We start from the raw sequence: 288,358 nt of genomic DNA on the forward strand, positions 1-288,358 counted from the left end.
AGACAGAAGGAAGAAGTAAGGAGTTTGATTAAACACAACAGACATGTGTTTTCAGAATTGCCAGGGAGAACCACTGCTATATTTCATGACGTCACAGTGCCAGGGAAGAGAGTACATGTTCGTACAGATAGGGTTCCGAAGGCCAGAAGGAAAAATATAGACTGAGGTGGAGAAAATGCTAAAAAGAGGGGTAATAGAGGATTCCAATAGTGAATGGTCTAGCCCCGTCATCTTGGTTCTCAAGCCTGATGGTAGCATCAGATTTTACAATGGTTATCGTAAAGTCAATGAGATATCAAAATGTGAAGCTTATCCAATGCCACGAGTAGACAACTAATTGAAAGACTAGGGAAAGCAAGATTTGTGACCACACTTGACTTCACAAAAGGCTATTGTCAAATTCCCCTAACTGCCTCAGCTAGATAAAATACTGCATTTACAACACCACAGGCCTTATTTCAGTAAAGGGTGTTGCCCTTTGGCCAACAGAAAGACACATTGTTGTGTCCACATTCCCAGTATGCCACATAACACATAGTGCTGCAACAGCCAGAGTGAAACATGTCCTCCCAGCCACATGCATCATATACATGAAACTGGATTTGTTTATCACGGTTGGTCGAAAGCGACAAAGGGACACACTTGTACAGGCTGAGACAACCGATGCAGGTATTTACTGATAATGTCATTTACACATATCTTCTTGTAGAAATTTTCATTTTGAAATGATGGCCTACCGTGCCTGTTGTCGCAATTGTAATCATGCCCTTGTTTTGTAGGACTGCTGACACAGGCTGCCGAAATGAAAGCCGATGAAAGTATCCTCATTCACATACGAGGACTGTGTGGCAGTTGAGGTGAAATATCATAAGACCTGCTATAGAAACTATGCCAGATTCATGCATTGTAAAAAAAGATTATGAACCGTAAGCATTTTTATATTGCCTACATAACAAAGCGCATATACGCAACCAAAGATAAGCATTTATACACACTATAATCGAAATGACATGAATAAAAAAAACATTTGAACAGAATGAGCTTCATTTACAATTGTTTACAAAGTCTAAGTGCTGGCACAAATCACACAGATCCTGCAATTTTCAAAATATGCAGTGCACTTACCGCAGACTGTCTTTGGGCATTTGACACAGCTATCAACAGTAACCTAGGCTTCTGGCACCAAATGCTTCACGGGCATATACTTGTGAAATGAAAACTTCTAATTCCTCTAAGGGCATTGACCAGGGATCATCTTGGTATCACTGCTGCTGGAAGATTCATCTTTGCAAACCCAGTCTGCTTCAGAGCCAGAGTCGTCAGTGTCCATCTCTGCTGCATCAGAATCGTTGATTGATAAAAATTTGCAGTAATTCCAAACACGGCTTTGTTGTCCTGTGTTTTCAGTGATCCATTTTCAATGTGTATTGGGGTAACAACGAGGTAGAAAAACGAGTGACTAACCAGAGTGCAGACAGACAGCCTGCGCCGTGAGCTGTCAAGGCTGATTGAAACAATAGAAATGTAAACAGACTGTTCACTTGAGAAATGCAGACTGATATAATCAAACTTCAATACATGGCTGCAAGTCCCGAGTGATAAATACAAATAATACCACAACAGTTAATTGTTTTAATATGTTTTATATGTATCAGTCAATTTGACCGGTTCTGGTCAGAATAGGTATGACAGTATTTTATCTCGCTAATTTTTGCAGCTACGCGATTCTTTCTTTGTCAGGGTAATTAGTACATACAGTATATTTAGGAAAAGTCAAGAAAGCACAGCTCTGTATCTTAAACACACACACCACAATTTAAATTTATACCTGGCCACTGTGCATCCTATTGGCCCATACTTGCCTTTGAAACCACTTTGGCACAGCTACAACTGAATCGACCATATCTATGTTCCAGGTGGGTTCCAGCAGAGAAAGCACACCATTCTTGTGTGGGATAATATTGATTTCAATGAGGAGGCTCGGGGTCAATGCTTTCCCTTCTGCTCTATTCAAAGAATTGTGTCATGACAGTGACTTGGTAGAGATTATCACAGAATATGAACAGTATGTTCATCAGTTTTTGCGCCGTGAACAAAACATTTGCTTTCTGGAGCTCGTACGTAGACATGGTGGCAAACTGGAATTTAAACATTTCATCCATCTGGTCAATGTTGCCCTGGTATTTTGCATACGATAGAATGCATTATTAGCTGCTGTGTTGCTGCTACTATTTAATGTATTATGCTACTATCATGTATTATGCACTTTCCACTGTATTCAATGTATTATGCTTTTTTTGTTTGTTTTTACTGTACATGTACATCATTATGCATTTCTCTGTATTTAAAGTATTATGGATTTTCTTGTTGTTACTGCATCTTGTAAAGTGCTTTGTGATGGTGGTCCACTATGAAAGTAGCTATATAAAATAAAGATTGATTGACTGATTGCCAGCATACTGGGTGGAAATGGGGAATTTGCCAGATACACATGCTGCTGCTTACAGTCACATTTTGAGCTCAGAGGAATGGATCGTTCAGCAGCAAACCCGTTACGGATTCTTGGCGACAGCCTGCGATCAGGTCTTAGAGCAGAACTACAATCGTGATTGTAAAATCGTGATTGTAAAAAGTACCATTGAATGTATTGATGAGATGGTAAATCCATTCAGTCATGATAATTCTGAACTGTTGAGCATTAGCTCCGGAGTTGTTGGCATGGTATCTGTCAGTAGAGACCTGCTGGATGCCTGTGATCGAGGCGAAATTCAAGTCAAGAATGGAACATTCTTTGTATCAGAAGTGCCAGAACTTGGCTGTGATCATGAGGAAGCTGACACCAGATTAGCTCATCATAGCAAATGTGCAGCTGCTCAGTTTTCTAATGCTGTGATCAGTAGCCCTGACACATGTCACTGTAATACTATTAATGGTATTACTTCCATACCAGTGTCAAGCAAAACACGTAGATTCTTGATCTCCAGAAGGTTTCCAGCAGTATCTGGGATACACTTAATTGAGCACTGATTGGTTTGCACGTATTCACTGGTTGTGATTCAGCAAGGGCTTTTCATGGAAAAGGGAAGAAGAAACTGGAAGTGATCAGTATCAAGATATGTTTATCCAGCTGGGTCAGGACTTTAGTCTGTCCAACTCACTAGCTGCTTCACTGCCAACTGTATGGATAAAAAGGTAGTGATGTGAATGAGGCACATTACAAGGCATTCTGTCTATATTCATCCTGCAAACAAAGCTTCCCTCCGACATCAGATTTTCCATTGCTGCACAGTAAGTGGGCTAATTATTGAGCGGGTAGCCAATGCCGTTCCCTCCAGCCTATGATCAATGAACCCAGTCCAATAGGCCATGGTTGGATTTTGACTGAAAGTGGACTTGCTGTACAATGGATGACAGTTCCTTGAAGACCTGCTGAAATATGTGCATTGTGGTTGTAATAAAAAATCCTGTGACACTAAACAATGTTCTTATCATTCTGCAGACTTGTCATGCACTGAACTTTGTGGTTGCACAGATTGCCAAAAAGTATGTGCCACATTGCCTAAACAATCCCTTGAGAACGATACAAACAAAAGTGATTCAGATGAAGACCGAATCATTTCATCTGTGGTACTTTTTGATAAGTCTCTTTTTTATTACTGTTTGTTATTTTGTTATTACTGGGTCTGCCTCACAGGTTTCTGGCCTCCATATGACTTCAAGAGTTGGTTACCGTATACTTGTAGTCCTGGGTTGTCATAGATCACCACCATTTGGAGTTATAACATAAGTCGCATTCCCCAAATTCTGGTGTCTGTACCATTTTGACATACTGCTTGCTTTTTTGTCCCATCACTCATGTTCGAAGCACCGTGGGCAGAAAATGTGCATGATTCTCATGTGGCAACAAGTCATTTTGGAATCAGCGACTATTTAGCTATCAATTATCATATTTTCAGGTAGTCCCTCGATAGGGGTCAAGAAAAATCTTTTTCTAGACATTGTATCCCGAATGGGCCTATGGCCTATGAGTTCTGCAAAAGCTTTGACAAGGTTATGGTTGGTGATTTTAATGGATTTGGTTCCTCAATGTCACATTTTTGCAGTCTACAAATTATTTAGTCCACCCCTTAGGCACTATACCACAAATACATCCAATTTACAGTAAATGCATAATCCCAAAATGTTACCCTATCTTTTAATGGAATACAAAAATGTTGATGACAAATAGAGTAGAAAAATGTAATTCCTTATTTATTAGGGAATCCAACATTAATCAAAGCTGTCTCATTTAGTACCTACAGTACATAACTGATTACAATTACAGTCACACTTTAGATACAAGCTGTAAAGCTTCAAGACAAATTAACTACCTCTTTAATGATTACTGTTTCTTTCACAATTACTGTATAGGTGGTGTGTAATTCATTTTGTAACCTGTTTTTGTTTTAAGATTGGATAGGTCTGTCAATATATTGCAACAACAATAGATTTTTTTAAAATCTTCCCTTAATGTTACTACCACTTGCCTTCTTGCTGCAGTATTTTATTCATATATATATATATATATATATATATATATATATATATATATATATATATATATACATATGCAATATAAACTATAAAAATGACTCATAGTATTTTTTTTATTTTTTACATAATTTATTCTTACTGTTATATATAAGACATTTCATAGTGGAGGGGCATTATGGTGTATGGTGAAGACTCTATCCGAGGGTCCAGAGAGAAGAGGTAACTGGCTCTGGTTGAGGATGTAAGAGGTAAATTGGGGAGGAAGTTAACATCAATGAAATGGGATGGATAGCTACGGTATGTAAACTGGGCTGGGTGACGAATGGAGGGGAGTTGTGTTGGGATGCCAGCATCACTGCTGAGCTGATGTCATGGGGTCATCGATGAAACACTGAAGATAGGAGGTGCCCACCTAATGATCCCTGCTAAGGTGCAAGGGAGACCACAATTTGGTTGATCCCTGGAGACAGAATCGTCGCAGTTGTGTGTGCTGATGCACCAGGGATGCCACAAATGAGCTTATCCTTGGAGCCAGCATTACACTTTAGCAATCAACAGCGGGCCAATAGGAAATCCACGTTACCTGGCAGAGGAAAAGCACTGCAGTCTCATATATTACAGCAAAGCTACATCTTGGTTGGTCCCTACCACAACTATCTCATTTAATCTTGCCGAAAGCTGAGTCCAATATTTATTAGTAAACAACTACTCTCATGTCATGAAATTCAGTGACTACCTGATTGGATTTAGTATTGCCCTGAATTAGAGATGCAAAATATGTTGATTATGTGATGTGACATGCACTATAAAGCTGATGTAGGATAACCCCCCCCCCCCCCCCCCAAATAAGGATCCACCTTCCAGGACTTTGTGGAGACACTAGGATGTGATCAGGGCAAGCTGTAGTCCAACCTGATATTAAATACTGATATTAGAATTGCAGGCAGTGTATACTCAGACTCTGCTACTCAGTTACTTGTTCTAAAGACTATCCTTATAGATCTGCTTACTAATGCACTATCCACACTACCTACAGTAAATGACATTTAGAAATAATTATTGTACATCATAGTGTGAATAGGGTGTAAATGTGTGCTGTGTGAATAGGGTAAATGTGTTTATTTCAATTGGACACTTTATTTAGGAGGCTGTGTGGTCCAGTGGTAAAAGAAAAGGGCTTGTAACCAGGAGGTCCCCGGTTCAAACTGACTCATTGTGTGACCCTGCGCAAGTCACTTAACCTCCTTGTGCTCCGTCTTTCGGGTGAGACGTAGTTGTAAGTGACTCTGCAGCTGATGCATAGTTCACACACCCTAGTCTCTGTAAGTCGCCTTGGATAAAGGCGTCTGCTAAATAAACAAATAATAATTTACCATAAACTGTGTGAATTTATAACATTAGAGAATGTAATTATTCAGACAGTTGATCAACCAATACTTATAAGACAAAAAAAATAAACGTTGCAAATTTCTAAAAAGTGATAGAGGGGATTTAATAAAAACAAAGATTTAACACTAATCTTAATAATCCTGCAGTCATAAATCCCCCCATGCTGTGACTTGATCCTCAGCTTTGTACTCCTAAAAAAAAAAAAGTGCAAGGCTCGGTTAAATAAGACAATTATATTTGTGCACAATGGTTCTTCAAGATTAATAAATGTGACAATCCTTTGTAACGAAACCCTAATTAAAGGTTGGTGTTACTTTCATTACATTACAATCATACAAGACTTTTCAAGGACCTTTTATGAAACACAGACATTTTATTTTTTAAATCTAGAATTTACTTTGGATTTATAGCCTACATTTGATGAACATTAACATGGTTATTTCCAACAATGTTTGCTTGAATGTTTAATTATTTGTTTAAGAACTAATATCAAAAGAAGCAGACTGTTTATTTACTTATTTATTTTTGTTCAAATTTAAATGTAGTAAAATGTATTTTGTGACAAATACAATATTCAGGGTAATTGACAGTTTTTAGATTTGCACTGTTCTTAATTTATATAGTTTGTTTGTAAGAAAATCTTTTTCACTGCCTCTTTTATCCAGATTGTGCTATTTGTGTTTTGTGCAGAGGTCCCAAATGCTTCTCATTAACCATTAAGTGCAATAGTGAAATGCTGTTTGGTGCATCAATGCTAAGTAACTCAAATACTGTAAGTAGTACCTTTAGGAATAGAAAACTTAATTAGCAAGCTAAATGACCACAAATGTCAGGAGACTGTCAAATGTGTATTTGGTTACAGAATGGAAGGTTACACTGGAAAATAACCCATTGTGTTGTCAAACTGACACAATAATAAAGCATCTTACAGGTTTTCTTGGCTGATTGAGATATTTTTAATGTTACCAACAAAACAAAATTAAGGCTGCATTGAAATCAAGAGATGTGGGTTTTTTGATGCCATACTGCTTACACTATGAAGGATGAGAACTCAGAAGTGGTGAAGACATTTATTTAAAGATTATTATTATTATTATTATTATTATTATTAGTCATAGTTGAAGTAGTAATAATGGCTGTCTTACTCCTAAACCAACAGTGTTCACTATGTTATTTCATTAAAAATCCCATCTCTGCCAGAATATCACTGAGGCAGGCAAGATCCTGCTGCCTACACATAGTTATCATCTCAGCACGACTGTCATCTCAGCATGACTGTCAGAGCTAATCAAATGCACAATCACAAGGTGCTGAGCAATAACAATTCTACCTGCCTCTATGTTTTAGCTTTATGTAAAAACTATTGGTATTGAATCAACTTTTTTCTCAGATAAATAGACATTTGCATTAAATTCTAACAGGTATTGTTATTATTTGTTTATTTAGCAGACGCCTTTATCCAAGGCGACTTACAGAGACTAGGGTGTGTGAACTCTGCATCAGCTGCATAGTCACTTACAATTACGTCTCACCCGAAAGACAGAGCACAAGGAGGTGAAGTGACTTGCTCAGGGTCACACAATGAGTCAGTGGTTGAGGTGGGATTTGAACCGGGGACCTCCTGGTTACAAGCCCTTTTCTTTAACCACTGGACCACACAACCACTTACTGTTGTTCAGAGTCCAGCCAAATGCCAACAACAACAAATGATGGTATAATAATAAACCAGGATCACCACCAATAATAATATAAAGCTTGCAAGGTTTTCAGGCAGGGACTCTATAGTATCATTAATACAAGTGCCTGGTACATTCATTGGTCAATCTACAAGCCAACTACCGGCAAGTTCCCATCAACCTATAAGGTATATAAACCTACTTCATAACCTCAGTCCTGACGTGCTTTCGAATGACCATTCGTCGTTTGTTTGGTTATGTATCGATGTTATCCCTTACCTTCACATTATGGATTTGACTTCTTCAATCGCAGACCCAGTTCCAGGATTCGGAAGGAAAACAAACTGACAGGAATCGTCTAAAACCACCTCCATCTTGAAAACGCTGCAATGTTTAGTTTTGCAGAGGGGCATAATAATAATAGCAATGATAATAATAATAATAATAATAATAATAATAATAATAATAATAATAATAATAATAATAACATTACCTTTTCTATTGCATGACCCTGCAGCATAGTGCTTCTATGAGAAATGGCAGCACCTCCATTGTTGTGGGCAAATCCTTGTTGCCCTCGTTGCCAGAGCAAATGCTTGTAATTTCTCTCAAATCAAAATGCAAACATCTCAAGATTTGGCAAAAACGATTCTGTGACATTGTCTATTTAAAAAAAAAGAATCCCAGGTTTGTTTACATCCAGGAGCTGTCATGTAAAACACAGACACAGTTTCATTGAATTACAGCAGACCACACCACCCCCACATTCCATTGAAATACATACTTCTGTGTGAGCTAGGAAGGAAGTGGGGGTGGGGCTTGTATACTAAAATAATACTATTGTTTGCTTGTGGCAGGATGGCTTGGGTGATGACGTCCAACCCGGAAGACAGTGGACACAGACAACAGACTGGGGGTAATGAAAGTGCTGACGCGCAAGTTTAATTTACAAATAAAAGATTTAAACACAAAACAAAACACTCAAAATAAATGGCACGTGGGCCAAAATAAACAAACACAGAACACAAATAGCAACAAGTAGTATTCTGGCAAAGCTGCAGGTCTTTTATATTATAGCTGAAGGATGAACTGGCTCTTAATTATCTTGTTAACCCCTCGGCCATAGTTTGCACAAGTTTAATAATCTGCGTGACTGTCGGCTAATTAAATAATTACTAGCTGACGGTCACGCAGTCTCACAAGTAAATACAAAAATACAAATAACAACAGTGATGGCGGACAGCTTTTCGTCCACCCTGCATTTTAAATAAGAATAATACAAAATAATATAAAACATGCACAGGGACCCGTCACATGGCTATAAACAATATTAACATTTTGATATATTTGCCTATTGTTGGTGCAGAGGTTAAAGAAAAGGACTTGTAACCAGGAGGTCCCCGGTTCAAATCCCACCTCAGCCACTGACTCATTGTGTGACCCAGAGCAAGTCACTTAACCTCCTTGTGCTTCGTCTTTCGGATGAGACGTAGTTGTAAATGACTCTGCAGCTGATGCATAGTTCACACACCCTAGTCTCTGTAAGTCGCCTTGGATAAAGGTGTCTACTAAATAAACAAATAATAATAAAATGTTACAGTGAGTACAGTTATGCCTAAAAAACAGTTATGCCTAACAACAGGAAGGACCATTTGAATGTCATGTCTGTTCGTCGATCCGTCTCTGCCTGTCACCACACACTGGTGGACGCGATAACTGGTTTCATTTTGTACATATCTTAACCAAACTTTTATCATAGATTTGGCTATAATCTGATCAATGTATACAAAAACTGGTTATAAATAAGTGGCCACAAGTAGCTTTATTCATTAAAACAATGTGAAAGTCTTAAAAACTATACCACGCAATTACTCCGTTTCTGTAGTCAATATGATTTGTGTGTGCATATGGTTTTGTAAACCGCAAATAGTAAGTAATTTTAAAAGGAAATATTCACACACTTGAGGTTATAGGATGAAGCTGAAGGTGTACTCTACATACAATAATAGATCACAATTTAGTTTAAAATAAATTGAGCCACATTTGTAGCTTGTGTGCGAGGAACAAAAAATCTAAAATTGCACAATATATATGGAAAAAATTACTACGTCAAAGTTATATTTAAAATAAAACGTGAAACACATGTATTCTATGATAGTGATATATCTGGCAGAGCTTCGCACATCACTCTGATCTGGACAGCATGTGCTCTGTGAGAAAAACACAGTTTCTGCAGGGGATCCTTTATGGTTCACCAGGAAATTATGTCAGAGAGAAAAATTGCAAAGTTTGTTATGCATCGTAAAGAAAACGGGGGCGTTTGGATGCAAGGGCTATATATAATAATTGTATTATCCGAGAAAAGGTAAAGTAAACTTTAATGCCTATCAGCATTTACTTTAATCAAAAGATGGCATTGCCAATCTAACTACAGACCATTGAAATGCTGTGCAGGATAGATATGCAAAAAATCAGTTAATGCACGATCAGGAGAGGAACGGGTGCATAAGATATAAAAATAAGTCTATAATCTGCCTATGACCAAAAATAACCTTACAATTAATGAAGAAAGTTAAATGACCTTCTATTTTTGACTGTCAAGTGGCAGCATGAGGTGAGATTATTCCCCACAGAATTAAAGCTAAAGCTATGATTCAGTTCCAAATGAACTAAGGCCATTTCTGAGACTTTAATATGTCTAATTATATCAGGTGCTGATGCAGATGACCTTTTATTCCACACTGTAATGAGCTCAATCTAATAGCATAAATTAACTCATAGGTGAAGCCATTATCTGGGATTTACTGCTTGAGAATATTATATCGGATTAAAACCTATTACGTTCATACCTCTAAATCATTATTGCCTAATTCTAATATTCCCAATAAACTGTCTAATTTGCATATTCATAATTTTGAATTTCAGCATGTATTATGGCGTACAAGCCACAGGGGCCTCTTTTGGCAGTGAAGAATTGCCAGTGCATCATGGGGTATTTCAAATCAGTCCACATGGAACAGTTAATTATACCTGAACGCCATTTCAAAAACAACCTGCACTGCACTGCTTCTTCTCATGTATCCATTACTGAGAAAATGGAAACTCAGCAGGAAGAGCTAGTTCATTAAGGGAGCTTCTGAATGTGAAGGCTCTAGCTGAATATACTGTTCACACCCTTTCAGAGTTGCACACAGTGCAACACTGTAACCTGTTTTTGGTTTTTCAGTAATGCAAAATAAATAAAAAGCCATTTGTTTTGCACAACTGCAGCATGAGAATGAGCTTTAACATGCTGTGACAGGGTAGCGTCACGGCCAAGCTGTTACTGGCTGAAAGAGAGACTCAGAGACCAGAAAGCTGCAGTTTAAGCGAAAATGTGCAAGTTTAATAACAAGCAAATACAGTAAACAAAATAAAATGGCACATGGGCCAAAACAAAAGAGCTACACAAAACACTCACGGACATAAGAAGGACACGGACACCGACGTAAACACAGTACACCACAGCAACATGAACCTACACACCACACCTAATTCTCCACTAACACCCTGTGGCAATGTGCCCCGCCCCTGTGTGCATATGTGTAATGTTGCGTGTGTTAATGTTGGTGTATAGAGATTGGTACACGGGATATAAATGGGTCTGTGTTTCACGTGTGATTTAAATTGTAGAATTATATTTAGGCACGGGATTGCACTATCACTTCACGTGCATTTAAAGTATAGTATGTGAGCACGGGGTTGCACAGAATTAATTCACGTGCTGGGATTCAAGTGAATAATTAATTAGTAATTGAATCCCAGCACAACAGTATATATAGATGCACGTTTGACTCACTCGGGGTTGGGTGTTCGAGAGTGGAGAACGGGAGAGAGAGAGAGAGGAGTTAAAATAAATAAGAACGTAAATATAAGTGTTGTACTCACCGTGTTTGTTTGTCTCTCCGTGCACCGTTTGTTAAGTGTTAGTGCATTTTTGTTTGTCTGTTTTATTTTGGCGTAAAGTGCCGTGTCCTGTTTTCTGTTCTGTCTGTTTAACCCTTTTACTTTGTTAATAAACGCTGAGTGCTACCATTTGCACTCAGCTTCTCATCACCACCGTCTGTCTGTGTATTCCTTTCTGGTCTGACGCCACCCACTCCGGCCGTCTTTGTGACACACTCGTAATCACCTTTTTATCCACCTGATTCCCACGTGATTTTGCAAGGAGGAATTTAACCACCTCCCTGCCACTCAATATTCCCCCCACACACACCCCCAAGCACCGATAGGCCTTTCACCCTGCCACACGCCACACATGCATACTGCAATTTTTTGTGTATACATTCATTTAAATATGCTCAGTTTTTGTATATATTTTGTAAAGCCATAGAGAGCAGTTTTCTCTCACTATGAGGAGAGACAGATTAGGGAAATGGATTCTACCACTTACAGCTCGCTGTACTACAGTAAAAACACACTTATCCCTGTACAGCTTTTCTTGAAGACATCAGACACTGCCTTCCATCTTAGCTAGTGAAAACAGACTTCCTTCATTCAAACTTAATAGGTTTTGACCCCAATCAACAGAAATAAAGCTAAACACATCAAATGCTCACAGACATGAAGGTATACGTGCTATAATTAAAAGATGACTACATCACATGGACATGGGGAATATCCTTATTTATAGATACCTTTTTGAACTACATATAGTATTTCTGCCATAACATATTAAGTTAGAAGCATATTTTTAATCAAATATGTTTTTGTCTGTTTTCTGCTGTTAAGCCATTGGCACTTTAAGACTTTATGGACAGCAACCAAAAAAATATACAGTATATTTTAATTTTAATGTTAGATTTTTTTATATATATATATATTTGTTCTGTAAATTTGTGAATGCCCAATAATTATACTCCCCTAGTTTCTCCCCTATTTATAATGTCCAATTACTTTCACTCACCACAGCAATTCCCCACAACAGCTCAGGAGAACTAAAGCTCAGTGGGCATCCTCCCATTGCCTCTTTACACCCAGGTATGACAAGCACCATAGGGGAGTGTTCTATTCACTGGCTGCTTCCCTAATGACATCAATTGAAAATAATTTCAAAACCATTAGATAAGACACTCAAAATTTCTTCACTACACAGGGTGTACTTATGGTAATGTAGCTATCTTGGTTAACGCAGGCAGGCGCATCACACAGGGCGAGGCAATCCACATGCAGGTAGAGGGCAGGCGCGAACCTGAGACCTCTCGCACTAAAAAATAGCACTGATACCACTGTACAAAAGAGCCGGCTCCTTTGCAAGGAGCGTATATCAGGCTTATGGCTTATGTGTGTGATTACGTCACCTACCAGCCCTACTGCTGCCTTTCCCCCGTACACACTACACTCTCCCCTGCCAGCCTCAAGTCCACTCCGGACTTGCTAACCAGGCTACAGTCTGACGAGTGCGTGCCGGGATACTTGCGTCTACTTCGAACACCAATGTAGCAATCCACACATAGGCAGAGGGCAGGCACGAACCCACGACCTTTGCAAGGAGCGTATATCGGGCTTATGTCTTCATGTGTGACTACGTCACCTACCAGCCCTGATGCTGCCTTGCCCAGTGCACACTACATTAACGTCATATTTCTAATTTAAAATGCTTTTCCAAATCAGCTTATTTTCATAAAGATAGTGGCAACAGAATACACAAGTATATTAATAAAAGTACAAAATAACAACAACCATTTATACAGTCAAAATGTTATTGCAGCTTAAAAATTGTATCTTTATATTTCTGAAATCTGCATTCAGAAGAAATACAATAAATATTTATGTTCTTCGATACAAATAGATTTTTTGAACCCCTTTGCCTATGCAATAGTGCTCCCTGTGACATTACACAGTCATTATAGTCCAGGCTGTGCAGTCAGCATCAACTGTTTTCTATTTCCACACACTTTACTTTAGGTGCAATTTTTGTGAAATAACATATTGAAGTGTCAACCCATGCATTTTCAATGTGACACAAGCCAGCAATCATCAGTATTCTTTCTATAGGGAATAAACAGAAGAGCTATACCGTTCCTGTCTTCTGTTAGCAATATGTTGAAGATGGCTGCAAGTATTTATTTTCTACAAAATACTTAATTATTGTTAAAAAAATAGCTGTGTTTTAGCATTGTTTAGCCACATTTTATCTATTTGTGAAATTATAGAATAATGTGACAGTAAATCATCAGTATGAGAAAGGAGAATAAAGAGTATATTTAAAAAAAAAATAGATACAGAGCTTTTCAAAAGCAATCAAAGATAAAATCAGGCCATTGACATTTCTTGATTTATTCTAAAGTATTTTGCATTCCCATTATGTTTGTGAGTATTTATTTGATTAGACCTCAAATTTGAATGTTAAAACTGAAACAACATTTCTCAGATGCATATTGATTACACTATGTAACACAATTTTTGTTCCTGGGTAGTAAGTGTTATTTCCTAATTGCTTATGCCTCAAAAGTATAGAAAATGGCTATTATTCCCCACAGACTTTGCTTTTGTGACCAGGACAGTGATATTTTGAAATTTACCTATTTCCAATGAGAAAACAGGCGAATTTGTGTCTTTTCGTTCACATAAAGTCAGAAAAAAACAACATATGAATCCAATACTTTAGTAATACTAAAGTAATACAAAAATGACTACAAAAGATTTAGAAGTGAGTAGTTTTTCGAGATTTACGATTATACTGTAAATCACTTTCACGAATCAGCCCCCAAATGTAGTCTCCCATCATGTTCTCGTTATACTGTCCTTGGTAGCGACGTTCAAAGTCCAGTATATCCTGGTGGAAGCGCTCGCCTTGCTCCTCCGAGTACGCTCCCATGTTTTCCTTGAATTTATCAAGATGAGCATCAAGGATATGGACTTTGAGGGACATCCTACAGCCCATTGTGCCGTAGTTCTTCACCAGAGTCTCAACCAGCTCCACGTAGTTTTCGGCCTTGTGATTGCCCAGGAAGCCCCGAACCACTGCGACAAAGCTGTTACAAGCCGCTTTCTCCTTACTAGTGAGCTTCTTGGGGAATTCATTGCACTCCAGGATCTTCTTTATCTGTGGTCCGACGAAGACACCGGCTTTGACCTTTGCCTCAGACAGCTTAGGGAAGAAGTCTTGAAGGTACTTGAAGGCTGCCGACTCCTTATCTAGAGCTCTGACAAATTGTTTCATAAGGCCCAATTTGATGTGCAGTGGTGGCATCAGCACCTTCCGGGGGTCCACCAGTGGCTCCCACTTGACGTTGTTCCTCCCCACAGAGAACTCGGTCCGCTTGGAAGGGTCCACCATGCAGAAGTAGCAGTTGCTTGACTGGTCAGTGGGTTCCCGCCAAATTCTTGGGATAGCGAACTTCATGGCTCTCTTTTCCCCTCTGTACCATCCTACAAAAATACATTTATTTCACCCATGACTAATGTGTAAGAGATTCTCACAACATTTTTCATATATGATATATTTTTTCAATAACATTGAAAATTGTAAAACATTTTAAAATTAAAAACTTTTACAATTTAAAAAATTTTAACAAATTTTATAACATAAAATTTCGAGCAACAATTGTCCATCTTACCTTCCAGAGTTTTTTTTGCAGTGCTCGCAGGTGAAATGAGGTGCCCAGGGTTTGTCTTGATACCCGACAGGCATGCCGAAATATGCCTTGTAGGCCTCACACATCTTAGCAGATGCTTCCACGGAGTACTTTTTCGCTCTTGTCTTGATAAATTGGCCGCAGACATAGCCAAATGCATCTGCCGGATGCTTGCAGCCTCTTGATGCCATCTCAGAAAAATGCAGATATGTATCCACTTAGGCAGCTGGAACTAAACTGAACTGGTGGGCTTAAGGCCCCTGTATTTATACTACTATTTATATTACTGGAAAGTTCTAGAAAGTTCTAGAAGTTAGTCCAAGTTTACTCAGCACTGAATCTATCTGGAATGTTCTGGAAAATAGGTAAATTTCAAAATATCACTGTCCTGGTCACAAAAGCAAAGTTTGTGGGGAATAATAGCCATTTTCTATACTTTTGAAGCATAAGCAATTAGGAAATAACACTTACTACCCAGGAACCAAAAAAATATATATATTGTTATACGGTGTTATGAGATAGGAACAGTTATCTAGTGTCACCCAGTTTCTCAAATACCATAAAAAATAAGGTGCAAGTAAACAACTTTAGTCAGGGTTAAATGTTCACATGCTGCAGGTTCTTGTTCTGTATGGTTCTTAAACAACCTCAGTATGCATTAAGCAGTGTAGCACACGACTGACTGGAAAGACTAATCCTGATGTAGAATCTGACATTATTTTTTAGATTCAGAAATGATTAACCTTGGGGTTGCTGGCAATCCCTTTTATATTTACGAAGGCAGTCATTTGGCTGGTATTTTAAACCATGGAGATATTTAGAACAAAGGGAAATGATTCCCTGAAAGAGAATATGACCAACAACAATACTTTTGGGATATGCCTGCCACAGGTCAGGTATTTACTGAGCATTTTATGTCAGAGCTGCTGATAGGCCCCTCTGGGGAGTGATGTCCTCGGTCCCGTCTACTGAGGGAATAAGTAGTCACTCCGCAGAGATCACATTCTCCATTTTGCAACGAACCCGCGAATGCGAGTGATGCGAACTTGCAAGGTTTGTTGGTCGTCTTCTCTTTTAGGGAACCAGAGTTACATCCGTAACCTATCGCTTCTCTTTCAATACGAAGACGACCAACAACAATACTTTTGGGAAAGTATATCAAAGCTGTTGCGAGGGAGCGTGAGTGGAGACAGCAGACAAGGGACATCTCGCTACCGCCAACTAATGTTTGTGGTGTGAGCGTGCAACCTCAAGGACTCTTGTGCCTTGTGAAGGCACTGAGGAATCTACCACGTTGAGTCAGTAGAACCTGGTGAACGTATGCAGAGTAGCCCAGCTAGCCGCAGTACAAATATCAGTCAATGAGGCTCCTCTAAAGAGGGCCCATGACGTAGCCACCCCTCTGGTAGAGTGTGCGACCACCCTCCCAGGTGGAGGTAGACCGGCATTGGTATATGCAGTCGAGACTGTGCCCACAATCCAGTGGGACAGTCGCTGCTTTGAGACGACTTGACCCGGGTCCTTTAACCATGACAGACGAAGAGCTGGTCAGACTGACGCAGCGCTCTCGTCCTATCCACATAATCTCTCAATGCCCAAACCGGGCAGAGGGAGTTCAATCTCCGATCCTCCTCCAAAAAAAAAGGAGGGGATGGAAAGCCTCTAATTCCACCGATTTGGTTTAAGTGGAAAGCCGTAACCACCTTAGGGAGGAAAGCGGGGTTCATGCCTAACAATACCCTGTTTCCTTCATCCCAAATATGCATAAAGTAACTGTGCACTGACAGAGCATGTGCTCACTAACCAGCTTAGGCAAAGGTTTGAAAACCAGATTCTCCTGGGCCATCTGGGGACCACAAGGAGAACTAGCGCTTTCTTTTTCTGGGAGCAGCCGTATTGGCAGGAATGCCTACAAGAGTATCCTGGGCCACTCGTGGGCTAGGGCGTCGACACCTAGTGGACCACCACAGCTGTGGAGGGAGAACAACAGTGGGCAGTGAGTCGTCTCTGCCGTGGCAAAGAGATCGACACTGGCCTTCCCGAACCGTTGCCAAATGCACTCTACAACTTGAGGGTGGAGTCGCCATTCTAATGGGTGAGGACCCTCCCTCAAGAGTAGGTCCACCACCCAATTCACCACGCGATAGCAGGCTCCTTTTTGCCCAGGTCAATAGCCAAAAGACTATGCGGTGCAACCCCGGGGACCGAAGTTTGACATACACCACTAGAGACATGTAGCCCGTGTGGACAAGGACATGTCTCCTCTGGAGCACTGGAAGGAAATGCTGGAGAGCGATGTGGACCGCTCGCAGTTCCAGCGCATTTATGTGCAGGTATGTCTAGCGACCCAACCAGGACTCCTCTGCCTGCCCAGACCGCACCCCAACCCGACTTGGATGTGTCTATCGTCACCACCTGACGGTTGTGGATCACTCCCATCCTTATGCCTTTGAGCAGGTGAGAGGCTTGCCTCCACCAGCACAGGGCTTCCCAGCATACGCGAGACACGGTCGGAAGGCATTGAGCCACTCTGGCATTGAGCCACTCTGGAGTAACCCCAGCTGGATGGCTGATGAAGCTGCGTCCATCAGACCCAATCATTTCTGGCACAACACCAATTGTACTATCGATCCCTGTTGAAACAGGGTGTGGCAGTATGCCCTGCCCATGTGTGTATTATGTGTTATATGTTGTGTGTGGTGTGTTAATGTTGGTGTATCGATATTGGTGTACGGGATATAAATGGGTCTGTGTAGCACATGTGATTTAATATATAACTGTATTTAGGCACGGGGATTGCACAATCACTTCACGTGCAGATAAAGTATGTAATAGTATGTGAGCATGGCGATTACACAAATTAGTTCACGTGCTGGGATTCAAGTGAATAATTAATTAGTAATTGAATCCCGGCACAAATGTATATATAGAGGCACGAAGCACTCACTCGGGTTTGGGTGTTCGGTGAGTAGAGAATGGGAGAGAGAAGGAGAGTAAATTAAATTAAATAAAATAATAACAATTGCTATTTCGTGCTGGAAGCACCAGCACGGTACTTGTTTTAAGAACATAAGAACATAAGAAAGTTTACAAACGAGAGGAGGCCATTCAGCCCATCTTGCTCGTTTGGTTGTTAGTAGCTTATTGATCCCAGAATCTCATCAAGCAGCTTCTTGAAGGATCCCAGGGTGTCAGCTTCAACAACATTACTGGGGAGTTGGTTCCGGAGTTGGTTCCAGACCCTCACAATTCTCTGTGTAAAAAAGTGCCTCCTATTTTCTGTTCTGAATGCCCCTTTAGCTAATCTCCATTTGTGACCCCTGGTCCTTGTTTCTTTTTTCAGGTCAAAAAAGTCCCCTGGGTCGACATTGTCTACACCTTTTAGGATTTTGAATGCTTGAATCAGATCTCCGCGTAGTCTTCTTTGTTCAAGACTGAACAGATTCAGTTCTTTGAGCCTGTCTGCATACGACATGCCTTTTAAACCCGGGATAATTCTGGTTGCTCTATGATTTTACTGTCTAACCATGTTTGTTAGTGTCTGTCTGTTCATTTGGCAATTGTGCCCTTTATTTTCAGTGTTTTGTTTTCTGTTTAAACCTTTTATTTGCAATAAACCGGCGCAAGCAAGCGCATTCACCATTGTGTGTTTCTTCTGGGTCTGATGTCACCACTCAAGCCACCCTGTGACACAGGGTTAGACAGTTGTGAATGGCGGGCACTCTGTCGTCTGGTAGGTAGGCTTGCATTGTAAGGGAGTCCAGCCGGAGACCCAAGTAAACTGTACTTTGCACTGGTATTAATTGGCTTTTGGCCTCGTTGAGGGTGAGACCCAGTCTCGACAGATGCTCCGTCACAATCGTTGTGTGGGCCACTGCCCTTTTCTGCGACTGGGAACAAATCAACCAGTCGTCCAGATAGTTCAACACTCTGATTCCTTGCAGCCGCAAGGGGGCTAGGATGGGGTTCAGTCCGACTCAACAGCGGGCGTGGGAGAGCCGAGACCCGGTGGAGGAATATGTGTCTCTCTTTTCTCTCTTTTTATTTATTTATTGATATATTTATTTTTTAGCTGCAAAAAGCAGAGGAGAAATACACATGGACAGCAGAGCTGTAGGGTTAGAAAAGCAGACTACAGTTGCCAAGCGATGTAGACTGTTGAAAGAAAGATTTTTTTTTTAAACAGAGTGCAGTTGCACAGCGTTTATAGCTCAGTCTTCAGAAGCCGAGTTTTTGATTCCTGGGAAGTCGCAAGCTGACTTCCAGCAATAAATTGCAGGGGAGCTACCAGAAAACTTATAGTGAGAGCTCTTTCACAAAGACTCACACAACTGGAGAGGTTAGTTTATACCTACCTTACTTATCTGATTGTGAGGAGCAAAAGAGAATATGACCTCCGTGGAGTGACTACGTATTCCCTCGGTAGACGGGACCGAGGACGTAAATCCCTGGAGAGGCCTATCAGCAGCTCTGACATAAAATGCTCAGTAAATACCTGACCTGTGGCAGGCATATCCCAAAAGTACTGTTGTTGGTTGTCTTCGAATGCAAAGGGAACTGGGAGTTTTTTTATTTGTAGACCTCTTGTTAAAGTGTATCTCACAGGGTTTTTTTTTTATCACTGAAATTGATGCAGCAGTGTTTATTAAGAATATGAGCATTATTATTTAATAAAAAAAAAAAAACATTTTATAGGCCACTAAAATGTGATTAATGTGGATCACAGACCATGCCTACCAAAATACGATTTTTGTACCACGTCACGTGTGACGTATCAAAAGGGAAACAGTTCTCGGCCTGTGTGTCTGTCCTACAGGTTTGTGAGATAAAAAAATAATAATAATAACAGGTGAATATGTGCGTGTGCGGGGGTTGCATGAACTCCAACCTGTCAGGGCATTGGGTGCATGCCTTTCCAGGGAAAGAGCGCCGAAGAGTGTTGTATTTTGCTCCTGGGTGCAGTTTGTACAAGTCAAAAGAGAGGACTTCACCGTGAAATCTGTTCACCAAAAGAATTCTGTCATTTGTAGCACACACTTTCTAGACAGTGATTATCTGGAGGGCGACTTACTTGAATATAGCATGGGATTGAGAAGCAAGCAACGAGTCAGACTGAAGTCAGATGCGGTACTTTCAATGCACGTGTAGCAGGGTAGGAGCCCTGCACATGAAGAGTGGGTTGTGTATACGTTGTAAATAGTATTGTGTAATTGTTGTAACTGAATGTACCTGTCGCTCCTAGGAGATCCTGCCTGCTGTGTGTGATTGCCAGCTGTGGATAATCAGCAGGTAGGTGTGTTCCAGCACGGTGTCAGGTATAAAGAGGTCCTGTTGTTCACATCGGGGCTGCTGCAAAGCCAAGAACAAAGGGCTGAACACCGTCCACGCTACCCGAGCATAGAGACCGAAATATGTTGCTGAAATCCTCCGATCGCCGTGATGGTGAACCGGGATCTGAGCCAAAAGAAGCTGCCAAAACCACAGACGATCAGAGTCGGGGTTTGTGTTGATACATAAAGATTAGTTCGGGGATGGTAGATCCCCATAAAGTATAGTGAGGTGAGCAAGCGGGACCTCCATGCATTAGGGAGTGCATTATAGTTTTTGAATTGTGTTTATTTTGTGTTTTTGTATGCTGGCCGTATGTCCTCAGTGAACTACCATGGTTGGTAGTGTCACGTGAGCTGTTCTCACTGTGTGTGTGTGTGTAAATAAATCCTACGCACCTACAGGGCGTGTCAACTTCAACCTCTGTCTTGATCTCCTGCCAGCGAATGAACGCACTCACAAGCAAGATCCCTGTTACAGCACGTCAAATGTGTGTTTTTTTTTTTTTTAAATAAATATATCATTGAGGTTTTATAGGAAACAACCATGAACACACACACACACACACACACACACACACACACACACAAGCCCAAATATAAGGCAAGGTTTTTTGGGGGGTTTGTAATGAAAATAAGATTTGAAAAATACAACTCGCCTCAAGTCAATGCTGTTGCGAAAGTGCGTATTGACCTCTCAGAACTACATTTCACATCATCCACCTGCTCGCATATGTAATTGAGATGGATTTACCAGTGAGCAGGAGGATGATGGGAAGGAAATGTAGTTCTGAGAGGTCCATGCAGGTACATGGGAAGCCATCTTGAGACAGGGAATGCAATTTAAAAGTTGAAAAAAGTGGTCAAAATGTAAAAAAAAAAAAAAAAAAAAAAAGATTTGCAGTGAATCGCCTCTGGTCTATTATTTATCCAATACCAGAAAATATTTTAAAAAAATATTCTACAAAACGTAAAAGAAACAAACACAAAAAGTCCAGATAACATCACAAATCTCTTTGGAGCATAACATCAGTAGAGGCATTAGTTAGATGTATGTTGCTTATCTCTCAGTTGTATCTGTATAGATTTTTGTTTTTAAGAATGAAAGAATGATGAAATATTCTCAACCTTTAATTATTTGGAGAGGCCAGTAAGGACAAAACTATGCGGTCTGTTTATACATAAATTGCTTAGCCTATGCTTTTAATATGTACCTCTATTCTGAGAAATGGTATTTCTTCAGGTTTTGATCAAATACCCTGCAATAAAACAATATTGACTTTAATAAAACATGTGGATATACAGAATAATATTCTTGACTATTAAATGATATAATAAATACCATTAATTAAATACATTTGATAGACTGACCACTCCTCCACTACAACTGCTCATAGCTCTTGAAATGATCAAGGTTGGTTATTCGCATCAACCTGAGCACCACAAACGGCCCTGGTAGCAAATCTGTGCAATATATTATATAATGTATACACCACCCACTGAAAACCAGTTACATAACTGCTATTGTGACGTATGCCCTATTGCATGGTAAGTACATATTACCAAAAAAGTGGTCCTGTTAATGGCCATGAGTTATGACATGTTTATTCTAAATCAGATTCAGTTATGCAAATCTGTATAGAGATTAAGGGTTGCCATGAACAGATGCGTCTGCATTATTCATAATGGCACAGTGTCATTGCACAATACTCAATCACTTACTACTGTCTGTATCTTGACCTTCAGTGGGATCAATGGACCATCTTTTTTATGTAAAGCAGCACCAGACGCACTACAATAGTAAAAACAGATGCTCATCAAATGGTTCAATGGCCACTCTGATGGATACAGAGTCATCAGATGCTCAATGGGTCATTTATGTCATCTTGGACAGGAATGGGCATCTGATTACTGCAATGTGTTTTAGTTGTCTGATTTTCCATTAGCATTGCTTGGTATGTCTGTGTCTTGTTAAATATTAAGGACGTATAGTCATGTGGCATCTGCAAGACGTTCATCCACAATGATGCTCTTTGTAAATTCAGAAAGTTTAGAGCTATTACTTCCAACATGATATATCTCATAATTACTCCACAGATAGACAAATTGGATAAAATTTTATTTAATTTTTCATTGGAAAAGAGGAAATTTCAAGATGACCTAGAAATTTGATTTTGTACTGTAATATTCTTTTTAATGAATATTCCAGTACAAAATCAAATTTCTTTTAATGAATATTACAGTACAAAATCAATGGATGAACTAATTAATGGATGAACTAATTTGTGCCATCCCCATGCTCAACTATGACTACATATTTGAATCTGCACGTGAAGTGATTATGCAATCCCCGTGCCTAAATCGAGAGGAACGATAGTTCCTCGTGCCAAGTTACAGCAAAGCGAGAGAACTGCCAGTGACTATCTATACAGCTCGGATAGTTTACATGTTTTCAGGGTATTGACACAGCAAAAGTAAATCAGCCAAAAGCACCATTCCACATTTAATTTGTAGTTCCCAACACTCCTACGTGAAATGCAGAAAAAAACAAATACCTGTCATACAGTAAGAGAAATAAGTTGCCAAAGGTAAAAATGTCCATCTCCTTTTCTTCTTCTTTTTCTCCAGACGTATTTTGTTGCAGATTTTTGCAGACTCCAGGCACTTTTATCCACGCATATGTATATTACAGGGCATCCAAGTTTAATGACAATTAACGTATTCTGTCAACATGGAAATATACTAGGGAATGCACTTATTGTGATGTCTATATTATTTATATTAAATTATTTACTTCTGTTTTAAAATGGAATATTTGCCTGCAAAAAAAACAAAAAAAAATCTTTCTTTATATAAATAAAAAAAAGGTCTGGTATACGTGGGATTTGAAAGTACAACCTTCAGTTTGCAAGCATGTTGTGTTAACTGTCAGTGCTCATCAGTGCTATACGATTAGTTGAGACAAGCAGTATTTTGAAAGGTGAAGTCAGCCTTCTGAGAATAGACTTTGTGCTTTTTATGTTTCAATAATTGTTTAACAGGATGTTAGTAGTTAAAACACAACCACACAATATGATAGAGAGACAGATAAAGCAGAAGATCATACTACTATAATCTCTATGGAACTATACATATTTTTGCTAGTACTACCCATGTTCCATTGAGCTCAATGGTTCTTGCTAATTTCTGTAATTTGCTAATCTTAAAAAAAATTAATCTCCAGGCACAATGTATCTATTTTCTGAAACAAAATGTGTGTACAGTACTGTAGTGACTACATCTTCCTTACAGGGAGAGGAAAGCAAACAGTTTTGTTCAAGGAATGTACAGCTAGAATATATTTTGTATGTTTTAGCATCGTCTGATATTCATGATGTACAGTAATTGAGATGTTAACAATGGTAATGAAAATTAATACATAGCTGTAAATTAAATAAGGGTGTTTATAATATTAGCCCATCTTGCTCGTTTGGTTGTTAGTAGCTTATTGATCCCAGAATCTCATCAAGCAGCTTCTTGAAGGATCCCAGGGTTTCAGCTTCAACAACATTACTGGGGAGTTGGTTCCATACCCTCACAATTCTCCTGGTCCTTGTTTCTTTTTTCAGATAAAAAAAGTCCTCTGGGTCGACATTGTCTATACCTTTTAGGATTTTGAATGTTTGAATCAGATCGCCGTGTAGTCTTCTTTGTTCAAGACTGAATAGATTCAATTCTTTTAGCCTGTCTGCATACGACATGCCTTTTAAACCCGGGATAATTCTGGTTGCTCTTCTTTGCACTCTTATATAAATAAAAATAAAAATAAACCCCTTTTCCAAACTGGATTACAGTTTTCTCTGTGTGATTATTTCTGCACTGCATCACCTTTCTAATCAGCAGCCACTTTGCCACACTCCTTCCGAATACACTTACTTTACACTTTTGACTACATAACCAAGCATTCTGCTTGCCTTTTTCATTGCTTTCCATTTGCTTGGTGACAGTGATTAACATTACATTTATTTTTCCACATTTCAAATCTAAATCCTTTCTATGTGTTTTTTTTTCTTCTGTTTACTGCAAAGCATGATCCTTTCCTTATTAAAGCCCAAACTAGTATAGCACAACTTTTGGGTTATTCCTTTGAAGATTTATTAAGAAAAATGTTTATTTGCTCTGATGTTGTAAGTAATTTATTTCACAAGGATGCCCTTTCTTATCTGAGCTCATGTGTAACAAATCCACCTGGGAGCCCATTGAAGTGATGATGGAGTAGGTAAAAATCATGAGAGCAATCTCTCACATGCTGTTGTATCTGGAAGGCTAACATGGTTCTTTGTTTCGTTGTGGAAAAAGTAAGAAAAATACAGAAGGTGAGTTACCAAAAATTTAAAAAACTTAAAATAAATTAAGTCACCAGTATGAAATTGTGACACCACTTGAATTTTGTAAATGTGGGGTCAGGCACAATATTATTATTATTATTATTATTATTATTATTATTATTATTATTATTATTTAAAGCTAGCTCACATCTATTTTTTTTTTAATCACTGCAAAAAGGCTCTTGTCATTTTCCCACAAATCATCATCAGCAGCAATCTACTGTCTATTGCCTTTCAAGAAAAACAGCCCTGCCCCTGTTGTTGCCATAGCAACTAAAGGACTAAAGCAAAACTGTTTAGCATGCATAACTAAAACAATAGCATACTCTTGGGCACTTACCTTGGAGATTATTGGCACACATATAAATCTAATTTTAGTCTAAAGCTGTGAGCTGCAATCTGTATAATATGTAATATTTTAATCCACATTCAACAAAGGATATTTTCTGTTTAGTACCAGTGTAGAAGGATGATTTCTAGTTTCTACAGGTTAATGTTTAGGCCATTGATCTCTGTGGTAAGTGGCCTTGTCTTTGCCCCCCACCACACAATCTTCTGATTGTTGTGAGTAAGCTAGCAACAATTTCTAAGGGGTAAATCTGCTTGTGATAACTCTGTCCACTCTGCCGCTAAAATGATGTAGCAATTTAAATTATTTATATTTTACATTTTACTGATGAGAGTTGCTAAAATCATGTTAATGCTAAAATTACCTGCATCTCTATCTCTCTTTCATTTTGAACCTTAGTACAAGGCAACTAGATGACAAACAGAGCTGAACAATCTGATTTGGTGAAACCATTCCACCCCCCTGCGTGTTTAGATAGAACAGTCCGGTCTGCTTGACAAGCAATTCCAAATGTTCAAACATGCACTGCAGATCCTCAGTATTATAACATTAAAAAATAAATGACAAACTGTACTTGTATAATAGAAACTATTATATTTTGAACCATATTATTATAGTTTATTACATGATATATGTAATATTAGCATATTTGTAATTCATAGGGCAGCATTATGGCGTAGTGGTTAGGGCTCTGGGCTCTTGACCGGAGGGTCGTGGGTTCAATCCCAGGTGGGGGACACTGCTGCTGTACCCTTGAGCAAGGTACTTTACCTAGATTGCTCCAGTAAAAACCCAACTGTATAAATGGGTAATTGTATGTAAAAATAATGTGTAAAAAATAATGTAATTGTATGTAAAAATAATGTCTTATTTTGGGACGGAAGGGTTTTGTAATGCTAAAGAGGTTTTCTCTAAAGGTCACACCGCTCTTGGCACTTGTGTTCCTCGTTCTATAATATTACGTTTCATGAGATAGAACGTATATTTTTTGTAAAAGGATGTCTTCTTAGTAAGGTGTCTATTTGTTATGATAAGCAACAATTATTCATAAGATAGACAGTAACTTGTACTGTCACTCGATAGTAATACAGTTTTTTTTAATAGAGATGGAGTTTGTCTTCAAAAGAGCAGTTACTGTTTCTGTGGTTTGCATGTACTGTTCCTTTAGAGGCTGTCATATCCTCTCAGGCAAGTAGGTAATGTTTTACTGTATAAGTAATGGGAGACCAACTGGTCTAAGTGTTCACAATTATCCCAAGTCTATTATGTGTAAGGGTGCATAAGGCTTTGTCAACTGAACTCCTAAAATGTGTGTTTTGGCTTTTTGACCTCAATATAAATACTTCTGTTGGTTCTGTCTCCATGAGCATTAAGCTCCTAGGACAAGAAAGCTTAATTTTGACCTAAACATCAAATCAACATCTGTGTATTATACACATTACATAGGATAAGAAAAAAAGGTATTGCCTACAATTATGGGAACATATCTATCACATAGCTTTTGGGAACATATATATATAGCATACGCATTGTAACCAAATTAGTTTTATCTGTCAAGCATTTTCAAATGTTTGGACTATTTCACATCACAATTATTGTGTAAATCTTACTAGACCACGTCTTTATGTTTCCATGGTAATCATAAAGATTAACTAACTGCAGTGTCTTCCAAGAAAATATGAACAACACTTCTGGATTGGGTTTGAATATTATTCCACATAACAAGGAGAACACAACTGAGATCTTACCAGACTCTCGATGATAATAAAGTAGCATATATTATTACAAATAAAGTAACTATCTGGATAAACAGTGGTTGCTTAAGGGATGATAGAATTCGAAATAAATTGGAGGATGAAGAACATGAATGTTTAGCATAAAATGTAGCATTATGATTTATATGTGGTATTAGATGTGATTGTCATTTGGTGTTCATATAGTCTCTATGTACACATTACTACATTATACAGTGTGTCTGTTCTATTGAAGTCTTCCTGTGTGTACATATAGAAAGAATCTTGAAGGGATTCGAAATCCAAATCTTTACTTTCTATTAAAGAAAATCTGCAGGATGTATATATGATAAAATGTCAATTTGGAACAATTCTGGTTTATTGCTTCTTTGTGCTATACCTACTTTGTGAATTAAATGGGTGAGACCGAATCTGTGAGTTGTCATGGAAACTTGCAACTTGGTGACTGAGGCAGGAGTGTAGAAATTAAATGTAATACCATTTCAGAATCCACCAGTACACATAAATATTCATATTTGAGTTTGACCTATGCTGGGAATGCTACCAAAGTAAAAACAGCAGCCAGGTTTTGGTGGAAATCTGCAGCAAAATATGTTCATAAGAAAAGATTCAAGAAGCATGTCAACCAAGAACTCCTTATAAAAAGTCTGCAAATTCACATTTAATAAATAATATTGACATGACTGACTGTTTTGTAATAGGGAGATGTTTTTTTTTTTAAATGACTGTGGCAAAGTGGTTACATTGTACAGGTGCAGGAATGCAGCAGTGATCAATGAACAGACAGACAACGATAATCCAGGTGATATGATATTTTATTTATAAATCCAATGGTTTGATGACACAAAACACAGTAAATAATAATGATAACAAGCAATACAGCGGTGTGTATTGCTTCGTTGTAATCCACGGGTTGGTCCCGAAATAATAAGTCCCGATTTTTTTACACCCACACGTAACACAAACACAATCACCAGTCCACAGTGCGTGCTCTTGTGTAAATATAGTTTATTGTGAAACAAAGTGCAGTGTTGTCCGGTTTTAGTGCTGGCCTTTGGCAACAGTTCCGGATCCTGTTCAGCTGTCTAATAATATCAAACAGTAAATCTTTAGACATGACAGAACAAACAAAACACTCACGATTACAATACACGGTCTCAGCTCTAAGCATACAAAGGAACAGATCACTTGCTACACCCACTTTTGTACCTTCAAACATGACCCCTTGGTTAACTACAGTGACCTTATTGTTGAAGACAGCTTGATTTTATTAAGCCTTTGACACTGTTGAACATGAGTTCATATTTAAGACTACAGTTTTTTGGTTTAGGTCAATTTTGTCAGAATGTTATTAAGACTATTTATAATGGAGCGAGTTCAATTAAAATGCCAAATGGAACCTCCCCAAGATTTCATATTGGTAGAGGGATTCGTCAGGGTTGCCCTGTCTCTCTTTTCCTCTTTTTGTTGGTCACACAAACTTTGGCTCTTTATATTAATAAAAATACATCCCAAGGCATAGATATACTGGGAAAAGAATTGAAGATATTTAAATTAGCAGGTGATACCACCACCTTTTTGAGAGACAAAGGGGAAATTGTAAAGGCTATTAAGAGTACAGAGATGTTTTCTTATGTATCTGGATTGACTTTAAAAATTTAAAAAAATGTGAGTTATTTGCTTTAAAAAACTGCGAGTTGAGTGAAATATGTGATATTCCAATAAAAAATGTAATTACATATCTTGGGATTAAGATTTGTAAAGATCAGAAAGAAAGAAGTAGGTTAAACTTTAGTCCCATTATAGAAAAAAAGAAAAAGAAAATTGAATTCCTGGCTGTCGAGGGATATATCTCTATCTGGACGTGTTTTACTATCAAAGACAGAAGGATTCTCCAGATCAGTTTATGCATCACTTTCATTAGCTGTACCTCAATATGAAACAAAGGAGCTTGATAAAGTTTTATATAATTTCATTTGGAAAAACAAACCTCATTATTTAAAGAAGGATATACTTTGTAACACACAAGAACAAGGTGGTCTTAATGTCTTGGATTTTAAGACTTCAAATATTATTTTTAAAGTAAGTTGGATAAAGAACTATATTAAAAATACGGACAGTATATGGACTATTTTCCCTAACTATGTCTTTCAGGGGGTTGGTGGTTTTGAATTCTTACTGAGATGTAACTTTGATGTGAATAAAATCCCTATTAAATTGGTTCATTTTCATAAGCAGGTACTATTAGCTTGGACATTAATATATAAGCATAAGTTTTCCCCACATAGATACATCATTTGGAATAATAAGGATATAAGATATGAAAATAAAACTCTATTTTTTCAAAATTGGTATGATAATAATATTTTGTTGGTGAGTCAATTACTTAAGGAAGATGGACAACTGTTTAATTATAGTGTGTTTCTGACAATGTTTAAAATTCAATGTAATGATGGTATTTTATGTGTAAAGTGAAGTTAAAGCTATAATTTTTGTATTTAATTGATACTGTGGCAAAGTGCCCCGCCCCTGTGTGCATTTGTGTGTTATGTGTTGTATGTTGCGTGTGTAAATGTTGGTGTATAGTCATTGGTACACGGGATATAAACGGGTCTGTGTTTCACGTGTATTTAAAGTGTATATTTGTATTTAGGCACGAGGAGAGCACAAATCACTTCACGTGCTGGTTAAATGTAATATGTGAGCACGGGGTTGCACAGAATTAATTCACGTGCTGGGATTCAAGTGAATAATTAATTAGTAATTGAATCCCAGCACAACAGTATATATAGATGCACATTTTCACTCAGTCGGGGTTGGGTGTTCGAGAGTGGAGAACGGGTGAGAGAGAAGGAGAACGTAAAAGTAGTAAAAATAATATCTAGAAGTGTTTGTACTCACCGTGTTTGTTTGTCTCTCCGTGCACCGTTTGTTTAATGTTAGTCCGTTTTGTTTGTCTTTTTATTTTGGCGTGTAGTGCCGTGTCCAGTGTTTTTGTCTGTTCCAACCTTTTATTTTCTGTTCTGTTTATTAAATGCTGAACGCGATCACGCGTTCAGCCTCACCAAAACCCCATCTCTCTGTCGTTTGTGTTCCTGTTTCTGGTCTGACGCCACCCACTCTGGCCGTCTTTGTGACACGTGGTGTCAGAAGTGGGATTTGAACCCACGCCTCCATTTATTTACAAACATTAATTTGCAACAATTACATAACCAGAAACTTATATTTTCAAATGTGTTCTTGATTTGTTCAGTGCTTAGATACATAATAATTATGTATTGTCATAATTTGTTTTTCTTCAAAAGACCTTGGGCAAATGTGAAATCTACTTCAAAAGTTTGATCCATTTTTTTAACATGACGAAAACCAGCACAAACCAACAAAATTTCATACGCCTCCATTGACACTCCATAGAAAAAATTCTGCCGTGCACTCTGTATATAAAAGATTAATTCTCAAACTGAACGCAGTAGGGATTCAAGGAAATGCATGCACATGGATTAGGGAGTGGTTAACATGTAGAAAACAGAAAGTACTGATAGAGGAGAAACCTCAAAATGGAGCGAGGTAACCAGTGGTGTACCACAGGGATCAGTATTAGGTCCTCTGCTATTCCTAATCTACATTAATGATTTAGATTCTGGTATAGTAAGCAAACTTGTTAAATTTGCAGATTAGTGGCAAACACTGTTGAAGCAGCAAATGTCATTCAAAATGCTCTAGACAGCATTCAGAACTGGGCAGACACATGGCAAATGACATTTAATAGAGAAAAGTGTAAAGTATTGCACGCAGGCAATAAAAATGTGCATTATAAATATCATATGGGAGAAACTGAAATTGAAGAAGGAATCTATGAAAAAGACCTAGGAGTTTATGTTGACTCAGAAATGTTGTCATCTAGACAATGTGGGGAAGCTATAAAAAGGCCAACAAGATCCTAGGATATATTGTGAGAAGTGTTGCATTTAAATCAAGGGAAGTAATGTTACAACTTTACAATGCATTAGTAAGACCTCACCTAGAATATTGTATTCAGTTCTGGTCACCTCGTTACAAAAAGGATATTGCTGCTCTTGAAAGAGTGCAAAGAAGAGCAACCACAATTATCCCGGGTTTAAAAGGCATGTCGTATGCAGACAGGCTAAAAGAATTGAATCTATTCAGTCTTGAACAAAGAAGACTACGCGGTGATCTGATTCAAGCTTTCAAAATCCTAAAAGGTATAGACAATGTCGACCCAGGGGACTTTTTTGACCTGAAAAAAGAAACAAGGACCAGGGGTCACAAATGGAGATTAGATAAAGGGGCATTCAGAACAGAAAATAGGAGGCACTTTTTTTACACAGAGAATTGTGAGGGTCTAGAACCAACTCCCCAGTAATGTTGTTGCAGCTGACACCCTGGGATCCTTCAAGAAGCTGCTTGATGAGATTCTGGGATCAATAAGGTACTAACAACCAAACGAGAAAGATGGGCTGAATGGCCTCCTCTCATGTGTAAACTTTCTTATGTTCTTATGTTCTTATATACCACAATGCTTTGCGCACAGTGAGACGGAACTAAAGGCGGAGTCGAGTATCTTGTTAAATAAGAATATCTTTGATTTAGTGTATCGTAGCTCCACCCCCTTTCTAGATGACCAACTTCCTTCTAACCCTGGGAATGAATTGTCTGGCCATCCAGTCCAGCGTACTCTTTACACAGCGCCCTACCAGGTCAGGAGGGAGATTTATCACCAAGAATCATTCTGTCTCTGTCACAATTACATATATATTAAGGATTTCATATGCATTACATTAATCATGTGATGGGCAATCTATTCACTCAAATGTATGTGCGATCTACCAGATGTTTAAAATTTGGTGTGTAAACATGAAATTCAAAACATTTGGGAAAGAGGTTGAATTTTGAGGACTACCCGATTTAATGCCAGTGCTCAAAAAAACCCTCCCTTGACCCCGCTGTTTTATCTAACTTCCCATATCCAATCTTCCTTTTCACTCCAAAACTCTTGAAAGGGCTGTAGCCAGCCAGCTGATGAAACATCTCACAGATAACAATCTGCTTCTGGCCGCATCACAGTACTGAAACTGCTCTGTTTGGATTGTAAATGATCTTCTGCTTAATACTGATGCTGCTGCTCCCACTGTCCTTGTCCTCCTTAACCTAACTGCTGCTTTTGATACCATAGATCACAGCATTCTTCTTGACCACCTTCAGAAGTATGCTGGGATCTCTGGAACCTGTCTCTCCTGGCTGTCCTCTTACCTATCTGGACGCATGCAGTCTGTTTTAAATGATGGAAGCAGTGCTGACGCAAACTCCGTCACTTACGGTGTCACTCAAGCGTCAGTTCTTGGGCCTCTTCTCTTTAACATATACATGCTACATGCTACATGTCACCTCATCTGCCAACATAGCCTCATGTTTCACTCCTATGCAGATGACACTAAAACTAGACCGTGGATGTCCCTCTGCTATGATCCGGCTCTCAGCTTGCATCCAAGACATCGAGGCATGCATGTCTGCAAATTTTCTTCAGCTCAACACTAACAAATCTGAACTTTTCTAGTAGGATCGAAAACTCAACTCAAGAATCTCAATATTGCTTCCTTGAACCTTGGAAACTGTCTGCTGCTGTCTTCCCCCACTGTACGAAGCCTTGGTGTACTTCTGGATAGCATTCTCTCCTTTGATGCCCAAAACATCTCAAAGGTCCGTCCCTACCGTTCTCTCCCGGACGCAGAGATACTCTGTCATGCATGCATCTCTCGACTCGACTACTGCAACTCTTTCTATGGTGGCCTTCTGTCACGTGCCATAAGCCGATTGCAGCTGGTGCAAAATGCTGCTGCTAGGATCCTTACCAGATGTAAAAAACATGATCGCATTACCCCCTGTCTTGCCCAGCTGCACTGGCTTCCTGTAAAGTTCAGGATTACTTTCAAAATTCTCCTGCTTGCCTACAAGGCCCTTCATCACACAGGTTCAGAGTATCTCAACCTGCTGACCCGCTGTGTCCCTGCACGCAAGCTGAGGTCCTCTGATTCTGGCTTGCTTGTTATACACAAGCAAAAGTGCACCACACTCGGAGAGCGCTTTTTCAGCTTCATGGCCCTGACTCTCTGGAACTCTCTCCCAGCTTTAGTGAGTGCAGCTCCCACAGTCACTCGCTTCAAATCAACTCTCAAGACCCACTTGCTTTCAATGCTCTTTAAGCCTGATATCTGTTATTAGCTGTTGTCTAAATTGCTATTTCAGGTTTTTCTTATATTTTTAAGCTTATATAAATCGTACAAATGTCCATTCAATCATTGTTCAGCGGATATCCATTAAAATTATCCTGTTACAAATCCTTCAGCTCCTGCTCATCACAGATATAATAACGCACACCGATCAACTCAATCTGTGATAGCGAGGCACATTAAAAATGAGTTTTAGGTGCCTTGATCGTTCATGTAGTCTGCTACAGTATAGACCACAAAAAGTATGTAGCATCGTCACAGCTTGATGCATATTGCACAACATAGCTCTCAGACATGGCATTGAAATGCAAGACTGTGACACTGGAGATGGAGAGGTAGAAAATGAAACTTTGGATCAGGTGCCTCAAATAAATGCCAGGGTTACAATAATTGGGGATAATTTGTGTGCCAATTTGTTTTTAATAAATAGTATATCAATGCATCAATTGACTTAGGCCTTCATTTCATTCAAAATGTGTGGTGATGATAGTGTTTACATTGGGGAACAATAGATTAAAGTTATGGATTGAAATCAGTAATATTTTTGTTGATAAATAAACTCAATACTTTTAATACCAGAATTGTCTCCTCCCTCGCGTCTTCCCTCCAAATTAACAATACAATGACACTATACTGATAAAACAGTTGAGCTATTTAAAACTAGTGTCTTTTATTTTTTGTTATTAATAAAATATATTAATGTCTAAATAAAATATATTAATGGTGTATAGCAAACGTACACACATTGTTTACATTTTCCTGTTAGAAAAATGACCTTCTCTCAGTAACTAATAGCCTACTCAAGCCCACTAAATCAAGGAGCATCTCTATAATTAAAGGCAAAGTAGTAGATAAAACATTCTTCATTAATGGTGAGGCAATACCAACAGTGTCTGAGAAGCCAGTGAAGAGTCTTGGGAGATGGTACGACGGGGATCTAAAGGACACAGTTCGTGTGGGAGAAGTTAGACAACAAGCAGTGGAAGGGTTGAAGAGCATAGACAGCTGCGCTCTACCAGGTAAACTAAAACTCTGGTGCTTTCAGTTTGGTCTACTGCCGAGGTTGCTGTGGCCACTGACTGTGTACGAGGTTTCTTTGACAACAGTAGAGAAGCTGGAAGCTTTAATCAGTTCATACATCAGGAAATGGTTGGGAGTTCCACGCTGCCTCAGCAGAGTGGGACTTTATGGTAAAGGAATACTGCAGCTACCAGTCTCTGCTCTAACCGAGGAGTTTAAGTGCGCCAAGGTCAGACTGGAAAGTCACACGATAAATGCGTAAGGGAGGCAGCACCTGTGTTGAAAACTGGAAGAAAGTGGGCGGCAAAGAAAGCTGTGGAAGATGCAAAGGCTGCCCTTCGAATTGGTGATATCATGGGGCAAGTTCAGCATGGAAGAGGGGGTCTTGGTTTCAGTTCAACTCCTCCTACATGGCACAAGGCGGCCCCAGCTCAAAGGAGGAAGCTGGTAGTCAACGAGGTGCAAAAGCAGGAGGAGAGGATGAGGTGTATAAAGGCCATTTCCCAGGCCAAACAGGGAGAATGGATGAGATGGGAGAGTGTGGAACAACGCAAGATTGGCTGGCAAGACCTATGGTCAATGGAACAGAGCAGGATCAGTTTCCTCATCAGGTCAACATATGATGTTCTCCCATCACCACAGAACCTAAACCTCTGGGTAGGAGAGGATCCCTCATGTCCTTTGTGTTCATCACCTGCAACATTAAGGCACATTTTGACAGGATGTAAGGTGGCTCTTAGCCAAGGACGGTTTACTTGGCGCCATGACCAGGTGCTGCGATGTTTGGCCTTAGCATTGGAAGACCAGCGTATCATGACCAATAAGTTGCCACCAGTTCCATCAAAACATTACACACAAAAGACAACATTCCTCCGCCCAGGAGAGCAACCACCAAGAAAAGGTGTTAAAACCAATCCTCGCCCAGGACAACTGGAAGCTGCTAGAGACTGGAATATGCTGGCAGATGTTGGTCGACGGCTTATTTTTCCACCTGAGATTGCCACCACTAACCTTCGACCAGATATTGTCTTGTGGTCTGGATCAGCACGCCTTGTTCACCTGGTAGAGTTAACAGTGCCATGGGAGGATGCTGTAGATGAGGCGTATGAGAGGAAGAAACTGCGGTATGCTCAACCAGCCACTGAAGCGGAACAGCGAGGATGGAGAGTTCGGGTTTACCCAGTGGAAGTGGGTTGTCGAGGATTTGTGGCACACTCTACAACCCGGTTTCTCAGAGACGTCGGATTCAGTGGCCAAGAGCTGCGTCGCACAGTGAAGAACTTATCTGAAGCAGCAGAGAGGAGCAGCAACTGGCTGTGGTTGAGACGGAAAGATTCTGGCTGGGGACAGGTAAGTAAGCTGGGCTGAGTTGAGTGGGGGACGGAGGGGGGTGATGCTGGGACGCCAGAATCACCGTCGAGCCCTCTTGAGGTGTCGTGGGCTAGTCGACGAAACACTGAGGATGGAAGGTGCCCACTTGAAAACCCCAGAGATGTACCCTACTTAGCTCAATCCAGATGGTTGTCATGCTGATGCGCTGGGGAGGCCGCACTTTGGTTGATCCCCGGAGCCAGCATCGCAGCCGTTGTGTGTGCTGATGCGCCAGGGAGGCAAAATAAGCTGATCCCTGGAGCCAGCATTACACTTCAGCCATTAACACCAGACAGAAGGATATCTACATCATCATATGGAAGGAAACGTAAATGGATGGAGACACATATGGATCACATTAGTTTACTGTAAAGCTACGTCTTAGTTGGTGCTTATCTTGGCGAGAGCCGAGTTCAAATCAGCATGAAGTTTTAACATCTACTCTCGTGTAATGGAAATCACACATTCATCCTTCGGATGAGATGTAAAACCAAGGTTCTGTTGTAAGTGACTCTGCAGCAGCAGTTGTGATGCATAGTTCACCCCCAAGTCTCTGTAAGTCTCTTTGGATAAAAGCATCTGCTAAATGACAAAATAATAATAATAATAATAATAATAATAATAATAATAATAATAATAATAATAATAATAATAATAAAGTCGCACAAATCATTCAGGTTACAATTCCAGTGGTCATGTAATAATTAGTATGAGACTCCAAATACACAGTTCCTGTAACACATATAACAAAATCTAGCTATATAGTGTTGCAATCCTATCAGGTGATAACAATTAAACTTAGAAACCCTGGGAAGCGTAGCAGAGCCTTAGCTACGGGTCTGGTTTATGTATTTGTCCAACCACTTTAACTAAGCAATTCTAACCCTGTTCTTCATATGCTCTTTGCAATGTAAACAAACTGGACCATCAACATCTCTGCTATACTGAGGTTTCCACCTAATGACTTTATGTTGTTTTGTATAAACTGTAGATTTTGGTTTGCCCTTTTGTTATGAGGTGAGGGCTTCTATCTTTAGTACTAAGAGAAGCGTGTCCATGAAACAGAGCTGTCACAATTGGATCCCTGCAGAGACAGCTCAAGTTTGTAACAGCAGTTAGCTATGTGTGAGCTAATATTTATTTGCAACTTGCAATTTAAACACTGGCACATTCAGTTTGTGTGTAAACCATGTAAGTAAGCAGTTTTTTTAAAATAAAATTATACTTTCCCATGTTTAAATATGAGGTAAAAAAAAAACACATCTAATTGTACAGGAAGTTCATTTTTAGCCTTCTTCCAGTTTCTAATTTTGCCTTCCATTTATGAAAATAATTATACAGAATAGCCCACTGCACTACGTAACAAATTTGCCTTGTTAGAAAATGTGCTCCATTTATTGAATTAATGCATGTCTGAGTCATTGCATCAACGTAATAAATGGCCTGTTAATGAACTTTATCCTGCATCAAGTTCATTAAAATCTTCTTGCTTCTAGGGTTGAAACATTCTAGATAGTTTTAACATATATATATATATATATTTTTTACCGTAGTTTTGTTTGATATCACCAGGATTTAAACAAGCAATCCATTTTTTATTTGGCCAGAGAGCTTTTTATAATTTACTTGGCTATATACCATTGTTCATTAACAAGATGATTTTCTTAGATGATATTCTACATTTTATAAATATGTTTATTTGGAAGTGTAATAGCTACTATATATATATATATATATATATATATATATATATATATATATATATATATATTGTATACATGTATTATTCTATATCTTTAATTTTATAATCTGTGAAAATAACAGTAACTGTGTTTGTTTTATACCATGTTAGAACATAAGAACATAAGAAAGTTTACAAACGAGAGGAAGCCATTCAGCCCATCTTGCTCGTTTGGTTGTTAGTAGCTTATTGATCCCAGAATCTCATCAAGTAGCTTCTTGAAGGATCCCAGGGTGTCAGCTTCAACAACATTACTGGGGAGTTGGTTCTAGACCCTCACAATTCTCTGTGTAAAAAAAGTGTCTCCTATTTTCTGTTCTGAATGCCCCTTTATCTAATCTCCATTTGTGACCACTGGTCCTTGTTTCTTTTTTTAGGTCAAAAAAGTCCCCTGGGTCGACATTGTCTATACCTTTTAGGGTTTTGAATTCTTGAATCAGATCACTGCATAGTCTTCTTTGTTCAAGACTGAATAGATTCAATTCTTTTAGCCTGTCTGCATACGACATGCCTTTTAAACCCGGGATAATTGTGGTTGCTCTTCTTTGCACTCTTTCTAGAGCAGCAATATGCTTTTTGTAACGAGGTGACCAGAACTGAACACAATATTCTAGATGAGGTCTTACTAATGCATTGTAAAGTTTTAACATTACTTCCCTTGATTTAAATTCAACACTTTGAATACGAGGTTGATACGTGTCTGCAACACAACATGAAACATAACACGGCAATTTTTTGCTCAGCGCCCATTTGTTTGGCTATGGCTGTAGTGCAGACGATTTTTGAGCTCCATGCAGCCTCCCCGGGAAAGCCCCCTAGCCAATCAGGACCTCCCGATCAGCTCAGTGTCAGGCGAGCCTACTTGCTCAATTATTTCCTTAGCAATGTGTCTCCTGTTGCGCATCCCAGCGGCTTCCATAAAGGCACACATGCACCCAAGAACCAGCGACAGGGTCTCCCTGACACATATCCCCCCCAACCCTCAGAATGGCACCACCGGTCCGTACGATACCTCCGGCTGGTTCCTCTTCTACTCGGGTCGGTTCCGTGGTTCTCTCCGGTGCCATCTCAAAAGCCCGAGAAACGTTGACAGAGGACCCAGCCGGCATGGACAGGGCAACCGGAGCGCAGGCTGGTTCTTCTGACGGCGCATCCTGGCAGCAAACCGCTCTGTGCCTATCCTGCCTTGACTCAGCAGGACCAGTGATGACACCATATGTAACGGGGGAGCACTGTCACGTGTGTGGGATGTCACTGCATAATAATGAGGCAGACACAGTGCTGATACAAGGGTACCAGCAACAGGTGTCATAAAATTCACAGTTCTTTAAAAATGATGGGAAAAGAGGGTCGCTATGCATTAACAAGATGTTCTTTGTTATTTAGGACAATTATAATTCTCTAAGTTATATATATAATGTCCATGGCAAGTACTCAAAAAAGTTCAATTTCATTTTTAATACATACAGATTTTTTCTTAGTGAAGCTACTTTAAATTAATGTGATATCTCCATAAGGGAACTGGTCTGTATATTTAATTAAATTCAGCTAGGCTTAGGTTTGATTTTTATTCTCTGAAGCCCAAATAGATTACATAAAAAATTGTATTAATTAATTTTAGCTGAATACACAAAGAGCAACAATAGCATGACTTTAAAGCTTGATAAGTTAAAGAATGTTTCATATCATATCAATATCAATGTATCTAGTATAGTGTTGCACAATAAAAAAAAAATGTAACACACCAAAATATTATCAAATGAGATATAAGACTTACAGTTGTGTGAAAGTCATTTAAAGCACTGTGTTTCTCGCTGTTTTATCCAATAGGGAGAACATTTCAGTTGCAGTGGTTGGTGGCTGCCACTAGGGTACCAGCAATGGTAGTTCTAGTGCGGGAGGACATAAAAGGCAAAATAAAACATAGTAGAAAACAGCTAATGAAACAAAAGCTGGCCAAAAACGGTCCGAGCTCTGCTCCCACTATAAGGGAGGTCCCGCTCCAGGAACCTTCTCCCTAACACAATTCAGTATACTTTTGTGGGATTAAAATCCCCTAAATGAATCCCTTTACTACCCACTAAGGATCCTGGTTAGACACGCGGTGGTCCTCAATCACGCTTATGACCCCGATTAAACACACGGTGGTTGCACATTTGGTTCACTCTCCCTGGATCTCCACACAGTCATGAATCTTCACGCTGGAACACAAAGAACGGCTGGAGATCTGGAGCAGCGTGCCTGAAAGGAGGCGTAACTCGGAAGCCAACGGCTCCCGGAGCATGGCTTCCCTTAGTATGCCATCCATATAGGCCGTCAGTATACCTACCGTGTTTGCCAGGTGAGTTACCTGTGCCTCCGCTACATATGCCCTCTTTAAGTGTGTCTCCGTAACCCTGCACTGCGGGTTCGGGCACACAGGGTCCTTGGGCAACCCCCCTACTGGCGGAGCCGTGACTAAGGCTGCAATAGTGGAGTCACCCGGGGGAAAACCTGCCAGGCCCAGCTTCTCTGCACCTTCTAAAGAAGAAAGCTGTGAGGCTTGCTTCAGCACGTTTGGTGCAGAGGCCGGACGATCCCAAGAGAAGCACACCTCCTCCATGAAATCAGGGAAAGCTGGTTAGGGCTGCGGACGGGGAGCCACAGCCTGCGTCCGGAACACGGACCGGTGTGGCTCAGTTGCTGCTGTCCAGGGGACCTGCAGGAAGGTTGCAGCACATTCCATCAGCACCAACATCGAGCTTGAAAGCTGGAGCAGACTAGCTTCTGAGGCAACCTCGGAACTAGGCACCGCCTCGGCAAAGAGTGCAGGCTCCTCTCCTTCCTCCATCTCAGTGGGGGAAAGAGTCCTCGCCCCAGGAGGCCACTTTCAACGCGCTATGATAGCGCGTCTTCCTCTGCCATCTGTGATGACTCTTCCCATTCACCCTGATCTCCTCTGGGGGGAGAGAGAGGCTGGTACTGGGGCAGGCGATGGCAGAGCCGGGGCTGCGGCCAGAGCCACAGGTGCCTGCTGCCTTGTCAGGAGCTCCAGGACCTGGGCAATCTGTATCTTGAGGTCCATTATGTCCCTCGTCTGCTTTGATCGCTTAACACGTCTCGCTTGTGGAGATGGGGAGTGGCTATGAGGGGTCGACGCCCGAGCCTGCACGCAGGGAATGCCCAGTGAGGGACTCTGGGACAACCAGAGGAGCGGAGGGCCTGGGTCTTCAAGGGCCGCCGACAGCTCAGCCACAGAGGACGGAGCCTCCATCCCCGTGGCCCTAGCCAGTCTATTACGAAGCACCCGGGGCTGAAAAGCCACGCAGAGTGGCATGCTGGACGACCAAGACCACACAGGGTATGCCCGTCCTCCTGGGGTATCGTCGCCCTACAGGGACGTGCAAGCATGGAACCAGGACATGCTTGCCATCACTGTACTAATGCCACCTGGTATGTAACACTCAGGCACCATACAACTCGCCTGCACGGAGTGCTAGACACAGGATCACTTGGGTACTGAGAGCACCGAGGGCACCGTGTGCACCAACCAACACCATGCACCAAGAGCACAGGGAGCTGTGTGCACCGTGTGTACCAAGCACTCTGGGTGATATGCACACTAAGCACTGCGGGCGCTACATGCACCAAGTTTACCGAGTGCACCAAGTATCGTGTGCACTGAGTGCACCAAGCACCGAGTGTATCGAATACTGTGTGCACCGAGTACCATTTGCTCATAGAAATTTGCAGAAAATTAATTAATGGAAGGTGTATGGCACCACCAAGACCCTGCCTAGATCAGGCCGTCCCTCCAAACTGGATGACCGAGCAAGAAGGAGACTGATCAGAGAGGCTACCAAGAGGCCAATGGCAACTTTGCAAGAGCTACAGGCTTTTATGGCCAAGACTGGTCAAAGTGTGCATGTGACAACAATGTCCCAAGCACTCCACAAATCTGGCCTGTATGGTAGGGTGGCAAGAAGGAAGCCATTACTCAAGAAAGCCCACCTTGAATTCCGTTTGAAGTATGCAAAAAGTTTTGTGGTCTGACGAAACTAAAATGGAACTTTTTGGCCTGAATGCAAAGCATTATGTTTGGCGCAAACCCAACACAGCGCATCACCCAAAGAACACCATCCCTACTGTGAAGCATGGTGGTGGCAGCATCATGTTATGGGGATGTTTCTCATCGGCAGGGACTGGGGTACTTGTCAGGATAGAAGGGAAAATGAATGGAGCAAAGTACAGAGAAGTCCATAAGGAAAACCTGCTGCCCTCTGCAAGAAAGCTGAAACTGGGATGAAGTTCACCTTTCAGCATGACAACGACCTAGAGCACACAGCCAAAGCTACACTGGAGTGACTAAGGAACAAAAAGGTAAATGTCCTTGAGTGGCCCAGTCACAGCCCCGAACTAAATCCAATCGAAAATTTGTGGCATGACTTGAAGATTGCTGTCCATCAACACTCCCCAAGGAACTTGACAGAGCTTGAACAGTTTTGTAAAGAAGAATGGTCAAATATTGCCAAATCTAGGTGTGCAAAGTTGGTAGAGACCTATCCCAACAGACTCACAACTGTAATTGCTGCCAAAGGTGCTTCCACCAAGTATTAACTCGGGGGTGGAGACTTATCCAATTATCTTTCAGTTTTGTATTTTTAATTTTTTTCTCAATAAAAAACTTTTTTCCCCTTAACAGTGTGGAGTATGGTGTGTAGATAAGTGGGGGAAAAAATCCTCATTTAAATGCATGAAACTCTGAGGCACTGACACAACAAAATGTGAAAAAAGTTCAAGGGGGGGTAGACTTTCTATAGGCACTGTTTACCATTGTTTAATTTTCAGAATTCAAATGCAAGCTGAAGAGTGTTTCAAATAAATGTTCCTGCAAGAAGAAAGTGTAGTGTAACTGTGACTTCATTGTCTCATGTTAGCCTTTATTTTTTCTTTGATGTCAAGTTCATAAAATTACACTACAGTCATTCATACAGTGAAAAACAATGCATAATAATACATTAAATACAAGACTAGGATGTGCAATTCTAAAACATTGTGGATGCGTATGTCATATAGAATCATGAGAATAAGATACACTGAAAAATCAGAAGTAGCAAAGACACAACAGCTAAAACAGATATCAGGCTTAAAGAGCATGGAAAGCAATAGAGAACAAGTGGGTCTTGAGAGTTGATTTAAAGCGAGCGACAGTGGGAGCATCACACACCAAAGCTGGGAGAGAGTTCCAGAGAGTCGGAGCCATGAAGCTAAACGAGCGTTCTCAGAGTGTGGTGCACGTTTGCTTGGGAATAACAAGCAGGCCAGTTGGAGGACCTCAGCTTGCAGGCAGTGACATAGCAGGTCAGCAGGTTTGATGAAGGGCATTGTAAGTGAGCAGGAAAATTTTGAAAGTAATCCTGAACTTCAAAGGTAGCCAGTGCAGCTGGGTAAGACGGGGTGGGGGGGTGATGTGTTCATGTTTTTTTACATCTGGTAAGGATCCTGGCAGCGGCATTCTGAACTAGCTGCAGTCGGTTTATGGCACGTGCCGGGAGACCACCATAGAGAGAGTTGCAGTAGTCGAGTCGAGTGGAGACAAATGCATGACAGAGTATTTGAGTATTGGAGTTTGTGGATGGTTTGAAAGTGGTAGAAGGAAGATTTGACCACAGAGGAGATGTCCAGAAGTACACCAAGGCTTCGTACAGTGGGGGAAGGCAGCAACAGACAGTTTCCGAGGTTCAGGGCAGCTATATTGAGATTCTTAAGTATAAAGGTCTGCAAAACCGTCACTATGAGTGTTAATACCACTGACTGCTACGATGCTGAATGAATTTATAGCTGCTCATATTTGATTATTAACAATGTAATATTCACAATTGATTTCAACAGTGCCGCCAAAATGACTTTTTTACCATTATGTGTTCCCCATGACGTTCTGAAAAGCCAGCATTTTGTGTAGGTTGGAAAAGCCACAGCATGTGTGGATATACCAAAAGCAACTTTATGCCTGCCCTGTACCTGTCATGGGCTAGATTTATTTGACTAAAACAGCTTATCTGAACAGACAGTGAAGTACAGTAGAACACCTAAAAGACTACAATTAAGTATAAAATAAACACAAAACAATTTGGCAAAATTGCGCTTTGCAGTAGACAAATCAACAATATACTTGACAGGCAAACAAACCAAGTTACACCCTAGCTTAACAGGTTGAGTCTACAGGTAACCAGGGACAGAGGCAGATTAGATAAATTCCTGCTTCTAGTAATTTTAACTAACTACATTTGGTGACATTGTAAGGTGGTGTTTGAATTGGCTGAGTTAGTGTGTGAGTAGTACCAGGTGAGTGGCTAAATTGATTAGCAGTTGATTTTGCTATTTGATTGGTTTCCACACAGTTTAGTTGGTTCTTTTGCCAAGCAGGTGTAACATTTAATCAAGCAGCTTATTTTGGCGCCAGCACGAAGCGCCAGCAAACAGAAGAGCCTCAACAAAAGAGCCGGGAGTCTAGCTGTGGGAGTCCAGCAAGGGGAGGCCTGCTCTGAGACGCTGTTCGACTACATCCTAACGGGCCTCTAGAAGAAGCTATCTACTAGTCAGGTCTGTACCCTCCACCCTACTGCTCCTACTGTGCCTTTTGTCTTGCTTGTCCTGCTATGACTGTCTCTCACATCCCTGTTCTGTCCTCCCGTCCTAGTCCTCTGCCCTCCCTCCGCTGCTGCTCCTCCAACCCCTCTAACCTCATTTCTCTGCTTCTCCCCCCCTCCCGCACACTCTCTGGTGCACTCTGGAACTGTCACTCTTCTGCTAACAAAGCTGATTTCATCTCTGCCTTTGCCTCCCACCTCTCGCTCGATTTCCTTGCTCTCACTGAAACCTGGCTGTCCCCTGATAACACTGTTACTCCTGCTGCCCTGTCCTCTCTCTACGTCTTGTCCCATACCCCGCGTCTCACTGGACGGGGAGGTGGGACGGGTCTTCTCCTCTCTCCCTCCTTACTCTTTTCTGTCCCCTCCGATCTCACCTCACTCTCTGTCAATACATTTGAATTTCATGCAGTCCAACTAACCTCTCCCTGTCAACTCCTGCTCATTGTCCTGTACCGCCCCCCTGGGCCTCTCACTCACTTTCTGGATGAACTCGACTATCTACTCTCCTCCCTCCCCTCTCTGTCTACCCCGACTGTCCTGTTGGGTGACTTCAACATCCATCTCTCCAACCCCAGCCACTCTGCTGGATTCCTTCCTCTCCTTCACTCCTTCGACTTCTGTCTCTCTCCGTCCCCTCCTACCCACAAAGCTGGCCGTCAACTGGACCTCACCTTCTCCAGGGCCTGCTGCCCCTCCACCCTCTCTGTCACCCCCCTGGACCTCTCTGATCACTATTTCATCACTTTTTCTCTGTCTCTCCCCCCTCTCCCTGCTCCTCCTACCCCCACTGTCACCTCTCGCCGTAACCTCCGATCTCTCTCCCCCTCTGTCCTTGCCTCCACTGCTCTCTCTCTCACCTCCCTCCTATCGACTCCTTTTCACAACTCTCCGTAGACTCTGCTACCTCCACCCTCTTCTCCTCACTCACCTCCTCCCTCGACTCCCTCTGTCCCCTCACCTCCCGACCTGCTCGCCCCTCCCCTCCCCATCCCTGGCTCTCCTCTGCTCTCCGCTCGGCAAGAATCACACTGCGATCTGCTGAAAAGAAATGGAAGAGAACCAAACTCCCTGCTGCCCTAGACCTTTACCGCACTCTCCTCTCCTCCTTCTCCTCTACTCTCTCCTCTGCTAAATGTGCTTATTTCCAATATAATCCAAGCCTCCACTAACAACCCACGTAAACTATTCTCTACCTTCTCCTCCCTCCTAAACCCCCCCCTCCTCCTCCCTCCTCTATCTCCCCTGATGACTTTGCCTCCTTCTTCTCTTCTAAAATCTCAGATATCCGCAAACTCTTTAACACCTCTCCCTCCCCCGCACCCCCTCCTGCTCCAACCCCTACACCCACTACATCCCCTACTAACTTGCCCTCCTTCTCCACCTTCTTGCCCCTCTCAGACTCTGACCTCTCCTCCCTGCTCCAGGGTCACAAACCCACCACGTGTGCCTTGGACCCCCTCCCCACTCACCTCTTTCAAGCTGCTGCTCCTGCTCTACTCCCCTTCATCTCCTCCCTCCTCAACACCTCTCTACTTTCTGGTATCTTTCCCACTGCCTTCAAAAAAGCCTCTATCACTCCCCTCCTCAAAAAACCTACACATTTGCATAAACACCCTTTTTAATGCAATGGGCGTTTAATTGACGGTACATCCTTATGATACGCGATATTAGCATAGCCCCTCCTTAATTGCCATATAAAGACACCCCACTGGCATGGCACTTGAGTAAACCCATGTGTGGCAAAGTGGCTTCCAGTGCGCAGGTGTAGTGAGGATGCAGTGCTCAAACAACGACAACAAACAGTGTTCAAGGTCCATACAGTTATTTATTTTCTTTTTATACTCATCTCCTCACTCCTCAACACCTCTCTACTTTCTGGTATCTTTCCCTCTGCCTTCAAAAAAGCCTCTATCACTCCCCTCCTCAAAAAACCTACCCTCGACCCGACCTCCCTCCAGAGCTACCGTCCTGTCTCCCTCCTACCCTTCCTCTCCAAAACCCTCGAGCGGACTGTACACCGCCAGCTCTCTGCTTTCCTGTCCAACCACTCTCTGCTTGACCCTCTCCAATCTGGCTTCCGCTCTGCCCACTCCACTGAAACCACCCTCCTGTCTGTCACCAACTCACTTAAGTGTGCCCGAGCTGCCTCTCTCTCCTCTGTCCTAATTCTCCTCGACCAGACTGCACCCAGCTACCTCCAGACCCTCATCTCTCCCTACACCCCCACTCGACCTCTCCGCTCCGCCTGCACTAGAAGACTGGCTCTACCTCCGCTACGCTCCCCTGCCTCCAGAGCCCACTCCTTCTCCACCCTTGCTCCGCAGTGGTGGAATGACCTTCCTACAGATGTCAGGACTGCCCAGTCCCTGACCACATTCCGGCGCCTCCTTAAGACTCACCTCTTCAAAGAGCACCTGTAGAACTCCTCTGTTTGTATCCTGGGACACTATCACCCTTCATGTAAATGTGCTTTATTTTGCTCTTATCTGCCCCTATTTTCCTGCATTTAATCCTGTACTTCAGAATACTGTAATCTGCCAAGTGTTTAACCTGCAGTACTTTGTATTTAATCATATCCTGATGTAACTATCACTATTTAATCATACCCTGATGTAACTATCACTATTATCTGCTGTATTATTGAATTGTGGTTTGTCACACTTATACTGTGCTTGAACAAAAGTTATTGTATTTCTTGCTCTTATTGTATTACCTGTATTGTAACACTTGAAATGTATTTGCTTACGATTGTAAATCGCCCTGGATAAGGGCGTCTGCTAAGAAATAAATAATAATAATAATAATAGCTTAAACCAATAAGATGATTGTAGCAGGGCGGTAGAGAGCCCTGTACATTCATTGGTTTATTTATTTTCAGAACGGGGTTTCCCCCTCCGCCCATGTTATTTTGTGTTTGTTTATGTATTTATTATTTAGATTTGTTGGCGAAGCGCCATATGTTTTTTGTTTATAACTATGATGGCGTAGTCGATTTGTTTTGTTTAGCATGGATGGGTAGCCCCATCCACAGTAGTTAATAAACTCATGTTTGTGGCCGAGGGGTAATAGAATAATTACTAACCAGTTAAACCCCTCGGCCATGATATAAAAGCCTGCAGCTCGCTGCACTCTGGGTGGGTGTTAGAGAGGAGAGAGCGAGCAGAGAGAGTGAAAGCGAAACTAAAAAGACATAGGAACAGTGAAGGCAATCTGCCCAGCCTGAGCTGTGTTGTTTTATTTATTTTGTGTTCGTGATTATTTTTGTTTACTGCTTTATTTTTGCTCTGTGATCACAGTGTTTTTGTTTGAATATTTTATTTATTTTTGTTAATAAAAACGGCGCTGCCGCGTCTCTCTTTATCATTTACTTTGATCTGCAGTACTGGCGTGTTTACTTCCTGCATCTGTCCTGATGTCACCGTCTCAGCCATTCCTGTCACAATGATTTTAAATAAATGTTGTACCAGTCATAGATGTTGCATTTGCAGAAACTAAGATAAAAACATAAAAACACCATAAACTTTTTAAACCAAGACCTATTTTAATGCCAGCTCTCATTACATTTAAGTATTTTGGTAATTACAAATATTGTAACTAACAGAATAGAGCTCAAAAAGCAGTATTTGCAAACGCATGGCAGAATGAATCATAATTCTGTCACTAAATCTGTTAATTACAATTACTGTGGTATTTAAAATGCAGCACATGTTGACTTACAGTACTACCTTGTGATCACAGCTTTAAGACACACTGATAAATCATAATAATACTTCGGCTGCCTTCACCTGCACTGACATGCAGCACTATTTCCTTTGCTGTCAGAGAACTTAATGACTGGGATTTGGAAGGGAACAAATTGACTGTAGCTACAGTACTGTGCAAAAGTTTTATGCAGGTGTGAAAAAATGCTGTAAAGTAAGAATGCTTTCAAAAATAGACATGTTAATAGATTATATTTATCAATTAACTAAATGCAAAGTGAGTGAACAGAAGAAAAATCTACATCAAATCAATATTTGGTGTGACCACCCTTTGCCTTCAAAACAGCATCAATTCTTCTAGGTACACTTGCACAAAGTCAGGGATTTTGTAGGCATATAGTCAGGTGTATAATTAAACAATGATACCAAACAGGTGCTAATGATCATCAATTCAATATGTAGGTTGAAACACAATCATTAACTGAAACAGAAACAGCTGTGTAGGAGGACTAAAACTGGGTGAGGAACAGCCAAACTCAGCTAACAAGGTGAGGTTGCTGAAGACAGTTTACTGTCAAAAGTCATACACCATGGCAAGACTGAGCACAGCAACAAGACACAAGGTAGTTATACTGCATCAGCAAGGTCTCTCCCAGGCAGAAATTTCAAGGCAGACAGGGGTTTCCAGATGTGCTGTCCAAGCTCTTTTGAAGAAGCACAAAGAAACGGGCAACATTGAGGACCGTAGACGCAGTGGTCGGTCAAGGAAACTTACTGCAGCAGATAAAAGACACATCATGCTTTCTTCCCTTCGCAATCGGAAGATGTCCAGCAGTGCCATCAGCTCAGAATTGGCAGAACCCTGGTACACCCATCTACTGTCCTTGAGAAGTCTGGTCAGAAGTGGCCTTCATGGAAGACTTGCGGCCAAAAAGCCATACCTCCGACGTGGAAACAAGGCCAAGCGACTCAACTATGCACGAAAACACAGGAACGGGTGCAGAAAAATGGCAGCAGGTGCTCTGGACTGATGAGTCAAAATTTGAAATATTTGGCTGTAGCAGAAGGCAGTTTGTTTGTCGAAGGGCTGGAGAGCGGTACACAAATGAGTGTCTGCAGGCAACAGTGAAGCATGGTGGAGGTTCCTTGCAAGTTTGGGGCTGCATTTCTGCAAATGGAGTTGGGGATTTGGTCAGAATTAATGGTCTCAATGCTGAGAAGTACAGGCAGATACTTATCCATCATGCAATACCATCAGGGAGGCATCTGATTGGCCCCAAATTTATTCTGCAGCATGACAATGACCCCAAACATACAGCGAAAGTCATTAAGAACTATCTTCAGCGTAAAGAAGAACAAGGAGTCCTGGAAGTGATGGTATGGCCCCCACAGAGCCCTGATCTCAACATCATCGAGTCTGTCTGGGATTAAATGAAGAGAGAGAAGCAACTGAGGCTGCCTAAATCCACAGAAGAACTGTGGTTAGTTCTCCAAGATGTTTGGGCCAACCTACCTGCCGAGTTCCTTCAAAAACTGTGTGCAAGTGTACCTAGAAGAATTGATGCTGTTTTGAAGGCAAAGGGTGGTCACACCAAATATTGATTTGATGTAGATTTTTCTTCTGTTCGCTCACTTTGCATTTTGTTAATTGATAAATATAAACTATTAACATGTCTATTTTTGAAAGCATTCTTACTTTACAGCATTTTTTCACACCTGCCTAAAACTTTTGCACAGTACTGTATATGCTCAGCATTGTTTGAGAGAAAAAAAAATAGAAAATGAGAAAATCAGCTAGGAACATTCTTGCAGTTACTTTCCATGTACTTAGCCACTGTCAAGGGTCATAAATTGGATTTTGGTCCAAATAGGAGACTTAATAAACAATGAGGAACTTTAAACCTTAATCACAGCATTTTTTAACCTACATAGATTTTTTGACACAGAAGAATAGACAGTTGAGATACATACTAAAAATGGTATAAGTCTGCAAAGCCTCCTAAACCTTCATACATTGTTCTGTGCAGAATAGTTATGATGGAATTCTTTAGGCACAATATTTTTTTAAGGGACCAAATGATTAGTGATGCAAAAGAAGTTATGTAAATAGACAATTTCATGTATGAAAGGGTTAAAAACAAGACCCATTAAACATTTCTCATTGGCATTCTGCAACAGAAACCTTCTCCTCCAATATAAAGAATAGCTTTTTACAGATGCCTAATAACACTACGCTACATTTACAGCAACATAGATGTAATTATGTTAACTGATATAACTGTGGTTTGTCAAATGTCAAATGTTTGTTGTGCATGATGAGGTCAAAGTAATTGGGAAGAGGGCAAGGGACTAAACTGACAGCAAAATACTGCATGACAGTCATAGGTTCATCATTTTCTTCTGATAATTTTATCATTTTGCAACACAAACGGAAAGTTCTCTGTTTTGCAAAATCGATCCACTACATTTTGTACTTGACAAAATCAAAGTAAACCAAATGCAATTAGAAATACCGGATTCTGCCGAGTAAACACCCAGGGGGTGTAAAGTTGTCGTTAGGTAGATAGATTACGTTTACAATTAGGCATGCTTAAAATTCAAAAGTAGAGCACAACACACAGCCAAGCTGAAGAATCAAGAAGTGCAGTTAACATATTTATCGACCGGTGAAATACAATTCAAAGTTGGTGCAGTATGTCCACTGTTTTGTTCTTTCAAATATTTTCACAAAACAAACATTAACCTTTAAAGCTGCAGTGTCTTGTGAAAAACCACATCATGAACAATCACATATGTAGGTGAAAAACGCTAGAATAAAAGTCGCTACATTTAAAAAATATATAAACACAAGTAAGAAATTGGAGTGTCCAGTGTGACAACAGAACACAAAATAATAATTTAACGTAGCATCCAAAGTAGCACTGTGTCATTAAAATGTTCAATACAAAAAAATGCCTGCAGTGTCTAAAAAAAATAATAATCCAAAATATGGATTGTACAGACTGCAGAGTCTGTATCATCTGATCCGAAACTGCCGAATTCCTCGTCATCTGAACCTTCATCGCAAGCAATTGTCTGAATCATTAGTGCACAGAGCAACTACTTCTAGGTAGTTTTTTTCTATTCACGGGAGTCACAAGGGAGGCTATAGGTAGTTTTTTTCTATTCACGGGAGTCACAAGGGAGGCTATATTGTTGAGGGGCACTTAGGAAATGTCCTGTGGGCCACTGAATTAGTGGGGAAAAGAGGGAGAGATGAGTAGAAATTTGGGAATGTTAGCTTAGACAATTTAATGGAATGTTATTATTATTATTATTATTATTATTATTATTATTATTATTATTATTATTATTATTATTATTATTTATTTCTTAGCAGACGCCCTTATCCAGGGCGACTTATAATCGTAAGCAAATACATTTCAAATGTAAAAGTTTTTGTGGTTTATGTATACATGTCTACATGAATAAACATATATAATATATACTTTAGTAGTGTGACGTGAAAACACCGGTATGGAGTAGTAATATTTTCTTTAGTGCGAAGTAACTATCTGAATATTCTAACAAACATTGCTGCATGTGAGTTCAAAGGCAAACATCCATGTCTTTGTCCACCATGAATTACATAGTTGATAGATATTAGAAATAAGTATCGCAAGATGTTTTGCCTTGCACAGATTTTCCACCTTGCCAGAATTTGAATCACAGTTTCTAAAATGTCAAGTGATGTGTGAGATTAACATAAAAAAAAAACAGGATAAATGAAGCGCTGCTTCAGATTTGGCAAGCGAGTCAGAATCGGGGCATAAGGATGCTGTTACATCACTCGAAAATGCTTCACGCTTTCCAAACACTGACCCAACTTGAAAGGTAAATGTTATTTACAGTGATCAACGTTTTGTTTTGTTGTGATCTGTTATGAGGAGAGTAATAAATGAAAACCAAAATGCTGAGTTTATTTAAGTTTACTTTAGTTTTTCACTTGCATGTACAGCTAAAAGAAAAAAGGCATTAATACACCTCAGTAATACTATACATTTACAAAAATGTGTCTTTTGCCAGTTTGTTTATTGTGCAGAAACTACAACGGCTGGGATTTAAAAAAAAAAACAAAAAACTTTTGTACTGTTTCTGCCTGAAATACACACAAGAAGAAATATATAACTTTAACTACCATTTGACATCCTCTGCTTTATAGTTAATTTAGTGGGGCAAAGTAAATCCTTCACAAGCTATTATTCTGGAATATTAGTTTTTGATTTAATTTTATGATATAACAGCATTGTGAATCCTTTTATTTTTAGATTTAGCTGTGAATTGTGCAGCATGTGATTATAACAGAATGTTAGTAATGTACTTTAGCTCAGGTATTGTATTCATTTATATCAATTTATGATTGGTCAATCGATTAAGTTTGATCTGTTGTCAAGCAATAAAGTCAAATAAAAATGTAAAAAATATATATATCTAGCAAAACACCTGGGGCCGTATTCACAAAGCTGACTTAAGTCTAAGACTGGTCATAAGGTTTTTGGGAGTCGATAAGAAAAAGCGAATTCTCTGAATTGTGTCTGTATCCTTGGGACTAACAAACTACCAGAATCATGAGATCGCAAACTGTAGCAAGTATTGATCGTTTTGACAAAAGTACTAAGATAATCAGGAACCATACCTTTAATAATTTTTAAAATGAAGCAATACCAGTGATAAATCCTTCGATTTGTCAATTAAACCATCCTAGTTTTTTATACATATGGCAATGATGTGTCTAAAAAGGACACTCTAAAACACCTGCAGGCAAAACGGCAGCATGAGTTATATGTTACATCCAATTTTTGGAAAGACTGCTAGGAAGCAATCTGATAGATAAAATCACCATAGTCCAAAACAGGTAGAATAGTAACAGCCACTAACTTTAATCTGCTAGCCTGAGAAAAAAAAACAAAAAAAAACAACAAGAAAAAACTTCTTATTCCTAAAAAGGAAACCTAGTTTAGGTCCTAATTTTGAAAGTAGTTTATGAATGTGATAATTAAATGTAAGATGCTCATCGATCAATATACCTAAATATTTATAGGAGGAAACTTTCTTAAGTGATTCACCATACAAAGTACTAATCCCATGTCTGATTACTAATTTTCTTCCTGTTAGAACAAAATAACATGGTTTGAGTCTTAGTCTCATTTAGCAATAATCTATCTCGGAGTAGTTGTTTTTGCACAATATAATGTATGTAAGCATATTTAAATCCAGCCTACAACTTGTAAATTTAGGGCATTTAATTTAATTTTACTCTGTAGAATTAAATTATGTTTCTGTTTCTGCATAGCAGAAAACATTTTATATGTGTGACAGTTCAAACAATAAAGTGGGAAAACACTGTTTTAGATTGTGTTCTTCTTGTTCTCTTCATTGTAGAGAATAAAAGAGGACTGATCTGATCTTTTTTAAGTGGTGGCTTGTGGCAAAGTGGTTAACAGTGTGCAGGTGCAGGAGTGCTGCGGTGATCGATAAACAGACAGACAACGATAATCCAGGTGCAGTGGTGTTTTATTTTTATAATCCAAAATCTCATGACAAAACAGTAAACAATAATGATAACAGGCAATACAGCGTTGTGTATTGCTCCGTTTAATCCACGGATTGGTCCCAAAATAATAGTCCTGATATTTAAACACCCACACGTAACACAAACACAATCACATATATATATATATATATATATATATATATATATATATATATATATATATATATATATATATATATATTGTAACACATCAGGGAGGGGGTTGGTATCCTCTCTGAAGAAAACATGTGCGTATGCACATTTTGTTTAATTGTTTTATTATTTTGGCTAATTGTTTTATTGTTTAATTATCACCCGCAACTGAGATTTATTGTAAATTAATGCCAGGCGCGGGGTATTTAAGACGTGCAGCCTGTCTGTACGGGGCTGCTGAGTAGAAGGAGGCAGAAGGAAGGTGCTCTGCTTCCGAGCAGTCCTGAAAAGTAAGTGCTGGAGACCTGCGAAGTTTGTTTGTGTTTGTGTTAGCAGGTAAACGGCTTAGCCGTCCTGCATGTTAGTAAGGGAAAAACCTGTGTAGTAAGTGCTCCAAATCGGAGTTAGGTGTTTGTTTGTGTTTTGTTTATTTTTGTGTTTATTAAAAATTAGCGCGTCAGCGCTTGAAAACTCCATTCCTGTGTTCCTGGGTCGTAATTTTAAAGGGGCACGAACCCGAGTGAGTGCAATCCTGTTACATATGGTGGCAGCGTGTGTGGGCGCCCCTACGACCCTAGAAATGGAGAGCATCGAGGAGTTGATCGCAAGGATCAACCGGAGCACCGCTGCTCAGTTGGAGCAGACTGAGAGATGGGAGAGAGAGTTCGGATTGACTCCGCTGGAAAGCAAGGAGCGGGAGCCAACAGAATTGGAGCTGCTGCTCCAAAAATGGGAGCAGGCAGAGGCGTTGTCGGCAGTGCCGGCGAGAGAAGCCCCGGAATCGCCTGCACCAGAGGAGCTGCTGCAGGAGGAAGAGACCGTCCCGGAGCCAGAGGAGGTGAGCACCGCACCTCCACCACAGCTCCAGCCCACAACCCCGGAAGAGAATCCGGCGCTGGTCAGTGCGGTCCCTTGCCCCTTGCTCCTGGACACCCTGCCGGTCTTCCTAGACCTCCCTGCGCTTGCCCTGGAGCCCAGGAGTCTGCACCATCGGCCACAGCTCTGCCCCTGGTTCCCTACTCCGCTCTCCCCAAGCACCCAGACGTCGCTGGGCTGCTGCCAGACGTCGCTGGTGCTCCCCCTGTTCGCTGCTAAGCTCCCCCTGGGTGATCGGACATCGCTGCGCCGGTCCCCAGGTGAAGACCTCTGGCCGCTGCTGCAGCCGCCTGTTCCCCGGCCGTCGCTTCGGTCACCCCTGTCATCCCGGTGGGGTCCCAGGTCGTCAGTTCAAGGTCCCTTCCTGGAAGCGCCGGAGGAACCGACCCACCCTCAAGCCCGCCCGTGTAAGAGGGCGAATATTGACATTTGTGGACTCGAGGGTGGGTGGTTGTGTTTTAGGGGAGGGGGTGGCCTTGGAATGGCCGATCAGTGTTGCACACTTGAGTGGGAGGATGTGTAACACATCAGGGAGGGGGTTGGTATCCTCCCTGAAGAAAACATGTGCGTATGCACATTTTGTTTAATTGTTTTATTATTTTGGCTAAATGTTTTATTGTTTAATTATCACCCGCAACTGAGATTTATTGTAAATTAATGCCAGGCGCGGGGTATTTAAGACGTGCAGCCTGTCTGTACGGGGCTGCTGAGTAGAAGGAGGCAGAAGGAAGGTGCTCTGCTTCCGAGCAGTCCTGAAAAGTAAGTGCTGGAGACCTGCGAAGTTTGTTTGTGTTTGTGTTAGCAGGTAAACGGCTTAGCCGTCCTGCAAGTTAGTAAGGGAAAAACCTGTGTAGTAAGTGCTCCAAATCGGAGTTAGGTGTTTGTTTGTGTTTTGTTTATTTTTGTGTTTATTAAAAATTAGCACGTCAGCGCTTGAAAACTCCATTCCTGTGTTCCTGGGTCGTAATTTTAAAGGGGCACAAACCCGAGTGAGTGCAATCCTGTTACAATATATATATATATATATATATATATATTCCCCAATACATAAGCAACTTGTTTTGATTAATTTTAAATCACTTAAAATCATGTCTAATCTAAAATTACATTGGCTATGTTTCCAATGACTTCTGACACCCTGAATCAACCATCATGATACTATACTTTTCCAGATTTTTGAAATGCACTTTCCAAGCATGGAACATCTGGAGGGAGTAGGACTGTGCTAGTTTGGTACTATTAAAATCTTTCCAGGGTCAAATTCAAGGGACAAATTGAAGAAAAATCTTCATTTAGACAGAAATACACTTCCTTATCTTCTGTAATCCAGTTGCAAATCTCATGTTAAGAAACAGCACGGGGCGGGAACCAGGTTACCTGTAGAGATGTTACCTGACTTCTCGGAGAGCTGCCCATCGTTAGGACCAAGCCTTCGACAGGACGAGGTCCAAGTCGTGGTGAGGTCACCGCTGCGGATTATGAGAGGGCTGCATCGTGATGCAGCTTATTCCAAAGCTGGGTGCTCGGCACCCTCAGGGACATAGAGTTAGTAAAGATTTAAAATATATAAGAGTTTCCTAAGGCCCAACATATAGAAAGGGGTCCCTGCCGTTTGGGGGACTGGACACACGGGAGATTCCCTGCACATAAAATAGAGGCTTGAGAACCTGAAAGAAGAAATAAAGTGGAACTTTGGCTCGTTGGTAGCCGCCCTCAATGAGGTGAATTATAGACTTCCAAAGCTGGGGCGGAGAAGCACCCCCAGAGAGCCTGAAATGAGAAGATTGCCCTGTGTTACAAAGGAAGAGCTCCTTCTGCGAGGTTAGCTAGAATAATCTTAGATCCTCAGATTGCAAGGGGAGCGATAGCGTACGAGATGCTAAAAGGTTGGTTTTGGCCGGTGGTCTCCTCTGACCCACTGAGAGAACCTCTTTTGTGTAGATAAAGAAAGTGTAGCTTGCACAAAGGTCAGGGAAATGCGACTCACTAATCACCCAAAAGGATGGACTCCCGGCTCCCCGCTAAAGATTCCTACAAGTGCAGACAAACAAAAGAACCGCCAATGCATATACAAAGAAAGAAAGAAAGAAAACATTTAACGAGCAAAGAAGGTTAGTAACTGGCTCCCTACTGACTGTGAAGATCCTCCGCTCAGTGGAAAGGAAAAACCCTCTTTCTTTTTAGGCGGAAGGGTCGTCCCCACTCCAGACATACTAGCAATAGATATTTTTAATTAGATGCTGTTTAATCTTTGCTCTTGTTGCTGATGTGGCTGCCCCGATTGTGAATGAATAAGGAGTATAGAATTGAGGGGGAAGTCCTGCTCTGGAAACCAATGTAGACAGATGAGATGTGAACCAATGTCTGGATATAATGGTCCAGCTTGAATCAATGAACAGGGGGTCAGAATTTGAAATAGGTTTGCACTGTGCGATATATTTCTGCATGGAAGCATATGGGAAGCATAAAGTGGGAATCTAAGATGAGCGTGAGATCACTGCAGTGAATACCCAGCATAGGAAAGCTGGCAATAGAAGGAACTGCATATTCTGAGCATCTTAAAAAAACTAAAAATGGAGTTAGGCATATAGGTTCCTTTGTTAGGTCACCAAATATAGAGAAGCAGCCTTGACGGAGAACTGAAATCAAATTGCCCAGAATATCTATAGAGATAGGCAGACGAGAAGGAGAAGCGGTCGGAGAGCTCTTAGAGATTCCGCGCAGGAGGAGACGTACAGCTGGTATTGATAGGAGAGTTGGGGAGGTTATGGACATTAAGTGAAATTGGTATTGTATTCCTGACAGATAGGATTTGATTGTAGCTGGTGCAAGATGTAAAGAGTCATTTGCGTGCACTATAAAAGCCATAATCCAGTCCTGCTTGAATGGGGTCGGATTAATCCTGCTTTGGGAGCAGAAAGTCAAATTGGTGGTCCAGCCGGTGGAATAAGAGGATCTGGTGGAAGGAGCGAGTGCTGCAGCCATGTATGCTTGCGCTGTATTGAGTAGTCCGCTGATAGTTGGATTTAGTTGAAAATTAGCATATATTACACCAGCAGGGCTGCTGCCCTGCCACACAGACATATTTTGTTTTTGAGATTAATTTTACAATGAAGCTATTGATATGGATGATGGCATTGTTAAGGAAAGGTAATAGCATGAAACATATGAATAGAACATAGTTAAAAAAATAAACGTCAATGAAATTAGTAGTGATAGCCTAATCACAGAACATTAGCACAGCACATTAAGACATTTATTTAGTGATATTAGGAAATCTTAATGGTACATTTTTACAAATAATTACATTTAACCAACCTCAAAGATAAAAAAAGAAGAAATGGCGCTCGAGTTACATTTGTTATAAACCTGAATAACCACGATTAGTTAGGTAAATTGGAATGATTCTGTAATATCACTAAAATCTTACACATTTGCATAAACACCCTTTTTAATGCAATGGGCGTTTAATTGACGGTACATCCTTATGATACGCGATATTAGCATAGCCCCTCCTTAATTGCCATAAAAAGACACCCCACTGGCATGGCACTTGAGTAAACCCATGTGTGGCAAAGTGGCTTCCAGTGCGCAGGTGTAGTGAGGATGCAGTGCTCAAATAACGACAACAAACAGTGTTCAAGGTCCATACAGTTATTTATTTTCTTTTTATACTCATCTCCTCCCTCCTCAACACCTCTCTACTTTTCTGGTATCTTTCCCTCTGCCTTCAAAAAAGCCTCTATCACTCCCCTCCTCAAAAAACCCGACCTCCCTCCAGAGCTACCGTCCTGTCTCCCTCCTACCCTTCCTCTCCAAAACCCTCGAGCGGACTGTACACCGCCAGCTCTCTGCTTTCCTGTCCAACCACTCTCTGCTTGACCCTCTCCAATCTGGCTTCCGCTCTGCTCACTCCACTGAAGCCGCCCTCCTGTCTGTCACCAACTCACTTAAGTGTGCCCGAGCTGCCTCTCTCTCCTCTGTCCTAATTCTCCTCGACCTCTCTGCTGCCTTTGACACTGTTGATCACTCTATTCTACTATCATCTCTCGCTGACCTGGGGATCTCTGGCACTGCTCAGGCCTGGTTCTCCTCCTACCTCTCCAACCGCACTTACCAGGTAACCTGGCGTGGAGCAACCTCCACACCTCACCCTCTCTTAACTGGAGTCCCCCAAGGGTCAGTCTTGGGTCCTCTCCTGTTCTCTCTCTACACCCGCTCCCTGGGCCCCCTCATCGCATCCTATGGTTTCTCATACCATTTCTATGCTGATGATGCTCAGATTTTCCTCTCCTTCCCCACCTCTGACTCCACCATCTCCTCCCGTAGCTCTACCTGTCTGTCTGCTATTTCCTCCTGGATGCACTCGCATCACCTCAAACTCAACCTCTCTAAATCTGACCTCCTTTTCTTTCCCTCCTCCTCCCCCTCCTCTGATCTCTCTATCTCTGTTCCTCTGAAATCTACCACACTCTCTCTCTCTTCCTCCACTAAGAACCTTGGAGTCACCCTGGACCCCTGCCTCTCTTATTCCCAGCACATCTCCACTCTGGCACGCACTTGCCGATTCTTCCTGAGCAACATCCGAAGAATCCGACCCTTCCTCACCAACTACGCTACCCAGCTCCTGGTCCAGGCCCTGGTACTCTCCCGCCTAGACTACTGCAACTCCATCCTGGCTGGCCTCCCTGCGTCCACCACCCGTCCGCTCCAGCTCATCCAGAACTCTGCTGCCCGCCTGGTGTTCTCTCTGCCTCGCTTCGCCCACGCTACTCCACTACTCCGCTCGCTCCACTGGCTCCCGATCACCGCTCGCATCCAGTTCAAGACTCTTGTACTAGCCTACAGATGCCTTGACCAGACTGAACCCAGCTACCTCCAGACCCTCATCTCTCCCTACACCCCCACTCGACCTCTCCGCTCCGCCTGCACTAGAAGACTGGCTCTACCTCCGCTATGCTCCCCTGCCTCCAGAGCCCGCTTCTTCTCCACCCTTGCTCCGCAGTGGTGGAACGACCTTCCTACAGATGTCAGGACTGCCCAGTCCCTGACCACATTCCGGCGCCTCCTTAAGACTCACCTCTTCAAACAGCACCTGTAGAACTCCTCGGTTGTATCCTGGGACACTATCACCCTTCATTTAAATGTGCTTTATTTTGCTCTTATCTGCCCCCTATTTTACTGCATTTAATCCTGTACTTCATAATATTGCAATCTGCCAAGTGTTTAACCTGTAGTATTTTGTACTTAATCATATCCTGATGTAACTATCACTATTTAATCATATCCTGATGTAACTATCACTATCTGCTGTATTATTGAATTGTGGTTTGTCACACTTGAACAAAAATTATTGTATTACTTGTATTGTAACACTTGAAATGTATTTGCTTGCGATTGTAAGTCGCCCTGGATAAGGGCGTCTGCTAAGAAATAAATAATAATAATAATAATACAGCCTGGTACCGTTCAATAATAAACTGGCAACTACACAGCAATGTGTAATTGCACAGCGAAATAATACAGGGCTCAGTCCCGAAACAATAATAATGTACACTTTATATGTACAGGCATGGTTCTGTGTCCTTTTTCCCCTGATGCTCGAGTGCCAGTGGTGAATACACAGTTATTGTGACAAGTGCAGTGTTGTAATCCTGGTTTGGTGCTGGCTTTACAGTGACAGCTCCTGGGTGTTGGCCGTCTGACAAGTACAAAGTACAAACAGTTAGTGAAAACAGACAAACACAAAAACACTCACGGTTTCTTTGCAGTTACTCCGTGCTCCGTTCATAACCATAGCAAAGGAACATTTCGCGTTATCACATCCCCTTTTGTACCCTTAGCCGTGCCCCCTAGGTTAATGAGTGGAATTGCTTTTCCTTCAATTCGAGATTGCCACATCACCTTCCGTCTGGGGCGATGACTTGGTGTACTGTGACTCTGCCCGCCTTTCTAGATGGCCGACTTCCACATTTCCCAGGAATTAATTGTCAAACCATCCAGTCTGGGGCACACTGTTCCTTTTACACAGTGTCCTCACAGGTCGGGAGGGAGATTTATAACCATGATTCATTCTTTCTCTGTCACACCATGTCACAATAAAAAAGGACAGTGTCAAAAGCATTTTTTTCAGGAATAATAGCACTGCAGTCATAGTGCTACAATCATACCTCTATTTTTGTTGTGAATGCAGCCAATATGCATTAGGTACATACAGAAATTGTGTCATTTTGTCAGAAAACAAAATGACACAAATTGTGAATGAAATTGTGGAAAGTCTCATTTCCAATGTGCTAGTACTGTGTACTTGATTTACATTTTACTACAGCTTGTCAGCTTAATTGCTTTATTAAAGCAAACTGCACTCAATTCCACTGGGAAGGTTACATACAGTTATACTGGACATTCAAATAGATCAGGGAAAAATGTACAAAACACAAATGTTTATCCAACTGTTGTGCATAACAGTAATTAAACCTAATAATATAAGAGCTTTGTTTTTATGTTGCAGAAAAAGGTCATCTGTATTAATCAAGAAGTCATTTCCTAGAACCCCAATGATAAAAAGTCAGGTAACCTGTCTGCAGGAATTGGGGGGGGGGGGGGGGTTAAAAGAGACATAGATAGGAAGAAAAGAGGAAGGTGATTACTCTATGCTATACAGCAGTGAGTCGGAGCTACCGAGCAGTGTTGTTGGTTTCCACCTTTACAGTTAACTTCATTGTAAAATAGCAATTATTATAACTTTGTGTGTAATGGCGGAGCAGAGTCAAGAACAGCCGTGTTTCCTGTGTATTGGAACACGGAGATAAAGATATTAAAAAGGCAACCATGTTCGCAACCACAGAAGGACTTCAGCTTTCAGAAACCAAAGGTACTTGTGTGGAGGGACTGTAAATACAAAACGAGGAGTGTTTTGTTTTTGTCTTGCCGGAAGAAACTGCAACGTGTCTGCAGCCTGGACTGAAGCCGAAGTGGTGCATTCGCAAAACAAAGATATCTGCTGTGAGTAATTCAAACCGTAAGCTGGCGGTATTCACTAATGCTTGGGGTCTTTTAAAACAGCATTCTGTGTACATCTGTTTAAAGAAAAACACAGTATTAAGGGGACTGTTTTTACTCAACTGTTCTTCTACGTGTGGTGTACAGCGGTCACTCTGCTTGCCTCAGCGGTATAAGAAATTTCCAAACTGAACACTGTTTAAAAGACGTTTAGTTTTCCCAGTACAAACTGTGTGCACGCACTGGGAACATTACGGCCTATTGTGAATGGACTTAGTTTAAACAAAGCTCTATTGTAAATTATTATTTATTTCTTAGCAGACACCCTTATCCAGGATTGGAATGGATTGTGTTGTTTAAACAGCGTCCGATTGTGAATGGAATGTCTTTTATTTAGTCAAAGGCCTATAGTGAATGGACCCAAGTCTGTGTTGCAATAAAAAGAATCACAGAACCAGCAACCACGACACAGACTGTGTTTAAGTTTTATTGCTTTTGTCGTGGGATTTAAATTGGCCAGGAGGCTGCAACGTGGCTGGCTGCCAGGCTTGGTGCTCACCAGCAGAGGGTGCCAGCACACCTGCAAGAAAAGGGTTTTTATATTAAACCAAAGGACTGTATACCAGACCAACTTTCCGTTTCCCTTCTGGGTCGATGATTTAGTGTATTGTAGCTCCACCCCCTTTCTAGATGACCGACTTCCTTCTAACCCTGGGAATGAATTGTCTGGCCATCCAGTCCAGGGCAGTCTGTTCCCTTTACACAGTGCCCTCACAGGTCAGGAGAGAGATTTATCACCAAGAGTCTCTGTCACAGCGCCACAGTTAGAGTTAAGCACCTGTTTAGTGTTTGTGTTTTTTTTTTTTATTAATTTATTTGATTTTATTTTCTTTTACCTTGGGCATAAAAATATTAATATCTGCGTAGCACATGTCTTAAACCACAACTCACAGTTAAGAGCAGTTGTAAAGTGGACACACACATCATTGCCAAGATTAAAAGAGGATAGCTCTTGAGCACTCTACTGCAGTGAAGGTGCTCATCAGTTTCGCAAGACAGCCAGCTGCAAATCTCCCTTCAAGAAGCACTTGATTGGCTTTCGAGCTCATTGCAGCCTTGTGACACTGGTCTTTTTAAAATTAAAATACAGCTTTATAGTTTCCACAAGATTTGATTGGTGTTTGTGGGCCATTGATTTTGACACATAGTGCATTTGTATTCATTATGCCTGGACCTTTAAACGAGAGTCATTTTACAGGTCAAAGATGACATTCACGTGTCCACTGTTCATCTGTGAATGTTCAGTACTTCATTAAGATGTGCATTGGTGTATGAACCACCAGACCAAACCATCTTCACTACAGCCATGCCATCAATTATCCATGCTATTGATGTTTCTAGGGGCAGATTGCCTTGCAACTCCATTTTCTTTTGCAACTCAACTAGGAGAGTGCATATTATAGCCTTCTTTAAAACATTTCTGTGACATCACCCTTTGATCTTTTGATGGATTCATTCTGTGAATCTTCTAACTAAAAGTGTCAATGTGGCTGTTAGAAGATTTAAACAGCAAGAACTACATTTCTTTTTTTCCATCCACATTTTTTAATGCCAACCTTACATTCCAGGGTAAAAGTGCATACTATTCTGGGTCCCATGTATCTTCTCCCTTCTACAATTTTACCACCCTATTCTACCACAAAATACATTTCCACATAAACAGATTTTTTATTTCACATCTCTTCTGGACAGGTTCAGGAACAACAGCAATTTCATCATCACTTAGTAAATCTCCATCAATTACACCGATGTTAGATTTAAATTTTGTATTTTTTCATTTGTTTCCTGGCTTTAACTATTGTTCAGGTTTACAGCCCACTCACATTTTGAAAACTGATCGCTGGCAATTATATTTACAGTAGGTCTTGATCTGTTTTAGGTTCATCAAAATTATCAATAACTTTACTCTCCATTCCTGGTTTACATTCATTTGTTTTTTGCATTTTTTATTTTTCTAATAACACTTTTATGTTCTAAAACATATCTTCACTACTATCTTTACTTACAACAGAAATTTTTGCCTGTGTAAGTGGGATTTCAAACTCAAAGTCGAAGGAACTCATGACAACATTCCTACAATGAGAGACAAACATTTTAACTGTTTGAACTAAGCGTAACAAAAGAGCAAAATCTAAATCCAATTACCAAATTTACAATCAATTGAATCTCGTAATCGAACAAGTATCAATTAGGAAGAAATGTTTTAAGTGGCATAAACTACCCAAAGGGTTGAATCAGTAAGAAAATAATCCACAATGAAATATTTGTACTGATTCAAAACATTATTTAACCCTTACTTATTGAACTGGTGATACCCTATAGCTTATACTGAAAGAACCCTTACCACATTTTCAAAGGCACGTGCAAAATAATTCCTGGTTGGTTCTGGTGATATCATTTTGTCATCCACTTATCCAATGACCTAAATTCACTTTATTTACAATGTTTTTGGAACCACTTTTATTGCCTAGAGAGTTTGTTGTTGTTTTTTTGTTTTCACTTGTTAATGCAGGATTTTCAAATATTTCAGATGCAACACTACAGATAAACTATTGCATCCGGATACCCTTGCTGTAAGTCTGGTTCCATCTACAAGGGCAAGATTCTCAGAAATCTGTTATTTTTTTATAATTACATTTTTTGTAAAGAATGAGTATTTGTAGAGCAAGTATCAAAACGTTTTAGGTAAACAATGGATTAAGTTTTGTGAGATTCGCTCAGTTGAATTATATTTTGTCCATACTTATTTAAAACAGACAAGGCTATAAGTGATCCCAAAGTGTGCTGTCCAGGGTCCTGAAATGATGGCTGCTTACTGAAAGTGATTCAAAATGTGTCCTCACTCAGATTTGATGAATTTTAGTTAATGAAAAATGGATCACCTCCAATTCAACTGTCTTAAAAGAAAGCTAGCAGTCTTGAAATACATACATTTTTATGCACTGCACCAATGAGTTGTGTGATAGAGTAAAGCTGTGTTGGTCTGTACATCTGGTGTAAAAGAAACCACAATGTCTATGTAATTTGAGCACAACAACCAGTGACAGGAGGACTGAAAGCAACAGCAAAACGATAGGGACCCTTATACGAAGGGTAATGTTCATATCAGGAAGGTAGAAGGTAACATAGTGATTGTGAAAAGCTGGTACAGAACAATATTCTCCAGGTTTTTTTTTTTTTTTAATCCTATGAAATTATATATACTGAATATTATATATATACATTTAGCGAGTATATCGCCCTTTGATTTTGTTTCACCTTCACAATGTGTTTTGCAGTGTCATGTATTGGGTTTAGAAAGTCAAAGGCAGAGACAGAGGGGCGATTGCATTGAATACACAAAACCCTGGAACTAAACGCAGCAAAGCCATGAGCAAAGGTAACTTATTTTCCTTAGAAGGGTGACATCCCACCATAATCTTCAAAACAGAATAGAATATAGCTAGCCCAACAATATCATATGTTACAGTTCCTCGGGGTTGGCTTTATAGTTTCTGGCTGACAGTGCAGTAGAATGTATTATGCTTCCAATGAAACAATGCCATTGTGAAGCTATTAGCGCAACACCGCTTCTAAATACTACCACCCAGATCCATCATTGGTAAAGCAATGTATCTGCCTACTCCCACCTACACCACATTTTCAATGGGTCTAATACACATTCTGCATATTGAATTAGGCTGTGGAGCTGCAATGGTTGGCTGCTGCCTGTGAACATCTGTTTCGGAGGCGTGCGCCGTGTTCAGGACTGCCAGCTTTATGTGTAGTGTATTTTCTGTGAGAAATAATAAAAAATTCTATTTAATTTTTTTAACCAGACGGTCTTCGTCAGTAAATATCACTAACTACAGGGTTATTGATACGTTTTATAATCGGCATTGCAAAGCAGTTTTTTTATTATTATTATTATTTTATTTTTTCCACAAATCATCCCGCAAGAGAGCAATTCTGGCTGCAGAGCATCTTTCAGGACATTCATTCATTGTCTCAAGCGACAAGGTTAAGAAAGTGGATTATGTGAAAGATACTTGCGTTTGCAATCAGGAAAGTTTGAACGAACATAAAGCAGCTTGAAGAGATTTTAAAGAACCAAACCTCCCACGTATTCTTGTATCTGAAAAATACCCAACAGTCATGTGCTGGTATTTTTTTTTTTTTTTACTAGGACCTGGTTATATGTGAATGTATTGAATTCGAAGCTGGGAGGTGTTTAACAAACGTCATTCTGTGAAAGATTACTGCTGCAGTGGTAAGCTTGTACTCCTCTCTTGATATTTCAACACTATAAAGCAATGTCTGTATTTTACTTATTTTAAATACGGTTTTGTGAAACCTGTTTTGGATTCATTTGTTTTCATGTGTAATAATGATTACGAAGCAATGACTTTCTTAATGCTGATCTGGATTTTTACAGCTGGAGCTCAGTATTACAGTGCTTGAATGTTTGCCGGGACTGGCATATGACAAGTCAAGTTAAACGAAGTGTGTGTGTGTTTGTGTGCGTGTGTGTGTGTGTGTGTGTGTGTGTGGTGTGTGCGTGTGTGTGTGATATATATATAAGACTCAGTATTAATTAATATTATTTCAGTAACAACATTCGTATAAGAAGTACATAATATAAATTGGTTATACAAGTACACGTAACGTACGGAGTGATACATAAAACAGTGTGGTATAGTGTACAGGTTATCAATTCATTCTGCATAGTGGTTGACGCTCGCTGAACCAATGAGTCTAGCTAGTCATGTATGCGAGAATTAATTGCGGGTGGCTTGATCTCATATTGGAATGGTTTACTATATATAGAGTACAGCTATATTAAGAAAATAAATAAATATTCTTTAAAATGTTATGCGGTGGTTTTATTATTATTATTATTATTATTATTATTATTATTATTATTATTATTATTATTATTATTATTATTATTATTATTTTGGTTGGGTAAAACGTGCTGTGTGCGTCTCATAGTAAGTGGCTGCATTCCTTCACTGATTTTCAGAAAGGTTAACGCGATTAGTAGTATTATAAGTAGCCTGATGTTTTCTATTTGCACTGAATACAGTACACCATACACCGAAATTAATTTGAAAATTCACAACAGTTAACACGTTGTTCTAATTGAATACAAGATTAAACAGTGATCTGTAATCTTTTAAAACATGCTATACATGCTGTTCAGATGAATGCAGATGCTATAACTATTCAGATATCATTAAAAACAACAGAATAGTCACACCCAACCCCACATGATATTCAAACAATATTAATTTTAGTATTTCGACTGTTACTTTTTGTTGTAGCCCTGTGTGCTCTCTCTCTGATTTTTATTTAAAAGCAATACTTTGAAAGAACATATACATGATGTCTGAACGTTATGTTAAATAAACCATTCACATTATTTTTTTTAAAACGTAATTATCATATATAAAAAGTTACTTTTTTAAAACGTTGCTGTTGATTAACGCACTATCATTAAAAACAACAAACGGCTGTGGCTGCAGTGCACAAAGTTAACAGACGCTATTCACAAAAAAACCCCACCTTTATTTAACATTATCACATTATAAAGTGTGTTCTGTCCCAAGCTAATACAATATTATATACATTAAAACAATACATTTTGTGAAGAAATTCACAAAAGACTATGGTAATTTGAAATTATTTTTCGGAAATCAGTGTTTTGAATGTGATATAATTGCATTCTTATCTAGGGTGATGTACACAAGAAGGTTTCAGCCTTTTTACATTAAATAGCTTTCCTCTGGGAAATCGGATTGCACCAATTGGGTAGTTACTCCATGATTCATTTAAAAAAAAACAAGACAATTCCATGACTTATACTTCCATTAAAGAGGAATGTAGGAGCGCATTTTGTTATTTTACCTAAAACAAAGAAAATAAAGTGAAGCATAGGACTTTTGGGAACAGTAAGGTTGCAAATGAATCAATTTCAACTTCATATGACCAAGAGATGTATTGTTTAAAATGTGGGTGACTATTTATCATTGTCTGCCCTCTTAAACTAAGATACAGTGAACCAAGTCTTTAATCCATTCGTTATTATGTTTGTACCTTGGGGGATGTGTACTTGCACTTCAGGCTTTGATGGTTGTCCTAGGCAACTGGACAACATATTTGCATTCCCCCATCTAGTAGTTAGGAAAAAATACATAATTTGGGAAATAATGATGCTACATGATACCCAGTCCCTTTATTACCTAAAAAAATATAGAATAATAAACAACATAAACAATTGCACATACTTTCTATGAACAATTATAAACAGTGAATCACATGAATGGCAAATCACAGTTAGAAAATGACCATGTCCGTCTCTACCATTACCAGTGTTAATAAACATTATTTTATTTTAATGATCTTAATGATCTAGACAGTGGCTGATCTAAATACTGCTTATTTTTAAATCTTTACAGTAAGGCTGTCTCCAGGTTTGCATCATTTAACAGTACAATTGCATTAATTGCTGTCTGTAAAACGCACCATGGAGGGCCCTAAAAATGAAAGTAGCCTAATCATTTAGATTTTCTAAAATTTAGATAATTAATTATAATGATCTATATAGCTGCTGATCTTATCGCTAGCATACAATATGTGCACTCCATTGCTTTTAGTGATATGAGGGTCAATAAATAAACTGGTGGGAAAAAAACCCCACCACTGAGAATAATATTGTTCTTTCATAGCATTGTGAGAATACTAGAAATATATACGCAATAGTAAATTGCAATATGTGTATACATAATATACTGTAAAAACATGTAGAATGAACATGGCAATATAACAAAACCACTGTGATATTTCTGTTATTTCTGTTTGTTATTGCATTGATCTTTTAAAACTTTTTTTATTTTTTATTGTAATTGTTGGTCTAACAACAAATTGAAAATACATTATTTACAGAGGTTGATTCACTGTGCAGGAGCAAAAGCAGTAGTGTGCTTTAGCGGTTTTGTACTTAAGTGGTTTGTATTGGTGGTGGTAGAGTCCCGCTCCATCTTGCTGAGAGATGCGCTTCAAGGTGGGGTGGGCTAGCTTCACCTGCCCTCCAGATGGAGATACAGTCGCAAAGGTAATGATGGGGAGAAATGATGGGGCAGAAGTGCAAACGAAAAAGAAAGGGGTCTTTAAATAGCAAGTCGATTAAAGAGTGGAAGTCCCTTGAACCGCACCATGGTTACAAGAAATCTCAACAGGAATATAAAGTGCTAATACAACGCAGTTCAACTTTGATATTAAACTTTTGCAATAATGTTTTGGAACTTTATTGTATTCATTACAGCCTTTTAATGACAGCAGTAAAAACGCCCTGTGTAGTTTGCAGTATTAAGCCACCAATATTTCTCATGACTTTGAGGAATAGACTCTCTGTCTGGTTGAGGTGGCTGGCTAATTCAGTTAATAACATTGTCATATGGTTATTTAATCAAATATTAATTCTAAGAAAGGCTGAACTATATATTATACATATTGCAAAGTGTGTTGTCATGTCTTAATAACAAAAAATAACTCTTGTTTGCAGGGTGTTTAAAGAGTCCTCTTAATAATAATAAATGAAAATATATAGGACTCATAATATGTTTCAACTAATTTCTGGAATATTTACCAGCCCATACTAGAGAGAGTACAACACATATAAGGTTTCTTAGTTGATGGATCTCCTTGGTCACGATACATTCATTTTGAAACATATGCTTTTTGATAGCCCTGCAAGGAGTTTAAATTCTTAATGTATCATCTGAGCAGCTCTGCTTTAGTTCTCATTTCTCACACTATGAAAGTACCTGACAGCTTTTACAAATTCACACTGAATCAACATTAGTCCTGTGAAAGGTATTGATGTATCTGGAGGAAATCTAATATTTGCTTTTCCCAATTTTTTTTATTATTTTAAGTATTCATTTAAAAAAAACATACCAAAGTTACATGAAAGAGAGAATTTGTGGCGTTATGAATTGGTTTGTTACAATTTTACAATGTTTAGTTGATTAAATCAAATTTTATTGAAATGTTTTTGTCTCCAAATCTTGAACTTCAGTGAAAGTAATTAGAAAAATCATATTAAAACATATTACAAACAATAAAAACATTATCTACTTCTACATTTGTATTTTAATTATTAAAAAAATGACAGACATGTATGGGCTGATTTATTGAGAATCATAAAGTAGGACAGAAGGGTACCACACATACAACTTAGTTTCAAAATGCTGTTGTGAAAATAATGCATGGCAAGTGGTCCATGGGAAAAATCCAAACACCAAGGTGGTCCCTACATTGAAAAAGTTTGGGAACCACCGCCCTAGGTGGATTGACACCGGGTCCAAAATCCTCTTCCGAGTCGTTAGTAGCTATACACAGAGCCTCACTTTCTTTCCAGGATTATAACAAATTGATATGATAAATCTGGTCTTAATTCCAGTAATCAGGTTGTCTAATCGCATAATTTACTTTACCAATTGCCCAAGTCACTGTCCCTGTCACTTAGCAAATAATTTAGATTCCAATGTGGGAAGAAGCAACAGTACTTTTTCTTGTGGTCAAAAGGTCAGAATTCTTACTTTTTGTTGTACTGTTGCTCCTGGCGATGCTGAGCCAATTTTAAATTCTCTTGTGTCAAATGAACAACAATTCCAGGCAGTCTCTCAAAAGTAGTACATGTTTCACTATATTTTTGGAATCATTAGTTTCCCAACCCCCTCTTACTAGATCAAGGATACCTCAGGGTTGTCTCCCATACAGCAACTCAAAGGGAGAAAACCCTGTTAAGTTCTGTGGTACCTCTCTCACTGAAAAAAGGAGGTAGGTAAGACATTTGGCCCCATTTTTATGCTCTTGATTGACAAACCGCCTCAGCGTCTGTTTTAAAGTCTGATTAAACCGTTCCACTAGTCCATCTGTTTGTGGATGTTAAACTGAGGTTCTCATAGAACAGATTTTTAACAATGTATACACTTGATGTAGACAATTTGACATAGAGTTAATTCCTTGATCGGTCAGAATCTCTTTGGGAGTCCATACTCTAGATACTACCTGTACTAATTCTTTGGCTATTGCTGATGCACAAGTAGATCTCAATGGCACTGCCTCTGGATATCTCAGCGTGTAGTCCATCAGTACTAAAATGTGTGTATATCCAGAGTCAGAGAGGCTCACTGGATCCAATATGTTCATCTCAATCCTTTCAAAAGGGGTTCAAATAAGGGGCAATGGGTGCCAAAATGGCCTTATGGGAGACTGGCACTATTTTCTCAATCATTACTTGTTTAAAGTATGGCCAGTCTCAACCCAGAATTACCGGATACAGTAACTTTTCTACGAGGCTTGTCTGACTTCCGACAGTCAAATACATTTTTATGATGGGATATGTCTTAGTTTCCCCATGGATACAGGAGATAGCCACAGTTCCCTGTGCTTCCCAAGACACTCCCACTAAAAGAGTTCTGGTCACATCCTGAGTCCACTAATGCATGTGTACTCACTTCACTGATCCTTATATTAACAATGCAAGGTCTCTCCTAACCATTTCCCCTTGACTTACCTGCCCCTGGTGGCAGGAATCGGGTGGCCACATCACACTCCATGGCTGCGGGGCAGTTCCTGGTGACTTAGCCACCCTCATAGCACTGGGGAAGACAGGGATTTAGGGATTCGAGGGTAGATAGGAAGCGGAATCAACAAGTGAGAGGGAGTACAGATGTTAACTGTGGCTTGAGATATTTGTTATGCAGTATGTTCCCTCTGGCTCTCGTCTTTATTATACTACATTTTTGTAACCGCGCTCCCTTCTCAGTTTGTTTTACTGTGTTTTGACATTACTATGCTACTGTCCTATAAGATATATTTATATGATCTTTCTTTATGTCGCATATGCTTGCTTTCTGAGTGCTACGTCTTTTATATTTCAATCTCCCTAAACTTATTTCTATCTTTGATCATGGCTAGTGTTATCATTAATTCCTGGAATTTACAAGGGGGCAATCATCCTGTAAAGAGAGCACACTGCTTAGATTATCTCTTAAGAAATAAGGTTGATATCGCATTCTTGCAGGAAACTCATTTGCTTTCAAGTGATGTTGCTCGTTTTCAGAATAAACATTATAAGGTAATTGCGCATTCCTCTGCTCGGTAATGATTTGGAGGGGAGATTCTGCTTTGTGACTACACTGCTGAATAACATAGAAGTCTGTATTGCTGTTCTCTATGCACCAAATATTTTCGATGCAGTTTTTTCGACCAGATGAAGCATACATTGGCTTCATTGGGGAATATCCCTGTTATATTGACAGGAGATTTCAATCAGCTAATCAATCCAGTGTTAGACACATCTCACTCTTCAGTTACACATCCTCCTAAAACTACTCAATTATTAAACAAATTAAAGATTACGTATTAAAGATTTGTGAATTTGTGACCCCTGGCGGATTCAGAACCCCACTACACGTGATTATATGTTTTTCACGGGCAGGCATAAAACTTATAGCAGAATCGATGCTATTCTTGTATCCTGTAATATTTTGCTGTTTGTGAAGTCCACAGAGATCCAAAATATATTAATCTCGGACCATGCCCCTTTATCATATGCTTTCAACTTTATTCCTGAGATAAAACGGGCCAAGCGTTGGAGGTTTAATACTTTCCTGCTGCAGGATAAAGCTTTTGTTAAACATTTAACGGGGAGTTTTTAAGACTTTCTGGCACTTAACTTATCCTCAGAGGTGAGCCTCCATACTGTATGGGAAGTAACGAAGTGTCATATTCAAAGTTGTACGATCTCATTTTCTTCGCATTTGAACAAATCCAGACAACAGAGAGATGACTAACTTAGAGCAGGATGGTGAATCGCAATTGCAGCGTTTTGGCTTTGGGACCCCCTTCATTGATATGATTTGTACGTTGCATAGTGCTCCAACTGCTTGTGTATTAACTGGATCCGTAATGTCTGCTCAGTATCCTCTGATAAGAGGAACCAGACAGGGCTGTAGTCCTCTCCTGTCTGCCATCTTGTTGCAGCACGGTGATTACTCCTATTGACATCAAGTGCCACATATCACTTTCCTATATATATAACCTTATACAAATAAACAAACCTGCCTCACTCTTGATGAGCCAAGATGATTTGTTTTACAGGAAAATGTAAGAATTCTATAAAGGTAATGCATTAAGCAGACTGTTACATTTCCTCTTGGTAACCCCAGTGCTTCCCTTTCATTAACATATTTTGACATCTGAAGGCACAATGACAGTGTTAGCAAACCTACAAAACAACTATTGAAACTAACAAAGTAAATCATCTTTAAATGTAATATGTGCTCTGTGCTTAATACGTATTGCTGTGTTTTTGTGCAAACCCCACGTCTGATGCAGATAATGACTTCCTCTTAATTTCCCTTTGTAGTAACTTTTACAGTTTTCTAATGGTGTATGTTATTAGAACTGTAAATGAAATAAAAACAGCCACACTCCGTTAATAGCAGTGTTTCAATTCATGTAACTGTAACAGTAAGTAACCTATGAAGTCTTTATTTCTGTGATTTCTGGTTGATGTTATTTATTTTTTCATTTTTCATTTTTTGTATGCTAGGTAGTTGAAGTATGAGTACTGTAAGTATATAAATATCCACATATTTCTATTTGTGATGGTCAGGCATAAAACAACCACTTTTGCTAAATGAAAAGACCAGTGATACGGTAAAACATGCAAATTTATATTTAATCTAAACTGAAGTGTCTAGCAAGATTACATTTGTTTTTAATATTCAAACAGCAGCCTTACATCTTGTGAACTTCAATAAATTTTACTTTTGATATGTAAATGCCAAGTAGCCCATGGCTACGAAAGTACATGTAAGGCTATCACATGCTCTATTCTCCCAAAAATGCCCAAACATAGAAATCAAACTTCCACTGAAGAAGCAGCACTGTTATTAAATTCATGGATATAAGAAACATGATTATATGGAATCTTTAATGAACAATATGAAATATAAATGGTGTATCTAGTACCAGTACATTAACTGCACATTCTTACACTGTAATTAAGGAGTAAGTAGTGGGTTCTGAAAAATATAGCGTTACACGTCCCCACATGTTGCTACAACTGTTTAAATACCGTCATTTTTCTTTTCATTGTTAACATCCTGACAACATTTTACACGTATAACTTTAAAGTCTGTTTCAAAGCTTCTTCAAAATGTCCACTCTAGCGCATGGATATTGCACATATTTTCAAACAGGTGACACATCAATAACGATTCATAATGTGGTACAGAACAGAAAAGCCAAAGTTATGTTTTGTTTTGGGGTTTTTTAATCGCTCTTCTGATTTAGAGGACAGATCTCAAACCCCAGTGCACTAGAGCAAACATTTTGCAAAGAGCTTTGAAACAGACTTTAAAGTTATAAGTGTAAAAAGTTGTCTGGATGTTAACAATGAAAATTAAAATGACAGGTATGTTTTTTAAAGAGTTGCAGCAGCACGTTGGGACGTGTAACCCTATATTTTTCGTAACCCTGCTACTTACTCTATAACTTGAACTATTGTTTACTCAACACAAACTGTTCTGTGATTGTGAGGACAGAACTCAAGACATTAATTCAAGTATTTAACAAATGTATTTCCAGATCCTGTGATTTTGTTGTAAGTAAATATATGAAATAATAATGTAACACAAATGTAGCTACACTGTAGTTTAAATACCTGTATTTTTAAGTGCATCTGAAATGTTGAACTCTGGTAAGGATTGTATCCTATTAAATCCCCTTAAAACTGAGATTTGTCATTTGTTATTACTGTAGAGATCATAAGCTAAGCAACATCAAGAATGATCACAATACTGAAGGTGACAAGAAATATAAATGGGCTGTACAGATTCGGTTGATACAGCTAAATAGTTAACATGATGTTGACATATGTATTAATCTAGGATTTATTTAGCCGTCAGCTGGGAATTATAATACTGACACAATGTTCTCCCATTCCTAAATTATTGTGTGTTTTGGAGAGGCACACATGACAGAACAGGAACATAATATAAGATGGTTTTGATCAAGTAGCCTGTTACATTGATTTGGTGACTATAATCATGTGTTTTTGCACACTGGTATTTCTATTTTTCCTAAAGGTGGAGCATATCTCCCAGCAGCCAAAATGTTGTGTTTCCCATTAAAAATAATTAGATTCAGTACCTGAGGAGAGATTGCACAAGTAGAGCCTTTATGATTCATTCCACCTATTCATGAACTGGAACCTGCTAGGATGACTCATGCTCAGGGAGAATTTGGTATATGAAATCCTTTTTTTCCTATTATGAATCTCAGAGCAAGAAACTGCAGTTATACAAGGTTGGTTGTGGAAAAGCTATTGGATTTGTTTAATTAGGCAGCATATATTTTGTGGAGTAATTGCTGCAGAAGAGAGATTGATTTCTTTTTTGTATCCTCTGCCAATTTTATTCCAGCACACTAACACATCTGTTTCCACTTCTTATATCAATAAATGCTAAAATTGTATTGTTTTTTTATATTACTATATGTTGCCATGCTTTTGTAATATATATTTTTGAATTATTGAAAATCATGTGTTTGTTGACAAATTCCACTGTATTATGTATGTTTTTTGCATTACTTCTATATATATATATATATATATATATATATATATATATATATATATATATATATATATATATATGTCTGTGTGTTGTCCATCTTTTGCAGATCTGGAGATGATATTTGAAACCAGTCCAGCTTCTTTATACTGTCAATCCCCCAACCTGCAGGACTCTAACTAAACCCTCTTGGCTGAAACTTGATTGTTACAACGTGTCCATCAACATGACGGGGTTCCAGCTTTTTTTTCTACTTGTTCTTCCCCTGGTAAGAAAAACAGCACAAACTCTAAATCTGCCTCCAAAATCAATCCAAAGTAATTGATGGCATTTCAGGGAAAAGAAAGTACAGCCATTTTTGGAAGCTCTCCTGACATTATTGCTTCTGTGCACATACAGTGAAAAGGGCTGTTAAGGACCCTTTGCAATTACATTTTTAAGTTTTCTGCTTAAAAGCTGTGAAAGTATTGTGTTTTTAGTCACCACTGACACAAAAAAGAAATGAAACCTTTGATTTTATTGAAAGCCTTGCAAATATATTTCTCAAATACATTATTTATTATAAGTAGTCTAAATATTATCAGAAGTCAATTCACCTGTCCAGTGAAAAGTAATAATAGATAGAGATTATACTGAAAAAATCCATATCTTTATTCTATTCTATGTTTAAATTTCTGTCACGTGTGGAAGTAATTCACAATCATGATAAATTGGGTGATGTGCGTTATAATTTGGGTTATAAAGTATCCCTTTGAAAGCTAATTTCAAAAGAGAAAAAAAGCACCAACAGCTATAAATTGAACATATTGAGACTAGGTAGTACATTTTAAATAAAAATAAATAAAAGTATTCGTATTTTGTGAATCTGTTTAGAAATATGTTTGTAGTTCCATTTTCTCTTTAGAAGTTGATGAAATAATGAGGAGGGTATGTAACAAAAAACAAACCAAAGAAAGGGTGTGGTTAACCCTGAGTATTTTCAGATTACAAATCAGCTGTCACATAGCCTCTGACAATGACAAATGATGCCACGTGATTGACAAGTTTTGATATTTCCAATACGGTGTAGCTGATTGATTTTAAAAACTAAGCAAATTGTCTCTTATTTAATCAGATGGTTTACACAAGCTCATCTTTCAAATGACAGTATTGTAATTATGATGGTGTTAAAGAAAAGGTACCAGAAAAACAATAAACTTTGCATCAGCATTTTATTACAGTCCCTCAATGACTGTATTAAGTGAAATATGTTACATAATTACAAGGACATCTTAATGCACCCCTGAGAGTTGTGAGTGGTGTATGGTATCCATTTTATGTTTAACAGCTGGCTTGGGTTTACCTCTTATTTGTATTAGCAGCGTTGTCTGCATATTCTGTTCTTTGCTTGTTTTTTTACAATATATTTTGGGTTATACAGATTTTGATTGCAGGAAAGCTTGAAAGAGCAGTTCTCAAGCATGTACCTACTCAAGTCAACTATTTTTAGATCATATGATTCAGATTTTATTTTTTCAGAACCATCACCACAATACACCATTGGAACAGTAAAAGGGAGGGTTGAACAAAAAGAAAAGAAAATGTATGAACAAAGTAACCATTTATCAATACTTTATTTTATAAGATTATAAGATAATAAGGGGGTCGAAACATTAACATTTCCCCTGTGTACAATACAAATTATAATATACTGTAATTTTTCAGCAGACCTGGAGAACAAAACTGTAATAGCTACAGCTATAATACACGACGCAGCGGTAGCGGTCTCTACTGACTTAATTTTCTACGGTGGTTAGAATTTGATTGATTTTTGAGTTTTGTACATTGGAGAGAATATTTTATGTTATTTTGTTCTGATTGGTTGTTTTGAAAATAGGTTTTTCAGAACACTAGGCTTAGATTCTCTGAACACTGGCCCTGTCGGCAGGTGATATATCGGCTCTCTACAGCTGACCTCCCAGTGTAGACTTCTGTCCCCATTCATTTCTCTTTTCTGCTGTTTCTGGGTGTTCTCTCTTTACAGATCTTTCTGTGTCCACAGGCATCCGCTCCCATTTTAGACCCATCCCCAGACATTTCTACTTTAAGTACTCTGGCTGACTGTGGCAGGTTGATATTTTGCAGGGCTCACATAGGGTTTTAGTTGGTTTATACTGCACGTTTGCTTTAGAATGTCACAATATTTGTTAATTAAATTAACTTTTTTGCCAATGATGGACTTAATTATGTAAGTTATACTCAGGCTCTAAACACGACCCTGCCTGGTTCTATTCCTGGCATTCAGGAGCAATACCTGTTCTCCTACTGCAAAGGAATGTTTTTTTTTTTTTTTTTTTTTTTTAAATACAGTTTGCTGTTTGCTGTACTTTTTGAGATTTACTGACTATCTTGTTGGTTTAATTTTGAGCTTCCATATCATCAACTACAGCTGTTATAATGCAAAGTCAATGAAGGTGTTTCATTATTAACTATATTTGACTATAAAAGTATTCATTTAGTATTCATGCAACCAGGGGGATTATGGCAACATACAACCACAAAGCCCTAGCGGATATCGGAGGATACTGTGTAACCAGACTTGAACACGGTTCACGTCCAGATTACAGTGAAACCAGTTTATCTAACCCATAAATGCTGACAACCGCGTTCGAGACTACCTTGAGTAGGTTTCAAACTCAGTTGTTGAACTCAGTTATGAACGGTGTTTATTGTGGATGCAAATCGATTTAAGCACTTTTAAACAGGTTTTGAACCCTTAACTCAGTAAACGCTAATGTGGCCAGGGCCTAAAAGACTCCTTAAAATAGCGTACAGGCAATGATTACTGTACTGTACCTGAACTGACAGTTTGTATGGTAATTTTTATTGACTTGTATGTTCTTTTTATTATTATTACTATCAGTTTTATTATTTCTATGATTTATTATTACTGTACTGTATTGTTTTTGTATTATTTCGTTTATTTTACTAATTACAGTACAGTATTATTCAGAAAAGAGACATCCACTTAGTAGTAGAAAATAACAATTTATTGACTGCGAAAGATATGCCTGATGGGCACATGAACAATTGGCAAACAGTTATGCCCGACATGAACATGATAGCCAACAAATACATAATACATTCACATTTATAATTTGGCCCATGCCCTTATCCATTGGAGCTCGATAGCCGCCCCTATGCTGGCTGAGCTAAGATGAATGCAATATAGTGATTAAGAATGACTTGGCCAGCGGGCAGGACAAGTGGCACTTGGGACCACCTTCCCCCTAGACAAGGCACACTTCAGGGTGGAGGCAGAGAGGAGGAGGACCATTTAACTGGTTAAACTGGTAACGTATGAGATTGATGGGTGGAGTCTCCTTTAGGAAAGACAACAAGTTTCCAATTCAGTACATTAATTACATGTTTTTTGTTTTTTTTTATAATTCATTTAGCTGACGATCTTTATCCAAGGCAACATAGAATTACTGTATTAAATAAATATAATACAGAATGTTACATACTGTATAGTAATGTACAGTACTAGTTACATTACATTGTTTTATATGGTTTCTTCTGTAATAAACCTTTATACTACATACATTGTATATGTACATTAATCAATTAGTACTGTACTAGGTTTTGATTTTTGTGCTGATTTGGCGGGTATGTGCATGTACCTGGTTATTACATACCTCTGTTATAACATACTGTTTGTACGTTGTATCAGAGTTTCACTGTATATATATATATATATATATATATATATATATATATATATATATATATATATATATATATATATATATGATTGTGCCTACTGGTGTGTGTAACCTTTATTATATAATTCACATCATTGAAAATATTTTTTTTTAGGAAGCAGAAATATAGTCTTTGTTGGAATCAGACGATAGAACAGACCCTAGTCTATTCTTCAAACACTGCTGCTACAACAAGTGATTGAATTACCAGTGCCTGCACACAAGCTGCATTGCAGTCACATTTAAATTCAGTTCAAATACTGCACGGTCATTTTATGGGCCCAGGAATGTATGGTTTCTGCAGTCCTTGGACAAGCATGATTGCTTTTTAAACAATTGCTACACAAATAAAGCTGCAGTAGCTATATTTATATTTTACATGTTTTAATGTTTTGATGTAACATAGAACTAGGATATTGTTATTAGTTGTAGTAGTAAGATTCTTATCTACAGATACTATTATACACTACTCAAAAAATGAAAGGAGCAACATTTCAAATGTGATTCTTTCTAAAACATAATTAACAAAAATCAAATTTGAGTATTTCAAGTGAGCACTCCTTACACATTGAAATTAACAGATACATTAATTGTATTATGTGCAAAACATCACTGACATACATCTAAACACAAGACCCATGGAAATCAAATTGCCAATAGGTTTGGTCTGTGGATATAAATATTTCATGTAGTTTGAAAAATAAATGTTTCAGTTTCGAGTATGGGCTCCTCTGGTGTTGATGCAATCTTTACATTGACGTGGAGGGTTACATCTCTAATGAACATGACATCCTAGAAGGTCCCAAAGATGTTCTATGGGATTAAGGTCTGGACTATTTACTGGCAAGTCTATAACCTCTATAGTCTCCTATTGTAAATCTGTGCAACCTACAATGCAGATGTTTCTCAACAGCATAAGTGAGTCCCCTCCAAAATGGTCATATTCAACAGTGTTGAATGTTGAACCTTGCCCAGGATGTCTAATTTAAAATCCTGTGGTTTGATGACCTGTCTATAATCTGGAAACAACAGAAGGGGTCACAATGAATTGACCAGCTACATATCTTTGTTTATCACGAAAGCATTTGAACGGCTCTGGAAGTCTGGACTTCAGTCAGAAATCTTTGTCTGACACCACCTGGCATCTTCAGAAGTTATGTTTACCAAAACAACAATAAACAATATTATCATCTAAGCATCCACTTGCAAAATGCATTTCATCTGCAGTGGCAATTTATTGAAGTATACATAAAAGGTCTACTTAGCAAATGCTTTAACTTTTTTGACTGTATGTTACATTTGTTGAGTAGTGTATAAATTCATTACAAAAAACAATATCCCTTCCTCTGGGGGGAAATGGAAATGTTACTGAAGCTAATGAGGTTGCAAAATGAATTTTAAATCAGCCTTAATAAAACATATTAACAACATTCAACAGCAAATGATCAGGGGAGAAGTGGAAATGTAATTGAAAATGGATTTTCAATGCTCTCCTTATCATTGTTTAGTGGAACGTTTCTTTTTTAAAGGTGTTGTTGCTAAGGTTTTTTCAAATTCATTTTCTTACCTCTGCCATTTTCACTGCTCCCCTTATCATTGAATGCTACCCTGCACAACACATCTCAGTATCTCTTCTAAAAGTCTAACCTGGATGCAGGTGAGTTATGGGTGGTATGGCATTGCTTGACTTGTGTGGCTTCAAGCTGCACCATTGAAGTTAATTTAATTGTAATTTGTTTGTTAAAAACCTGACTTTTGTAGCAGTAAGACATATCTTACCTCACACCTGGGTGCATTGTGAGGTATGAGGCCCTAGGCGAGACATTTATTTAAAAAATAGCAATTAAAGATGTTACTGAACTCATCCATTTAATAGTTTAGTCCTCCAAATTCCTTATATATAGGGCTTCTGTGTTTCTGTTTTTATTAATTTCATTTGTCAGTGCTTATTTTTTTAGTTATTTCAAGTTATATGTAAATCTTTTTTTTTCCCTGGGGCTTTCATTTTTTATATACTGTATGAAATTATTGTTTTCGGTTACTTTTGTTTCTTCTGTCACAATATGTGACAGTACTTGCACACTTCAGTTGTACCTTCTTTCCTTTGCTGTCTTCCACAACGAAATCCTTATGGTCACGGGCACATTCTTCTGGGGTTTTTGTATATTTAGGCATTTTTTTACATTTCGACACAATTTGCAATTCTGTTTTAAATTCCACGAGCGTGTAAATACCCCCTATCGAACTGTAATATAGCTTTAAATCTCACAAGCAACCGCCTGTTTCTTGGAATCTTGTTTTAAACCTCGCAAGCGTGTTACAATCCTCAAATAGAAATGTAGGAAATTGCTGCCACTCAGTAGTTGGGGTAGGTTTCAAGTATTCAGAACAAATCCATGCGAGATACAAGACAGGAAGGAGGGACATTGCCCAACTGTTACTGGGAATTATTATTATTTATTTTTTTGTAGATTATTTTTTCCTGTGTTTATGGGATATACTACACTTGTTTCATTTATTTTGTATCAAGGTTGTTTTACAGTTTTTATCAGTTAAATCAGAAGCCCTACGTATATATTATAATACCAGCCAGGGTAGAATGATCTATTTAATAATTAAAAGCTTCCCAGCAGGAAAAATAATGTATTTTCTTTGACCACAAATATTTTATATGATTGAAAAAGCTAAATCATATGTGATATTTGGGAAAAATGTTTCATCAATAAAAATCTGCATAGATACAGTACTGTAAAGTTCTGTGTTGGGTGACTTGTGCTCTTGGCAAACAGTGTCCCCACTGCAATTCACTTGGTTTGTTGCAATGAGTAAGATATGCTTTCTCTTTATTCCCAGAATCCTACTGGATTATTGTGCCATTGAGAATTCACTTCAAAATATGTGTATAATACTATCCGACAGCCAATTTTGACAGAGGGGTGTTAAATTAGACAGTTTGACTTTGTGAGATGTGGAAATGGCAGGAAAAACACACAAACTGAGGTTGGGCACTTGTATACCGGTGCTTGCCCAGATTTAAAGAAAAAGACATGCATCTTTGCTCAAAGCAAGGCTGTTTAATAATGGACCAGAATGCCATTGAATCAGTATGTGATTGTACCGCAGTGCAAAAACAAACTGGAGATAAGTGATACAGACTTGTCAGCTGCTCAAGATCAGTTTACATATTTTTTCTAAATGATAATTAGTAGCAAACTCAGCAGAGCAGTTTGCACAATTAAAGGTGGCAGTCCTAGCGAAGGTGGCAGTCCTAGTCCCTGTAAAATGTTGGACTCTGCTGTTTTCAAATATTATATCAAATATCATCTTGTTTATATGATATTTTATTAAATTATAATATTATGAAACCTAGGACTTCAGTCTTATGCCAGAAAAAGAAAGAAAGCTGAAGTTGTACCTCTGCTAATCACCTACCTATCTACCTCTCTCTCTACCTCACCTATCTACCTCTCTCTCAGCCTCACCTATCTACCTCTCTCTCAGCCTGTTTGCAGTGTAATGGACTATCTTCAGCTGTATAATAATACCTTATTAAATCCTTCACCTTTTTAAGGAACTTAGGCAGGGTGAGGTGTCCCCTATCACATCATTGGTGTTAAGCATTTGCTGCCCAGTGCCCAATATATTTGACATTGAGAAAATATAAATTAAATAGGTATGGGGACATACCCAGGGCAATAAAGGGTTCACTTTGTGTTTGGGTGGTGGTTTGGGAGTCATTGTGTTAAAATTCCCTTTCCCTGCAGGAAAAATGTTTTTTCTTGTCCCCTTCAATCCAACCTTGTGAGAATGTGCCTGGAATGGAGGAAACAAGCACTCTGATTGGTTGGACAATAAACACTTGTTCAGTTAATCAAATGATCTAATTTGAGCCTGCAGTCAGGCTAGTGTGTGGGAGAAGTGGTGATACACATGAGGTGTTTTACTGGGTTACAAGGTTCTGCTCTCTGTAGTTAATTGGCCTTTGCTTTTAAATTGTATTATGTTGTAAACAAAATGGGACAAATGTGCTAAAATCTACCTCTTAGTTCCTGTGTTTCCAGCGTTTACCTGTTTGATCATCTGCTGACCTGTCACAGGAACATATATGCTTTAAGCTCTGTATATCATTAAACTATAATGAAACAATACTGAGAGTAAGCAAGTTATATGTCAATCATATGTTATGACTCAAATCTTAGATGTGTGTGACATATTACAAGAAACTTGGAATTCTGACCCTTTTTTGAACTTTACATTAGTAGAGACCAAAAATGTCATTTGACATAGGTGACCCTTCCGAATGCAATTGTCTGATGTCATACCTTGTGCAATTCTTATCCAAGATGATTCTATATAGAGATTGGGAACTGTAATAATGCTTGGTTCTGAATGTAGGGCTAAATTATATGTAGTGTTCCGCGTTTTCGGTTTTTATCTTGAAAAAAAAAACTTACTTTTATTTTACATATATTAAAATAGGGATAAAATCTGTAAAAAATAGTTTTTAATTTAAAAATCGGGTGGAAAAACTCTCTGTCTACACACTTTACATGTGGAATATGATGTGTAGCAGCTCTGGTTTCTGATTAGGTTTAATGTCCCTGGCATGTCTGATAAAGCACAATCTGTGCGAGTCGAAGCCACATTTTCCCAAGTTAACTGGTACTTTGCAAACGTTTGGGCAATCGCTGTGCTGACGGAAACATTATCTACAGAAGGTATGAACATGACATCAGCACAAAACAAGCCAGGTTTATTCACCTTGAAATCATAAAAACAAAATAAAATTGACAGAACTGGATCAAGCCATCGGGAGACGCATCAAAAATCAGACTGGACATTTCCATCAATGCATTACCAACTAAAGCATTACCATTTTCTGTCAAATATTTACGATTAAGATTGTCGGCGTTATGCAGTGTTTTAGCTGATGGGCAGACAGTACTGTCACACGAAGTCACCGATGCATACCTCTGCAATAAACAGTGGCTGTCCAGCAAAGCACAGAGCTCTGACAAACTCATCAACACAGTCATTCTGCGCTCTCTTTTTATTAAAGCATGTGTAAAAGCCGCATAAATGGATTGCTTGTCTCTCAGTTCACTTTATTGTTTTAGTTTAATGTGTCGCCTATTTTTCAGTATGTTCTTTTATTGTCAGCGTGAACATGTGCCTCAATGCAGCAGCATTTGCAGCGCTATGCATCCTCTACCTCATCTGATCCACTTCTACTATTTTTGCTTTTTGTATACTTCTAAACATTTGTTTTCTTTTGAATATTCATAAACTGATTTACTTTTTCTCCCCATTTCTCACCCACTAAAAATATTAAATTTTCGTGTAAGTATTTTAATTTAGTTTATGATCAAGCTAGTAGTTACTACGCCCAGCAATTGCCACAATAATCAGACTTTGATTGGCCAAAATAATCAGGTGACTGTGTTTGTGAAGTGACAGAGAACCACAGTTGAACGTTATTTGATCCTCTGACGTCTAAACGTCTGCTGTATCCTAGGATACAGTGTAGGCTGCTTATTACAATGTCGGAGTCAAAATAAAACAGCATTTTTATCAAATTAATTTCTATTTTTTTAAAAATAGTACCGGGATAATACTGAATAATTGATAACAAACAGGTATAAATCAGTAAAAACCGACGTCCAGTTAAAAAAAAAAAAAAATCCTGTAATTTTTCAGTAAAATTCGGATTAAACTGGAAACGCGGAACACTAATTATATGGTACAAGTCATCAGTCCCAATCTTTCCTGATTGTGTTGTTTCCTGCAGAAAATTAATTTAAATGCATTTGGAATAAGTCACATGATAGAGGCAACCAATTGTGTATACTAATAACAAAGAACCCTAGCATTGCTCCTAAAGGAACCATCACCATCTGTGCTCACTTCCTCGGTTCTTTCTTTGCCTGCCTTTTCTTCATTTGATCATCTCGCCATCAAGCTCCCCTCTCCCATGTCCCTCACCCTTGCTGGTATCTACTGTCCACCAAAGAATAACTCTGCTTTTATTGCTGAGTTTTCAGAATTCCTCTCCCTCGTCTGCACTTCTACTGACAAAATCCTACTCCTTGGTGACTTCAACATTCATGTTGACTTGCCTTCCTCCCCCCTAGTGACCGACTTCAATATGCTTCTGGACTGTCTTGGACTTTCTCAATCTGTCAATGTCCCCACTCACACCCGAGGACACACCCTGGATCTGCTCATCACCAGGGGTCTTGACCTCTCCAATCTCTCTGTCTCAGATATCTCTCTCTCTGACAGTTTCTTAATCACTGCTAATATTAATCTTCCTGCTCCTTCCCCCGCTACTGATACTGTTATTTCCTTCTGTCCCAAGAATCTGCTGAATCCTCTGAAACTCTCGGAATTTGTCTCTTCATCCCCTCTAACTGGTACTCTCCCGTCTTCGGTTGACGATGCGGTGACCCTGTACAACGCCACCATTACTCAGATCATCGACACTGTTGCCTCGCACGGTCAAGAAAGATCAAAACTGCCCATGGTACACCCTCAAACATTGATTACTTAAGTCTGCTTGAGCGCATGTGGAGGTCATCTGGACTAATGGTTCACAGAGAGATCTGGACCGACTATCTCGGTAGCTACAGGCGTGCGCTCACAGCTGCCAGGGTGAGGTACTTATCTGAAATCAGAAGTATGGGACACGGTAAACCCAATGTTCTCTTTAAGACCCTTGACCAAATCCTACTTCCAGCTACCGATAGATCCATCTCCCGTTCATCCTCCTCTCTTACCTGTCATGATTTCTCCTCTTTCTTTCGGAACAAAATTGACAACAGCTATCCTATGCTCTCCCGCCACAAATCAAGTTTACTACTTGACCACCTTGACTTGCCTCCGATTGCTCTCCTCTTTCTCTCCTCTCTCCATTGCTGATGTATCCGGCCCACTGTTGAAATCAACTACTGCGACGTGCCCCCTGGACCCCTGGCCGACTAATCTTGTCCATGTCTGTGCTTCTGATCTTGCTCCTTTCAACCTGTCCGTGGACTCCGGCTCGGTTCCTGCTGCCCTAGTTTGTCAAGATTGCCCTAGTTACACTGGTACTCAAAAAACCCTCCCTCAACCCGGCTGTCTTATCTAATTTCCGTCCCATCTCCAATCTCCCTTTTCTCTCCAAAACTCTAAAAGGGGCTGTAGCCAGTCAGCTGATGAAACATGTCATGGATAAGAATCTGCTTGAATCTCTGCAGTCTGGCTTCTGGTTCTGAAACTGCTCTGCTCCGGATTGTGAATGATCTCCTGCTTAATGCTGATGCTGCTGCTCTCTCTCTGTTTGTCGTTCTTGACCTAACAACCGCTTTTGACACTGAAGCGGACAGTTTAGTCAAATCAGGTTATTGCTGGATGTAATATACACTGTTTAAACTTGTTTGAGAGTTTCAAGTTCATATTTTTTCTCTTTCCCCCCATCTTGCTCAAAGTAGATTAGATGCAGCTTTGAAGCTGAGTCATAAAAATTCCTTTGTATTATCACAAACTGAAATCTCTGCACAGGCCATTCTGGCAGACTTTGACGAAACACAACGATCCAATCACGATGGGTCGGTGCTTAATTCAAAAAGACTGGGACAGCCAAAGAAAGTGGTGCTGGGGAAGTAGTGAGTAATTAAATTAAATGGAAGCTGAACTGCCCTGAAGAAAGTTTCTGAAGCTTGGAGAAAGCAATGGAAATGTATGCTGGAATCATGGGAGAATCGATGGTGGCTAAAATCATGTTCTGAGAAGGCTGAAATCAGCTTTGAAGAGATCCCTAGCTCTTTGCTCTGCGAGAGACTGAAACAGTAAACAGGACATTGCCTTTATCTGAAAGCGGGTCTTGGTTTCCACGTTGCTCCACGAAACGAACGGAAGCATAGCCAGCAACTGGGCCTAAGGCCATGCACTAGCCATACGGAAGAATTGCAACGAGGACACTTCTATGAACTACATAACTTTACAGTTGCAACGCATTCTCTGAACTGAGTTACGTCTGGTCAACGCTACTGTTTCCATTTGGAAAACTCTCGACAAGTCAAAGATACTGCTGCAAGACTATTGGAAATCAACAAGCTCATAGTACCGTCTTCTTTCATTGGAACTTCACATCCAGAGAGAGAAGCTGCAGTGTTCATCACCAAAGAAGATTGACTTCTTTGTTGAAAATCAATAAGTATGCAACATATCAAATATTAAATATTTTATAGACTCGAGAAATTAATTGTAGATAATGCTATCAAGTTAGTGGATAAATTGTTCTAGGAATAGAATATAACTTCCTGTTTTAGAGAGTGTAAGAAATGTATTTTGTTTGTTGAAATGCGCAAATCAAAGGAGTTGCCTCATAAATGCAGAAAATTTGATAATTGCCCCATTTCTGAGTTAATTTGAATATATAATCAATTGAGGTTGATAACATATTATTAGTTTGGTAGATCACGTCTAAACTAAATTAACACGGTAAAACTAATTTGCTAAATTAGGTACTGGAATGTTGGATTCTGAATGGGAAGTTGAATTAATTCTCATGCATTTTGATATGAAACATGATTGATTACAATGAGAAAGGAGACTTTACTCTATGAAAAGTGTGATGTGACTGTGCTGTTGCATAAGGGGGGGGGGGTTATGTTTGCATTCAGTAGCTGCGTGACGTGTTTAGTGCGTGCACCACCAATAATAGGGAGTTGAGAGCTGCGACAGAGTTCATCAAATGTGTTCTTGTTCTTGATTAACTGTTGTTAAATACAACAGTTACGTTCAATACCGGATTTGTGTCTTTTATTTAAAGAAGAACTGCACACATTGGATGGATGTATTAAAATGGATGTGTGTTTGGGCAGATGTAGGTTTCGGATTCGGTTCACCAAATCCTAAGAATTAGGCCGAATCGGAACTCTGCTCAAAAAGTAGGTGTTCAGGCTGAATCGGAAACTGAATACTGGATTCGGTGCATCCCTAATAGCAACCTTTGCATTACATGCTTATGAGGCCATTTACTCTTTCAGAGCTACTTGGCTGGAGCGAAGTCTCTGTAAATATTTCAAACTTGTACTGTCACAGTCCCAGTTCAAATCACATTTATACTGATTTGCTGCTGATAGAATGGAAGAAGATAGATATCAGATCAATTTTAACAATACATTGAGTCGGATGAAGCAGGCCCATAAAAAGTTTTAAAACCTGTACATCATAAAACTTTTTCTTATAAGTCTCGTAGTGTTTTCATATGGTGTTTTTTTTTCAAAAATGTATTTCCTCTTCCTGTATAGCAGGTACTTTATTGCTGTTGCATAGTGAGTGAATCTGTGGCAAGACCACAAAATCGAAGTCAAATTAATATCAGGAAAACTCAATGATCTAAAGAAATTTGAGAAGAAGTTCTTATCGAGAAGAAGTTATTATTTTAACAAGTGGTCTGACTGGGCTATTCCTCAATTAAGTATACACCTCCATTTTTGTATTTAACGGCATGTTGTTGAGGAACAACAGTAACTTCAATTTCTACTGTTCTCACTCTTACTCTCTGTCATTTTTAAATATTGTTCTTGCAAGGCTAAATTATAGTAATTTGGCCCCCGGGAACTCAGGCAAAAAGGCAGTGCTGTAATTGCAGCTCAGATTTCTATGCAACAGATACAGAGTGGTGTATTCAACTGATCTAAACAGCTGCAAATATAAATACCATCCTTATTTAAATCATTAAAATAACAACCTTCCTATTTTCTTTCCATGTTCACCCAATTATTTTACCCTACTTTCTCCCCGGTTTAGAATGTCCAATTACATGTACATTCCCTTGGTGCTGCAACTCCCTACAACAGCTCTGGAGAACTGAGGGTTAGTGGATGTCCTCTAAGCCCATGACCAAACCAACTGCCTCTTTACACCCAGGAACTCAAAGGAGATGTTGGCAAGCTATCAGTCTCTTAATAGACAAAGACCAGTCACTATTTGCTGTACGAAGGACGCATAGTGTCTCAGTCCTTTTGACTGCACAGCTGTCGTTCATACATTAAATACAGACTGCATTTGCATAATTGAAAAAATAGGTTTTAAAAATAAAATTGACAAAAGTTCCTCAAAGTCTTGCTCCATGATGGACAACCATGCAGGAAATGTTGACATTTTTCAACATAATCCAACCACATGTGATTTCAGGTTGCAGACGCAACCCTCCCTCAAGGATGGGAGAAGGACAGTAGGGGACTTGAGGGAGGGTACTTGTGTTTTAGGGGAGGAGGGAGGTGGCTGTTTTGATAAAAAAAAATAAAACACAACAACCTATTGTATTACATTTAAGTCTCGCTATGATACTGGAACCCTCATACTCAGGAATGCACAAAATCATAAGAAAAAGTAATTCAAAAGTAGCACACTTTTTTTTTTAAATGCTTCATTGCGTTAGAGAGAGAGAGAGAGAGAGAGAGAGAGAGAGAGAGAGAGAGAGAGAGAGAGAGAGAGAGAGAGAGACAGACAGACAGACGCTCCTATATTTAAAATAAAACTCATCGTGATAGCGGAAGACTTGGGTGAGGGATTTTCTTTTGTGGATGTCTTTGTGTTAGCAACTTGTTTTTGTTTACCCTTTTGATTTTGTTTTGACTTAATTGTGTGTAATAAATGGGCACCCCAGCACTTAAAACCACAGTTACTGTCTCTGAGTCTCAATAACCCTTTGACATCCTGTCACACATGCTTTCCAAAGTTCTTAACAAATTGATGCAATTGTAAGTGTCGCAAATGTCGGCACCTTTCGTACATCTCATTATAATATTTGAGAACCCTCATTTGCACTATCTCTGCCCCCTTTTTGCAAATGTATGCAGGAACGCCAATAATTACATATTCAACTAAGCTTGAACCGCAAAGAAAAACTGCTGATGCAAAGCATTCCCTAAAAAGTCGCAAATACCAATGTTTAGTACATTTCACCCAACACTTCCAACTTGTTTGCAACTGGTTAGCGATTATTGCGACAGGCACAACATTTTAGTACATCTACCCCTAAGTCTCCAAAATGGGTTAATATGACTACATCCAATATACTAACCTTATTTCACATATTTATTTGTAGGTGAGCACCATGCATTCTGATTGCATGATTAAAAGGGACCAGGAACTTTGCCTGGAGAACATCCAACGGGAAAATAGCTTTGATGATCCGACCATAGGTAAGTTTATATTTAGCTGTCTGTATTTTGTGGTCATGATGAGACCGGGAGAGACAATTAATACTATGTATGGGTGTAGCCAGCATGTAAATATGAGGCCGGGCAGAGCCCTGCTAAAAATGTTTAGTTATGATTTAACCCTTTGAATAGTGCGTTCTAAAATGCACTGCCTGTCCTATGGGAGTGAGGTTTTTTTTCTGTCTTCTGCATTATTATGAGTACAGCGTACAAACAAGCTGAAAGCTACATGTTTGTATGTATGAAATGAATACTGATGAAATACAGACCAATCATTTTTACCGTAAATAAATAAAACAAATAAATATATTTTTTATTTAGTCATAGGGAAAGGTTTTGACTAAAAAATAACATGTAGGCAATAAACAATAGACAACAGGGTGGAACAACTACAACAACACGTCCTAACAAAAAAAGGGCGAGAGAGAGAGACATGAATAAATCATATCCGAGTAAACAGGTTGTGGGGTCGGAGGGAGTGAGAGTGTCTAATGCTTCAGCGTATGATACTCCTTGAAGCATGGAGCAACGCACAGAGCTTGGCGCCGCCTCTTCGCTGGACGCCTGTCACTTGATGTTGATGGTAAATATTCTTCACTTATGTCTTCACTGACACACTTGCCGACATCCGATTCAGTGGAAGAATTGTATGAATTTTAATTTAAATCGGAATCTGAATTCAGTATTATTATTAATACTTCTTCTTTCTCACAGCAATTTTCGCCGGTTTACAAACACTGTTGACATTTTTGTAACTGGGATAATTATATGTAATTCAGTCAATATCTGGCAGAGGGCGCAAGAGACCAATAAAAGGTGTTACAGAAACCTAGTGTTAAAATATCATGTGATAAGGAGTTTTGTAGGCTCAGTAATTCAAGTTTAAAGTTGCAGAACGTACCAGTACGTTCGTACTCCCTGGGGACCAGAGAGCAGTGAAAGTATCGGTACGTTCGTACTACTAAAAGGGTTAAAATAATGGAATGTTTGGTGTATTTAAAGCAAATTTGTTATGGTGTTAGAGTTTGATGTGGTTTGGCAGGTGCAATGTTTGTGGCTCGTCTCTGCCAGACTACATCTCCTGAGAATGCGTGGTGGGCAGCTAATGAATTATTGACAAATTGTCTATCGACCACGCATTGTAAAAGTCTGCAGATTGATTCATTTATAGCAGCAGCATTAGAAACTTCAAATTATGTCAACTTGAAGCACTGGAAATTTTATCGGGACAAATTGTGTTAACCGGTATTGGAGTTTATCCAAGACACCTGCTGTTCTTGGAAAGATTTTAATGGCAACTTTACTGTCCTGTGGTGGGCAGCCTCCAAGCCAAGATGGTATTTCCAGGGAGAGAGACTCATACACAGAAAGTGTAATGCACACAAAATAAAAACAGACAAAACACTAACAAAAACACACTAAATAAAACAAAATGGCACAAGGTCCAAAACAAAAGATTATATAAAAACTCGAACGTGAACAAGACGGGACAGCACAGAACACAGAACACAGACTTCTACCTCTATCATCAACATTAATTGCACTAACTAAATTACCACCCGTGAACACCTATTTTATACACCTGTGGCTGGAGCCTTTATTAATCATTTAATCATTTATTCACTTGTCGACTCCAGCAACATTCCCACATGTTTTGACAGGGAGAAATTTAACCCCTTCCCTGCCAACCCAATATTCCCCACACCAACACATACACATGCACCGGCAGGGTTTTCACACTGTCACACTGCCACAAAAACACCAAACTGGCACAAGCACACATATAGTCATAAGATTGGCTGCTTATCATCAGTGTTCATTGGCAGGCACCAATTGCCGCTGAACCAGTGACTACTCAAGTCATTTTTATGTAGAAGAAGTCACTCTGAAGTTATGCGAGTCTTGCCAGAGAAAGAGGAGGACAGAAACCTCCTTCACACCATATGTCAGTTGATAAATAGCTAAATTAACAAGTTTCCAGTGTTTGTTTGTTTGTTTCTGTACCAATTTCATGTAATTAAAATCAGAATGTTTGCCTCAACAATGCCTTTAAAATAAAATTTGCTCTTGCCAAGATAAGCACCAACTAAGACGTAGCTTTACAGTAAACTAATGTGATCCATCTGCGTCTCCATCCATTTGCGTTTTCTTCCATCTGATGATGTAGATATCCTTCTGTCTGGTGTTGATGGCTGAAGTGTAATGCTGTCTCCAGGAATCAGTTTATTTTGCCTCCCCAGCTCATCAGAACACACAACGGCTGCGATGCCGGCTCCGGGGATCAACCACAGCGCAGTCTCCCCAGCTCATCAGCATGACAACCATCTGGATTGAAGTAGGGTACATCTCTGGGGTCTAAAAGTGGGCACCGTCTATCCTCGGTGTTTCATCGACTAGCCCATGACACCTCAAGAGGGATCGACAGTGATTCTGGCTTCCCAGCATCACCCCCCTCCGTCCCCCACTCAACTCAGCCCAGCTTACTTACCCGTACATCAGCGTTGCTTTCTTTCTGTTGTGCTTGAGATCCCCAGCCAAAATCTTTCCGTCTCAACCACAGCCAGTTGCTGCTCCTTTCTGCTGCTTCAGATAACTTCTTCACTGTTCTTCACATCTTCGCTGTTCCGCTTCAGCAGCTAGTTGAGCATACCAAAGTTTCTTCCTCTCATACGCCTCATCCACAGCATTCTCCCATGGCACTGTTAACTCTACCAGATGAACAAGGCGTGCTGATCCAGACCATAAGACGATGTCTGGTCAAAGGTTAGTGGTGGCAATCTCAGGTGGAAAAATAAGCCGTTGACCAACATCTGCCAGCATTTTCCAGTCTCTAGCAGCTTTCAGTTGTCCTGGGCGAGGCTTGGTTTTAACACCTTTTCTTGGTGGTTGCTCTCCTGGACAGAGGAATATTGTCTTTTGTGTGTAATGCTTTGATGGAACTGGTGGCAACTTATTGGTCATGTTACGCTTGTCTTCCAGTGCTAAGGCCAAATATCGCAGCACCTGGTCATAGCGCCAAGTAAACCGTCCTTGGCTAAGAGCCAACTTACATCCTGTCAAAATGTGCCTTAATGTTACAGGTGATGAACACAAAGGACATGAGGGATCCTCACCCACCCAGAGGTTTAGGTTATGGGAGAACATCATATGTTGATCTGAAACTGATCCTGCTCTGTTCCATTATCCAGCCGGTCTTGCATTGTTCCACACTCTCCCATCTCATCCATTCTCCCTGCTTGGCCTGGGAAACGGCCTTTACACACCTCATCCTCTCCTCCTGCTTTTGCACCTATTTGACTACCAGCTTCTTCCGTTGAGCTGGGGCTGCCTTGTGCCATGTAGGAAGAGCTGAACTGAGACCAAGATCCCCTCTTCCATGCTGAACTTGCCCCATGATATCACCAAATCGAAGGGCAGTCTTTGCATCTTCCACAGCTTTCTTTACGGCCCACTTTCTTTCAGTTTTCAGCACAGGTGCTGCCTCCCTTATGCATTTGTCGCGTGTCTCTACTAATGTCATTTCCAGTTGGACTTTGGCACACATAAACTCCTCAGAGTGGAGACTGGTAGCTGCAGTATTCCTTTACCATAAAGTCCCACTCTGCTGAGGCAGCACGGAACTCCCAACCATTTCCTGATGTATGAACTGATTAAAGCTTCCAGCTTCTCTACTGTTGTCAAAGAAACCTCGTACACAGTCAGTGGCCACAGCAGCCTTGGCAGTAGACCAAAATAAAAGCACCAGAGTTTTAGTTTGCACGGTAAAGCACTGCTGTCTATGCTCTTCAACCGTTGTTGTCTAACACAAACTGTGTCCTTTAGATCCCCGTTGTACCATCTCCCTAGACATTTCAGTGGCTTCTCAGACACTGTTGGTATTGTCTCACCATTAATGTAGAACATTTTATCTACTTCTTTACATTTAACCCTTTGAGGTCCTATGTCAGACCTGGTCCGACATTGCAATTGTCCCTTTCCGGTCCAATGTCGGACCCTGTCCGACATCATCAAAAAGACGCAAAAAACAGGTCTCTAGTCGTTTTTTCTCCGGAAAAAAAAAATGAGAAAACCATTCAATGGCCGAGTGACATCGATAGGAGCCAAGAGAAGCCAAAAAAAAAAAGGGGGGAGGGGCATATCTCATGAATACAGATAGCCCTGGCATCACATAGATAACACGGACATAAACAAACAAGATAGCTGCTTCTGCATCCAGCGCTCAAAGAATATCACAGACATTTGCAGAGCATTTTTTACATGTTATAGTAATAAAATAATGAATTGGATCGCATTATTGAGGAGTTTGGTGATAAAACGAGTGATCAGGAGATGATTTATTGGTATGCACTACTATCAAAAGGTATGTGTAAAAAACAGTGAACGAGGGGTGGGGCGGGGCTGGAGATGCAGTACTGAGTGTCCTGTTGATAAGCAGTGCCTTTTAAACCTGTTTTACTGTGAAAAAAATACTTTTAAACAGTGCGTCTAAAATAAACTGCGCGTGTGAAAATAAATTGGACCTGACACGCCTGAGACGCGCTGAATAAATGGACCGCAAATAATTACTTCCATTGCCATGGTAAAAGCCAGTGGAGAAATGGTGCATCCTGCCATTATTCCAACTTCTAGGCATTGCCATGCTGTGCTGAATTCTGATGTTGAAAAACTAAATTGCAAATCTCCAAAGTAGGCTTTCACTAAATTTGTTATTGTCATCGGTACACTGAAAAAATCAAATGCTGCCCAAAGAAGTTCATGTGGCACTGAACCATATGCATTAAATCCAGGAATGTAACATGGAGCTCCTTCCTCTCCTTTTTAGCTAATTTAATTTGTTGTCAGATCACACTGATGTGTTCTAAGCATCCTGGGAAACCTGGAATGCCCGCTTTTTGTACTGAAGTGTCAATGAAGCAGTACGTTTAATAGGGAAAGAGGGTGAAACTACTAGGGTGCTTGTAGAATCTTTTTCTTATGGTATAAAGACTCCACCTGCTCGGCGCCATGCTCTTGGTACAACCTGTTTTTCCCATGCCACTTTCATCAATTTCCACAGGATTCATAGAACTCCTGAAGCACTCTTGTACACTCTGTACGGAACTCTATTAGGCCCTGGAGATGATGAAGCCCTTGCTTTTTTCACAGCTTGCTCTACTTCTTTCCACCTAGGTGCACAGTCCTCCATTTGGTATTCTGGTGGATTGATAGGTGGGATGTCTGAAGGAATTGACATAGGCTCCTGCCTTTTTGAATCTGTATTGTTTGCCTCCAAATATCTCTCCAGCTCAAACCTAGATGCTTTTAGTGTGCCATTCTCACTGGTGAATAACTTCTTTACAAATTGAAATGGGTCTTTATAAAAGTTAGTTCTCACACGCTACTTCTTTTTGTAGCGTTTCCGTAGGTGCTCAGCTTCTGACTTTGTTCTGCTCTTCTCCATTTTTTCCTCAGCTGTCTCCTTTCTCTAACTAAGCGTTCAATCTCCTGCTGCCGTCTAGACTTTCCAGGAATAGTTTGTACTTTTTCCTTCCTTTTTTCATCTCCAAACCTCTCGCTTCCATATGCGTAGATGATGTCCCCAAATTTATCCAGCTTCTTTTCAACTGTTCTATTCAACCTTTCCAACGCAAAACAGAGATCCGTGTTTACTGTGTCCCACAGTTTTCTCACAAGCTGTTGGCCATTTAACTCCAGGCTTGTGCCTGTTGAGGTTCTTTTCTCTCTTATGCTGGTTTGTCTGACCAGGTTTGCAAGGATCATTAGGTTCATCACTAGCTGTATCCATGCAAGTCCTCCTCACGTCTATGACAGGGGTGCTGATATCCTGCGAACTGTGGTTTGCTTCCTTTAGCTGGATTTCATTAGACTGACTTGACTGACTTTGTAAGAAGTACTGATCAATGCGAGGCCCTTGTCCCTTCTTCCTCAAGTATGGAGTTCTATGTCTTTGTTAACTGCAGATCTTGAACTAGTCTTTTGTGAAGTACTCTCCATTCTCATATCCATTTCCGTTCCTGTCGTTAACCGTGTTGTCCAATGTTGAGTCATCTTCCACCCTCGCTCTCAGAGACTCTAGGGGTATTTTTCTCTTTAATTTCTTAGAAGCCTTGGGCAGGTGTCTCCAGCATCCTGTAAACACACAGCTGGATACTGCTGACAAGGGTACATAGTTTACGCTTTTAATTCATCATTTTAAATGACCATATTATATAAAATAATTTGTAACCTTTTTATAACAAAAAAAAAAAAAAAACCTTTGAACTGCACAAGATGGTAAAGCCCTCTTATGAGAGTTATATTGCTTAAATAAGCTCAATGACAAACATTTCGACTAGATATTGTTTTCATTGTCTTCAAATGTTGCAATGGCTAGGGGTATATTATTTTTGAGTGTGGAGTCCACTCCTGATTGATACATTGTAAATCTTAATAGTCACTATAAGATGAGTAGGTGTGTGCTAATTATGTACTAATGCAATATTAAGCTTGCAGAGAGGTAACTGTGGCTAGTTATTTACATAGGCAATACAACAGAATACAAATATGGGAATTAGAAAAGTTGGTACGAGAGGGAAATACATGCTGGAAAGAAGCAAAAAACATTTGTTGAGATACAGTACCTGTATAAACTTGATGACGGTAATAAGACAAAGAGATGAATGGGGCTTTTAAGATGTTTAAGAACTGCATGAATAAAAAATATCTTTTTTTTATTTAGCTTTAAATCCCTAACTTGGTCCCAAACATGTTACCTTAATATAGCACACTGGTTACTTTAACACAGGTGTGGCCAAAGTTGTTCCAACTCTCTTTTAAATTGTTTAATTAAACCTCCATCCAGACCGCCGGACAGAGGCGGGAAATGAGAAGAGGGTATATAAGGGGATGCATGAGCCTGTGGGGGGAAAAAGACATCAGGTAAAGCGAGATAGTTAGATAAAAGGGTTTATTATTTTTTGTTGGCATGAATTCTGGCCCCGAACAGGAATTCTCTGTTTAGTATTGCAATAAACCTTGAATTCGAGAATTCACCACTGTCTCCCTGAGTCCTGCTTCATAAAACCTGACAAAACATTACAAATTATATATATATATATATATATATATATATATATATATATATATATATATATATATATATATATTGTAACGTTTTGTCAGGTTTTATATATTAGAATGCAGATTGATGTACCCGGAAATTAATGCATGTGAGATACATGTGAGCGTGCTTGGTTGAAAGCTACAGTATCTTAGCATTAAGTGTAATGGCTCAGAGACAAATTGAACATGAACAGGGGCACTGGGATGCTTGAAAATAGGGCAACTTAACATCATGTCGTTCAATGAATGACTATGTTCCAAAGTTTGATCTCCCATATGTGGAATTGATACCAAACTAATGGTGAGGGGCTCAGAAGAACATAAAAACATAAGAAGAACATAAGAAAGTTTACAAATGAGAGGAGGCCATTCGGCCCATCTTCCTCGTTTGGTTGTTAGTAGCTTATTGATCCCAGAATCTCATCAAGCAGCTTCTTGAAGGATCCCAGGGTGTCAGCTTCAACATCATTACTGGGGAGTTGGTTCCAGACCCTCACAATTCTCTGTGTAAAAAAGTGCCTCCTATTTTCTGTTCTGAATGCACCTTTATCTAATCTCCATTTGTGACCCCTGGTCCTTGTTTCTTTTTTAGGTCAAAAAAGTCCCCTGGGTCGACATTGTCAATACCTTTTAGGATTTTGAATGCTTGAATCAGATCACCGCGTAGTCTTCTTTGTTCAAGACCGAATAGATTCAATTCTTTTAGCCTGTCTGCATACGACATGCCTTTTAAACCAGGGATAATTCTGGTTGCTCTTCTTTGCACTCTTTCTAGAGCAGCAATATCCTTTTTGTAACGAGGTGACCAGAACTGAACACAATATTCTAGGTGAGGTCTTACTAATGCATTGTAAAGTTTTAACATTACTTCCCTTGATTTAAATTCAACACTTCTCACAATATATCTGAGCATCTTGTTGGCCTTTTTTTATAGCTTCCCCACATTGTCTAGATCAGGGGTGTCAAACTCAGTTCCTGGAGGGCCGCAGTGTCTTCTGGCTTTCGTTCCACCAGAGCTATCAATTACTTATTTGATTAACTGGACACATTTAACACTTCTCTTCAGGCCTCAAAATGTTTCATAGGTATTGTACCTTGAATCAAGTGCATTTTTAAAACCATCAACTGTAAGAGACCTTGAAAAATATTAATATATGTCAAATTGAACAAATAATTAGATCAATTATGTTAATTGATAGCTTAAGTTGGAATGAAAACCAGAAGACCCTGCAGCCCTCGAGGTCTGGAGTTTGACACCCCTGGTCTAGATGGAGACATTTCCGAGTCAACATAAACTCCTAGGTGTTTTTCATAGATTCCTTCTTCAATTTCAGTATCTCCCATATGATATTTATAATGCACATTTTTATTGCCTGTGTGCAGTACCTTACACTTTTCTCTATTAAATGTCATTTGCCATGTGTCTGCCCAGTTCTGAATGCTGTCTAGATCATTTTGAATGACCTTTGCTGCTGCAACAGTGTTTGCCACTCCTCCTATTTTTGTGTCGTCTGCAAATTTAACAAGTTTGCTTACTATTCCAGAATCTAAATCATTAATGTAAATTAGGAATAGCAGAGGACTGATCTCTGTGGTACACCACTGGTTACCTCACTCCATTTTGAGGTTTCTCCTCTAATCAGTACTTTCTGTTTTCTACATGTTAACCACTCCCTAATCCATGTGCATGCATTTCCTTGAATCCCTATTGTGTTCAGTTTGAGAATTAATCTTTTATGCGGGACTTTGTCAAAAGCTTTCTGGAAATCTAAATAAACCATGCCGTATGCTTTGAAATTATCCATTGTCGATGTTGCATCCTCAAAAAAATCAATCAGGTTAGTTAGACACGATCTCCCTTTCCTAAAACCATGCTGACTGTCTCCCAGGCTATTGATACCATATAGGTAATTTTCCATTTTGGATCTTATTATAGTTTCCATAAGTTTACATATAATAGAAGTCAGGCTTATTGGTCTGTGGTTACCTTGTTTGGTTTTGTCTCCCTTTTTGTGGATCGTTGGTGCAACTCAGTCTTGAGCATCAAACAAGTCCAAACTACCCAACCATTAAAATGGGTAAAAATATGATGAAAATAAATAAATATGCATAATATAAAAAACAACGTCCATGGAGTACCATGTTTTTTAATACTTTTGAGGATGGCCGTAAATATGGCTTTGAGGTCTTGTGTGTTATTCAAGATTCATGGAGTATTCTTGTTTTGTTGTCTGTTAACAGACTGGATAATGAAAAGTTTGAGTCTAGCGGATAGTAATCATGGTTCCATTACTGTTGTTTATATAAAGTGTGAAATAATATAATGCATTGAGATATGACTCCAAAATGTTATTAGATCATACTAGGCAGCATTAGGAATTCTAGGGATGTTTGCCAATTTACAGATTAGATTTGCTTACTTTTATTTATGCATTATTAGAGACCCACTCGCTGCTGCCAAAATCCCCAAGCCTCAACCTTCCTATTCTTAATTCAGTCAGGAAGGCAAGCACAGTGTGTTTTCAGCATTGGCTGGATAATGTTTTATTCCAATAAGTAACCTCCATGCCCTACATAATTAAGAGTATGTGACAGTCTCCCAGGCTCTCAAACTAATTGGGATTGCTTAGTGGAAATTAAATAAAATCTGATGGTCAGCCATTATGGCAGCTGAGATCTAACCTTGCCTGTCACTGTATTACTTCAGCCATTGTTTTTTTTCCCTGAAGACAGTAAAGTATCGGGGCTACAGCAAAACATTATTTTAAAAAAATGGTGGCCAATTCTAGTCCTTCTTAGTATATGCAGACCTGTATTTATGGAGATGAAACATGGCTGAATTCCTAACCTAGCTCATCCATGGTATCCTTTGCTCTGTGAGGGAACCTAGTATTGCTCTCTAGATAGGATGAGAAACAGGATGTTTAAATATAGATTATTATTTGCCAGGTGCCTCAAAATGTGTTTTTGTTACACTCCTGAAAGCAATAAATGATCCAATTTCAACATGCCTAGGGTTGTTCTTTGTGTTGTAGTGCTTATAAAATGGCAGCTCTCACACACCCCACCCCTACCGAAGTGAATAGGTGAGGAAAGTATCACATCAAGCACATTTTTCACATGGTTTGCTTTCAAGGTTGATTATCATAAAACATATTTTAAAATATCTGCAATAAATGATACAGTGTATATAATATAATATAATATAATATAATATAATATAATATAATATAATTGTAATCACAATACTAGAAACATAACCTTATTTTACATTCCCCAAAGATAGAGACAAGGAGGGCATGTTTAGAACTGTCACCTTGGCAACAACGATTTGTATCACTCAGGCAAACCACGGGGTTCAGTCCCAAAATAATAATACACTAAACAAGACACACACAAACACAACACGGTCACAAGTCCAGAGTGAGTGCTCTTAGTGAAAGTGGTGATTTACAGGTTTATTTGTGTACAATGGTGACGTGGAATCCGGGTTTAATTGCTGGTGGTTTAGCTACAGCTCCTGGAGGTTAGCCTTCTATAATGACAAGCAGACAGTTAGCAACAAACAAAGCACTTAACACTCACAGTAATTAATTACTTCCATTTCCCAAATGGGTCCTTTCAGTAACCATAATGAAGGAACAGATTACATCGTCACATCCCCTGTTATACCCTTAGCCATGCCCCCTGCAATAGCTAGTTCAATCATGTTTCCTCCAATCCATGACTGACACAACCCGTACCGCATTAGGGTGATGACTTCAGGCATTGTGACTCCGCCCCCTTCCCAGATGACTGGCTTTCGACTGACCCTGGAATGAACTGCCAAACCATCCAGTCCGGGGCACACTGTTCCTGTTATACCGTGCCCTCACAGGTCGGGAGGGAGATTGTTGACTAGGATGCATTCGCTCTCTGTTACAAAGTGCTATTCAGACATAAGATACATTGTATTGTTTCAACTGAATCTGTAAAACAGCCTAAGCCAATAGTATTATACATTTAAATAGCATTTAATTGAGGGTGTCTTGGGTCAATTTTTCAACCTAAAACAACAACATTTTGAAACTGTGTAATATCTATATACACAGCCAGCTGCCTCAATATTATGGTATTATCTGAACCACTGATGATGTTGGTTTCTCACTACAGAGACATGCATTACAATATTCTGCATATTTTGATATTCAGTAATCAGCACAGCCATTTCTGCCTTAATACATAAAATATACATTTGCTTAAATCACTAGCAAAATAACATACAGTGTGGTCTTAAATGATACTTTGCAGGGAATGAAGTTTGGAAAATATTTTAACTATTTACTAATTACAGCCTACTGTTTAGGTTGAGCAATGGTATATATTTATTAAATGTGGCTGTAAATGACAAAAAAAAGCTTGATACCATGACACTGGAACTTGTATATGTATTCCTATATGTTGAACCGCATAACTAAAATTGTAGCAGTAGTAATTTCATACCTATAAGTTTATAAAACAAATTGTACATCATTTGTTTTGGAAAACTAAAGCAGCTTAGGCTTTGTAAGGCTCTGCATCCGTTGTTATATCCAGGTCTGATCTGGAGGAACAAAATATCTGATAAATGACATAAGTACTAAAAACAGTACTAGGAATTTCTCATTTTAAACCGATTTCTGAAATGCATATTTTCAACCATATGTAAGTAACGGATGCAGAGAGGAAATGTACCTTTCACAGATCACATAAGTGTGCTGAAAATACAAGCAAAATTAACATGCAAAATGTTATAGGTAAACCACAGGAGAAATTTTAAGGAAATAATAATCCTTTGAAAACAGTCCTTATGTCTACAATGGATTCATGTCTATTTTGTCATAGAATTTGATAAGTTTATGTAATTTACAACATATACCACCTTTTTTTGACAGTCTTGGTTTGTGGCATATCCCTGTTCGTTCATGACTGAATAGCAATGGGGCTCACATGCTAGTTGTTACCAAATGTAACATACCACAGGATAAAATGAAAATTATCTAAACCTTTGATGATTTTACATTGTTAGCTATTCTCTGTTATTAAGGGAACTTGACATCATTTTTTCATAATTAATTTATCTGGTTTTATTTTTATTTCAACTCAAACAAAGGCAGAAAACATAACACGTTGGAAGAATGTACAATACTGATGAATGCTTTGTCGCTGTGTTTTAGGTAGAATTCAGTCAGCGATGAAATGATTTACCTTCTGTTTGCTATTCTTTTCATGGCAAGAGAAAATCTGACATCCTATCTGCAATGACTGAACTAGTCCTTGAGAAGAACACACACTACTTGATCTGAATAGCAATGACAAAGAATCCTTTACCAGTGTTATAGACTCCACGCTGCACAAGAGGACAAGTTAAGCAATGACTTACTGTAACTGCTGTAAGAAAAACACACACCACTAACATGTAAAAGTAGTAAAATAAGGTATAGTTTATTGCAGTAATAGAATACAAACAGCAGCTAGTTCTGGTCTCAGTACACCTGAGCACTGGACGCTGGGTTGCGTCATCCTTTATACTTAAGAGAGTTTCCCCCCTCAAGCACAAGACATGCGCAGCATTTCAAATACAAACAATTTCCATATGTATGTTATTATTAAGCAGATAACACGCAGATAAGAAGCAGATAATATACCATGATAATGGAAGACAGGACGGCATGACTCTAGTTGTTTTCGTCCTTGCATGATATGTTTTCACAGGTGTGATGGGTTACTGTGAGATTCTGTGGAATTCTGTCTCTGCTTATCACATGCCCCTGACAGTAAGCTCAGAATAAACATTGTCAAAACTGCACTCACCCCTGACGCACAAGAATAAGAAAAGACAGAAAATGATACAAAAATCCTCCACTTATGAGTTTTTATATAAACCCTTTATTACAGTCTCCCCTGAAAACTTTGAAAACCTACAAAGACTTTTTCCACATAAAGTCACCCACGGATAGCGTTATATTCCTATCTTAGGTTGTCTGGTCTGTAAATACCAGTTCTTATCTGTCTTCAGAATATAACCTACTCTCTAACTGTTGTGATCAGTCATACATCTGTCTCCTTTTCAGTATTGCCATAGCTTTGTAATATCCTTGAATTAAGCATTTTAGATAGCAAAACATTATGCATACACACTGTAAAGTAAGCAAACACAGCGCTACAGATCATTTAAACAAATAGTCCCAATATGTGTTAGCATAATTAGCCTCCATGGTCTCCCCATTGTTTACATAAATTTGAATTTGTTCTTCTAACATCTACTCCTTTCTCACCACCTCAATCAAAGTCTTACGGATATTAACCAGTTCATTTAATAATAGTTTTATCCTTTCAGTTGCAGGTAAAGGGCAACCTAGAACAGAGAACTAAAAGTCATCAGTTGCATGGATCTTAATTTCAGTTAGTACGTATGGTAACGGCATATTCCCAATCATGATACTGCAAGTGAGATTGATACCAAACGCCTGCTTTGTTATGCTACATTTTAACCCATTTTCCCAATAATATCTGTGATTAGTAGTCACACAGTAACTGGTTCTTCCCGGATAAGCCACCTGTATCTCCTTTCCCAGTACTCTGGGATTCAATTAAACATTTACCTGTTTTATTTTCATGAGCATTCCACTGATAAGTACTTAAAGTACCTATTATTCTGTCACCTGGGCACATGATTATTCCCACTGACTGATGATATTGTAAGCAATGCCTTACTGTAACTGCTCATTTTAGTGGCACAGGTACCTGCATGGGGAGAAGAAATATGAATCCCTTTATGTAAGAAATGTCACTTAAAAAGCCTTTTTTGATGATTATATTTCTAGTACTCTAGTCAGTCAGCTACCAAACTAGTCTTTGAAATGCCACGATAGTTTCATAATGGGGCAGTGACTTAATTCCAAAGCTTTGGAATGCTTTAGAGGATTTCAGCTTATATCCGTTACAGACAGCTTAGTGGCCTTTCTTGTTTTCTTTATGCTGATTATTGGGTTTGTTGCATTCAATTTGCTTATCTGGCCCTTGCTCAAGCTAAAGGACATCGCTTCAGCTGATTTGAATGCCAAAAGCTCAGCTTGTTTGAATGCCACTGGTCCAGCTCCTATTTGTTAACTGCTGTACTTTGCTTACTTGCACATCTGCAGTAGCACAACATAGAACTCTAGACTTCAGAAAGCTATGATCTAAAATATGTAAAATTGTAATAAAAAAAAAATAATGTCTTGACACAACTTGGCATAGATGCCACAAGATACTAGAATTTGTCTCAAGGGCTATTACCCCTTCAGTCTACTATACATTTCAGACTTGACAAGCCTCTCTAACAGTTTTCCCTCTGTTTGCAGCCACAGCTCTCTCTCTCTCTGGGTGACAATTTTGCATTTGTTTTGCCTCTTTTAAATGCTGTTATATCTTTGAATGTCCCCCTTCTTGGATGATTCCGATTCTGCAGCTCATTGAGCTTTATAGTTCTGTAAGTAAGGATCACACATCACATCACACAATCAACCTAATGTGTGTCTCTAATTCAGGGCAAAGCCAAACCCACTTGGGTAGACGGGTCTTAACAAAGAGACCAAGCAGTGTATATCACCACAATCAATTTCAAGAAAGGATTTCTAAACTGACCGCTGGTTGAATCTAAGCTTAGCAGACAGGACTAACAACAATCTAATAGGATGACAACAGGTCATTTTATTATCTATGCCTGGAGCACAACAGGCATCACACAGTTTGAAAAAATATAACCCTGTATTATCTATTCTCATCAGGGATATTAATAGCTAAACAATGAGATCTGTTGCACCTGTACAGTATGAACTTGGAAGATACTTACATTGCTTAAAAATATGCATAATCAGCTTATATTAGAGACTCAATTCCTACTGTAGAATGTAAATTATGTCAAAATTTATGATTTGTATTTTATTCAAACCATAAGGTTGTATTTGCCGTGGATAAATCACCACTTCTGTTTTATCTATTTATTACCAAATGTTTTTTTTTTTTAATACCACTCACAGCCCTGCAAATTGCTTCAATCATCTGTGAAATTGCTTAAACAAAAATAGATTAAATGACTTTTTCTCCAACATAGTCATTCACATTTAGAGTGAGAAATTAAAAACACGAATGGCACAAAAAGAAAATCATATTCACTTTTGAATTTGTATTTGTGAGCATGCTTAAAAAGCAAATGACCTTCAGCATAGTCTTTCTTGGTGATAATATACTTCTTCATAAATTTGATTCATGTCCCTTTAGCAATTCCTGCAGCCCATCTTCCTGAAGAAAATCGAATCCACCCTGATGCATTTTAGTATTTGTTTTGATTTTCCCAAGACTGCACCTCTGATCACTACATCTCCAGACAGCAAATCAGAGTCTTTTATTGAGAATTGACAGCATATGCTTGGTTGGCAGTTGCTCCCACCTAAATAAGCACAGATCCCTCCGTCTTCATAAGTCGTACCCCTGAGCCCTAGCATTGGTCTTGTTGGTCATCTCTGAACTTCTTTTTGTAGTGTGTGGAGACCAAAACTTTATAAAATACTATATTCTATGTGTCATCTCATCAGTGCATTTATACAACCTCATCATAACCTTTGATTTATACTTGTGGCAGGGAGAAAGCCCTGCCGGATTGAAAGGTGTGTGTGGGGGGGGGGCGCGATACTGGGTTGGCAGGGAGGGGGTTAAATTCCTCCCTGTCAATAACACGACTTACAGAGACTAGGGTGTGTGAGCTATGCATCAGCTGCAGAGTCACTTACAACTACGTCTCACTCGAAAAACGGAGCACAAGGAGGTTAAGTGACATGCTCTGTGACAGTGGCTGAGGTGGGATTTGAACCGGGGACCTTTAACCTTTAAAGACCTTTAAAGCCAGTTTCTTTAACCACTGGACCACACAGCCTCCTAGGTATATAAAAAGGGTGCTCATGGGTGTTAATTTAGAGTTAATGTTGGTGTTGTAAAAGGTAGGTGTTGCTGTGCTGTTTGTCCTATATTGTCGTGAGTTTTTGTAGACCTTTTTGTTTTGGCCCTTGTGGTATTTATTTTGTAATGGGTTTTGTTTTGTTTAGTGTTTGTTTTGTATTGCAAGTAAAAGTGTGCATTTGTGCTTAAACGGCGGCTTTCTGTGTGCTGAGTCTCTCTCCCTGCCGATAACATCCTGGGCCGTGACGTTACCCTGTCACAATGCTCTATACTTGTTACTACAGTATATAACCAAGCATTCTGTTAGCCTTCTCACATTGCCTGAGTCTCTTCACAATGATGAATCCAGTACAAGACCAATGTGTTTCTTTTTTCCTCTCCATACCGTGCTGGTTCTAACTCAGTCCCTTCGATTTGGTATTTGTATCCTATGCTTTTATGGCCGGTGTGCAACACTTTAGAGTTGATGATACACACCTGTTAAAGTAGAGTGAACATGCTGAGGATTCAGAAACTGTAAATAACAGCAGATGCTGCAACAGCAGTCTGTTTCTTATGCAGCTCATGCACATTGCTAAATAAAATCATCTGGGATAGAGCCTTGAATCTCTTCTGAATTGGTCTTGACCATGCAGTTGCTGTCACTGCTAAATGTAAGTAAATTGTAAATCACCAGCAGAACAGTTCAGTGGCAGCACTGGGGAAATTAAGTATACTATTAATTTATATATATATATATATATATATATATATATATATATATATATATATATATATATATATATATATATATATAATATGACATTGAATATAGAGGGCTAAAGGGATCGAAAACTAAGATAATGCAGACTTGGAATAGTTACAATTAGAAAAAAAAGGACCTTGTAGACATGCCAAATTTAATATGCCCACGGGATATCAGAATACCTAACCAATGGCTTTGTTTAATATTATTCATTTTTATTTATTTTGTTTCTCAGAAATTTGCAACATGGCCTATTTACCATCAAGTTAGCCTTGAATCAAAACTGCCCTCTGCTGTGCAGAAGTGGGAGTGACTGATAGTATTCCTGAAAGATAAGCCTTGTTAAACGTTATTGTAAAGATTATGATTTTAGTGTTTTTACCAGACAAAGTTTTAACCGTTTAACCACCTTTCCCCAAAAATGTTGTCAGGTAATTTCTTAACATTCCCCTTGCGTAACGTTATTTAGCTATAATAAATTGGACATTTGCTCTCAACAAATGTCACAGTTTAATAGTTTAAGGGAACCTGAATTAAAATAAGTATGTTGTATAGCTAAAACTAATTTTCTTCAGGACATGTGTACCAGTGGACCAGTAGGATTTTTACTAAGGATGCCAATTGCACTGTTGCCAGTAGGCTGCACAAAATAAATATCTGATATAAGTACTTGTTTATCTTTCTCTAAACTTAATGCCAATAAAATATAAATATATTCAGTATCTTTCTTCAGCCCTGATGTGATGTCTTTTGAGGGAGTTGTTATTGGCAGTAGAATGTGGACTGGTAATACGAAACTCCAAAAATGCTGCTTTCAGTATCTTTTCTACTAGTACTAGTCACTCCAATTTGTTTAACCCAAATTAGGTTAAAAAAATAAATAAAACACAGTAATGTTAACCCCTACTGACGCTGAACAAATGTTTCTCTTTTTATGTTGGCTACCTGCATAGGATGTCCTGGCATGTGGGATAACATCACCTGTTGGAAGCCTGCTAAGATTGGGGAAGTTGTTGAAGTCCCCTGTCCAGAGTTTTTTGGAATTGTAGGTTCTGAAGATGGTAAGTAATTCATTTTAAATGGATTGCTTACTATAATACATTTAAGATAAACTTTACTTCTACATCTTATGCATTCATACATATGAAAGTTTGTTTTGGAAGATACAGTAACCAAGATTTGCCATCTACAATATATTCACTATTTATTGAAGAACAGCATGGTAGTTAAAAGGAATATTTAAATAGAAAGTGATGGTATTTACAGAAGAAGGATCATAGCAATTTAAAATCTATACGTCTAGTGAAACAGGCATAGCTGTCCATGTACGTTTAGTAGTATTCCGTTGACATATGTACAAACCTATATTATATCTTTGAATTGCAATCTATGCAGGTAGTTATAAAATAGACATGGTGGTGTTTGAATTAAAAAAAAAAAAAATTGCAGCAAAATGTCTTTATGTATTAGTATTTGTTAACCATGGTCGAAAACCAACATGAGCAACTTTATATTTGATTTTTTGTCAGTAAAAAGTACAATATTTAGATTTCTGTAGTTCAGATAATTAAAATATTGTAAGGCACATTGTCTTCCCCATTACTATATCAAATGTACACAAATCATTATTCTCCAGCTGCTGTATTTTTTTTCTTTTTTTTTTTTTTTTAGTTTACTTTGTCACATTATGCAGGAGCATTTTGAGTCATATTTAGCACAATTTAAACAACACAGATATTTTAGGATCTGCACCCAGTAATATATGTTCTTTGCCATTCAGATACTAATAAAACCCATTTTTAGTGTATGTTTACTTTGAGCTAATGACACAATAAAGGGGTTTACATTATTTAAAACACAGCCACAATGTATTTTGTATTTTAAATGCATAGAGCCTATGCCATTAACAACCCCCCCCCCCCCCCCCCCGAGTTCTATTCACAAGTGGATGACTAATACCAGCAAGACATGTTTATTGCAATTATCTCTCTTGTCTTTCAATTTGCTTAATGCTTAAACTGTAGCTAAGAATAGCAATAATCAATAGTATTCCTTTGTGAGTTATGCCTTCACCCAGGCCATACTTAAACTACAGTTATATACCAAAGGTGAAAGACAGAGACAATATAATCAATTTCTTTATTATATAAACAAAATATATGGGATTAGTTAATTTCAAAAGAAACTGCATTGTGTGTTTGTTTTTTGTTTTTTTTGTTGTTTTTTTTTGTTTTTTTCCAGAGCCCAGTATTAAATATAAAGGTTAAATCTGATTCAGGTTACATTTACCTCATTAAACAGACCCCCATGTGTGTTTCTGTTGCAGACTTTGTACACATCAGCAGAAACTGCTCTGAATATGGCTGGTCAGAACCTTTCCCACATTATTATGATGCTTGTGGTTTTAATGAGAATGAAACCCTTCATGAGGTAAATACAAATTAATCGCACACAATTATAGCAAACTCTTTTGTCATCCATTTTTAGACATGCCTATTTTCATCTCCAGTGGTTCCCATACAATTACTGCACTTGATTAAAACAGTTCCTCTCTCTTTGTGCATACAGCCTATTTGTTTTCTGAGTGTGGCTAGTTTTCAAAATGCAGAGGGAGAAAAACAGAACACTCATGCATATGAAACATCTTTGAATAACTCTAAATGTGTGATCAGTGGGCTGGTGTTTTTCTTTTACTTTTTACACAAGTTGTGTTAAAAATGTCCCTTCATTTAAGTACTATACTGTATCACAGTTTAAGGAACATGCAACATGAAAATAAATTTAACAGTAAAAGGAAACATGAAATAAAGTGAATATGGAAGTGTGGCTATGGCATATTTTGACCTTAATGAAATAAGTCATGCCTTCCCATTACCTTACAAATTAGAGATGGTATACTTGTTTTTGAGAAATGTAGAAATCATTTGAACTACACATTCCTTTTGTTTATTTAAAGGATCTGTATTTTGTGTCAGTGAAGGCTCTATATACAGTTGGATACAGCACATCCCTAATCTCTCTCACGACTGCAATGGTGATTCTCTGTCGTTTCAGGTGAGTAATGCAATGTTACACAAATACAGGGGGTATTTAATGGCCGGTAGGAGGATTGCTACCTTTTTTTTATAAGGCTTGACCAATACTTCATAAGATATCTGTTCACAGTATTTTTAAGGGGTTAACAATTAGCGTATGCACATCTGAAGTAATGTTTATTTAATTGATTTTTTATATGTTTTCTAATATGTAAACTAGGCTCTATATCAGCCAAAGTGTCTTTATAGAATTATTTTTTCTTGCAGTACACTCCTGTGCACTGGATGATGCTGGCACTTTCTAATGTAAAGACACTTTGGATGATCTAGCCAACATTACATATGGCTATGACAGGCAACTAGAACTGAAGCGCTGCTCCTGAACTCAGAATCAAACCCCCTTACATTAATTTATAATAACCTATAATATTTTAAAACTCATAAGGTAATGGTACAAATTACTACAGTAACACCTTTAAAGTTATCTCCAAACTAATTGTATCCTATTTCAGTGATATGATTGGTTGGGATCTGATTAGTAGTGGTGTCTGACTTTAATAAGTGGGAGGCTAAATCAACAAAAACCTGCTTGTACTGCGCTTATATATATATATATATATATATATATATATATATATATATATTCTGATTCACAATGAAAACGCAACAGTCTAAATTTTACGTCAATAGCACATTGGGCACATACATAATGTTATTTACATTTTAAATAGTGAGCAGATAGGTTTGTTGATTGTTTGAGTAGTATTGTTCCTTGAGATAACAAAATACTGAGCTCAAGTCATGTGATTTCATAAAAACGGCAGGTGTTCAGTTTTTGGTATTTAAGTCAAGTTAAAATTGCCAAAACGAGTTGATTAAGAATCTGTATAAATAGCTATTCGAAAAGATGTAAAAATGATTTTAATTAATGCAAGAATAGCGAAAGATATGACCATGCCCCGCTTAAGTAATGAAGATCGCCTGGTTGCTATCAGCATGATTGAAGGCAGCCTGTCTTTGAGAGAAGTTGCCCAGTGAATGAAATGTTCTACTTCAGCAAATCAGCAGACTAGTCCAGAGAAACCAGAAAACTGGCTCTGTGAGGGACAGGTCATGTCCTGGAAGGCAGAGGGTCACCACACCGGCCCAAGAACGTTATGCTGACTGTTGCGTTGTTCAAGCCAACCAGTGTGTCGGTGAAAGTGTGATGATGATGTGGGGAGGAATCTCCTTAAACACAAGAACGTCTTTGGTGCAGATTGAGGGTAACCTTACTGCTCAGCGATACATTGACAAAGTCCTTGAGGCAACAGTTTTTCCGTTCCTGCAAGCCAATCCGGAAGTGTCGATTTTCCAGCAGGACAATGCAAGAGCGCACAGTGCTAGGATTACAATTGCACGAAATGTTGAGGTCTTGCCGTGGCCAGCTTTTTCTCCTGACCCGAGTCCAATAGAACATCTGTGCCATCCACAGGAGACAACAGTGACCAGCCAACCTTCGCCAGCTGGCTGCAGCTGCACAGGAACATCCCACAGCAGCCTATCCAGAGGCTGATCAGGTCTATGGGTCAACGCTGCCAGGATTGTGTTAATGCTCAGGGAGGTCATATCCGATACTAACTTTGTGTCACGTTTCATACTGAAAACTCATCATGATTCCTTGATCTGTATTTTTGTTCACATTTTCTGTGATCTATGTTTAAAATATTTGATTAAATCCATTAGACCTGAGTGTTGCGTTTCTTTTGTGCATCAGTGTGTGTGTGTATATATATATATATATATATATATATATATGATATTCAGGTGCATTTCAGTATTGTTTTTGTTAAATACTTTTTATTATATGCGGTAAAACTATCGTTGCATGTTTCAAAATAATGGAATACTATACTATACCCAGCACATAAGGCAAGCAGCTGAATATAAGAAAAAAGAAATAGTGGACTCACTTGATATTGATGAATCCTCAGTTTTGTCATTTGTAGAAAAACTCTGCCTCTCTGTCCTTTCTCTCCAGCAAAATGGTCGATAACATCATCATACCAGCATGGATTTTTTTTCTAGAGCCTTAACAATTCTCTTTTCAATTGCAATAAGTGCAAGCGAGGAAAATGGCATATGTGGCTGGGCTTAATTGATTGTTAATTAATCAATTAAGTCCCAGCCACAGTCTGAACATGTATTTGGCAGGGATAGTATTAACCCTATCCCTGCCAAACTGGAAGAACATCAATATAACAGGGCTTGCACCCTGTCACAAGTTGATTGAAGGTTATAGAAGTGTGTGGAATAAATACAGAATCCCGTCCCATTTTGAGGCTACAGAAAACTAGCCTTGAAATGGGTGGGATGTTAGCCAATTGGATTACGTATGTTTCAAAAATGTATGAAACAGGCACTAGAAGCCACCAGAGACAAACGGTTAACACAGATCAGTATTGTTGTTGCGCTGTGAATATGTTTTACTTTTACAAAAATGACCTGTTGGCTTAGCCTCCGCAGCCTCTTAGACATAACTGGATCTGATGTTTGCTGAACTGAAAAATATACCAAACTATTTGCATTCTTAGAAATCCATATGGTGTTTTGTTCTTCTTTTAGAAAACTTCACTGCACCAGGAATTTCATTCACATGAACCTTTTTGTGTCGTTTATTTTACGAGCCATATCAGTTTTCATTAAAGATGGAGTCCTCTATGCTGAAGAGGAGAATAATCACTGTGTTTCAACAGTAAGTAAACATGATCCATATATGCAGCAACATTTGACTGTGTAACTATGTTGTTACCCATAACTGTTTTTTTTTGGTTTGTTTGTTTGTTTGTTTTTAATAAAATGGCCTTAAGGATTGGTTGCAAATAATCCCGACCCTGAGAACAGCCTTACCCTTCTTGTAAGTCGGTGCTTCTGTGGGAGAGTAAAGAACAGCAATACTTCCCCCAGAGCCGACTGAAAATAACAAAATCAAATATGTAGGAGAGACAGGTATATCATTATATAAAAGAATACAGAATCACCTATCAAATATAAGAAATAAAAAAGTAAATGAACCAATAGTTCAACACTTTAAAAAAAATGTACATAATATGAATGACCTACAATTTGTAGTTTTAGAAGAAATGTAATTAGATAATGTACAATACAGAAGAATAAAGGAAAATAAATGGATACATAGGCTCAATACCGTGATGCCTGAAGGTTTAACTAGTAAGGAATAGTAGATAGTTACATAATTAACAAATTCAATGACATCACAAACACATTAATAGATAAAAATAGAAATAAGTGAGTGTAGTTGCATTGGCATCAAAAGCCTATAAGTTCCTCCACTGTTTGTTTTCAAACACACTTTCCCTTGACAAAGGTATGTTAAACATACCGAAACGTTAGGAAATTGTTCACGTTACTGTTAAAATGTAAGGCTGTAGTTAATGCGTACCCCATAACTTAGCATGAAATCAAGTACATGACCTAGTTTGAAAGTATTCGTGACTTAAAAGTAATGTTGCATTTTACTCACCCAAAATACATTTTACTCTCATAGTGTCCAGGGGTGCTGGGGGTGAATTACTCAAAGACCCCAAACCCTTGTGTAATATATATTACACACATTATAAATTAATAATTTTTTGTCCTCTGGTGTTTTCCTCAGATTGAATGTAAAGCAGTGATGGTGTTTTTCCACTACTGCGTCATGTCAAACTACTTCTGGCTCTTTATTGAAGGGCTCTACCTATTTACCTTGTTGGTGGAGACCTTCTTCCCTGAACGGAGATATTTTTATTGGTACACAATCATTGGATGGGGTAAGACAAGAAAGCTGTTAACATTCCACTTGTGTAATATTTTAAGTAGGAAACACCAACATTATATATTGTGCATGTTCATGTTTGATTGAAACAATTTGGGTGGAGCTTTGTAGCAGGAAAAAAACAACAACTTTGAAGCATGTTTTAGTTTCACACATTTGTGTACTGCTTATACATTCATTGTGTCTGTTACAGTACAGTAATTTATGTTAGATTATTTTGTTTAACTGTCCCCTTGCCTTTGATGTTTGCATGTATATATATATATATATATATATATATATATATATATATATATATATACATGCTTGGATGGAAGCATCAGTAACAAGCTGATTCCGGGGGCATTGATACATGCATTGTGCACTTGCGTCTGTCACGTCAACCCTGCTTTATCAAAAGCAGTGTGAAATCACGTACCCGACCCGCATGACACCGGGTCCTGACCCGTGTAAGTTCTGACCCGGGTAGAGCGTGCCATTGTGAAAGGGGCTTTGCTTATCCGATCTTGTAAAAGACAAAAGGAATTCCATCAGAAAGCTGTGTTGCATAATTTTATTTTAACCATGAGAGGGAGCGTGATGGTTTGTTTTTCACAGCATTCACCACTAAACGGCAGTCTCTGTTGTCTTATTAATGAAAAAAATTAAAAAATAAAACAAATAATCTTTATTCACAAATCTTATTTGATAGATCTAAATGTGTTTAGTCTGTTTTGGTAAATGTAATGATGTTATGAATACATATAACCTCTCTAGACTGCTGACTGTTGTCAAATAAAACAGCAGCTGTCTAAAACATGACTGTCCCATACATTAGAATACATATAATATATACATTGTAAAGCATAAGGATCGATATTAAATCTGTGTTCACAGGGACTCCTACTGTTTGTGTCACCACCTGGGCTGTGCTTAGATTACACTTTGATGACAATGGGTAGGTACTTCTTTAGGTATTTTGCCCCTGATAATAATATATTACATTGTTTGTTATGTTCAACTTCAGTTTAACAGCCCCTGTATAAAACTTATAATAATATTAGAATAAATCTTTGCAGTGTGTCACTACATATGTGTCACTTCAAAATAAAATATTACAGAAATGTGACTGGCCATGTTAACCATGGCATCATGTTATACCATATGACTTAGATGTTCAATAGTTTTTTCTCAGAGCACCCTCCAGGTGGTACTGTGTATTCACAAAATATAACTAATATGCATTTACAATTTAAAAGTTACAGATATAGTACTGACACATATCTCTTAAAATAGTACATTTTAAAAAGGGATAATTAACCAGAAGGAAGCTGTAATACTAAGATAAATAAGATGTATCGTGTATATGTGTATATACATCCATTCATACTGTAATGTGTTGGAGGTGCAATAACCATTCTAGAAAGAGTCAGTTCCAGTGTGTGTGTCAAGACACTGTTATTGCGATGAGCCAGCTAACAGCTTGCAATTAAGACAACCCCGCCCCCCCCCACCCCACCCCACCCCACACCCCCTCACCCCACACCACACCCCCTCCCGCCCCCATGCAATAACACTAAGCGTAGCCCAAAGCACAACAAGAACGGGCACCCATAATCTACTCTCCTCCTCATTTCTAAGTTGTGCCCAGGGCTTCCAATTAGTGTTTCTTCATTTTTATTGACTGCAGTAGGGTGCCCTGCACCGCCACCTGTCATTTTTGCACTACTTTCTTTCCCTATATGTGACAGTACATAAATACATACATAACAGACCTGAGGCATCTTTCACTGCAACCTTTTGCACTGTTTTGTTGACACAAGAATTTTGTTAGTGCCAGTCAATAGTTGAATCTGTGAATGAAGTGATAAATAAAAATGCTGTGTTTTTAAAAAAGCGGGACCAGAGACCAGTGAAGTAAAACTGACAGGGCATTTGAAAACAATATAACCAATAATACCATTTTAACAGTTTGATTTCTTACTGAAGAGAAAGACATCATACCTTTATTGTACTGTACTGAGCTGCTATAGTGTAGCACCGACTTGCAATACTACAAGTAGGGCAGTCAATTCCACTGTAGTATAATTGATGATATGCTACTGAACACCTTGCAGTGTTTACAAGCACTACATTACTTTTGCTGTGATCCAAGTTGTTCATATCACAGCATTTTAGTTTTAAACATATTGATTCTTTTGAAATTTTTAATAACAAATCACAGGTCATAAATCAACTGAGGATAACATTTCTCAACATTTACTCAGGAGCATTCGCCAGGAGAAGAAGAATTTCTGTTGGTTTTCTGTTCCCACAATGCACCACTCATTTCAGTCAAAGCACCAGCATTGTTGCAGAAGAGAGAGTGAACTGGATACACTGCAATTAACTTTGTCTCCTGACGAAAGTATCCAAGTGAAAGTTGAGAAAAAGCAACTCCCTTGTTCATCCTACAGTATGATGTATGAATGAAAATACCAAAACAAATCAGGATTATGTTGAATATATTGCTGCGGTATGGACAATATAGGATATAGCAAAGGTTAAGTATTTGTTTCTTGTAAACAGTGTAGGGGGCGCTGTAACAGTTGAACCATGTTTAGCGAAAGACATTTGAAATATATTCCATTACATGGCCTCAAACTGTTTTCCTTTTTTAAAGGTGCTGGGATACGAATGAGAACACTGCTCTGTGGTGGGTGATCAAAGGACCTGTTGTTGCTTCGATTATGGTAAGGAATTTAAGAAAGAAAGAAAGAAAAAATATATCATTAAATCAAATTAATGTTCACTTCTCTGCAGCATAAATTCTATTTTTCAATAAAGGTTAATTTGTTCAGGTATTTATTTATTTATTTTTATTTTTAGTAACTTTCTAAAGCTAACGACAGGAAAAAAACATAATTTAATTTCAGTAAGTGTTATAGCTATGTTTATAAAGACATTTTGGAGTCTAGAAAATCATGAATATAGATTTTTGTTATTTTGTCTTTGATAACCCTTATAAAAGTTTTACTATGGTAAATTTGCATTGTAATTTTGCAGTTTTCTAAGGCTTTCCCAGTGGTTACACTATGAATTTACTACAGTTTACTATGGTTTGAATATGCTTTACCATACCTCCTCTGGGATTTACAATACTTACCAATGTTTTAACATGCTTATTACACTTTGCTATGCTTTTACTATGGTCATCTTTTTTTAATGAACAGCTTTATCTTAATTGTTTTATTTTAACTAGATAGAGATCACACAACAGCTGGTGACTATAAATGCATTTCTTTCTAGATAAACTTTGTTCTCTTTATTGGAATTATAATTATCCTTGTGCAAAAACTACAATCACCTGACATTGGAGGCAATGAATCCAGCATGTACTTGTAAGTATGAGCTTTCCAATATTTTATTGTTTCAGGACAATACTATGAAACATACACATGAGAAAACTGAAAATACTGTTTATGAAATTTCAGAATTGATACAGAAGGGCCTCATTCACTAAACGTTTTCTACAGTTTCGCAGTGTTTTAGTTTTTTCTGGTCGAATTAAACATACATTTCACATTAACCTTAGTCACCAATAGCTGTCAACATTTGTTTCAATGAGGTTTAACATATATACAAATGTTGTGTGATTATCCCTGTTAGGCTCATGAATAATTAAACCTTTATTTATTTATTTATTTATTTATTTATTTTCTCATTCACAAATGAGTTCACCAGATGAAACTGAGTCACTTTCTCCAGGTCATTTTGACCTACTTGAAACATGGGAATTTTGGCGAAAGTTTACTTAAAGGGTCGTGTTTTTCCTTTGTTGCAGTACTTACCATGGCTCTTATGTACTGTAGCAGAAGAAGACTTTAGCTACTAAAACAGTGCCAGCACCGTGCACTTTGACCAAGGATATTTTTATCTAGAATTAGCACTTTTGATTTCCCAGACAATACAATAATAGCTAACTGCAGACTAAACAGATAATCGGTTTTAGATTTATGTCAAGAATTAGTGGATGACTTACAATGCCAAACTAAAAGAAGCCATGCTTTGTCAGTGGAAAGCAAAGTGATTGAGAATGCGTCTGAAACTCTTGTGATAAGAGCAGATAAATATATGTTTTCCACACATCGAACAACAACTACAAGAAGTAAAACAAGACTTATTTTAGCATAAGTGGATTCCCTGGGGTGACTGGTGCAATAGATTACAGAAACCGCAAGCATTTTATTCCATTTGTGTCCAGATTGTGTGCGATGTCAACTATTTCATTACAAATGTTATAATGAATTTCCCTGGGTCTTCATTATATTTTGGAGCAATCTTCACTCCCCACTGTAATGAAAAGCCTGCCACCAGGAAGTGCTTTGCTTCTTAGTAACTATTCTCTTAATTATTAAATACATTTGAGTATAATGCCCCTTCAGGTGGCATTTCTGTACTTTCCCGTGACTTAATTGAAGTGCAGTACCTATGTGCCTAAGCCATGAACAATACAAATTGATAGTAAATCACCATTGGATTTGTAGGCAGTGCTCCACCAGTTGCCTGTGCTTGTTTATACAACAATACTGCTGCTGAAGATCAAGTGACCCTATCACTGGGATGGCTGCTTGCTGTTACAGCTCCTGCTACCTACCACTTCGTGATTTTCATTTATAATCGAACAATTTACGCTGCTTATGTTACTTTTTGATTATTTTCTATATAAACATTATCTACTTACCATTTTTAAATGGCTACTTCACGCAGAGGACCCGTTGCTTCCCCTCAGTCCACAACGCCGGGAAAGCGTGTCAAGAGGTCACTGGGCCTAATGATTGGGACAACCGCTTGGCAGAGGTTGCATGCACTTTCAGTGGATCACTTCAGGAAGCAATTGATGAGGCTTTGCGGCCTGATTCAAAACGTAACCAAAACACCTACTATCCTCATCGCTCTTAAACAGGAGGTTGCTAATATTGCTTTCTCTAAGAGATAGCAAACTGCCAGGCAGGATATCACCAGAGCTGATATTCACCAACAAAAAGACGAAACAAATCAATGCAGCGCTCGTATTGATGCTATGCAAGATAAGATGGCGGACCTTTAGGACAGAAATCATCGTTGTAACTTCAGACAGTTGGGGCTTCCTGGGGCTGAAAGCAATGACCACATCCACTTTCTTCAGCAGAAAATTCCACATTGGTATCTGACCCTGAAAGCCTCCAAAGACCGCCCTTTTCGAGTATGCGCAGGTGGCACTCAGGATTCCAGTAAACCTGCACCATAATATTTCAGTGCCTTTGTTATACTGATCGGCAACCACTCCTTCAGGCTGCTCGACAATCCTCTCCGGTCATCATGCAGGGACAAAAGCTCTCCTTATGTGGATTACTCTGCTATCACCGCCGCGAAGAGGAGGGCCTTTGGTGAAATGAGAGCAAAGCTTCACTCCCAGGGAGTGGACAACTTCTTGGTGTATCTTCTTGGGAGCGTCTGTCTTCCACTACTCCTGTAGAGGTCGATTGACCCCTCTGAGCACAGGGCCCTGCGCTTCTCATCGCTTAATCCAGATGACGCGTCGGTATCGATGAACTAGCTTTGCTCCTGGTTACTACTTTTCTTATCTCAATGTATGGAAGTGGAAACATTTTGCTGCTTCTATGACTGACAGTTACCTGTCAGGTTTACACATTTCCACTTGTTGTTTCCTGACATTGATCTAGTCATTATGGAAGGTTCTCAAATGGATATCTACACTGCAGAGGGTATGATAACCCTATTAAGAATACTACTGTGCTTTATTATTAATAATATGGATACGTGGCTGTGTTAATTTCCACGATCTTTATTAATATCTGTGGCGTTAATGTTATAGTTGTTGGCAATCAGTAATCTAATTAGTTCACTAAATATTGAACACATGGGCTACTAGAGTATACGCATGTTGTTTACATTTGTTGAATTTGCAGTTCATTTTTCCTATTCGCAAGATGGTTTAGATCACAGCAAGCCCCCTCAGGGTAGTCTGGGTCACGATGAAAATTGTTGGATTGCCCGGGGGGGGGGGGGGGATAGTGGAAGTAGGGAAGGGGAGGCTGGGATTTCGGGGTAGATAAGGAGCGGAATTAGCGAGTGAGAGGGAGTACAGATGTTAACTGTGGCTTGAGATTTATAGCTCTCTTCTTTATCATCCTAAATTTTTGTAACCACGCTCCCCTCAGTTTCTTTTACTGTGTTTTTGTCATTACTCTGCTACTGTCCTATAGGATATTGCAATATGATGAGTGCCGAGTCAGTGATCTTTCTCCATGTCATTTATCTTTGATTTCTGAGTGCTACATCTTTTACTTATTCACTCTCCCTGATCTTTTATTCCTATCTTTTACCATGGCTAGTGCTGTCATTAACTCCTGGAATTTACGAGGGGCCAATCATCCTATAAAGAAAGCACAGTGCTTATATTATCTGAAAAAAAAAGATTGATATTGCATGTTTAGCAGGAAACTCATTTGATTTTAAGTGATGTTGCTTGTTTTCAAAATAAACATTACAAGGTAATTGCATATTGCTCTGCTCAGAATAAACATAGGGGTGTCCATATTCTTGCCAAGAGACAGCTGTACCTCAAATTTCGTCTTCAAGTTAATGACTCGGAGGGGAGATTTTGCTATGTGACTACGCTGTTGAATAAGGTAGAGGTCTGTATTGCCGTTCTATGTGCACCAAATATCTGGTCTTTCAACCAGATCAAACATACATTGGCCTCATTGGGGAATATCCCTGTTATATTCGGTGGGAGATTTCAATGAGCTAGTCAATCTATTGTTAGACATATCTCACCCTTCAGCCACACATTTTCCTAAATTACTTTTAAACTAATTTATCTCCTTTTCGTATATCTGGTTAGACTATTTACATGACGTTATTTCTTTTGAAAGATCTACGGCTTGGCTACACTTCATCTTGTTTTTGTCTGAATATTATGTTGTATTTCTGTATTAATGTGACATTTATTTACTTGTCCTGCCTCCCCCTTTCCCTAGTCCCAAAGGGTGGGGAAAAGAAAGAAAAATAATAAAAATTGTTCACACACACAAAAGAAAAATGCTGCTGCCTTTTTTGTTGAACATTTAGGGCAGGATTTTCAAAAAATAATGTTATTGTATCAAACTCGTGGTATAGTAACAAGAGCTTTAGCAGCAAGTGATTTACAAACGAAATGTGTTAATTAAATCAATCCGTTAATGTTTTAAAATGTTTGAGACGATGAGGTTGTTAATGAATGCGTTTATCGTTAAAAAGCTTAATTGTTGCATGTCACGTACATCACTTCCTGTCTCAACGACTACATAAGGAGAACTCGTTAATCAAAATGCATGTTAATGAGATCAAGAAAATTGAATGGAAACTTCTAGTGTACAGGGAGGCGGCTCTTATGAAAATATTTATTTTGTGTATAATTTGTAAACTTAATTTAAAATTGCGCATTTTGTCATGCAGAATATACATTTATTTAGAACACTTCACATATAAAATGCTGATTTATAATTATCTGGTGTGTGGGTAAAAATCAGACGGCACGGATTAAAAATATAAATAAACAACTAATAATAATTAAACCCCACTAGTTATTTTCGGTGGGATATTTTGACACAGTTTACTATATACAACTCTTTTCACATGCATTTTGCAATCTTTTTTTGGTTAAAAAGAAAAAAAAATACTGTAAGCCACCTGTGTATATTGGTTAGAATTGATTTGCTTATGTTCACATCTAATTTTTGTATGTGGGGGGAGTCTGATAACATTACAAATACGTTTAGGCAAAATCCATGTCAATGGTCTCGATCACATTCCTAGTGCATCGCTGTGTGTCCTTGATGCCTGTTTTTCGTTCTTGTGTGGATTAGACACAGGAGTTAAAGTCAAAGACGCATTGCAAATTCGCAATCACCTAAGGAAACTTTATTGTAATATCTAATATGCTGTTTTTTATACCAAGATTTCAGTTGTATAATTCAAATAAAATCTACAGTAGAAGTCAGCTGTCATACGTTTGCTAAATTCAAATAGGCTACAGTTGCACTGATCATTTCTTGGTAGTAACATTACACTGGGTGCAAACAACGGTATATCATTTTAGCAATACAACAAACGTTCCGTAAAGTTACAAATGGTTAAAACAAGTGAATAAATCTCATTCATAACCACAAGTATAGAAAAGGCTCAAATGTTTTCATAACTACAAATATTGAATTATCTAGGTAGTCTGTTAATTCTGGTCCTGTACACTCTCTCTGTATCGTCGGTGCCACAGACGCGGTCTCTTAAATTTTTGTTTCAAGGTGAGTTATATTCTTTTTGATTAATTAAAACTCTCCTTTTCCAAGTACAATTTAACTTCTGATAAATTATGACAATTTACACAGATTTGCTTTTATATTCGCACACAAACAATAGAAATAGTTGCAAGAAGCACTGCTCGTTAAGATATTAACATTATTTCGGAAATCACATTAGGACGATTAATTAATAACGAAAAAGGCATAACGACTGCTTAAATGCCAAAATCAACGCTCTTGATTAACATTGGAGTTTTCATTTACAACCTTTTGAAAATTCTGCCCTTATGTTCTTGCCATCTTTTTTTAACTTCTTATGTTTCTTTTCACACAAGACATCATTACTGTTGCTTGTGACCGATTTCTAACTTTTTTTCCTTTCTTCCATCCTCTCAGCCTTATACTTTCTGAACCAAATATATATTTTTTTGTATAATAAGGGGGAAATTGCCCAACAACACCAGATTTTTCCATTGTAAACCTGGCATCACAGGTTTGGCCTTTTCGAAATATTATTCTTCCTCCACCCTTTTAACCTACAACTGATACAAATGGCCGTATAACGTGTATTTTGCCACATTAAATAGAGGGATTTCATTTCCAGTTTCCCAAAACTTTTGCCAGCAGAAAATCACATGTATTTGGCTTGTGAATTAGAGAAATTAGGTACGTGAACATTTGTTGAATAAGTCGTTTGATTTCTACTAAGTGAATTTCATTTTAGTGAATGAGGCTAATAGTGCTTCTCATTTAAATGTTTGTGATTTGTACTAAACATATACTCACAGTACATGTAAATGGGTATTGGTATTCAGAAAAAGAATATACTTATTACTACTTTAAGTTTATTATCTTTGCGAAATTTGCCATATATATAAATATCAAACAGTATCAACAAAATGTTTTTTCCATGTGTATAGTTTTAATAGAATAGGCAATGTTTTTTTGTTTGTTTGTTTGTTTTTTTGGCCGTTTTACATGTGTGTACAGTATAATAGCTTATGTATGTGATTTATGAAAGTGGAGTGTTGTTCATCAAAACTGCCCCTGTAGTAAAATTGCTTTTGAATTTTGTAGGATAACTTTTTTATCCTTAACTTCAAGCACCCATGCATACATTCTGTAGAAACCTTTAACATTCTTCACTACTTGAGATATATATGAGTCACATTTATATGTATTGTTTCAACACAGTCTAGAATATAATAATACTCTTACTTGAATCAACTCATGTAACAGACATGTAATCATTATTCAACTTGTATGCTGCCAAAGCTTACAGTATGAGAGATGTTGCCTTACATGTATAACCAAAATTATAACCTGTGAAAATTATAGTGTTATTACTTTTATTATTGATACATTATAAATTGATGAGCAAAAAAGTATAATTATTTGGAAGCAGAATCTGCATTCTCCATCATTTCAAAACACCACATAAAATGATTTGCTAATATTTCATCACCAAGCTCTGCACAGCAATTTTGTACTAATTTTAGAACACAACTAATCTGTGCTCTTATTATAATGTTATTACATGTTTCTATATATTTCAAATTGATAAAAAAACGTATATACAGTCTGTTTCTATAAATGAAAATAGTAGCTTAAATATTTAAAACCTGTGTTTCATTGTTTTCCGTGTTTGTTTATATATTGGCCTGAAATATACAGTATGTATAATTAATTCTAAACACATGATCTGGGTTTAATGAGCACTTGGATACTATGTCGTAACACTACTCTGTGCCACATAGAATTAACCTGCATGTGGAGGTCATTACATTCCTAAATAGCCCTTCAAGTTGTTTCTTGTGTTGCATTAAAATTGGCCAGCTTTCTGCATTTGCTACCTCCCATTAACACAGTCAAAATGTATGTGTCTATTGTAGAATGCACAGTACATGTGTATCACATGTATTTCCATTGCTGCATAGTACCCAAAGACGGATCCCTGCACTGAAATAATACTTTTCCCCATGGTGAGAAATTAGCTAGATAACTGCAGAAAGTATTGGACTTTTATAGCTAGGTGTAGGGTAATCTATTTTCTTACTGTAGTCCTGTAGGCTGAAAGGTGTTTTTTTTTGTTTGTTTGTTTTTTTTTTTTTTTTTTTCTGAAACATTGGCATTGATGGCAATGCTGTTTTTTTTTTTTTGTTGTAAGCCTAGTTTGCATTTCTTCCACAAATTTAGCAAGCACAGGTAGAAAAAAAACAGAAACAATTTTATATGAAACAAAACCACAGACAAAATGACTAGGTTGTCTACTGTTCTTGACTATCCTTGTAGTTTTACCTGACAGTTAAAAAATCTGTATATTAATGTACTTCACATTATAATACATAATCAGCTAGTTGAGTTTGCATATATTTCATTGTGTGGAGCCAAGCAAATTGATTTTTGACTTTGAATAGCATGTAACTGATAATTGTTTATAGGGAGTAACCCAGCAGCTGCTCAGTAAGTTTTTGAACAATTTCCAATACTTTCCAAAGCAGAATGCATGATATCACCACATTTCTGCTAAGCAATTGTGTTTTTTGTAAATTAATTAACCTCTAACCCTCTGCTTTGGCCGAAGTATTGTTTTGTAGGTGCTTTAACCTTTCCTTTGCTATCATTATGAATCTTCATCACATCATTCCACCTCCTGTTTTACTCTTGACAAATGACAGTAAAATAAACTCATAAACATGCATTCGGCTAATTTGCGTCATTCCTCCAATCAGTATCTTGCTGGAAAGAAGGGAGAAACATGGGATAGATCATAGGTAGGTATCATTTTCCATATGTTACTCATTAAGGGAGGAAGGTAACGTTGCTATATTACACTGTCGCTGCTGCGTGTTCTGATAAACAGCACTCCACTAAAATGTTCATCAACTGTGCCTCTGTGAAAGAAGAACACACTTCCAGGAATAGCCATTGTCTTGCTGCAAGCATTGTGCCCTGTAGTGCTACAAGAAGTGAAAAAATAATTAGCCCCATTTACAAGATAACATGAAATACAATGATATCTAATTACTTTTAGCAGTGGATTGCATTAGTCCATATTTCAATTGCTCTTGATAGATAGGTTTGCTCACTTACACAAGCCACTTCAATTAGAAAGACTGACAGATCTTTTTTATAGTAAAAGCTAGGGGTGTGCCAAATAATGAGTACTAACGAGTATACATAACAAGTACGGCCATTTTTCCAAGTAGTCATAACAAGTAATTTTGCTATTACTCGTTCTGAGATTTTTTATTTATTTATTTTTTTAAATGAATTGAATTGGCTCCTGGATTCAATAGGGCAGTGACGACTGTCAATCTCAGGTCTAGAGATAGAGAGCCAATCCAGGGGGAGGAAGGAAGAGGTACCATTGTGACACAGTCTCTGACACAGTGGAACTAACCATCATTCTGAGGTCAGACAGGCTAAATGTTAAGCTCAGGATGAAATTATTTTCAGAGCTATATTACTTTCACTTTGGAAAAGGGATTTCCTAACAACATTTTGAAAATAATATAATTTATTACAATATACTTTAAAAAAATAAATAATAATTTGAGTTGATATTAGGTAAAGTAACTTGGTGATTTTACCCTTTTTAAAGGCTAGTATATGACTAGTATATAATTTATTTTACCCTCTAAACTCCAGGGGCCATGAGCGTCCATCCTGCAAATCATTAGAATGCCCAACAGTGACCGTGTCTTTTTTCAGGTGATGTGGTAATCATTATCACATCAACATATTCAAATCACTCTTCCGCATACACAGAAGGGATTCTCTTATGACCTGGAAGTGGAAATTATGTATGTTTATATCATTAAATCATTGAAGCTTTCTATCTTTGAAGTAGACCAAACCAAAGATGGCTGTGCCCAAGAGAAAAAAAGTTTTATCGGTTGAGACTGTTGTTTCAGAAATTGATCCTGAATCAATCTTGTCTGCCTCGGACATTGATTCGGATGAGATACAACAGTTTCATGTAAGGGAAATATTGCAAAAACAAATATACTGCTGATATGCCAAACGTATATCCTGAAAGAAAACTGTATGTCAATTTTTTTTTACAGCCCCTTATATTTGTGGAAGTAAAACAAGAAGTTTTACTTTGCAAAAACTGTCAAATTATAGTTTTTGCTTGTTTTTTTAGTTATGTTTATTTTAATAAAACATAGAAAAAATCTAAATTTTGGGCAAAAATTCTCAGCAATCTATAGAAGGGTTCTAGAATTATTCTGGGGTCTAAAGGGTTACAGGTGTCTGTGATGGACTTAACATATTTTTTTATTTTTGGGAATCTTCTCTTTGTCTAGCAAGAACAGCCATTTTGTGTGTGACTAAAAGTTTCAGTATGCTATAATTTTTACACCAAATACAGACTATACATTTGTTTTAATGTACATCTTGAAAAGAAAAGCATTTTTCATATATTTTCATATATAGTCTTATAAGAAAACTGCGTTTTTCTTTATCTTACGTAATTAAGATTTCTAGTTTTGGTTTTTTTTTTACTTGCAAATTCCTCAGACTTCCTTTCCTTGTTTTAAACTAAAATAATATAGTTGCAAGACAGATGTTTTTTGGTATTTTATTTAGATCATGCACCTGATTTACTACAATATTAGTAGTACTGTATTATACACAGATGCCACTTACTAAGTTAAGTGTGTGTTAAATTAATAATAATTCAGATTTTAATTTACTTTTTTGCTGAAAAGCAGTCGCCTTTAGGAGGATAGTTTTTTTTATCTGGTCATCTGACTGTTGTATATAAGAAAACGTAAAATCTGACATCCCCAAATAACAGCAAAATAATAATGCTAAATATAGTCTTGCAGATTTGTAGTCTTCTTTTATTGATCCTATCATATTTATTTACATATTGTGAGAACTACTCACCACATAAACCTCCCTATCACAATAAACAACTGAAATCCCCCTCAAACTAGTAAATAAATAATAAATACATCTTGCAGAATGCTCTGATTTATCTCATCAAAAGTCAAGAGTGTATATACCACCGCCTTCGCCATCACAGCAAATACAAATAAATCTTCCAGATTGTGAGTGTTGAAAAACTTTAATCATAAAAGAGAATACAATACCTAAATTGATCTTTTTTTTTTTTTTTTTTTATAAAAACACAGTTTCATCTTTCCCTTTTGGTATTTACTAAACAAAAGTACTACAGTATGGCAGACAACCCACCACAACCCCATTTTAAACTCTTAAAATGAACTGGTCTAATACCAGCAGCAATATTTCAAGTTCAGCCTATACAGAGGGCATTGCAAATGGTGTATGTCTTGGGTACCATTGTCAGGTCACTGCAGCGGAGGGAAACACTGCGACAACAGTTGAGGCTGGTTGAGGCTACTTCTGTTGGTGATGATGAAAGTAGCATTCCTGATGCTGGTGAGGGGCTATGCAGAGCAGCCAACAATGTAGAACTTTGTCTGGAAGCACAGCTGAAAAGGTTATTTGCATATGTATTTCAGGACACACATTTTGTTCTGGCTACTCTTTTGGAACTGCTCTTGAAAATTGGCTGTGTCCTATGCAATGAGGATTTAGTGTTGTGGAAGAGTAAGCTGATTCAGGAGGTGGAACGGGCTGCAGGGGGCTGTGGCAATGTGAGTGAGGATGGTGATGCTGCAAGTACTTAGTCTGAGACTGATGGTGGCAGTAGTGCTAGCACCTTCAGCTCTGTATTGAATTTTCTACATAGCAAAAAGAAATCCACCATCTCTGAAGCAGTCCAATGCAACATGGCCCTTCTGCTAAGAGCATGGCGAAGGCGTACTTGTCAGAAAACGAGATTGCCCAGCAGGGCGATCCTAAGCTATATTGGTCACAAAAGGTATCATGCTGGCCTGCGCCGGCAGATTTGACCTTCCGATTTATGGTATGTCCACAACCAGTGTTCAGTCTGTGAGAGTGTTCAGAACAGCAGGTTATGTTTTTAGTCCACACTGTACCTCACTGGATCCATACCATGTGGAGCAAATTGTTTTTGTAAAGGTAAATGATGACTTCATCAAGAGCAATCACTTTTAAAACATTGCATCATTAGTACAAGCGTCTTACTGCAGCATCGTCACACAAGTGATTGTTCATGTAAATAGTACTTACTTGTTCTGTTTGAAAACAGTTAAACAAGACATCCTAAAAAAAGTGTTCCTGTCTTCTTTAGAACTGCCAGCCTGTCACTGAAGTTATTGTTCGTGTGAGTAGTTCATTTAATTCAAAACAATTGAACAACTTTCCAAAAACAAACAAAAACATTATTTCACTTGTCTTGTGCACAAAAAAAAGCATTTTTTCTCTACTTAAAACTCACAAATAAATGACACATTAGGACTTCAAAATCCTTGTTAAATAAACATTAAACCACTTTCTGGATGAAAACACTGTGTAACAATTTTTTTTTTTGTTTTGTTCCTGGGTAGTAAGTGTTATTTCCTAATTGCTTATGCCTCAAAAGTATAGAAAATGGCTATTATTACCCACAAACCTTGCTTTTGTAACCAGGACAGTGATATTTTGAAATTTACCTATTTTCCAGAACATTCCAGATAGATTCAGTGCTGAGTAAACTTGGAGTAACTTCTAGAACTTTCTAGAACTTTCCAGTAATATAAATAGTAGTATAAATACAGGGGCCTTAAGCCCACCAGTTCAGTTTAGTTCCAGATGCCTAAGTGGATACATATCTGCATTTTTCTGAGATGGCATCAAGAGGCTGCAAGCATCCGGCAGACGCATTTTGCTATGTCTGCGGCCAATTTATCAAGACAAGAGCGAAAAAGTACTCTGTGGAAGCATCTGCTAAGATGTGTGAGGCCTACAAGGCATATTTCGGCATGCCTGTCGGGGATCAAGACAAACCCTGGGCATCCTCATTTCACCTGCGAGCACTGCAAAAAAACTCTGGAAGGTAAGATGGACAATTGTTGCTCGGAATTTTATGTTATAAAATTTGTTAAAATTTTTAAAATTGTAGAAGTTTTTAATTTTAAAATGTTTTACAATTTTCAATGTTATTGAAAAAATATATCATATATGAAAAATGTTGCGAGAATCTCTTACACATTAGTCATGGGTGAAATAAATGTATTTTTGTAGGATGGTACAGAGGGGAAAAGAGAGCCATGAAGTTCGCTATCCCAAGAATTTGGCGGGAACCCACTGACCAGTCAAGCAACTGCTACTTCAAGAATGCACCTGCTATCACGTATCCGGACCTTCCTTCATCCATCGCCCCGGTGCCACACTGCCATGAGCGCCCCGTACCCACTCCTCCGGAGAGAGAGCAGCCGTCTTTAGAAGAGAGCAGCAAGTCAGAGAGCGAGGAAGACGTTGTAGATCCAGATGAAAATTTCAGAGGTGGAGCTGAGGAGAGAAACCCATACTACCCCAACCAAAAAGACCTCAACGACTTGATTAGAGATCTTGGTCTCACCAAGTCCAATGCCGAGCTTTTGACGTCTAGGCTCAAGCAGTGGAACTTGTTGGATGAAAGTGTGCAAGTCGCAGATCAGAGGAAGTGTCACCAACCTTTTTCCAGCTTCTTCACCCGTCAAGATGGGCTCTGCTTCTGCCACAATGTGACCAGTCTGTTCGAGGCAATCGGAATCGCCTGTAACCAGAATGAGTGGCGCCTCTTCATTGACAGCTCATCCAGGAGCCTCAAAGCCATGCTGCTCCATAATGGCAACAAGTACCCGTCTCTTCCCCTGGCTCACTCGGTGCACCTCAAAGAGGATTACAACAGCATCAAGACCTTGCTGGACGCCTTGAAGTATGATGAGTACGGCTGGGAGGTCATGGGAGACTTCAAAATGCTGGCATTTCTGATGGGTCTCCAAGGCGGTTTTACCAAGTTTCCCTGCTATCTTTGCCTTTGGGACAGCAGGGACACCAAGGCGCACTACCATAGGCGGGACTGGTCACAGCGGACCGAGTTCTCTGTGGGGAGGAACAACGTCAAGTGGGAGCCACTGGTGGACCCCCGGAAGGCGCTGATGCCACCACTGCACATCAAATTGGGCCTTATGAAACAATTTGTCAGAGCTCTAGATAAGGAGTCGGCAGCCTTCAAGTACCTTCAAGACTTCTTCCCTAAGCTGTCTGAGGCAAAGGTCAAAGCCAGTGTCTTCGTCGGACCACAGATAAAGAAGATCCTGGAGTGCAATGAATTCCCCAAGAAGCTCACTAGTAAGGAGAAAGCGGCTTGGAACAGCTTTGTCGCAGTGGTTCACGGCTTCCTGGGCAATCACAAGGCCGAAAACTATGTGGAGCTGGTTGAGACTCTGGTGAAGAACTACGGCACAATGGGCTGTAGGATGTCCCTCAAAGTCCATATCCTTGATGCTCATCTTGATAAATTCAAGGAGAATATGGGAGCGTACTCGGAGGAGCAAGGCTATTCCACCAGGACAGTATAACGAGAACATGATGGGAGACTACATTTGGGGGCTGATTCGTGAAAGTGATTTACAGTATAATCGTAAATCGCGAAAAACTACTCACTTCTAAATCTTTTGTAGTCATTTTTGTATTACTTTAGTATAAATACATGTTAATTTGGATTCATATGTTGTTTTTTTCTGACTTTATGTGAATGAAAAGACACAAATTCACCCGTTTTCTCATTGGAAATAGGTAAATTTCAAAATATCACTGTCCTGGTCACAAAAGCAAAGTTTGGGGAATAATAGCCATTTTCTATACTTTTGAGGCATAAGCAATTAGGAAATAACACTTACTACCCAGGAACAAAAATTGTGTTACATAGTGAAATCAGTGCCAGAGATGCAATTTAATGGCACTGGTTTTACCATTGTCTATCCGGTGATGTCATCCAAGTTAAATCCGAGTATGAGTATTCATACGAGTATTGGTTTTTGTGTACGAGTAATGGGTTCTTTGCACACCCCTATTAAAAGCATTCTTGGAATTCAGAACAACTCATAGGGGCTGAGTTGTTGGAAACTAAGCAGATTACTCAAATTACTCATTTAGTTTTTTAAAAGGAGAAAAATCCCTGCTAAAGTTACAAAACTATATAAAAGAAAGCCACAGAAGGTATTTAATTTAAGGAATTTTATATTGGTTAGTTTTTTTTTTTTCTTACATTTGAAGTTTCTTTTACCGAAATTGAAGCTTTGCAAATCAGCTCCATTGTAATACTCTGAAATACTATAAATACTATACAATTTGTAAATAGCTAATCAAGCTAAAATGCAGTGGTTTGACTGAAACCTTACTGTTACTTCCACTGTAGTGGACCATAATGTTTCAAATGTGCTTCTGAGTTTCAAGATACATTTCAACAATTACTTTATGTACCAAAATAAAGCCAGTAGCTGACCCTAAAACACAATCTTGGTAAATTTCTTCTCCACTTTGACGTATGATAGTTTAGAAAATATTGTAACCGTTATTAATTGTGAAATACATTATTTGCCTCCTTGAAATAGATTTAAATAAATACATTTTAGCTTATGTAAATGGGGCTGAAAAGTGTTTTTGGGCTTATGCACTATTTATATTGAATCATGGGGAATAATTCTGACATCTTGAGAATTCCTCCCAAACATATTTACCCTTATTTTCAGCTTGCAGCATAACAAATACACAGCATTGTATTCCTCAGTCCACGCCTTTTTAAGAGGGCAGTATATTTTTAAGAGGGCAGTATATTTTTCAAACAACCAGTGCCTTCAAAAATGTTTGTGTTTCAAATGATAACAAATAGTTTTGCTATGTTTTTATGAATTGATTTGAGTTAACACAATGATCAAAAATGCAATTAAATGATTTTCCACACCTACCATATAAATTAATATACTGCCCTTATATATATATATATATATATATATATATATATATATATATATATATATATATATATATATATATGTTTTATTGTGTTATATTAGCACCTACAGTACCTTGGTGTAAAACCTACCGTTTGTAGTTAATCTTTTGTCTTTCATATGTTTATTTACTGGGCTGAAATTGTAATAGATTTGACCAGAATACAAATTCAATTTTGATTGAAACAATCAAGCATAGCAATCACTGTTTTTGGAATACTGTGAATCAATGTTTATGTGTTCATTTAACACATATCAGTCTGTTTTTGTTCAGTTTGACCTGTTGATTCTTCTTTCTTTTTTGTTTAAAGTAAGTACCCTCTGTTGTCTGTTGCAAGGATTGTGTCAATCAATTTGGTCTCATTTCAGTACTATGTATAATCTTGAAAATGCTAACCTTGTCATATTTAGCAGCTGTGTTCAGAAATGCTACTGTAAGCCTAAGAGGGCTAACCAGCATTCTTGCAAGATGTCAGAACTATCTACCATTACCCTGTAAGTGGAAGTACTTGCATAACATTTGGTGTTTTTGTGAAGCATGATTATCAGGTTACATTTTCCTGACATTTCCCTTTTTCAATTGCTCATTCTTCACAATGACATCCTTTTTTGTTAAGCATATTTTACCTCAGTTACTGCATATGAATTTGCATTTGTCAAAGCACCTATTTTTGAAGATGAATAAATATCTTCCATGTATCATTTCAAAGATAGAAATGGCACTAACAGGCATGACAGCGTTGCTGTATAACCAAGAGAAAGAATGTATGAAAACAGAGACCTGTATTACAAATGTTGTAGCCATTCTGTGGTGTATTTGTAGTTCACAAATGTGAATTTAGTCTCAATAATGTGAAATTTGGTTGACTACAAAAAATGTTAGAAAAGCATATGGTTATCCACAACATACAATTAGTGGAGACATTTAGACGTACATATTTTAACAGTTATGCCCATATTCTGAATGGTCAAGTTTAGTCAGACCCCCCCCAAAAAAAAAAAAAAAAAACAAGAGCACATCTTTAAGGCAACCATGCCTTCCAAATATGGCAGGTTGTTTTAGAAACAATCTCATTTCTTATGTTACATTTCTATCTTCTGCATGGACTACCAGTAATTTTAAAGCAAATTGGAATCTGACCTGTTTACATTAGTAACAGATCAAAAACAAACTTGTGCTAGGACTCTGTCAGCTCTGGTTAGGGGTTGTCCGGTAGGTATTGAGCTCTCCAAATCCCTTTGATTGAGAAAGTGACCCTTTGATGGTGCATGTGCAAATGATTTGTAGAGGCAAGTGAAACAGAACCTTCAACAGCCTGCTATGTTCCTGTTAAGCCCACTTTTTACAGTATTCACAACCAAGTCAATGAATACCGGAAATAACCCAGTTACATAAGATACACTTTTACAGCCCTGCTCCAGATATTTTTCAAATGACATCCTCCTCTCTAAGGGTACACCACCCTGTGTACTATCTTTCCAAATCAGACCATGATATACACAAGCTAGAAGTATCTAGGTTGCCCTATAATTATGTGAATCTTAAAATATATGTGTCATCTTCTATTGCCTGAAACAATCCTACCCAGTGTCTTGACATGTCCACTGCCATTATCATCCTTTAGTTTCGTGTAAACCTTTTACATATTTTCTTCGATATTGTGTGTGAGACCTTTGTTACGTACCACCCCACTCTATAATGCATTTTTTCAAAGCAAAATCATAATGCATATTGTTGCTATGACTATTATATAAATGTTTATTGTATTCTACTGTCCTCCTGAAGTCTGTCATTCTAGTCATCTCTGTCAAATTGGATGTATGTGTATGTACAACAAAAGGATGCCTACAGATAATACAGCACTCTAACCGCATGGTTAGATTATTATAATTTTAGGTAGCATTTGAGATGATAATTGAATTCTTAGATTATCTCATTAAGTGTGAATATACTGTGTAGTATTATTTCTTTAGTGGTTAAATGTTATTTAAAAAAACAAGAACATTGTTAATATTATTTTAATATAATGTAAGTACATTTTTTAATATAATGTTACGTTTTCATTAATAAAGGCACCATCACAAATGTCTGCCTGCTTCACAAACCACAAAATATATATTTTTAATTGCGAAGGCTTGTGCCCTGTTGTCACATATATGAAACTTAAAACTAAGAATTAGTAACATGCAAAATCAGTGGTATCAAATCACTGGTAAAATGATTTTTGTGATCACAGTATAGCCCTCAGAGGACATTAGTCCACATTACAAAATGACCTCAAAATTCAACAGACATGTAATGGGCAGTCTTGGCTTGAGACTGAATGGAGCCATGACTAAATGGCAGGGGGGTGGGGGTTCAGGTCAGTATTGAGGTTTGTTCACAAGGCTGGAAGGGCTCTTGTATGCTTACTAGACAGCGCCATCAGCCCCCACATCACAAAAAAGTTGCCATCAAGTTAGTATTGATTGACAAAGGATGATTGTCAATAGGTATACATGTCCTCTTGTTGCCTGTGCTTGAATGGATCACCCATTTCCATTTTTATGATTCCCTCAAAGAGTAAAAAAAAAAAATCCAGTTGCAAGCCATTCATTTAATGTGATTCTCTTATTTTACCAGGAGACTGGCCCGTTCAACTCTTCTGCTGATCCCACTTTTTGGAATTCACTACACAGTATTTGCCTTTTCCCCTGAGAACGTGAGTAAAAAGGAACGGCTCGTCTTTGAACTTGGTCTCGGATCATTTCAGGTGAATATGAACTGTTTTCAATAAATTATGTACCATTTACATACAACCATTTTTGCTGGTGCAGAGTTGACTTTTCAGTAAGAGTAAAGAGGAACATTCAGACCCATGCCATAGTAACATTCTCTGTTGACAGATCCTGTCAAACGAATTGTAAGGGTATGTTAAAAATGTACATTTGAATGTATACACATGGAAGACATTTAAAAAATAAAACTTCTAGTCGCAGCATTCATCATTGAATTTATCAAATTTGTATTATCTTCCAGTACCCAAAGTTTTACACCTTTGTAGCCCACGAACAAGCAAAATTATATATGAAAACTGTTTACTAGAACCAAGTGGGCTGGCAACAGACCACACACAAGCTAGAACTAGGTAATTCTTATACATGTGTCATTTACCACAAGTTATGCAAAGTCTCGCTGAGACTGGGACTAGGGGTCTTGGTCAGCACATTCTGGTTTTAAAATGAATGTACCTTATGCACTAGGCCTTCTGTCAATATCTCTACATTTATTGCTGAGTTTATTTTTTTAATGTTCCCTTGATGAATTGATGGTTCTTAAATGTTGGTTGGGCTGCTTAAGGATCCTTCACTAATGAGCAGGGTAATTTTAACATTAAGACCCTGGTTGGGGTCCCCAAGTGTGGTCCAGAGCGTTTTAACCTTAACTTGTAAAATAAATCAATACTGTTTCCAGTGTGTGATTTCTGTTTTGTTTGGTTTTGTTTAGGGGTTTGTTGTTGCAGTTCTGTACTGCTTTCTGAATGGGGAGGTAAGTCCAACCATTTTTATTTTTTTTTTGTACCTACAGCAGGTTCACAGTTGAAGGTTAAGTGCATTATCGGGGGGAACACACCAGACAACCATGAATATGTTCTTTGGGATAAGGCTTGCAATAATAAACAACATTATATACCTCAGAGCTTTTGTATTTCATTCTGTACATTAATAATGAGCCTGTAATGACTAGTCAGAGTTCCATTACCACACAAACACTTAATATTCTGTCTGAGGTCCATTTATGGAAACAAAGAGGCTTACAGCACTGCAAAGCCTTCATAGCAGGTCGATTTATAGTGTGTACCTGTCATTTTCTTAATTCAAAATCCATATTAGTATAATCCCTATTGTATTGGTATATCTATAATAACAAATGAGTGTTTACTATTTACACATGTGATTCCAAAGGGTTTGAATATTGATTTAGATAAAAATGGAAATAAACATATTCTAAATTATTCTTAAACAAAACGTATTAAAAGAAAAGCGACAGGGATCTGTATTACAAATATTGTAGCCGTTCTGAAGTATATTTGTAGTTCACAAAAGTGGATTTAGTCTCAATAATGTGACGTTTTGTTGTCTAAAAAAACGTTAAAATGTGAGAGAGAATTACTATTAACATTTTGTTAATGATATGTAGTTAAAAAAAAATAAATTAAAATGCAAACATTAGCATAACATTAGCATAAGTAATCTTTAATTTGGCAGTGTTGATAATTGTGAATCAGCGTGCACCTCTACAGCTAAGTACATTAAAAAATGACCTTTTCAAGTTTCTCCCTAAAGGTGCAGTCAGAAATAAAGAGGAAATGGAGGAGCTGGAAAGTCAACCGGTACTTTGCTGTGGATTTAAAACATCGTCATCCGTCACTGGCGAGCAGCGGAGTGAACGGGGGGACGCAACTGTCAATTCTGAGCAAGAGCAGCTCTCAGATTCGGATGTCGAGCATAAATGCGGAGAACCTGCCGACATGAAGTGTTAAAGGCTTCCACTATAATTCAGTCCTGCAGGAAGTAAAAGCTGGCAACACCACGTTCCTGGTGCCTAAGAGTGAGACAAACAAGAAAGAGTAAAGAAAGGATCATTCATGTATATATCATACTATTAAAAGATGCATCTCATTTTATGAAATTCTGCACTCAAATTCATCTCATTTCAGGTGATGTACTGTGTATAAGAAATTGATATTGTGTGTTATGTGGAGTGCAGTCATCAATCACTAGCTTACATTCTCTTAAGATGCACAAACAAAACATCTCTGAATGTTTCTACAAATGCATATTATGAATTACAAAATTTATCAGAACCACTAAGTCTGTTAGACATAGCCAGTCTTATTTTCAAATGTGAAATGAAAAACCTGTTACCTAAAAATCAGTGGGTTAGTTTGTTTGCACACCTAGTAACGTTTCTTGCTGACATTACCTGGAACCTGGCATCTGTAAATACACATTTCTGAAGGGTAATTGCTTAATTACATATTGCTTTCAATATAAACAAAAGTTATTTTTTGTTCTATTTAAATAGTGTTAAAGAAGAAATGTGTGGTTTCTCCTGGTTTCTAGAAAGAAAAAAAACACATATTAACCTGTGTGATTAAGTTGTTGGCAAGCTTGCAGTATTTCCTTAATTTACAATAAATGTTCTAACTTTAAGACAGTTGTAATAAATTCTCTGACTTTAAGTCATGTCTAGAAAGACTACCATGTTCAGCTTGACTATAGCTTGGAGACTATAAAAATGCAAAACCAAGAACAAAATTGTATGACAGATCAGCAAGAGATTTTTACTGTGATTTGTATGTATTTCTACAAGCTACAGATACCACAAACCCACTCAGAAACATGTTTGTTTGATATTGAAGCCAATATACTACAGATATCAATTAAAAGTATTTGAACAGTTAAAAATATCAGCTGGGTTTAACAGCATATATATTTTTACTATAAAAGCATGTACATACTAGTGTCATTGTAATAATGTAGCAGAAACCATTTCTGCTAATTGTGTTTTATCCAACAGAAGCAACAAACATTCAACAATTTTAAACGTATAGTGTTGGTCTTTGCAGGGCACATCAGTGCAGTATATGGCACTGTGTCTAAATGACTAACAATGTTGTGCCTGTTGAATGTGTTATACTGTATTAATCAGGAGAGAAGAGTAGCAGGAGGCTGTGGTTCATAGTACTGTCCAAAGTACTGACTGAAAGTGGTATTGGACTTGTAGTGGTCTATTTTAATGATCTAAACGTGGTGGATTTAAAAACCACCCCCAATTTAAACCTGCTATATAATGAGGGCAGCGATATCAAGACACGTCGAAAAAATAAGTTTTACAAATAATGTTACTGTAAGATCCATTTGTTGTTCTTTATTGCTTTACAGATTTTGTAAAAAAAAAAAGGGCAAATACTCAATGCTGCAGGGCAAACTAAATAATGCAGTGACTTACTTTTGTTGTTAAATACAGTAACATACCCTGCAGACAATCAGTTCACCTTTGGAAAGCAATCAGTTACTTTTTCCTGCTCCTTCTTATTCATGTCTATGTTCTGAAAGATCATACTGTGACTTATCAGCGTTCAAAGCACATGCAACATCCACTTGTTAGCTCCACTTTTCAGTCGCTCAACAGCTTTCAGCTTTTCTTCAACAGACACATCCTTTTGTTTTAACATATTTAGGCAGACAGTACATTTTCAGTTTATTCACATTAAGCTCCAGGCAGCAAAGTGTTCAACTGCCAAAAGTTCCAAATAGTCTGATGGAGGTATTTTTTATTCAGAGGCATGCGCAGTTCATTTCTAGTGGTAATATTTTAAAGACTGTTGAAAAAGCCAATTCTAGGACCACAGTATATCTCAGTTTAGTGAGGCACTATATATAGAGAGGTGGGTGTACTAGCACTTTAATTATATGTTTATCCAGCATGGATTTTATAGACTTTGCTGTATAAAATACAAATACAGTGACGTGAGGTTTGAAAAATCTGGTTTATTCATTTTAGGATGTAAATAAAGATCTGCAACTGTTAAAATGATTCAAATAGATTTCAGTGTCTGAAGCAAGCTGTAATGTAAGGGGGGACTTTGCCAAAAACAATTCTCATGATTATGGATCATGAGATCTTCTGTGAATAGTATGTAGACTTGTGTGTTTATGTGTTTATGTGACATCCATATGACACTCTGACCTTACTTTAAAAAAATGCTACTGGAGTCCAATCTGTAGAGTTGCTTTCAAGCAAAATGTGTTCTGCATTTTCTTTTAAGATAATAGTGAGGTAGCTGCATATAATTATTTACCTTTAGTATTTGCTGTTAAAATAGTTTATTTGTATGGCTTTATGAATGGATTCTATTATGTAAAGAATGATAACCAGAGCTGTGGTTTTAGTAATTGGTGATTGTTTGTTTGTTTGCTGTGCTCATTTTTTGGAAATATTAACAAGTGTTTATTGAATGTGGATATTAATGTTTTATTTTACCAAGGGGATGTGCTTTTTCTCTGTGACATTAGTAAACAGTTTCAGGTAAAACTAGCACAGCCTTGCAGTGTTTCACAGGTATTATTAGATTGAATGTTTACTGCTCTTCATTCTAAACTCCTGGAATAGAAGAATGTATAGAAGTACATTTCACTGAGTAGGCCATTATAATTAGGCTTTTGCTTAAACTAGTCTGAAGATTTAAGTTACTTCTCATTGTGTTTATGCCACACTGTTTTTTCCCATTCAAACATTTTGCCCAGCAAATCAGCTATTTCCTTTGTTTTTAATTTAGGTTTTCTTATTTTAGTTCCCAAAGTGCCTTTTGGTGAAAGTATGGAATTCAGTGGTATTCGATAAGTGTAATTTTGGTGAGTGTTTTGATTTTCTGAGTAATATATTAAACCTAAACCATACAATATAGCCAAGTGATTTAATATACTTCAAAAATGTAATAAACCAAGAGGCCTTTCCAAATGTTTCAGACCACAGCTGAAGAACTTGACTTTCAACAGCCCCATACCTCCCTTTTAATTGATAAAACTGATGGAAATATGTCACCATGTGCATTATACATAATAATGTTAAACTCAATCTTAAATGCAACTTTGCATTTAAAGACACATATTTGTAGAGTATGTTGTGACAACCCTTTGCAATGTTGATGTTAGTACCTTTTGATTACAAAACTTTTTTGTTCACTTTGTAAAATCCAGAATTATTTAAAAAAGACAAGACCCTGGGCCAAATTGTTACAATAATTTTACTAATTTAATAAAACCTTGTGTCTCTAATGCATTAATAAATCTGTTGTCTTATACAAGCACAGGGATTATACATCATGGTAGTTGGAGATGGTTTTACAGGCAGATTAACAGTTACAGTATGTGCAGAATGCATACAATCATATTCTTTCAATGGTATAGAAACACCTGGTCATAGTAACAGAAACTACATACATGAAATAAATATTTTGCCTGGTTGAAGTAAATCATGACTTGATTTGGCCTACGATGAGGTCAGTAGCTTGTATTGGGAGCAATGATTTATTTGGAGATAGTTTGATCAGAATTGGAGGGTTTTCATACCAGTCAGGCGTTTTTTGTGGCATTACTCAGCAAAGGTTATATGTTGACATTGTTTTATAAATATTCTATATGACTAAATGTGACTTCTATTATTTAACACACACACACACACACACACACACACACACACACACACACACACACACATATATATATATATATATATATATCGGTTTCGTGCACACAACTAATACTATTCATAAAAATTATCCAACTAATGTAGATTGATAACACTTTGTGGAATGTAATATTCTGAAAAGCTAGTTATTACAAAAGTGTTATTTTATTTTACTGTTTGTTGAAATAAATTGGTCTAGTTTAACAGTACTAGTGGTTGTGGTGTTGTATGTGAATATCACAAAAATGTAAATATGTCATATTGGTCAATACAAGTTAAGGCCAACATTAGGCTACTATATCAATATTTTCAATAATGGAGTGACAATAGATGCAAATAACTCAGATATGTAATATTTGTTTCACTGGTGATACTGCTGGAAGTGTACAGCCTAAATGTCACCATATATATATATATATATATATATATATATATATATATATATATATATATATATATATAGACAGCAGCATGCATCTGTGGTGTTCTACTTACATTTCAAATAACTGTGCGGTCCTAACTACTCAAGTGTGTAGTATACAAACATTTTTAATAGCACTTGTATACATTATTCTTTTGCTTGGATATGCAAAGGGGCTTCATTCAATCAACATTTATCTAGTTATAGAAAAACAAATTCATGCAAAAAAACACAGTAAATCTGGATCCATTTTACTTATTCGATTGATGCTGAAAGTGTTAAATGGTTTGGGGAGCAAAAAAAACACATTTCTTACATTTTAAAGTTACGATGCAGGAGTCCAGATAGGAAATGTAAACCACCAGTGATGTACAGTAATAACTTATTACTGTGCATGCATGAAATGATTCTGCTGTACAGTATTTCATGTTTATTCACTATAGTACACACAAGCCAGCAACCATAGTAAGTTTTAAACCATAGAAAATGACCCGTGTTAAAACTGTTCAATTAAAACTACAATAGTTAGGCATCATCAACTGGGTGTTCTGCTTTGATTAAAAATGACAGATAAGTCCACTTGCATATTGCATGCTTTAATACAAGAAAACAGATTATTCCCACACATTACTAGCTATTCTACAGTTCTAGAAATGCTCTTGACTACCACCACTGATTGCTAAAGGTTGTTGGTTCTTGAGAATAGAGTGGGGAATCAAAAGCCAAAATATTTAGGTTATTTTTTAATTGGATTTTTTAAACTTTGTTTCTCCCTTTTTATAGACAATACAGTAATATGTAATACTAAACAGAAAACAACATTTATTTTTGTACTGTGAATATAACATTTACTTTTAACACCACAAAAGTAAAATTACTGTGGTTCCCACTCCAATCGGCTCACCTTGAGATTTGAAAACAAAAGAGCATTAATCCATACTGTATTTAGCTTGCTTGTTTTTAATTTAAATACAAATTAATTGAAAATGTTGCTAGTGTAATATAAACTTGGTAATACTAAAAGAAACGTAATAAATTCAATCACAGATGTTTCCGCTAGAAGTCTTTCTCCATGTCTTCAATGCTACAGTAAAGAAAGTGGCTGCGTTTACAACAATTTTAGGAAGCTAAAGCAATATGTTATTTTCCCATAATTCATTATGTTGTCACATGCATATTAAATGTATTTATTTTTTGTTAAGTGCTTGATAAAAGTGGTACGACCTGTAGGTTTTTATTTTCGTTTTTGCTTTCAAAATAGTGTACTGTACCATTCACGATTTAAAATGATGCTCTTACAGTTTTAGGTTTATTTAAATAATGGCTGTTTCTGGAAGTCAAGGAACAGTCTTTCATTAACACTCAGTTTGCTGACTTTTATTTTCCTGTAAAATCTATAACAGTAATTATGTGCCGATCTAGTGTTTGCTTACCTTACTTGAGCATTGGATCCTAAATAGCAAGTATTTAAATGCATACAAATATATCAGTAAGGTGTTGCCAGATGGTCTTAGATTTCTTTTGTATAACTCGTTCACACATGAAAAGGAATCAACCAGTGTCTTGAAATGTATTCGTCCAGACATAAAGCCCTAATTTTTACATTTAAAATTGTTGTAATCCTTGAAGAAAGCATTAACAGTCCCTGAAAATGTAAGTTAAAAGTTAAAAGTAGATTGTCTGCTCAACATGTTTATGGGGTTGTAGCAATGAGTGGTATACATTTTCTTAGAAGCTGCCAACGCCTACAGTACCCCTTCCAGATTGATGATATTCAATCTGCAATTTTCCTGTATGATGTTGACTTCTGTAATAAGTAAGATTTTGTACATTTTATAAGGACAACATGTGGTACAGTGGTAAAATAGGTGCTATAAACCCAATGTTGAGCATTCCATTCCAATATCGTTCTTTTCATTATACTTCTTTCCCCAATAATAATAATTAACACATAGAAGTTTGTTTTAAACCATCCAAAAATGCAGGAAATCGAACACTTTATCGTATTACAAAGGTACACCAATGGCATACCACTCCCTTTTTTCTGTTGTAAAAGACTGAGACAGATTCTCAAAGATATTTACTCCAAATTGTCATGGGCACATTTTTCCAGGATGGACAAAACACTGATTACAATTATAAAACAAATAAGAAAAATAGTTTAGAGACTTTACTGGGTGCATTCTTTCTTTTTGAAAACAATATGCTGATGACCTTTGACAATCTAGCTCTTTTAGTCTAAACTTTTGTCATTAAATGTACTATAAACCACTTTAAAGAAACCCATAATTAGACTACATACATTTTAGCAACAAATGACTGTAAAGCTGTATTTTGCATAGTATGTAATAGCTATTTAGCAACAGTATGCCTTTGTATTGTTTCAGATTTAAGGACTGAAAACCATATTGTTATGTGTATAAAGTAACAAAGTCTGTATAGGCTAACGTTACAAATTATTTTAAATACAAAAGGGTGCTTCTTCATATACAATTAAGTTATTTTTGATTGAAGTACCGGTACATTTAAACATGACATATTTCTAAGCAGTTGGGCATACATGCATGAAGCTGTTAATTGAAAAGTCTATTTACATTACGTACTCCAACCTCCCATTGTCAAGAGTCAGAATTGTAGCATGTTTGTTCAGATGTTAGTTAAGGTTAGGGACTGTCTGTACACTGTGTATGTCAGTTTATATTGGTTGTATCAACTGGAGCTTGAATATGTATATGTAAGCAATCAACCAATTCAATTAAACATTTCTACTAGTAACAGCCAAACAGAAACACAAATGGTAAATGGTAATGTGGACAGTTCTTGATGTCATATTTTAAAAGTTGAATGTATTTCATGAATAGACGATGTATCAAGCAATGCTTTTCTCTGTTAAGTTGGGATCGTTTGCCTGCTGTTTTTTCACCGTGATGTAAATGTGTATGTGTTTGAGGTATCTATTACAAGTTTTGTACATTATTTAAATACTGCCTTCAATTGCATTAAATGTTTTGACAGTGGAAATTTGACTCATAGTTCTCTGTTTAAAGGAATGGCCTATTCACACTTGGTTAATTTGGGTTGTTCTGTGATTGAGTGAGGTTTGGTTCTTTGGAATCATACAGTATGCGAACACTCTTCAGAGTTCAGTTAGACTGAAACCTCTTCAATCTGATGCTTAAATGACTCGTCTTGGGAATCTATAATTACAGAACATTTCTATTTCTTGAAACAGCAATTCTGATCTTATCAAATCCTACAGTAAGTAAGGTTGTGCTTAGCCAGTACATGGAAGGGATATTTCCAAAAGCACATTATGCAAGTTACACTAAGGAGCATGGTCCTACAGTAAAAGGCAACAATCAACTTGTATACCTGAATATGTAACATGCGATATGCTTAGTTATACCACGGTACAGTCCAAATTAGTATGATGATGTGGGTTAAATATAGTTATTGGTATAGTTATATACAATGATGTACTATGCTTTGCACTGTTTTAGTTAAATGACTTGCTTTATAATCTGAATGAGGATATTTCCACTTTAAATACAAAATGCTTCCAAATCCCATGTAAAACCGTGGTTAATTGTCTTGAGTGGGTGTTTTCTTTGTCTGTTCTGCCAACATTTAATATTGAAAGAATATCCCCCCATTTCCAGTCAAAATGTGATTATAAGGTAAAATGAATAATACAAATAAATAAAATACAAGTTAGCGATTAATTTGACATTAATAATGCAAATAAATACAAGTATCATGGTTAAATTGACAAATACCTACATAAATAAATCACAATGTAATTTATGTAAATACTTCTTACATTACAGGAATAGGAAAGTCTTGTATTCATAACATGTTTTTGGAAACAAATGAATCAATTGCAGAATCACCATAGCAAGTTATTAAAATAATACTCACTTCTACAGGAGGAAAATATAATTTAATCATAAATATACTGAATATATATTCACAAAAAAAAATCTTCTCACGTTTCTACTTTATTATTATTGTTTTTTCACTTATGTAACAATTTTAACAAAACAGTTAGTTGGCTAATTTCCCTAAAATACTTACACAAATTACAATAGAATAAAGAAGGATTTCTTAACAGCTGTTCATGGAATTGTACGCTTTTCCTTTTTAAGGAATGTTGTAAACTAAACATGAATAAATATAATATATTGGAAGATACATTTTATCACCGAATACAATTTGTAACACAAATACTAGCAACACTAACAGACATGTAAATATTAAGCCAAAAAGAAAAAAAAAAGAGTCAGGAAAATACATTTGTCATACAAAAAACATCCATTGTCTTAAGGTAGGCTAAGGAAAGGTCACATGTGCCTGATGAATCAGTACCGTTTTGCGTCATGTTTTGTATCATTTACGGCATTTCTAACAGCGCGTGCGAAGAAGCTGTCAGCGCCCTGAGTGAAGGAAAGTTTGCTCGCAAATGTTTTGTTTTTTTTTTAATCTCATTAGAAAAACGTCCTCGATACTAGCAGAGGAAGTTCAAGTGATCACAACGAGCGATCATAAACCGTATATGCAAAAAGAGACACACTAGGGGGAAAAAAACACTACAACAGGGAGTTCTCAGAAATCTGCTGCATTGTAAGTGTACAAAGTGTTAAAAAATGATAGACCGAATGGGCTAACAATGCTTCCAAAACAGAGTAACCATGAGCGACACAGACATACAGAACATTTTTGAATTCCTATACATTTCTTGTAGGAAATCGGTGTGCTGACTGACCCTTACTCACGAGTGCTTTTTACTGCATATAATTTGGTATATCTTCATATTTTCCAGAAAACATGCATTTTTTGGTTTTGTTTCAAAGAGCAGATGTATAGGATGTTTTAAAGCTAAAAAGTGAGAGGTGACCATATTCTTTTTTTGTCTGTATGTCATACAAGAGTAAAAAAGCGTACGTGTATTATTATGTTTTTCTTGGATGTATATGCAACAACAAATGAGGTACATCTTTCCAAATGTCCACAAAACAAAATTCAATGTACAGTCATATTTGCCCTGAATTTTGACCTTTTTTTTTGTTCCAGAATGCATATAAAATGACCCAATCTTAATAAATTGCTGGTAATTTACTTTAGACATTTAAAATAATAATGATTCGTGAGAAAGTGGAAAAAATCGATCTGTTAATTATTTTTAAAGCTTTTCCTTAGCCTTACCTTAAGACTATGCAAAATAATTTGTTATGTGCACATGTGTCCACTAGGAACTGAACTTGGAGCACCAGAAAGCATTTAAACACAAATTTTGTCAAGAACTGCTGACTTCATATGACACATACCAATGCACAGAACCATCTGGTCCTCCAAACAAGCAATACCTTAAAAATGGCATAGCACATGGCTTTAGGTGGCCAACCAAATGTACATCACACAGAGGAAATACAGTTGTGGTATCTAGATGGTCTTCTTTTAGGGCTAAGTCTTTCAAGTTCAGTGAGCTGAGACACGAAATTCACAGTGCTGCTGTCTGAGGACAAGGTTCGGTGTTTCTTTTTAAAACTCAAATATCCCTCGCCATGCCACCTTTCTAAACGTTTCTTCAGTTCTGCCTGAACCTGAAATGACATAATAAAGTATTCTACTGATGGACCTCTAAATAAGAGCATTGTTCAGTTAAGTGAGTTCCATCCTGATTTTATTCATACAAAAAAGTATTTGTAGCTAACAAAATACTTTCATAAATCTTACTTCTAGTGCATTTGTATTCGCTCTATAGGTCTCCAATGTGCTGTTTTGAAAGATTCTCATAATAAAACAGGACATCTGATATTACAAGAGGTAAAAGAAAGTTCTCAGTGTTCTTGTCTGTTACACTTGCACTTCCTGGGTCATTTCACTTCAGCAGTGTCTTCTGGGTGAAAGCACATTACGGGCCAAAAGCACGATTGTTAGGGGAAGAAACTGCTTGGTTACTAACAGCAAAGGAGGGGATGGGGGATTCCACTCTCCATCTGAAATGATCATGAAAGTGCAAGACAGAAAACAAGGTCTGAAAACAAAAATTTGAAAAATAAAAATGAAATGACATGTTTGCTAAAATATTTCAAAAGTAAAGATCTGAGACCTACATAGTGAATGGATGTTCTACCTGGGAATTTTATGAAATTATTTTGTTATCTATTTTAAGTCACGTTGAATTGCACATATTTAAAGTTGCAGTGCTTTTCTATGTGGCAAAGTCAAAGGATGGAAGTTGCACAACTATCACTGGGTTCAGCGTGCAGGATGGTTATTTTTTGTAAATTATTTAAATGCCTTGTAGTGAAAAGGTTTGGCCACTAGGTGTCACTGCTTACAACCTAATTAGCAGGAGCACAATAGTATGTACTATCCATCAATTCCCCAACTTTATAAAGACACTGAACAAGTTATGCCTTACAGCTAATTAACTTGACAATGTATGAAATTACCTTTAATAATGCATTATTACTGTTGTTTAGATTCACTTTGTACCATTGTCTGTTTCAATCAACACATCCAAGTACAAATTTTGTCGACATAAGAAACGGCACATTTGTTCAATGGGTATTTCTTACTCCTGTATTAATGACATCCTCTCAAGGAAGAGGGACACCCTGGTGTACCTGCCACACCTTCTCTACATTTATACAGAGAGTAGGTGGAGCTGGCAGAGTTGAAAGAAATCTTAACATTGTTAGATGTTTTTATTGGTTGTTACTTAAATATTAATGGGAATTGATAAATGTAACAGATAAAAATAATTAAAAAAAAACCTGAAGGAAAAAAAATCATTTTAAAACTAATTTGAAACAACTTAGGACTACTTACAAGCCCCTACGTTTAATGCATGCATTGTTTATTTCTTTATTGGGCGTGTTTATCCTTTACCCATACTGTTTAACTGTATACATGAATACAATCATTTTGAGTTTTATGTAAATAGCCCCATTGCTAGATTAATTTAAAATATACATTGATTGTTTCAACATATACTATATAGACAGAAAACAAAATAATAACAAAAAATTGTGTTTACTTTTTGAACAAGTAAAAATCTCTACTTTTACAATTCAATACACTGATGGGCTAGGTCAATGTATCTGAACACTGGTACAGCTATCTGGTTACTTACCTCTCCATTTAAGAAACAATAAAGTAAAGCCACAAAAAAACCCTGAAATAGAAAAATAAAATAAAATAAGCAAACCAAGAATATCTCCAATAAATACACTTACTAGAAATGCCTTTCTACAAAACAATCCAATGCACTTAGGGGTAGATGTAAGGTAGTGATTTGCGGGTGCAAAACCCCCATAATTTGGTGTATGTAAAGAATGGTGTTCACCTGGCGTTCTGCACCCGCTATCAGATTTGCACTTTGCCATCATTAATCCATTAAAATTATATTGAAATGCATTCAAATGAAGAAAAGAACATGGAATTGGGTGAGATCTGGATCTGGCGCAAATATTACAATGTGATGTAAGGATTTTGCCTTGCACTTCGCAATTGCTGACACTCCAAAAACTGTACAACTCTTATACAAGGTGCAAACCATTGTAGAAGCGAGTAATTAAGAGCTGTATAAAAGCACACAGCTGCAGAGACATGTCATTGGCTTCAGGATGGCTGCTGTGTCACACTTCCTGATACGGCAACACTTGGCTCTTATTGAGGAGAGGCAGGAACACGTTTGATGGACAAGGGCAAAACGAAGAATGTGAACATGACCCCTCATATTCAATGTTTGGGATGCTGGAGGATGCGGTGCTAAAACATTATTGTCTCACTCCGCAGGTCATCCTAGACCTAATAGCTGAATTGAGGGATGAGCTAAACCCCAATGTCAATCTAGGGACCGCTATCCCTGCACATGCGAGTGCTGTGTTCTCTGCACTACTTAGCCTCTGGTTCCTTTCAGACCACAGTTGGAATGTCTGGAGGGATAGTCCAATCCACCTTTTCCAGAGTGTTAGGCACATTTCTGATTGTCATGCTGAAAAGGGCAGGCCAATATATATATATATATATATATATATATATATATATATATATATATATATATATATATATATATATATATATATATATATATATATATAAATGTCCTACGGATACTAGCATAACTCATGTTGACTGAGGCTTTCCCAAACAACTCTGTTTCATGCTGAGTGACCTCAGCCGTAAGGACTCTCAGCTCCTTCTCAGAAAACTTTTCATTTCTTTTCCGTGCACCAAGAGGACTTTGCTGCCCTTCCTCTGACATTGTTTTTGGTTTGTATTTCCGCACTCCATAAATGTAATATTGCGATTACTGCTCTCTGTACTCCTAACTCTGCAAGTGCGGCCGCTAAATAGATCGATGCGCTCATTGAGACCCTCATTATCATAATTGCAGATCATTATTTGTGTGTGTTGAGTAATTTGCATTGCTCTTAAGCTTACATAGGGCACAGTGCAAAATAATTGCTTGGCTGCAATGCAATTAGAATTTTGCATCCGCAATTATTTGCACTGTGCCTATACTTACATCTACCCCTTAATGTAGTGCTAAACCAGGTTTTAGAATCCACTCTAGAAATCCATTTTGGTCATAGCAATATTGTCAGTGGCCCACTTTTATTCAGGTTTATGCTCCAATTTGCAATATGCAGGTATTTCAAAGACAACATTATATATGAAAAGTTGCTGTTGCTTCTTGGCAGTTTCTCATTGTAGTTGTAGTTCACACTAACTCTAGATCTGACTTAGTTTACAACCTGCTATTGTAATTTAAGTTATTTTCATTTTATCTATAAAGATTTTCTTACCAACAGACAAATCATAAAACAGGATTCTGAAAACAACTAGATAGCCAATTATTTAAAATGTTTTGTGAAAACAACAGTTATTCCAGTTAGCATATCTTTAAGACAACCATAGCACTAAAGCTGCAGGATATTTATTTATTTATTTTTAATTTTGACAACAGACATTATCTAACACTTGTGAGGCACAGACCCATAACAGGCTGCAATCATTGTGTGGGTGGATATGTACCGAGACTTATTATAAACACATATTTTCTTAATTAAGAAAATCACGAGGTATCTAGTGCAACAGTAATGAGTGGATGCTAATATACGTAGACATGCTCTTCTGGTTCAGCTTTCGTTCGTTCTCTAAATGCAAATATTCATGAAAAGCCTTTAGCACTCATTCACATACTTTAAATCTGTGAGCAGCTTTCATGTTGTTCATTGAAAGGACATGTGACTGCTAACAGGCTGATTCATGACTCTTAACACGTGTATTATAATACAATATAATACAAGAGGAAGTTCATGTTACTGTGTCCTGATATCAAAGTTCCATAATCTTTGTGTTTTGTAAGTATTTTTTGTTTTTGTTTTTTTACACTTTCTTCCTGCTTCGATTCAACACTGAAGCATTGTGCTGGTTCTGGTTGGAAGAGCAGTGGTTGGAAAACAGCCAGAACTGAGGAGCAACAGAAGTTAACCCAGTATATATCGTATGTAAAATGGCCTTGGTTACCTGAAAAGAGCCTAATCCAAGCTCAATATATAATCTTGCATCTATTCCAGTGTTTTCTGGGAAGAATGCGAAGATAATATAGTGAACTCCAAGCAGTGGAATGAGAAGCAGAGTTGATTTTGCAAGCCTCCTAAAACAACAATAAAAAAGGATTTTATATATTAAAATTACAATAGCACACAACAGTATTGTACCAAAATAGATTTCAGAGTCATGCAAGAAACAAAAAAGTAATTAGTAACTTGAGACTGGGTTCACTTGAATTACCTAAATACAGTATAGTTCACAAAACAATATAGGGATCAAGATGCTCAGTCTAACAGGATACTAAAGTCAAATGTGCTTGGTACTGTATGTTCTTTGTTATATCATCTTGATGTTAGCACTATACAAAACAGCACTGTCACCATAAGTCACTTATCTTTTGGCCTCATAGCTAGCAAGAATCAAGCCTCTACTGGCCGAACATCTTCTTGTTCTAAGTTTTCTTATGTTCTCATGAAACGTTGAATAAGACTTATACAGCTTCAGTAAAAAATGTAACATATCTGAGTAAGTCTGGTAAAAAAAAAAAGTCAGAAAAAATAATTTAGCTCTAATTACAGTTTGTCTTGCGTGTATTGTCTATTTAAAAAAAACACACAACACCATCATGGAAACCTGTATAATAAACCATGCTACTGGTGAAATAAACACCCTTGTTTTTGTTAAATTAAGAAGGCTGGATGCAGTTGTTATTACTGCTTTTAAAATTGTTTCATTAAAAGAGAATTCAAATTGCATTCAGAAACAAAAACAAGATTTTAGACCAACTTTGTACAAATATCCTTAGGAAATAAAAGTACTTACATGAAGTGGCTTGAATCATTCCCTCCCACAGCTGGTGTCTTCAGCTTCTGTATCAGTATTCTGATAACGTTCACAAATATAACAAAGTTGACCTGGAGAAACAAAGAGAGTTACACGTAAGACTAAGTAAAAGCAGACCTAACAAACTGGTATTGAAGGCTGATTGCATGCTGCAGGTGCTTTCATATCAAAGACTGCACAAATGACTTTCATTTCTAATTTTTAAAACATTGTAATGGCATGAATTTCAGCAGTATTTTACTTTACAGTCACAAGCACACTTACAGATGATTAGCTGCCTGTTGATAACTTTTTTTTTCTGAGTTAGACAGGGAAAGAAGATTATTTAAAAGTAGTACTTTTAAAATTACTCACAAAAACTGCAAAAAGTATTGGGCACCTGATGATCCACCAAACTGTGGTATCTTCATTGTCATCCCAGCATCTACAAAAGAGGAATCAACACAATCCAGTCACATCAACACCTACTGCTCTAAAAACAAGGCTAAAATGAACACTTTTAGTAGCCACCAGGCTTTATTGCAGGAGCCGACGTAGCCACCAAAACACACAAACAGAATCGTACTATATAGCACTATTTTGATATCCCCGCAGAGTCTCATCATCAGAAACCTTATTTCTTCATAAAATTGTAGGCCATTTTTAGATGCTACACAAATCTAAAGTTGTTGTAGTTGTTGTTGTTAATGTTAGACACAAAACTCAAATGACCGTTTTTTTTTGTTTTGTTTTTTTAAAAAAAATAATGTCTGAACAAATCCTAGATGTAATTACATCAAGTCTGAAAAGACTAGAATAGGTGTGTTTTTACAGAAGGCTCAGTTAATATTACAGTTACTGTAGCTGTATTTTTTGTTCACCTTTTCAAAATTTGTGTACTTTTGTGGTGAGTTCATGAAACAAGTTGGCAAAGGTGCCACTAAGTTTATATTTATGTTTTGGGTAATTAAATAAAAAGTAAACTAAATTTGTTGGGTTTTTACAAGGCTGTAGCCAGCTATGAGTCACCCAAGGCATGAACCTCGGTTAAAATCTTACTAATAATTATTTATTTAGGCTGTTACACTGCTTTAAGCCATATGGCGACAGACACCACATGGCTCAGTTCATACCCCCCATAGCTGCATTAGTTAAACATGTTCAAATGGCTTTGAAACGACCAAGGCTTATTAGCAACTTTTTTTACAAGGTGAGGCAAAGTAATAATGACTAATTGATTAGAAACAAGTACATATCAGCCTAATAAGGAATAATACATTATTTTGGTAGTCTGCAGCTTAGCGAACCCAGCTTGTTAATATTCCAATTCTAAACCACCAGTGGTAGGGGCTTGTAAACTGCAGTTTAGAGGACCCATGTTGTGAATATTGTAATGTCATTTTAGGTAGATTAGGCTAATACACAATTGGAATTGGGTGTATAAATGGTTGTTTCATGAGTGTCAGGTAGTGTATATAGACAGTTGCTTTGATTGATGTGTTTAGTGTGTATTTCAATATAATATGGGTATTTAATTTATATCTGGTTTCTGTTTTTTCTTTTTTTCTGACAAATGTACCTGCCATTAAATATGTTTTTGCCGACTCCATTTTAATTAAAAAGTGAAACGAGCCGATTCACTAATAACGCGCAGAATGAAGGCAGCGGAATAAAATGAATTGCTCTGCATTTTAAGTAGTGCTCTTATAATGCAAACACATAATTAATTATCACAATGGCAAGAGGAGTGCTCAGAAATAAAACCCAACAACCAGAAACCCTAAATATCTGTTCTGGTGTATTTGTGTTTTACATTTGAAGGAAGTAGGACACTTCAAGGCTTATTTCAGACAGTGCGTGATTGACACTGGTAGTTGAATTGAGGGTTGTGTCGAAATCATAGGGCTGCGGTTTGCAAGATGCTTTGCAGCTGGCCAATCACATTAAAATAAGTCAAATGCATATTCATGAGTATAAAGTCAGAACACAGACAAACAGCCTATCAAATTGAGTGGTCAGCCAAAAAGCTGAAGCTGCAGAACTACACATTGGCCATGATGTGCTTAGAACTCAGAAGGGCTGTCTGAATAAACACGATATCAACACACTGAAAGTGATTTTACAATTAATATCACACAAAACTTTATGTATGCAAGCACTCTTGTCTTCTCAATATTTGGATAATGACATCACTGTTAAAATTCAAATTCTAACAATGTTGTTGAGTGCCTCCGTGATTTGTCATGGCTGGCTATGCCCCTGGTTTTAATTATACCTTCTATTTCAATGTCCGGGACTGAATTAAGGCACTGTTTATGTAAAACTTGTCATATATTTATGTAGAACTTCCAGTTTATTTAAAGTGAAAAGGGTAAAAGAGAAATGTATTCATTTTGGCAAACGTCATTTTTTCAGTGCAGTATTTAATATGACAGGAAAGTCTGTTTATACACAGACATTGTCCAAATATGACTTTGTTGCAACAATAATTGCGCACCACCCAGTTACTGGATGTCTAAAATATCTGACCTGAGTCGCAGTGTGACTCCTGTATCCAGTTTGCTTTACCGCTAAAATTCTTTAATTTGCATAACAGTCCTAGAAGTCACTCCAGAACATTCGGTTACTGAAGAAGTTCACAATGCTAAAGCTTGGGAAAACACTCTGTTTTCTTCTGCTTCGACACACACAGCACAATAAAATAAATGTTTAATATTCTGTAAGGTACGTTTGTGTTTCGTTAATGTTCAATTAGAAGAAGGACCTAGCAGGCTTTAAATTTGATCAAGAAAACCATGCATATAAAGTTACTTCATTAATCAAGGAAACAGGAACCATTGGTCAGCATGTACATCCTGCAGATACAGTAGTACCAATAAATCTTCATTAGGCTAAAAATAAATAGCCTCCCTCTGACAAACACAAAAACTATGCCTAATTGTTACACTTACCCATGGTTATCATGATAGATCCTAGTGAGTACCCATGTAGTCATTACTGTAACTGGAGCACCTAAAAAAATGCATATTTCACATTAATTATTATATTTATAGAAATATCACAACCTGAATCCAGAACTTCGAGATTTAGGGCCTAATTCGATAACTTTTAGCTGGGATAAAGCCTGCAGATTCATGCAATAAACAGTGCATGTTTATAATTTGATAGTCGAGGTGGTTTTAGAAAACATCACTAGAGGTGCAGCTGTCATTTATGTCCCCTCTGTAAATTATTTTGAATTTACTTTCCATTTACTAACTTACATTTGCTGCAGTCACAGAGGGACAGAAATTAGTTTCACTGGCCTAGCTATCATTTCTAAAAATATGTGTCAACAAGACTGGTAACAATGATCTAAGCAGTAACATCGATAGAGAAATAAACAAAACATGCAATAGGATTTGAAAAATAAATATTCTGAAAATGTAGCTGGCATACAGTATCCATTAAATGAGTGCTAAGCTATGCTGTCAAATCTGTTGTATTTGCCCATTGTTACTCGTCCCCTTGTTATCATAAGGAAATCTGCATATTGCAAATGTAAGTACGAAATACAGGCAACAGAAGAAAGTACAATACAGTATTTTGATTCACATAATTTAAGATTTACGAACATGTTTTTTTTCAGCCGAGTTAATATAATTAAGCCCTTAGTAAAATACCAAATAGATCAAAATATGATTATCATTCAGCACAGTATCAAGAATTGTATACTGACCCCATCCCACCAAAAAGTACCGCCAGAAATATTTTTTCTCTGAAACAAACGTTAGTGCCAGAAGTGTCTGCAGGTACATGCCTTCCACCAGTAACCAGGAGAAATTGGCCAGAATGCTGAATTGAAAGAACACAACAGCAGCTTTACACGAAACCTGTAAGCAGAAGAGATGACCATGTGATTATAACGTTCCATATCTCATCTCAAATCATCTGATAATTACTAAGTCTTCATTTTGAAATTGTAGTTCAAATTAACACCTCATGTGGTAATGTATGCTCTATGTTTTGCCTTATATGGACTCACTGGAAGTGACAATATTATATATACAGTGCCTTGCGAAAGTATTCGGCCCCCTTGAACTTTGCGACCTTTTGCCACATTTCAGGCTTCAAACATAAAGATATGAAACTGTAATTTTTTGTGAAGAATCAACAACAAGTGGGACACAATCATGAAGTGGAACGAAATTTATTGGATATTTCAAACTTTTTTAACAAATAAAAAACTGAAAAATTGGCCGTGCAAAATTATTCAGCCCCCTTAAGTTAATACTTTGTAGCGCCACCTTTTGCTGCGATTACAGCTGTAAGTCGCTTGGTGTATGTCTCTATCAGTTTTGCACATCGAGAGACTGAAATTTTTGCCCATTCCTCCTTGCAAAACAGCTCGAGCTCAGTGAGGTTGGATGGAGAGCATTTGTGAACAGCAGTTTTCAGTTTTTTCCACAGATTCTCGATTGGATTCAGGTCTGGACTTTGACTTGGCCATTCTAACACCTGGATATGTTTATTTGTGAACCATTCCATTGTAGATTTTGCTTTATGTTTTGGATCATTGTCTTGTTGGAAGACAAATCTCCGTCCCAGTCTCAGGTCTATTGCAGACTCCATCAGGTTTTCTTCCAGAATGGTCCTGTATTTGGCTCCATCCATCTTCCCATCAATTTTAACCATCTTCCCTGTCCCTGCTGAAGAAAAGCAGGCCCAAACCATGATGCTGCCACCACCATGTTTGACAGTGGGGATGGTGTGTTCAGGGTGATGAGCTGTGTTGCTTTTACGCCAAACATAACGTTTTGCATTGTTGCCAAAAAGTTCGATTTTGGTTTCATCTGACCAGAGCACCTTCTTCCACATGTTTGGTGTGTCTCCCAGGTGGCTTGTGGCAAACTGTAAACGACACTTTTTATGGATATCTTTAAGAAATGGCTTTCTTCTTGCCACTCTTCCATAAAGGCCAGATTTGTGCAGTATACGACTGATTGTTGTCCTATGGACAGAGTCTCCCACCTCAGCTGTAGATCTCTGCAGTTCATCCAGAGTGATCATGGGCCTCTTGGCTGCATCTCTGATCAGTCTTCTCCTTGTATGAGCTGAAAGTTTAGAGGGACGGCCAGGTCTTGGTAGATTTGCAGTGGTCTGATACTCCTTCCATTTCAATATTATCGCTTGCACAGTGCTCCTTGGGATGTTTAAAGCTTGGGAAATCTTTTTGTATCCAAATCCGGCTTTAAACTTCTCCACAACAGTATCTCGGACCTGCCTGGTGTGTTCCTTGTTCTTCATGATGCTCTCTGCGCTTTAAACGGACCTCTGAGACTATCACAGTGCAGGTGCATTTATACGGAGACTTGATTACACACAGGTGGATTCTATTTATCATCATTAGTCATTTAGGTCAACATTGGATCATTCAGCGATCCTCACTGAACTTCTGGAGAGAGTTTGCTGCACTGAAAGTAAAGGGGCTGAATAATTTTGCACGCCCAATTTTTCAGTTTTTTATTTGTTAAAAAAGTTTGAAATATCCAATAAATTTCATTCCACTTCATGATTGTGTCCCACTTGTTGTTGATTCTTCACAAAAAATTACAGTTTCATATCTTTATGTTTGAAGCCTGAAATGTGGCAAAAGGTCGCAAAGTTCAAGGGGGCCGAATACTTTCGCAAGGCACTGTATATATATATATATATATATATATATATATATATATATATATATATATATATATATATATATATCAGTTTTACAGTACAGTATTTGAAACGTATATTGCAACATATTGTAACACAGAAAACAGGTATTGATAATCCTTGCTCCCTCATAAGTATTCCAGTACCAAAACCTGTAGTTTAGACAACTGCATATAAGTGGTTTGCAGAAGTATTCACTCCTACCAATATTGCCACAATTACAAATAATGTATGCACAGTTTTTCAAACTAACTTTTTTTATTGCTGTAGTGGTTAAACTGAACACTGTTATATGAGGAGGAGGTTAAATGTCAGCAAAAAACTTGCAAAGAAAATGTACAAAATGAAATTTACTGGTAGCTTTGCACAGTAGGATGGTGAAAGTTTTGCCCATTTTTCACGGGAAAATTGCTCCAGTTATTATTATTTATTTCTTAGCAGACGCCCTTATCCAGGGCGACTTACAATCGTAAGCAAATACATTTCAAGTGTTACAATACAAGTAATACAACTGATAAGTTTGTTGGGGATCGTCGTTGGACTGCAATCTTCAAGTCTTGCCATAATTTTTCGCTTGGATTCAAGTCAGGACTTTGACTGAGCCACTCAAGAACATTAATTCTCTTCTTTTTCAACCACTCCAGTGTGGCTTTGGCTTTGTGCTTTTGGTCATTGTCCTGCTGAAATGTGAATTTCCTCCCCAGTGTCAGAGTCTTGGCTGACTCAAACAGGTTTTCCTCAAGGATTCGCTTGTACTTTGCACCATCCATTCTCCCCTCTATTTGGACAAGCTTCCCAGTCCCTGCTGAAGAGAAGCATCCCCATAACATGATGCTGCCACCAACACAGTTGGGATGGTGTTGTCTGGGTGATGCGCAGTGTTGGGCTTGCACTAGACGTAACGCTTGGAATGTTGACCGAAAAGTTAAATTTTGTCTCGTGTGACCACAAAACCTTTTTCCACATGTCTGCAGTATCATCTATATGCTTTTTCGCAAACTCTATATGTGCTTTAAGATGAGACTTTTTGAGTAATGGCTTCTTTCTTGCCACTCGTCCATACAGGCCAGCTTTGTGTAGGGACTGGCTTATTGTTGATGTGTGAACACTGACTCCCACCTCAGATACACAACTTTGCAGATCTCTCAAGGTCATTGTTGGCTTCAGAGTGACATCCCGAACCAGTTTCCTGCTTGCTCGGCTGCTCAGTTTGGGAGAGCAACCTGATCTGGGTAGTATCTTCCACTTCTTCATGATGGACTTAACTGTGCTGAGAGGGATAATCAGCGCCTTTGAAATGTTCTTGTACCCTTCTCCTGCTCTGTGCCTCTCTACCACTTTATCCCTGACTTATTTCGAAAGCTCCTTGGTCTTCATGGTTGCTTTGTTGGATCACTATGTGAGTCGCAGCTTGAAAGTCTTTATATACCTGAGGGAAATGATCTACAAGTTAAACCACTTTGAGTACACACAGGCTGAAACCATTTCACTAATTTTGTGACCTTTCAAACAAATCATTTGCACCTGAACTGATTTAGGGCTGCAGTAGCAAAGGGGTTGAATACTTATGCAACTGATATTAATCTGTTTTTCTCTGTAAATCTTACTTATTTATATTCTATATGCATTTTTTAACTGTATCAATGTGGAGTAGTTTGTGTAGATTCTACATGTAAAGTCTAATTTGAAAGTGTCGTGGAGTACGCTCAGGTGCCAACAAAATGTGAAAACTTTGCAGGGGGGTGAATACTTCTGCAAACCACTGCATATATATATATATATATATATATATATATATATATATATATATATATATATATATATATATATATCAAGGCAGTGTTTCCATGGAGAGATTCTGACATCTTAAAAAACTACTAGGTTCATACTCAGAAACTGTTGTCTAAATCAGCCAGCAACATCTATCCAAGCACATTTAGTGGGATGTGGCACAGTTTGTAGATCAAGAATCTGCTTGTTTTCATTCGATTTAGCAACATGACTATATAATTAACATTTTCAACACTGATCTTGATCCCTGTGCTGTACTTAAAATCTAAAGGCCAAATCCTGTTGTTATATTGCAAAAATTAATAAAATATTAACATTTCTTATTGTTGTTCTTGGATGCCTTCCTGGTTCTAAAAAGTACTGTGTTACTATCAAAGCAAGTGCCAAAATGTATGCATGGATTATGAATCAGAGGAAATGAAAGCCTAATCAAAAACAATTATGTATTCAAATTCAAGACCTTTGATCTGTTAGTAATGCATCCTCCTGAGTCTATTATATTAATATAAAATAGTAATGAAAAGTGTTGTTTCAGTACAGTAAAGGTCCACGGCAATTATGGAAAGCATGCACCAGCTGTTAATGTTTACTGTTTTATTGGTAACCTCATTTCAAATGCAATTGTTCCTAAAGAATTACAATGTCGGTTTATAGTCTCCCACCCACAGAGATTAAAGTGTATAGATTGTAGCTGGAATAAATATCCTGAATGCTGCAGTGATAGTTTGCCATCATAAAATCACATTCTGCAGGACAAGTGTGACGTCCATAAACCACATGCTAGACGAATGATGTCTTGGGAGATCCCGATCCCTTTCTTTAGTCAATGCAACACCACACTCTCTAGTGTCTCATGCAGGGTTACAACGCTGTTGAAAAGGGCATCCTAGAAGGTTCCAAAGGTGTTCTGTGGGATTCAGGTCTGCAATTCTTGCTGGTCAGTTAATAACCTCTGTTGTCTCCCGCTCAAGATAAACCATGACAATCCTGGCAGTATGACAACAGGCATTATCATGCATTGGAACACACTCAGGGCCAACTGCACCAGAAAACGCTCTTATTACAGGGTTCAAGACTGTTTCTATGTGCTGTATCGCTGTAAATCTACTACTTGGAAGCACAATAAGATCCGTACAACCTCCAATTAGTGTTTAAAGTGGTTTGAAAAAGGTGCCAGTAAGGACAACAACAACAAAAAAATCAACAGGAGGGAGGTTGGATGGATGATTTTACCACATTTCAGCCATCTACGGATTATGTATCGTTTTTAAATGCCATCTACAATATGTTATAAATTAGGGAATTTTTTTTTTTTTTTTTTTTTTTTTGGCTTGTTAGTGTTTTACTGTTATACAACGAAAACATAAAACTTGTTTTTACTGTCAATTGTTTTCAGATTACGCATCATAAAAGGTCTGTATAAATTAAATATTTAATCTTTTTTTATTTTTAGTGAGTGCTGTTGAAGTTTTGGGGTGCTTCCAAATTGAGGAAATCATCTAACACCTTGAATAGACAGTATCTCATTTATTTGCATCACGACAGAACCTTTCAAAAACAGCTATTTATATTTCATTGTATTCCAGATATTGTTGGTTTACTCCAACAATCAGGGTAATCAACAGAATTAATACTTGCAGGGGAGTTTCTTTGCTTTTGTCCAGATATTGAAGATCCTGGCTGATGAGACGTTTGCTGATTTAGTTCGGGCTTGTTGCTCACTTCTTCTTGTAGGTCTGATGTTTGTGTTGTCCAAACTGTCGGAATCATCATTCGGTGATTGCTCAGTCGTAAGGTCCTTTCCCACCAAGCGCGTCGCATCAAAGCATCAGCATCACATTGTTTTTTAGAACACTGTACATCTTATGGAGGCTTTCACACCAGCCTTGTAGCGTAAAACAGACACTGTCTGAAATTGACCATATATATATATATATATATATATATATATATATATATATATATATATATATATAGTGACAAAGTGGCATAAGTTTGCCACTTGCAGGACCTTTTCACACTTCTAGTGTAAAAGACGTGTTCCAGACCACAGATAGTTTTCAAAACACGGCGGTGCCTATGTATTTATTTATACAAAACAAAATAAATAAACAAAATGCTAACTCCACCAAGGAGTACTAACTAAACAGACACATTTTAAACTAATAAACTGGACGTTTACCAGTCACCCCAAACACTTCTATCCAAGTATTTCAACACAGTACCTTTCAGGTCTGCCCAACCAGGCTTCCTTCAGGCCTTAGCCTTAACACAGACAGCCTCTCCATGTCCTGCCCTGCTTATATACACCTGCCTAAATTACTAGCAGGTGTCACTAATTAAATTAATAAAACAATTAAACAATTAGCCAATTAAACCTGTGGCTGTGTAAACTAGCCAAAAAACACATCACATTCCCCCATGTGCATAATATATATATATATATATATACATGTCGTATGCAGACAGGCTAAAAGAATTGAATCTATTCAGTCTTGAACAAAGAAGACTACGTGGCGATCTGATTCAAACATTCAAAATCCTAAAAGGTATAGACAATGTCAACCCGGGGGACTTCTTTGACTTGAAAAAAGAAAAAAGGACCAGGGTCATAAATGGAGATTAGATAAAGGGGCATTCAGAACAGAAAATAGGAGGCACTTTTTTACACAGAGAATTGTGAGGGTCTGGAACCAACTCCCCAGTAATGTTGTTGAAGCTGACACCCTGGGATCCTTCAAGAAGCTGCTTGATGAGATTCTGGGATCAATAAGCTACTAACAACCAAACGAGCAAGATGGGCTGAATAGCCTCCTCTCATTTGTAAACTTTCTTATGTTCTTATATATATATACACCTCCAAAATGATTGGCGCCCTTGATAAAGATGAGCAAAAAAGGCTGTATAAAATAAACAACACAGGAAAACAATATTCTTTTATTCTACTACAATTGTTCAGAGAAAAACTTTTTTATTAACAAGTAATAACATTTTTTTCATAAAAAGATAGGTGTCATAATTATTGGCACCCCTAAAGTTTCTTATAAATAAAATCAAACAAAATTAAATCTGCATTAACATTCTACAGGAAATACAAAAATAAGTATTTTGTTTATCAATGTTTCGTTTAGGAGAAAGTGAGTATTTATTTTCAACAGACTACTTCTGTACGCTGCATTGTGTGAAAAAAAGTTTCAAGAAATAAAATTTAACTGTGCAAACGCCCACTTCTGTTTAAAAAATAAATTAGCAAGCACTGTGTGTCTATGAAGATCACAACTGGGAGATCTGTGTTCAGGATTTCAACAGTCGATTAGCAGGTAGAAAGTAAGTGTTCAAGCAGTTTTATAATTAAGCAATATGGCACGAGAGGGCACTGGTTGTGCTGCATATTGTCAATTCTTGATGCGTTGTTTGACACGAGGCGCAGCCGAGTGCCTGCAACCAACCAAAATGTGACCATATCCAGCACAACTCGTACACTCAAGTGACTTATTGCTTTTATAAAATGGATTTATAAACGTTTTATAAAAAAGAATGAAGAAATCTATATAGTTTCTAAAGATTTATTAACATTTTGAGGTATAACCTTCCACAACAGAAAATAGTCTCTATTAACTAAAAATATTCAGGTAAAACATTTATTTATTTTCAGTAACTGCATTTATTATTTTTTTTAATAAAGACTTTAAATAACTATAAAAAAACCTTGCTTAGATGTGTGCATCTGTGAGGTGCTTGCCTTCCTGCATATTCTAGGTAAGATAGTTGCTAGGTAATTCACTCCCATTGGCTCTAGCACAGTGGTTTTCAACCAAAAATGTGTGCTGTTAGTACATGTTTCAAATAAATGACTACGTGTAGCACTGCGATACACTACGCATTCTATTTTGTTAACTACACATACTATTTTTACTACACATACAAATTTGGGCCAATCATTTCTTTAGAAATGAAATAAGAGCCAATGAATTTAAAGAAAATAGTACTTGTCCTAAATAATACAATGAAAAGTCACCTCACATTTTCAATGCTCTTCCAAAAGTGATCAGGGAATCTGAGCCTTTGAATATTTTTAAAAGCCGTTTCAAAACATACTTTTTTAAACGTGCATTTCCAATTGTTTAACTTCTGTTTCTACAATGTTTTTATATGCCTTTATATGCCTTTACTTTTCCTGTAGTATGTGTTTTGTTTTTTTGTTTTTTAATTTCTGTCACCATAAAACTTCCAATAATCACCAGGTCTTTTGTAAACAGCGAGTTATCAATAATAATACAATGCGCGCTACACTGGATGTGGTCTTTTTAGTGGATTTTATTGTTTTTATTATTATCAACAGCAGTAGATGCAATTCAGTTTTTCAATGCCGATTCGTTCTTTTGCTTGTTCATTTTTGAACGTTTTGCATTTCCTTTGCACTGTTAATAAAGCATTAAATGGAGACAGACCAGCCTCTTAAAGATGTTCTTCCTGTTAGAATCAATACCAGGAATTTATGTTTGAATGGTTCCCTCCATATTTCTCTTGAGTTAATTTGTGAGACCGCACCTTTCAGGCCAGAGCAGCTTATCTATGGAATTTGTTTCCAGTGGAAATTAGAACCCCTTCTAGCCTTCTTCAGTATAGAAAGCTATTAAAAACTTGGCTTTAGCAAAGAAACTAAATACAAACCGCTCGGCACTCAGGTAAGGAAAAAAACCCTACTCACTGCGAGGAAACCTTAGGGAATCCATGGCTGAGGATAGCCCATCCTCGAGGCTCTAAAGACGACCGTCTCCCTGTTTGGCCTCGCCGTGTGTGACTGACTGACTGACTGACTGACTGACTGACTGACTGAGAGGCCAAACAAAACAAGCAACATGAACGAAAGCCACACAGAGTTTTTATAGCGCTTCTATATGACGTATTGATTAGTAGGCGGATCCTCCTTCCAGAAATACAATAAAGTTTCACATGACAGCAGGTATTTTCTTTGATTTTGCGTGGTGCAGTGATACGTGGTTAAGAACAGGTGGTGATTTGCCTTTGTTCCTAAGTAGTTCCTAATCGTGACATTGTGCTGGATATTGTAATGGTAAACACTGAAGGACCAATCAGCATGCAGCATTTTAACACTCCGTTTTATAATTAAGTATAAAATCAAGTAATTGTTGTTCATGTATGCCTGTCTGTCAAATGGGAAGGGACTTAACTGTCAACAGTGAAGACGTACAGTAAAGAAAGAATGCTTTACACACTCGAAACGGCAGGCTAACCAAATGTATGTACACGAAATATTCATAACATATCCCCATATATTTTTTCATTTTGACGTCACAAAACTAGTACACAGATAAAACAGACGAAATTCAACACGAAACGTATTGGTAGGATTTGACTGGTACGATTTCCAACATACATAAGTAATGCATAAAATGTGCGGGTACAGTGACCTACAGGGGAAGTGCTTCTGTAGAATAAGGGCATGACCTGAGGTGAAACATACTCGCGCTATGCAGAGACACTAAATTCAAAGTTTTTTTGTTTGAAACTAAAGAGGCCCGGGCAGGGTGTTTTGCAGAAGTATAACATTTATATAATTTTGTTCCCCCTAGATTTTTTTTTCTTTTGCCAGTATGCCATACCGTCAGTTTTTTTATTACCGGTATGCATACCGGCATATACCACCCCACTTTAACCACTGCCTCCAATGCAGATGACTCCCCACACCATGAGTGAGTCCTTACCAAAACGGTTGTATTCAACGATTTTGAATTGAGCAAATTGTTCTCCTTAAGGTTTCTAAAGGCTTGGTACCTCTCTATTTGTGATAGAAATGACTAGCATTGGCTATAGTTTGCGCTCAGGATTCTGTTAATTTAGTTCGTCCAAGGGTTCGTACCCATAATGGGGGAATTATCTTTTAAATATCAACTCCCAAAGACATGGGACTGTTTCCATCATAATACGAAGATGGAATTTCATAACTTTTCTTTCTCTGGTTTTAAAGATGGTGTTTGGGAATTGCTTAGAAACCCCTGACAATGCTTCTCCTTTTTAGTCTACATTTCTTGATCTTTGGCATCATTTGGTCCTGCATTTCCAACATTACACTGCTTAACATTGTCCATACTCCCACCATAGATTTTTCTTCCTGTTTACATTTTGCAAGCCCTGTCATTTCTTAAAAATAGGTTTCAAATTTTATCATGTTTTGATTACTAAGTTTCCAACAGTTCCATTTAGTATGTGCCCTATGTATTTTACGTATTAAGTTGGTTTTGTTAATGTATCAAATTTAAAAATGTTAGTCAATTTAAAATGATTGTAGATAACAAATTCTTTCATAAATCATCCCTGTCAAGCAATTCCAGTGACTACATCTGTCTGAAATGTGCAATTCCAGAAGAAACATGACATCAGTTTTGTTTGCTTTCCCAGGAAAATCCTCAATCACACTTCTTATATAGTTAAGAAAACATAATTCCACGATTGGTGTCAAAATATTAATACTGCCACCATGCTTCAAGGGAGATTGGCAGATACACAAAGCTGTCTATAATTCAGAAAAAAGTAGTGAAAGCTATTTCAGGTGACCCAGGATCTCAAGAAAACAACAGTAAAGTTTAGTACATCACAGATATTGTTTGAACTTATATGGTCGTGATACTGACTTCTTAACGGACAAAGGTATCCAAAACCTTCAATCCCGACAAAAGCAAGTCAGCAGGACGATATGTGGCAAACCCCTTTCCCTCCTCCATACACACATAAGGGGTGACTGCCTGCTAGGTGGATAATGGGGACGAAGGAGGGCAAAGAGAGTGATAACTGTAGTGAAGATCACAAACCAGACAAGGTTTGTCCTGGCATTCGCTAAATGTGTGACTTTGTATTTGGTTAATGTGAAGTAGTTTAGAATAGATTTACAGATTAATAAAATGCAAAGATTTGTTTTATAAAAGTATATTTTTTTTGGTTTTTTTTTGTTTAAAATGTCTGTTGTTTCCAAGATACAGCTTTCAATAGCCGTACCATTACAGTGTATGTAATCATTATTTGTTACAGATATCCATGCAAACATACATTAAATTCATATGGGCAGTTAATGTAGACTAGATTTCAATAACCTCAATAATTGCAGCCAAGTAATGATAACGTTTTATGGCAAACAGATGTGTAACAGGACAAACAGACAGACAGGTGCCTCTACGGATAATTAGTATGATGTGTAATTATCTGCAATTTGAAGGAAACCGATTGCCCTTTTTGTAGCAATTCAATTTGTTGTAATTTGTATTAATATATATGGGGAACAAATGTGTATTTGGATACCAGTCCAATATTTTTTTTTACCCCAAAATCTAATCACTACACCTTTATATGTTGGGCAATAACATATATCAGTTTGAAGCCACTCCGTCCACAGTCTGGAGTATCATCTGTGGCTCACTCTCAGATCATTTTAAACCAGGACCTTGTTCAAACCATACCCTAATTTTTGTAGTCGAATTAAAGACCTGCAGGGAAAAGGGATCTTGAGTGCTCAATTGATTAAGGAATAAGTCAGGTCCTGCAGTGTTGCCACAAGAGAGTACCACTGGTCTGGAGCATCATGGCAGGGAACAGGATTGGCTGGAGTGTATGGTACTCAATAGAGGCAATCAATGCTGCAAATTACAACCGTTAGATTTGACATCTATTTTATTTGCGATTGTAAATGGATATGTTGTACATTTACAATTGATCTTACAAAGCCACACTGAGATGTTCCCTTTGAATACAAATCCACTCATTCTCATTCATACAATATAATACACTATCCCTTTTTGAGACAAATCTATCAAAAACTAAAGTAGACGATGTTTAGGCTTATGTCTTCGTCGATAATTTTGGAGTGAATGAATCGATTTTTTTATTGCAATATACAATATTATAAATAAATAAGAAATTTGAGAATACAAAGCAAAACAAAAATCGGGGAGTAACTGAGTCAACTTGAGAATTATACCAAATCAATGAACCAGGAACCGGAACTGGCAAATAGTACAACTCCGAAAACAGACACGTAACAATCACAGTGAGGCAGAGCTACTAGACCAATACATACATGCCTTTACACATAATCTAGGGCATTATAACGTGAAGAAGCCAAGGCTAACTCATTAAATAAATCTAATATTTTCAGTTGGGTCATGGCATATCCTCAACATATTAGATTGTTACTCCAGCTAATGAAGCAAAACAACATTAAAAAAAATTCATAGAAATAGTGCAATTTTAGGTCAAAATCAAGCTGTCTGGGAATATGCTGCTGTTATTACAAAACTGACAATTATTAAACCACAAACCGCCAAAAGTGAAGGAAATGTAAATATGATCTGCATAACAAATACAACTTTGGTGCATTGAATTTGTAATCATATATTTCAAATGATCTCATCACAAAACAGACACGATTTAACACAAATTAATTATGGTAAGCTGGATTTGGCATGCAAACCATTTGATTACATTCAATATAAGTTATTTCAAGCAGAGTGAAATGGCTACATTAGCATGTAAAACCCAGCTTCACAATTTCCCAACTAAATTACATTACTAAGTTTTATCCTAAATAAAGTAGTAACTCATTTTTAATTGTCTTCCTTTAATTAGCTTCAGAACTTTTCATTTAAAATGTCTTAAAATATGTTGCACAACATTGCATTAACCAACATGTTAAGGAGAGACAACAGAAAATTAACTTTCTATCCAGTGATGCTGTCAGGTGCCACTCAACATGGATTTAAAAAAAAAAGCAGAATCATTGTACCTTCAGAGCAGTAAAAATTATACTGAAGCTTATAAAAGGTAGAAAAACCTTACTGGCAACATACAAGAGTTCTAGGTTAAGTGGGGAGAGAACGGCAAATAGGATTTATTTCATAACAAAAATAATGTTTATCAAGTGGAACTGTTCCCCTAAATGGTAACTTAAATTTGCTAATTAAATGCTATTAACTGAAATTATTAGTCCCCATTGAGTGTGTTGGGCAGGATTTTCCAGCATTAATCAACAAATCGATATGTAGCATTGATTTGGGAATTTTCAAGCGGTCATTATGCCTATTTTGTTATTAAATAATCATCCTAATGTGATTTCCGAAATTATGTTGATTTATTAAATAATGTTAATATCTTAACAAGCAGTGCTTCTTGGGAATTTAAAAGCAAATATGTGTTAATTGTTTAAAAGGGTTTTTAATTAACAAAAGAGTATAGAACTCACTCAAAAATTGAACAGACCGCAGCTGTGACGCCGACGATACAGAGAGAGTGCAGGAATTCATTTCTTACAGATTGCCTAAATAATTCATTATCTATAATTATGAAAACATTTCTGTTTTAGACTTTTCTATACTTGTGGTTAGTAATGAGATGTGTTCACTTGTTTTAACCATGTGTAACCTTACAGGTTGTTTGTATATTGCTAAAATGATATACCGTTATTTGCACCCAGTGTAATGTTACTACCAAGAAATGGTCAATGCAACTGTACAGCCTATCTGAACTCTGGATACGTACATTATATGACAACTGACCTCTACTGTTGATTGTATTTGAATTATACAAATAAAAACCTAAGAGTAAATAATGAAATCTTGGTATAGAAAATGGCATATTAGATATTACAATAAAGTTTCCTTTAGGTGATTGCGGATTTGCAATGCATCGTTGGCTTTAACACTTGTGTCTAAACCACACAAGAACGAAGAACAGGCGTACATGGACACACAGATCAATGGCACTAAGAATGTGATTGAGATAGTTGACATGGATTTTTCCTAAACGTGTTTTGTAATTGTCAGGCTCCCCCAGACTTCATGTACACTGTACACATTCACCTTCACTCGTTTATATGCATATACAATGTTCTTATAATACCGTAAGTGTTCGGTGGCTACTTCTAATCATGTTGAGTTTATTTATCATGGAGGCAAGCAAAGAGTACCAGAGAAAATGCAGGATTAGAAGAATTCACCAAACAATGAATTATAAACAAATTGTATATTGGGTTAGGGACTTGTATCGTAATTTTAAAAGCTTAATAAATATATAATGAAGTGTTACATACATGTATACATGTATAATAACTAACAACTACAAACACTAATGGCACTTCAAACGTAGATGTCAACATAAGAAAATAAATTTCCCCGCCCCATCCAAAAAAATAAAGGTATTTTTTTTCTTTTTAACCAAAAGATTGCAAAATGTACATTAAAAGGGTTTTATATAATAAGTTGTACGTTCTGCATGACAAAATGCACAATTTTAAATGAAATAGATATTCCCATAATTTTTTATTTCCATTTGGCTGCTGCTTGTCTCCCTGTACGCTAGTAGTTTCCATAACACAGAATTATGCTTCCATTCATTTTTATCTCGTTAACATGCATTTCTTGTGGCCTCTTTTTTGTACTAAAGAGGCCCACGAGTTCCCTTTATCTAGTTGATGAGACAGGAAGTGATGTACGTGACCTGCGACAATTAAGGTTTTTTTAGTTTTTTTGGGTTTTTTTTTTATATAAATTTAGCCGTTGTCAATTATTTTTATTATTTTCTCCCAATTTGGAATGGCCAATTATTATTTGAAGCTCAGCTCACAGCTACCACCCCTGCTCTTTCACACTGCGGGCTCACCATGCAGCCACCCAAGAGCTACAGCGTCGGAGGACAACACAGCTCTCGGGCAGCTTACAGGCAAGCCCGCAGGCACCCAGCCAGACTACAGGGGTCGCTGGTGCGCGGTGAGCCGAGGACACCCTGGCCGACCTAGCCCTCCCCCTGGGCAACGCTCGGCCAATTGTGTGCCGCCCCCTAGGAGCTCCTGTCCACGGTCGGCTGTGGAATAGCCTGGACTCGAACTCACGATGTCCAGACTATAGAGCGCATCCTGCACTCCACGTGGAGCGCCTTTACTGGATGCACCACTCGGGAGCCCCACAATTAAGCTTTTTAACGAGAAATGCGTTCATTAACAACCTCATCAACTCAATTTCAAAGCATTATTGCATTTTTTTTTTTAACAAATTCTGTTTGAAAATCACTTGCTACTAAAGCTCTCATTACTGTACCGCGAGTTTGATACAATAACACTGTTTTTTGAAAATCCTGCATGTTGTATCTTGCTATCTCCCTCGTGGTGTCTATTCGGAGATGTCTAATTAAGCATGCTATACATCTGTGAAGGTGAACTTGAATATATATTAATGAAATGTTACATAAATCGTCTAATTTCTGTGGCTAACTATCTAACTTAACCCTCACTTTGTCTAGTAAGGTGACATTATCCCCGCTATATCACTCGCTCTCACTTAACTCACAGTCCATCTTCCTCTAGTCACTCAGACGCTCTCCAGGACTATGTCAGTACAGAGTGCTTAATAAAGGAAACACCCTAATGGATAATTTTGAAAAATGTCCAACTGGTTTGAATGTCACATACACATACACATTTGTTTCCCTCCTAGACCCAGTTCTCAATGTGTATTATAATTCCCTCCATTTTCTATAATATACACTGCATGAATGAAATATATGCATTAGAGCTACCACTAATCATATTAGAATGGCTTCTTGTGGCCTCTTTTTTGTACTAAAGAGGCCCACGAGACATTGACTTCAAACTGACCCCAAACTAAAATAAATAGTCCAGGTATAGCACTTAATTACTTATTACAAGGTAGGTTTTCTGTATAGACTCAAATCTTGTTTTTCTGTAGTTACAAAAAAAAGGCTAATTGCTTGTATATTTCTACCACAAATTGATTATGATGACACAGTCTATAGGTTTGCATCACCCTTAACATTAAGCAAATTGGATCCCACATATTATGCAGCCTTGAGATATATTACAAACTCAAGTTACAGTACTCATCATTGTGTGTTATATGGTTTGGTTGGCTGGACCTCTTTGGCATTGATAAGGTTGAAGCACTGGTATATATTTTTTTTATACAAGGTTATTCTATGTAAGCTTCCTCCATACATAAATTAATACTTTACAGTCGCTTGTAGTAACTACGGTCTCAGATCGCACTCATTTTTGTATTTTACGGTTCCTAAAGTGCGTACTGAGGCTGCTAAAAGATAATTTGTTCATTTTGCTCCCTAGCAACCTAGACTACAAACTCTGAAGTCACAAGAAGCCGCCACACATTCCATATTTTATTCCTTTGTCCTGGTGATGTATTTCGAGCTTGTAACACATCTTCATGTGTTACAGGTACTGCTTGTACCAAAATCTCCACTTCCATATTGGTAAATTTCAGTTTTCACTTCTGAGCATCATCATCACCATGGCTAGTACCAGGCTGAGGTCTTTGTGTGCCATTCACTTTCTTTTGGAATGTGTAGCCTACACACGCAGGGTTGACCCAAACCCGCTATTTATTGTTAGAGGTGTGTAATTCTCCACTGCTAATTGCAGTGAGGGGTATTTAAATTGGTTGATTGCGGAATCGCCTGCTTCACCTAATTAGTCTTATAAAATAGGTCGTTATTTTGACGGCGAGAGCGGCCGTACTGAACACGCACATTACGTGGCTTTTTGCGGTCGGTTTTTCCCCTTTATAAATTTGAGCCTGAATGTGTTAAATGTAATAAAACCACTTAGTTTCTACATAGGACTTGATTAAAAATATATATATATATACTGTATATTAGTGATCTACCATCTATATTAATCCTGCAGGTGTTTCCTACATGGGTCATTTGTTGACGCTCTTATTCACATAGTGAAATACAAAAAGTAATAAAAAAAGAGACCTGTGATAGAGGTTTAAATATTTTTAGGGCAGTTATATTAAGAACTGTCACTGGTTAGAACATTAAGAACATAAGAACATAAGCAAGTTTACAAATGAGAGGAGGCCATTCGGCCCATCTTGCTCGTTTGCTTGTTAGTAGCTTATTGATCCCAGAATCTCATCAAGCAGCTTCTTGAAGGATCCCAGAGTATCAGCTTCAACAACATTACTGGGGAGTTGGTTCCAGACCCTCACAATTCTGTGTGTAAAAATGTGCCTCCTATTTTCTGTTCTGAATGCCACTTTATCTAATCTCCATCTGTGACCCCTGGTCCTTGTTTCTTTTTTCAGGTCGAAAAAGTCCCCTGGGTTGACACTGTCAATACCTTTTAGAATTTTGAATGCTTGAATCAGATCACTGCGTAGTCTTCTTTGTTCAAGACTGAATAGATTCAATTATTTTAGCCTGTCTGCATAGAACAGACCACTTTGTCTTTAACCTTTTCTTGTAATAGCTAAACTCCAAACTAGGTTATTTTGCCAGCTGCTACTTTTATTGTTTTGTTTTCAATTTTAGAGCAGCTATATTATTCATGGGAAATCGTTATTTACTTCAGCAGTGGTGTTTACAATTCCCAATAATCATGATTTTCATAATTGCATTAATTCACTATAAAATAATGCTATTTGTGGATGTTTACCAGTGTTTGGTTCAAATAGCTGCTGATTACACATGCATCTATACATTCTTGTCGACATGCAGATAGGGTATAGCAGTTAAGAACAATTATTAAATAGATACATTGACAACCTTTGTGCCATAATACTACCCACGCTACATTCATCAACCTCCACAAGATTCTTAAAACCTGATTTTAACTTAGCTAGTTTCCATAGAAACGTGTCAATCTCTGGAGTGAATTTTGAGATAGTAGTCCTGAGCAAGATTTAACCTCTAATTGAACTTGACAAACAAATGCATTTCATACAACACCTCTCAGGGTAGGTGATATTACATATCTTGTATTACTTTGATCTGAAACCCAAATGCTCTTCCACATGTAAGCAACAGAAATGTTACAGTACTGAAATCATGCTGCTATTTAGATGCATACATACCGTTGACATGGTGCAGTGATCCATGTTTTCATCTGCAAAGAGCACAGCGTCTTTTATGAAAACAGCACTGGCTCGGAGGATGAATGAAAGAAACAGGTTCATGTGGATATAATTCCTGGTGCAATGGAACTTCCTGAAAAAAATAATACAATGTGTGGGTCATTTGGCGTCATGGGATAGATTCTCAAACTCTTAGTACAATACAGGACATTGCATATCCGACCCCCTGTGGACTGGGGTATAGGCGTCGGATATGTGAAAAAGTCTGATTTGCAAACATCTATAGAAAAAGCATTTACACATCCATAAATAGGTCAGTGAACAAAAACAACACACAAACTGCTTTAAACATGGGTACATTTTTTGCTTTAAAAGTAAGCAAATGTAAACGAGATTAATTAGGCTACAAATACACAGTGTTGCTATGCGGTTTGCTATAAGCCATCTCCATGCAAAGCTTTAAAAAAATTTAAAAAATACAAAACAAACGGTAAATATACAGTAACCTGCAACTGATGGCTTCATTCTTAACTCTAGTCCCTGCCTCCCTGGTTCTGCTTTCTTAATATCTCTGTCACAGTACTTTGCGCACTTTCTTGATATTGCCAACAGCTGATAAGCAGCTCGGTTTGAATTTGCTTCGGCTATTTTAAGCTTGCTTTGTTTAATTCAAATGCACTTAAAAGCTGCAACAACACACTGCCAATATCTGCAAGCGTGCGCTCCATCATATAAACACATTACCCAAAAAAAGCTTTCTCGACTGGTGTATTGAAACGTCACTGCTATACGCAGCTGACTGACACACGCACACAGCCCGCCTCTCTTAAAGGGAAATGCACCAAAAGGCTGATTGCTATAACGCTTTCTTTCTGTTTCCATCGCGGAAGCTGCATTTGCTGCCAGTGCCATTACTCTCCTAGGCTACTTTTAATATTTATTTATTTATTTAGCGAGGTGGTTAATTGATCAGGGCGGTTATGTAACGGTCGGATATGCGACATTCCAGTGTACATGCTAAATTATATTCTCAACATTATTATTTTATTATTATTTATTTCTTAGCAGACGCCCTTATCCAGGGCGACTTACAATCGTAAGCAAAAACATTTCAAGCGTTACAATACAAGTAATACAATAAGAGCAAGAAATACAATAACTTTTGTTCAAGTAAAGTACAATTTTGACAAACCACAATTCAATAATACAGCAGGTAATAGTGATAGTTACATCAGGATATGATTAAATAGTGATAGTTACATCAGGATGTGATTAAATACAAAGTACTACAGGTTAAACACTTGGCAGATTACAGTATTCTGAAGTACAGGATTAAATGCAGTAAAATAGGGGCTGATAAGAGCAAAATAAAGCACATTTACATGAAGGGTGATAGTGTCCCAGGATACAAACAGAGGAGTTCTACAGGTGCTCTTTGACGAGGTGAGTCTTAAGGAGGCGCCGGAATGTGGTCAGGGACTGGGCAGTCCTGACATCTGTAGGAAGGTCATTCCACCACTGCGGAGCAAAGGTGGAGAAGGAGCGGGCTTTGGAGGCAGGGGAGCGTAGCGGTGGTAGAGCTAGTCTTCTAGTGCAGGCGGAGCGGAGAGGTCGAGTGGGGGTGTAGGGAGAGATGAGGGTCTGGAGGTAGCTGGGTGCAGTCTGGTCAAGGCATCTGTAGGCTAGTACAAGAGTCTTGAACTGGATGCGAGCGGTGATCGGGAGCCAGTGGAGCGAGCGGAGTAGTGGAGTAGCGTGGGCGAAGCGAGGCAGAGAGAACACTAGGCGGGCAGCAGAGTTCTGGATGAGCTGGAGCGGACGGGTGGCGGACGCAGGGAGGCCAGCCAGGAGGGAGTTGCAGTAGTCTAGGCGGGAGAGTACCAGGGCCTGGACCAGGAGCTGGGTAGCATAGTTGGTGAGGAAGGGTCGGATTCTTCGGATGTTGCTCAGGAAGAATCGGCAAGTGCGTGCCAGAGTGGAGATGTGCTGGGAATAAGAGAGGCAGGGGTCCAGGGTGACTCCAAGGTTCTTAGCTGAGGAAGAGGGAGAGAGTGTGGTAGATTCCAGAGGAACAGAGATGGAGAGATCAGAGGAGGGGGAGGAGGAGGGAAAGAAAAGGAGGTCAGATTTAGAGAGGTTGAGTTTGAGGTGATGCGAGTGCATCCAGGAGGAAATAGCAGACAGACAGGTAGAGATACGGGAGGAGATGGTGGAGTCAGAGGTGGGGAAGGAGAGGAAAATCTGAGCATCATCAGCATAGAAATGGTATGAGAAACCATAGGATGCGATGAGGGGGCCCAGGGAGCGGGTGTAGAGAGAGAACAGGAGAGGACCCAAGACTGACCCTTGGGGGACTCCAGTTAAGAGAGGGTGAGGTGTGGAGGTTGCTCCACGCCAGGTTACCTGGTAAGTGCGGTTGGAGAGGTAGGAGGAGAACCAGGCCAGAGCAGTGCCAGAGATCCCCAGGTCAGCAAGAGATGATAGTAGAATAGAGTGATCAACAGTGTCAAAGGCAGCAGAGAGGTCGAGGAGAATTAGGACAGAGGAGAGAGAGGCAGCTCGGGCACATTTAAGTGAGTTGGTGACTCACTTAAATGAGTCACCAACCAACTTAGAAGTGGTTTCTAAGTTTGTTCAATTGCTTGCAAAAGGTGATTTTTAGGTGAATACATTATTTTTTATTTAAGCACACAAAAAAGGTATTTTTTGCTCCATGTTTTGAGCTCTAAGTAAAATTGGTATGTGAGCTGCATCACTAATTTGGTTGTATCAGTGTGTAAGTTGCCCTTTTTCATGGCCATAAAAATACACCGTAAAAACCAGGGGTGAAATTATGCCTGTACTCATACTGGGTACCCAGACTTATTTTATCTGCTTTTCACTCAACGCGCATGCATTCCATCCACAATCCACTAGCATTTGGTTGGAAAGCAGTCTTGTTACAGCAACTAAACTCATTAAAATATTCTCAAAATGAACCAATGGATGACATACTGACCTTCGTTCTTGGTAGCAAGATCATGAGGTTATTTGGCTATTTTGGTGCCAATCAATATTAAACCAATCGGACAGTTTCATTTTGGCATGCGTCACAAATCACCACCCATTGTGTCAGTGCTCATTGGTTGATCAACGAGAGAAGTGGCAGGGTTAGGAACTGATTATGTGAACAAACATTGCTGCACATGAATTTGAAGGCAAAAATCCATGTCTCTGTCCCCTCCATAAATAGTTGATTGATTTTAGAAATACGTATCACAACTTGTTTTGCCTTGCACCGATTTACATAAACGCAGGATCAACAAAGTGCTGCCTCAGATTCAGGGATACAGATGCAGGTGTGCTTCATGCTATCCAAACACTGACCCAACTTGCAAGGTAAATGTTATGTACAGTGATCAACGTGTTTTATTTTGTTGTGATCCTATTTTCTGTTATGAGGAGAGTAATTGGTCATTTTATAAGTAACTTGAACTCTGCTACTGTTTAAGAGCTGAAAACAATTAAAAAGGTCTAATAAGCAAATTATTAGTTCAATTAAGGGGTTAGTTAAGTAATTGAGAGCTCAGTTGGAATGAAAACCAGAATACACAGGGAGTTTGAGAACCCCTGCTGTAGAGAGTTGAGAGGGGCTGCTACTATGGTTGTTAGTAGCTTATTGATCCCAGAATCTCGTCAAGCAGCTTCTTGAAGGATCCCTGGGTGTCAGCTTCAACAACATTACAGTGGAGTTCGTTCCACTCCCACAATTCTCTGTGTAAAAAAAAAAAGTGCCTCCTATTTTCTGTTCTGAATGCCCCTTTATCTAATCTCCATTTGTGACCCCTGGTCCTTGTTTCTTTTTTCAGATTGAAAAAGTCCCTTGGGTCAACATTGTCAATACCTTTTAGAATTTTGAATGCTTGAATGAGATTGCTGAGTAGTCTTCTTTGTTCAAGACTGAATAGATTACATTTTTTTAGCCTGTCTGCATATGCCGTGCCTTTTAAACCAGGAATAATTCTGGTTGCTCTTCTTTGCACTCTTTTCTAGAACAGCGATATCCTTTTTGTAGCGAGGTGACCAGAACTGAACACAATATTCTAGATTAGGTCTTACTAATGCATTGTAAAGCTTTAACATTACTTCCCTTGATTTAAATTCAACACTTTTTCTCTATATATCCAAGCATTTTGTTGGCCTTTTGTCTTTTGAGGAACACTGGTTTTATTCTAGAAATAAATGACAAAAAATAGACGTGCATATGTATATATCTAAACAGAAACACAACAGAGAAGCAGATCGTATATATTATTGTAGGATAAATAATACGTTTAAAAAATGAAATAACAAGGATATATGTTCTAATCCAAGGCTATCAATGTGGCATGTCCAGGTCCTGGTGTAGGTGAGTACCCAGAGTCTGGAAAGTATGGGGATGATTTCAGAGAATACTATGGAGATTAAAAAGACCATGTCAAGTAAAAAAAAAAAAAAAAAATTGTTAAGAATAGCTCCTGGTACATTAATAGATAGAGGGGTATTTCAGCCCCTGTTGTGCATAGTTTAACTTGGACCTTTTTGTATATTTTGATCATAGTACAGTTGTTTTTTTCTTCCTTTTTAAAAAAAAAATCACACCTTTTTTAGGATCTCTTGAAACAAAACTCCCTCTCTATAGCTGTTACTGCATAGTGTAATATTTCTTAATACTTCTCATTTAAGGTTTAACTTAAGTGTTATATTACAGTACATGACTGAGTGATATCTGCAAAGGGTACAAAGCTTTCAGCATTTTCAAAAAAAAAAAGTACCGAGTACCAATATCTATACATTTTAGAAGTATTTATTCATTGTCAAATTTTCTACATTTTTTATAAATGTTTACGTGTAGGAAATAATTGAATAAACCACAGGTCTAGTATGTGAGTACCTGCACTTTTCATCCCTGGTAATACAAAGATAATGTGTGCTGGTTGAGCAATACAAATGAGATATAGTACACTAATTGACACCATTGCTACAAATGATGCTGAATTATAAAACAAAGTATTCAACCTACAACAATTAAAGAGCAAGATACCTGCACCTACAGCTTCCTGTTTCTACAGTATGTGGCCATTGCTGTGAGAGCAGTCAAACATCACATGGCTCGCAATATTATTATTATTATTATTTATTTCTTAGCAGACGCCCTTATCCAGGGCGACTTACAATATGTGCTTCAACATAACCCCAAGACCGTGTATCCCCCTTGGTAACTGGTCAACATGAATGAAAGGTAAATAAGATGTTTAAAACTTTTTACCCCAAATTGTATTTGCATGTTTTGAAAGAAGAAAAAAAGAAGTATTTAATATTTTAGTTGTTTACAATTTATATACAAAGTACACCAACAATTTGGTTAGAATTGCATTTTAATTATGGCACTGCTGTTGCAGCTTTAAAGAAGAACCATACACGATCTTGAGCAGATTTTGTTATTTGTAAGTTTTTAAAAGCGCCATTTAAAGTAGATGCTTAGAATTAAAAAAAATAAATAAATAAATAAATAGATCTCAACATTACCTGAAAACAGCAAAAACAACAATGGCTGTTATTAGTGAAACCAGTGACGTGGAATAACCTGCAGTGTAGATGTGTTGAAATGTTGAGTAGTACAATTTCTACAAGAAGAAAATACATTCAAAGATTAAAATATTGTGTAGACAAGAATAGAAATGTGTCTTATGGAGTAAAACAAAAAAAATGACACAATTATTTACTATTAACACCAAAAGTCCAAATAAAGGAAATATCTAAAATATCTAATAGGAAATATCTAAACAGCTGAGGATCTTAATACTCTCACTGTAAGATGTAATACAGACCCTCTTAACATGTTAAGCAAGATAAATGGCTTCATTCTTACTGTTACACCCACTGTTTATTTTTTAAAATTATGATTGTTATTTTATACTGTCGGTGAATTGAAGACAAAAAAAGGCTACCAATTTTTCACTGGAAATCTGGTAACCCTATCCATTCTTATTCACATGTTTATCTTCTTTCTAGATGTTTGATGTGCAATGCATTATGGGCGATCTCAAAAAGAGAAGAACAAGTACATCCTAGTAGTAAAGAAAAGTTTCTACAGTTTTTTATTTTTTCATTGCGAAATTAATCAATCGTGATACCATTTCCGATGTCTATGATCTCAATACTATTAAATATATTCTCTATTTAATAGTATTGGGATCTTATTGTCGTACAGTAAAATACCCCACCTCCCCCTCTTAAGAGGGAGTTCACAACCGCAAAGGTGCCGATATGAATAAAATGAATGTTTTTTTAGAATTGTATTACTATTACTATACTGTATGTAACTTAGATATAATAATCTTCATGCATGCCCTCCACCTGTCTCCACACACTTTTGAAACCAAAGTTACTGCCATTGCTTGTAATTGTCTCTATACAATTTCATATCACTAGCAAACAGGTGTGATTAACTGATTAACAGATTGGATGATTAACTGACCAATAGAAAATATCAAGATTAAAACCCCTAATGTTCATTGACCCTGGATATTCATATGAAGTCATCGTTGGGCTTTCTGTTTAAACAGATCTCTCCAGATGTTACGACCTCACGCAGACACAGTCAACATCAAAAGAAATGGCTAAAATATTAAACAACTGTTAAAATACATACAGTATGAGGACATTAACAAGTTTTAAGTGATATGAGATCAAAATAATCTAAATATAACCAGAGTAAAACATTTCGCATTTTGATTTAAAGGGATATAAAAATGACCAGAATTGAGACTAACTTGAACCCCCATCTTAATGTGTGCTCACAAACTTCAAAATGGCAAGCCAATTAGTCATATTTGTCAGTCCTGTGAGTATATGTTAGTTCAAACTAAACATTAGGCCTTATGTTTAGATAACATTTGCAGTAGTACACAATAGTTTACAAACCATATTCTCTGGTTCCATGTCTGTGTCAGTATCAAAGTCACAGGCGTCAGGGTATGGTGGGAATGAGTAGGTCCAGCCCCGTTGTGTGCAGTTTCTATAGACATGTCCTGAAAAACAAAGTGTTTAAACAATACATTCCATTTATTTGATATCAACTTTTCCCAGTACAATATGGGTGGTAACTGAATACATTCCAATTCCCTGAATCTGCAGACAGTCTCTGTGATTATGTTCATGTCTCCCTGATCCTTCCCTGAAAAATCCTGTAATCTACTGTAGCTGTACTTTCATTCTTTCCACAGACTCACCTACCACCACTCCACTTTAGCTAAAAAAAGTACATTTTTTCTTTGAACTGCTTCCTCCAGTTGCAGGAGACCCCTAGGACCAGAGGTTGTCAAAACTAGAAGAACATTTAGAGTCAGATCTTAAAATGTAGCTTTACGTGTAAGAGTGCTTTTCTAAAGTGTCCCTTTTGCCCCTCCACCTCCCCACCTATCTTAGCCATAGGTGTTCCCCTTCTGAGGGTGGGGACCCTACCTTACCTCATGCTCTCCATACTTCCACATTCATTGAGCCAATACTGCTATATAACAGATGCATAAATACTTTTCTTTAAACAAAAATTACCTCACATTTCATTTGCCATGCATATAAAATGTTCCCCAGTTATTTAACCTAACCACCCCTTCCTCGAGGCAGACACATTAAGCCAGTAACACCCACAGAATATATTTACAATGTTACATCTTAGAACTCAACCCAAAGTCCATCTTCTTCTTTGCTACAATGTGAGTGCTTTTTTTTTTATTACCACAAGCTTTCCTCCTACCACCCACCCACTTCAATAGTGCCTACACATAAAAATAAGCTTATAATCACCAATTTAAAGTTCAGCATCTTCTGCATAATTTCTTTTGACTTTAGTAATAGAAGTTGGAAAAGTAGTCATTTTGTGTGCATTAATGTATTAAAAAGGCATAACAACACAAACTCACTGTTACAAATATATATATATATATATTTATATATATATATATATATATATATATATATATATATATATATATATATATATATAAAGTAAACTTACTTGCATGTCACCATGGTAAAATCATGAAGGTAAGGTTGTCAAGCTAAAATTATTGCTATATGTAAACTGTTTTATTATGCATGACTATAGCATGTGGATATCATCATTCTACATGTAATCCTCACCATTAACTAAGGCATTTATAAACTCATCAAAAACCCCAAATGTGCTCTCATCCATAACTTGAAATTAGTAAATATTGTAGGTGTCATGCACTCTGTCTAAGACAAGGCACTGGTGTTTCAGGATCTACTAATACACTAAATTAAAGACCAATTATAATTGAGGGCCATGAAAACATACAATTCAATTACTGTTTCTTACCTTTAGTGCTCTTTAGTAAATAAGCTTAATACTAAAGTGTATACCATACATAAAAAAAAAACATACTGTGCACTGTTCCCAATAAACCCTCCACATACTGAAAATTGCTCTTTTTAACATTAAGGTAACTTTCAGGTGTATTGTTATGTCTTACTTTAGAGTCAATTCATTTCTTTAACAGTAGATCAGCAAATATCAGCAGATACCTCAACAGTAAAAAGCCCACACTTTTCATGTATACATATATTTGCTTAAGTCAACAATTAAAAAATTAAAAATGAATGCACAATATCTAGACTCTTGACTGGAGGGTCGTGGGTTCAATCCCAGGTGGGGGACATTGCTGCTGTACCTTTGAGCAAGGTACTTTACCTAGATTGCTCCAGTAAAAACCCAACTGTATAAATGGGTAACTGTATGTAAAAATAATGTGATATCTTGTAACAATTGTCGCCCTGGATAAGGGTGTCTGCTAAGAAATAAATAATAATAATAATAATAATAATAATAATAATAATAATAATAATAATAATAATAATAATAATAATGGCTCCCTATCATTCACTAACCAGTCTCCCATATATTTACAATGTATGCCTCCTGTTTTTTTTTTTCTACATGGTTTGCTCTGCAACCTTCCCTGTGCCACCTTTGCAATGGTGTGCAACATAGTTATGGCAGAACCATAAACTTTGATTTAATTAATAGACATGTGTAAGTTATCACATGGGAGCCTGTCTCTCACTAAATCAATAACAAATAATGCATATTTGCTTGCATACATTAAATACAATAAACTTATTGTCATTGTAGGAATATTGTTTTTCTTCTTTTAATTAAAGCACCACTTGCATTTATATGTACTTCAGTGTGATAAAAACAGGCTTTATTTTCTCACTTGTTTTTTAAATGAGCACTGTATCAAAGTTGATGTGGTTGTGGCCTATCCCTGACTATCTCTGACTTCAGTGCTGGTGTTACACTCCCAGCCACACAATGTGTTTACTAGATGCCTGCTGTGCTCCCAAGGCAAATCTTTCAGAGACTCTCCAGAGACAGTTCAAATCAAGTTTAAAAAAATATATAGTTCTTGACTGCATGCCCCTCATGGCCTCGTAGAGAAATTGGCCTGTTATGTATCCAGTTAGGGGCAAAAATGCAGCCTGCAGCTGTGTGGATCCACTGTGTCTACAGTACCTCGATCCATGCAGCCGCATACATATGATTAAAAGACTGCCTTGTGGTAAAACTAACTAAACAATAGCCTCAAAAGTCACTGTAAAGCTTTGTAATATGCTATATCAAACCTGTTGAATTGAGGTTTCCATGCAAAAAAATAATAAAAATCAACAAGAACAGGGATATTTCTTACCTTGTTTAGCTGTAAAATATCGAAAGAAATCTGGACATGTCACACTGACGACCTCACCAACTGCAACTCTGGGCCAGCATTGTAGACCATCCCATTCAGTTTTGCACACTGTTGCGACAACAACAACAAAACATCACAATTGAATGTAAATGGCATGGATTGGCCAGCGCTAATCAAATTGCACCAGCAGTTTCCTCTGCTCAAAATCACAACACTGACACAGAATTACATTCAAAATATTAAATTATCTGGAATAAATTACTTCACACTGCTATGAAATATTGGCTTTATATTATTTAAGAAGAAAACCTTTTTTCTAACAGCCTACAGAATGAGTACCATAAGTCATTTACACCAATTTGGAAGAATAGTTATACAATTAAAAAATAATGTATTTATTAGGGCTGTCAAGTGATTAAAAAAATGAATCACAATTAATCTCGCGATTACATTTTCTTGTATTAGTTAAAAAAAGTTTGAATTGCATATTTTAATCGATACAATTACTGTATCCATCTCATTCAAGTTTGTTTTATTACTGATGCAATTATTATTATTATTATTATTATTATTATTATTATTATTATTATTATTATTATTATTATTATTATCCAAAAAACAACCCAGCAAAAAAAACCAAAAAAACTGTTGTCCTGTTTCTGGATTGATAGTGTTGCCCTTTCTTTATAGGTTTATATTTATTTACACAGAATTACACAGAAAAACTCATTTGCTGTTAAATTGGTTGAACCAACTGCTAAATCACAATGGAGTCAGTTTATTACACACCTTAATGTATTTCAAGTGATACTGTATATTTTCTTATGTTTCCTTTAAAAGGGTATCCTTTACTGATATTTTTCATTGCCATTATAAAACAAAAGTATTCTCTTTTATTAATAACTTAAGATTGTCTAAATAAAACAAAACATTCATTAAGTAACGGTTATATTCTCCTTAACTGTAAATACGACGCGTGCAGCCGTACGCATGTTACGCACTGTGCGTACCTTTGATTTGCAAAATTTTGTCTTCATAAGTGTCAACTCGCATGCAGCTGTTCAGATAAGCTGCGTACCTATGGAAGGCCATCTGGGTCAAAAAACTCGTTATTTAGTACGCATTTTAAATATTTAGTACGTGTTGTAATTCTAATTATTACACTTACTAATTTGGCCTATCAGATCGCTGAAAATGAAATGACAATGAATTTAAATAAAATAGTACGTGTAATAAATTGTCCAATTAAAAATCACCTTACATCTGCTATTTGGACTTGGAAAGATGGACAGACCCGGAACCTCCGAGACAAGCATCAATCAGTGGTTTCAGAGCCTTAGAAATCGCTTTAATTCAGTGCTAACCCCACTGTAACTAATATGTAATTTTAAACAAGTGTTGAATCTAATATTAACTATGGTAACTCAATATTTTAGTGTAAACTGAGATAAATCTAATTAGAAAATTTTAAACAAAAATTAAAAAAAAACTGGGTACATTGTTAATACCAACTGAACCGTGTCATGGTCAACATTGTCTGTCTCAAGAAGTCTGCAGCACTCAGCAAATCTATGTTTGCACCGTAGAAGAAAATCTCTCCCTGCCATGCTTTGCAATTTATCCTTTTTCTTGATTTTTTAAAAGTGTATTAAACTGACAGGCTTTGTTTGTTGTTGTGTTGTTGCTAGAAAGTGTGTGCTTGAGTATATTCAAATGGTGACACATGAGTTACGGTGTGCTAAGAGGGTCAAGACAGAGGAGTGAGATCAACGCGCGTTAAAAAAATCAATCTCCAAAGAAATTAACATGTTAATCATAGAAGTTAAATACAATTGTTGTGGGGCATATTCCCTGAATATCATAATAATACATGAACGTGTATTGGAAATCTAACTGCATTAGTTAATGAAACTATGTATCTTGAGAAACAGGGTAAAATGCTGTGTCTTGAGAAGAGGGCCTCTTCCTTGCAGACAGACTGAACTATGTGACCTACTGATTAGAGAACCTGCGCCTGAACTGGATTAGGCTGAGCGGACAGTTGAATTATGTACAGATAATTCACACGTGCAACGACAATTGTTTTGACAAAAGGAAGACATAAGCTAGTGATGTCCCAGTGGAAAAGGACATTAAAACATCAAAGGACTGTGAGTTTTAAAAAAAGGCAAGATACACACACAAGACTAAATAGCAAAACTAAACATTTTGCACTCCACATCGAATGCTAAACAAGGTGATGTCACTCTGCTAAGCAAAGCTGCAACTCCGGGACTCAAATGGACCCAAGACGAGGAAGCAAGCTGCAAGCGAGTCAACGACCACAAGCAACAAGACTGAGGCCTGGCTGAAGGACGGCCGTAAAACTTACAGCAGCTGTTATCAGACAAACCAGTCTGAGTCTGTTGTACATCTAAAACCACAGTATCCAAAAGAAACTGTGCCCTGCTACAGGCGTAGCTAAAAGATTCAGCGAAGAGGACAGAGCGGATGGGCGCTGTTGTGGATCCTATACTGAGGACTGAACACTTCGTTGCAGCTGTTTGTTGATTCTATCGAGAATTGAAAGCTTTGTTGCCAAGTTTGATCCAAAGTGGAATTGTAGACTTCGTTGTGAGAGGAAAGCTTTTTGTACTGGACACTTCAACAGATTGAGTTTCCAAACCAGCGGACCAAAGGTCTAAGCTTCAAACCCGTTGAGTATAATTCCAGTTGCATTTTCCTTTCATGGAACTAAATTAATTAATTGTGACACATTCACATAGAATTGAACTGTTAATTATTTAGTTTGCACACTTTGCATGTAAAATTACTTTTAGTGAAACTTGATGAAGTAACTATAAGTAATCTACCTCATATTGTTGTATGAAGAATTTCTTAAAAGTAAACTTGCCATATCCTTAATCTATATACCATTAATAAGCTTAATGTGATATATTTTAAGATTGTCTGCATCATTTCAGTTTGTATGTGGGCGTGTATGTGTGTGTGCATGTCACTAGCTGCATCACAGCTTGCTTGAGCTGGTGAGTTGCTGCTTTGTGTGTGAGGAGACAGGCGGTGTCATATTTCAATTGCCTGCTAGCCAGCATGAGTGCAGTGAGAGCTTTTTGACTTGGACTTGTGCTTAGAGACTAAGATTTACTTTCTGACTTTTCTGATTTCTGTTTAATATTTGTGTACTTAATAAAATACTACTGCTGATTAAACATTCCTTGTGTCTGCGCATGTATGTGTGTTCATAGTAAATCCTCGATCTGTGTAACACGTCAATTAAATATTATTAAGAGAACTAATCAACCCAGGTAAACATTAAATTATCAATTATTGAATTGTTCCTACATTGTTATGCAACCTGTTGATATTGTCATTAAAGTTGTTTATTATTTTATCATTTGGTTAAGTTGGTTATGTTGAGTATACTAACTATAGGTTCTATAATTAATGTTAAATTATGATAACAAATTCCCTTTAGTTACCCCAGGGTACCTAAGGTGACAATTTATTTGAAGAAAATGCTCTTGTTGAAAAAAATACCTCCTAAAGGTAGACTATAAATTAAAAAAAAAAAAAAAAAAAAAAGTTTTTAAATTGTTTCACTCATTTTGTATATTTTATGATATTAGAAAAAAAAAATTGTTAGGGTGAAAATTTAGTCGTGTGTTCTGGCAAGGGTGTGGAAATTAAATATATATATATATTTTCACACTACTGTCTCAAATATGTTTAAAAGGCGTAGCTGTGGGTGACATCTATGATAAAAATATTGTAAAGGGGTTAAGACAATAATCAAAGAGTACTGTCTATGCAGCTGTAACAACATGCACATGACCTCAATATGGCAGCAATGTAGAGCAGAGGTCAATTTCATGGTCAGAAATACTTTTAGCGTGAAGGATTAATAAAAACCCTGCAAATATGAAATCATTAACTTAAGTAGTTTCTGATATACACGGCTTTGGTAACAGCGGGAAATCAAAAAGTGACATGACCTCAAGTCACATGTCACCTTCAAGCTGAAAAAAAAACAACAGTAGCAACAAAACTGACATTAGTTGTGGTGCCATGGTGATAATATAACCAATAATGCTATTTTCAGGAAAATGTAGTCCTCAGTTTATGAGGTTGTTTCATTGTAAAAGCATAATTTCTAAAAGCCATTAGTTAAGGTGGCATTGTGAAATGTGAATGCAACCGGTACAGATGTTAAGTCACCTAAACAGAGAAATGACAGGGTTCAGTGGGGATGGATTATACATTTTCCAGGAAACTACAGAGAAGTAATAGAAAACATGCCCTAAAAGAAGAAGGATATCCTCTGCTTTTATTGTATTTCAAAATACCTGCTATGAGCTAATGGGTATCACTTCCATAATTAACTCTGGTAACAGAAACTGTCAGACTGTGAGATATTCTGCACCTGAACAATTTGTTGAACTGGCCACGTGAGTGCCAGATCCTACAGAAATAGTTGAAAAGACCATGAACTGTATTCTATCAGAAAAAAAAGTAAATATATTTGTGAATCTAAGTAATTGTTTTTCACACTTGTAAGATAATCAAATTGCTCTAAACCTGTTCTGGGTTTTCTTATTAACTATCAACTCGAAATCTGTTAAGAAATCAGTAAATATTCGTTCTAATTGCCAGTGTTTGCAGTAACCAGCTCACCATCAGTTGCAGTTGGTTGTACAATGAAGGCATGCCGTGTTTTAGTTTCTAATTCACTGAAAGCGTCAGTGATTAGTTTTTCGGGATTTGTAAAATCCCATTGAAAGTTTACATTGACTGTGTCTGTGCCAGCAGGATCTCCTGTTATAGAAGGAGCAGCACATTGAAAGTGCTCGTGGCAAAATGTTACCTTCAGCTGTGTTTTACTCATTGTTTTCTTTTTATGTATTTCATTTCTGTACGCTTGTTGTATAGTCGCCCACTGGTATCGTTACGCAGTTGTGTTTTATGTATTCATCGCAATTAAGTCCTGCGCGCCTGGCCAGTGTGACAAAGAAAACTACCTGTGTCTTTCCGTTTGTCAGCAGACAACCTACACTCCCTATTACATTCTCATTGATGCGTATTAAATAGTGAATGGTCTTCCAATCGTAATGAGGAAGTCATTTCTGTGGGTTACCCTGGTAATCACTACATGGCTATGTGTTAAAGTTTCTATAAACACCTTACCTCACTGTATATAACATTGATTTACAAAAACAAGATTTCTAAACCTGCTTCAAACTTGATGCTACACATTTCTGCTCAGATTTGATAATATTGTAACGACCCTGGGTCTGCTGTAACTGTGTTTGGAAAGGTTCTGTGACCCAGGGTCAACAGTTCAATGCAGCAGGTGTTCGGGGCGTCAGAGACGGGAGAATCGCCACCAATCAGGAGCTCGGCTTGCTGTGTGAGTGGTACCAAGTTGCAACATTGTTGGCAAAACCAATGGACGAGATGATGCAACCATCAAGGGATCGAGAGCAGGAAGTCGTGTTTGCTTGGGATTGGTGGCTAGTGCACCGGGGGGTCGCCCTGTATGTAGGAATAAGTAACTTGCTGCTGCTGCTGCTGCTGCTGCTGCTGGGCTGCGGAGAGACAAGCTGGAGTGAGAGTAAGAAGAACAGAGAGACAGAGAAGAGCAAAAGACAGCCAAGGCGAGCTAAAGAGAAGTGGGACTAAAAAGGAACCGGAGACTGCACGTAGTTGTAGATATGAAAAATCTCTGCTAATTGGCGTTTTTCCAGGGGGCTACTAATGTGATCAATGCAGATCCAGGAAAAAAATAATCCTGATGTTTTTTTTTTTAACTTTCTTTTCTTAAAAGTATTAACACATTTATGACAGTTGGTGTAAAGGGTTTTCGCAACGTAACACCGCTAAATTATTATATAAATCGATCTCGGCAAAGTAACAGAAAAAACAAGGCAGTTGTTTTTACATTACGTATCCCTTGCCTTGGTGCTTGCAGACGGCTGTCTTGGCAAGTTGCTATTTCATTGGTCCCCAGACAAGTACAGTACTGTGAATTAAACAGTTATGGTGCAGTTCTACAGTTCACAGAAAATGGCAAAAATAATGGAATGGAAGGAAGGTGCTGGCGAAAAATGAAGATACATATTTCTAGGGCTCCTGAGAGGCACATCCAGTAAAGGCGCTCCGCGTGGAGTGCAGGATGTGCCCTATAGTCTGGACGTAGCCGGTTCGAGTCCAGGCTATTCCTTTGCCGACCGAGGACGTGAGCTCCCAGGGGAAGGCGCTCAACTGGCCGAGCGCCGCCCGGGGGGAGGGATAGATAGGTCACGCACCGCGCACCAGTGACCCCTGTGGTCTGGCTGGATGCCTGTGGGCTTGCCCGTAAGCTGCCCGGGGTTGCGTTGTCTGCATGGTGTGTAAAGAAGCGGGCAGCTGACGGCACACACTTCGGAGGACAGCGTGTGTTCGTCTTCACCCCTCCCGAGTCAGACCAGTGGTGGTAGCGGTGGGCTGAACCTAAAAATAATTGGACGTTACTAAATTGGGGAGAAAACAATAAAAATAATTGGTGACCATGACATGCTGTAGAACATTTATTTAAGAAAACTAAATATATATTTTACCTCAACTTTATTTGACTGAATACTTGCATCAAGTTTCACAGACCCTATTTTACCGTTCAACCATTTCCCTAACTTTGCTTGGTAGGTGCTGTTTTGTTCACTCTCAAGTATTGGCATCTCTGGGTTTGTGAAACCAGCATAAAGTTCACTTATTATTTGGTATACATTATAATTTCAGGTGCAATCTGAATCTTAACTTCATTCAATTTGGGTTCCTGAGCAAAAAATCCAACATGGCAGTGGATCCCAGATTCCTGCCACTTCTCAGATTTTTTTACTTCTCCTCACTTTCACCTCTGTAGTTGGCTGTAGCACACAGACAAAACAGTCTGCTTTGGACTTTCTTTGATTTGATTTTATTATTTGTCACAGTCTGAGTAGCACTACGCTGGTCATCTGTAGTTGTACCACTGGCTGGTAAAGCAGCATGCTTTTAACTGGCCAGTATATAGTCCCGGCTCAACAAACCATGAATTTGAGAACTTGCAAATCCTGTGTGAGCCTCATTCATTTTCCATTGCAGTGCTACAACTTGTTTGAATTATTTCTGTGTGCACCTGAATGTAATAGGGGCTAGCTAATTGACAGCAGCCCCTGTCAAAAAGTACTTCACTCTGATGTATAATGTTGTTGCTGCAATATTGTAACTGTAATTATTGCTTTCATAATACAATGTTTGCATGGCACCAGAGAGGTACAATACAAGTGTATTTATTTATGTATACAATTTCTCGTTTTACTTTAGCAGCCCATTAACCTATTGTGGGTCCCATTCTTTCTTCAATTACTTAAGACGGTGATATTTGCAGTACCTCTATTTGCAGTGAACATCAGCTCCCCCTGGATGAAGCAACATGTCCTGAAGATTGATTTGAATTAAACCAAAAAACATGCTGATAGACACACAGTACCTGCTGAGATCATCATCACCATTGTCTTTGATCATGGATGGTAGTCAGACAAAATGTAAGTCCACTGCTAGAATGTTGCACACTGGGCTTTATATGCAAGAATCTGAAGACAATCGCCAAATCATGTTCTTGCATATTCTGGAAATGGAAAGTCTACTGGATCACCCCCTTCCATGAAACTTTCTCATACTTTATCGACTGTATGAGAAAACAATAGATTGTAACAATAGAGAAACTATAATATTGTTGTAAAATGTATACAAAAAGCTGGTAACATGCAGTATCTGCCATTTATAATTTTGCGGTCCATAATACCCTGTATGTAGCGGGGTTCCAATGCTAATAAATGGTAGCACTGGGAAGAGACCAAAAAAGCTACAGTGAAATAAAGACCTGTAATATATATATATATATATATATATATATATGAGGGCGGCAAGGGTACCCAAAAACCCGGGTGCCCATCAGGTTTTAAATTACCAGACGCTACCCGGGTCTCTTTTTACTACCCAGATATCAATTTATTAATTTGAGAATTTAAAGAAAATGTAGAAAAATATGACAGTATAGTTGTAAAGAGGAGGTTCGCTGCCCGATTCACTACCCCGGGAAGGTGAACAGCCTGGAGGGATAGCAGGTTCTGTTTCTCCCATGTCAATAGCAGAAAACAAAATCTTATGATCACATCACACCAGTTTTAGCTTCCCTGCATTGGCTTCCAGTGGAGTTCAGAGTGAAATTTAAAATCCTACTATTAATGTTCAAGGTTCTGCATAGGTTAGCACCAAACTACATCTGTGACCTTCTTTCGCCATATATTGCTATGCGTAGCCTCGATCTTCTGACTCTGGCCTACTATCAGTACCTAGAACTAAGCAACGTTCTTTTGGTGACCGAGCAAATACCTGTATAGCACCTAGGCTGTGGAATAACCTTCTGAAGGTCTTAAGGGACAGTGATACTGTTAGTATTTTTAAATCTAAACTGAAAACCCACTTATATACTTTGGCTTTTATTGTCTGACCTGTTATGTGTTGTTGTATGTATTTATTGTTTTTCTTGCTTTATTGGATATTACGTAAATTGTTTAAATTACTTTTTTATTCTTGTGAAGCACCTTGAGCTGCGATGTAACCTCAGGGACTGGAGTCCTCCCTGGCGGTTGACATACGCCACTACCGACATGTTGTCTGTCCGGACCAGGATATATCTCCCTTGGAGTGCCAGGATAAAATACTGGAGAGCGAGATGAACCGTTCGCAGTTCCAGCACATTTATATGCATGGATGTCCAGTGGCCCGACCAGGAGCTGCAGACTCCTCTGCCCGCCCAGACTGCTCTCCAACTTAAGTTGGACGCATCTGTCGTCACCACCTGATGGCTGTGGATCGCCCCCATCCTTACACCTCTCACACACAACAGCCGAGCTGTGGGGGTAGGGCAGTCACCATGCCAGGTGGGTAGATTGAAGAGTTTTTTTTTTATTTTATTTTTATTTTTTTTAAGCCAGCGCACCCAGCAGGCAGGCCGAGACAACCGGCGGAGTCGTCTCAACAGCGGGACGTGGCAGAGCCACAAAGACCTTAAAACATGCCCTAAAACACGGACCAATCAGAGGGACATGTGAGAGATACTGCTGCTGTTCATTGGAAGTTAAGTTTTGCTTGCATGGATTGTCCCAGGACATTCAACCTTATGTTATGGATTTAAAACCACGATTCTTCAGGAGAGTGTGGTCTGTCTTCAACGCTCTTTGCCTGCCTGTGTGCATTCTGAAAACTGTGGGTGCCTTCTTGAAAAAAAACAAGAAACAACAACCATCACAAGATTGTTAACTCTTGCTTTAAATCGAGACTTAAATCTCCACCATAGAAAGGAGGTTAGTTGTGCAATTTATCGAATTCTCTGCATATAGTTAGAATTCTGTGTGAAGGTTTTACGTGTGAATTATTTGGTATACGTTGTGATCTTTTGCTCATATCTTGTGTGAAAGATTCACTTCACTCCTGTTCATTTGTTCCTTTAATAACATAATACAAAATAAACAAAACACAAACAAAAAACTTAGCTCCACTTTGGAGCGCTAACTAAACACTTTTTGTCAGGAACCTTTACTATATACAGGACAGCTAAGCTGTTTACCTGTCAAAACAATCACACAAATAAACCTTGCGGTACAGCGTTGCACGGTACACAATTGTACTCACACAAACTTTCTTGGGCTCTACTCGCCCTGCATTACGGCTGTATCCAACTGGGGGTTCTTCTTTCAGCAGCTGCCCTGAATAAATGATCTGTGGGGTTTTTATTTACCCACTGAACAGGCACCGGCAGCTGGCACCAATTTACAATAATTTGCCAACTGCCAAAACAATTAAACACTTAACAAAAAAAATTAACACACATTTGCACGTGTGTTAGGCAGGGAGGATTTTAACCCCTTCAACAATTAACCCCATTTGACCTCACCTTAAGGTCAAATGCAAAACTAGCTTATAACTCCTTACAGAGTGCTGATAGTGTAATGGTTACTATGGAACACATATAGGAGCCCATGTATGCTTTATTCCAAAAATGCCTTGACTGGGACCTCTGACCTCTCCTTAAGGTCAAATGCAAAACTAGCTTACAACTCCTTACAGAGTGCAGATAGGGTCATGGTTACTATGGAACACATATACAAACCCACATGTGCTCTATTCAAAAATGGCCTTGACCATGACCTTTGACCTCTCCCTACGGTCAAATGCAAACTAGCTTATAACTCCGTACAGAGTGCAGATAGGGTCATGGTTACTATGGAACAGATATAGGAACCCATAAATGCTCTATTCAAAAATTGTCTTAACCCTGACCTTTGACCTCTCCTTAAGGTCAAATGCAAAACTAGCTTGTAACTCCTTAGAAAGTGCAGATAGGGTCATGGTTATTATGGAACGCATATAAGAACCCATATATGCTCTATCAAAAATCGTATTTGACTGTGACCTTTGACCTCTCCTTAAGGTCAAATGCAAAAGTGGCTTATAACTGCTTAGAGAGTGCAGGTAGGGTCATGGTTACTATGGAACACAGATAGGAACAAGAATGCCTAGGAAGCCGTCAAGTTGCTTGCAACTTCTATTTATTATTATTATTATTATTATTATTATTATTATTATTATTATTATTATTATTAATCCCCCTTATATATTATGCTGAGCATCTTTTTATTCTTTGCTTTTCTATATTAATACATGAAACATTTCAAATTTCAAATACAACAATACACCTGCATCTTAGTACCTTTGCACAATACATGTGGCCTGCCTGTAACCATACCATTGAAGTGATCATGTTCCAAAATAAAGTATACAATACAAGTAAGGAACCAAAAGAAAAAAGAGGGGTTACTGATAGTATTAATTACATTTCAAGACAGCACCTTAAAAATGACCCTGTAACTGCCCCTTCAAATGTTTGGTAAAGCACTATCTCTGAACTGGGCTTTGTGGGTGCAGCAGATTTTATTTATTTTTTAACATTTGTGCTTTTGAGTTATTTCATGTAGACATGTTGTTAGATGTGCAAGTTTGGAAGTAGGAAAGTAAGAAGTCTACATCTTTAAGTGACATACTTACTTTGCTTTAAGCCGCCTAAGTGAAATATTGTACATGCCAGTTAATTCTGACAATGTTTAAACCTGAAGCTTTTGGGTGATCTATTACTGAATGTACAAGCCATACTGAACAGAAACCAAACAGAAACCTTTTTCTGTGACTGATTAATGCATGTTCTATTTAGAGTGTATGAAAAATGAGAGTGCCTAATAGAAAGCATGTATATTCCATTCTGGCAATCTGGATTCCGAACGTAACGTCAAGAGGCCATCATAATAATAATAAACATATCTGAAACTCTGCAGACCCATTTGCTTCTCCAAGGTAATGCAATGGTTGCTGTTTTGCTTTTAAAGCAAGCTACAATACAAATATACCCCATTTAAAACAACTTCAATTGCTGTAGTAAGTACAATTCTCAGTTCTCGTAATATATGTATTTATTTTTCAAGTCCAATTATTAATGTCTTAATTTAGCTGACTAATTTGTAAAGTATCCAAAGGGTCATCTGAGCAACATTATTCTAGTAAACATTTTCCAGTTTTAAAATCAATAAACAAGCGTGCATCTGTGTGGTCAGTGCAGTATCTTTAACCCGGATGCTGCTAAAAAAAAAAAAATTGAAAAAATAAAGAAAAATCCCTTACCGTGCCTTTCTTTGAAGGATGATTCATTGTACTGTTTTTCTAAGCAAAGAGTCTCTGCTTTCAAAAGCTCTGAAATTATTTCACATTCTGGATGAACTGAATCAACCTGAAAAAAATAAAATAAATAAAAACATCATCAACCTTATAAACAATTGTTTTTTTAACTAATGCATGGAGATGTATACTGTTGCTTGGGATATATATATATATATATATATATATATATATATATATATATATATATATATATATATGGGTAGTTGACAAAAAGTTATGTCCGGAAATTGAAAAAAAAAAATTCTCATATTGATGATGAAAATCATATAGTTGCATTACATTGAGTCTGAAGTTCTCAAACAAATATTTCATAACCTTGGATTTTACATTTCAGTCCAATTTTATGAACCTTTTAATGCATCAGTGCCTTGAATTTGTCCAGCGGTGTGACACCATAAAATATGTATCTGTAACATTTCAAATAATCTCGTTTTGATAACAAAATTGTTTTTTATCTTCATCCTTGACTACTCCTGTTTCTAGATCATTGACTATCTTTTGATTATCAAGTGAAATGAGACAGAATTTGCTGTTATAATGGTGAAACCCGGGTGTCTCCCACTAAATTTTGAGTAAGATTTGCTGCGATTCTTCTGCACATTGTTAAAAATCCATGAATTTACTTGTGTGGTATAATGACATTACCTGCCACATACTCTACAGTTATTTTCATATTTTTCTTTGGACTCAACCTTTTTTGCCCTCTCATTTATAAGCGTCACCCCAAAGGAAATCATGCCACACCAAAGGAAGAAAAAAGAAGCAGTGAGATTTTTCCCTTTTAAAAATATATTTTATGAAACTTTCAAAAGTGTGTGAACACCATACAATCTTTTAAATGTAACAATTCAACTAAAGAACTTGAAATGTGTTTAACACAAGCTTGAGAAATGTGACCACTCCATGAAACTTGAGGTTTAACAGGCATAACAAGGAATGATTTGCTAATGTTTGTTTGAAAAATAATTAGTTTGCATAAAATGTACCCCACATCACTTAAACATGATATTTAATTGGTGCAAAAAACACCATTTACACTGGTTTATTATGAAAACATGTCCACTGGTGTGACAGCTGTGTCCTCTGGAGTGACATGAAAATGGAGTCACACCAGTGGACATATCTGTCACACCAATGGACTTCTCATGACGTTTGGCCATTTTGGGGTGATCCTCAAGCATTCCATTTTAACTCACTAGACTCTTTTCTCATTGGTTTTCATAGTTTAATGATTAAAAAGCTATACTTTTTTTGCATTCTCATTTAAAAGGTGTCAGACCAAAGGATGTAACAGATGGACACAAAGGGCAGTGCTAGAAAAGTGCAATATTTTGATACATTTATGATAAACAAAAAAAAAAACTCAACCTCTGGCCACACCATGTGCTCCAGCAATGTCGTCTATACTTCCTGATTGAGGAAAAACCCTCTTCTCCGCAATGGTGTCCAAGTAAATGCATGTTTTAAAATCACATTATGGTGTAACACCGCGGGATGTCCTCTTTGCGGACAACACATAACCTTTCATAACTATTTAAAAAATGTCATGTATAGACTTAGGGAATATCATTCTTATAAATAAACTTCTGTTTTGACATGCCAGGACTTTACTAATTATTTTTACTTTTACTAATTATTTTTAAAATTATCAATGTTTTTCAATTTTGCGGCCCTTCACAACAGTCACACCAGTGGACATTGATCATGTTTTGCTGAAAAATGGATAAGCATATTTAAGACCAAGCTATCATTAGGTAAGCAAATGAGGTGTTAGTATCATGGTAAGCATATTAGAATGATGTAAGAGTGACATAAAAATGGGAGATTATTATTATTAGTTTATTTAGCAGACGCCTTTATCTAAGGCGACTTACAGAGACTAGGGTGTGTGAACTATGCATCAGCTGCAGAGTCATTTACAAGTACATCTCACCCGAAAGACAGAGCACAAGGAGGTTAAGTGACTTGCTCAGGGTCACACAATGAGTCAGTGGCTGAGGTGGGATTTGAACCGGGGACCTCCTGGTTACAAGCTCTTTTCTTTACTGGACCACACAGCCTCCTTAGTAGAGATGCTAGTAGCGTCGAAACCTTAGCACTTCTGTATGGACTATAATAACTGTCACATGGATTCATTAAAGTTACACTGCGAAACTACCAAGTGTGCTCTCACCTTCTATGCTTTTCCTGGAGAGTCCATTTAGTGAAGCCATCGGTGGTAAGCAGCCTATTCTTTGTATGCATGGATATTCTACTATATTCTGAGCCACATTATTTTATCCTCTGCAGGGGATAATAAGAGATCCCCAAATTTTCATTTTTATTGAATATGATACCATTTGATTGTATTACTCTATTGCTTCTGGACTTAGTCATTATATCCATCACATATATATATATATATATTGTGAGATAGCAGGTTGAGTGAGACAGCAGGGAGGGGGTTAAAACCTCCCTGCGAGAGAAAAAAAACATGTGAAAATGCACCTTTTGTTAATTGTTTTATTAATGATCATCCGCACCTGGGCGTTATTGGGGAGTTTAAAAGGAGAGCAGGCAGTCTGCTTGAGGCTGCTGAGGAGAGGGAGGCAGAGAAGGTGCTCTGCTTCCGAGCAGTCGGGTAAACAAGGTATAGTGCAAACCTGTGTGGTGTAATTAAGTTTTGGGGCAGGGAAACGGCTTAGCCGTCCTGTGTTAGTTAGGTTCCTGCGTGTGTAGTTAGTGCTCGATAAGAGCTAGGTGTTTATTTTGTGTTTGTTTTATTTGTTTTGATTTGTGTTTATTAAAGTTAGCGCAACCGTGCTGTGAAAACTTCAATTCTGGTGTCCTGGGTCTATTTTTAAAGGGGCAACGAACCCGTGAGAGGTGAATTATTTTACTATATATATATATATATATATATAGCTTTTAACTCTATGTTGGCTCATTTTTTGTAAACTGTTTGAGATAGAAACATGGAAAGTTATAGGGTGATGAAGTGTAAACAAAGTGTAAACAAAGAGGCGATGTACAATAACATCAATGTTACTACCATCATTAACATACAGCTATGGCCAAACGTTTTGCATCACCCTATACAATTAACCAAACCTGCTGAATAATGTTACGTTAACATATTGAATAACATATAGCTTTGTAGTTTTCCATAGTACTTAACGAAAAACTGCCACATATTGAAAAATGTGACACTGTGACACTATTATGGCTTCTGGTAGACTTTAGCTTTATAATTGTCTAGTTTCTTTGATTACGTGATAATAAGGGGGGATAGCTTGTCACTTTACCTTGCCTTTACACCAGGGTTTATCCTGCTGTTAATCTGAGCTTTGGTGTGACTTGCATAAAGTGCACAGCCAGATGGTCTTGGTGGGAGATTCACTTTGGTACAGTGCACCACATAGATCATTTAATATTAAAATCTGAAAACCAAGGAATGTCAAGTGTGTATCAAATTGGCTTCCTTCTGAGAGTAAATAATGTGACTGATATTATGCAGTCAACCTGGCAAGGTTTTGAAGGTTAGTGCTGAGCAGAAAAACAGCACATGAAGTTAAAATAGCAAAGCACAACTGTTTTTATTAAACAGCCCAAAGGCAATTGTAAAAAGCTGTGAAGCTAGGAAAACTATACTAATTGTGATTACTGTTGATTGTCAGACATTATTCACCATAGTTTCAACCCAACCCTTACCTTAATCAATGTTAACAGTCAATTAATAGATAATTACCATATTATTTACTCAGTAATTGTCAGAAACGTTTCTTATTTAACGCAAAGCCCAGTCTATAGTAAAATTCAGCACCCTTGTTTGAGAATCTAATTGTTTGACAAGATGCGCAACCATGAAGCCAGCAATAGCACAGCCCCCAATATATACCTTTGTATTTGAGTCTCTGCAACTGTGACTGCTCTGTCAGAACAATTTTACAGTCATCATGAAACACTACTACTACTCAATTTCTTGTAAATGCAATTTAATAGGTGTGGGGTACCATTTCACTTCTTCCCAATACACATGTTACTGCACAGAGGCTGGCCGCAAACCGGTGTGCCACACACTTCTATCAAGTGTCTTAACCACTATGCAAAACAGCTGGGTTCATCAGCATTTGTGGTTCTAGAACTTTTAACTCCATCTCAATTTACCGATGGGACAGAATTTATAGCAGCAGTGGGGCACTGTCCACTTGTACACACTATAATAATACAGTTTGCTATTTGATAACCAGCGTCAATGCAACAGTAGCACTGATAAAAAAAAAAAAGAAAAACATGAAATCTGATCGAGTTGCTTGTTGTTGCCCAATGGATAGGGTACTGGCCTCTGATCCCTGATGTACTAGGCTTGATACCCACTCTTATTCTTATTTGTATTTATTTTTAAATAAACACTAATTAAAAATGATTACTCATAATATAGTAGTGAGAACCTTTATTTGCTAATTGCATCAATCTGGAGTTGAAAATCATACATATTTTTATAGACTTTTGCTTGAAAAAGTCTGTTTTTATATTATTTACTGTACACACACCTGTGAATGCTTGTGAGCACCAGGGACAGTAAAGCACTATTGCTTATGTGCATATTGGCTGAATCGTGTTGCCTGGCCCTGTTGGAGAGGCTTTTGTTCTGCAATAAATGACTTTTTCACATGAGCATTGCTGACTTTTTAGCCAACAGTACCCTGTTTGCTGCTGCCTTACATGTGTGGCAGGTTCATGCAGTGAGCAAAAAGTGTAAAAATCAGATACTCTCCCCACTCTTTCCACAAAGCCAAAAAAGTCCCTAAATGTGTGAAGCATCTACAGCCATATAACACAAGTAATTACAAAACTGTGGAAAACATGTAAAATGCTTGTTAGTTGTTAAAGTGTATTGCTACATAGTGTTGATCTGCCGTGCAATATATGTGTATAAAGTAGCCAGTTCAATATAGAATACATGTTTTCTAGTTGGCTGGAGATGGTGTTAATGTAGATGTCTCTATTTATGCCAGCACCTTCTTACATGGTTATTTGTGCTGTGCTGCAAGAAGAGACAAATTGCAATTCCTTTGTCGCTCAATCCCATTTATATAACCATTATACAGTATATTTGCATTGCTTTAGGCTTTTAAACTTTCCATTTAACAATATTGCAATAACTGTTTAAATAACAGTTCTCTAACTTGGCAAATGGCCAGTCTGTGGGTGTTAAATTCATTGACTTTTCCCACGTTTTTGACCTTGTGAATCCCTCTGCACTTTCACAGCAAAATAGATGGCTTTTTTCCCCTAATTTATATATCATTGAACTCTCAGCAAGGGCTAATCCGGCATAATGTAAACCACCTGAAAATGGTCATGGTTTTGGAAAAAAAAACTGGTAATGACAATGTTAGCAAATTAATAGATTTTAGACATCAGAATGCAGCCAGCGCTATACCATGACCCCCAAACAATAGTTAAATCATGGATTTCCAATCAGACATCCTCATATATGGATAAACAAGTATGTCAGGAACATACATCTCTGCCACAACTGTAAATTCAAAATGATAGCTATTAGTATGATGAAAAAGGTGATGACCATGACCAGTAGTATAGAAATAAAATGTTTATTCACAATTGTTTCAGTGACTCTCCACATACATGCCAAAATATAAGAAAGATTGATGAGCGGACAGACAGACACCTCTGTATGCCAGGAACCTGATTCCCTCAATAACGTAAGCTAAATAATGTTAATACCAGGTTTCACAATTGACAATTAAATATGTGATTCAAAATGCAAAAAAAAAAAATGTTTAAAAACAAAAGAAATTCCATTGTTGAAATTCACATACAAGGATCTACATCAATATTCTAAACATTTGTGGTTTAAATACCTCAGCCCTTTATTAAACAAACACACCTGCTCAATGATGGGCCTCTTTCGACTGTATATTTACTGTATTTTTTCATGCCAGGAAAAAGTTACGCAGGATTAAAAGCGTTAAAAGCAGCAATGTTTAGATCTGCCACTCGTTAGACCCCGCAAGGTCTGTATGCAACCACTCACTACTGATACTGGCAGTCAGCTCAGACCTATCAGACACTTCTGCATACTGGCAAAATAAGTGCAAACATTTTTAATGGTGTACTGCTTCTCAGACAAAAGTAGACAGCTGTCAGACAAAGGAAAGGGCGTGAAGTATACTTTTTATTAAAAACAGTCAGTTGCTTCCTGCTTATTCTGATGCCTAATGTAAACCGTTGTTGCTGCCCAAACACCTTTACTGCAGCTGCAATGACTATGACACCACAGCCTGTTGTCTTGCCCTATGCGACCATTGGTGGCATCATAATCTTCAGCTTTTTGGCATCTGTGTGGAGCATGCTGGCAATTGTTTCCTTTGCAGCTTTAGTCACTCATACTGCATGTCATGTACACATGCCCCTCTCCGGTGCACTACTGATGGTCCACAGTCATCCAGTGATTTCCACAGCTGTTCAAAATGTGTTCATAGTTATAAATACAACCCTGCACATATACCTGGTGTATATTACTGTAAGACACTTGCATCTAAAACTGCTCAGTTTTTCTCAAAAACCAAAAGTGGGCTAGATTATATTTACTCAAAATCGTAATTACCTCATTTAGGGCAAGATTCTAAAAACTAGTTCATTCAAAATTGTCATTCATGAAAGGAAAAACAACAAGACCTTAAATTAGCCTAAATGTCTGAGGTTTCTTTTTTTTTGTTTTCTGAATTATTTATGTGTGCGTTTTTTTCTTTCTGAAAGAAACATTGTGCAAATGACAGTTTGGAGTAAATTGCTTTGAGAATCTAGCTCTTTTTGCCAGAAAAGAAAAATCTCAAATTACAATTCTAAAATTAATAAACACAACTTAGACATCTCATGTTGCTTTGTCCCCTTTCTGTATTAAACTTCAATATATCTGTAACCTTTTTAACTGAATCACAGTTAAAAATGGCAATCTTTGTCTTGTAATGTCTATTTCAGATGACAGCAGCTATACTGAACAGATCTGAACAGCTTTTCTTGTTGAGTCGCGTAGGATTAGAGTGCAGATTTTTATTCCTGTGGCAAAATATGTGTGCCAATATTTTTCACTGTGTATATGGGCGATTTGCCCACTGTGGAAAATCAGGCACTTGATCTTAAAACGACTTGACTGTATATACACTGTCATTATATAACGTACGGTTGAAACTGATTTATGGATTTAGAAGGATTGAAGATGAATGGATGCTGTCAAGACAATTGTATCTTTTCAACTGTCGAATATAAACAACTTAAGTTACTATTCACCTGTGAGCTGTGAAAAAAGCAAGGGCTTCATCATTTCCAGGGAACTAATGGAGTTCCGTACAGAGTGTACAAGAGTGCTTCAGGAGTTCTACGAATCCTGTGGATATTGATGAAAGTGGCATGGGAAAAACAGGTTGTACCAAGAGCATGGCTCCGAGCAGGTGGAGTCTTTATACCTAAAGAAAAAGATTCTACAAGCATCAGTCAGTTTTGCCCTATTTCCCTATGTAGGAGAGGAAGGAGCTCCATGTGACATTCCTGGATTTGGCTAATGCATATGGTTCAGTGCCACATGAACTTCTTTGGGCAGCATTTGATTTTTTCAGTGTACCGATGACAATAACAAATTTAGTGAAAGCCTACTTTGTAGATTTGCAATTTTCAGAATTCAGCACTACAAGGTAATGCCTAGAAGTTGGAATAATGGCAGGATGCACCATTTCTCCACTGGCTTTTACCATGGCAATGGAAGTAATCATTAGGGCATCAAAATGGGTAGTGGGAGGAGAGCTCTTGGCTTCTGGAATGCGACTACCACCAATTCGAGCATACATGGATGACATGACAACCATGACTACAACAGTAGCCTGCACTAATCGGTTATTGGGCAAATTAACCAATAACATTGAATGGGCACGAATGCAATTCAAGCCCACTAAATCAAGGTGCATCTCTATAATTAAAGGTAAAGTAGTAGATAAAACGTTCTTCATTAATGGTGAGGCAATACCAACAGTGTCTGAGAAGCAAGTGAAGAGTCTTGGGAGATGGTACGACAGGGATCTAAAGGACACAGTTTGTGTGGGAGAAGTTAGACAACAAGCAGTGGAAGGGTTGAAGAGCATAGACAGCAGCACTTTACCAGGCAAACTAAAACTCTGGTGCTTTCAGTTTGGTCTACTGCCGAGGTTGCTGTGGCCACTGACTGTGTACGAGGTGTCTTTGACAACAGTAGAGAAGCTGGAAGCTTTAATCAGTTCATACATCAGGAAATGGCTGGGAGTTCCACGCTGCCTCAGCAGAGTGGGACTTTATGGTAAAGGAATACTGCAGCTACCAGTCTCCGCTCTAACTATGGAGTTTAAGTGCGCCAAAGTCCGATTGGGAATTACATTGGTAGAGTCACGCGACAAATGCGTGAGGGAGGCAGCACCTGTGTTGAAAACTGGAAGAAAGTGGGCGGCAAAGAAAGCTGTGGAGGATGCAAAGGCTGCCCTTAGAATTGGTGATATCATAGGGCAAGTTCAGCATGGAAGAGGGGGTCTTGGTCTCAGTTCAGCTCCTCCTACATGGCACAAGGTAGCCCCAGATCAACGGAGGAAGCTGGTAGTCAATGAGGTGCAAAAGCAGGAGGAGAGGATGAGGTGCGTAAAGGCCATTTCCCAGGGCAAACAGGGAGAATGGATGGGAGAGTGTGGAACAACGCAAGATTGGCTGGCAAGACCTATGGTCAATGGAACAGAGCAGAATCAGTTTCCTCATCAGGTCAACATATGATGTTCTCCCATCACCACAGAACCTAAACCTCTGGGTAGGAGAGGATCCCTCATGTCCTTTGTGTTCATCACTTGCAACATTTTGACAGGATGTAAGGTGGCTCTTAGCCAAGGATGGTTTACTTGGCGCCATGACCAGGTGCTGCAATGTTTGGCCTTAGCATTGGCCACCAGTTCCATCAAAATATTACACATAAAAGACAACATTCCTCCACCCAGGAAAGCAACCACCAAGAAAAGGTGTTAAAACCAATCCTCACCCAGGACAACTGGAAGCTGCTAGAGACTGGGAAATGCTGGCAGATGTTGGTCAATGGCTTATTTTTCCACCTGAGATTGCCACCACTAACCTTCGACCAGATATTGTCTTGTGGTCTGGATCACCACGCCTTGTTCACCTGGTAGAGTTAACAGTGCCATGGGAGGGTGCTGTAGATGAGGTGTATGAGAGGAAGAAACTTCGGTATGCTCAACTAGCCTCTGAAGCGGGACAGCAAGGATGCAGAGTCTGGGTTACCCAGTGGAGGTGGGTTGTCGAGGATTTGTGGCACACTCTACAACCCGGTTTCTCAGAGACGTCGGATTCAGTGGCCAAGAGTTGCGTCGCACAGTGAAGAACTTATCTGAAGCAGCAGAGAGGAGCAGCAACTGGCTGTGGTTGAGACGGAAAGATTCTGGCTGGGGATCTCAAGCACGATAGAAAGAAAGAAACGCTGATGTACAGGTAAGTAAGCTGGGCTGAGTTGAGTGTGGGACGGAGGGGGGTGATGCTGGGACGCCAGAATCACCGTCAAGCCCTCTTGAGGTGTCATGGGCTAGTTGACGAAACACTGAGGATGGAAGGTGCCCACTTGATGACCCCAGAGATGTATTTCCTTTATTTATCTGCATGGCTTTATATTGAAGTTTTAACATGTTCACTGAGTTTAAGAATTTAATGCTAAAATATAAGTAACCAAACAAAATGCGCTGAGCCAATAAAGAACCCTTGCAGAACACACACATGGTTGTACAGTAGTTCAAAGTAACATTGCAATTAAAATGGAAGGCTCTTTTTTAATGCCTACCCCATTACCATTAAAGAGTGTACATTACTTTTCGAGATTACTTATGACTTCAAGATAATGTTGCATTTTAAACCCTGAAAATACATTTTACTCTCTCAATGTTAAAATTAGGGGGTAAGTGACTACCAGACCCAAAACCTTATCTGGAGCGCTGCATGTAACCCTTGAAGTTAGTCTGAAAGCCCAATCTGATTAGTTTCTGCCTGGCATGGTGAGGCAAACTATCTGCACTGGGTTACCTCCTTAACCCACACAGAGGCCAATGCAGCGCTCCCAGTGTGCCCCCAGACATGATTGTCAACTCGGCTATGATTCGAACTTGCATTCCATACTGTACTGCTTTTACAATGTGAGCCCCTAGGGACCCCATCAGCTGTAGAGTTCTGTGCTTTGATCTCAGCTCCTGCTAATATATGCGGAAGAATCTGTCCAGTTACATTCCTCAGTTGAGTAATGATTCAGGGTACAATTATATTGAAAAGGATATTACTTAGACACATACAGAGACAGCAACGGCATGGAATTAGTCTATTCTAAATTAGCGAATATCTTTTCATTAAGCAACATTAGTACCGTATATGGTTGTTATCAGTAATACAATCACAACCTTTAGTAAAAATTTCAATGACTAATGACTCTATCATGGGAGCTTTTTGTCCAAACTATGGTCACCATAGTTTCACAATCACAGCTTAAGAGTAATACATTTTTAAACATCATATTAAACAGAGGTGTACAAAACCTCCCTTGGATGTTTAAAGAACACATAAGGAAGACATCATTCATTTTATATTTATATATCTTTGTATTTGCTTTCTCTTAAACATTCTTCAGACGTCTTCTAATACATCACAGCCTCTCTTATCACTTCCCAAGAATTCAAGGGGAGTCGCTGGTTTATTTCCTGTACTGAACAGTCCATATTACACAATTGAACATTGCTTAAGAGAATTATCTACTGAAAGCCAAACACTGATTGCTAAAGAATGTATGCATATTTAAATGCTGGTATTAAAAATGCATTTGAATATGTTGTAATTTTGATCAACTTTATTGTTATTATCATCATCCGCACCTACTTTCATTATTTAAAGGGGCAAATATAATTAATGGCAGAAATCAAGGAATTGTTCACATATTACCCATGTAACTCAATGTAGTTAGACCTTAGAGCGTGTTTTTATTTTACTAATAACATTCTCCTTAATATAAAATGATTATCTACTCCAAGTCAACCTGTGACGGAAATAGAATGATCTTTGGTGGTAAATCTCCCTCCCGACCTGTGAGGGCGCTAAGTAACGGGAACAGAGTACCCTGGACTGTTTGGCCTGACACTTCATTCCCAGGGTTAAAAGGAAGTCGGTCATCTAGAAAGGGGGCGGAGCCTCGGTGCACTAACTCATCGACCCGGAAGAGAAATGATGTGGCAGCCGTGGATTGGAGGAGTGGCTGCAATCATTTACCAAGGGCTCATGTGTGATGGTACAAATAGGGGATGAAGCGATGTAATCTGTTCCTTCGTTTTGGTTAGAGAATAACCTTGCTTGTTATTAGTAGATGACTAACACGTTCCGGAGCTGTCACCAAGGGCCGGTACAAACCCAGAACAGCACTGCACTTATCACAAATTAAATTGTACCTGCACCACGAGCACTAATTCACTCACAAACAGACTTGTGTGTGTGTTTTGTGTTACGTGTGGGTGTATAAAGAACAGGACTTTTGGTTGCGGTTCAAACCCAGGGATTATAAGTAAAGTAATACACGCCGCTGTATTGCTTTTCATCATTATTGTTTACTGTTTGTTTTTGCACCTTGATATCGTTGTCTGTCTGTTCTTCTGTACTGCTGCATTGCCTTCATCTACACACACTTACTCACTTTGCCACACAACCATATCAGTGAGCTGGTTTAAATTTGCTTTCTTTTAACTTTTTAGTGTATATGATATGATCTTTGGGTTTTGGAATAACACCCGGTAATGCATATTTCACAGGACAATAACAAAAAACTGAATGCAGAATGCATTGATTTCTGCTATGTCTTTCAGTTATGTACCAGTAAATCAGCAATTATAAAGACTATTATAAAGTTTGCATACAGTTAGGACTCTTGCCTACTACACCAGTTCAGCTGCATGCAAAGTTCAAGTATGTTATTTTATAGACAACCGGGTCCCTTTATGATATAGTTATTGCAGTTTTATAAGACGGTGGTGATTTTAAGACAACACTTCCACTTAACTGCTCCACACTTTGCTGTATTCTACTACTGCTCTCAATTATAACTATTCTTTGTATCTTGTACTTGATTTTAGATATCACATTATTTTTACATACAATTACCCATTTTTATACAGTTGGGTTTTTAGGGTACAGCAGCAGTGTACACCACCTGGAATTCAACCCCTGACCTTCCAGTAAAGAGTCCTAACCACTACTCCACACTGCTGCCCATTTACTGTATAAATACATGCTTTTCAACATTATCAAACTGCCTTCATTGTCTCAGCTGCTAACTGTGCTTTACACCTCTTTCTTGGTGTTTTTATTGATGGGACTGTAAATATGCTTTGATGAGTTATCCATATAATCTACAGTGGCAAACCCTGTAGGTTATATAAGGTGGAGTATCAATGCCTACATTGCAACATGATTTATCGAGACTTTTCTGACCAAGAATATCACTTAAGAGATTCTAGACATCAAATTATCATACAAATAAGTTTATTCCCTTGAGCTTTTAAGAGCTGTATTAATATAAGTATTATTATCTAGCCAGGATTACAGCATTGAGTTTAATACACTTTTGCTTAAAGATGATTTCCATTGTTCATAGGACATTTGTAAATGTTTTCTATGAAGAGATGCTTTTTCTTAATAATAATTTGAAAGCCGTAGCGAATTGGTATAATGTAGTTGCTATGGCATTTACGATTTACTAAGCTTTTCCACTTTTGCCCTATTTTATCTCTAAATTATAAAAAATAAACATTAAGTTGAAGGTAAAAGCTGTTTCTAAATAATTGTTGTTTATTTTATTTTTTTAACCTAACTTGGTTAAAAGTTGATTATCATCAACAAATAAACCACTCACTAGATGGATACTAAAGCATGTTATATAGGGCAGCAGCCTAGCCCCTCCTTAATTATCATAAAATGATTTGCACTGGCACAGTGCTTTGAAGTTTGTTGTAAACCTGTCATAATAAGAGGACAGGTGAATTATAATAATAGTGTATTATTACACTAGGGCAGCAGTGTGGAGTAGTGGTTAGGGCTCTGGACTGTTGACCGGAGGGTTGTGGGTTCAATCCCAGGTGGGGGACACTGCTGCTGTACTCTTGAGCAAGGTACTTTACCTAGATTGCTCCAGTAAAAACCCAACTGTATAAATGGGTAATTGTATGTAAAAAAATAATGTAATTGTATGTAAAAATAATGTGATGTTTTGTAACAATTGTAAGTCGCCCTGGATAAGGGCGTCGGCTAAGAAATAAATAATATTAAGAAAAACGCTTTGTTTCCTTTTCAGTCTAGTCTGTATGTACATCACATATACAGCACCATCTTTACCTACTCTAAGAGTTTAAAAGGCAGTAGATGTAGATGCTAAGAGCCACCTACATTTGTATCCATTGACACCCCACATCTGCAGTGCTGTCTTTTACAGCACACATGTTGCAATAGATACAATCTTGTCATTTTAATAGTTTTGAATCTAGGATAGCCATCTATCATATACTCTATGGCATTCATATGTGAATGGGGGACATACAAATGACTTAAATATACATGAATGACATAATGGATAGTGTTCATCAATCTGATGCTTGCATACTGTAAATGAATACAAAAGTGCAAAATGAGTTTGGGTTCAATGCATTTTTCATTTTAAAATACCATACTGTTTGGTTATTTTGAACAAAAACAATACTTCTTGTAGCATCCCCTTGAGAAACAGGTCCTAATCCTTGTGATCAAAAGAATGTTTACAGTTCATTTTGCTTTCATTTTAAATTACATCGCATACTGTGACAAAATGTAGTGATTAAAATAAATGAAAAGCTTTTGTATGTACACAAAATGTTTAAATTATAAAAAAAGTTATACTCTTTTCATATATATATATATATATATATATATATATATATATATATATATATATATATATATATATATATATATATATATATAATGCAGAATACACAACCTACCGAATACAGTACTCAAAAAGGTATCTGACTTTTCGTTTTTCCATTTTTTATGTTTACAGTAACACTGGCAAATGGTTAGTTTCAGAAGGCACTTACTTACCCGCTTCCATAAAGTCATAAGAAGATACAAGTGGAAGATCATATTCATTTTTGAGTCACAAATGTCACACTGACGAGTCTTGCTTCTTCAAAATGTGAATCACTTCAATCAAATCATCAACAATATATCAGATTTTTCTGTTATGTTAGTAGAGGCAATAAAAGCACACACACACAAAATGCCTAATTTCAGAAACAGAGGCGTTTAAAACTTTTCAGTCAGGGTGTAATGTTTCATAAATACAATCAAGTAAAAATCCACCTTGACGCGGTATCATTCAATTTAAAAAAAAGGTATAATAATAATCGCCTTCAGAAATAAACGTTTTTGATCTCAGTCATCTGTATTATTGGCAGAACACTGAAGAATTCTGTTCAGCGTTTATCCTTGGAATCTGAAAACACGCTGTGAGTGACGGTTAGCTCATTAATTACACCAATAGATTGTAAATGTAGTTGTCCTTTCCAATTTTTATGTATCTGTAACTTTGATGCAGACTTGTCCCAGCGAAGCTCTGCACGGGGCAAAAGCTGTGTTGAGAATAAGTGACAGCGTCTCGATGATTTTCAGATGCACACAGCTACAGTAAGCGGATAGCAGCTGGGGACCCAGCCTGGTTTGAAAGCACTTTTTAGGTCGTTACTGTGGTAACGTGTTCCTGGTGAGACCGGGTTTGTGGACGATTTTATATGAACAGTTTCAGATACAATGTTATACCAAGGCTGTCTGTTTTAAAGATACATAGTGGTCAATATGGTTATAATGTTTATATACATTATTTAAGAAGAATGCAACTCGATACAGTAAGTGTTTTTTTTTTTTGTTTTCTTTTTTGTTTTTTAGCAGTGATTGAGCTACAGTGTATGCAAGAAGATTTTATTTCTAGACTTTCCTACAGCAGCAAGTACTTGTCTATTTCTCTCACGTTGTGATACCAATAAAAGCAAAGTGGGATGAAATGCCCCTACATAAAGCCAACTAATAATTAACAGCCCACAATGCATTGATTCTGGTACATTTCAGCCTTGTCCCGTTTTATACGTCTCTTTAGCTAGAGTCATAACAAACGTGCACTATAAACCAATTACCGTGTTTTGAGATTATTCATTGAAGTCTGTTGTGAAATTACTAGCAATGTACTTTTCACTGTCGTTGGGAAGCACTGATCTAGCCCTGAGTTTCACTGTCCCTGCATGGTTTGTTCTGAAGTTGTATTACTGTATAAGCATTTCTTAACACGAGTTTTGCAACAGGATTACAGGAGATAAGGAAGCGCGTTTCTCACAATAAGATGACAATTCTTCAATTTGTCCCTTGAATTTGACACATTTTGACCCATGGAACGATGTTAATCGTAACAAATTGGCCCTGGTCTACCCTAGGGTTGCCTTTAAACTGAAGGAAATCAATACGTGAATTGAGGGCTAAGCCTTTGCTAAATTGATTCTGTTGATTAATTATCTCGAAGCAGCATTACAATAATAGCTTTCAACAAATTAAATAAATAAATAAGTACCATCATCAGTATTTATTTATGCTATTAATAGTTTTAAAAAAACATAAAACATATATTTGAGTTTATTTAAAGTTTATAATAGTATCGCCTTCTCCAGCCCAAATCATTAATACTGACCAGCTGTTCACTATTCCTGACACCAGAAAGCGTGAACACCCGATCAGTGTTATTATTTTATTGGGAGAGTCAGTGTTAATTAGGGCTATATATTACTAATTAACAGGATATAAATAGCAACTTTTAAATATTGATAACTGAAATACTAAAATTTTACCAAATAAAAAAGTATCTTGAATAAACCTACACACGTTTATTCAAGATGCTTTTTTGTTTTGTAAGATTTGTATTAGCACAATGATTTGGTTAATTAAAAAGCAGTATAAATTAAGCAAGTGTTTAGTGTTAAATTCAGGTGTTTATTTCTTTCAGTTTAAGGACAACTTAAAAACCCTGTCGTCCCAAAGTGTTCTGGAATTATGGGGCCAGGTGGCAACCCTAGTCTACCCCCACCAGGTGTTCCACACATGGAATGCGCATTTCCAAAATCTAGAAAACTGGCTGCGTTCACGTACGCATATTTTCCTAATGCTGCACAGTTTCTGCGCAGATTTTGTGCAAAACCTGTCCAAGTTCGCCAGCTGTGTGAAGTCATCCGGGAAAGACGTCCATAGGTCACGCATCTCCCGAGCGCAGATTCTGCGCAGATCGCGGACAGGTACTGCGCTGGAGCAGCCGCGCCTCAAAACAATAGACGAGCGTTGGCTGACAAAGAAGTGTGTAGGCAATCAGATACAATCCTCACTCCAGGGGCTGTGAATCGCCTTCGAGTCATGTCATTAATTATCTTGTGAATGATTTGTAATACAAATTAAAATGATTTGACTCTTTTTCCACAGTTATTATACTTTTCAAATATTCAGATATTTATTCTAAAGGTTTAAACATGTAAAAAAAATGCTAAACGGTTGAAATGAACCTAAAACTGCTGTTATCTTCAGCAGGTGCAATTGGTTATTGATGAAAGGCTATCAGGGACAGGGAATAACCTACTTTGAATTAAGGAGAATAAATCCGCTTTAATAACACTGTAATTGTAAATGTATTGAATTAGATCCTTTCTGCTTTCTGATCAGTGTTGCTGTATTGTTGCACCCAACTGTATACATTTAAGGGGAATTTTCCAATTTTCTTTAATTCTCCCAATTTTTGGCCAGTCAGTGTAAAAACAGACATTTTTGGGAAAATAAATTTATTTCCATACTATTGCTTACAAAAATCTGTTGAAACCAGAATAATTAACCGTTTGCGCAGCCAGACTGATATTTCCAAGATTTTAGATTAGTTGATTATCCAATCTCTATAAACAAAGAGAAAACACTGCCAGACAGGCTTACAATGTGGGGAAGCTATAAAAAAAGGCCAACAAAATGCTTGGACATATAGTGAAAAGTATAATTCTCAAACTGAACTCAGTAGGGATTCAAGGAAATGCATGCACATGGATTAGGGAGTGGTTAACATGTAGAAAACAGAAAGTATTGATTAGAGGAGAAACCTCAAAATGGAGTGAGGTAACCAGTGGTGTATCACATGGATCAGTATTAGGTCCTCTGCTATTCCTAATCTACATTAATGATTTAGATTCTGGTATAGTAAGCAAACTTGTTAAATTTGCAGACAACACAAAACAGGAGGAGTGGCAAACACTGTTACAGCAGCAAAGGTCATTCAAAATGATCTAGACAGCATTCAGAACTGGGCAGACACGTGGCAAATGACATTTAACAGAGAAAAGTGTAAGGTATTGCATGCAGGCAATAAAAATGTGCATTATAAATATCATATGGGAGATACTGAAATTGAAGAAGGAATCTATGAAAAGACCTAGGAGTTTATGTTGACTCGGAAATGTCTTCATCTAGACAATGTGGGGAAGCTATAAAAAAGGCCAACAAGATGCTCGGATATATTGTGAAAAGTGTTGAATTGAAATCAAGGGAAGTAATGTTAAAACTTTACAATGCATTAGTAAGACCTCACCTAGAATATTGTGTTCATTTCTGGTCACCTCGTTACAAAAAGGATATTGCTGCTCTAGAAAGAGTGCAAAGAAGAGCGACCAGAATTAGCCCATGTTTAAAAGGCATGTCATATGCAGACAGGCTCAAAGAACTGAATTTTTTTAGTCTTGAACAAAGAAGACTATGCAGTGATCTGATTCAAGCTTTCAAAATTCTAAATGGTATTGACAATGTCGACCCAAGTGACTTTTTCGACCTGAAAAAAGAAACAAGGTCCAGGGGTCATAAATGGAGATTAGATAAAGAGGCATTCAGAACAGAAAATAGGAGGCACTTTTTACACAGAGAATTGTGGGAGTCTAGAACCAACTCCCCAGTAATGTTGTTGAAGCTGACACCCTGGGTTTTCCACTCTGATAAATTATTAGGGTGGGTGGTTGAATACTAAACGCATTATTTAGTACACGTATTGATTTGGACCAATAACGATACATAAAATAGTATGTGTTCTAAATAAATGTAAATGAACTACGCATTTTCTACGTAGTGAGACATTGCTAAGTGCTGCTGACTTCTAGAGACAGACAATGTTGACCGTGACACAATTCAGTTTGTATTAACAATATACACAATCATTTCTTTTTAATTTTCTAATTATATTTATTTCAGTTTTACCAAAAATATTGAGTTACCATAGCTAATATTAGATTCAATGTCTGAGGCCTTGAGGACTGAGGATGCAAAGCACCGGGGGGCGTTAATCAGTGGAGCATCGAGGCACCAAGGCGCCGAAGCAGTGAGGGCACCGAGGGCTTCTAAACACTGGAGCACTCAGGTACCGAGGGTGCAATAGCACCGAGGTGACTGTGCAGCAAGACTCTGAGGCACCGAGGCAACAAAGTACCGAGGTGCGTGAGGGAACCGAGTGTACCAAGGTTCTGAGGCTCAGAAAGGTGCTGAAGCACCGATGAGCGTCTAAATTATGACGCACCGAGGGCACCACATGCACCAAGGCTCTGAGGTCCCGAGGGCACTGAAGCACCGAGTGGTGACGAGCACCGAGGGCATCTGACTTTGTAGCGCCAAGGCACCGAGGACGCTGAAGCACCAAGGGCACTGTGTGCACTGAGACCCGAGGACTCAGAAGCACAGAGGGGTAACGAGCCCTGAGAGTGTCTAAAACTCTGGAGCACCGAGGCACTGAAACACCGAGGGTACTGTGTGCACTGAGGCTCTGAGGCCCCGAAGTGCCGAAGCACAAAGGGTGCACAAACACCAGGGCACCAGGGGCACCAAAGCACAGAGGGCACTGAGGGTCCAAGGTCGCGCTGGCCCCGAAGCACCAGAGGCACTTAACGTCTGAGTATTAAAGTGCTGGGGTGCCAAAGCACCGAGGCACGGAGCGTCTAAGCACCGAGGATGCCGAGCACCGAGGGTACTGGGGACAGGCCTTAACTGCGTACAGTCTCACAACCCAGGGGAATGCGTAGCATATGCCGAGGTGGATACACAAGCTCGAGAGGTTGCAGTTAGGCAACAGGAGAGCAGTATAAGAAGAGCACGATGCAGTGTGGGCGATAGCCTGGCCTTAACCGAGTGCAGTCACACGACCAGGGCAGCGCACAGCATACGCCGGAGTGGAGCACAGGTTCAAAGAGCTGCAGTAGGCGCAGGCTAAACTGCTAGTAGACAGTAAGGAAAAGAGAGTACACTTGTTGTTTATTCTTTTTTTTTTTTTTTGAAGGCCCAATGCACCGAGGTGGGTGGGCTGAGACAGCCGGTGAAGTCTACTCAACAGCGGGGCAGAACCAGACCCCGGTAGAGGAAGCACAGGTTGTCTAATGTTATTATTTATTATTTATTTTATTTTTCTAACTGCAAAGTAAAAGAAAAAAACACACACACACGCACACACAACAGCTGAGCTGTAGGGGTAGAGCAGACGGGCCGAGTTCAACCGGCAGAGTCGACTCAATAGCGGGACACGGCAAGCCGGGCCCCAGTGGAGGAATCACGTGTCTCTCTCTTTTTTTTTTTTTGCGCCAAATAGCATGAGAAAATAACATATAACAGCAATGCAGACTGATGAAAAAGAGAGAAAGATTGACGAAGCGCAGTTGCACAGCAATTATAGCTCAGTTCACAGAAGCTGAGTTACTGATTCCAGGGAAGTGGCAAGCCGACTTCCAGCAATATTTTTAAAAAATAAAGCAGGGGAACCCCAGTAAACTCGAGTGAGAGCTCTTTCATACACTCAATCACAGCAACTGGTTTGGGTTAGTACCTTACCTTACCTTACCGAAGTGAGAAGCAAAAGCGGAAGTGAGCTCCATGGAGTGACTATTTGTTCCCTCGGTAGGCAAGTCCGAGGACGTCACTCCCCGGAGGGGCTTGTCGGCTGCTCTGATGTAAAATGCTGTGAACACCTGACCTGTGGCAGGCATATTCCAAAAGTATTGTTGGTGGTTGTCTTCGAATTGAAAGGGAACTACAATTATAAAGGGGTACTTGAGCTGAAAACTCTAGACAGAAGGGGTGCAATTTAAAAACAAAAAATTGAAAACTCCTGCTCTACGGTAGGGATTATGTTTCACAGGATACTTGCCACTCATAGTCTGCATTTCCAAGTATTTCCCTTTAACATGTTTTTTTTGTTAGCAAGTATAAATTGAAACCAAAACAAATCTCTTAAAATGTGTACATTTCACAACAAGATAACCTCGACTCGACAAACAGCTGCATCTTCCAGTTTACACACACCGTTGAAAATTCAGTCTGAGCTATTAGCTCTTACAGCTAAGGAAAGGTCACATGTAGGTGACAAATCAATGCTATTTGCTACTGTTGTGACAATTTGCTTCCAAACAGGATTTAAATTGCTCAATAGAGAAGTTTATTGCCATTGACTGGTACTCAATTGACTGGTACTCAAGAACAATAATAGAATAAGATAAAGGCAGCTTGCTGTTAACAGGTTTATTTGTTTTTTATTTAATATTTGCCAACAAAAACCATGTTAAAAGGAAAATTAAAAATGACACGTGGTCTGTGTGGAGGAATACTTTGCCACATCTAAAGCTTGGGCTGTTCCTTTATTCATATTTTTTTACAACCACACAGCAAGTCGTCTTCATAGGTTTATCTTTTGAAACTTAGTTACTGTATCTAAAGCAACTAATTTCTTTCATGCAAACAGTTCACATTATATTAACACATGAAATGCAAGCATAAGCTTCATGCATTAGAATAGAAACTTGTTATTATAAATGTAATAAGTTTAAACAATAATGTATGCTTTTGTTGGACAGGTGTGACAGTGCATTGCAATTACAGTTCAGAGAATAATCTGTTCAAATTATACAAATATTACTGGTGCAGAAATAAGACGATTGTGACATTTACAGAAATCTCAAATGTCAGTGTCAAAATGTATATTTAAAGTCAATTTGTAAAGTCAAGATGGTTCATTATGCATTTTATTTGATCTCATAGTCCTCATGCCTCATTCACGATGTTCAACAGAACAGACTATACCATTATATAGTAAAATTATTGTGTTAAAGATAGTCTTTGTTTTTCTTTAATATATATGTGTATTTTTGTATTGTATGTTGTCAGTTATTTAATTATTCCCAGTATATTAAACCAGTCATGGAATTGGACCACATTTTGTTTATATAATTTGTAATCGCTTTTCATCTTTTAAAATGTGTAAAACAAATGTGTCTCATGTTAAATTAAGATGGCACACTTTTTGTGAAAATATGTTTACCATATTGACATTAACCGTAATTGGAATAAAAAAAAAATCCTGTTTAGTATATGTTAGGGTTTGCTTAACAAAGATCCCTGGTTACTTGGGTGAATAGACTTAGCTACGCATCTTGGCAAGGTACTTCCTCGGGTGGGGGAAAAATAGCAGGGATGCTATGTAGCGTTGTCCAAGTTAAATCATTTTCTATGCACAAGCTGAATAAATGAATATGCAACAGCAATGAAAACTAGCACTTTGAATCCAATCAGCTTCAGGTATTACCCTAGGTCCTAGTGCATGTTATTTTTTTTATTTTTATTTTTTACTGTGCTTTGTATTACAATCAGAAGCTTTTGTTTTAAAAGCAAGGGAATAAAACAAAAACCCAGACACAGTGTTACACGAATAAAAAAATACATTTAAAAAATCAATATCCCATAAGAAAGTGCTGTCTACTATCCATGTATTATTTACTATACCATTTTTGACTACATATATATTTATTATAAACCTATTGTAAATATACATACATAATATATACACGTGTTCCTACAGAACCGTAGCTTCAGTAATTCTTGTGGCAGTCTACAAACTAAGCAATTATCCAGTCAAAATGTTTAGTACAGTTCATTTTCAATATACTGGTAGTAAATCTATAATAGGCTATCCTACTCGCCCACATTTCCTATTGTTACACCCCTACATGGGGCAGAGTCATAAAGAAAATATATTGCTAAAGCTGCAATTATGTGAGCATGAGTGTAAATTTGTACTCACCTCATCTATGACGTAATGATATGCAAATTATATATATATATATATATATATATATATATATATATATATATATATATATGTAATATAATATTTCCTGAATTAAACTGCTGGCAATGACTACCCCTATAAAGGTTTACTGTGGAATAGTGTGGCAAAAGAATAGCAAAGTGTAAGAAAGCATAGTAAAAACATACTGTAGTAGAAGCATGATAGAGGACAGCAATATTTTTCCACAGAACTTTATAAAGCATGGTAAAAAAAAATCATGGTAAAGCCAGGCAAATGCATGGTATAAATGTGAGCAAAGCATGGTAGACTCCATGATAGTGTTAATGTACTATACTATGGTAAGCATTTATTTATTTTCTTATTAAATAAAACCTATATAAGTCTAACCTTTTAACAACTGTATGACTACTGTTTTTCTTCAGATGTTCCAGTATAGAAAAAATAGGAAAGCTGCTTTTTATAAATAATTGAAACTATTTTAGCACAAAGTTCAGTTACTTCACTCAAGGCATGTGATCTTCAGTGTTCAAAGAAAACGAAAATGACTTGCCCTCAAGCCAATAATAGAAGACATACAATTAAATGGCATGACAAGACTAGAAAAAGAAAACATTTAGCTGAACTGGAAGATTGAATGAGGTTTATTTAAGGGTTATATTGCCCTGCAGTCATCTTACTTCCTTATGTTTTTTCAAACAGTTCCTGCAAGACAAATATTTGCCCAAATCACTCATTGTTTGTGTTACAGGCACTGTTGTGTATTAGACTCCATTACAGCTTGCAGCAGATCGCCAATCTCAAGAGGGGGAATGTCTTAAAATGCATTATTGTGTGATGCACTACCATTCAAATTAAAAGCTTTTTCTGCTTATACAAACTACATTGTTCTCTTGTGGGCAGTGGTTAGAATGCTATAAGCAAAATAAGAGTGATGCCTCCTAGGTCCTTACTTTTTTTTAAAAGATATCTGTTAAACATCAGTTGTATACAATCTCTACACATGTTATCAATTATTAATTAACAGTTGTAGATTATTATTACAGATAAGGAAAATATTTTACAGTAAACTTTTGCCATATTTTCTTTGCATTTTATAAGAGTATGTCAAAGGGCAGCCCAGTAGTAAGGCAGACAAACTCACACAAACAAACATAAATGCAGTTGAGCATCATATTACATTTTTATTAACACAAAAACAAACAAACAAAAAGTTTTAAACAATAAAGGCCCTACCTCTTTTAGGGTTTTTACACATAATTATTTGGCAGCTTTGTACAGCAACCAGCTGAAGCTGCTGTCCAAGCTAAAGCCTGCACTCTTCTCCAAAACAAAGGCTGATTGCGCCTTAATTAGCTGATTGTCATATTGGCCAGGCAATCAGCTCAAGGAGTTTATTAAGCTGGGAATCAAGCAATCCCCATCTAAAATGTATACACAATTTACATTACTTACAGTTGAGGCTGGTATCTAAATAGAAACAGGGACCACACATACTGTCACGGTATATTTTAATAATTTTATCAGAATATATTATTACAAGATTTATTTAGTTACTGTAATGTACATTATAACATATCCTTAATATTTAAAGAACAGACCATCTCTTATATATATATATATATTTGTTTTGCCCCTCCAGTTTTTTTTTGTTTTTTTTTGGGGGGGGGGGGGGGCACAGGTTTAAGTTCAACACCAGTTACTGTTGCTAAGCAGTAGCAATAACCTGAAGCAGTGGTATTTCAAAATAACAGAAGCCTGTTTTTACGTTAGTGAAGTAGGCTACAATATTTTTTTTTTTCATTAAAAACTTGCCGTTGTTCTTTATTGAAAAGAATGTTCAGCTTTCATATTGGAGCTTGTTGTGTACTACTCATTCAATCAAACCAAGTACAGTGTAGGAATGTGCTTGCATTGTTTCAGAGTAAAACTCAATTGGTTACTCATATCTGTGTGCTCTGTTACCACAATCTCTCTCACCATACTAAGTCGTGCGCATGAGATACTATATTGTGGTCACGAGATAGTAGTAAGCTTCTTTTTTAATGCCCCTTCAGGGGTTCCGTATTTATGCATGAAATACTTACAAGAAAAAAATGTAACTACTGTGTGTCATCCTTTGCCTATTAATCTGCAATATCTTGAATACAGTTTTACATATAATTTATGATTTAAAAGCACTGCAAATCGTTATGCTTTTATTATATTTAGCTGGGAATTGTGCAGCATGTGATTGGAACAGGAAAGGGAAAGTCGTTTTTGTATTTATTGAACATTAATACATTAGTAATGTACTTTAGCTTAAGCCCGCCGCACACAGCCCGACTCAAGCCGTCCCGACTCATCTCATCTCAACTCGCCATACAGAGTTTGGATGAATCGTATCAGTGTGCTATCACTTAAAACCAAGATTATGCAGATTTCAGTCAGGATGTCTTCAGATTTGAAGATTGAACATGTTGAATCTTTTTCAGACGCAGTTTCGTTCAAATATGACCAGCCTGTCTGTGTGCGGCGGCTGCCGACCAAGACTGACTCAGACCGAGTAGTCATAAGGGTGTCAACCAATGGTGAAGCAGGTTTAAGTGACGTAGCTTGTCATGTAACTTTGTCATACAAGATGGTGGAATATTGACAGCTTTAGTTCCACAGGTGAAAATACATTAGTCTTGAATTGCTCCGAGTGTCCCGAATTAAAAAAAAAAATACCAGATATGTGCACATTTGAATCGTTTTTTTAGGCGTTTACTAATCAAAGGTAAATGATAATAAAAAGGTAAATTGATAAATCTACTGGCAGCGTATATTTTCTTACTGCGCAAAACAGAAGTAACGGTGCGTCGATCTCCAATACTATTGGCAATAGGTCACAAATCACAAGACACTAGATCCACACCCTGAGAAAAAAACGCCAAAGTCAAATAAAAAATCAAAAGGTTGGATTTTATTTACTACAGGGTAAAGTGTTGTAGACAAACTATACAAAAAGTCAAACACTGCCTGAAACGTTTGCACGGTGTACTAGCTAGATTAGGCTACGCGCTTTTTTTTTGGTTGCCTCGCGGCGCTGTCTCCACCGTCTAATCAGCATACGATGCCATGCATAATATGAGGGTCGCTATGTTGGGATAAGTTAATACAAAAATGTGTACAGGGCAGTATTAATTCAATTTGCATGCATATAAATCGCCAGTATCTAGTTGTGTCCAGTAATTCTCTTAGCAGTGTGCTAAACTGAACTGTAACGTCAAACCAAAACTGAGCAAAACCGATCACAAAATCTACTCAGATGAGATGAGTCGGGACGGCTTGAGTCGGGCTGTGTGCAGCGGGCTTTAGGTATTGCATTAACTTATATCAATTAAATATATCGATTGAACTGTTATGTTTAACCTGTTGTCAGAACAATACAAAATCTAGCATTAGAAGGGCCTGGAAATTAAAATCTACAGAGTAGAGAGGGGTGCTGTATTTTATTTATTTTTTTTAATAGGAAACACTTTGACTTTATTTATTTTTAATACACTATACTTAGTATTTTTTAGGAAAAAGTAGTAGTAAATATTTGATTTGAGAACCTCTGGCCTACTGTGTGTATTTTTAAGGAGTTAACAAATTGAAATGGGGGAGGGCAGGGAAAAAAAATACTACTTAAAGAGTATATAAGGACCTTTTTATTTTATTGTGTTATATGTTCCCATGTGTTGCTACAACTGTTTAAGTAAGGTGTGTGTATTGTTTTAACTTTTTTTTTTAACATTTTGACCACTTTTTTAAACTTTTAAATTGCATTCCACTACCTCCAAGATGGCTTCACATGGACCTGCATGGACCACTCAAACTACATTTCCCATCATCCTCCTGCTCACTGGGAAATCCATCAGTTACATATGTGATGATGGGAAATGTAGTTCAGAGAAATACATGAGAGGCCATCTTGGAGCTATAATAGAAACAGCCAGAGAGCACTGCAATTTAAAAGTGAAAAAAAATGGTCAAGATGTAAAAAAAAAAATAAATAAACAATATACACACCTTACTTAAACACTTGTAGCAACACATGGAAACATGTAACACACTAAAATGAAAAGGTCCTTATATACCCTTTAAGGCCCCCAATGAGCTACCACCACCACTGATGATAAGCTAAGGGTGCCGTTCAGTGGTGTGAACATTTTACAGTTTATTTGCTTATATTCTTTGTTTTATTTATTTTTGCCAGAATGAAATTCTAAGACAAAATATGGTCTGTAGTATAGCATTTGTTTCAGACTATTTCTCATGAATTTGTGAAAAATTGTCACATCCTTCAAGGTTTTCCTGCAATTGTTTTTGGTGAATTACTGAAGTGAATTGCTTCCTAGTTTGATGGTTTAAGGAAACCTTGCTTTCTTTAGCTTAATTACAGTATCTGCCGTATCCTGTGTTTCTGGCAGTTCTTTACTTAATTTTTAATTCGTCAATGAGGGTTTCCATCTCAAAGGTAAACAAAATGTCAGTGTTTGCCATTTTTAAGATGTTTTTATTAGAGGTATTTGTTAAAGAAGAGATTTTTTTTTTCTGTATGCGTTATTTATTTATGAGCCAACGTCCTGAACTACAGTTTAACTTTCACTGTTGGGCAAGCCAATGAAGTACACAGAGGGTCTTGGAATTTTCCAAGATTTCTTGTTGCTTTTGAATATCAGAAAGTTGGTGTCGAAATACTGTGAAAAGAAGGCTGTAATTAAGGAGGAAGCTTGTGTTCCTGCAGCAAGTAAAAAAAAAGCTGCAAAAAAAAGCAACATGCAAAGAAGTGTTAAACTAGCAACTAAAACACCTTTTTTGACACTTCTGACATTTCTGAAAAACTTATTGAGTTGACAATATACCACTCATAGACAATAATAATGTTATATTACATTGTACTTCAAACTTAACGCGACCTACCTTCTCTTCTCTTAAGTTTCAGGCTTTTTTCTTTATTGAAGATTTAGGGAAACAGTATAATAAATTAATTAAAAAATACATGTCAAATAAAAATCCAATATTAAACACATTTAACTTATTATAATAATAATAATAAAAAAATGCTTTACTTCCTTAGATACATAACAACATATGAGCATAATAGTATCAAACTACTAGGTAGCAGTTTCATATGTGCCAGGTAAAACACCTTTATTGACATGGGTTATCTTTATAATAATAGTAACATATGGTGACCATGTTACTTATTAATATCAGTTTGTCTACGTGTAAAAAGCATTTCTGTTTATGAGCAGTAAGTGTGAACCTAATGGAATTAATGTGGATAATAAATTTAATATAATTATGTAATGTGGCTTCTCTTTGGCTACGTACACACACAGGCTAAATGTTGTGAGTTCACCTTTTGCTCTTAATACAGTTTGTATACACGCACAGTTTGGTTACAAAGGGCAGCGACAACTGCACTAGTTAATCCTTTTCAGAGCAAGTATCGAGTGCAGTTATTAATTCAGTTCAGTTAGTTAATGCGCACTAACTGTGTGTGTGTATAGAACAGCACTAACACAACCGCAGTTGGTGCTCAGTGGATTTCTGCGCAACTAATGATGTCCTTGTTTATCAGACATATATATATGTGTGTGTGTGTGTGTGTGTGTGTGTGTGTAGCAGGGTGGTAGAAAAGCCCTGCACATATAAAAGGAGGCCGGGCAAAGCCCTGCTGTTTAAATATATTGTCTGTTTATTTTGGAACGGGGTACTCCCCCGTCCCTGTGTGTAGTTTGTATTATTTTGTTATTATGAGTTATTTATTTATAAATGTGATGACCAATTGAGCGCCACCCCCTGGAAGCTCACAAAGGAATAGCCTGGACTTGAACTCGCGACGTCCAGACTATAGGGCACATCCTGCACTCCACACGGAGCGCCTTTACTGGATGCGCCACTCGGGAGCCCCCCATGGCTGTGTGGTTGCTGTTTTCCAGCTTCGTCCATTTTGGATTTTGTCCTCGACAAATTGTTTTGTGTTTTTGTTTTTGTGTTTTTCTTTTCCCCCAAGAAATAAATAAATATGATGTCTTGGGCAGTGTTTCATGGGACATCCCTACCTGACATATGTAACTACGGCATGGACCACACAGCATACGTTTATAAGGTTTTACTGACTGAATGTGGCTACTTCAGCAGCGCCTTCTGTGGGGTCTAGAGTCCTTGATGTAGCTTGCCCTCTTGTGCAGCAGCTTTCCAGTTAGGCTCGTGCCAGGGCAAGGCTTGTGGCTGCTTTGGCTCACTGCAACAGCTTGGGTATACATTTCCCAACTCATAATGGTTGACATTTCGAGATTGAAAGGGAGTGTTAGGTTACTTACCGTAACCCTGGTTCCCTGAAAAAGAAATGTTCCAGAATGCAGTAGACACGTGGTCATTAAATATGTGCTCAGGTCATGTGACACGAGGGTCATTTCCCAACTCATAATGGTTGACATTTCTCTTTCAGGGAACCAGGGTTACGGTAAGTAACCCAACGTTATCAGATTTTACCCGGCAATGTAAATTACATACTCCTCCACTGTTACACAAGCTTACATTTAAATGTGCATTCTGACTTCATACTTTTCTTCATAGCCATTTCTTGTTGAAAGTGTAAAACCACTAAATAATGAGAAATATGTATGGAATGGATTATGTTAAATGTATATTTGTCTACTTTTTGTTTCTTGAGTTCCTCTTGTAAAACAAGCAGACTGTGCCAATGAGGTTTTCTTAGTGTGTGTAAATTTTAAAATAAAAAAAGATAAACCACAGATAAACAGTGGAGGCAGTTTGAGAATATGTTGTATGATTCGTGTGTAGCCATTTGGAGTCTAAATCTTGATGAGACTTGGACATATTAGTTAAATAGTTAATTACATACATTGTGAAATAGGGTATACCTGTGACGTTAGTGGAACTTAGCTGAAGTCTAAACTGTGAAGTTAAATTGCGTTTTAACAAATGTAATAAGAAAAATACATCTACTGTAGAGGGCATCTTTCAAGTGAAGCTTAATGCAATCCCATGCACATTAAATTGTTTTTCTTTTGATTTGGTTTGGGGAACAAGGGGTCCTTGGGTCCCTTGTTTACAGTCACACATTAGGGAAGCCAGCTGCTTAGTAAAATATGTGTTTGACTGAAGTTGTTAAAATGTAACTAGCTCAACTGAAAAAAGCAGACTCTCCTGAGTAACAGCAATGGGCAGGAAACAGTATTCTTCAAACAACTACACTGCTTTCCTTTATGGATAATTTTGAAATCCTTCCAAGACATCAGATTCAAACGTGAATATTATCTTTCATTTGATCTGCAGGGATATAACCGTGCTGGTATTAATGTTGATTTTTTAATGTGTGGTGTATATTTGATAAAATCTGCTAATCTAGTTTAAATTTAGACTATATTCCCTTATCGATATAGTAACTTGTATACAAATCACGACTTATTTTACATTCAAATGTGCAAAGACTCTCAAGTCATTTTAAAAAATTAAAAAATCAGAGAATGTATTGGCCTGATGCTTTCATCAGCTGTAGCACTGGTAAATGACAGAAATTCTGTACAATATGAATTTATTTTTTATGGTGTTATTTTCATAGCACTCAGCTGTACAGTTCATGCCCATCTTCCATTATTATATTACACCCACTTTTTGGTGCATTTGTTTAAAATGTATCATATCTAGAAACATTTAAAAAAAAGATTAAATGATGTATGTTTGTTTTTTTGTTTAAAAAAGCTGTTGAGCACAAATAACAATATAGCAGTATAGAGAGAGAGATTATACATTTACACATATGCATTTTATTAAAAACAGATTTTAATCAGACAAAATCTGTTAGCATAAGCCCTGGATAGGGCCTCAAGTTAGCTATAACATTTTATAAGTAGCTTGAACTCTACAACTGTTAAAATGTCTAATGTCTCAATTAATATGCTTATATTATATAATTATAAAATACAGTATGTTTCTCATCAGCTGTTTTAATGTGGAAGCTTCTGTGCTTATATATATATATATATATATATATATATATATATATTTTTTTTTTGCACCCCTTTTAAAAAATTCTAGCCACCAGTTGCAATCCGTCTGCTATCCAGCATATCTTGGAAGCGGTCCAGCAATCTAAGATATATATTCTTTAAACTTTCACAAATCAACTGGATTATGAAATAAAAGGAATGTGTTTTGAAAAGGTGGCATAACATGTGACAGACCCTGATGAGTTTGCTTACAAAATACTAACACACAAAGGAAAAACATATTTTTCCAGTCATAAATCCCTGTTTAAACATTCCAGCTGCCAGTTGCAATCCAGCATATCTTGTATGCGGTCCAGCAATCTAAGAAATATATTCTTTAAACTTTCACAAATCAGCTGGATTATGAAATAAAAGGAATGTGTTTTGAAAAGATGACATAACATGTGACAGGCCCTGTTGACGAGACCCTGCCACAGTTCATCAGAGATACTGAAACGGTGTACATTTCCGTCAGCTAAGGAACAAAGGGTAACTCCAAGTATTATTCAGGAATAAAATACATATTCTTAGTTAAAAATGTAACCTTTGTAGGATTGTGTCATTATTTATAATTAGCCAATATCAAATATCCTAAGCCTTGAATTCTTAATTAATAGTTATTCAATATGAATTATTAAATATCAATGACAAGTCTTGAACAGTAATAAATGGGAATAATGAAATTAGATAAAGGGAATAATGAGATTAGATAAAGGGCCATTCAGAATAGAAAATAGGAGGCACTTTTTTACAAAGAGAATTGTGAGGGTCTGGAAACAACTCCCTAGTAATGTTGTTGAAGCTGACACCCGGGATCCTTCAAGAAGCTGCTTGATGAGATACTGGAATCAATAAGCTACTAACAACCAAACGAGCAAGATGGGCCGAAAGGCCTCCTCTTGTTTGTAAACTTTCTTATGTTCTTATGTTTTTTATTAAAACAATAACATCCACGGTTACTGATAAATCAAAAACAAAGACAGAGCTTTAACAGTTTCAAAGAGCTAGCTTTAACAGTTTCAAAATAATTGATCAATATTACCTGAATTGTGAAATTCTCTTTCAGACAACACCAGAGATGTAAAATGGTTGAAATTAAACTGTCTTGTCCAAACTCTTTAGTTTATATACAGTACATCTCATCAAGCAGATTGTATGCCTTATATGGTATACAGTAATACAACTATATAGCATTAGATCACGCCTGTTCTATGCATTTTAACAACACAGTTCATTAAGTCTAGTTTTTATTCCTAATATGTATAAAGCAACAGAGTTTGCCACATATATGATCATTCTCTTTATAAGGTTAAATCAAGAGGACTAATAGCAGGAAATACTCATCGCTACTATTCCATAACTCTGCCTTTCACACTCTTTTTGGCTGAGCAAAAGTTTATGATTTACAGTATAAAGACACTCTCTTACACGGTCCAATTGGTGTATCTGATCACATTAATATTTTCCCTTTCACTCTTTTACACAGAACCAACGTTAATGTTCATTTTAACCCTTCACCTTAATGGAGTTAGTAGTATTGGCACAACTTTCTAATTTATTTAAGGGGAAATCTGAACCAAGATTTAACCATTCAAAGAAATTTAAAAAAGCTAGAATGACAATTATAACACTTTAATTACATCTGTTATAAATCTAGGTGGCCACATTTAGATAAAAAGGGATCAATTATGATTGTGTGCTATTTCTGTTTCTGTTTTAAATATTGACACACATGCTTTTTAATAGAACAGATAGGCAACTCCACTATATCCCCATTGCAAAAGATACAAAGAACAGCAGATTTTAAAAAGAGGAAACTAGCCACATCTGGCAACTCACAGCTGCTCTTTTTGTCCGATGGGAAACACACTCGCTTAGCAACTGAAAGGTCATCAAGTCAATCCATTTTTTACTTATTAGTTTAAAGTTCAAACTTTTATGTCTCTGTGAAAATATGTTGATGATGTATTCCGTTCATCTTACTTAAAGAATGATAGAGTTTTCGGTACTAATGTGTAGCATCTTCATGTTCCACTTAAACAGGTATACAATGGTATGTATTTGAAATACTGAGAGAGGTAAGGACATCATACTGTTCTGTATTGGCAGTGATATTTCCAGTTGTGACTGCAGATAAATGCCTTATCAATGTCTTTCTATGAAAGTTGTACAGCATGTATTAAATCACTAAATAACTATTTGTCTCTCAACTCTTTCAGGACTAAGTAACTTAAAGACTACCATAGGATAACTAATTAAATAGTTTACCATCAAGTTTTACAGACATTGATTAGCACTAATCTTGGACTAGTAGAAAGAAGGTAGCAGTAGTCCAAGATTAGTGCAAGTCAGTGTTTATGAATCTAGAATATAAAAATAAATACAAATGAGCATAAACATGCTAGTGTGTTATACACCACTGAGGATCTTCAGAGTGCCAGTCTCAACTGTTTCATGACACATAACATGACAAAGAAAACCAATTCATGCTTCATTCTCAATAACGGTACTGTTGACCTGGTCACCTGCTTTAAAATTATTTTATTTCCTTCAAATGCAGAGTAAATTAAAAACAGTGACATCACAATCTGCAACATATCTCAACCATTTAATAGTATTCTCCTCAGCTGTTTCCATATTTTAAATTTAAGATTGATTATGAATGTCTTGGATTGTTCACTAGTTTATTCACAATAAAGCAATATACATTAAAAGTATAGTATGGCAGGTGTCTATAATAGCTATAATAGTCACAATGCATTAACTTCTACTTCTATAGAACTGCACTCACAATTGTGGACCACGCCAACAATATAGGAAAGACAACAGCAGAAGTATACCCATATAATATAGGGCTGTAAGTGGGGGAGTCTTATAGCCCTATATTATATGGGTATACTTATCTGCTGTTATCTTTCCTATATTTCTGAAGTGGTCCATAATTGAGTGCAGTTTAAGGTGTTAAAGATTACATTGCTGTGAAATATTAAACAATTTTATTTTTTCAAGTTTAAACTGAAGTGTTTACGGTGCTACCAGAAAAGCATTTTAGTTTTTCAGCCACAAGTTAACAGGGTCCACACATGTATTGTTTACTTAAATGCAGACTTCCAGTGCATCATATCTGCTCTTTAGAGAGAGCAAGTTCCAGAGGCTGTCGCCATTAGTTTAAAAAAACAAAAAACATTAAGACGTCACAGGCCATTGGATTGTGAGCTATTTTTTGGGGAAGAACTGTGACTCATACATCTCAGATCAGGGGTCATCACTATTGTTATAAACACTTGCAAAACATCCATGCAACTACTGCTTTACCAGCAACCCCCCAATACTCCCATTCCCTGAGGCACGGTGAACCAGTACAGTCCACGTATTTGTGAGACGTGCCAAACGGTGTGTTTTGGTGCACAAGGACGTGATAGGAGACCAAGGTCGGGAACAATACTTTAATTGTTTTCAAATAAAATAATTACAATACTCAAGTTCTTGATTGAAATTACAAATAAATCACAATTATAATAACACAGCCCGATACTTGCTTCAGGTGAGACGTTGATTGCAGCCAGCGGCTCTCTGTATTGGCTTGGTACTGTGTTTTCTTTGCTCTTTCCAGGTTGTCGTCACCCCCTCTAGCTAAAGCCGGCAGCATTTTAAAGCTGCCACTATTACCCGTCATGCAGTGTGGTGTTTCATCGTGGCTGTTTTGAAATGTAGTCTGTGGTTGGCCTGTATGTATGGCTTCTGTCCTGTCTGAGTCTTCCAGACTACACGGGGAACTACAAGATGCCTTTATCTTGGGGTTACTACCTGTTCTAAATGTTTCTAACCCATTTGAAGCTCTTTTTATATCACAAACACACTATTGTTGTTATTCATAATAATACTACTAGTAATAATTTTTTCAGATGTTTTTGTTTTCTAGCAAAGGTATGTTGACTGCACAAGGGGTTAGACATTGGAGGCGATGGGTATTATTATTATTATTATTATTATTATTATTATTATTATTATTATTATTATTATTATTATTATTATTAAGCATCGTTGTAAGAGGAGCCTGTATGAGTTTATCAACCCAATGCCACACCTACTTCTGCTAACATGTATTCAATTATTTAAGATTGCACATTCTAATTTAAAAAACTGGGCAGGAAAAATCTAAAGGCACCCTTCACTTTGCCCTGTGACCTACGGCCACCATGTTGGGGTCCCAATGATAGGAAGACTTAACTCTATTAAACTAACGCTATGCACCAAAACGAGTTAAGACTATGAAATGGATTATCATGCCTTAGTAATGGTTTAATGCTGTCACACCAACACTGTGGAAGTCATTTATGCTTAAAGTCTTTCCAAACAATATGATCTCATCAAATCTGAGATACTGTGCTGTGGTGCCTGTTCAAGACTTGGATGGTAAACCTCAAAAAATTGTAGGTGCTGCTAGAAGAGGTGGTGATTCAACAGAAAATACTCTTTCATACTTGTCAGAACTTAGGCCCTGTCCACACTACATAACCGATCTCAAGAACCGTACTCAAAACCGCTCTAATTAATACAGCTCAAAGCGTCCACTCTGAAGTACCGTTTCATGTTTAGTCAGGCTTAATGCGTCCACACACCATTAGAATAGTTCAGTTACAATTCCCAGCAGCGCAACGAACTGTGGAAATTAATACGATAGTATCCCACCATGCACTGTATTTTATTTTAAAATAATGTGTTATGCCCCATATTAACAGAGGTCCATATTGCTAAAAAAAAATATAACAAGTATTGTGGAAAAAGTAAATCTGAACACACACACACACACACACACACACACACACAAGTAGGGCTTGAAGTTTTCAGGTTTTATTTTTAATCAGGTGAAGTCCCTTTAAACAAATTGAGCGATTCTGTTTTATAATTAAACTCAGAAAAAGCTGTTAATTACAAAACAATCTTTGTTTTTACCTTCATATCTTGCCTGAGCCTAATTCTGGTCCTCTTAATTTTATTTCAAACAGAGCTGACAAATTACATAATTTGTTCATCCCCGATCCTACTTTTAACTCGCATTTCATTTTTCAGTCGCCTAATTTAACGTTGTGTGTTTGTTATTTTCCCCACTAGTTTAACAGAGATGTACTGACAGATTTTTTGAAGCATAAAAATGAATACCTAGTGCGGAGTGTACACTGATAGCAAGTCCTTCAGGCGCCTGCTCTGAGTATTTCGCTAAACATACCACAAAGCATTTTGGGATATTGGAGGATACACAAAAAAATGTAGTTTGGTATTACAGCGTCCATACTTCTGATAAACCGCACTAACTGATGCGATCTAATTAGAACCGGACTCGAGTACCTCCTGAGGTGGTCTCGAGTCCGGTTCTCGAGTACGGTATTAAATGCTGCGTAGCGTGGACGCAAACCGTATTTAGCACTTTTAAGCCGGCTTAAATGCAACTAATACGGTTTAAAGGCATAGTGTGGACAGGGCCTTATTTTGCAGGCTCCCAGTAACCTATTAGGAAAAAAAGCATAGGTTATTGAGAGTTGTAAATTGTCATCCTGTAGACTGGAGATCATGGTTCTTCTGAATAATTCAACAACAGGTCTGGGATGGGGTCATGATAACACCAATGAACCAGCAGTTTGTTAGATTTGCTTTAATAATTGGACACTTTAGAACTATCAGTCACATGAAGAATTTCTGTTTTTTATCAGACCGATATGATAAATCAAACCATAATGTAATGTGCTTTTGCTTATGGGTATTTGGTATGCTGCTCTGGAATCTAGTCAATGTACTCAATTCCTTATCTATAACAGATACAGCTGCACATGCGGTGGTACTGCAGCAAGAAGTGACCCACCGTTCTACATACTTAATACCTTGCAAGTATTGGAAACCTGCTTCTTTTTCAAATTGCTGGTAAAACAAGGTGCTCAATAGAAGGATTGGACATAATGTAGTTCTTATTTGCACATACAATATTTGTATTTTTTTTCAGACAGATTATTTTCCTAAATCTTTAATGAAAAAAAAAAAGTGCATTTATAAAATTTACTTAAATAATGTTTTCTTTCTTTGAAAAGCAGAGGATGGACAACTGGATTTCAGGGTAAATTCATAAAATTAATTAGTTTTATAATTAGGTTGTTGTAGTCTACTATTCCAGCACCTTTACAATCAGCCAGATCACACAGTTGCTTGGAAAAGGTATTTTGATATTTTTACTTATTTCAGGTATAAACTCAAATACTGGCATTAATAATATCTAAAAAACTGCAGAATAGAAATGATCACAATAAGATAGCCCAGAATCTGCTGATAGAACTCAGGTAGACAATAAATGCTGGTGAGGCTTGACATTTATTACAGAATAAAAGTGGTGGAATTCACCAAAATTGCATGGTATAGTTACACTGAAGAAAGTGTCTGCAATACCACCAATGGTATGTTGGATTTCAACAGAGTATCACAAAAACAGGCAAGATGAAAGCACTTTCAAAAATACTAACAAAGGTTTTCTAAACATGGCTGTGCGCTATACACCTAGTGTGGAGCCCCACCCTGTGAAATCTGCCTTTACCTTTTGCCCTACAGGAGAGGAGTTTCAAGGCCACTCAGGTTTACAAACCTACACTTCCTGGTCATGAACTGCTGTCCATTGTCAGCGGCTCTTTTTTATCAGGCAAGCCTCACAGCTGAGCCTATCATTCCTTACTGCAGGAGAACACGCAGGGATGATCATGCCCTGCCAGTCTTGCATTCTTACTAATCTTGTCTACCTCTACTCAGACAGAGGACCCACGTCTTTTACACACCTGTCTCAAATGTGTATAGAGTCTGCATATTCCTCTCTTTTCACAGTTCTCTATCAATACCCTAACCCTAACTCTATCATTAGCCCTAAACCTAACCCTAGCTCTAGCCTTAGACCTAGGTCTAAAACTAAGCTACACTAGTGCTACACTAACCCTAACCACAAGATAGTGACTATCTTCTCCACGCTTCCTCTATCTCAGCTTCTTGCTTAATAGGTTGTGGGCATCATTTCCTTAAGGCGCACGCAGATGAGGCGCTGTGGCAGGGTAGAACAGAGCCCTGCACATAATAAGGAGGCAGGGCTAAGCCCTGCTTCTAAATGCATTGTGTTGTGTTTATTTAAACACAGGTGAAAGTACTGTAAATACTGTTGTTTTGGTTTTAGAATGGATGTATTTAATGAATGGTTTGTAAAGATGTATTGGCTGATCTGAAAGTGGTGGTTTGTTGTATTATTGTTTGGTTTGGATGGTCTCTGGCAGATGTGATGGTAGCAGCTCGTCTCTGTCAGACATCTCGTGAGAATGCGTGAGATATTAAAACAGAGATATTAAAAACTCGTGCAGAATGTGGCCATTTCCAGATGGATTAATTTATTACTAATCTGGAGTTGGTCACATGTATAAAAACCTGCAGCATTTGCTGAACGGGGTGGGTGTTTTGGAAGGAGGAACGAGAGAGACAGGACAAATTGAAAGTAAAAATGAAACAGAAAGTAAAAATGAAAATAATACAATTGCTACGCGTGCTGGAAGCACCAGCACAGTACTTGCTGGTGTCAGTTTGTGTTTGAGATTTGTTTTTGTTTGACCATTTCTTTTTGCTCTGTGAGCAGTGTTTTTTGTGAAAGTGTTTTGTTTATTTTTGTTTATATAAATACGTGCCCACCAGTGCTTTCTACCCCGCAAGTACCTGTCTGTGTCAGCTTTCTGGTCTGGGGATGTCATCACTCAGCCTTCCTGCCACAGGCTCTCTATGGTATGCTAATGAGCTCCATAGCGTGCCTTATTTCTACAAGTAAGATGCTATTCACTCAGGTGAATGGCCTTCATTAAAGTGTAAGTAGTGGCTTCCGAAAAATATAGCTTTGATGCACAGACAGCGTAAGGATTATTCAAACAGGTAACACAGCAATAATGATCCATGATGTGGTAGAAAAATAAAAGCCAGAGCACTTGTTATGTTTTTATTTATTTTTCTTAATTGCTCTTCCTGCAGTGATTTAGAGGACAGATCTCAAACCCCAGTGCACTAGAGCAACCATTTTGAAAAGAGTTTTGAAACAGACTTTAAATTTATAAGTGTAAGGACTTTAACAATGAAATGAAACATTACAGGTACATTATTTAAACAGTTGTAGCAACACGTGGTATAACGGTATATTTATCGGGACTCCGCTACTTACTCTTTAAGATGTGCGCTATGGAATGTTCAAGATATTTTGGTCATATATTTGTATCTTATACCTTACTATAAACTTTATTATTTCTGAAGGTTCAAAAAGCTCTTTGAATTCTTTGTGTCTCAATAATTTTTTTTTTAGTTTTTTTTATATCCATTATTCATTAAAACAACACATACACACAATGTATGCTGATATGTCATAGATAAATCCCAGTGATTTATACTACCCATTTCCCAGGTCACTACTAAAAGATAACCTGTTCTCCAATATACACGTTTCAGTTTACCAACTGTTTTCTCAGTCAACTCTGGTATTTTACTCATTGGTTTGTGTGTGATTCACAAAACCCAGGGTGTGCTATAAACCTGGAAGTGCTGCAGACATCACAGCATACTCTGCACAACCTTCATTCTCCACATGAGGGTGTGCTCTGCTAAGCTAACACATCACACCTCATATTCTGTACAGGTTTGTCATTATATTCCATATCAAGGACTTAGCTTCAAAACATATACTGTAACAGTTGTGCCAGCGCTGAAGAATGGCTTAAGAATGGTGGTTGAAAATCTTAAATGGAATGTATGTATTTATATAAAATGACAAAGTGAAGAAAAATAGCAGGAGGTGTATTGATTGCACTATTGGACACTATATAACTATGCCAACCTCCTTGTACAGCCTGGTTAATAACTGAATATACAATACTTGTTAATAGCACACTACTGGGCCTGGTTACACATGCAATGGTAATTGTACTAATGTTGACAGCTGAACATAACAGCAATAAAGGGTGACACCAAGAAACAGATTTCATTAAAACAAGTTTCAGTTTTAAGTAAACCAATCTAAAGAAATCTCTAATAATCTTGTGTTTGGGAACTTTTCTTATTTCTTTGGTGTAACACTAATGCAATGATGTTTCACATATTACACAGTACTTTAAATTTTAAGGAGATTAAGAATTGTAAGTCAAATATTGATTAACATAATTTTCAATAACATTCATATTTTGAATCTTAATTTCAAATACAGACGTTTTACATTATTATTATTATTATTATTATTATTATTATTATTATTATTATTATTATTATTATTATTATTAAAGTTATTGAGCAGATGCTTTTATCCAAAGCGATTTATAGAGACTTGGGAGTGAACTATTCATCACACTGCTGCTGCAGAGTCACTTACAATAGGACCTCGGTTTTAGCTAGAAACTACAAGTGTCAAGAATTATTGTTAGGTATTTTATCACACAGATATTTACTTTCCCAAGTGGTATTAATATAAAAGTGATCTATTGAATCCCTTGAAGTTAAATACAATGCCAATCCAAATAGCGCAGTCATCAAAGTTTCAAAGTCCTGTGGTGGCACGTTTGATCCGAATTGCCTGTCGTCTCTCTTAGGCATCAATTCTACAAGTTAACAGGGGCTGCGCATTAGTGGTAGCCTATATGAAATAAGTCATTTTCCAACACATGGAATAAAATCATATTTTTTCAATAATGATATCAACATAGCATTACAGATATCACTGAATATATCAGATATATTGAGTCTCTATGGTAAAGCTTTGAATTGGATTGATTTTCTCAGTGTTTAAAATTTGTGACAACTTTTGAAATCTGTTTCATTGTTGCCCAGTTTACACGTAAGAAACACATTAACCTGGTGAATGATGACATAGTGTAATTGATAAGAAAATTTTTTAGAACACAGTCCTTCCTCCGTGCATGCGCAGTTAAAATGTAAAATGCCCCTACGTAAAAAATGTGTAGTTAATTTACATTTATTTGGTTTTTTTTATGTATTCTGATTTGGTCCAAATTAATACGTGTACTAAATATTTGAAACGCAGACTAAATAACACGTTTTTGACACAGATATCCTTCCATATGTGTGTGTGTGTGTGAGAGAGTGGGGGGGGGGGGGGAGAGTGAGAGAACCACAACCAGGGTTGGATACTGAAGGGTGAGTTAGTAAGTCGAAACCGCCGACAGCTGGACGAGTAGCCAGAGATCGTTTAAGAACATAAGAAAGTTTACAAAACGAGAGGAGGCCATTCAGCCCATCTTGCTCGTTTGGTTGTTAATAGCTTATTGATCCCAGAATCTCATCAAGCAGCTTCTTGAAGGATCCCATGGTGACAGCTTCAACAACATTACTGGGGAGTTGGTTCCAGACCCTCACAATTCTCTGTGTAAAAAAGTGCCTCCTATTTTCTGTTCTTAATGCCCCTTAATCTAATCTCCATTTGTGACCCCTGGTCCTTGTTTCTTTTTTCAGGTCGAAAAAGTTCCCTGGGTCGACATTGTCAATACCTTTTAGAATTTTGAATGCTTGAATCAGATCACCGCGTAGTCTTCTTTGTTCAAGACTGAACAGATTCAATTCTTTGAGCCTGTCTGCATGCGACATGCCTTTTAAACCTGGGAAAATTCTGGTCGCTCTTCTTTGCACTCTTTCTAGAGCAGCAATATCCTTTTTGTAACGAGGTGAACAGAACTGAACACAATATTCTAGATGAGGTTTTACTAATGCACTGTAAGGTTGTTTTTTTTTTTTTTTTTTTTTTTTTTGGTCGTTGACAATTATTTTTTATTATTTTCTCCCCAATTTAGAATGGCCAATTATTTTTAGGCTCAGCTCACCACTACCACCCCTGCGTTGACTCGGGAGGGCGAAGATGAACACACGCTGTCCTCCGAAGCATGTGCCGTCAGCCGACCGCTTTTTTCCACGCTGCGGACTCACCATGCCACGTCGGAGGACAACCCAGTTCTCGGGCAGCATACAGGCAAGCCCGCAGGCGCCCGGCCGACCCGGACAATTGCTTTGTTGCAGGACTTGTCTGTCCAGTCTGTCTCGTCTCTTATGTTACATGTATTGTAAGGGGAACGGGTCACACTGTTACAGGGAAGGGGGAGTGAGTGAATGAGTGGGGAGAAAGTGTGTTGCAGTTTTCGGGGGTTGCAGTGCATGGATGTGACTGGTTGATGAGCCGGACAGCGGCGGGAAATGACGAGAGGTTATATAAGAGGGTGCATGAGCCTGGGGACTGGAGACAGTCCAGGACTTAACTTGAACGAGAAACTGTGGGTGCGACTGAGTGAGCATATGAACTGTGACCGGAGAGAATGCAGTGAAAGTGTCAAGACTAAAATGTAGGGTTATTATTTTGGTGCCGTGAATTCCGGCCCGTCAGGTATTCTCTGTAGTTTCAAATAAAACAAACATTTTGAGAACTCAACACAGTCTCCCTGAGCAGTACTTCCTAAACATGAAAACGTTACAATATACTAAATGAATGGATCAAGCTTCTTATGATAGTTTGCAAAATCAGTTCAAGTTTTACATCAATAGCTCATTGGGCACATACATAATGTTAGTTACATTTTAAATAGTGTGCAGATAGATTTGTTGATTGTTTGAGTAGTATTGTTCCTTGGGATAACAAAATACTGAGCTCAAGTCATGTGGTTTTATAAAAACGCCCGGTGTTCAGTGTTTGGTATTTGAGTTAAGTTAAAATTGCCCAAATTAGTTGATTAACAATCTGTATAAATGCCATTCGAAAAGACATGATTTTATTTAACGCAAGAACACGAAAGATGCGACCATGCCCCGCTTGAGTAATGAAGATCGCCTAGTTGATATCGGCATGATTGAAGGCGGCCTGTCTGTGAGAGAAGCTGCCCGGGGAATGAGATATTCTGCTTCAGCAATCAGCCGACTAGTCCTGGAAAGCAGGGGGTCACCACACCTGGCCAGGACCGTCATATCCAACTGATCCATCTACGTAATGGTTTTCAGACTGCAGTGGCTACAGCACGAGAAATTCCAGGAAGAAATAGCCTGTGCGTCAAAAGATCAATGACTGTTGCTCGCCGTCTGCATGAAAATGATTTGCATGCTCGGAGGCCGTTCAGGGGTAACATGTTGACAGCTGAGAAATGAAATCTCTGTCGTAATTCTTTGATCTGTGTTTTTGTTCACATTTTCTGTGATTTTGTTGGTATCTATGTTTAAAATATTTCTTTTGGGCATCAGTATCACTAGTCATACTTTCACTCCAATTACATAACCACTGTGCTGCACAGATTCACGTCTTAACCCTTTCAACATTAAGAAAAAAAGTTGTCTTACCTCTGTTTCATACTGATGCTCAAGCAGCGTACAGAACTGAATTGAAATGAAGTATGTGAGCCACACTTCATTATTCCATGAACCAATCATACTGGCGAACTGAAGCATTCTCCCACAATGCATCGTAGTAAGTAATGCCAAAATCAGGAAGCGAGTCAGTGTGAATATATGTCTTTGTTTACGTTTGTTATCGATATAGTGCAATTGTACCAATGAAGACATTTACCCACTCTATCAAATAGCATTCCTAATAGCGAGTTAGATATGGATTAAAGTGATACCACACGGCAAATCATTATTTGGAAGATTCTTCAAGAGAGAAAGAAAAGAAGAAAGATGATGGCTATTCGCAGCATGATGGTGGCGACATTATTATTATTATTATTATTATTATTATTATTATTATTATTATTATTTATTTCTTAGCAGACGCCCTTATCCAGGGCGACTTACAATCGCAAGCAAATACAAAATACATTCAAGTGTTACAATACAAGTAATACAATAAGAGCAAGAAATACAATAATTTTTGTTCAAGTGTGACAAACCACAATTCAATAATACAGCAGATAATAGTGATAGTTACATCAGGATATGATTAAATAGTGATAGTTACATCAGGATCTGATTAAATACAAAGTACTACAGGTTAAACACTTGGCAGATTACAGTATTCTGAAGTACAGGATTAAATGCAGTAAAATAGGGGGCAGATAAGAGCAAAATAAAGCACATTTGAATGAAGGGTGATAGTGTCCCAGGATACAAACAGAGGAGTTCTACAGGTGCTCTTTGAAGAGGTGAGTCTTAAGGAGGCGCCGGAATGTGGTCAGGGACTGGGCAGTCCTGACATCTGTAGGAAGGTCATTCCACCACTGCGGAGCAAGGGTGGAGAAGGAGCGGGCTCTGGAGGCAGGGGAGCGTAGCGGAGGTAGAGCCAGTCTTCTAGTGCAGGCGGAGCGGAGAGGTCGAGTGGGGGTGTAGGGAGAGACGAGGGTCTGGAGGTAGCTGGGTGCAGTCTGGTCAAGGCATCTGTAGGCTAGTACAAGAGTCTTGAACTGGATGCGAGCGGTGATCGGGAGCCAGTGGAGCGAGCGGAGTAGTGGAGTAGCGTGGGCGAAGCGAGGCAGAGAGAACACCAGGTGGGCAGCAGAGTTCTGGATGAGCTGGAGCGGACGGGTGGCGGACGCAGGGAGGCCAGCCAGGAGGGAGTTGCAGTAGTCTAGGCGGGAGAGTACCAGGGCCTGGACCAGGAGCTGGGTAGCATAGTTGGTGAGGAAGGGTCGGATTCTTCGGATGTTGCTCAGGAAGAATCGGCAAGTGCGTGCCAGAGTGGAGATGTGCTGGGAATAAGAGAGGCAGGGGTCCAGGGTGACTCCAAGGTTCTTAGCAGAGGAAGAGGGAGAGAGTGTGGTAGATTCCAGAGGAACAGAGATAGAGAGATCAGAGGAGGGGGAGGAAGAGGGAAAGAAAAGGAGGTCAGATTTAGAGAGGTTGAGTTTGAGGTGATGCGAGTGCATCCAGGAGGAAATAGCAGACAGACAGGTAGAGATACGGGAGGAGATGGTGGAGTCAGAGGTGGGGAAGGAGAGGAAAATCTGAGCATTTCATGTCTTCATTTCATGAAGACATGAAATGTCTTCATGAAATGCTCACAGGTGATCAGTGTAGCATTGTGGGACACACGATACTCTAGCATGTCATTTGTGTACATTACATTAGCATTAAGTACAGTGAAGTACAGTTCGCTGCTGGAGCGCCATATGAAACCAAGGCGTGGCAGAGGAAGGCGTGGCAGAGGAAGGCGTGGCAGAGGAAGGCGTGCTATCGTCGAAAGAGCGTCAAGGCGTACTTAATTTGTTTCAGACGCCTTTCTACTCATGTACTTAATGGGGATATAGTAAATATGTTGTGCTTGAATTCAGGTTTGGGGGTTAGCTCATTCCAAATACAAGATGGGGATGTTACTGGTCTTCAATGTCTAAATGTATCAGCCAGGTAATTAATGGCTGCTTTGGTTAATAAGAGGGCAAATAAATACATACTTTTTCTATGTCCACTGCAAGCAACACTACCAGCTGGGGTTTGGCTGAAGTGCCAATGTAACTACAGATGTTTCTGACTGCAGAACATTAGACTCCACTTCATCGAGTCCTAAAATATCATGGTCATCAACACCCCCGATCAGATGTGGATTCATAATTACAGACCCACGTTCTTCAGCACTGGTTAATTGTATGTTTGTTGGAGGCCCCCTTCCAGTGCCCTTCATAGTTTATTTATTTATTTTGCTGCTAATTTGTCTTTAGCACGGGCTTTAACATGATGATACTGTAACGATCTGTGCATTTGTGTTTCCATCCCTGTGTTCCTGCTGTTTCTATTGTGACTCCAGCTCTATATTACCCGACGCCGCTGTGTTTACCTGTCTGTGTGAGTCAGCCTGCCGTGTGTGTTCCGTCTCCCCTGTGTGATTGGTCCTGTCTATGTCTTCCCATTTGTGCGGCCGATGACCAATGGGATGTGTGTGTAAACTGCCCTGGTTTACATACGGAAGCGGAGCTAAGTGTATAAAAAAAGGTTGCCCCCGGTATTCTGTGGTTTTAGTTGGTCTGTGTGACGCTATTCGATCTGCTGTAGTGGACTCTGGAGAAATAAATTGTTCAAAAGGAACAAGCGTCTTTCCTGTTTTCAGCTTCTTGTGTGAAACGCTACAATACCTTTTTGTGGTGTCTGAAATATTTCTTGAAGCCTTTGACACAGTATTAACTTTATAAACTATTTTTTGCTATGCCTTCTATTTTTCTGCTTCACAATGTATTGTACTTGGGCCTTTTCCAAATAAAGCCGATTCATTCTGTATTACTTCTTACAAAATGATGTGCGTCTCTTCCTTTGTGAAGTTTGCTTTTCTTTCTTTAGGGCAACTCGTTTGAGCCATTGTTTGTCTTTCAGACTTTTCCATCGCAACCCTCGGCAAGTGTGCGGGTTTGTACTTGCTGAGGCTATGGGTGCGTTCACGTAGATCATTCTGCGCAGAATCTGACCAATTTAGCCAATGATCTTCTAAGAATGATTGCCGTGAATGCACCCATTGGCTAAATTGGTCAGATTCTGCCCAGAATCTGTGCAGAATGATCTCCATGAATGCACCCTATTTAAATACTCATTTACTATGCAGTCACAGGTTTACGACTTTACATTTTCCTATTGAGAATTGCATGTTTAGAACTGGTCGAAACTTATAATAAAACTAGCACTGTACGAAAATGACCCCCTGTGTCCCCTGTGTTTTTTCATTGCAAGTAGTACAAAGACAGTACAGAGCAGGGGATGATCTGCAGATATTACCATACTCGGCTTAGTACAGAACTAAGGACTAAAATCATTGCAATTGACCAGATATGTCTGATTCCAATCCTGATTTGTGAATCCTGCCAGTTATGCCAGGATAGGGAGTCTTTAATATATATATATATATATATATATATATATATATATATATATATATATATATATATATATATAATATTTACATTACGTGGGCATGTAGCTATACATTTTATGGTATACATCATCACCTGCAGTCAACATTACAAAATTGATCACGGTGTGATTAGATGTTGCCAAATGGCTACCATTGTGCTTTCGTATTCCAGCAGAAACCATTATAGTCAAGAATCATCTGGATCAGGGTATTATAAATCACCATGGGCTATGAAAAGTAATTGATAAACAAATATCTCACTATTTTAATAAATATTATATAATAATAGTATCACACAAATGAAATAACAAACAATGTCCATTGTAATAATGTTATCTCCATCACTGAATGGGGGATGGTGGTCCCATGAGGCTGCTGTACTGGCAGGTGAAAAATGACAGAGAAACATCACAATTCTGACAAGCACAACTCAAATCCTCCCAGGTCCTAAAGACTGTTAAACATAGTGGATCCTTTACTGTAAGAAACATCCAGTATATTTAAAGTGTAAACCCGCTAATTGAATTGTGTAGAATATAAAGAAACTGCATGTCAGTTATTAATATTCTAAATTGTTATCTTTCCCCTTTTAGAAAACGTTACTTCACTTAAAAACCTATAAGAAATTACATAAAGTGTGAGTACTGAAACCAAAATTAGTAAAATCCCTTCTTGTGAGTTATGCTTGGATGCACATGGATTTACAAGATTGATCTCAGCTGCATGTATTAGATGTTTATGTTTTGTAACATTTATGAGACTTTGCTGATGTATGAAAAATATGGTTACATAATAAATACGACGATACTATTAAAACACGTTTTGATTATTTCATATTACATTTTGTATTTGTCTAGCCATTTTACTTCTGATTTTTAAATGTCCTGTTTTTAAATGTCCTATTTAGGCACCTCCACATCATTCATGCTTGCTTATTGACATTTATGTTATTCAGTATGTCAACAAACAAGAATACACGTTTTATTTTATGAACTGCATTACTTTAATCAATAGTATTTTATTCAACCTTACCATAAATTCAGACTAGACTTTTACACATGACGTTTGCGTTGTATTTGAAGTGCACGTGTTTGACACACTGACATATTTTTTTAACTACAAACTGAAGCATTTCATTTAAATTGGTGTATATGCTGTATCGTGTTGGTGTTGTATCCTCACTCACACTCACACACACACACACACACACACACACACACACACACACACACACACACACACACACACACACACACACACACACAACCTACTACTGACTATTTATATCTGTAGGAAAAGATAGCTTTTGAGGATTCTTAGGACCTGGAAGAAATATGACACCGTGTGGGAGGACAACAGCGGCTCAGCACACGCCTACTACAGCCAGTGCCAGAATCACAGCAGAAGGGCTTATACTCACGGCGCCTTTGGAAAAAAATCTGTCATTAAGAATAGATTTCAGTAATATGATAACCATGGCATAAAGAAAATGAGCAAACATTTAAAAAGACACGCAAGGTAAGAGTAAGAATACCATTCACAGTAGTGAAAATAATGCCTTTGCACCATTGCAGCACTTCAGGGTTTGGTGTATGGCTGCAGAGTAGTTAGTTCAGCACCTCTCTGAATGGGCAGCTCTCATCTGCACTTCATCTGCAACTCTTCCATTCCCTCCACACGCACATCCTCCATTCCACCTTCAAGGAGCACCTTTTACATACTGCTTTGTTTGGGCTTTCTAAAACATACATTCAAGACCGTTTAAAAGAAAGAAACGTCTAAGTGCGTCAGACCCCAAACACATCGATCTTAGCCTGATGTTGCAATACAATGACAAGTTATTTAACACACTGCTGTAAATTGGGAAAATAGGACAGATAAGGAGGTGGCCTCATTGTAAACTGAAGTAATTATTTATTTATTTTTTTGACTGGCATATTTTTAAATGTACGCACAGCACTATGCATCAGTATTGTGCCGCCTGTGCAGTTTGGGGCAATTATTATGGTTGCTCGACAAATTACAATGCCTCTAATGAAAGCGAATCTATTTAGTTCAAACTCTATGTGTGACACGTTAATGCATTATATTGTGATCAGAAGAAAGCACACAATGTAAGTACTTCCGTCGGCATTATCTTTTATCTGTAAATGCTTGAAACTGATAAAGCCGTCTTTATATATGTCTCTATCGCCAAACATTTCCCCTTAGTCAAAAATATCTATTTATCAGCTTAGTAATTAGGCGTTATGAGTGTTAGTGGCAGGGCATGACTTATATTGTCACAAAAATATATACAGTTTACATATATCTTACAAATAATACTGGTACAGTTAAATGTTATTCATATTGGCAGATGTTACTACCATATGCACTAAGGCCACTTAGAAAATCTTAAAAAAAAAAAAAGTAAATATAACTACCCATTTCAAAGGCCAATAACATATAAATATGTATCTTTTTTCGGCCATGATCTCAAACTACTTGCAGCAGTCTTTATGGGGTTTCTTACTGGCAGTAGTGTTTGCACTGCCTCTAGTCACTCCGAATAATTCAATTTACAAAAATAAATTAACAAAAAGAACACCGCGAGACACGTAATGTTTAAAATAGCATACCGAGCAGTTATTTATGGAAGGCCATTTGGGTCAAAAACGCGTCATTTAGTACACGTTTCGAATATTTAGTACAATAGGCTAGTAATTTGAATTTAGTACGTGTTTATTAATTTGGTCAATCACATCACTGAAAATGAAATAAAAGCCAATTAATAGAAAGAAAAAAAAAACAGCGTCTGGGTAATATAAACTGAATCGTGTCACCCAGTCAACATTGTATGTCTCAAGAAGTCGGCATAGGGTTAACAGATTTAAATGACTGCTAATCAGTATATATATATATATATATATATATATATATATATATATATATATATATATATATATATATATATAATCAATGGAATTTTCATATAGAGTATCCTGTTCTTCTTTACCCAGTGTTGCAGTTTGCAGTATGGCCTTTGTAAGCTACTCTAAACAATATATTCCTTTGAAGAATCTCATGGATAGTGCTGTAAAAGTACCCAATAACTTCCAATGCTGACTGATATTCCAACACATGGAATATATGGACAACTTGCTAACACATACATTTGGATTACAAAATGAGAAAAGCAGCTGTCACATGAAGTTCAAGATGCTTATTATCAGCCAAATCGATTACAGACAGTTATATTATGGTGGGAGATACAAAAAACTTGTTAACCTAGACTCAGGTTTAAAATGTTATTATCCCTACTGTTCCCAATTAGATGTTTTAGTTTGAACAAGCTATACTATATTAGCCACAAATTATACACCTAGGAGTGTACTGAAATTAGCTAGTTACTTAAAGTAAATAAATAAATAAATAAATAAATAAATAATAATAATAATAATAATAATAATAATAATAATAATAATAATAATAATAATAATAATAATAATAAGAGTGAGAGTATTGCTATTTAAATAACCATTAAAATAGCCTATTTTTAAATGGTTTAGTCTTATCAATTGTTTCACAATGTGTCCTGGTTTTGAGCTTTGCAAATCTAGTCACCCTAACTATACATACTGTAGAAGCAAAATTACTGTGTGCAAAGAATGTATCAAAAATGCTCTATGCCTGAAAAAAAAAATGGGTTGAATTGTTTGAAGAAATGTAGATCTCTCTAAACGTTATTTATCACTTAAAGATACACCAGCATGTTTTCATGTTGGTAACTGGTATTTATTTATTCTGTTTGTTGGTGCATGTGGATTTACAGCACACGCCTGTTTTAAACATGCCGTTATCTCCTTTTTAGAACCATGTTGTAAGCAGCGGCTGTTGCCTTACAAAGAATCAACCTACTTTACCTATGCCTCCTGGGAAGATAATAAACAAGAACATCTGATTCACTGAAGTCTTTTTTTGTCAGCTTTGCTTTGGGTCATTTCTATAATGTACAGAACCTTAACCCCACTGTGGTTTTAATACTACAAAAAGACACCATTTAGATAGAAAACCCACGAGTGGATTTATCTTTTAAAAATGACTCATTTGCAAGCGGGTCTTTGTCCGGAAACTAAAGAGAAAGCTCGTTTGGAACTAAATGAGAACCCGGACACTTTACATCAGGATATACAGCAGGTCAGAGACATGGTCATCACAAGACCCGATATAGGTTTTCTGCGAACAGACGATGCTTTCATTTTAAGGTTCCTTAGAGCAAGGAAATGTAATCAAATGGAGACTTTCAAACTGCTTGCCCAGTATTTTCATTACCGTCAGCAGAATTTGGATATGTTTAAAAGCTTCAAGGCGGACGATCCTGGGATCAAACGAGCGTTGATGGATGGCTTTCCTGGCGTCTTAGAAAACCTCGATCAATACGGCAGGAAGATCCTTATCCTTTTTGCCTCTAACTGGGACCAGAGTAGGTAAATGTACCGGTTTACATAGGTCTTATTTTGTGTTTATTTCTACAATGTGTGTGTGTGCGTGTGTGCGAGGGAGGGTTATTAGTGTTTAGACCAAAGTTTCTCCAGCTTTCACCACAATGCATTAGGTATGTTTGTACAGCTATGGCCAAAGGTTTTGCATCACTCTAATAATTAACTAATTTTGCTCTGCTGAATAATGTTACGTTAACATATTGAATTGCATGCCGCTTTCAGTTTTCCATACACTTAACGAAAAAACAATTGAAAAATGTGACAATTCGAAATCAGTACTACTATGGCTTCTGGTAGACTTTTGCGATATCATTTTGTAGTTTCTTTGATTACATCATGTTAAGTAAAATAACATTATGTTCCTATATTTATTTTATTTTATTTTTTTAATTGTGTCTCAGTCTTAAAATCTTAGGTGATGCAAAACGTCTGGCCATAGCTGTATGTATGTGTGTGTTTTTACATGTATTATTCATTTGTTAATTAGTTGAGTGGGGAAATACTTGAGCCATTCGTCTGATCTCTCTACAAATACCAATACATATTGAATCATAACCACCACATTCCACATGGTCCTTACATCTTAGTGCAGTAAATCCATTCAATATACGAGGTATAATAGTAATAAAAAGAACATTCAGTAATACAAACGTTTTGACGTGAATTCCTAATCATGTCATGGCCTCATACATTATCTTATAAGTAAATACAATTCGTTAATACAGTTTCAAAATAAAAGTGTTACATTTTACATTTGAACACAGAAATTCAGTTTAACATGATTTTCCTCTCTAATACTACTGTATCAATAATATGTATTTGCCGTTCAGCTATGTGGTTTATTGACCCTTTTATTAACATCACTAAATACAATAAAAAACACAAAGTAGAAACAGGTAAATATTGGAGTAGCTGTACAAGTTGAAATAAATTAAACAAGAACCCACAGTCTGCCAACTGAATACACTTTCACTCCATTAAAGCTACACTGCATTTAAATGTTCACATCTAAAAGCAACATAAAGTATTATAACCACAACAACTAACCCAGAAAAATGCATGTCCTACTCAAGTCCAACTAATTAGTTTCTCCAGTGATTTTACCTTCAATATACCAGGTACAGCAGCACACTTTTGCATGCAACGTGAAATGTATTCATTTCTTTCTTGAACAGCATCAAACCAAGAAAACATAATATATGGCCACAGCTGCAAGATTACACTCTTAATAATTAAATTAATACTTTACAATGGATACTTTAATGTATGTAGTATTTTAATTTATGTAGTTTGTTTATGTATTTTACTGGGAGAAAAGCCTTAAGGTAGTGTCCAATGAAGTGGTTCAATTACAAACAGTTCCTTAAAATATTCCTTCCAGTTTTGAGAATGGGGAGACTAGTTATTTTTACTGTCTGTGTCTGGCTGAGACAAAGAGTGACGTTTATAATTTGAAGTATCTAGATGTTCTAAACACATAATCTGAAAGCAACAATAATCCACTAACAGTCTATATTCTGAATTCAACGGAATCGCATTTAAACGTAGACATAATTTCTACATTTCTGTAAACCTTAAATCTACATGAATTTGACCAAAAAATGTAATTGGTACTTAAATAAAGAAACAATTGAGGACACAGCAGGGGCGGACTGGGACTAAAAATCGGCCCGGGAAGTTCGGGTCCACCGGCCCACATTTATGTCAAAATCTACATACCGAAATAATAATGAAGTCAGCGCGTCATGATGAAGTATCGGTAAAAAAAAAAAAAAATAGAGTTCTAAATTGTTCGGGTAAAACTTCTTTATACATTGTAGGCTATCGCTACTACCAGGTTTTCAAACATATTAGGGGCGATTTAGGTATGGCAAAGTATAGGCTATGGCAGCTGCCATACCATGGCTTCATGATCTAGAAGTCACCAATAATAGGCTATCCTATTGAAAATATCATAGATTTTTCCGTCTACAAAATATTTTTCTATTCATTATTCTTTGTCTCCTCACGTCTTTCTGTCTGCCAGCACTTTGCGGTAAGTGAATGCAACATAGTATCAGAGCTAAATTCTTTCGCCAATTTGTCCAGTTTATGCACCATGGATTATTTTATTGATGGCTCTGCTCTATGCAATTACAATTTTCTGTTTACAATTGCATATCAGATTATTTTAAACACAAGATTGCCGACAGTTGGTAGGCTATTATTTAGTATTGGTATTTACTGTAAGCAAATAATAAACATGGGTAGCCCAATTATCAGGTAGAAAGAAAACATTCTCCGCACACCAATACCAACCTCAGTAGGCCTAATAATAAACTGTAAAGTATAAACACATATCTTATTTATCAATTCTAGAAACCATCACCAACCTCACACAGATTGCAGTCTCTCAGTAGGCCTAATTAAAATAAAACTGTAAATTCTAAACACATCGGCTCATATTTAGCAGTTCTAGAAACCATTAGCAGCACCCCGTGCCAATACCAACCCAAAATTACAATAGGGTTTCAGAACCCCTAATTATATCTCAAAATACAGTCAACTACTTCACCCAAATCCACAGTAAAAGAGACTGTCCTACCTTACGTCGCCAGCAGATGTTGCAGCAGTGCACTCTTCTGCGCAATCCTGTCAATAACTCCATCACTGTCTGGGCTATCAGTATCTCTTTCTCTGTAGACATTAGCATGAACCCTTCTAAGTGGTCTTGGGACATAGTGCTTCTCCGTCTATTCTTGACAAACTTCAGAGTGGAGAAACACCTTTCACATGCTACTTGCGTTATTGACAGTCAGGAGGAATTTGTAGCCCAAACCAATTACATGATAGACATCAGTCAATAAATTGTATCGGGATAGAATCAAATAGCAACACATTGCACAGTTTTTGCATTAAGTGCAAGTTTTGTTCTCTAGCTCCAGCTCTTCTTCACATGGTCCGCTGTTTCCATCCTCTTCAGGCATCTCACTTGTTGTTCTGATCCTGTATCCATCCAAAGCTGACCAGATCTTCAGTCTGTCCCACTGTGTTAGGGTGATAACAAAAAAATGTGTCCAGCTCTTTGGACTGAGGGCGTGTGAAGTAATCAAAGCTACCAGTTGACCCCCCCTGCATTCACTTCAAATGCCTGCATATTCTCTCTCTCCTTCTCTTTCCTCAGCTGTTGTTCTCTCTGCACTGGACCCTGCAACAGCATCCATTCTGTCCCTCTCTTGCTCCTCAAGCTCAGCTGCATCTGCTTTAATATGCATAAAAGAACAACAACAAACTTTATTATAATTTGAAAGAATACTCACAAGAACATAGCTTGTTTAATTTATAAAATGGATAGTTCCGGTCCTCCTCTCTGATTGGTCAAAACAGCGATCCAGCCATGCTATATTCAACCATAGGCCACTGTTAGGCCTTCTCACCGTTCCATAAATTATATCTTTGCGCAACAACCTAATCAACATCGACCGAGTATCAAACCCAATCAAATTCATGTGAACGATTGCTTTAAAATTTGGGATTTAGTTAGTGTGATACAATACATGCAATGTGAAATCTACACTGCGAGTGTCCAGTAGGGGGCAATACTATAGCCAAATGGCATGTCATGCTATAGTTTTACAAATAAAAATTGGCTAATACCACCATCAGCTCGGCTTGCCATGATTCTGTTTCAATTTATATCAGGGGTAACCAGCTAAATGGTGGAGAGAGAGAGAGAGACGCGACCTGGGAAATGTTTGAGCTAATGTTTTTTTTTAGTAACCCAGCTAGCTAGCTAGCTAGCATAGGATGGCTAGTCAATTTGCTAGCGGAGCTTAGCATAGCTATACATAGCTGACTAGATCTCAAAAAGTGACTAACGTTACAAATATTGGTGTAGCCATTTTATAAAAGCAATAAGGCACGAGAGGCCGTGATATAATCGTGTATATAGTCACAGCTAGGGCGTTATTAGGTACGAGGCGCAGCCGAGTCTTTAATCTGTTTTAATGCAACCATAAACTCTACTGCTTGTACCTGCTGTGCTTGACCCTGCCACAGTGTCATCTTCTTCAGTGGGCTCCCTAGGCTGAGTCGGCTGATTAACACTGGCATCCTGACGTCCCTCGCTCTCCCTGCTACCAGCCGGCCTACGGAACATGTCCATTATTTTTGTGCATTTTGCGGCATCTGCCTCGAGAGACCGTTGCCGTTTGTCTCTAATCTTTTCTGCCCCACCTTTTCTTTTTCTCTTAATTTTTTACATCGACACTCATCCACTAGTGATGTGCAGTTCGCGAACGAATCGTTCTTTTTGAACGACTCACTAAGGCGAACGATGGGAATCGGAGTCCCCAATGAATCGGTTCTTTTGATTCACCCTATGCTGCGTGATGCACAGGTGTTGAGTTACCAGCCTATCAAAAGTCATGAAGTGATTCCTTACCTCTCGAGTCTGGCTGATTTGTTTGTTGTAACAAAGAAACCGGGTTGTCTCTCAACTCGTTGAGTGTTATGAAACTGAAGACCGTATGTGCCATGTTGGATCCAAATTCCCGCTTACTTAGTGCATGATAAGAATTCTGTGTGAGCCAAATTGACGTCAGTTACATCCTCCAGACCATAGCTATGTATCTATGATCCAGACGGTGTATGGTAAGGAGGGATGGATCTGTCAATCAAATTGGGCAAACAGCGTTTTGCTATGTGCTGAATAAATAACACGTAAGAATTGCAATTGACTATTATTATTATTTTTTTTTTAAAGATTAAATTAAATTAGATTGATACTGATGGCTAAACAATGCTAATGGTTCAAACTGTTATGTTATCTCCAGGATTCTAAATATATATTATTTTTTTGTCAAACTATATTTAATTTAATGTTTAAGAACCCAGTCAACCAAATATAGATTCTCCCTAGCTTTTGTGATGTGCAGTTTGTGAACGACTCGTTCTTTCCGGTTCAAATAAACCTACGTAAACAATCTTAATGCGGTCTACATTTATTGGTTTTGTGTCATTGGATCAGTGAATCAAATGAAAGAAATGAATTGATTCACCAAACTGAACTGAATCAAATGAATCAAATCACAAAAAAAGAATCAAACTGCCCATCACTATCATCCACTATCAATACAAGAGGTTCAAACGAAAGACGAAATCTGGCTGACCAATCACCTTCTAAGAAAATCCGGGCAAGTCCAATCAGGGAGTGGCCACTCCTCGCCCCCCTTAGATATTGCGATATTGGATCTACCCAAGAGATGACTGGTGTGGTGATGTGTGCGCGCGCGAGAGAGCGAGACTGCCAAGTTAATAACAGCGTAATTCTCAGCATGTAATGGGAAGAAAAAGAAAAAAAAATTATAAATCAAACGTCGACCAGCGGCCCACGCAGGTCCAAACAGACCGGCCCACCGGGGATTCACCCGCACTTCCCGATGGCCAGCCCGCGCCTGGGACACAGTGTATTTTGTAACAGTTTGATACACCCAATTGGATTTGTATGAGTTAGTAAAATATCTTGTGCCAATCTGAAAGTATGGCGTGTAAATATACTGCGATACGTAGTGTTGCCAAGACCAGTCTCAGATCTATTCTGATCATGCACTTTTTTAGCTAATCAATCTAATGGATCTGTTTCCTGTCTTTTCCTGGCAACAAAAAAACATCTTAAATGAGACACTATTTTATAGTGTTTATACAGAAGTATGTAAACTGTTTTTGTTTTAGTTATCTTTTTTTAATGTAAATCATGCAGGTATTTTATTTGAGTGAAAACTAAAGCCATTTTCACCTTTAAATTTTAAAAATTGTACATAAATTATATAAATAATAGCAGATTGTATCTTTTTATTTGAAAAAGCTTGGGGTTTATAACATCTCCAAAGCCCGTAACGTTTGTTTTTAATAGATTCTAACCAAGCTATTACCCTATATAATAAGTACAGATGTTATTTTTCCCATACACTGGTTTAAAGAAGGTAACAGTGTGTTTAATGCCTCTGTGACCTCTTCTCTAGGAACTCTTTTGTTGACATCTTAAGGGCCATCCTTCTCTCTTTGGAAGTCCTAATTGAAGACCCAGAACTGCAGATCAATGGCTTCATCTTAATAATAGACTGGAGCAACTTCTCCTTTAAACAAGCATCCAGACTCACCCCCACCATACTCAAACTGGCCATTGAAGGACTACAGGTAAGTCAATTACAGTAGTAACCCTCTGCCGTGAATATTGTGCTTGCTGGTTTACTTTCTGTAGCCTGCAAGGGGGGGGGGGTGCAGTATACAAATATTATGCTCTCCATTCCTCCATCTGTCTGTCCATCCTTCACACTTCATAACTCACAAACTAAATAGGTTATGGAGGTAGACTAAGATATATAGGAGGGAAACCTTTGACCTTTGACCAAGTCAAGGTCACAGAATACCAAGCTGAGAACTGATGATCTGATTTGGATACATTTTGTATAATTAAACAGTTAGGTACAGACGTGGTTCCTATTGTGTTTGAAGTAAACCAGTGAATCACAAATAGGTCAAAATAGCCTCTGTTTTTACCTTTCTCAAAAAAACATTGACCAAGAGTCAAAACCATTTATCCAAAAATGTCTGGCTAAGGATTTGCATACACTGTAAAGGATTTCATTGTGAAAACACTTTTTGATGGGTGTTGGGGGGGGGGGGGGGGGGGGGATGGTCTATTTACCATATTTACCAACATACAATCACTTTCTGTATCTGTTTAATTACTGTAAATGTGTGTGATAAACCCTCTGTATATGCTTGCAGTGGTTTTCATATAAGGTAATGGCTGCAGATACCAGAATACATGATTCTAGTGTGATCGTATGCTGGCCACAATACTTCGATAAATGAGCCTCGTTAGCCTTGTGTTATATGAATAATATTGGCTTGTACAGCATATTTGCTTTACAGGAAGGCAGAATTACACATAGCAGATAGTGCAAAGTGCTGAGGGAGAAAGGTGATTTTAATGCATTTGGAGATGATCGCATTCTACACGAGTTTTGCATGGATGGGGAATTTTAACCCTATCCATGCTGCAAAATAATAACAATACAAAAACATTGTGTTTTTAAACACCAAACTAAATAAGTTTTAAATAATCATAATACAGAATAATGCAAAACACACACGGGCTGGGTGTAGCCCGTCACAAGGTTCAGTAGGTTTCTTCAGTGCTGTATCATCACGTGTATGCTACTATCCAACTCAGAGTTGGCATGTGTACCAAACATCTATTAAACAGTTAAAAACATGGCTGACCACATGAGCATCATGAGCAAATATGAAAAAGTGCTAGTATGGGTATCAGTGAGTATGGCACTTTGAATGATCTTAGAGTAGTGGCAAGCTTAACGTGAGCTTATTCAGAATCACTGTAAGCATTTTGTTTACTACATAGAATGTCAGTGTGGTGTAATCTCCATATGGGATCTGGTATAAAATCTGCTTGACTATGTTAAATAAATAACATTTGGCATTTCTGTGAACCCATGTTTACTTAGTAGATTTAGCAGGTGTCCTAGGTAACCAAGACAAATGGAATGATGGTGCATCTTACAAAAAACACTGGGATCATGAGTATGTTATATAGATGTTTATAAAATGACAGCTCTCTGATTGGTCAGTCACATGTTTCACCCATTGAAAAGTGTCACGACATCACCACTGCTGGAGCCCTGTACAAAATATTTATAATGAAATATGAGTCCTCTTACAGGTAAACAAAAAGGAGATGGGGAAATTGAACTAAACGGGGACTCCATGCACCCCTCCCAATACCATACAGCATGCACTATACCTGATGAGTTTTCAATAAAAAGACGAGTCACAAAAAAGATATGAAACACTAACAGTCAAGGAAAACTAAAATCATAACTCCCACGCTGAAAGCAACAAAGAAATTGTGGAATTATGTATGAGGGCTTTAATAATCCACTCTGTCCTGTACTTCCACTACAAAGAATGCATTCCGAAAATGACTGAAAACTTACCTGCTTTTTACTTACATGCTTGGTGCCTCCCATGACATCACCTACTCACTGGAGCCAATGGGTAAAACTAACTTGGTTAGTTTTACCCATGGGCTGTTCACATTCTTGCTGAATCTTGGCTTGAAACACAGTAAATAATGTCCATAACCAGTCACGAAAAGTAAGGCATCCATCAGAAAGTACTGGCAAGCGAGCCATTAAAAAATACTTGGTCATGTCTTTACTGGCAGTGGTAATGAACCATCTAAATTCAAACAGTCCTTCATCCACAATGGAAATGACAGAGTTAAAAAAAAGCAGAGGCTATCTTTTCCCTGTACACAAACGTCTGCACCACTCTCTTTCAATAACATTACAGCCATCACGTTTTTAGCAACTGTTTCTAATAATCAATCCAATATTCTCCAGCAAAATTTAATTCTATTAAAGTACACATGGGATTGTAACAGGATAGCATCAGGAATGACACTCAGAAACCAGAAAGCTGCAGTTTAAAGATCAGCGGCACATGTTTATTAACTAACAAACAAAAACACATGAACAAATAAACAGACACAAGGGCCAAAATAAAAGGTAAATTAAACAGTTCGGCTCTCTGGCTGGACATACGCCACAACACAGTATATACACAACTCACCAGCACTCCTCTCAAACACCAACCTCCAACAAAGGATTTTCTCCTCCTTAAATACCTTGTGGCTGGAGCATAATTAGTATAGAGAAAGAGAGAACTGCACACTGAATTGTGCTCCAAACTATCTTTAATTCATTAAAACATCTCACCAACGTTTCGACACAGAAGTGCCTTCGTCAGGATTTTAAGGCTCCAAGTACATTCTCACATGTTTTCTGGCAGGGAGGATTTTAACCCCCTCCCTGCCCACCCTATAGTTACGCACAAATATATAATTTATATCCTGTCACAGGGATCAATAGTTTTTATGACTATTTGTAAAATGATAAATATCATACCTCACACACAAGCAAGCTGACTACCAGTGGACTCTTGTAAACATAGTACACCATTGGGCCCAGGTGGTGATGATGCCCTTGCTTTCTTTACAGCTTTCCTGTAATCAGAGTTATTCATTAATTTCTATCTTCTACTCCAAATCTCTCACTCCCATACTCATAGATGGTATCCCTGAACTGCCATTTGGCCACTTTACCCTTGGTTTGCGCACATTAACGTACCTTTCTCTCCAGGGAAGGTTCATATGGCAAAGCTCACCAGCCATTGGTTTCATCAGTAGCTGTACTCCTATTGGAACTCCTCTTGACTATAACAGGGGTGCTGATATCCTGCGAACTGTGGTGTGCATCCTGTCGCTGGATTTCACTAATCTGACTTGACCGGCTTCATAAGAAGTACCGATCAATGCAAGGCTTCTGCCCCTTCTCCCTCAAACATCTATTACCAGATATTACCATACTCGGCTTAGTACAGAACTAAGGACTAAAATCATTGCAATTGACCAGATATGTCTGATTCCAATCCTGATTTGTGAATCCTGCCAGTTATGCCAGGATAGGGAGTCTTTAATATATATATATATATATATATATATATATATATATATATATATATATATATATATATATATATAATATTTACATTACGTGGGCATGTAGCTATACATTTTATGGTATACATCATCACCTGCAGTCAACATTACAAAATTGATCACGGTGTGATTAGATGTTGCCAAATGGCTACCATTGTGCTTTCGTATTCCAGCAGAAACCATTATAGTCAAGAATCATCTGGATCAGGGTATTATAAATCACCATGGGCTATGAAAAGTAATTGATAAACAAATATCTCACTATTTTAATAAATATTATATAATAATAGTATCACACAAATGAAATAACAAACAATGTCCATTGTAATAATGTTATCTCCATCACTGAATGGGGGATGGTGGTCCCATGAGGCTGCTGTACTGGCAGGTGAAAAATGACAGAGAAACATCACAATTCTGACAAGCACAACTCAAATCCTCCCAGGTCCTAAAGACTGTTAAACATAGTGGATCCTTTACTGTAAGAAACATCCAGTATATTTAAAGTGTAAACCCGCTAATTGAATTGTGTAGAATATAAAGAAACTGCATGTCAGTTATTAATATTCTAAATTGTTATCTTTCCCCTTTTAGAAAACGTTACTTTACACTTAAAAACCTATAAGAAATTACATAAAGTGTGAGTACTGAAACCAAAATTAGTAAAATCCCTTCTTGTGAGTTATGCTTGGATGCACATGGATTTACAAGATTGATCTCAGCTGCATGTATTAGATGTTTATGTTTTGTAACATTTATGAGACTTTGCTGATGTATGAAAAATATGGTTACATAATAAATACGACGATACTATTAAAACACGTTTTGATTATTTCATATTACATTTTGTATTTGTCTAGCCATTTTACTTCTGATTTTTAAATGTCCTGTTTTTAAATGTCCTATTTAGGCACCTCCACATCATTCATGCTTGCTTATTGACATTTATGTTATTCAGTATGTCAACAAACAAGAATACACGTTTTATTTTATGAACTGCATTACTTTAATCAATAGTATTTTATTCAACCTTACCATAAATTCAGACTAGACTTTTACACATGACGTTTGCGTTGTATTTGAAGTGCACGTGTTTGACACACTGACATATTTTTTTAACTACAAACTGAAGCATTTCATTTAAATTGGTGTATATGCTGTATCGTGTTGGTGTTGTATCCTCACTCACACTCACACACACACACACACACACACACACACACACACACACACACACACACACACACACACACACACACACACACACACAACCTACTACTGACTATTTATATCTGTAGGAAAAGATAGCTTTTGAGGATTCTTAGGACCTGGAAGAAATATGACACCGTGTGGGAGGACAACAGCGGCTCAGCACACGCCTACTACAGCCAGTGCCAGAATCACAGCAGAAGGGCTTATACTCACGGCGCCTTTGGAAAAAAATCTGTCATTAAGAATAGATTTCAGTAATATGATAACCATGGCATAAAGAAAATGAGCAAACATTTAAAAAGACACGCAAGGTAAGAGTAAGAATACCATTCACAGTAGTGAAAATAATGCCTTTGCACCATTGCAGCACTTCAGGGTTTGGTGTATGGCTGCAGAGTAGTTAGTTCAGCACCTCTCTGAATGGGCAGCTCTCATCTGCACTTCATCTGCAACTCTTCCATTCCCTCCACACGCACATCCTCCATTCCACCTTCAAGGAGCACCTTTTACATACTGCTTTGTTTGGGCTTTCTAAAACATACATTCAAGACCGTTTAAAAGAAAGAAACGTCTAAGTGCGTCAGACCCCAAACACATCGATCTTAGCCTGATGTTGCAATACAATGACAAGTTATTTAACACACTGCTGTAAATTGGGAAAATAGGACAGATAAGGAGGTGGCCTCATTGTAAACTGAAGTAATTATTTATTTATTTTTTTGACTGGCATATTTTTAAATGTACGCACAGCACTATGCATCAGTATTGTGCCGCCTGTGCAGTTTGGGGCAATTATTATGGTTGCTCGACAAATTACAATGCCTCTAATGAAAGCGAATCTATTTAGTTCAAACTCTATGTGTGACACGTTAATGCATTATATTGTGATCAGAAGAAAGCACACAATGTAAGTACTTCCGTCGGCATTATCTTTTATCTGTAAATGCTTGAAACTGATAAAGCCGTCTTTATATATGTCTCTATCGCCAAACATTTCCCCTTAGTCAAAAATATCTATTTATCAGCTTAGTAATTAGGCGTTATGAGTGTTAGTGGCAGGGCATGACTTATATTGTCACAAAAATATATACAGTTTACATATATCTTACAAATAATACTGGTACAGTTAAATGTTATTCATATTGGCAGATGTTACTACCATATGCACTAAGGCCACTTAGAAAATCTTAAAAAAAAAAAAAGTAAATATAACTACCCATTTCAAAGGCCAATAACATATAAATATGTATCTTTTTTCGGCCATGATCTCAAACTACTTGCAGCAGTCTTTATGGGGTTTCTTACTGGCAGTAGTGTTTGCACTGCCTCTAGTCACTCCGAATAATTCAATTTACAAAAATAAATTAACAAAAAGAACACCGCGAGACACGTAATGTTTAAAATAGCATACCGAGCAGTTATTTATGGAAGGCCATTTGGGTCAAAAACGCGTCATTTAGTACACGTTTCGAATATTTAGTACAATAGGCTAGTAATTTGAATTTAGTACGTGTTTATTAATTTGGTCAATCACATCACTGAAAATGAAATAAAAGCCAATTAATAGAAAGAAAAAAAAAACAGCGTCTGGGTAATATAAACTGAATCGTGTCACCCAGTCAACATTGTATGTCTCAAGAAGTCGGCATAGGGTTAACAGATTTAAATGACTGCTAATCAGTATATATATATATATATATATATATATATATATATATATATATATATATATATATATATATATATAATCAATGGAATTTTCATATAGAGTATCCTGTTCTTCTTTACCCAGTGTTGCAGTTTGCAGTATGGCCTTTGTAAGCTACTCTAAACAATATATTCCTTTGAAGAATCTCATGGATAGTGCTGTAAAAGTACCCAATAACTTCCAATGCTGACTGATATTCCAACACATGGAATATATGGACAACTTGCTAACACATACATTTGGATTACAAAATGAGAAAAGCAGCTGTCACATGAAGTTCAAGATGCTTATTATCAGCCAAATCGATTACAGACAGTTATATTATGGTGGGAGATACAAAAAACTTGTTAACCTAGACTCAGGTTTAAAATGTTATTATCCCTACTGTTCCCAATTAGATGTTTTAGTTTGAACAAGCTATACTATATTAGCCACAAATTATACACCTAGGAGTGTACTGAAATTAGCTAGTTACTTAAAGTAAATAAATAAATAAATAAATAAATAAATAATAATAATAATAATAATAATAATAATAATAATAATAATAATAATAATAATAATAAGAGTGAGAGTATTGCTATTTAAATAACCATTAAAATAGCCTATTTTTAAATGGTTTAGTCTTATCAATTGTTTCACAATGTGTCCTGGTTTTGAGCTTTGCAAATCTAGTCACCCTAACTATACATACTGTAGAAGCAAAATTACTGTGTGCAAAGAATGTATCAAAAATGCTCTATGCCTGAAAAAAAAAATGGGTTGAATTGTTTGAAGAAATGTAGATCTCTCTAAACGTTATTTATCACTTAAAGATACACCAGCATGTTTTCATGTTGGTAACTGGTATTTATTTATTCTGTTTGTTGGTGCATGTGGATTTACAGCACACGCCTGTTTTAAACATGCCGTTATCTCCTTTTTAGAACCATGTTGTAAGCAGCGGCTGTTGCCTTACAAAGAATCAACCTACTTTACCTATGCCTCCTGGGAAGATAATAAACAAGAACATCTGATTCACTGAAGTCTTTTTTTGTCAGCTTTGCTTTGGGTCATTTCTATAATGTACAGAACCTTAACCCCACTGTGGTTTTAATACTACAAAAAGACACCATTTAGATAGAAAACCCACGAGTGGATTTATCTTTTAAAAATGACTCATTTGCAAGCGGGTCTTTGTCCGGAAACTAAAGAGAAAGCTCGTTTGGAACTAAATGAGAACCCGGACACTTTACATCAGGATATACAGCAGGTCAGAGACATGGTCATCACAAGACCCGATATAGGTTTTCTGCGAACAGACGATGCTTTCATTTTAAGGTTCCTTAGAGCAAGGAAATGTAATCAAATGGAGACTTTCAAACTGCTTGCCCAGTATTTTCATTACCGTCAGCAGAATTTGGATATGTTTAAAAGCTTCAAGGCGGACGATCCTGGGATCAAACGAGCGTTGATGGATGGCTTTCCTGGCGTCTTAGAAAACCTCGATCAATACGGCAGGAAGATCCTTATCCTTTTTGCCTCTAACTGGGACCAGAGTAGGTAAATGTACCGGTTTACATAGGTCTTATTTTGTGTTTATTTCTACAATGTGTGTGTGTGCGTGTGTGCGAGGGAGGGTTATTAGTGTTTAGACCAAAGTTTCTCCAGCTTTCACCACAATGCATTAGGTATGTTTGTACAGCTATGGCCAAAGGTTTTGCATCACTCTAATAATTAACTAATTTTGCTCTGCTGAATAATGTTACGTTAACATATTGAATTGCATGCCGCTTTCAGTTTTCCATACACTTAACGAAAAAACAATTGAAAAATGTGACAATTCGAAATCAGTACTACTATGGCTTCTGGTAGACTTTTGCGATATCATTTTGTAGTTTCTTTGATTACATCATGTTAAGTAAAATAACATTATGTTCCTATATTTATTTTATTTTATTTTTTTAATTGTGTCTCAGTCTTAAAATCTTAGGTGATGCAAAACGTCTGGCCATAGCTGTATGTATGTGTGTGTTTTTACATGTATTATTCATTTGTTAATTAGTTGAGTGGGGAAATACTTGAGCCATTCGTCTGATCTCTCTACAAATACCAATACATATTGAATCATAACCACCACATTCCACATGGTCCTTACATCTTAGTGCAGTAAATCCATTCAATATACGAGGTATAATAGTAATAAAAAGAACATTCAGTAATACAAACGTTTTGACGTGAATTCCTAATCATGTCATGGCCTCATACATTATCTTATAAGTAAATACAATTCGTTAATACAGTTTCAAAATAAAAGTGTTACATTTTACATTTGAACACAGAAATTCAGTTTAACATGATTTTCCTCTCTAATACTACTGTATCAATAATATGTATTTGCCGTTCAGCTATGTGGTTTATTGACCCTTTTATTAACATCACTAAATACAATAAAAAACACAAAGTAGAAACAGGTAAATATTGGAGTAGCTGTACAAGTTGAAATAAATTAAACAAGAACCCACAGTCTGCCAACTGAATACACTTTCACTCCATTAAAGCTACACTGCATTTAAATGTTCACATCTAAAAGCAACATAAAGTATTATAACCACAACAACTAACCCAGAAAAATGCATGTCCTACTCAAGTCCAACTAATTAGTTTCTCCAGTGATTTTACCTTCAATATACCAGGTACAGCAGCACACTTTTGCATGCAACGTGAAATGTATTCATTTCTTTCTTGAACAGCATCAAACCAAGAAAACATAATATATGGCCACAGCTGCAAGATTACACTCTTAATAATTAAATTAATACTTTACAATGGATACTTTAATGTATGTAGTATTTTAATTTATGTAGTTTGTTTATGTATTTTACTGGGAGAAAAGCCTTAAGGTAGTGTCCAATGAAGTGGTTCAATTACAAACAGTTCCTTAAAATATTCCTTCCAGTTTTGAGAATGGGGAGACTAGTTATTTTTACTGTCTGTGTCTGGCTGAGACAAAGAGTGACGTTTATAATTTGAAGTATCTAGATGTTCTAAACACATAATCTGAAAGCAACAATAATCCACTAACAGTCTATATTCTGAATTCAACGGAATCGCATTTAAACGTAGACATAATTTCTACATTTCTGTAAACCTTAAATCTACATGAATTTGACCAAAAAATGTAATTGGTACTTAAATAAAGAAACAATTGAGGACACAGCAGGGGCGGACTGGGACTAAAAATCGGCCCGGGAAGTTCGGGTCCACCGGCCCACATTTATGTCAAAATCTACATACCGAAATAATAATGAAGTCAGCGCGTCATGATGAAGTATCGGTAAAAAAAAAAAAAAATAGAGTTCTAAATTGTTCGGGTAAAACTTCTTTATACATTGTAGGCTATCGCTACTACCAGGTTTTCAAACATATTAGGGGCGATTTAGGTATGGCAAAGTATAGGCTATGGCAGCTGCCATACCATGGCTTCATGATCTAGAAGTCACCAATAATAGGCTATCCTATTGAAAATATCATAGATTTTTCCGTCTACAAAATATTTTTCTATTCATTATTCTTTGTCTCCTCACGTCTTTCTGTCTGCCAGCACTTTGCGGTAAGTGAATGCAACATAGTATCAGAGCTAAATTCTTTCGCCAATTTGTCCAGTTTATGCACCATGGATTATTTTATTGATGGCTCTGCTCTATGCAATTACAATTTTCTGTTTACAATTGCATATCAGATTATTTTAAACACAAGATTGCCGACAGTTGGTAGGCTATTATTTAGTATTGGTATTTACTGTAAGCAAATAATAAACATGGGTAGCCCAATTATCAGGTAGAAAGAAAACATTCTCCGCACACCAATACCAACCTCAGTAGGCCTAATAATAAACTGTAAAGTATAAACACATATCTTATTTATCAATTCTAGAAACCATCACCAACCTCACACAGATTGCAGTCTCTCAGTAGGCCTAATTAAAATAAAACTGTAAATTCTAAACACATCGGCTCATATTTAGCAGTTCTAGAAACCATTAGCAGCACCCCGTGCCAATACCAACCCAAAATTACAATAGGGTTTCAGAACCCCTAATTATATCTCAAAATACAGTCAACTACTTCACCCAAATCCACAGTAAAAGAGACTGTCCTACCTTACGTCGCCAGCAGATGTTGCAGCAGTGCACTCTTCTGCGCAATCCTGTCAATAACTCCATCACTGTCTGGGCTATCAGTATCTCTTTCTCTGTAGACATTAGCATGAACCCTTCTAAGTGGTCTTGGGACATAGTGCTTCTCCGTCTATTCTTGACAAACTTCAGAGTGGAGAAACACCTTTCACATGCTACTTGCGTTATTGACAGTCAGGAGGAATTTGTAGCCCAAACCAATTACATGATAGACATCAGTCAATAAATTGTATCGGGATAGAATCAAATAGCAACACATTGCACAGTTTTTGCATTAAGTGCAAGTTTTGTTCTCTAGCTCCAGCTCTTCTTCACATGGTCCGCTGTTTCCATCCTCTTCAGGCATCTCACTTGTTGTTCTGATCCTGTATCCATCCAAAGCTGACCAGATCTTCAGTCTGTCCCACTGTGTTAGGGTGATAACAAAAAAATGTGTCCAGCTCTTTGGACTGAGGGCGTGTGAAGTAATCAAAGCTACCAGTTGACCCCCCCTGCATTCACTTCAAATGCCTGCATATTCTCTCTCTCCTTCTCTTTCCTCAGCTGTTGTTCTCTCTGCACTGGACCCTGCAACAGCATCCATTCTGTCCCTCTCTTGCTCCTCAAGCTCAGCTGCATCTGCTTTAATATGCATAAAAGAACAACAACAAACTTTATTATAATTTGAAAGAATACTCACAAGAACATAGCTTGTTTAATTTATAAAATGGATAGTTCCGGTCCTCCTCTCTGATTGGTCAAAACAGCGATCCAGCCATGCTATATTCAACCATAGGCCACTGTTAGGCCTTCTCACCGTTCCATAAATTATATCTTTGCGCAACAACCTAATCAACATCGACCGAGTATCAAACCCAATCAAATTCATGTGAACGATTGCTTTAAAATTTGGGATTTAGTTAGTGTGATACAATACATGCAATGTGAAATCTACACTGCGAGTGTCCAGTAGGGGGCAATACTATAGCCAAATGGCATGTCATGCTATAGTTTTACAAATAAAAATTGGCTAATACCACCATCAGCTCGGCTTGCCATGATTCTGTTTCAATTTATATCAGGGGTAACCAGCTAAATGGTGGAGAGAGAGAGAGAGACGCGACCTGGGAAATGTTTGAGCTAATGTTTTTTTTTAGTAACCCAGCTAGCTAGCTAGCTAGCATAGGATGGCTAGTCAATTTGCTAGCGGAGCTTAGCATAGCTATACATAGCTGACTAGATCTCAAAAAGTGACTAACGTTACAAATATTGGTGTAGCCATTTTATAAAAGCAATAAGGCACGAGAGGCCGTGATATAATCGTGTATATAGTCACAGCTAGGGCGTTATTAGGTACGAGGCGCAGCCGAGTCTTTAATCTGTTTTAATGCAACCATAAACTCTACTGCTTGTACCTGCTGTGCTTGACCCTGCCACAGTGTCATCTTCTTCAGTGGGCTCCCTAGGCTGAGTCGGCTGATTAACACTGGCATCCTGACGTCCCTCGCTCTCCCTGCTACCAGCCGGCCTACGGAACATGTCCATTATTTTTGTGCATTTTGCGGCATCTGCCTCGAGAGACCGTTGCCGTTTGTCTCTAATCTTTTCTGCCCCACCTTTTCTTTTTCTCTTAATTTTTTACATCGACACTCATCCACTAGTGATGTGCAGTTCGCGAACGAATCGTTCTTTTTGAACGACTCACTAAGGCGAACGATGGGAATCGGAGTCCCCAATGAATCGGTTCTTTTGATTCACCCTATGCTGCGTGATGCACAGGTGTTGAGTTACCAGCCTATCAAAAGTCATGAAGTGATTCCTTACCTCTCGAGTCTGGCTGATTTGTTTGTTGTAACAAAGAAACCGGGTTGTCTCTCAACTCGTTGAGTGTTATGAAACTGAAGACCGTATGTGCCATGTTGGATCCAAATTCCCGCTTACTTAGTGCATGATAAGAATTCTGTGTGAGCCAAATTGACGTCAGTTACATCCTCCAGACCATAGCTATGTATCTATGATCCAGACGGTGTATGGTAAGGAGGGATGGATCTGTCAATCAAATTGGGCAAACAGCGTTTTGCTATGTGCTGAATAAATAACACGTAAGAATTGCAATTGACTATTATTATTTTTTTTTTTTTAAAGATTAAATTAAATTAGATTGATACTGATGGCTAAACAATGCTAATGGTTCAAACTGTTATGTTATCTCCAGGATTCTAAATATATATTATTTTTTTGTCAAACTATATTTAATTTAATGTTTAAGAACCCAGTCAACCAAATATAGATTCTCCCTAGCTTTTGTGATGTGCAGTTTGTGAACGACTCGTTCTTTCCGGTTCAAATAAACCTACGTAAACAATCTTAATGCGGTCTACATTTATTGGTTTTGTGTCATTGGATCAGTGAATCAAATGAAAGAAATGAATTGATTCACCAAACTGAACTGAATCAAATGAATCAAATCACAAAAAAAGAATCAAACTGCCCATCACTATCATCCACTATCAATACAAGAGGTTCAAACGAAAGACGAAATCTGGCTGACCAATCACCTTCTAAGAAAATCCGGGCAAGTCCAATCAGGGAGTGGCCACTCCTCGCCCCCCTTAGATATTGCGATATTGGATCTACCCAAGAGATGACTGGTGTGGTGATGTGTGCGCGCGCGAGAGAGCGAGACTGCCAAGTTAATAACAGCGTAATTCTCAGCATGTAATGGGAAGAAAAAGAAAAAAAAATTATAAATCAAACGTCGACCAGCGGCCCACGCAGGTCCAAACAGACCGGCCCACCGGGGATTCACCCGCACTTCCCGATGGCCAGCCCGCGCCTGGGACACAGTGTATTTTGTAACAGTTTGATACACCCAATTGGATTTGTATGAGTTAGTAAAATATCTTGTGCCAATCTGAAAGTATGGCGTGTAAATATACTGCGATACGTAGTGTTGCCAAGACCAGTCTCAGATCTATTCTGATCATGCACTTTTTTAGCTAATCAATCTAATGGATCTGTTTCCTGTCTTTTCCTGGCAACAAAAAAACATCTTAAATGAGACACTATTTTATAGTGTTTATACAGAAGTATGTAAACTGTTTTTGTTTTAGTTATCTTTTTTTAATGTAAATCATGCAGGTATTTTATTTGAGTGAAAACTAAAGCCATTTTCACCTTTAAATTTTAAAAATTGTACATAAATTATATAAATAATAGCAGATTGTATCTTTTTATTTGAAAAAGCTTGGGGTTTATAACATCTCCAAAGCCCGTAACGTTTGTTTTTAATAGATTCTAACCAAGCTATTACCCTATATAATAAGTACAGATGTTATTTTTCCCATACACTGGTTTAAAGAAGGTAACAGTGTGTTTAATGCCTCTGTGACCTCTTCTCTAGGAACTCTTTTGTTGACATCTTAAGGGCCATCCTTCTCTCTTTGGAAGTCCTAATTGAAGACCCAGAACTGCAGATCAATGGCTTCATCTTAATAATAGACTGGAGCAACTTCTCCTTTAAACAAGCATCCAGACTCACCCCCACCATACTCAAACTGGCCATTGAAGGACTACAGGTAAGTCAATTACAGTAGTAACCCTCTGCCGTGAATATTGTGCTTGCTGGTTTACTTTCTGTAGCCTGCAAGGGGGGGGGGGTGCAGTATACAAATATTATGCTCTCCATTCCTCCATCTGTCTGTCCATCCTTCACACTTCATAACTCACAAACTAAATAGGTTATGGAGGTAGACTAAGATATATAGGAGGGAAACCTTTGACCTTTGACCAAGTCAAGGTCACAGAATACCAAGCTGAGAACTGATGATCTGATTTGGATACATTTTGTATAATTAAACAGTTAGGTACAGACGTGGTTCCTATTGTGTTTGAAGTAAACCAGTGAATCACAAATAGGTCAAAATAGCCTCTGTTTTTACCTTTCTCAAAAAAACATTGACCAAGAGTCAAAACCATTTATCCAAAAATGTCTGGCTAAGGATTTGCATACACTGTAAAGGATTTCATTGTGAAAACACTTTTTGATGGGTGTTGGGGGGGGGGGGGGGGGGGGGATGGTCTATTTACCATATTTACCAACATACAATCACTTTCTGTATCTGTTTAATTACTGTAAATGTGTGTGATAAACCCTCTGTATATGCTTGCAGTGGTTTTCATATAAGGTAATGGCTGCAGATACCAGAATACATGATTCTAGTGTGATCGTATGCTGGCCACAATACTTCGATAAATGAGCCTCGTTAGCCTTGTGTTATATGAATAATATTGGCTTGTACAGCATATTTGCTTTACAGGAAGGCAGAATTACACATAGCAGATAGTGCAAAGTGCTGAGGGAGAAAGGTGATTTTAATGCATTTGGAGATGATCGCATTCTACACGAGTTTTGCATGGATGGGGAATTTTAACCCTATCCATGCTGCAAAATAATAACAATACAAAAACATTGTGTTTTTAAACACCAAACTAAATAAGTTTTAAATAATCATAATACAGAATAATGCAAAACACACACGGGCTGGGTGTAGCCCGTCACAAGGTTCAGTAGGTTTCTTCAGTGCTGTATCATCACGTGTATGCTACTATCCAACTCAGAGTTGGCATGTGTACCAAACATCTATTAAACAGTTAAAAACATGGCTGACCACATGAGCATCATGAGCAAATATGAAAAAGTGCTAGTATGGGTATCAGTGAGTATGGCACTTTGAATGATCTTAGAGTAGTGGCAAGCTTAACGTGAGCTTATTCAGAATCACTGTAAGCATTTTGTTTACTACATAGAATGTCAGTGTGGTGTAATCTCCATATGGGATCTGGTATAAAATCTGCTTGACTATGTTAAATAAATAACATTTGGCATTTCTGTGAACCCATGTTTACTTAGTAGATTTAGCAGGTGTCCTAGGTAACCAAGACAAATGGAATGATGGTGCATCTTACAAAAAACACTGGGATCATGAGTATGTTATATAGATGTTTATAAAATGACAGCTCTCTGATTGGTCAGTCACATGTTTCACCCATTGAAAAGTGTCACGACATCACCACTGCTGGAGCCCTGTACAAAATATTTATAATGAAATATGAGTCCTCTTACAGGTAAACAAAAAGGAGATGGGGAAATTGAACTAAACGGGGACTCCATGCACCCCTCCCAATACCATACAGCATGCACTATACCTGATGAGTTTTCAATAAAAAGACGAGTCACAAAAAAGATATGAAACACTAACAGTCAAGGAAAACTAAAATCATAACTCCCACGCTGAAAGCAACAAAGAAATTGTGGAATTATGTATGAGGGCTTTAATAATCCACTCTGTCCTGTACTTCCACTACAAAGAATGCATTCCGAAAATGACTGAAAACTTACCTGCTTTTTACTTACATGCTTGGTGCCTCCCATGACATCACCTACTCACTGGAGCCAATGGGTAAAACTAACTTGGTTAGTTTTACCCATGGGCTGTTCACATTCTTGCTGAATCTTGGCTTGAAACACAGTAAATAATGTCCATAACCAGTCACGAAAAGTAAGGCATCCATCAGAAAGTACTGGCAAGCGAGCCATTAAAAAATACTTGGTCATGTCTTTACTGGCAGTGGTAATGAACCATCTAAATTCAAACAGTCCTTCATCCACAATGGAAATGACAGAGTTAAAAAAAAGCAGAGGCTATCTTTTCCCTGTACACAAACGTCTGCACCACTCTCTTTCAATAACATTACAGCCATCACGTTTTTAGCAACTGTTTCTAATAATCAATCCAATATTCTCCAGCAAAATTTAATTCTATTAAAGTACACATGGGATTGTAACAGGATAGCATCAGGAATGACACTCAGAAACCAGAAAGCTGCAGTTTAAAGATCAGCGGCACATGTTTATTAACTAACAAACAAAAACACATGAACAAATAAACAGACACAAGGGCCAAAATAAAAGGTAAATTAAACAGTTCGGCTCTCTGGCTGGACATACGCCACAACACAGTATATACACAACTCACCAGCACTCCTCTCAAACACCAACCTCCAACAAAGGATTTTCTCCTCCTTAAATACCTTGTGGCTGGAGCATAATTAGTATAGAGAAAGAGAGAACTGCACACTGAATTGTGCTCCAAACTATCTTTAATTCATTAAAACATCTCACCAACGTTTCGACACAGAAGTGCCTTCGTCAGGATTTTAAGGCTCCAAGTACATTCTCACATGTTTTCTGGCAGGGAGGATTTTAACCCCCTCCCTGCCCACCCTATAGTTACGCACAAATATATAATTTATATCCTGTCACAGGGATCAATAGTTTTTATGACTATTTGTAAAATGATAAATATCATACCTCACACACAAGCAAGCTGACTACCAGTGGACTCTTGTAAACATAGTACACCATTGGGCCCAGGTGGTGATGATGCCCTTGCTTTCTTTACAGCTTTCCTGTAATCAGAGTTATTCATTAATTTCTATCTTCTACTCCAAATCTCTCACTCCCATACTCATAGATGGTATCCCTGAACTGCCATTTGGCCACTTTACCCTTGGTTTGCGCACATTAACGTACCTTTCTCTCCAGGGAAGGTTCATATGGCAAAGCTCACCAGCCATTGGTTTCATCAGTAGCTGTACTCCTATTGGAACTCCTCTTGACTATAACAGGGGTGCTGATATCCTGCGAACTGTGGTGTGCATCCTGTCGCTGGATTTCACTAATCTGACTTGACCGGCTTCATAAGAAGTACCGATCAATGCAAGGCTTCTGCCCCTTCTCCCTCAAACATCTATTTTTCCCTTGATAATTCAGACTCCCGTCACGTTTGTCCAGCCACAGGTACCTGGAGTGCAGCATCTTGTTCCAGAGTTCCCACTGCAGATCTTGAGCTTTTCCTAAGTCGTTACCAGTGTATATAAACTTGAGTCGTTGGGTCTATTTCCTCTAAATAGTCCTGATTTTTATTACATTAGACTATTTACTTCATACTATCAATATTGGACTCAGCTTTCGCCAAGATAAAATTAGATAATATGGTGGGAACCAACCAAGCTTAGCTTTGCTGTAATATATGAGTAGGAGTCTACCTAATTTGCGATTTCACGGAAATCAGGAAATTGAGGGGTCACCGTGAAATTCACCTCTTTTAGGGGCCAATGCATACCGGACTAGTATGGAGAGAAAAAAAAGAAACCTAATTTAAATGAACTACTGCACACCGCAAGCAACGCAAACTACGTGTCTTAATTCTGTAGATAGGCTTTTTTTTTATTCCTTCAGTTAACAAGCATATAAAACAAAAGTTAAAAAAAATTATGCTTACCGGTGTTTGATTTTTATGATTTTGTTGCAAGACTTTTACTACACCTGCTGTATTTATAAGTTGTCATGTCATCATAAACCCAGTTTTTCAATAGTTGCTATTGACACTGGTGCTCACAGTGCAAGTCACACACAGTTCTTCAACACCACTTACTGCTGCATATCCTTTCCAATGTTTCCTACCAGTTAAATTTCTTTTTTTATTCTTTCTATTTGATTTCAATGTTGGGACGATGACTCAGTTTTAATTTGATGTTTAAATCTGTAATTTAGCATTCATCCTGTACTGTACTCCGTTTATTCAGGATGATTCATGCACATCTTTAAACGCTGAACAGAAGCCAGGGAGAAAAGCAGAAGTAATGAGAGTGTCTTGGTGGGCTAATCTGTTGCAATTCTTTATGCAGTTACATTCTCTCTTGCTTGTCTCCACTGTTGCACTACAGAGGTATATATTGTCATGATTTCAGCAGAATTCTACATGGTGTCACAATTGTGCCATGTTCTGATGATATTAGCAACATATTGGATTTCCATCCTTATGTTTCTCCTAAATACAGGTAGTTAGAAAAAGTAAATATAAATCTTTTTGAGAATGGAAGGTTTTGCCCTATAGATTTTGTGTAATGGTGAGTTGATTATGGAACAATTGTTATTTGCGATTGGACACAAGGAGGTTAAGTGACTTGCTTAGGGTCACACAGTGGTAGGGGTGGGATTTGAACCACTGACCTTGAGGTTACAAGCCCTGGACTTTAACCACTGGACCACACATTTGTTGCCTGTGTGTTGCCTTGCAGTTTGCGGTGGTCACACGAAAGACAAGCATGCAGTCAGACTGCATGTTTATGTCACAACGTAAACATGCTGCGAAAGAAGACTGATATAAAAATGTGCTAATTACATAAACAAACCTGTAGTTCCTTCTTAATTAAATAAAAAATGTGTACATTAGTAGAATTATTTAGTTAGTAGGTCTACATATTTAATATGCCAAACATAATAATTATATCGGTATTCATTATCCTAAACAATGTTTTCAAATGTTTGAAAGAGACACTGAGCAAAAATGCAATTCTCTTCAGTAGCTGATTTTTTTTTTTGGGGGGGGGTGGGGGGGTGGGGGATTTCCTGCTGATTGCTATTAAAGGCTTCTGTGTCTCAGCTGGATTCTTTCTTCTCTGCAGGACAGTTTCCCTGCTCGTTTTGGAGGCATCCATTTTGTCAATCAGCCTTGGTACATTCATGCACTGTACACCATAATAAAGCCATTCCTCAAAGACAAGACCAGGAAACGGGTAATTAAAATCTTACTTATGCATATCTACTTCATGAATTTGCAAGGAAGTAGTTATGCTAATGAGAATGCCTTTTGAATAATATATTAAGTGTCTGTTAAGTGTAAATTAAGTATTTTTAATTGTACCTTGTGGGAGGTTGGTAGTGAAGCTGAATGCAACCCTAGTGTTCCACTCTTTAGAGTGGAATTGGCTTCTACACAGTTGAGTGTAGGTTTGTTAAAACAAGATGGGAATTATATCAACTCTGCCTTTTGGTACTCATCTGCAATAGCTTTACTAAACTTTATACTCTCATATACAAATATTACCTGTAATTTATGAAGTAAACTAGACTAGTTGCATTTCTATTGCATACACTTCAAATAGATCAACTTGATAATCACAGGTAAAATGCAGAAGCTTTTAAAGTGTTAGAAATTACTTTAGTCGTCACCAAGGGAGGACAAGAAAGATCTCTGGATAAGAAATAGCGTTTAGAGGACTTTACATAAATGTTCATTATTATTTTTAAAACACATCACTTAACCATGCCACAGATCTGTTGCTTTTTGAAGGCGTCAGGAGCCTCCGGTCTTCATTCTATTACCAGTGATGAGCCTTTATTGAGCCGTCAGGTTTATTGTCAGGTAAAAAATCAAGCAGTTGAGGGACAGATTTAACACGTCTGAGAGAAAAGGTTTTCTCAACAGAGCAGCTTCTGTGAGGCCAAAGGAGAGCTGAATGGGTTACAATGTCATTTTACCCTTGACCTGAATGTTCCTTTGTTTTTGTTTTTGACTTCTGAATTTATTTTCTGTACTTTATATGTGTGTTTTAAACAACAGATTGAATAATTTAATCATTGGACAACCAAAGCACTCACTGACTAACTTAATTTTGTGTGATAATTGCATTTCTCCTTTAATTATCTGATAAATTATTCAATGTTTATATTTTAAAGTTAGTTGAATTTAGAATATTTTTTTATTAAATTAGAAATACAAAATATGTTTTTAGTGCAGCATACATGTTTAACTCCAATACTTCAAGCGTAGAAAATGTATGACACAGTTTAATTAAGTCTTGTATGACATTTTAAAGCTGCATTATCCCATAATACTGTAAGTGAACAGTGTTTTAACCATAAAGTATGAACTTCAAGTTCTTATTGCAAAGTCCCTTCAGATTACTTATTACAAGACATCTTATACCAATGTGATTATCAACTTTTTAAGTAGTTAAATAATGGACACTAAACTAGGTAATAAGACAATAATTGATTATTGTACCTACCATACTTACTTGGAATTTTTAGAATTATGTTTGTAATAACAACACTGATTAGAAATGTAAGGATTTTTCAAACTGAAGTTTCTATTGGAAACGTTTACATCTGTGACTAATCTGGCAGCCACACTGGGAGTACAGCTAAGTTCTAGTCTATCTGTGTCACAATGTCTGATCACCCGGCTTACCGACAAGTTGATTGAAGGTGTTTTTTCTACAGCACTTTGTCAAAAGTGATTGATATACTTTCAGTAAGAATGAATTAAGAGCTGAGGGCTTTCAATTAGGTACACTTTAAAATACATGTATGCCCCCTGAGATTTGATAATTGAGGCCAAAAAGAAAAAACCTCAAGAAAAGCATATCTCAGGCCCTTTGGCATGGCTGTAGCTCTAGTGCAATGGCACAGTATAAGTAAACCTTATTATTTGTTGACTCTATATTTTATTAATTCGAAATCAATCTATATATACATTTGAGGAAGATAAAGTTATTAGTGACGTTTTTTTATTATTATTGTGTGTAACGAGACATTTTATATTCAGTAAAACTCAGAAACACTTTAGCTTGTGAAATATGAAGTCAAACACAATTATTGGCTTTATTTTGTTCATGGAGACGTTCTGTTTCTTTTTTTTTTTAGTTTTATGTTTTAAACAACATATATGAAGACCACTGGATGTACCAGTGCCACATTGTAAAAAACAAATATAGTCTGCCTAGATACACTAATGGAGTATTTATTTATTTATTTGCAGATCTTTCTTCATGGAAACAACTTGAACAGTTTGCATCAGCTAATCTTTCCGGAGTGTCTTCCTTCAGAATTTGGGGGCACTCTACCCCCTTATGACATGGGAACTTGGGCCCGGACGTTATTAGGACCAGACTATAACGACGAAACAGAATACACTCACACATACAATGCGTTGCATGTAAAGCAAGTGCTGGGAAACACTGAGAGAGATTGTTCTCCCAAACACATGACAAGGTGAGTAGATCCACAGGGAACTCCAAAGGAAAGTTAATTTTTCTGTACAGTATTTCAAAGATGGTGCATATTTGCTTGTTTGCAGCAAAACCAAATCAGCTGCAATATACTATAAGTAAGCAAAGAGAATGTCAAATCTCTGGCTGAGACCAAGAACGTGCCTTGTCACCTTCTTCTGCAGTAATTGTATGTATCCAGTGCCCACATGGGGCTGTTAGAAATTACAATAACACATATATATACAGTGCCTTGCAAAAGTATTTAGACCCCTGACCAATTTTCTCATATTACTGAATTACAAATGGTACATTGAAATTTCGTTCTGTTTGATATTTTATTTTAAAACACTGAAACTCAGAATCAATTATTGTAAGGTGACATTGGTTTTATGTTGGGAAATATTTTTAAGAAAAATAAAAAACTGAAATATCTTGCTTGCATAAGTATTCAGCCCCTGTGCTGTGGAAGCTCCCAGTTTACACCGATGAAAGAAATTGCCCTAAAGAGGACACAATTACCTTACCATTGGCCTCCACCTGTGAACCATTAAAGTTGCTGTCACATTTTCTGGATAAAAACCCCACTGTTGAAGGATCATTGGTCCGCCCACTAATCAACACGACATCTTCAAGCACATAAAGGCTCCTTGGGGCTTTCATTGATGTCGCTTCTTTTGTTTGGCCTCTCCATCACGAGCGGCGGGGCCGAAAAGGGAGATGGCTGTCTTTAGAGCCTAGAGGAAGGGCTACCCTCAGCCATGGCTTCCCTAAGGTTTCCTCCTACCAGTTAGTAGGGGTGGTTTCCTTACCTGAGTGCCGAGCGGTTCCTAGTTTCTGGGGGTGTGTGGCATGCTGGAGAGGCTGGGCTCTCCCACAGTGCAGTTATGCTCTGGGGGGGCAGGCCTGTGTCTCAGCAGCTACTTTTCAGGCTGTTGCATTAACCATTCATCCTTTTCCTATCTTTTTGGGGTAGGTGGCAAGTTTTGTATAACCATTCATCATATTCATTATCCAGTCATGTTTTGGTGGCTTTGACTTTTGGGGGGAGGTGGCCCATGCGCCACTTCCTAGCTGCAGCACTAGCCTACATGATATAGTTTGTGTGTATGCTAGCTAGCCAGCATTGCGGGTAGCTGTCGAGCACTCAGGGGCAAGGTCTCCGGCCAAATTCATCATTAATTTGTCTGTTCATTCACATTGCGGATTCTCCGTCCTGAAAAATGTAACCTGTTCATCTGGGCATTGTACATGAGTAGGGCAGCAGTGTGGAGTAGTGGTTAGGGCGTTGGACTCTTGACCAGAGAGTCGTGGGTTCAATCCCAGGTGGGGGACACTGCTGTTGTACCCTTGAGAAAGGTACTTTACCTAGATTGCTCTAGTAAAAACCCAACTGTATAAATTGGTAATTGTGTGTAAAAAATAATGTAATTGTGTGTAAAAATAATGTAATATCTTGTAACAATTGTAAGTCGCCCTGGATAAGGGCATCTGCTAAGAAATAAATATATCAATAGCAAGGATTTTGCACATTAGTAAAGGAAAACACAAATATATTTATACTACTGTTTATTGACACACACTTTTTTGTATTAGTTAGGTTCAGTAATACTCATGCTTACTAAACAGCTTTATACAGTATACACATTAAAAAAATGTAACACTGTATGTTGGTTTTATTAGCACACTACTCTTCACTAGCTATTGGGACACCCAGTTGAAGGGTAATGTATATGAACATACTGTATCTCTCTCTCTCTCTCTATATATATATATATATATATATATATATATATATATATATATATATATAGGATGGTGACTCACTGCAATTTCAAGGAAATGTAATTATGTGTTGTTGGCAGGACAGTATATGCCAGTAGCATCAGTTGGATTACAAATTGTTCTATGGGTAGTCTACAGAGGTACAATAAAGATGTGTTGTGGGTGTAGGGATAATGTCAGTATATATTTCTGTGACTTAAACTTCTTCTGCATGTGAAATGCCATTCATATCACATTAATGTATTCACAACCTTCACTGAAGCATTAAAAGTACCCTGTATAAAAAGCACAATTTCTTCTAAATCATACTAGTTCAGAGTCAATGGTGTCTAAGTTGTGTCTAAAATAATGTAACTGTTGAGGTAACACTTCATTTCCTGTTCTTTTAACAAGCAAATGTATACATTATCACTTTATTTACATTTTAAATTCCCTCTGGTGCTTAAAACGTTTCTTAATGGTTTAAATATCTTCATTGTATATTACTAAAGCTAGCAATACTGATGTGAAGCAAATTGACCATTACATAGTCTAAATGGAAATGTATGTAACAAATATTCCATGAAAATGGCTCCTACAATACAATGAGGCAGAGTTGAGGGGATCTGTGGAAAGATTAAATGGAGTTTAGAAACAGATCTTTTAATGATCTACTCGGCCATGGAAGAAGATTTTCTGAGGATATACAAATGATTGAGTCATCCTTTCTGCCAAAATAATTTGTGAACATTTGTAATCGTATGTGTGACTCTTCAGATAAGTGAAGCATGAAAGAGGCAAGAATTTACCATTAAGAGTGAAACTAACAGTGTAGGAAGAAAAGCAGTGTTAGGCAACAGGATAAAAATGGACCAACAAACAATTAAATGAAAGTGAGAAACCAAAGTATAAGGTTTCAGGAAGGAATTGTGTGGATGTCAGCAAACTGGGTTTCGAGTAGAGCAGTTATTAATCTAGAATGCCCTTAGGACTTTAGATTCTTGGAACTCTTAGTCGAACGTCAGCCTAGTTTGAAACATCCAAATGTACACATTTTTTCGTATCACAACAGCATTAATATCATCTGCCGCAGTTCTTCATTCTTGATAATCGAGCTTTCATTAATTGCTGTCTCCTTTAGATCTAGCCACGTAACAGTCACAGCCACGGTCAGTTATCAAAAAGGAATGACTGCTAAGCTCAGTGCTACCATAGGGTAAACCATTACAAACCAAAGGACACATGTTGAACAACAGTGCATGAGGCATAGTTACTATTTTGACAATGCCATAACAATAACATTATTTTTGTGAATGCCTGGAACTGAAATGCTCAGTCGAAGCATATGTACTGTTGCCAGAGATCCTTTTAATAACAATAACCATTTATGCAGTTTTCAAAAAGAGAATCTACCATATTACTGTGCCATGTTTTCTCTCATTGAACAGTGACACAAGTAAGTACTGAGAGAAGTCTCCAGTGGAGTGACATGGTTTAGAAAGAGCAGGGACATTAATACAGGATGGTGTGTATGACCTCATGCTTTATGTGAATTATTTTAGCAGGATCCCTTTCTGCCCAGCTTTGTTCGTTTTAATACATGCCCAGGCCCTGGGTTCAGATGGATTTTAATCTTAGCAGTACAGTACACTGAACAAGAGAGAGGAGTAAGCCAGCTTCTAAGTACAGTTTGTAAGCTTCTTGGTGGAGGTAAAGCTGGATAAAACAGCAGAATGGAGAGATTACCACAGCCAGGATGCTGTAGAGGTTAAGCCCTTTTCATGCTATTCAAATGTGTTCCGAATTACTCTTCAGTGATAAAGTCCGGTGCTATCTGTATATGTTATGCCTAAGCAGGGAAGGGGAGTTTGGCAGACATCAGGTCACGTATCAGCTGACACCCACGGTGGTTGGTATCTGTCACTGCAATTCTTAGTCAGTGTTTTTTTTGCTTATGGGTGCTCCTGCATTTTAAAGTTATCCAGCCCAGCTTTTGAGAGGGTAGTCTTGAGATGGGGTTTAGTGCATTTCATGAAATGAACTCATCACACAGTGGTCATTAAGGGCATTTTCTGGGAGTGTAGTATGACTGTTGAAACTGAAGGGATAAAAACGCTGTCTATCAATGTGCAGCCCATGCATTCATTTGACATTTTTCTGACCTTGATAGAATGCAACATTTTTAAATTCAACTGGGAGAAAGCATGTTAAGAAGAAAACTTGGTTTGTTTTAACTTACACAAGAACTTCTTCTGAACACTTTTAATTTATTTTACTCTTCGCTGTAAATTTTAATTTAGTCTCAAAACTCCCTAGGGTGTATATTCCACACTTCTTCATAATCCTTTCAAACACGTAATTGTTGCATTGGAGAAAGAGCTCTTGTCAACTAATTGTTCCATATATACAGATGACTCTTTGGCGCTGCAGTCGCTTGGTTAATCCCAGGTTTGCATAATCGTGTGAGAGGATTTGTTCCAATGCCTTTAACAAACTTAGACAAAGAAAGCAAGGTACTGCATTAACAGGACCCCAGAGGGTTTTATTGGAGTCTGCCTAAGCTGTTTGCCAAGAAGTGTAAAAGTGCAGTGTTAATGGACTCAGTTTGAAAATGAAGCAACCTCCTTACATTCTGTTCCAGTTTAGTACAGGCATTTCTGTATGATCAGAATAGAAATACTGTATCACAATAAAAGCTGACATCACTGAAAGTGACTTCCAGAGGAGAGCTACTTTGACTTACAGTATCATGCTGTTTTGTGATTTGAATACCTTAAATCATGCTGTATTTTTATTACGATGATGTAATGCAAATGTAGAATTATCTAGTTATACAAGAAAATGGTCAGTATACGACCCTGTACACACATCATTAATTGTATTTATGTGTGCTGGAATCTAGATTTTAGACATGTTTTAAAGATGTGGAGTGCGGAATGCATTCATGAAACCTGAGGAAAACTTTTTTTTTTCCACCGATATGATTAACTCCAGAGTAGACAAACCTTAAAAGTTTGATAACCGAAAACTGAAAAACTAGCTGAATCTGGGTTCTGCACATACTGTAGCATTGGAACCCAGATTCTGCACCTGCTTAAAAGTGAGTCCATCAAGCTAATTCCACCACGCATAGATGAGACTGAAAAATTGTGGATCATCTGAGTATACACTGTACATAATGGACCTGTGGTCCATTGATCGTCTGTACCACCAGTACAATTTAGCGGAGCGAATGTTGCTTATCAGTAAGATTTTCATTTTTACATGCAAGTGAATGAATCTTTTTTTTACCTTGTAGGTCTCAGTCGGTCGTGGAACCTGGAACTCTGAAGCATGAAGAAAAGGATAACAAGAATACTCAACCTTTGCTTGCCCTGGACTGAACGCAGTGTGAGCTGTGTGCACACATACAGTACACCATGAAATCTGCAGCCTAGTCTCAATGGTACAGTAAATAATGAAGCACATCCTCAATTAATTCAGTGCCAGCTTCTTCAAGTGTCATTTTACATTTTAGTGGGCAAGAATGTCACCAGCTATCAACATTGGTAGCTAACTCCAGCTGAGCAAAACTACAGCTTGTTTTGCTATAGTGAATGTTGTTTTAAAGCTATATTGTATTTGCAGCACATAACCTTTTAATAGAGGCATATTTGCAGATTTGAAATGGACTATTATCAGTTGTTTCAAAGATTGTATATTCCATGAAGTCTCCCAAATGTCATAATTTATTTAAACAAGCAAAAAAAGACTGTAAAATAAATTACTTAGACCTAATATTATCCTTTGTTTAGTTCTCGGGACAGTGTGGGAGTTCAATCAGCCATATAAATATGACAGGTTTTCATGCTGTAGGAATTTTTGTTTTAGAGTATGGATTTCACTGGTAAAGACATTTTTCAAACCTGACCCTGATTATTTAATGGGTCTTGGGATTTCTTGTAATAAATGAAAACAGCCAACAGAACGATCCTGAATAAAATATGAATGAAGGAACCACATTTGTCCTATCTTCAACAGGCTGGAAGAACACTACTGTCAAGCCTACTGTACTATGGACTAAAGTACTAGGAAGTTTTGTTTAATTATAAGGTCTACACAAACAGAAGTAGTTGTTCAGCTGTAAGCTGCTCAGTGGCTTTACTCAAGTCTAACTTTAAAACATGAAGGTTACCTTGTTTCCACTGGCAAATGAAATCGTAACCGAGAGGGGCTAACTGGGTATATAATTTAATGTGCATGATTCTTTTCATCGCAAACATTTAAAAACATTTGCCAAATCCTGAAAGCTTGTGTCTGGATGAAGCAGTTGTGGGTCAATAATATCCAAATAATGTATTTAAATACAGTAATTCATTCATTTATTTACTAAAGCATTACCATCATCCTTTCTTCCCTGTAACTTGCTAGGATTGGTTGATGCTGGTTTATCTCAATTTGCTTCAGTTTGTTTGAAATTGCAGCTCTGGAGTTATTTATTTTGTCTCTCTGTTTTCTCATTCACTACCATTTTTTATTTATTTAAAATTATGTGGGGATAACACCAGGCTTTTGATAGCAACCTATACATTTAGGACACTGTAGTCCAGAGAACGTATAACGGAAGCAAAAGAACAAGGAAAGCTTTTTTTGATCTGTGAATGCTGTGATCTCTCAGCTTGAATATACTGGTGGAAATCGTTAAATGCCATATGTGGTGGCAAATTGAGGACTACTTTACACGTTTAAAAAATAAATAAATAAATCTGTGCTTTCCTCTTATTCCAACTGTAAAGCAAGCCAAAATATGATGCACCAAAATAAAACTGTTTCGAATCATTCTTGTCAGAAAGTTAGAAGATTTACTATACCCATCACCCATTGCAATTTAAAATCAGTCACGCTGAAAACAGCAATGTTATAAGGTAAAGTATGCACCTGTAGAAATACCTGTGTTACAAGCTGCAGGGCGGCTGTGTAGTCAGAAAACGTTAGGCTATTAAATAGAAGTGTAACCATTACCATAAGGGTATTTACCTCTTGAAGACCCAAAACCTCAATAAGATCAAAGCTGCTCGTAGAGCCTGTGACGGAGTCATGGCCCAGCCCTAAGTGCATAAAGGCACTGTGGTCACAGACCTCAACGTCATTTTTCCTTCAAACCTGCTGCAATCATGGATGCAGCGACCTTGAAGGTTAATGGTTACACTTCTATTTCAGGTAACCATGGTTATGATAATAACTTAACGTTCCCTTTCAAGTACGAAATGTAACCATTATCGTATGGGTAAGTGTACCAAAGCTATCGCGGTGGACGAGATGCTGCAGCGCTCTCACCGCGAGCGGGAATCCACGAAGGAGCTGGTTCGCCTGCTTCCCAAACAACCACCTCCAGTGCGTAAACCGGCAGCAAACTGGCGCTCTAGGCCCCAGTAGCCTCAAAGACTGGCACAGCCGGCTGTGCCCGCTGCCAGAGGTGAAATTCGGAACCGGCCCATGGCTTGCTGGGGCAAGTAGCGTCCTTGAACAGGAGCTCTACAATTAGGCTCCTGGACCAAGGTGGCAATAGAAGTCTCCACCGGCAGAAATTGGGCCAGGCCCAGCTTCTCTACATCATGTACCCAATATAGGGTGTCCATCGACCGGGAAAGCAGGAGCTGTTGCCTGGTGATCCCAGGAAGACTAGATTTCCGGCTGACAAGAAGAGCTTAACTGCAGGGGATGCGCTGTCCTACTCCATATCCTTAGCCGGTAACACCAGCTCTTGTTTGCCTGCCTCAGAGGTAGCAATGGACTGTACGTCCTACTGTGGCCAATCTGTGCTCGTAGCCCCAAGAGGACAGGCAGGGCAGGCAGTGCTGAACATTCCCGCAGTAATTCTGTGAGAACTGTGGGAAACAGCTGCCCAGCCACCTCTGTAACAGAGGATGATGGTGAAGAGTGCTGTGCAGGGGTAAAGGATGTAGAGAACTCAGTAGAGCTGCGGGAGAGACGTTTCTCCAATGTGCGCTTAGAGAAATGAGTACAAACTGTGGTTCACCAGTGCCTCCTTGGTGTGCTCTGGTCCCAGACAGGAAGAGCATCTGCTATGCTTGTCCTCAACAGCCAGACTGGCCTTGCATGTGTCGCAGGGGTACCGGTTCAGTGACTTTAGCACAGGGTGGGTACGGTACGGTACCGGGACAATACGGGGTCGGGGTGGGGGGTTAGAGCACGAAATCAGCTGACTTTGCTTGATCCCTGGCAAGAAGCGACTCAAGCTGCTGGCTTCACACGGGACACAAGGCTGCAGTAGGACATCACAAACAACAGACTGTAGTGCACAAATACACGTAATTAGTAAAACTGATACAGTGATTATTTTTAATATCACATAATTTGTGTAAAAACACAATAAATGCGAAATATATAGCAGAAAAATTAACAAGTTCTTATCTGAACCAGCTCTCCTGTTAGGTCAGTTCTTGAAAGGAGAAATGGCATTGAGGTCTGTGACCGCAGTGCTTTCATGCCCTCGGGGGCAGGCCATGACTGTATCACAGGCACCACTAGCAGCTTTGATACATCTTATTCAGGTTTCGGGTCTTTAAGAGGTAAATACCCATACAGTAATGGTTACATTTCATACTTAAAAGGGAACATATGTAGTCAAGGGAAAGAAATACAGATATGTTTGCACATCCTTTATCACAGTTTCAGATTATGATTCAGCATAAACGTACAATGTTTGTATTAATATATTTAACCTAAATTATTGGTTAACACTGTGTTATAACTACAGTCATTGTCAGCAATGTTCAAATACTGATACAGGTTTTGTCTTGGGTGAACACAGCTATGAACACAGCTATGAACACAGCTATTTATGTGGCGAAGTCAGCCATTTGCTGTACAATGAATTCTATTTCTAGACACTACCTGTATTCATTCCAAAGAGAAAAACAAACCTGTGACAGACTGCACTTGCTGGTATATTATTTATTTTGAACATATTTATTACATGAAAGTAAAATTTTACTTAAAAGGGTAGTTGCACTGAAAAATGTATTTATCTAGTCCACTCTATGCTATCACCAGGTCTGTGAGTATTCTGATCAAGATATAGGGATAATTCACATTGGTGCAAAACAAAATGTTGCAGGTGTTTTTGAGCTGAATTATCTTCACGCCAGATCAATTATTTCCACCAAAAACAAAAAATGCTGCAGATTATTGTTGTTCCCCAGTTTCTTTCATCACAAAATTGTTTTATACAAAAACGGAGATAGGTTACATGGATAACTTGGATTGCCAACAACAGACGATGACATTGAGGTAATGGATTCAGTCCAAGTCAGGATGTAAAATGACTTAAGAGTTGTTGCAGTTATTTTGTGTGAAATAAAATTCTGGTTGTCTGTGTCCACAACACTAATCTACCATAAATTCAGCAATCTGGCACATTTGTAGTCAGTTGAGTTAAAGCATACTGACAGGACAGTGTAATTTTCATTAGTTTTACAAACTAAAACCCATCATCTTTCAAATGATACAGACACTTTGAACTGCATAGTCATCCATTTCATCCTCCTTCTCGAATATTGCCCAGAAGTGGATGGACTAATTAATGATGTTCTCTTACAAAGCAATAGTTTTTTTGTCTGTTTGTTTGTTTGTTTTTTTAAGATGCCCATGTTCTCTAGTTCAGCAGCAGCTTGAACTCAAGACTTGACCATGATTTATTGGTTCATTAAGAAATTACTAAGGTTTTTCCAAACTTTAAACTTCAATCTTAATTATAAGATTACTATATGTAGATTATTTGTGCCCAATACAGTATGTAGATTACATGTGCCCAATACAGTATGCTGAGAATTGAAGGGTTGATTACAGGACTGTATTTGTAATCTTTAAAGCATTTTACAGTTGTTTTATTTCTAAAACCGCTATTCATAATAACATGCTGTACAATATAAACTTATTATACAGGTATAGTTAATGGCATGAATATAGTTTCTTTGTGGCATACAGCACACACAACTGGCAACACAATTGGCTGAAATATAATCAACAGTCTATAATAAAGGTTTAATTAATTTAAGGTTTGATTCATGTAGCCTTAAATAGATGCAGAAAAAGACAAAAGACAAATGGATGTGGCGAATCAAATCAGTGATGTGTTGGAGCACTTTAATCCTATTACTGGCTTTCCTTGTCATGTTTCATTTGAGTATATGTCCACCAGCTGTTACTGGCTGGCTAAGCCAAACAGAATTGTTCCAGCACTTTAATGTATCAACCTAGACTGTTCCAAAACACATTCAGAGGGGAATGGCACCAAATCCTGTAGACCAGATGCTCTGTTCTCTTTTCTAGCTTTCCTGGAAACTCTTAAAGATTGATTACAAAACTGTAATATGACTGAAAATGTCTTACTCCTGCCTGATGCTGAATACACAACCTTATAAACCATTTTTTTGTAGAACCACTTGGCTGAATTAGTTTGAGGGTGCTGAACCACCAGATAGTATTGGAGCCTTCTTTACCAAACTACTTAAAGCAAACCACTTATGTATATTTTAGTGCATTTTTTAATACGTATCACAAGCCCAAAATATCCATACTGCATCATATTAGTACCGATTTACTTATTTGAGCTTTTTGTGCTTAATAAATCATATGTTCTGTTAAATTATTTATTGTTGTTTATGCTAGATCATTATTTGCCATGCTTACTAACTACCGTACTCCAGAAAGAAGACACCTCAAGGCTTGCTTTCTGAAGTGAGATGGGGAAACATATCAGTGTTGCACAAGCCTCAATGCATAAGTCTTCACGTAGGGCCACAAAATCCACTATAAACCTTTGGCAGTCCATACAGTTATTTTAGTAGGCTATATAATGCATACTATCTTCTACAATACAGCATGATAACAAACAATGAACTATGTATTAACAGGCATGCAAGACTTACTGGCATTTTCAGAAAAATTCACATTGTGCATGGAAGGCTTGGTTTTTCTCTTTCTATTTTTCTTTTATGATAAAAAGGTAAAGGGGTCACTAACTGATTTGCCAATGCGGCGCTTCCCACCTCACTCAAGTCGCAGCAGCAGCAGAAATGAGGTTTCAATTGAACTTCCTTGTATTCAGCATACAGAAGGCCTACATGCAACACAAACTAACTCACACTCACCCCCACCCCCAGCCATTGGTCTTCCACATTGAAAAAGACACTTTAGACTTCGAAATCTTAGCAAAAAAAAGAGTGATTGAGAAATAAAAAAAATAAAATATATATATGTTAATGGTCGGCGGGCTAAATAAAATGGTCTGACAGATCGGTGACCATTCCTGATCTATGGGCTTCAGTGCACAATGTTTAAAGAATTGTGCAGAACACACTTTTAGGAGTTTAGAAATGGCATTGGGAAAATGTAGATAGAAAACATCCTTTTAAGCCTATGTTTAAAACCAACATACAACAAAACCAACAACATTGCTCAAACAATTAAAACAGTTTCTGAGAAGGGTGACAAGGAAAGATGTGCTGGTTGTTTAACAATGAATAATACAGAGTAGTCTGTTGCTTCCTCAGACATAAGATTGCTTAATCTACTAACGTTTATGTTGCTGCAGGACAACATACGGCAGCAGTGTGGAGTAGTGGTTAGGGTTCTGGACTCTTGACCGGAGGGTCGTGGGTTCAATCCCCGGTGGGGGACACTGCTGCTGTACCCTTGAGCAAGGTACTTTACCTAGATTGCTTCAGTAAAAACCCAACTGTATAAATGGGTAATTGTATGTAAAAATAATGTGATATCTTGTAACAATTGTAAGTTGCCCTGGATAAGGGCGTCTGCCAAGAAATAAATAATAATAACATTTAGACAAAGAAAATATTAGGTTGACTCTCCTCTTACAGCCATTTAAAAGGCTTGATGTGAGGGTACAATGGAACATGTATTTTAATCATTTTAACCAATAGTTTTGTCTAACAGCAGTAAGATAAATGTCTTGGAATCACAATTACCCATGATGCTTACTGGTTTCCCCATTCCAAAAAGACATGCAAGGCATTGCAGCGCTCCAGATAAGATTTTAAGTCACTGATTAATTTACTCTCCAGTTTAAACACTGCGTGTTAAAAAGAATAATAATAAATTGGGGCAAATAAAATGCAACATTACCTTGAAGTCATGAATACTTCCAATAAATACAGTACATTTATGGAGCATGCATTAACTACAGACTTATTTGTTTTTTCCACATGAAAAAAAATCCAACAATGTATTTTTCGCAACCATTTAGTCCTGCCTTAATACTAATATTATAGTCCAAAAAGTTGCTACTCTTGATGTAGTTAGCTCCCGCATTCACAGAGTCTATTCTCAAGTACTAGGCTGTCCCGCTGGTTTTCTTCCTTTCTCAGTCTCTTATGTTCTTTCCAAGTTGACAGACACACTCCCTAAACATTTAAATGCAAAAAAAGAAATCTCCAAAACTATATATATATATATATATATATATATATATATATATATAGATATATAAACTGTACCGATACTGCACTAATGCAAATAAAGAAACAATAATGATTTAATAGGTGATTTTTGTGTTTTTATGTTGTACACTGAGAGAGGAAAATGTATTTTCAAGGGGTAAAATGCAATATTACTTTGAAGTCCTGAGTAATCACGATAAATACTGTACAATCTTTAATGGTAATGGAGTAGGCATTAAAAAAGAGACTTCCATTTTAACTGCAATATTACTTTGAACTACTGTACAACTGTACTGAGTGTTCTACAAGGTTCTTTATGGGCTCAGCACATTTTTTTCACGGTATCACACTGACTCTGCAAATTAATTACGTTACTTATATTTTAACATTAAATTCTTAAACTCAATGAACATGTTAAAAATTCAATATGAAGCCATACAGATAAATAAAATAAGGAATGCATTAATAAGTTATAAAACAGCTAGTTAGTTAATAATATAGGGATCTTTTTTTAGCGGTTGCCTCTGATGATGGATCCAGTTGGATTTGTAGCTGGAATGGGGTGTTTATGGTTCAGCCTGTGTAGCTTTGAAATTTTATTATTCTTACAGTGATTGGCTGCTAAGACAACAGGGCTAGCCAGAGATTGGATAATGTAGTTGTTAGTGGAATTTTTTAGGGGAGGCAGACAAGCTGTGCAGCAAAATTGCTATGCGTATTTTTACACATTAAATTTAAATTTAGTGCATATGTTGTATTTTTAATGTGGAAAAACAGGTACACAGCTTATCTGGACCACTGCCTAAATTATTTTGAAATTATGTTCCTATTATACAGTATTCTTAGGGTAAAAAATATAGACTTGGGTGTACTATCTGGTGTTTTTTGTTAATATGAGAACAAACACTTCTGTAAATTGCAAAAGAAAAATATCAAATATTGCAGAAAATATTTTAAATGTTGCAGTTTATTTGAGCCTTTGTACAGCCATCGTTTGTACCACACAATTATTTTTCAATCAACTTGCAATTACAACTTCCGATAGCTCTACCAAACAGTCCACAAAGTTACTGACATGGAGCTTGAACATTAAAAGAAAAAAAATAATACAGCAAGTGGAAAAGGATTAAAACTGACCCTTTGATGGAAAACATGCTAGTGGTCTACACCTGGGATTGAGTCTTAAATGGAATTGCAAGTGCGAGTCTTAATTGTCTTGCAAAAAATACTACATTTTCTAGCCTCAGTCAAGAAGGCTAACATTACCACTTGATTAATCTAAAAAAAATAAAAACAATTAAACTTTACCTGGGATTTTTACATCTTTTTTTATTGATCCCACTTCAAATTCTTCCCTTTTTAGAGAACACTAGCTCGGGATTTCAGGCTCCTGAATTTACTTATCTATAGAGTGCCACACATATATGGCATGATTAGTGCTGTATGGAGTACTCCAGCCTCACAATCCCTTTAATTAAGTGTGCAGAGAGGCAGGCTGCATCAGGCCACTTCATGCAGCTTGTAAAATGAATTGCATTGTGCAACACAGCTGATGTGGCATCCCATTTGCAGTCTCTTGTCTTAATGCCCCCTGGGACTTCAATTCCCACAGTCTTTTTTTAATTACAGTCAGGTATAAAGGGGGTTAAACAGAAATATGACAGGCCACCAACTCTCCATTTTAAGACTCACAAAGATTAGCACATACAGATATTTATCAAAACAAAACATGCATACAGCATATAAAGTACTGTTAAATTAACTAGAGATACTAGTTCATTAGAACTTGTGGTGAATTCGCTTGCGTGGTTAACTCGTGTGTGAAACAAACCTTTAAATGAAAATGAAAAAAAGGTAAGCAAATAGTAATATACCAAATCTTGAATGTTGAGCCCCTCGACATACTGGTACATCAACATTATACTAACAAAAACCAGCAGAAAAAGGTATTACTCAATAATGTTGAGTAATCTATTCAGGATGTGCAGCAAATGTTGAAATATACAGCGATAAACATTGCACCTATAGCCACTAGCTGTCTAACCTTGACATTGAACAGCAGACAGGTATGCATCAGAAGTGGATGGAAGCGTAAAAGAATGTAACAGCATAACGTAAAATATGATGTTTACAACATGGTTCTGTTTAGGCCAGTAAAAAGTGCATTATGACCAGCTATTGTATTTAGTGATGGCGACATTATTTTGAAATGCAAGGTTAATATAATACATCCCACAAAAGTATAGTGTCAAAAACAGAAAGCCAGAAACATACCTGCCTTCACAGTTTTACAAAAGGTAGTGATTAAACAAAAAATTAAAAATACTTTCTTTCAGCACCCTTGCGTAAAACAGCTATACTGTGATCATTAAAAAGTTGTTTAGAAGGATGCTTTACTCAGTGTAAATCAAGAAACTACCCTTGAAAATACATTTCAAAATAGGTATTAGCTGTCTTTTTACAATAGTCACAGTGTAATAATAATAATAATAATAATAATTTCTTTCTTAGCTGACGCCCTTATCCAGGGCGACTTACAATTGTTACAAGATATCACATTATTTTTTTTACATACAATTACCCATTTATACAGTTGGGTTTTTACTGGAGCAATCTAGGTAAAGTACCTTGCTCAAGGGTACAGCAGCAGTGTCCCCACTGGGGATTGAACCCATGACCCTCCAGTCAAGAGTCCAAAGCCCTAACCACTACTCCACACTGCTGCCCTAGTGTAAAACAAAACAAAACAAAAAAAGAAATGTCAAGACAGTCCTTATACAGTATTGTACTAAAGCAAATGGTCCATATACAGCAGACGGCTGCAAAATTAGTCATGTTTAGTATGTATAGTTTGTGGTACATAATTGTAAATAAGCTTAATAATATCCAGTATCAACCAAAACATGTAAGGTTTATGCACATATTGGAATAAACCCCCTAAACCGTTGAAAATGTTTAGAAACTAAAAGGCTTTCCTAAATATTAATGAGCTGGTTTGTTTGTCTGGTTAATCACTCTAATTCATTATTTACCTGTGCAACATTTATGTGAAACACATCATTAGCTGGTGTAAATGATGCTCAAGGTTCCATCTGAACAACTTCGGGATTCTAAACAAAAGCTGTAATGGCAACATTATTATTCCACAGCCTGAGCTGCAGTCAGATTGTCTTTCATGAAAAGACGATTGCCTTTGTTGGCAAAACATGTCCCACAAAGGAGCCTAAGATTAACACTAATTCAGTAAGAACAGCTATTTGATATCTTGTTATTGAGCAGCTAAAAAGTACTTGAAAACATTCAGAGGCATTTCCCTTATAAGGCAGGAGATTACAAATCTCATGATCTCTATTTACGGTATTCCTTTCTACTAATGGCATGAATAACTATGAATGTACTTCGATATTTTCTATGAATATGTATGTAAATGTCATGAATAATTCACAGAAAAGCAATATTCAATTGTTATACTTGTATACAAAATATATACATTTTACAGCTCCATTTTAAATGGCAAAAGGGGAAAAGATGTGAAAAACGAATGGAAATATTTAACTCCCTCACATTTGGTACCTTTTCAAAACTAGCATCTACAAGAGTGGAAACATTTTTGTTCATGTTATTCTCCTAATATTGCCTTATTATTTCTAAACCATACAAACATTTTTGCTCACATTACAGGCAGTGTAAATGTATAGCACTTTATATCTTAGTATATTCATAGTTCTTAATGTTCAGTCTTCCTTCACCCCTCAACCCCTACATGTAAATGCTGGCCACATTGCATTTGCATGATCTCAATCTGACTTCCAAGAAATACCAGCCCTTCAACAATGTGGTGTAAGATTATATGAAGTGTTCTGCAATCAGGCAAGGTCACATTTTATGAAGCACATTTTAATATTGTGTTAACTGTACCTTGTAACACTTTCTGGTTTAGACACAGAGACATTTTCATTCGAGTGAATTATGAGGGTAACTGTATTATTTACAAGCGTGAATTCCTTGTGGGGGATTGGGATGAGTACATTTTTTTTTTTTTTTTAAGACTTACAGTACCAGCACATTTTAAAGCATTTACAAATAATTATAGCCAGCAAGATGACTACCTTTAGTATTAAAAGTATCTATTCATACACATCAGTCTGTGCAAAGATGTCTCATCAGAGTCTTAACATCTATCTGTT

The 288,358-nt window shown here is 37.7% G+C and overlaps 5 protein-coding genes across 15 annotated transcripts in view; 3 read left to right on the forward strand and 2 right to left on the reverse strand.

Moving 5' to 3' along the window:
- The first annotated feature begins 65,084 nt into the window (after positions 1-65,084).
- Positions 65,085-143,492, forward strand: LOC117435706 (pituitary adenylate cyclase-activating polypeptide type I receptor-like). Of its 10 annotated transcripts, none has more exons than XM_034059066.3 (16): positions 65,085-65,639; positions 75,131-75,289; positions 89,863-89,959; positions 107,735-107,842; positions 109,108-109,211; positions 109,738-109,835; positions 112,421-112,550; positions 113,472-113,625; positions 114,507-114,567; positions 116,272-116,341; positions 116,898-116,989; positions 124,666-124,707; positions 132,226-132,309; positions 134,438-134,567; positions 135,302-135,343; positions 136,128-143,492. In XM_034059066.3, exons 2-16 carry the CDS (start codon positions 75,248-75,250, stop codon positions 136,335-136,337), a joined length of 1,464 nt encoding a protein of 487 aa, XP_033914957.1. In that variant the 5' UTR covers positions 65,085-65,639; positions 75,131-75,247; the 3' UTR covers positions 136,338-143,492. The 10 variants fall into 10 exon arrangements, with proteins under 10 accessions (XP_033914957.1, XP_033914960.1, XP_033914958.1 ...); XM_034059069.3 differs by having other exon boundaries at positions 136,141-143,492; XM_034059067.3 differs by having other exon boundaries at positions 134,441-134,567.
- A 480-nt stretch (positions 143,493-143,972) lies between these two features.
- LOC117435632 (vasoactive intestinal polypeptide receptor 1-like) lies at positions 143,973-213,941 on the reverse strand. The gene is made up of 13 exons (XM_059020999.1): positions 213,792-213,941; positions 193,726-193,831; positions 181,975-182,082; positions 179,186-179,292; positions 177,788-177,885; positions 172,241-172,373; positions 154,579-154,732; positions 153,812-153,872; positions 151,236-151,305; positions 150,861-150,952; positions 150,012-150,141; positions 147,610-147,651; positions 143,973-146,071 (listed from the first exon to the last, which is right to left on the reverse strand). The coding sequence occupies exons 1-13, from the start codon at positions 213,939-213,941 to the stop codon at positions 145,883-145,885; spliced, it is 1,440 nt and encodes a 479-aa protein (XP_058876982.1). The 3' UTR covers positions 143,973-145,882.
- A 27,351-nt stretch (positions 213,942-241,292) lies between these two features.
- On the forward strand, positions 241,293-251,262 carry LOC131731789 (clavesin-1-like). The gene is made up of 4 exons (XM_059021000.1): positions 241,293-241,441; positions 243,774-244,389; positions 250,407-250,581; positions 251,176-251,262. The coding sequence occupies exons 2-4, from the start codon at positions 244,001-244,003 to the stop codon at positions 251,260-251,262; spliced, it is 651 nt and encodes a 216-aa protein (XP_058876983.1). The 5' UTR covers positions 241,293-241,441; positions 243,774-244,000.
- Positions 251,263-255,344: 4,082 nt separating this feature from the next.
- Positions 255,345-278,804, forward strand: LOC117435633 (clavesin-1). 2 transcript variants are annotated; one of them, XM_034058957.3, is made up of 6 exons: positions 255,345-255,492; positions 257,816-258,431; positions 264,449-264,623; positions 269,578-269,688; positions 271,716-271,948; positions 277,007-278,801. In XM_034058957.3, the coding sequence occupies exons 2-6, from the start codon at positions 258,043-258,045 to the stop codon at positions 277,089-277,091; spliced, it is 993 nt and encodes a 330-aa protein (XP_033914848.1). In that variant the 5' UTR covers positions 255,345-255,492; positions 257,816-258,042; the 3' UTR covers positions 277,092-278,801. The 2 variants fall into 2 exon arrangements, with proteins under 2 accessions (XP_033914848.1, XP_058874054.1); XM_059018071.1 differs by lacking the exon at positions 269,578-269,688 and having other exon boundaries at positions 277,007-278,804.
- Positions 278,805-285,211: 6,407 nt separating this feature from the next.
- The window catches only part of LOC117394552 (aspartyl/asparaginyl beta-hydroxylase-like), a 14,769-nt gene continuing 11,622 nt past the window's right edge, over positions 285,212-288,358 (reverse strand). Inside the window, exon 6 of the mRNA XM_059021001.1 lies at positions 285,212-288,358. This exon is cut by the window's right edge and continues 337 nt beyond it. The gene's annotated coding sequence lies outside the window, so the exon portion shown is untranslated.

This window comes from Acipenser ruthenus, chromosome 3, assembly GCF_902713425.1.
Source record: "Acipenser ruthenus chromosome 3, fAciRut3.2 maternal haplotype, whole genome shotgun sequence".
In the NCBI taxonomy this organism is placed as follows: Eukaryota; Metazoa; Chordata; class Actinopteri; order Acipenseriformes; family Acipenseridae; genus Acipenser; species Acipenser ruthenus.

Bases quoted from the DNA above. Each gene is read 5' to 3' on its own strand.
- LOC117435706 (XM_034059066.3), top strand. From the start codon at position 75,248: ATGACGGGGTTCCAGCTTTTTTTTCTACTTGTTCTTCCCCTG. The intron at 75,290-89,862 runs GTAAGAAAAACA...ATTTATTTGTAG, and splicing joins TTCTACTTGTTCTTCCCCTG to GTGAGCACCATGCATTCTGA. The intron at 89,960-107,734 runs GTAAGTTTATAT...CTACCTGCATAG, and splicing joins CTTTGATGATCCGACCATAG to GATGTCCTGGCATGTGGGAT.
- LOC131731789 (XM_059021000.1), top strand. From the start codon at position 244,001: ATGACTCATTTGCAAGCGGGTCTTTGTCCGGAAACTAAAGAGAAAGCT. The intron at 244,390-250,406 runs GTAAATGTACCG...CCTCTTCTCTAG, and splicing joins TCTAACTGGGACCAGAGTAG to GAACTCTTTTGTTGACATCT. The intron at 250,582-251,175 runs GTAAGTCAATTA...ATATGCTTGCAG, and splicing joins TGGCCATTGAAGGACTACAG to TGGTTTTCATATAAGGTAAT.
- LOC117435633 (XM_034058957.3), top strand. From the start codon at position 258,043: ATGACTCATTTGCAAGCGGGTCTTTGTCCGGAAACTAAAGAGAAAGCT. The intron at 264,624-269,577 runs GTAAGTCAATTA...TCTTCTCTGCAG, and splicing joins TGGCCATTGAAGGACTACAG to GACAGTTTCCCTGCTCGTTT. The intron at 271,949-277,006 runs GTGAGTAGATCC...TTTACCTTGTAG, and splicing joins TCTCCCAAACACATGACAAG to GTCTCAGTCGGTCGTGGAAC.
- LOC117435632 (XM_059020999.1), bottom strand. From the start codon at position 213,941: ATGCCTGCCACAGGTCAGGTGTTCACAGCATTTTACATCAGAGCAGCC. The intron at 150,953-151,235 runs GTGAGTAATTTT...TTGTTTCTCCAG, and splicing joins CAATACTTTTTGCAGTTTTT to GTCAACTTTGTTATATTTGT. The intron at 150,142-150,860 runs GTAAGTACTTTT...TTGTTGTTTTAG, and splicing joins AATGATTCAAGCCACTTCAT to GAGGCTTGCAAAATCAACTC.